This window comes from Brassica napus, chromosome C7 (assembly GCF_020379485.1).
Source record: "Brassica napus cultivar Da-Ae chromosome C7, Da-Ae, whole genome shotgun sequence".
Taxonomy (NCBI): Eukaryota; Viridiplantae; Streptophyta; class Magnoliopsida; order Brassicales; family Brassicaceae; genus Brassica; species Brassica napus.
Window position 1 is genome coordinate 41,718,247 of NC_063450.1, and position 268,428 is coordinate 41,986,674.

The 268,428-nt window shown below is 35.6% G+C and overlaps 31 protein-coding genes, 5 long non-coding RNA genes, 1 other non-coding gene and 4 pseudogenes across 48 annotated transcripts; 19 read left to right on the forward strand and 22 right to left on the reverse strand.

Annotated features, from left to right (window-relative positions):
- Positions 1 to 2,093: 2,093 nt before the first annotated feature.
- Positions 2,094 to 3,606, forward strand: LOC106454790. 2 transcript variants are annotated; one of them, XR_001290023.3, is made up of 3 exons: positions 2,129 to 2,537; positions 2,647 to 2,774; positions 3,124 to 3,606. It is a non-coding gene; the product is annotated as an uncharacterized LOC106454790 (long non-coding RNA). The 2 variants fall into 2 exon arrangements; XR_007325944.1 differs by having other exon boundaries at positions 2,094 to 2,537; positions 2,647 to 3,606.
- Positions 3,607 to 8,671: 5,065 nt separating this feature from the next.
- LOC106410200 (putative two-component response regulator-like APRR4) lies at positions 8,672 to 17,151 on the forward strand. 2 transcript variants are annotated; one of them, XM_013850681.3, is made up of 6 exons: positions 8,675 to 8,962; positions 9,092 to 9,244; positions 9,326 to 9,691; positions 10,425 to 10,501; positions 16,056 to 16,658; positions 16,774 to 17,151. In XM_013850681.3, the coding sequence occupies exons 1-6, from the start codon at positions 8,785 to 8,787 to the stop codon at positions 16,927 to 16,929; spliced, it is 1,533 nt and encodes a 510-aa protein (XP_013706135.2). In that variant the 5' UTR covers positions 8,675 to 8,784; the 3' UTR covers positions 16,930 to 17,151. The 2 variants fall into 2 exon arrangements, with proteins under 2 accessions (XP_048618177.1, XP_013706135.2); XM_048762220.1 differs by lacking the exons at positions 16,056 to 16,658; positions 16,774 to 17,151 and having other exon boundaries at positions 8,672 to 8,962; positions 10,425 to 12,242.
- A 4,080-nt stretch (positions 17,152 to 21,231) lies between these two features.
- Positions 21,232 to 23,156, reverse strand: LOC125589790 (annotated as a pseudogene).
- A 1,238-nt stretch (positions 23,157 to 24,394) lies between these two features.
- Positions 24,395 to 25,332, reverse strand: LOC106407354 (proline-rich antigen homolog). Its single transcript, XM_013848213.3, has one exon. The coding sequence runs from the start codon at positions 25,147 to 25,149 to the stop codon at positions 24,664 to 24,666; it is 486 nt and encodes a 161-aa protein (XP_013703667.2). The 5' UTR covers positions 25,150 to 25,332; the 3' UTR covers positions 24,395 to 24,663.
- A 2,450-nt stretch (positions 25,333 to 27,782) lies between these two features.
- Positions 27,783 to 29,754, forward strand: LOC125590631 (annotated as a pseudogene).
- Positions 29,755 to 31,876: 2,122 nt separating this feature from the next.
- LOC106409463 lies at positions 31,877 to 34,488 on the forward strand. Its single transcript, XM_048762221.1, has 6 exons — positions 31,877 to 32,789; positions 32,897 to 33,075; positions 33,145 to 33,415; positions 33,496 to 33,592; positions 33,674 to 33,954; positions 34,037 to 34,488. Exons 2-5 carry the CDS (start codon positions 32,911 to 32,913, stop codon positions 33,936 to 33,938), a joined length of 798 nt encoding a protein of 265 aa, XP_048618178.1. The 5' UTR covers positions 31,877 to 32,789; positions 32,897 to 32,910; the 3' UTR covers positions 33,939 to 33,954; positions 34,037 to 34,488.
- A 2,349-nt stretch (positions 34,489 to 36,837) lies between these two features.
- LOC106408252 lies at positions 36,838 to 41,013 on the forward strand. The gene is made up of 5 exons (XM_048764267.1): positions 36,838 to 37,166; positions 37,281 to 38,100; positions 38,333 to 38,844; positions 38,929 to 39,584; positions 39,803 to 41,013. The coding sequence occupies exons 1-5, from the start codon at positions 36,838 to 36,840 to the stop codon at positions 41,011 to 41,013; spliced, it is 3,528 nt and encodes a 1,175-aa protein (XP_048620224.1).
- Positions 41,014 to 43,563: 2,550 nt separating this feature from the next.
- Positions 43,564 to 44,619, reverse strand: LOC106409305 (GATA transcription factor 16). Its single transcript, XM_013849960.3, has 3 exons — positions 44,370 to 44,619; positions 44,150 to 44,278; positions 43,564 to 44,072 (listed from the first exon to the last, which is right to left on the reverse strand). Exons 1-3 carry the CDS (start codon positions 44,388 to 44,390, stop codon positions 43,839 to 43,841), a joined length of 384 nt encoding a protein of 127 aa, XP_013705414.1. The 5' UTR covers positions 44,391 to 44,619; the 3' UTR covers positions 43,564 to 43,838.
- Positions 44,620 to 49,568: 4,949 nt separating this feature from the next.
- Positions 49,569 to 54,575, reverse strand: LOC106408249. Its single transcript, XM_048762222.1, has 3 exons — positions 54,035 to 54,575; positions 50,696 to 50,919; positions 49,569 to 50,202 (listed from the first exon to the last, which is right to left on the reverse strand). The coding sequence occupies exons 1-3, from the start codon at positions 54,269 to 54,271 to the stop codon at positions 49,830 to 49,832; spliced, it is 834 nt and encodes a 277-aa protein (XP_048618179.1). The 5' UTR covers positions 54,272 to 54,575; the 3' UTR covers positions 49,569 to 49,829.
- On the forward strand, positions 51,229 to 53,597 carry LOC125589792. Its single transcript, XM_048762223.1, has 3 exons — positions 51,229 to 51,754; positions 52,178 to 52,610; positions 52,816 to 53,597. The coding sequence occupies exons 2-3, from the start codon at positions 52,510 to 52,512 to the stop codon at positions 53,495 to 53,497; spliced, it is 783 nt and encodes a 260-aa protein (XP_048618180.1). The 5' UTR covers positions 51,229 to 51,754; positions 52,178 to 52,509; the 3' UTR covers positions 53,498 to 53,597.
- Positions 54,576 to 62,393: 7,818 nt separating the features above from the next.
- On the reverse strand, positions 62,394 to 64,875 carry LOC106348811 (transcription factor MYB111-like). Its single transcript, XM_013788625.3, has 3 exons — positions 64,667 to 64,875; positions 64,234 to 64,363; positions 62,394 to 63,433 (listed from the first exon to the last, which is right to left on the reverse strand). Exons 1-3 carry the CDS (start codon positions 64,797 to 64,799, stop codon positions 62,668 to 62,670), a joined length of 1,029 nt encoding a protein of 342 aa, XP_013644079.2. The 5' UTR covers positions 64,800 to 64,875; the 3' UTR covers positions 62,394 to 62,667.
- A 9,142-nt stretch (positions 64,876 to 74,017) lies between these two features.
- On the reverse strand, positions 74,018 to 75,735 carry LOC106409730 (protein argonaute 18). Its single transcript, XM_048762224.1, has 4 exons — positions 75,382 to 75,735; positions 74,944 to 75,299; positions 74,437 to 74,662; positions 74,018 to 74,349 (listed from the first exon to the last, which is right to left on the reverse strand). Exons 1-4 carry the CDS (start codon positions 75,458 to 75,460, stop codon positions 74,231 to 74,233), a joined length of 780 nt encoding a protein of 259 aa, XP_048618181.1. The 5' UTR covers positions 75,461 to 75,735; the 3' UTR covers positions 74,018 to 74,230.
- Positions 75,736 to 76,285: 550 nt separating this feature from the next.
- Positions 76,286 to 80,874, reverse strand: LOC106410361 (beta-D-xylosidase 1-like). Its single transcript, XM_013850853.3, has 7 exons — positions 80,286 to 80,874; positions 79,410 to 79,691; positions 78,436 to 78,605; positions 78,254 to 78,351; positions 77,824 to 78,168; positions 77,325 to 77,738; positions 76,286 to 77,187 (listed from the first exon to the last, which is right to left on the reverse strand). The coding sequence occupies exons 1-7, from the start codon at positions 80,703 to 80,705 to the stop codon at positions 76,598 to 76,600; spliced, it is 2,319 nt and encodes a 772-aa protein (XP_013706307.1). The 5' UTR covers positions 80,706 to 80,874; the 3' UTR covers positions 76,286 to 76,597.
- A 16,554-nt stretch (positions 80,875 to 97,428) lies between these two features.
- LOC125589793 lies at positions 97,429 to 98,932 on the forward strand. The gene is made up of 2 exons (XR_007325945.1): positions 97,429 to 98,548; positions 98,626 to 98,932. It is a non-coding gene; the product is annotated as an uncharacterized LOC125589793 (long non-coding RNA).
- A 2,794-nt stretch (positions 98,933 to 101,726) lies between these two features.
- On the forward strand, positions 101,727 to 103,285 carry LOC106348870 (zinc finger CCHC domain-containing protein 10). Of its 2 annotated transcripts, none has more exons than XM_013788688.3 (2): positions 101,727 to 101,921; positions 102,195 to 103,285. In XM_013788688.3, the coding sequence occupies exon 2, from the start codon at positions 102,232 to 102,234 to the stop codon at positions 103,081 to 103,083; it is 852 nt and encodes a 283-aa protein (XP_013644142.1). In that variant the 5' UTR covers positions 101,727 to 101,921; positions 102,195 to 102,231; the 3' UTR covers positions 103,084 to 103,285. The 2 variants fall into 2 exon arrangements, with proteins under 2 accessions (XP_013644142.1, XP_022562980.1); XM_022707259.2 differs by lacking the exon at positions 101,727 to 101,921 and adding an exon at positions 101,954 to 101,991.
- Positions 103,286 to 103,528: 243 nt separating this feature from the next.
- On the reverse strand, positions 103,529 to 113,316 carry LOC106348869 (bromodomain and WD repeat-containing protein 1). Of its 2 annotated transcripts, XM_048762225.1 has the most exons (24): positions 112,896 to 113,316; positions 111,527 to 111,885; positions 111,169 to 111,335; positions 110,694 to 110,933; positions 110,473 to 110,582; positions 110,305 to 110,382; positions 110,107 to 110,213; positions 109,702 to 109,793; positions 109,494 to 109,618; positions 109,269 to 109,372; positions 109,113 to 109,190; positions 108,925 to 109,003; positions 108,661 to 108,829; positions 108,492 to 108,562; positions 108,076 to 108,156; positions 107,933 to 108,003; positions 107,761 to 107,857; positions 107,516 to 107,575; positions 107,214 to 107,268; positions 106,723 to 107,120; positions 104,954 to 106,648; positions 104,298 to 104,873; positions 104,093 to 104,151; positions 103,529 to 104,012 (listed from the first exon to the last, which is right to left on the reverse strand). In XM_048762225.1, the coding sequence occupies exons 2-24, from the start codon at positions 111,877 to 111,879 to the stop codon at positions 103,820 to 103,822; spliced, it is 5,058 nt and encodes a 1,685-aa protein (XP_048618182.1). In that variant the 5' UTR covers positions 111,880 to 111,885; positions 112,896 to 113,316; the 3' UTR covers positions 103,529 to 103,819. The 2 variants fall into 2 exon arrangements, with proteins under 2 accessions (XP_048618182.1, XP_048618183.1); XM_048762226.1 differs by lacking the exons at positions 111,527 to 111,885; positions 112,896 to 113,316 and having other exon boundaries at positions 111,165 to 111,316.
- On the forward strand, positions 113,304 to 113,375 carry TRNAH-AUG. Its single transcript has one exon. It is a non-coding gene; the product is annotated as a tRNA-His (tRNA).
- Positions 113,376 to 113,983: 608 nt separating this feature from the next.
- LOC125575390 (ATP-citrate synthase beta chain protein 2-like) lies at positions 113,984 to 114,813 on the reverse strand. Its single transcript, XM_048764268.1, has 3 exons — positions 114,717 to 114,813; positions 114,555 to 114,631; positions 113,984 to 114,337 (listed from the first exon to the last, which is right to left on the reverse strand). The coding sequence occupies exons 1-3, from the start codon at positions 114,811 to 114,813 to the stop codon at positions 113,984 to 113,986; spliced, it is 528 nt and encodes a 175-aa protein (XP_048620225.1).
- Positions 114,814 to 120,345: 5,532 nt separating this feature from the next.
- On the reverse strand, positions 120,346 to 121,836 carry LOC106350761 (ATP-citrate synthase beta chain protein 2-like). The gene is made up of 8 exons (XM_048764269.1): positions 121,751 to 121,836; positions 121,601 to 121,679; positions 121,395 to 121,547; positions 121,064 to 121,346; positions 120,912 to 120,988; positions 120,660 to 120,815; positions 120,455 to 120,583; positions 120,346 to 120,366 (listed from the first exon to the last, which is right to left on the reverse strand). Exons 1-8 carry the CDS (start codon positions 121,834 to 121,836, stop codon positions 120,346 to 120,348), a joined length of 984 nt encoding a protein of 327 aa, XP_048620226.1.
- A 916-nt stretch (positions 121,837 to 122,752) lies between these two features.
- On the reverse strand, positions 122,753 to 123,597 carry LOC111207530. The gene is made up of 2 exons (XR_002659777.2): positions 123,272 to 123,597; positions 122,753 to 122,979 (listed from the first exon to the last, which is right to left on the reverse strand). It is a non-coding gene; the product is annotated as an uncharacterized LOC111207530 (long non-coding RNA).
- A 1,463-nt stretch (positions 123,598 to 125,060) lies between these two features.
- LOC106376574 (basic leucine zipper 1) lies at positions 125,061 to 126,178 on the reverse strand. Its single transcript, XM_013816667.3, has one exon. It carries the CDS (start codon positions 125,570 to 125,572, stop codon positions 125,144 to 125,146), a length of 429 nt encoding a protein of 142 aa, XP_013672121.1. The 5' UTR covers positions 125,573 to 126,178; the 3' UTR covers positions 125,061 to 125,143.
- Positions 126,179 to 130,420: 4,242 nt separating this feature from the next.
- On the forward strand, positions 130,421 to 132,491 carry LOC106348868 (probable prefoldin subunit 3). Its single transcript, XM_013788686.3, has 6 exons — positions 130,421 to 130,681; positions 130,881 to 130,938; positions 131,093 to 131,164; positions 131,685 to 131,804; positions 131,899 to 132,000; positions 132,175 to 132,491. Exons 1-6 carry the CDS (start codon positions 130,536 to 130,538, stop codon positions 132,262 to 132,264), a joined length of 588 nt encoding a protein of 195 aa, XP_013644140.1. The 5' UTR covers positions 130,421 to 130,535; the 3' UTR covers positions 132,265 to 132,491.
- Positions 132,492 to 140,869: 8,378 nt separating this feature from the next.
- LOC125589794 (probable WRKY transcription factor 48) lies at positions 140,870 to 143,499 on the forward strand. The gene is made up of 3 exons (XM_048762227.1): positions 140,870 to 141,598; positions 141,695 to 141,838; positions 142,590 to 143,499. The coding sequence occupies exons 1-3, from the start codon at positions 141,021 to 141,023 to the stop codon at positions 143,065 to 143,067; spliced, it is 1,200 nt and encodes a 399-aa protein (XP_048618184.1). The 5' UTR covers positions 140,870 to 141,020; the 3' UTR covers positions 143,068 to 143,499.
- A 3,730-nt stretch (positions 143,500 to 147,229) lies between these two features.
- On the reverse strand, positions 147,230 to 165,175 carry LOC106348863 (biogenesis of lysosome-related organelles complex 1 subunit 2-like). Its single transcript, XM_048762228.1, has 6 exons — positions 164,945 to 165,175; positions 164,595 to 164,855; positions 163,325 to 163,331; positions 155,106 to 155,109; positions 150,838 to 150,844; positions 147,230 to 147,240 (listed from the first exon to the last, which is right to left on the reverse strand). Exons 1-2 carry the CDS (start codon positions 165,140 to 165,142, stop codon positions 164,610 to 164,612), a joined length of 444 nt encoding a protein of 147 aa, XP_048618185.1. The 5' UTR covers positions 165,143 to 165,175; the 3' UTR covers positions 147,230 to 147,240; positions 150,838 to 150,844; positions 155,106 to 155,109; positions 163,325 to 163,331; positions 164,595 to 164,609.
- On the reverse strand, positions 147,778 to 148,314 carry LOC125589795. Its single transcript, XM_048762231.1, has one exon. It carries the CDS (start codon positions 148,121 to 148,123, stop codon positions 147,881 to 147,883), a length of 243 nt encoding a protein of 80 aa, XP_048618188.1. The 5' UTR covers positions 148,124 to 148,314; the 3' UTR covers positions 147,778 to 147,880.
- On the forward strand, positions 158,467 to 161,999 carry LOC106348864 (DNA-directed RNA polymerase III subunit RPC5). 2 transcript variants are annotated; one of them, XM_013788683.3, is made up of 12 exons: positions 158,467 to 158,671; positions 158,863 to 159,278; positions 159,355 to 159,423; positions 159,508 to 159,615; positions 159,703 to 159,771; positions 159,857 to 159,973; positions 160,042 to 160,101; positions 160,216 to 160,322; positions 160,417 to 160,488; positions 160,557 to 161,456; positions 161,544 to 161,664; positions 161,750 to 161,999. In XM_013788683.3, the coding sequence occupies exons 2-12, from the start codon at positions 158,871 to 158,873 to the stop codon at positions 161,807 to 161,809; spliced, it is 2,091 nt and encodes a 696-aa protein (XP_013644137.2). In that variant the 5' UTR covers positions 158,467 to 158,671; positions 158,863 to 158,870; the 3' UTR covers positions 161,810 to 161,999. The 2 variants fall into 2 exon arrangements, with proteins under 2 accessions (XP_013644137.2, XP_013644138.2); XM_013788684.3 differs by having other exon boundaries at positions 160,219 to 160,322.
- LOC106348865 (ER membrane protein complex subunit 6-like) lies at positions 161,998 to 162,942 on the reverse strand. Of its 2 annotated transcripts, XM_048762230.1 has the most exons (4): positions 162,834 to 162,942; positions 162,557 to 162,752; positions 162,426 to 162,445; positions 161,998 to 162,250 (listed from the first exon to the last, which is right to left on the reverse strand). In XM_048762230.1, exons 1-4 carry the CDS (start codon positions 162,932 to 162,934, stop codon positions 162,220 to 162,222), a joined length of 348 nt encoding a protein of 115 aa, XP_048618187.1. In that variant the 5' UTR covers positions 162,935 to 162,942; the 3' UTR covers positions 161,998 to 162,219. The 2 variants fall into 2 exon arrangements, with proteins under 2 accessions (XP_048618187.1, XP_048618186.1); XM_048762229.1 differs by having other exon boundaries at positions 161,998 to 162,445.
- Positions 165,176 to 165,254: 79 nt separating the features above from the next.
- On the reverse strand, positions 165,255 to 169,379 carry LOC106348862 (peptide-N(4)-(N-acetyl-beta-glucosaminyl)asparagine amidase). The gene is made up of 17 exons (XM_013788681.3): positions 169,151 to 169,379; positions 168,979 to 169,032; positions 168,726 to 168,917; positions 168,525 to 168,623; positions 168,305 to 168,391; positions 168,100 to 168,182; positions 167,838 to 167,951; positions 167,621 to 167,675; positions 167,428 to 167,514; positions 167,285 to 167,340; positions 167,149 to 167,208; positions 166,992 to 167,079; positions 166,180 to 166,914; positions 166,020 to 166,080; positions 165,837 to 165,939; positions 165,624 to 165,758; positions 165,255 to 165,546 (listed from the first exon to the last, which is right to left on the reverse strand). The coding sequence occupies exons 1-17, from the start codon at positions 169,226 to 169,228 to the stop codon at positions 165,462 to 165,464; spliced, it is 2,172 nt and encodes a 723-aa protein (XP_013644135.2). The 5' UTR covers positions 169,229 to 169,379; the 3' UTR covers positions 165,255 to 165,461.
- A 386-nt stretch (positions 169,380 to 169,765) lies between these two features.
- On the reverse strand, positions 169,766 to 171,008 carry LOC106350759 (agamous-like MADS-box protein AGL97). Its single transcript, XM_048764270.1, has one exon. It carries the CDS (start codon positions 170,831 to 170,833, stop codon positions 169,766 to 169,768), a length of 1,068 nt encoding a protein of 355 aa, XP_048620227.1. The 5' UTR covers positions 170,834 to 171,008.
- A 267-nt stretch (positions 171,009 to 171,275) lies between these two features.
- Positions 171,276 to 179,496, forward strand: LOC111201719 (annotated as a pseudogene).
- LOC111202279 lies at positions 179,474 to 182,975 on the reverse strand. 2 transcript variants are annotated; one of them, XM_022694944.2, is made up of 10 exons: positions 182,731 to 182,975; positions 181,730 to 182,523; positions 181,527 to 181,656; positions 181,030 to 181,436; positions 180,850 to 180,930; positions 180,669 to 180,767; positions 180,422 to 180,568; positions 180,256 to 180,342; positions 180,026 to 180,097; positions 179,474 to 179,928 (listed from the first exon to the last, which is right to left on the reverse strand). In XM_022694944.2, exons 2-10 carry the CDS (start codon positions 182,456 to 182,458, stop codon positions 179,638 to 179,640), a joined length of 2,043 nt encoding a protein of 680 aa, XP_022550665.1. In that variant the 5' UTR covers positions 182,459 to 182,523; positions 182,731 to 182,975; the 3' UTR covers positions 179,474 to 179,637. The 2 variants fall into 2 exon arrangements, with proteins under 2 accessions (XP_022550665.1, XP_022550664.1); XM_022694943.2 differs by having other exon boundaries at positions 180,422 to 180,574.
- A 202-nt stretch (positions 182,976 to 183,177) lies between these two features.
- Positions 183,178 to 186,560, forward strand: LOC106350723. The gene has a single exon (XM_048762232.1). It carries the CDS (start codon positions 184,772 to 184,774, stop codon positions 185,282 to 185,284), a length of 513 nt encoding a protein of 170 aa, XP_048618189.1. The 5' UTR covers positions 183,178 to 184,771; the 3' UTR covers positions 185,285 to 186,560.
- Positions 186,561 to 187,841: 1,281 nt separating this feature from the next.
- LOC111201931 lies at positions 187,842 to 188,765 on the forward strand. The gene is made up of 2 exons (XR_002654868.2): positions 187,842 to 188,201; positions 188,292 to 188,765. It is a non-coding gene; the product is annotated as an uncharacterized LOC111201931 (long non-coding RNA).
- Positions 188,766 to 192,104: 3,339 nt separating this feature from the next.
- LOC106352250 (transcription factor MYB78) lies at positions 192,105 to 195,231 on the reverse strand. Its single transcript, XM_013791910.3, has 3 exons — positions 193,871 to 195,231; positions 193,144 to 193,273; positions 192,105 to 192,923 (listed from the first exon to the last, which is right to left on the reverse strand). Exons 1-3 carry the CDS (start codon positions 194,043 to 194,045, stop codon positions 192,248 to 192,250), a joined length of 981 nt encoding a protein of 326 aa, XP_013647364.2. The 5' UTR covers positions 194,046 to 195,231; the 3' UTR covers positions 192,105 to 192,247.
- Positions 195,232 to 205,426: 10,195 nt separating this feature from the next.
- LOC106352249 lies at positions 205,427 to 206,905 on the reverse strand. Its single transcript, XR_007325946.1, has 4 exons — positions 206,597 to 206,905; positions 206,440 to 206,516; positions 205,842 to 205,928; positions 205,427 to 205,755 (listed from the first exon to the last, which is right to left on the reverse strand). It is a non-coding gene; the product is annotated as an uncharacterized LOC106352249 (long non-coding RNA).
- A 7,522-nt stretch (positions 206,906 to 214,427) lies between these two features.
- LOC106348859 (30S ribosomal protein S1, chloroplastic-like) lies at positions 214,428 to 216,934 on the forward strand. Its single transcript, XM_013788676.3, has 7 exons — positions 214,428 to 214,814; positions 215,473 to 215,748; positions 215,820 to 215,900; positions 215,986 to 216,267; positions 216,341 to 216,451; positions 216,525 to 216,611; positions 216,747 to 216,934. The coding sequence occupies exons 1-7, from the start codon at positions 214,512 to 214,514 to the stop codon at positions 216,813 to 216,815; spliced, it is 1,209 nt and encodes a 402-aa protein (XP_013644130.2). The 5' UTR covers positions 214,428 to 214,511; the 3' UTR covers positions 216,816 to 216,934.
- Positions 216,935 to 217,424: 490 nt separating this feature from the next.
- LOC106348860 (craniofacial development protein 1) lies at positions 217,425 to 218,955 on the reverse strand. Its single transcript, XM_013788677.3, has 4 exons — positions 218,863 to 218,955; positions 218,596 to 218,774; positions 218,315 to 218,503; positions 217,425 to 217,998 (listed from the first exon to the last, which is right to left on the reverse strand). The coding sequence occupies exons 2-4, from the start codon at positions 218,770 to 218,772 to the stop codon at positions 217,651 to 217,653; spliced, it is 714 nt and encodes a 237-aa protein (XP_013644131.1). The 5' UTR covers positions 218,773 to 218,774; positions 218,863 to 218,955; the 3' UTR covers positions 217,425 to 217,650.
- A 183-nt stretch (positions 218,956 to 219,138) lies between these two features.
- LOC106352247 (peroxygenase 2) lies at positions 219,139 to 220,683 on the reverse strand. The gene is made up of 6 exons (XM_013791907.3): positions 220,506 to 220,683; positions 220,262 to 220,411; positions 220,101 to 220,186; positions 219,906 to 220,000; positions 219,699 to 219,824; positions 219,139 to 219,623 (listed from the first exon to the last, which is right to left on the reverse strand). Exons 1-6 carry the CDS (start codon positions 220,612 to 220,614, stop codon positions 219,473 to 219,475), a joined length of 717 nt encoding a protein of 238 aa, XP_013647361.1. The 5' UTR covers positions 220,615 to 220,683; the 3' UTR covers positions 219,139 to 219,472.
- Positions 220,684 to 224,123: 3,440 nt separating this feature from the next.
- Positions 224,124 to 227,169, forward strand: LOC106348857. Of its 5 annotated transcripts, none has more exons than XM_013788672.3 (6): positions 224,124 to 224,305; positions 224,726 to 225,253; positions 225,327 to 225,577; positions 225,645 to 225,894; positions 225,965 to 226,844; positions 226,928 to 227,169. In XM_013788672.3, exons 2-6 carry the CDS (start codon positions 225,016 to 225,018, stop codon positions 226,995 to 226,997), a joined length of 1,689 nt encoding a protein of 562 aa, XP_013644126.1. In that variant the 5' UTR covers positions 224,124 to 224,305; positions 224,726 to 225,015; the 3' UTR covers positions 226,998 to 227,169. The 5 variants fall into 5 exon arrangements, with proteins under 5 accessions (XP_013644126.1, XP_013644127.1, XP_013644128.1 ...); XM_013788673.3 differs by having other exon boundaries at positions 225,339 to 225,577; XM_022706955.2 differs by lacking the exon at positions 224,124 to 224,305 and adding an exon at positions 224,378 to 224,523.
- A 9,849-nt stretch (positions 227,170 to 237,018) lies between these two features.
- Positions 237,019 to 237,951, forward strand: LOC125590632. Its single transcript, XM_048764271.1, has one exon. The coding sequence runs from the start codon at positions 237,019 to 237,021 to the stop codon at positions 237,949 to 237,951; it is 933 nt and encodes a 310-aa protein (XP_048620228.1).
- A 10,801-nt stretch (positions 237,952 to 248,752) lies between these two features.
- Positions 248,753 to 250,609, forward strand: LOC106352246 (annotated as a pseudogene).
- The last annotated feature ends 17,819 nt before the right edge of the window (positions 250,610 to 268,428 follow it).

Sequence of the window (268,428 nt, forward strand, 5' to 3'; positions counted from 1 at the left end):
ATATTAATGACGCACAATATTTTGCACAATAAATAATGAAATCGTTTAAAGAAAGATATTAAATGTGTATTGTCAAAAAATGATTTGCATATGATATGATTTTAACTTGTGCAAGTAATCCATATTAGAAAGGTAAGTTATTAAAAACAAACAACCTAAATAGAAACATTAAAATATTTTGTAAGCAATGTAATAAATATGATATCAACATGCGCAAGTTTACCGTTTGAATAATAAGGAAAGTTTTTAATATTTATCTTAATTCTAAATCTTGTCCAAGGGTAAACTAAATCGATAATATTTAATGATTTCAACTTGCGCAAGTAATCCATATTGTGAATGATTAAATTTCATATTTAATGATTTCAACTTGCGCAAGTAATCCATATTAGAAAGGTGGGCACTTTACCCGATATCCGAAGTGGCACCAGAACCCGATCCGAAAATGCATGTCAAGTTTTTTATTTAAAAAATTAACAAAAAATTACATCCAATTTTTTTTTAAAAATAACTAAATTAATGCCTTTTTAGTTTTAAATTTTTATGTCTAAATCTATTAACCATTCAATCTATTAAAAATAAAAAATTAGTTAACTGAAAGTTATATTTTTAAATATAAGAAACTTGAGAAATGAAAATTTTAATTTTTTTTTTCAAAATCTAAATATCCGAACCCGATCTGAAATAACCGAATCCAAACTAAAAATACCCGAACCCGACCCGAAGTACATAAATACCCGAACGGGTTCTACACCTCTATACCGAAATACTCGAAAATCCAAAATACCCGACCCGAACCCGAACGGGTACCCGAACGCCCACCCCTACTAATTAGAAACATTATTATATTTTCTAAGCAAATGTAATTAATATGATATCAACATGCGCAAGTTTACTGTTTGAATAATAAGAATTTTTTTTAATATTTGTCTTAGTTCTAAATTTTGCCCAATGCTAAACTAAATCGATAATTATTATCCCCTAGCTATATATGGGCTTAACGAAATCGACAATAGTTTTGGGCTTGTCTACATAAGCGATTGACTAAAATAAATGAAAAATAAAATTCAAAAAAATCGACCAATAGAATTATAACAATTTTTCTGAGAAGCTCTATATTAATGTCATATCAGCAGAAATCACTAAAGTGACTTCTCTTTTAATGTATAGGAGGATTGTATATGTTTCGTAATTCTTTATTTAGGTGAATAATATTATTTTTTCCATAAATAATAAACAAACATTTATGTAGACATATTAAAAGAAAATATAAAAAAATCAAAATATTATCCATAAATAATATAAATTATGAAGTACATTTCTCGATAAAGAAAGCAAATTCAATTAGAAACGTGCAAAAAATTAAATAAATTTTGTAAGCAATTTGACGGGTTAATATTATTTGATAGATTTATAAATTTCTAAATTTTATTAAACATAAAATAATATTAAATTGACATACCGTCATCGGTCTCCTAACTCATCACAACCCATCTGGCAAATACAAAAAATAAATAATTGTAATAGTTTATATATTTTAAAATTTGTATTTGAAAAAAAGTAGATTAAAATTACGTACCGTGACTACGGAATATTCTGAAAAATTTGTTTGTAGACAACATTCAATGTTTTTGTCTTCGGCTTCCCTTCTTTACCAGTTATTAGGATTTTTAATCCAGATCTCGACTTAACTCTTGAAAGTGCAACTTTGCCTTGCATTTTGTAAGCATTTTATAAATTATTTTAAAATTATGATAAATTTATTCTTTAAAAAACGATAAATAATTTAAAAATAATATTAATAAACATTTTTGGATTTTGTAATATTTAAAATAGTTATTATATAATTATATTCGAACACAGTTCATCAAGTAGAGGATAACACTATTATAATTATGTTATATAAAATTTCGTTCAATTTATTTTATAGGTTATAAATATTAAAAGTAATAAATAAAACATTATTAGTCTTACAATAATTTCGAGAATAGTTTCCATAAATTGTTATTTGTAATATTCGTTAGATTATATGGCAAGTGATGTTAAACGTCAATAAGTTAAACAATTCTTCCATATTTGAAAAACATATCTATATATATAAAAGAAGCATTGTATCTCTCCTGGGCATGCCAGCTCGGATGCCACGTCGGAAATAGAAGCTCTCTCGCGCTGCCACGTCGGATCCGCACCGTTTCACTTAAGCGTTGCTCTGTCCGAACGGGCTTCACGTGGGCTTCATCACGCGCTAATCAAATGTTTTCTGTCGCGAGGCCCGTCCGCATACGTCTTCTACGGGGAACCCTAAACAGATGCTCCCTTCCTGTTCTTCGTTCGTCGCCTATCGCCGCAGCGGCTGTCTAGAACCTGTAACGGTTTTGCTTTCAATCACCTTAAATCGTCTTTAATTCACCAATAATGGAGTTTCAAGAGGATGTAGTCTTGAAGAATCTATGTAAGAAGCTTCGTTTGAAACGTTAATGGTTATTTATTCATGGTTGTCTAATCTCTGCAAGTTGGTCTCTCAGCACCTATAAAAGGTAAGCCATCTTTCCTTGAACATCATCCTCTCAATCCGTGATAACACCAAAGTTAATTTATTATGTGAGTGGCTAACTCATCAATCCTCTGCTTTAATGGATTCTCTAGCTGCGACACAAGAAGTTACGATGAACGGAGTCCTCATCGGTTTGAATCAGCCCTAGGGACGACAGAGTCGCGCAGATCTTCGATTCCGTACCTCTCATTCCTCCTCTCGAGATCTCTCGCTCATCATGGTCACTCTCTCTTCTTCTTCTTATGATTTTAATAGGCTTTGAAATTGAACTTTGATATTGGATTACGGATTGTGGAGTTTTTGTTTGTCTACGAAATGAAATTGTATTCTTGACCTTCTGAATATTGCTTGATTGTCTGTAAATCTTATTGTTTTGTCTATTCTAACATAAAAAAATTAGGTCTTGGATTGTTTTGGTTTAACCACAAGCGCAACATTTTTACTAGATCTTTTTGAGAGAAATTTAGTGTTTGCATCCATATGTGTTTTTGATGCCAAAAAGATAATTTTTGTTTACTTATGTGTTTTTTATGCCAAAATATAGTTTTCTGTCGTTTGTCTGTGTTTAGTTAGAGGAGCATTACGTGGCTATGTGAGGAGATGGAGTTGAGAGGAGGATGCTAGCTCTTACAGCTTTGGATGTTCTACGGTTCGTCAGATTTTTACAATTGATACAGGTTTTTGTGTTTTGAGTGAACTTTTGACGCTGAGGATATGCAAGAGTTCAATGTCTAGCATGCAGGACAACAGATGACTAATTGCAATAAGCTGGCTAGACTTGATGGAGTTCCATACCGTGATTTCACTGGATAGGTCTTTGGTTTTTTTTTTTTTTGGAAAAGAAAAAAAATGTAGTTTGCATTTTAGGGGTTAACATGTTAAACTCAAGCATCTTTCTTAGTTGTTGTTTGTCTTGCGCTGTTGGCAGGAGAGGATTTGACTATTCTCTATGGGTTCGAATGTAAGGATAATGTTTGAGACCAACACACAAAACCCACCGGGTCATATAAACGAACAGTGTCACTTACCAAATAACCAAAAATTTAGCAAAACACCCTTACAAAGCTGCAGCGCAACATAGCGTCCCAATAAAAGCCACCCTCAAGAACTGCATACTAACCTCCCTGCAACCCATGTTAGTCAGGATAGTTGTTTGCTTGAACTCTGACCTCACAGCACCTTCTGTTTTTTTTTTATCAGCACCTACAACAACTAAAACAATGGAATCAGAAGCAGAGCTTGAAGGTCATTTGTTTGAATCATCAACCTTAAACTGTTGCTATTAAACCAATATAAACCCGGTAAGGACTACATTATTACTTTTTAAAAATTAGGAATCACCCAACAATTATGTTGTCAACGCTTAGAACACATTTATATTAAAAGGAATAGTCAAATTCCTTAAAAAAAAAAAAATTTCAGTCCACTATGGAAACCATGGTATACTTCTTATTGAACCAAATGACGTGTCGAAGTGTCGAACCCGGACATGGAACCATGACCATGGGTAACAAAAACTCAAAATACATGTGTTAATAACGAAGCCATTACACAATCCACACATCACATATCAAACATACAATAGTACAAGCTTCTGTTGGGGCTTTTAGAATAGCGCAAAGAAACAAAAAAAAAAGATTTTGAACAACCTAGCCATAACAAAGTACCGCTTGCAATCGTTTTTAAATTGTGCTTTAAGGTTTTAAGCAACAAATGCCACTGACCGACAAATAAACAACAGACCTGGGAAACTGTGAGCTTACCACGTCTCTCAATTTTCTCAACACCAGTTTCAAGATCATAGAAAGTATAGACCATAAATAATTTAAACTTTTTTATTCTTTAATATGATGCATTTGTAAAATAAACAAAAGAGTTTTTTTGGTTGAATAAATTTAAAATTCAATTCATGAAAAGGAAAAATTTCTCAACACCTCATAAACCGTGCAATATGAATAACACAGTGTGTTGACCCCGCACGTTGCAGCCCACGACCGCAGTCAGAAGTGCCGAAAATCCTACACTCCACTGATTTAGGTGGAGATATTATGGTGCGTAGACTGCCAACTACAAGTTTGATTATGGAATATGTGACATGCTCCGATCTCCGAACGACGACAATGGCTGCATGTGACTTAGATTCCATCTGAAATAACAAATAGAAGTTCCACATGTAGGCTTATGTCAAAGCTTATGATCTCCTTATTTCTCACACAAATGAGGAACTACAACAATGAGGCTGTAAAAATGGCGGACGTCCCGCCTACATTCTAAATACATGGATCATTAAACATCATTTTAGAGAATGTAACCACCAAACTTCACAGTTCATGTTATTGCCACAAAGAAATCTTTAAAGACGTCCGGATGACCGAGGTTAGAGCTACACATTTACTTTATACATTTTTATATACACGAGTCTGTTTGCAGTGAATAATTGTCGTAATTTTCATTGCATATTTGATATTGGGACGACTCATTTCTCTCAGTGAACGGAGAGACACAGCGTAAGCGTCGAAGTGGACAAGTTCTTCTGCTATCCCGATCTTATTTTTAAAATTTTAATAACAGTTTAATATCAGGACATACAGTCATTTAGTTGGTGACCTTATTACACTTACTCAAAACATCGTCTACGGATCCTCGCATCGTATCGTTTATATAGTCTATCCTCTGATTTGGGTTTATGTGCTTCACATATTTTTTAAATGAAAATACTCAAATAACACTAATATATAGGTTTATAAAATATATATGTTTACATACACGCATAAATATAGTAGCAATTTTTCCAGAACAGAAAACTAATCTGCACACATATAATATAGATAGATACATATATAATTAAACAATTCATTCCAACGACACAATTAAAATTAAATTATTTCATACGGAGAAGAAAAAAAAACATAGTATCCGTTCCTTTGTCATTACCATTAAAACACTATTTAATTTGTACAACTGAAGCAATAGTTGCTATTATTGTCCAGACATCCATAATCCTAAATTTAGTATATCTACCAACTACTTAACAACGTATAACAAAACTCGGATAAACCATCAAACTCCCATGCATTCCTCCCTCCAACAGCAAAAAAAAACCATGAGACATATGAACAACCAAGGTTTAATATACTAATACTTTAGTTTCAAGATCATTTTATAATCCACAACCCGCCCGTAGGGCGGGCCGATCCTAGTATATATATATAACAATGACAAGTTAAATGGTAGAGTATGTAAACACTTGTTTTCTACCAGCGTGAGTTAGAACACCGCCGTATTTAAGAATCATAAGAGCCTCTTAAGGTCTTTATTCTTCGCCTTCACCATCCCACTTCAGCGGCTTCAGTTGAACCTTCATGTATATCCCTGAGAAATTTCCTCCTTGCGCCATTCCAAAAGGTTCTCTGCTGTGAGAAAATGATCTCATGAATTAAATAAAAAATGCATAATGCTAGCATACTTATAAGATAGTATATTCAACAAAAAAATATGATATAAGATAGTATTACTAAATGATACTATGTAATACTTTCCCGGACAATATTCAACAAAGAGAGAGAAAGTACTAAAGAACCTCTTCAAGAACTGCTTTAACTTCGCGAAGCTTCTCAGCATGTTCAATCAAAGTTTTTTGGATCACTATCACTCTCACGACCTGGTCTACATATAAAAAAAGGAAGACCATATTGTCGTTACCAGTATTCAACACATGGAAAAGATAGACCAGACATGCTTTTTAGAGACAAGACACAAAGAGTTGAGTTCAGGGTTCTAAAGATGAGGAACCTTTGCGTCTAAACACATTTTTCTTAGCACACAAGCAGCATTGTCGTAATGAATTAAGTATGAGAGGAGAGATTTGTGAATAATACTTTAAAGAATGAAAAGAGAATGTTTGTATTTTAAGACCTTGGGTATCTCCTATATATATACAGTCGATTTATTCTCATATTAATGATTTTAATATTTTGCACAATAAATAATAAAATCGTTTAAAGAAAGATATTAAATGTGTATTGTCAAAAAATTATTTGCATATGATATGATTTTAACTTGCGCAAGTAATCCATATTAGAAAGGTAAATTATTAAAAACAAACAACCTAATTAGAAACATTAAAATATTTTGTAAGCAATATAATAAATATGATATCAACATGCACAAGTTTATCGTTTGAATAATAAGGAAAGTTTTTAATATTTGTCTTAATTCTAAATCTTGCCCAAGGGTAAACTAAGGGGGTGTTATTGGTTTGTATATTTTGATTGATTTAGAAATCCATATAGTATTTATAAATCCAAGTAAAATATGTAAATCCAGAGGTTTTCCCTCGGATTTGAGTCTTTGTATTTTTAACTAAAAAATCCAAACAAATCCATTCAAATCCATTATAAAATCAAATATATTAGTAAATCCGTACGATTGAATAACACTTGATTTGATATAGAATTTATGAATCATTAAACCAATAACACATGATTTTAATACAGATTTGAAAATCATAAAACCAATAACACTAGATTTAGTTAGGATTTTCAAATCCATTAAAATTCAACAACCAATAACCCCTACTAAATCGATAAAATTTAATGATTTCAACTTGCGCAAGTAATCCATATTGTGAATAAATGATTTGCATATTTAATGATTTCAACTTGCGCAAGTAATCTATATTAGAAAGGTAAGTTATTAAAAACAAATTTTGTCAATAAGTTATTTGCATATTTAATGATTTCAACTTGCGCAAGTAATCCATATTAGAAAGGTAAGTTATTAAAAACAAACAACCTAATTAGTAGGGGTGGGCACTTTACCCGATATCCGAAGTGGCACCCGAACCCGATCCGAAAAACCCGAACTGAAATCCGAACCGAAGTAGCAAAATACCCGAACGGGTATTGAATAAGGAGAGATTGGATACCCGAACCCGAACGGATAATACCCGAACCCGAATGGATATCCGAAGATAACCGAACATATGTATAATTAACCTTATATTTTTAGTTTACATCTCTCATTTTATATAAAATATTTATATTGATACTACACATACTTTAAGTTCATATGATATACATACAATTACGAAAAAAATGATTTGCTACTCACTTAAAATGCATGTCAAGTTTTTTATTAAAAAAATTAACAAAAAGTTACATCCGAAATTAAAAAAAATAACTAAATTAATGCCTTTTTAGTTTTAAAATGTTATGTCCAAATCTATTAACTATTCAATCTATTAAAAATAAAAATTTAGTTAACTGAAAGTTATATTTTTAAATATAAGAAACTTGAGAAATGAAAATTTTAATTTTTTTTTTCAAAATCTAAATATCCGAACCAGATCCGAAATAACCGAATCCGAACTAAAAATACCCGAACCCGACCCGAAGTATAGAAATACTCGAACGAGTTCTATACCTCTATACTGAAATACCCGAAAATCTGAAATACCCGACCCGAACCCGAAGCGGTACCCAAGGCTAAACTAAATCGATAATTATTATCCCCTAGCTATATATGGGCTTAACGAAATTGACAATAGTTTTGGGCTTGTCTACATAAGCGATTGATTAAAATAAATGAAAAAGAAAAATTCAAAAAAAACCAGCCAATAGAATTATAACGTTTTTCCTGAGAAGCTTTATATGAGTGCCACCTCAGCAAAAATCACTAAAGTGACTTCTCTTTTAATGTATAGGAGGATCTCAAAATGTGATAATTACAGCAAATCCTAATTTTATATCCTCATACTTATTTTCAACTTATCTATATATTGTATGTATCAATGAAATTTATGCATTGTTAACAATCTATGACATTTATGTTGCTTGACAAATCATGAAGCTGAATAAAAAGAGCTTTATGCATTATAACTTTTGCCTTCAAATTGGCTTTAAACTTAAAACAAAGTATTATAAACATTCCAAAATTAAAAATAAACAAGAAAGTAAAAGCAGAACAGTATGAAAGCCCTAGAAAATATCATATAATACGCGATTATAAAAATATACAGTTTTATACAGAATCTCCAAATCAAAATTCTGTTACTAAAATACGTTTTTGGGGTCCACTTTCACTTATTTAAAAATTAGAAATGTTAAATAAAAGTTTGAGATAAATATCAGAATTTTATTGTTTTAAAGGGGGTAAGCAAAGCATCTTTGGCGGATTTACATGACTACATCATAAAAACACGCAGCTTTTTCCTGCAGCCGTCAATAAGAATGCTTCAGAAATGGAAAGCTAGTGGTGACCAAAGTGGTGGTCCAGATAGAGATTTACCAAACTCTCCCGATATGTTTTCTGGCAACTTTCCCGAGGGTTTGCGGGTGCTATTGTTTGATGAAGATCGACAATATCTTCATATATTGGAGAAACATCTCGAAGAGTTTCAATACGAAGGTAGCTATTTTGATTGACTTGTTTTTGGAGTTTTAGAACAGATCAAGTGATGATAAAGTTCATATATAATTTCCAATGTGTTTTTTATTAATTGATGTTATAATCTTATAGATCTGTGTATTTTTGCAGTGACTACATGCCACGAAGAGGAAAGAGCTATGTATCTACTCTGCAACCATAGGAATATGTTCGACATTGCTATAATGGAAGCACACAATCTAGAGGGGAAAATATTCCGGTTAATCTCGGAAATTGGATCTGAAATAGATATTCCAATCATTAGTAAGCATATAATTTTAAAGTTCGTGTACATTGAATTTTTTGATTAAAAAACATAACAATAAAACACACTTTTTTTTCCAGTAACATCCCAAGACGATTCAAGAGAATCTGTGACCAAATGGATGAGGAACGGTGCATGTGACTATCTCATAAAACCGATAAGACCAGAAGATCTACGTTTGATTTATAAATACTTGGTAAAGAAGATGGAACTAAGGGGTATCACGGTTGCCGAAGAGGCAGAAGAGAAAGCAGCAGCTGAGAAGTCATCCTCTGTGGGAGATTCCACCATAAGAAGCCCTAACAGGAGAAAAAGAAACATGTTACAAACAGACGAGGAGGATCCAGATCATAATCGTGATTCCGCCACGAAGAAAAGGCGAGTGGTGTGGGATGATTATCTTAACGGCAAGTTTTTGGATGCAGTGAATTCCCTTGGCAACAATGGTGAGTCGTCACGTACATTAGGGTTCATAGTTACTCGGGTTTGTCATTTTAGATTTATTCTATATATGCATATATATATATATATATATACAAAATGTTTTGTTCCCACATACATACATAATTTTCTTAGGAATACTTATTAGTTTATATATTCTAATTAAAAAACCAGTATGATAATATACGATAGAAAAATTTCATCAAAATATATGTTTATTATTATGCTAAATTTTTTAAAACACTCACATATTAAAATATTTTTAAAAATATATTTATACAAATGTGTTTGATTGATTAATATTTAATAATAACTTATTTTATTTTAAATTTTTTTATAATAAAAAATATTATTTCCAGATAACAACAATATATATATAAGAAATATCTTATTTTTAAAAATATGTTTTTTTATTTTTGGCAATTTTATTATTTTAATTATAATCAATTATCTAATATAATATATAAATCTAATATTATTAATAGAAAATTCATTCTTAATTATATAATAAATTATATGTAAAATTTACTGAGGATATCACCGACTTTAACGGTCTAAACGTAAGATCCCGAATGCTTATATATAAAATTTATCAAGGGTATCATCAACTTTAACTGATCTAATTTTTAACATAAGAGTTTAAATGCGAAAAATCACTTCGCTCGCAAATAATAGTAGAAATTATTTTTATATATATATTTTTAAATATATATATTTGAACTATGTGAATTCATGCAGATGTTGTTCCCAAGAAAATTTTGGAGAGAATGAATGTTAGTAGCCTCACCCGAGAAAACGTAGCCAGCCATCTCCAGGTATCGTTTCTTCTTATACTACCACCACGGCGATGCTTTGTTAGATTTTCAGAAGCCCAACTTTGTGAATATAGGATTACCCCAAAAAATTGCACCTTGGATATTAAGATATGGATTCAGACTTGAAATATAAAGATATCCTAGTGGATGCAAAACTTTTATAATAGAGGCTTTTACCCTTTGCATAAGTTCTCGTGAACCTCACCTACAAATCTTTAACTATTATTAGATTAAAAATATTGTAAACAGAAATTATAAATAGCATTGATATATTCCGTACTCTAACCATTTTATAGCATCATATGTGACCGTAGACTTTAATCTGCATATTGTAACGTTCCGACTGTCCATGGTTACTGGGCCGCCACGCCCTCTCACTCGGCTGCGAGACTCTATCCCGTCTAATGGACGGTGCACTAATTTTTCGGAGGCTCAAAATCATTGTTTATTGATCATGCAATTACCACATAACATTTTTCTGTGTTTTGTGACAATAAACTATAAATAGCATCGATATATTCTGTACTCTAACCATTTTGTAGCATCATATGTGATTGTAGACTTTATCTGCATATTGTAACGTCCCGGCCACCATGCCTTCTCACTCGGCCTGTGGACTCCTCCATCCCGTCTGATGGACGGTGCATTAATTTTTCGGAGGCTCGAAATTATTGTTTATTGATCATGCAATCACCACATCACATTTTTCCGTGCTTTGGCCTCACTCGCACAATATCGCGAATCACTTTCTCATAGGTCACCCACCCTTTCACTATTCTAGTTCAAGCACGCTTAACGCTGGAGTTCTAAACGGATGTGTGTCGAAAAAGGTAAGCGACACTTTGGTAACATAGGTTGCCAAATCAATTCTCTTATGCCTTTCCGCATATACCAGAAATCATGATGTTACAATTCACCCTCACAAAGCGCAACGCCCCCGTTGCGCATCATGACAGGTCTCAAGACGCCTCCCGGTTCAGAACCGAGATAGCTAAAATGTCTCTGATACCACTCACGTATGCTCAATCGGCACGTGGACCTCATCCCTTCTGACGGACGGTTCGTTAATTTTTTGGAAGCTCAAAATCATTGTTTACTGACCCTGCAATCACCACATAAAATTTTTCTGTGCTTTGGCCCCAGTTGCACGATATCGAGAATCATTTTTCGATAGGTCACCCATCTTTTCACTACTCTAGCTCAAGCACGGTTAACTCTAGAGTTCTAAACAGATGTGTGCCGGAAAAAGTAAGCACACTTTTGGTGACATGGATAGCCAAATCAATTCTTTTAAAGCATTGCCATATATCTACTTCATGAAGAAATTATTGGTGGGTTCACCAAGTCATGTTCCATGTTCGATTTCATTCCCATACTTCCTTTCTATGAAAGGAGAAGACTTCTCGGCTTCTACGTCGGGCAAGTGTTCCAGCTTTTACACCGTCTTGTTATCTTATGTAGCGGTCTGTACGGGGCTTGAAGATGCAAGCGAGAGTACTTCGGTTTATCTCGTTGGTGAAAACTGGGTCTCAACGTCACTTGTGACTAACTTTCAGCTCTCCAACTTTGTCGTGAAGCTCTTATCGACGAATTCAAGCTTTGCTTTGAATTCGCTGTCATTTTCTCATGAAGACCTATCTATTTTAGCTTCGTTTGCTTATGTAGTTTATGCTTTTAATCAAAGAGGATGTTTGATTCCCTCTAGTTGTACGGTTGTACCCAAAAACATTGAAGTTTAATGAAATTAGGTCGTGTTCAAAAAATCCAATGAATGTTTTAATTTGTGGTTCTATAGTATTTTTTTCTCCAAAATAGAAAAGCTATATTTTTATAAATATATGTACTTGGAAAATCCAAAATGGTCATATATTATAGGTCTAGACATTTTACCCGGAGCCAATGACTCGGACCAAAATCAACAAAAAAAAAGTGGTTTGGATCGAACGGTCAAGGAGATTTTACCCTACTGGGTTTGTTTATAGATAACCACGGGTCTTGGTTCCGGTTTATGTCCACCCCGAAACCCAATCAGATTTTAGTGGAACCAAACTTTTATAGCAGCACTAGCCTATGTATTACATTTCCCCTTACCCAATGCACCGATTACTCTTCTCTTTGTTTCGTTTCCACTTCTGACACAATTCAGAAGAAGATATTTTCAATTTATAAACCTGAACTCCAAAATCAAGCAGTTTACAAACTGGAATTGCATAATCAAGTTAATTAATTGGATTCGAAGCTTAATGTATCCTTCATCAGAGTCGTCTCGAATTAGATCTATGTAATTTTGAACCCTAGTTTGGTTCTTGTTTGATTTCCTTGTTTTTTATTCTTGTTTCGTTGGCCAATTTCTAGTAACTCTTTAACCAGAGTTTGATTCTTGTTTCCCTGCTTTTGATTCTTGTTTCCTTGATCGATTTCTAGTAATTCTTACCCGAGTTTGATTCGGTTTTGTTTGTTGTTCATTGGTCGATTTCGAGTAACTCTAAACGTTTATTGCTTTTGATTCTTGTTTCCTTGCCAAATAAAGCTTAACTTGTAGTGATGAAAGACATTAAAAATAAAATGATTTGTGAATTCATCTAAGCCACTAGATTTAGGAAAACTCCTATCAGTCTATGTATAAATCGCTCACACGTCGCCACACATCATGAAAATACCTGCCTCATAAAGTGTTTTAATTTCCCATGAGCTAGAATTTTTCACAAATGACGTAATAGGTATGTGATACTCGGTTTTATAACATGCCCTCAATCTTGTTGTAAAATTGTTGTTCTTAAGAACCCATTTCCAAATTAAAATGAGTAGCATCTGTTTTTTATGGTTCCATGTATTACATCCAAGTACTAAGTAAGACTATATCTCAATGCAAGGATTAATGATTTATACTCTTGTTGAAAAATTCTGGTAAAAAGTAAGATCTCATCGTTGGTATCACATCTAATAAGGAAATGAAAAAAAAGTTGGAGATGCCATAGATAACATTGTCTAAAATGTTTGGTGGATGGGTTGTCATATCCAGGACCCAAGTTTGGTCTAAACCTTACAGTTTAGATTTGATCCAATGGTTTTTTTTTGTAACCCCATATTTAATAGTGGCTTTACACTCTTGGTCTTCCAGTGGGTAGGAAAAATTATAGTATCATCCCATCCCATGAGAACTCAAACAAGTATAGAGAAGAGAACTGTTTGAGTCTTCACAATTTCTTAGCAAGGAGGAACACATTAAAATCATGTAGATCTTGATAACCAAGCACTCATATCTTAGAGAATACATATTTTATCTCAGGTGATCTTGTAAATTCCTGAATTTCCACAGTTAATGCGTTTCTACAGGACGCTCACTCGGCTCATGAGCTCCATTCCGTACGATGGATACTGCGTTAGTTTTTTGTAGATTCAAAAGTCTTGTTTACTGACCCTGCAATCACCACATGATATTTCTCCTTGTTTTGACCTTACTCACACAATATCACAAATCACTTCTTGATAAAGTCACACATCTTTCCACTACTCCAGTTCAAGCACGTTTAACTTTGGAATTTTTTTTAAGTGTGACCGAAAAGGTAAATGCACTTTGGTGACATAAATAGCCAAATAAATTCTATTAAGCTTTTCACCATATACCACGAACCGAAATGTTATAATTCCCTCTATTTCAGATAGCGCAACGACCACGTTGCACCTCAGGTTCGTCACTCATGTTAGTGTGAACTTACACATGACTCCACAGTCGTCTAGGTTTGGCTATTATACCACTTGTAACATCATGTCTGCCCATGACTAATAAGCCTCCTATAGCCGTTTACTTGGCATGTTGACCCCATTTCGTGTGATGGAAGATGCATTAATTTTTTGGAGGCTTGAAAGTCTTGTTTACTGACCATACAATCTCAACGTGACATTTCCATGTGCTTTATCTTCACTCACGTCATGTGGCGAATCATTTTCCGTTAGGTCACCTTACACTATTCCAACTCAAATGTAAATGCATTTTAGTGATATACGTAGCCAAATCTATTCTATTAAACTTTTTATCATATACCAAAAATTGGATGTTACATATCTGTGTGATGACCTCTATTGTTTTGGTTTGTACTTCACCAAAAAATTTAAGTCATGCTCTTTAGTTTTTAGTTATGCCTTGTGAAAGTAAAAATCACGAAGTCACATATATATGTACTGCTTAAGACACAAATTTTATTTGGACCTCTTTTATACCATTTATAATAGTTTTGCTGATCACAAATTGACGCACCCATTAAGTTAGTCTACAAAGGAAAACACATTCATCTAGATCAAATATTGAATACGTACGGTAAACCTATATATATACATTCTCATGCCTCTTTTTTGTCAAAATGTGAAACACTTCTTTGATATATCATTTTATAATCTGATCCACTAAGTTTCTAAAAACTATAAAGGATTTTCCGTATTTAGTCGATATTGTGATGCCTTCCCGTAAGTGAGGGGAAATCCATATGAGGAATCAACGAGAATGTATATAAACTCTAAATTGTTATGTTTTTTTTCGTTAGAAGAGTTTTTCCTCTCAAAATGCTGAAATAAATTATTTTCTTATAAAGTTTTTTTTAGTGTGGTATTTTTATAATCTCGAACCAAATCAATCTTACTTTTCAGCTGCACAATCAGTTTGGCAGAGCTTGTTGGGTTAGTCTTTTTTCCAAAAAGAAAAAAAAAAAGAAATTTGCTCACTTAACTTGGAGGGATATTAGGTGCAAATCAATGACAATGTAGCTTTGATTAGCCAAAAATTATTTTTTTGGCTAAACAGCCACGGGATGATCATGAAATGGCCACGAACTGTTTTATTTATTTTTACCCAATTGGTGGATTCTTTTGTTCAAACTTTCATTTGTAAATTCCATTCAACTATTTATGTATAATTTTATAAATAAAGTAGTTGTAAAAGTATTACATATAAGAAGCGAAATAATAAATAGTATTTTTTGTATACGATATTTGTGAGGCTAATTTGTTGTGTCAATTTGCATTTCTAAGTTTTTATATGTCATTTTGTTGTGTCGATTTGTATTTTAAAATCTTCCTTAATTATTGATTTAATTACTTTTAGTTGAATAATAAATAGTATTTTTAATATTAAATAGTAGTTTAGATGTAGAAATTTTTTTAGTCCATAACTTGTTTTTGTTTGTATGTTTTAGATTAAACCATTCGATAAAAACCGGTGCATGTTTAACATTGTTGGGATTACATAAAACAAATCATCAAAGATACAAACTACAGAAAGTTTTCTACCTTCCCGTAACTAAGCGAGTTTGGTTGATGCCTTTGCCTAGGAAGATGTAGGGGGATCTTTAGACCAAGAATCTCCTAACCGTTCAAAAAAAAAAAAACTAAGCGAGTTCATCTAGTTAGTGAATATAGCTAGATCGGATTAATGGAACTAAACACATCAAAATAGCATTTTAAGAGAATACTAATAAAATCAAATAAGTCGAAAATAATCCTTATTGTTTTTTACATATGTATTGCATTAATATTTCTTTCTTCTAAATTGGGTGTACAGAAATTCCGGATGGGTCTGAAAAAGAAGAATGACCAAAACAAAAGCGACGATAGAAATCCATCGTTAATTACTCCACAAGAACGAGGAATGTCTAGTGGAGAAATATCAAACGAGCTCTACAGAGGACTAAATGTCCAGTTTCCAACACATCATGTCAACAACATTCCTCAACCGTCTTATTTTCAACAGCACAACACAAACCTTAATCTCATGACGCAACGCGTGTCATCACCTCCTGGAAATCATTATGATAGACTCTCTGTCGCGTCTTCCAGTAGAAATCTAGTGACGACTCACCAACATCACACTTCTCATCAAATCCCAGAGTTCCCATGCAATGATCAGAGCATAGAAGAAAGATTGGTTTATTACGAGGAGGACGAGGACGATGGAGTTAAGAACTTGATCACTGACTGGTTCACGCAAATCCCGGACCAGATAAATCTGTTCCCCTTAGAGGAGTCGGTGATAACGACTACAATGCGTTTCAACGATATTCAGGTGTCGGCCAATCAACAAGAGCCGATGTACGTTCATGAGCCATCCATGATGCATATACCTTCACTTCCTTCATCTCACACACATAATCCCTTTCTTGATCAGGTGACAACGGCTTATATTTCTTAGAATTCTCATTATTCTCTAATAGACATTATGCAAATTCATAGATCTTTAGTGCTCTTTTGTGTGTGTGTTTGTGTGTGTGTGTCATATACAGAAAGAAAATATACAATTGGTGGATTTACGTCGACAACAATTATTCCATGAACAGCAACATGCTAACCTAGCAAATGAGAATAGGTTTCCTGAAACTAATCCAGGAACGGGATCTGCAAGAAGGGATAAGATGGATCAAGACAGGGACCAAGCATGAAAACGATTTACAAATAAGGAAATGAAGTCCGACAATATAGTTTATGATTGATATTATATACTACTTTTAGAGTTTAGAGTTCCATATACATTCCAGCTGATGCCTTGTTTTCTCTTCTTCTTTTTTGTAGTTGCTTGTGTTGCTTGCCTTTTTCTAGCGTTTTATATACTTTTCTAGGGTTTAGAATTTTATATACTTTCTAGTTAATTCCTTTTTTTCTAGGGGTTGCTTGTGTTGCGTGTCAACAATCAGTTTGCTTTATTTACATTGAATAATAACTTGATTTTTTTTGTCAGTGGTTTCAGTATTTAACTAACATATGGGCGTGGTAAGCTCATACCTTTTAAATGTACTCACCAAACTCTTCTCTTTTTGATTAAATTTGCCCATTCCATTCTTTGCATCTGCGCAAATATAAATTAAAGATAAAACAGTATAAGCAAAAGATAAACGACCAAAACAAACCAAATAGGCGATTTTTTGTGCGACTGATCTTTAAAACACCCTCTGGGCGGGATCTTTGCCGTAAAGTGAACAAACAACTCCTAATAAAATTATAAAGGCCTGAGATATCTCAACCTTTCTTTGATTTCCTCCGCAATCCAAGAACTATCACTCATTTAACAACTGACCTTAAAATTCTACTACAAATATAACCAAAACAAAAGAGACGTACGTATATAATTTGAAAATACCAAACTACGTATTAACATAAGAAGAAGGGAAAACGGTACCGATGCCATTGTTTGCATGCAACTTAAACGAAAAACAAAAGGTATATATTCGACCAAATATAATTAAATTCCCATATTTTCTTTCAGTAAAAACAATCTCAAACGCGATCCAAATCTAAATCGACACAAAGAAGTTTTGACATAAACCCTTCATCGATTATACCATATAAAAACATTTCGTGTACACATATGGTCATTGAGTTCCAGCATGTTGCTTTATCCGTGATGAGATTGCCAAAATTTTATTGAAGAAATGCTTGCTCATCTCCACGGTTAATCGCAACGCTACAACAAACCTACATACTATAATACTAATTAATTAAACCCAAATATTGATATATGGTCTAAGCAAAGTGGAAAATGATTAATAGGTATCTCAAATGTCCGTGAATATTTTTACAATTTCGTCCATTTTAGACCCAAATTTGAAAAGAGAATCAAAGTCTTGGAAAACGAGTAACTAAATGCAAAAGTAAGGTAACTAATTACCAACCCGTGCAGCGGTGATATTTCATCTTAAAAATCTGCTCATTGAGTTTGGGTTTGCTGCCTTATCCGTGGTGATTTCTTATCGAAATGTGTTCATCTCCATATATAATCAGACGCACGCTACAACAAACCCAAATGAAATATTAATAAATGAAATGGCTTTCTACCCCCAACCTAAAAAATTGTTCATAAATAACAAATGAAAAATCACAAATGTAGTAACTGAAAATATTCAAGTTCGTCAACTTCACACCCAAATTGAAAAGAGAACTTACCAAACATAAAAAAAAAAAAGGCAAAAGAACGCAGAAATGGGATCGAGAAAGCCATTAACCATTTTTAGAAATGGGATAACGTTTTTTATACGTTCTTAGCATCAAAAACAAAAGCAAGGTAACTTATTGACGATAGTTTAATGATCAGTAACATGTCGATCAAGGTTACCTATGGATCTATATTGGACCGGTCCTTTTTCTATCATGCGAAATTTGCATGAAGACTGAAAATTCCACAGATTTGTTTCCAATTCGACATAGGACCTTCCGCATACAAAAACAAAAGTAAGCTTTACTAGTAGAAATCGACTCGAACTTAGTGGAAGAAGTGAGAGAGGTATAAACGAAAACTGTATGAAGATTTGAGATGTGATTGAGGGTTTATATACAAATCTTCAAAGGAAGGGATAGGGGTTCAGAAGAAATCCTGTAAAGATGCTCAAAGAGTTTGAAATTATTCAAAGATTCTTAAGAGATTATTCTACAGTTATTTTATTTATTTGATGGGATTACCACCAAAAAAATCTGGCTGCGCAAAACAAGATTGACCAGTATGTACTAATAATGATCTAGATTAAGCATGGACATATTTATCCAGAACCAAAGAACCGAACCGAACCACAAAACAAAGTTTGGTTTGGGTTTGGATCATATCAATTATACTAGTGGATCCTATATCACTAGAACCGAAAAAATGAAACCAAACCGAGAACCTCTGAATTTCTATAATATAGTTTATATATTTATATATACTAACAATATTAATTTTGAAATAATAAAATAATTTAGAAATATTATTTATAAGTTGAAATACCCAAAAAAATCAATTTACTAGAATACTTTTTATCCAAAATATTTTAATTATTCGAGTTTTAATCTGAAACCCAAAAAAAAAATATTTAATCCAAAAAATCTAGGTTTTGATTTTTAACCCAAATTCAACCAAAAAATCAAAACCGAATAGAATCCGAAAATTACCACGAATATAAGCCAGCTCTTAACTTTGTTATCCAAACCGAACTGAAAACTGAAATAACCGAACCGAGCTTTCTAAATACCCTAACGAATCCTAAACCTCTAGAGCCGAATAACCAAAAATCCGAAATAACCGAACCGGAACCAAACCTAGAACCGAATGCCCAAAGCTAATCTAAATGTAACCTAAGGTTGAATATGCTTAAAAGAAAACTGGGAATGAATTTTTTAAGAGATTATATAATTAAATGTTCATGGTTAAATCCAAAATTTATTTTATCAATTGTATCTTAATCTTGTTATATAGATCCCTATAGTGTCTGATAAGTTAGAGACATTTAAAAAGTATGTATGCCTACAATATCATAAATTGTAATATTATAACAATTTTTTTCTTTCAAACGAACATGGCAGAAAATTATGTTTTAGCCACATAATTTTCATGCTAACATCCAAAATATGCAGCTAAAATTCGTCTCACAACATATTACCTTAGATATATTTTGTGGATAATGAATGTAAAAGCTGGATTTTCGTACATGAAATCTAATCCATAGCAAGCCCATCAACCACTCTTAAAACTGGTTTCAGTCTAGAATACCCCTTAGAGATAAGTGTACTAGTGGTTGAGGTCAGTTGGAGCTATAAGAATTAGGGTTGCATGCAGTGGCGGAGCCGGCCACATTTTTCATTAGGGTCATTTTACTTTCCAACACTACGTTGTAAGGGTCACATACAACTTCTTAACTCTTGTAATATTTCACTAGAATATTTCTTCAAATGTATAAATAAAATTCGTCTTCATCAGAATTCTTAAGGGTCACATTACCCCCTACCATAGCTATGGTTCATACCATTTATAACACTCTTTGGGACCATGGCATTAAACACTTCTTTTGTCAAACCGGAACCGAAAATCCCTGATCCGAACACATCCGAATCCAAAAAAAATCGATCCAAATAGACCTGATCTGATAATAATTTATTCATATTTGACCAAACATATGAATATCCAAGATCATGACTCCATGTGTTATATTTTTATTTATGATTTAGTTGTAGTATTTTTTTATTATTCATTATTATTTTTATAATATTTTCAAATAATATGAAACTTTAAATGTTACATTTAGAGTTTGAAAATATTTGATTCAGTTATTAATAGTATATTTTTTTATTTTGCAAAATTTTATATAAATATGAAGGATTTCTGCTATATTTTGATAGAGTTAGAATATTTTGGATCTTTCCTAGGTTCAATACATACTCAAAAATTACAAGTATTTAATAGATATTTTAATTATAAATCTGAACTAATTCAGATTCGAAAGGAACCGACCCAAATTATGCATGAGCATTCGGGTCTTCAAGATGTTTTTAGTCTAGTCTAGACCCGAAAGAACAAGATCTGAAAAAACCGGTCTGAACTTGTCTCGAAGATCTGAATACTCATGCACAGTGTATAGTTATTTAAATTTAGCAACAAACAGAAATGACTAAAAACAATATTTCGTTATAAATATACTGTAGCTTGTTTGGCCCACAAAAGGGGAAAAGGTTAGAGCACGATTAACGCTGAAACCCCACATGGGGTTTTTCATTTTTTTTTTTTTTTTTATTGTTTTTTGTCTGAGTAAAAAAAAAAAAAAAAAATTAAATACCAACCAATTGCGGACCGCCACGTATCAGTGGGGCCCGCAAACAGTTGAAAAACTCACCAAAAGTCGGTCTTTATTTTGGCTTCCCTACAATCGATTTTACTCATTTCTGTGGGCCCCCCCACCTAAAAACCCCTCTATAACCCGCGATAATCGTGGCCTTACCAATTATTTGTGAAGGCAACACATTAGGCATTACTTCTTCTTTTTTTCAGTGATAATATTACTTCCATTAATAATCAAAGTGAGATACATGGTGAAATACAAATGATGCGGGAAGGAAAAGATCTCCCAGAAGACTAAGTTCAAACAAAGGAAACAAAAATCCTAAACAATGGACCACAAAACACACCAAGATTAAAAAAGTAAAATAACCTAGATTCAAAAGAATAAACTACACACTAGCCAAAGAGTATATGAGTTGACAACAGAGAACTCACTAATGCTTTATTCTTCTTGTGAAAAAGAGCAGGTGTCTTGAACCTATTATATTGGTCACCTCAAAACCTGATGAAAAGGACAGAGCCACGATTATAGAAAGCCATACAAACCAACTCTAGAAAACTGATTTGACCGAATCGATTTTGAAATCAGAATTCTGTGGCATACACACGATCGTCTAACGCTCCAACAAACGTTAAGATCGAACAGCCATTACTTCTAATGGATGTATTTGTATATACACTTATAAAATAGTTAAAATATTTAAAATAAAATGAAATTATAGTTTGAAAAACAATAACGAACCAATATATATTTTTTTCAAAAGTCGGATCAGTAAAACTTGGTGAGACAGAAGCCTTTTTATTTTAGAAAGACATGACAAAGGAGTAAATGAGCGTGGTACTAGAAAGGAAAATCAAAAAACTACAAAGCTGCATGGAGTAAAAAATATTTTTTATTTTACAAAATATCAGAAGCCCTAGAATGTTTACAACTAAAACTATAGACGCAGCAACAAAAATCCCGACACAGAAAACAACCATAGTATTAAACCCATGTCTTCTCCCACCACTTGCAATGGGAAGCACATCGGAAGCAAACATTCCTTGCCGTTGAATATAACCATTGCCGGAAACCCGTCACGTTCCGCTACGTTAATCCCCGCCGTGAGTTTCTTGCTGAACTATATCACCGACTGTTGTTTACACTTTACCCGAACCCTAATTAAGATTCTTCTTCGGATCCAACTCATCACTCTCCGCGACAAGATATTTCAAACCCGGAAGATCTTCCATAAAAATGGTGTTGTTGACACCTCCGTCCACGCTCAAGAGACTCGCGTTGAACGAGGTCAAATCCACAAACCGCCGGTTTCTTCATCTGAACCGCTAAAAATCATCAATCAGGAAAATCTGTTTCTCTCGAGTTAAAAATTGTGATCCTCGCGGTCCAACCGCCTCTGTAGTCCGACGCCATGTGCCAGTTGATATAGGCGCCGCAGTTGTCACCACACGGCATCGGATTAGGGATGGTCTTGTGTTTGTGTGCGCTCCACGCAACGCAACCGTAAGAGAGGTTCTGTTTCCGAAAGATAATAAAAGAGCGTCTGGAGGGATGATAGCGACTCAGCGCTGCAGGTGCGTCGCGTTTCGGAAACGCAACCGCATGCATGCGCAGGTGTTACAAGGGATGCTCGAGTCATTAAAGAAAGCTGAGAAGGAAACGCAACATTTAGGTGTTTCCGTTTTGGCGTTTGTGATGTTGCATAATATTTTCCAGCTGGCGAAATACGTTTTGCTAGTAGGCATACCGCTTGAGAGTGTAACGTGAGTTTATAATCTTAGGAAGTTATGGTATAACGTTGTAGTATAGAAGGACGTTTGAGTTTGGAACTCGTGCCATGCACGTTGGTAGGTTGATTTTTGAAGTAGAGAATGATAGTCGTGCACGCAAATTAAAAATTATTAGTTTTCACAACATTAGCATGACTTGATCACTCCAACAATATGCCAACATATTTCCAAGAAAATTTGAATACTATGGTCTATGGGTTATGGATGTCAATCGGCTAGTTTTTCGCATATGTCTTACTAACTTTTCTTTTCACAAATAATTTTAATAGTTTTAGCATACAATAATCTTGCTGATTAGGGGTCTGTCCTGCGTAGCTCTCGGCAAAAACTCCCTCAGAAATTTACACTTGAACAAAGAAAAATGCACGATCAAATGTTCATATTATCTTAACAAAGTATATAAGGGTCCGGTTTTAATAATTAAACCAAACTAACCACCTTGCCTAACCACAGAGCCGGTCCTAAGGAATCCCATACCAGATTCAAGTTTAAAAAAATAGGCCACTTTTTTGAGTTTCGAACCCAGGTTGGGCCAAGAGAGTATGCAACATTCATATGTTGCCACCAGACTAAAGGTAATTTTTGAAAAATCGTGGCCGAAATTTTATTTATAATAATGAGGCCGGAAGCCATTGCTTCCTTGGCTTGGCCCAAAGGCCGGCTCTGCCTAACCGTCTAACATCGACCTTAACCAAACAAAGTTAAATCTCTGAATTAGTTTGACCCACTCTAACCGAGTCAGAGTGTCTGCAACATTATACCAATGCTCCTACCAGGAGGCCCAAATTCAGGCCTACATTCAACAAAACCAATTATTGTGAGACAGACCATTGATCTTTGTCTCACTGTTCAACAAATGCTTTTTGCTTAATAGCCACTAGTGCGGACGCAGTAAGAGACGTACTGGAGCACGTGCCCCATCTAATTCTTCATTTTCTTTAAGTAACTAAGATTAATAAGTGACAGTGCCCCCTATTGAATTACAAAATGCAATGAAAAATGTTAAGTGCCCCCGTTTAAATCCAGTTCTAGATCCGCCCATTATATATACTGTCTCTCTTTTTATGTTGGGTATCGTATTTTAATGGTTTCTGTAGGTTTAACGGCTTATTTAATAAAGTTCATAAATGAAGGTCATGTATGTATAAATCTCCCCAGCCTCACCGAAACAAAGGAGAATATTACGTTCAGAAAACGGATAGATATGTGTTGGAGCAAAGCTGGCCATAATATTTTTTTGCATGTGTATTTCGAATTTCCAACGGCGCGATTACACAATTATTGAAATAATATATACTCTGGTTTAACGACAGTCACATGTGATATAAGCTAATACAATGATTAAACAGATACAAGTAGCCGTGAACTTAGCTGATTAATAGATACCGTTACAGTAATTGTTTGACTAAAACCGTATTACTCGTCAAAAACGACAGGATTAGTTAATTAACGAATAACGGGATATAAATTGTATTTTCAGCAGAAATAAAGCTCGACCGACAAAACAGTGGTAAGGATGGAGGAGTGTAAAAAGATAGTGGATAGAAAGTAACATTTATTTATTGTATTTCTGAATAGCGAGTAATTAAAATGTTAATTAACAAGAGAAAAATGTAAATACAAATTGTCAAGAAAAGAAAAAAAGTTTGACAGATCGCAGAAAGTAAAAGATAATCATTTGATCCAACATCTAGTTTCCATGATCAAAGATATTTAAGGCCTTCAAAGACTATTGTAGATCTACCGATCTGCCACATTATTTTGATGTTTCTTCGTAATTTTCCGGCGAACTCCGACGTATTTTCCGTCACACTAAACAGAGGAAGATGGCGAAAAGAGCAAACATAATAGAATAAGAACTCATAAACCGATATGAACCAGAACCTGGTGGTGGCGTATGATAGTAAAACGGGAAGTAAGGGACGATAGGGTTCGGCGGAGGCGGCGTAGGATAGTTGCCTGAATACGGCGGAGGGTAGTAATAGCCTTGACCACCGTCACCGTATGGAGGAGGGTATTTTCCGCTACCGGACTGAGAGGGAGGAGGGTAATAGTAAGAGCTGCCACCACCGCCGCCGGAGCTCGGAGGCGGAGGACATGCGGTGGTTGTTGATGGTGACGGTGGTGGACGAGAAGGAGGCGGAGGAGGAGGATATGATTGGACGGGATTACAGGGATTGTCGCAGGAAGAACACATTGTACAAGAAACAACCTCGTCCGATGTCACTGGCGAAGTCACTGACAGTAACAGAACAAAAAGTAGATACAAACCATATAACTGGTTTGCTTCCATTGTCAGAGATTTGGATTCAGAAACTCGACTTTCAAATGTTGAAATCTTCAAAAGGTAAGAAGATGAGAGAGTGAGAAAGAAAGAAGCACATTCGTGAATAAGAGTGCTCTTCTTCTTATCGAGGATTTTTTAAAATATATATTTTTGTTACAGCAGAAAAAGGTGTTTTGATAAATAAAGAAATATATAGTGAAAAAAATGAAGAAAAGATACGCCGACACGTTAACCTTTTAACCGAAAGTCTTAACGGGGAGTTTTTTCTTACTCTTAGTTTTTTTGTAAGTAAAATTTAAGATACGGATTCTTATATTCGGATAAAAACTTCATCCTAAAAATTTTTCATTAAACATGCTCTTATAATAAAGCACCGAAAATTCACAGATGTCGGGGGCAAATGCGTCATTGTGATCTTATGGATTGTAGAAACCACGATAGTACCCCTGGTCCCGGTACTACTGTGAGCCATCTAGTGGCGGTTGCGTGGACGAGCAACAGAGCAAGTAGGTTTGGTGAAATTAAAAGAGGTGGCAGTAGTGGTGCTTGACTTTTCTACAAGCTTTCACACGTGGACTTGTTTCATTGGGTTTGGGTTTATGATGTGGTAGCTTTGGAAAGAGTAGACGTGAAGATGACGGAAGTCCTGAGTGAGCATATTACACATTCAACAAACCTTTTGAAATAATATGAGAAATTTGGGTGAGCAGCTTGAAATTCAAAAGTGTGTAGAATTTGAAGCCTTTTCTTTTGGTGTATAATAATCTAACCTTTTTTTTTTATTTTTTTGATAACCGTAGTGTGATTCCGAAGGCTTTCTAGACCCAAGGACTAATCACTACGAGGCCCGCAGGATCCGCGTTTTCTTACCACATAAGGCGCCCCGGATGGCCAAGGAGAATCGAACCCAGGGCGATACTCACAGCTGTGAAACTTTTACCACTAGGCCAAGACCAATTGGTTATAATAATCTAACCTTCTACAAATATAAAATAAGATTAAAAACATGACGCAAATGTTTTATTGTCGATTATCAGTTTTCTTGTGATAGATTAGAAGGTTTCCACTTCAGTTTCTATGAAGAGTGAACAAAATTCACAAAAAAAAGTATACCCCATGATCGGATATTACAATCTTGTGCAACATAAAGTTTTGTCCACGGGTGTTATATTGGAAAAATATATCTAGCATCGCAATAGAAACTCATTTTATCAGACTTATCATAGTAATTTTAAGTAAATCATAATCGAAGTGACTAATTTAGTTGATTTTTTTAAGACTTTCGATTAAACCATGTACATTGATTTATCTATTCAATACCTTATTTCTTACATTTCAATATTCACATTATCTTTTCTCACTTATACATAATCATTTAATATACATTCAACTTTTATGCATTTACAATGATTTTTTTTTAAAAAAATTCAACACTCTATTCATCTTCTTTTATTTAATATATACATAGATTTTAATTTTTTGACTATATATTTTGGACTCTACCTTACAAAAAAAATAAAAAATAAAAGCAAAATTTATTAGAAAATAATAAATTATTTTTTTGTGTCCAAATTAAACAAAAGAGATCTCTATTTATAAACACACACAAAAATAAAAATTTAATCTTGAATAATATGTTTGAAATCATTAGGTGAATAAAAAATAACAATTTCAAAAGCCAATAATCTAGTGAAATGTTGTTGATATGAGCCACATTTTTAAAATTTCAACTAGCTGAAAAGATTAAGTACAAATAATCTATATAATATTCACAATTTTTTCAACACTCTTAATGGAACTATTGAACAGTTTTAAAAACTATTCAATATCCTCAATGTAATTAGTTTAATATGGAAGAACTTGCCCAATTTGTACAAGATAACATAAATTGAGTATAATATGAACCTCAGATTTGTGTACATGAGTTCAATGAATCCACATTTTAAAACTTCAGTTTTTTGTGAACCGATCAAATTTTATTGTATATATTGATTTTAGAAGATATCAATTTGTGTTGGTTAGGTTGTGAACCATGGAGATGGATGATGTTTTTGAGGTGACTATTTAGAGGGATTACAACACATGTCATATACCAAAAATTGTAATCACAACCTCTTGAAATCGAAATTCTGCCACTGTTAATAAGTATATTGAACATTTTTGACCAATTAACAGTGTACAAACTCCATTGAACTGATGATATGATTTTTATTTTTGACAAGTTATCAGCGCATTGATTACATGAACAACTTCTAAATAAATATATCATTTTCCATTTTGAATTGTGACGACATAATCTTACAGTCAGATATTGGTATTATCATTGTCATTGTTAAGAAAATTATTGATAATTAAGTTGTATTCTATGAAAAAAACACTATACAATACCTCAATAAGCAACATAATTGCATTGTCCATATTAAGGTAAAACATCTAATCTATTAAAAGGGAAAGGGAAGTACAAATAGTACTTAGCCCTTATTTTTTTCAAACAATTACAGTAGAATGTCATGGGGCTTATAAACCGTCGTTTTGTAGCATTACTATACCATAGCATTACCATCTATTTTTTCTTCTTGATTTTGCTTCGTGTTCTTTGTTGTATCTCGGAATTGTTATTCTTGATTCTTCAGTAGGAAATGGAAACTCTCTGCGCCAAACTCTACGACAAATACACCACCTTCAAGGTTTGATTTATGATTTTAATTTCTAGGGATTTCGATTTTAGAAAACTTTCAAAACTTTCGTTTCGATTTGTGTCTCCAGAAATGTTCAAGTTTTTGGAATTGGACGAGGTTAATAGGAAACAAGAAGACGAGAGTTCATTACCTTTGTTTCAGGTACCATCTGAGAAAGTCTCTTCCTTTTTCATCCATACTTCAACTTTCACTCTCTCATTACTTGCTTCTATGTCGTTAGGTTTGATTACTAATTTGTTTGACAGTAGGGCATCAATACCACTCCGAATCCCTAAGCTTCCTTGTAAACATTTGGAATTATATAACAATTCAGTTTCTTTAATTTTTTATGTAGTTAATTGCCTGCTGAACTCCAGTGTTTTGAAAGTATGTTCTTTGCCTGTCCTTCTCTCTTTTTCTTTTATAGCCTCAGACACAACATTTGAGAAGTGAAAACCAGAATTTGAAGGAGAACATGGAGAGATAGAGGAATGAGATAGCTGAAATCAGGCATGTAGTATTACTGTGTTAATCTTCTCTTCCCTTGGACTTCCTTCTGGATTCTTGTGAAATGTAAAAACCATGGCTGTTTTGGTCCACAGATATACCAGGGACGAGGAGCGTTTGGAGTCTCAAAAGTGTCTTGTTGAAGAAGAACGAAAGAGTAAGAAAGCTGAATTTTTTTTAATGAATCAAGCTTTTCTTTGATATCAAATGCTTTGTCCTTTTACTAACTGGGCATAAAAAAATTTACAGACAAGACACTTTCCGAGCAAGTTGAGAAAATAAAAAAGCTGATATCAGAGGGAGTTCCTCACTACAACAAAAATCAAAGTGGAAGAACACGAAAGACTCCTGAATCTCCTCAAGTTACAACGTGAAGCATGAGGAAGCGTAGCAGGCAGACTGAGGATATGGTTGAAATGGACACGGTATCACCTATGAGAAGCATGATGAAACGTAGCAGGCAGACAAAGGATATCATGGAAACGGACGTGGTATCACCTCATATTAGCGTACGTCACAAATCAACCGACTTAAGCTGCAGCATCTTCTTTAAGTGAGTCATCAAAATTTTGCTTACTAATACTATTTTCTTGCTTTTGTTTCAAGGAAACGCTCTTGGTTTCTCAACCACAATGCTGTAAAATAACTGACTGTGGATCAAGTAACTCTGCTGGTTGTCCATTTCAAGCTCTTGGCGAGCACTTGACCGGAGTGAAATTGTCAACAAATAATAAAGACAAACGAATCTGCATTGTTGCCTCCCATCCATCAAGTGGTACGTACTTTCTTTTGGCACATAGTTTATGCGCCAAAGTTCTTAAGTAAAACATCCATTTTAGATCATCAGCCACCAGAAAAGCACCAATTTTTAATATTACTCCCTTGCTTTTGACCATGACAGGTTTATCATTCACCTTAACTTGGGTAAATAATTACGCTGATTAAGAAGCTGCTGCTGTACAAGGCTGAGTCGTTGGGAATATTTGAAAGAGTTGTGTCCAAATGGATGATACATATATATAATAATATATATATAAGTTCGTATAAATTATTTTAAATTTATATTCCTTTTTTTACAAAGTACAAATACATTCATATAAACAAACAACTAAAGAAACTGAATAATCTAAACAATAAATTAGAACATATAAACAGTAAGAATGTTTATGTGTATACATAAGGTGTCCAATCCGGTAAAACTGAACCAATTAAACCAAAACTGACGTACATAAAATATGGATTTGGTAATACCGAATATATCGAATGTATTTTTAGAAATCACAGTAAATAGATATGGTTTGATATATAAATTGATCAATTAATTATAGTAGTATTATCATATGTAAATTATATAAAATAACTAATAACATAATTTATTTTATTGATATGATTTCACACATAAAATGTTGATTTTAGTAATTTAATATTTTATATTAAGTTAAAGGTTTTTTATCAAATTAAAAAAAAACATATTTTTTACCTTTTTGTTGACAAATATATGTACTAATATTTAGTTATTTAATAGTATTATGGATTAGTATTTTTTATTTTTATTCTAAAAAACTATTACTATTATTAACTTATTATGTTTACTTATAATTTAAATAGTAAAATAAAAAATGAAAATAGTCTATTTAAAAATCAAAATATCTTCATGTTATATTAAAATTGATATCAAACCATATAAAGCAAAATTTGCAAAAAAAATATTATAAATGATAAATATATTTATGGTTTTTAGTATAAAATCGAATAAACAAAAAATTGATGGTATATCAGCCGAACCAAACTAAAGTATGCATGATTTTAATATGGTTTAAATTCTTTATAAACCGAAATACCGAAAACTAAAAAAAAGAACCGAAATCGAACCGATATCCGGATTAGACATCCTTTAAATAAAAGTATCATAAATAAATCATTCACAGAAAATGACACCCGTGCGGGCGCACGGGTCGAAGCACTAGTTTCTCTTATGAGTGGTGTCATTTACATGCCATGACATTCTACAAATGATCAATTCACTAATAAATAACATTTGTAAAACAATGGAAATATCACGATCAAATAATAGTAATTTCAAAATAATTATGAAAAATTCACGAAATACCATGAAAAACAAAACATATTTGTGATCTTTTCAACTTTCGATTATCCTGTAGATTTTTTTCAGTTTTTTCAACTGTTTTGGATTCTTAAAGTGTTATACGGAAGGGCTACTGATGATCCAATAATGAATGCAAAGTGATTCACACACACAATTATTTTTAAAACATTTTGAAATGCACACAGCAAATATAGAAAATTGAAAAACACTAAATAAAGTGTTCTAAACCACGACAGCTATTTTTTCTAAAATAAACTATACACACATGATTTACATGTGCCCAAAGATCAAATTGCTTAAAACAATTGTGTTGCAACTGTAACTGCCAACTTGCCTAGTGCCAAAATTACGTTACCAGACGATTTGGGAGTAGCAGCTACCAAAATTCAAGTGTTACACATTATCCATACAATATTCTAACTCTTTTTTGTTTTGAAAAGTTTAGACTTTAGAGTAAAAATAGAAGTTTATTTCGGTAAATAGAGTTTTCGATGAGATTTTAGGAAGAGAAGGATGAAACATTAGAGCACCATCAATGCAGGTGTTTGATGGAGTGCTTGTTGGTGGAATCCACCATAAAAGAAGAAAATAGAGCGCTAAAAACGCCAGATTTGGAGTCGATGCTTGAGCTATTTCGTGGATTTCACTGACACGTGACGAACCACGATTGGTTCGTTTTTAATTTTTTTTTTAATCAGAGAAAAAACTAAAAAAAAAAACAAATAAGCAGGGTTAATGGTGCTCTTCGTTGTATATCACACATCTCTAATAGTGTGCAACGGACCCACCAACTCCATATCACACATCTCTAATAGTGTGCAACGGGCCCACCAACTCTATCCAGTTTTCTCCGCACCTACCCAACGCTATTTTGATATAATTTGGTACACTGGTCACACCGGTCGCTCCATTACAAACTGTAGAGGTTCAAATCGGGTACTGAAATTAGATAAGGATTCTACTTAGGCATGTACGTTCGGGTACCCGTTGGCATTCAGGTCGGGATTTTCGGATTTCGATTCTTTTTTACAACACATCCTAGGTCCCACTCTGGTAAATTTGCAAGTACGGGTCGGGTTCGGATATAACACATCGGGTTCGGATCGGTTTTGTATCACATCATAAAGCCCATAAAGTAATCATATATCATTTGGATTCGGGTTGTATCGGATTGGTTCAGATATACCCGAAATAAAATCTAAAATTTAAAAGTAAAACAGAAGAAATATATATTTATTTATATATAATTAAGCATTTAAGGTAATTATTTAAATTTTAAATACTTATTGTTAAATAACATATCAAAATAAATATGAAATTGAATATTTGAATTATTTATTCATGTTTCATATAATTATATTGTATATTATTTTAGACATTCAGATCGGTTTCTTCGGATATTTTTTCGGATCTTTCGAATTTTTTTCGGTTTTTCGGGTTACCCGTTCGGGTTCGGTTAATAACACTTCGGGTTCGGATATGTTTTGTACCACCTTACAAGACCCATTCGGATATTTTTTATATTTCGGACCGGATACGGATCGGATTTTTCGGTTTGGATTCGGTTCGGATTTCGGGTTACAGATATTATGCCCATGCCTAATTCTACTGTTGTCTAATCCTAATTTTGGTGATATGCCCAAATTACAAAACTGTACTAGCAAGATTCAAGATTGTCTAATTATGTGGTTGAAAATATGTTTTAAAATCATCCTTTTGGGCTAGGCCCTCCACAAGTTAATATTTGTGTGCATATAATACAACAATGAACCCATTTACATTTTCTTATTGGATTTCAAGTCTAGTCTGTAATTCAACTCTTTCTTTCTTTCCAGCGCAGCTTTCTGGTCTCAATTTATTGTACAAAACGTCAAAATACGTGGCGTATACATACAAAAAGATACTGTAATTTATTCTGTGCAAATGAATAATGTAACATGTAATTTATTCTGTGTAAATGAATAATGTAACTTATAAGAAACCTAAGAACTTCATGGTTTTAGTACTAATCTTTTATACAATAAAGCATAAGTCAATTGACATTTCTGTGATTGACACCTGTCTTTTAAAATTTTCTTTTTTGAAAAAATTGTTTACTTTAAAAACAAACAATACACGTGACAACTCTCTTTTTTAGTTTGGAAATCTGAGTACAAATTTTCTCCACTAAAACTATTTCTTAATTTATTTTATTTTTTTCTTCAAGCACAATATCTTTCACCTTCTTCCCCACTATCCCGTAAATCCAGCCATCAACTTCACGATCTGATACTCTATCATCAACTACCTCTCTTATATATACAAATATGAAAACCTATCGCCGGAAAAAAAACCCACTATCGTTTTAGCAAAAGGTATAGTGACCTTTTAGATTTTTCTGATTTTATAATCTGCAATCTTGAATTTCTTTTCCCATTTTTTCCTATATCAAATTGCCGACTCTAATCTTAATTTTTTTCAGGTATTGTTCTAGCTATGAGCAAGATGAAGCTTGCCTTCACTCCTGTTGCTCAGTTAAAGCCAGATTCTGAAAACGAAATCTGGAAAATTAAGGTTCGAATAGTCCGTATGTGGCGATTTCAGAATGGCGTTAAGCCTGGAGATGTTGGTGGAATCGATTTAATACTTTTATATGAGAAGGTACATAATAGAATCCTGAGTTGTTTATGTTTATATGCTTCTGATAATGGTTCTATCATGTTCTAACAGGGAGATCGTATACAAGTTTGCATTAGAGGAAAACTGATATCCAAGTACGAGGACGATTTGGGAGAAGGAAAATGTTGTATTCTGATGAACTTTAAGTTGTCTCCTAATCTCGGGAATTACAGAGGAACACCACATCCTTTCAAGATATTTTTCACTTGGTCAACACACGTTAAGAAGAATTGCGAGGAGATTCCAAACGATTCACTTCGTTTTAATTGCATATCTTTTGATAACCTTCTTTCACAGAAGCATGATGAGAAAGTTTTTGTAGGTATGTGATTTAACCGACAGTTATATATAATGGTTTAGATTTTGTTTCATGTATTTATGAAATCTTTTTTGTTTCCACAGATGTAATTGGAGAAATTGTTGGACCTTGCGATCTGAAAGAAATTACAGTTCGTAATGCTCCATGTAAAATTTTAAATCTTCAACTCAAGGATTGTGGGTAAGTTTTCTTGAAATTTGTAACTATGCTTTTTAAAGTGTATTGATATTGACCGTTTTTTAAAAAATGTTTTTTTTGTAGTGATTCAATCATTAATTGTGTATTTTGGGAAAAATATGCTGAAGACATCCATTCCAATGTTCAATCCTTTTTTGGTGGAGCTATAGTTCTGCTTTGCAGTCTTATGAGAATTAATATTTATAATGGTAAATCTGTTCATATTACTATACTTTTATTAAAACAGACAAATATTATTGTCTGTCATTTGTTTTTGAAAGAAAACTCACGATTCAAAGTGGGAAAGCTTCAACAAAGTTGTTCATTAATTCTGACATTGCTGAGATAAATGAATTCAATGAAAAGTAAGTAGTTCGGTTTATTTTTTAATTCATATTCTATTATAATTTTCTATTTCTGATTTCTGATATTACTTTACTATACTAGAATGTCAAAAGATGTTATGTCGACAACATCATCTGGCTCCCTTTTGACTTTGTAAAATTGTACCCAAGTTTCTTCGGATCATATTCCATTTGACAATCACAAAACAATTTCTCAGCTGTTAACATCATATGAGGTAAGTTGTATTTTGTACTCTTTCATCAAGTTTTTAAATCAGTTACATATGCAGCCATTTCATTTAAATTTTCTCTTTATCTGTAGGAAACAAGGTGTTGTATATATGCAACAATATGTGCACTTAAAATTGAGGCTCATTGGTGGTATCTTGGCTGTCCAGGATGTGCTAAGAAAGTAAACCCCTACTTAAACCTTGAAACTGAAGAAATAGAAATGGATAAGTTCTCATGTGACGGATGCGAGACAATTGTTTGTTCTACAAAAACAAGGTTTGTCATTAAGCAATGTATATCATCTTTTTTTTTGTCAGTATGCTAAACTATAATTTATTTTCACAGATATCAGGTTCATTGTAAAGTCTTGGATCATACAGGAACCACTTCTTTTGTAATGTTTGACAGGGAAGTCATTCAACTAATTCACAAATCGGCATATGAGTTGTTGGAGCAACAAGTTCAGGTAAAATAGATCTTTTATTCATCTCAATATCTAAACTTATTTATTTTATTTTATGTAATTTTGCAGTTCAACAGTAAGAATGAATTCCCTAGAGAACTTCTAGCTTTAGAGGGTTGGGAGTTCGTCTTCACAGTTAACAAACCTGAAACATCCAAGAATTACACACCATCTACTTTTAAAGTAGTTAACGTGACGGATGACCATGCTAAAATTTTACGATTTCATAGTGATGATGCCAATGAGGTAAAAATGAGAAAAACTCTAAATTATCATGTTTTGAAATAATTCTCAGAATTTTTTGTTGTTGTTATTCTTAGTAGTTTTACAAATTTTCTATGTAGACTGACATTCCTGCGATTGGTCCTCATTTCTCAAACTCCACCGAAACCACTATGAGCTTGGTATTCTTATTCCACTTGAACTTATATTTATGCTTTTTACCTTTTTAAAAACCAATTTTTTAACAGTTAACAAAGAGTTTTATGGAAAAAAAACTCTATCTCTGGATACGTAAATAGGGAACACTTACAATAAAATTTGTCCTTTTTGTTATGTAGGATTTTCATAGTATACTCTCAGCTGTGAATAAATATTTTTTATTGATATTTTTCCAGGTCAATGATGTTTTCGAAGAGTCTAACACTTCGATAAGTGCTTCCACAGAATCAACATGAACTCCAACCAAAAAGCGAGCAAGTACGTTAGGAATTGAGGATTGTGTGCCACAACTTTCTTCAAAGAAACTTAAAGGAGATGTTTCACTTTTAGCTGAAGAAGATGGACAACTTTCATCAACGAAATCAAAACCAAAAGTTGGGCATGTGACTAAAGATGATTGTGCAAAACCTTCATCTACAAAGCAGAGAAAAGCAGCAAATATAATTCCAAAAAAGGAGAAAAAATGATGATTTATCTTCTCTGGTTTTTAGTTTCACAAAATCTACGACCTCTTCTTATTATGTACATGTATCTTAGGTCTAATGCTTAGTCTACTTCAAGTTTGAAAACATCTTATGTGCTATTGTGTTTCTTTTCTAGGTTTATGTATGTAATTATTTATTATCAATTGTTATTTATTTTTAGATCAGCTGACTTTAATTTTTATTATAATCTCTAAACGTTTGTTTTTCTCTATTGAATCATATGCAACTCCCAAACAAAGATGCTCTGTTAAAACCCTAAACAACTAATCATTTTCATGTTATATAATATAGAGATAAATTATATTTTCTACCTTTACAATATTTTATATTATTATTATTCTGTTATCTAGAAGAAAAAGCAAACAATTATAAAAAAAAGTGATCACGTAAAACACATCAATACAATTTAATATAATTTAATATATATTACAATTTAATTATTTGGAGGGATGAATGAGGAAAGATATATTAATTTAATTTACTTATTTGGAGGGATTTGAAATTGTTTAAAAATTAATTGTTCGTAATGTCTCCGTTTTTTTACTTTCTCCACTTCTTCTTCTTCTTCTTCCACATCGTTCGACGTTAAACTTAAAACAGGTACACGCTCATTCTCTTTTCAGAATATCATCACCTTGAGCTTATTTAACTCCTATGTTTTTACAGTTCGAACATAATGCGACCCAAAGGAAAAGAAAAGATCACTCAGAGAAGAATCAACGTAATAGTTATGTTTATTTTCTATTTGCAGTTTCTTTTCCTCTAAGCAACCCAACTAATCTTGCTTTTGGTTTGATCATTTCCTCATGGCAGAAGATATTCAGCCAAGGAGCCAACATATGCGCATTTTGAGAGATAGGAGGAAGAACTCAAAACCAAGAGTATCATGTAGTATAAATCATTTACATTTATAATCATTATTTACTAATTTAAATATTTATCAGAATATATTATTCTCAACTTTCAGTTAGTTCTAACTCGGCAAGCTCCAGCCAGCACTCTATTCCTACTTCATTTCAAGCTATTACTCCAAATCCAGGTATTAGACTGAAGCAATATATCATTAACAAATAATTTAGTGTTTTCTATACATATAACATCACATACATTGGATTTTGAAAGCATAATAGTAACAACATATCAAGATTCAACATAATGACTTTTTTTTTCATAGATTACGAAGACTTTGGCGATCCAACATTCCAATGCAAACATTGTGGTGCTTTAATGTGGTACAATGAGCGTATCAATAAAAGACGAGTTTCAGTACCTCCAGAATTCTCAATGTGTTGTATGCATGGAAAGATAGAGCTTCCTCCACCTCCTCAGCTGCCTCAAGTTATGATCGATCTTCTACTTAACGGAGACACCCGAAGCAAAAATTTCCGAGAGAATATTCGCGCTTATAACTCGATGTTTGCATTCACTTCTATGGGAGGAAAAGTTGACACGTCAATCAACAAAGGGCGTGGACCTCCTGTTTTCCGATTATTAGGTCAGAATTACCACAGGATTGGAAGTTTACTCCCTCTAGATGACTCACGACCCAAATTCCAACAGCTTTACATATTTGATACGGTCAATGAAAATGCAAACAGAATCGCAGCATTCAGGTTTGTAATTGTTGTTATATTACAAAATAAGATAATATATTTTCATATACGTTATATTTTTAAATTTTTTTATCTTTTTTTAATTACATTACTAACATTTATTCATACCTGCAGTTCAAAAAGAACGACACCAACTTCTGATATAAAAATACTCAGGGATGATATTGTGGAAGAAATCAAAATTATGCTAAACGAGTCCAACCCATACGCAAAGATCCTTCGGACAGCAAAGGAACGGTTCAGAGATTCGTTAGAATCTATGAATGTCAAAGTGAGATTGATTTCAGGACGTTCCATAGATCCTAATACATATAATATGCCCACGTGCTCAGAAGTTGCTGCACTTTTGGTTGGAGATATTGATGAAGAGTTTGAGGAGAGAGACATTGTGGTGGAAACAAAAAGTAGAGATTTGGCAAGGATCAGTGAGCTTCACCCAGCATATCTTCCATTACAATATCCAATTTTGTTTCCATATGGAGAGGATGGTTACCATATCGATCTGCATCTAAAGAGAACAACGACAACATCGACAAACCCAAGGTTTAGAGTGAGCATGAAAGAGTTTTTTTCTTACAAGCTCATGGAACGTGGCAACCACTTCAACATGTTATTGTATTCTGGAAAGCTGTTTCAGCAATTTATTGTTGATGCATACACAATGATGGAAGCAGAGAGAATTGGATATCTCAAGCTCAATCAAAAAACTTTGCGTGCAGACAACTACAACAATATTTCAGATTTTGCTTCTACTGGAAATAAAGATTCATCCATGTGCGGAAGAAAGGTTGTCTTGCCTTCAACTTTTGTGGGAGGTCCAAGATACATGCATGAAAAGTATATGGATGCAATGGCCGTTTGCTCACATTTTGGCTATCCAGATTTATTCATAACCTTCACTTGCAATCCTAAATGGCCTGAGATTACAAGGTATGTAAGTTCCCGACGCTTACAAACAGAAGACAGACCTGATATTCTTTCGATATAAAAAACAACAACCTCTTTGGCCCATCAGCAGCAGGTAAATTCTATTACATACTTATAACAAACATATATTTTGTGTTTTATTTTATTCTAATGATATTCTTTTGAAATGAACAGTGATATACACAATTGAATTCCAAAAATGAGGACTTCCGCACGCTCATATATTGCTGTTTTTACAGCGGGGATCAAAGCTTCCTACCACAGATGACATAGACAAGTTTATATGTGCTGAAATTCCAGATCAAGCATCTAATCCAGCATTATATGATATAGTTAGAGATATAATGGTTCATGGTCCCTGTGGGTTAGCAAATCCAAACTCGCCATGTATGGTGAAAGGAAAATGTACCAAGCGATTTCCTAAAGATTTTTCCCCTCATACTTCCATTAATAAAGAAGGATTCCCAGTTTACAGAAGAAGAGATGATGGAAAATCAATGAAGAAAAACGGGATTGAGATTGATAACAGGTACATCATTCCTTATAACCCACAACTACTCCTCAAATATCAAGCTCATATCAATGTGGAATGGTGCAATCAATCAAGAGCCATCAAGTATTTGTTCAAATACATCAACAAAGGAAATGACCGAGTAACTGCAAAACTACTGCAAGTGTCAGCAAATGGAGGAAATTCTGAAAATACTTCTCAAAATATAGTAGATGAAATCAAGCGTTTCATTGATTGTCGGTAAGTTTTTAATACTAACCTTCTATATACCATCTCACATTTTAAGAGTAAAATATCTCACATTTTTTTCTAACTATTTAATAGGTATATATCACCATGTGAAGGAATGTGGAGAATATTGGGGTTTGAGCTACATTACAGTAGCACATCTATTCAAAGGTTGTCTTTCCATATACCTGGAGAACATAATGTCACCTATGATGACGAGGAAGATATTGATGACGTATTGACAAAAGAGAAAAATCAAACGTCACAATTTTTGGAGTTTATGAAAATGTGTAGTCAAAATTCTGATGCAAAGGAATTGACTTACATTCAGTTCCCCTACTTTTTTGTATGGAACAAGTCGAAACCAGAATGGACTCCACGTCAACGAAGTTCAGCTGTTGGTAGAATCCATCCTACTTCACCATCCGCCGGTCAACGATTCTACTTGAGGATTCTTTTGAACAAAGTTAAAGGACCAACATGCTACGAAGATATACGTACCGTTGATGGAATTACATATCCAACCCACAAGGAAGCTTGCTATGCTTTAGGTTTACTTGATGATGATAAGGAGTACATTGAAGCCATCAAGGAAGCAAGTCAATGGGGGTCAGGTGTTTACTTACGTCGAATATTCGTTTATCTTTTAGCTTCAGAAAGTTTGTCACAAACTGAACATGTTTGGTCGGAAACATGGCATTTACTTTCTGATGACATTTTACATATGCAACGTGCAATCCTCCAGAGGCCAGGTTTGTCCTTACAGTAATAATATATAAAAAGTTACATCTCTAGAAGATTACATATATGACTTATACTAAATACTAGACGTATATCATATTTAGTTTTGTACAATGTTTTTTTTTGTATTTTGTAAGACATAATATTTTCCAAATTCTAAAAGTTTCACAGTTGTTATAAATAATTTGCTACACGTATTATTGATTTTTCTAATTCCTTAATTTTTCAGGACTAGAAATGTCAAATGATCAGCTAAAGAATCAAACTTTGTTGGAGATCGAAAAGCAGTTACGCTCCAGTGGAAATACTCTCGAAAACTTCTCTTCAATGCCATTTCCCACAAACATCAATATTCCTTCTATGGTCAATAGATTGATAACTGATGAGCTGTTTTACGACAGAGACGTATGTGCTCAGGAACATCAAAGATTACAGTCTAGATTGACGTCTGAACAAAGGGATATTTATAATATTATCATGAAAGCTGTCACAACAAATTCTGGTGGTGTGTTCTTTGTCAATGGATTTGGTGGGACAGGGAAGACATTCCTTTGGAAAACTCTATCAACATACATTCGTTCAGTTGGAGATATCGTCTTGAATGTAGCTTCAAGTGGAATGGCAGCACTGTTACTAGATGGAGGACGCACAGCTCATTCTCGGTTTTCAATCCCATTACAGCTGAACGAATGTTCCACTTGCTCATTTACCACAAATAGCGAGATAGCTGAATTGTTATTGAAAGCTAAGTTGATCATTTGGGATGAGGCACCAATGTTGCACAAACATTGTTTTGAAGCTCTAGATAGAAGTTTGAAAGATGTTTTACGAGCAGCAAAGGCTCCTAACTACAATAGGCCATTTGGTGGTAAGACTATTATTTTTGGAGGTGACTTTCGCCAAGTGCTCCCAGTAATTCATAGGGGTAGCAGGCAAAAAATTGTGCAAGCTTCTCTCACTTCTTCTGTGCTGTGGAAATCTTGCAAGGTGCTTAGTTTAACAAAGAATATGCGGCTAACTGTTGATTCAGACCCAGCAGAAACTGAATCCATCAAAGAATTCTCCGAATGGATTCTAAAATTAGGCGATGGGAAGTTATCTGAACCCAATGATGGTGAAGCAGTGATTGATATACCAGATGACATGCTGCTCATGGATTCACTTGATCCAATCACGTCAATCACTAATGCCACGTATCCGTCACTGATAGAGCATATGGAGGATGAGTTTTTTTCAAAGATCGTGCTATATTATGTCCCACAAATGATGTTGTCAATGAGGTCAACAATCACATCATGGATCTTCTTCCGGGTGATTTACAGACATATTATAGCTCTGATAAAATCTGTGAATCAGATTTCAGTGATAAAAGAGATGAAGATGTCACAGTTGAATTCCTTAACTCGATTAAGTGTGCAGGAGTGCCCAACCATGTTCTGAAGCTAAAGAAAGGGGTTCCAGTTATGCTTCTAAGAAACATTGACCAGAAATGTGGTTTGGTCAATGGAACTAGATTGCAGGTAACACAACTGGGAACTCATATCATTGAAGCAAAAGTCATTACTGGTAATCATGTGGGGGGGGGTAAGATCTATCTGCCAAGAATGGTCCTTACACCTACGGATGCTAGGTTGCCATTTCAGTTTCAGCGAAGACAATTTCCGATTTCTCCCTGCTTTGGAATGACAATTAATAAGAGCCAAGGTCAGAGTTTATCTCATGTGGGGATCTACTTACCAAAACCAGTTTTTGCACATGGTCAGCTATATGTTGCTGTGTCAAGAGCCAAAAGTAGGGGAGGTTTGAAGATCCTAATCGTTGACGAAGAAGGCAAGAGAGCAAAGAAAACAACAAATATTGTTTTAAAAGAAATATTTCAGAATTTCAGACAAGAGTGATGAATTCTCAGGTAGTAACTATGTAAATATAGTCATAAATTTTCTTTGCAAACTCTCTTATACGTAACATATGTACACTACTATTTTCAGGTACATGTGTGAAGTACATCTTCAGATACGTGCATCAACAGCAGTAAAACACATGTCAATCACATTGATGCTTAAGCTTACCTTGATTTTATGTATATATTAGGATATATAAATATCTCTGCAACTTTGTACAGCTGATTTTAGCAATGAAATTGGTTTATCTTGGGTTAATTAGACTGCATACAAGTGATCATGCTTCTCTAATTCAAATTGACTATCTATCTTAGATTTTATTTGTGAATCAAGTTACAATTTACAATTAGAAAATAACCTAATGCAAAAGTCAATGAAATGTTACCAATAATCCTAATATTGATATATATGTAACACTTAAGATGATTTACTTGCCTCGATTTTATCAAATCGTTCATTTTTGATAAAACAAATGACAGAGATAGTAAAAATCACGAACCTAGGATGTGGCGATCATATGGATGTGTCGATGCCCCCTCTAGGAAATAAAGCCCCATCCGTATCAGTTTTGAAAATTAAATTAGTCAAAGGCTGATAAGATAGCTCACCTCAGCTCAGAAATACCCTTTATACTTGAGACGTGATGTCTTAACATGAAAATATGAAACATGAAAATAAGCAATAAGAAAGGAAGCCATTAATAATGTGATGATCGTGGAGAAAAGAAAATGAACAAGGCAAGAGGAAAACGTGAGTGACTTTTCACAAAATAATGACAATTGGAAATAATCTTCTCTTTGATCTTCCCCCAATATTTCTGCAACTCCTAAGAACTTAATTTCCTAAATTTATTCTCATCTTCATGTTAAAAGTTAATTTTTTATATATTCAGTTGCATATAAATAAATGATAACAAATTTAATTTTTCTACGCAGTTTCAAATTTCAATTTTTTTTTTTAATTTATACGGTTAATTTTGTATAATATTAATAAATCATTTACTAATTATATATGGAATCTTATTTTTTATCCTATTGGCAATGCCCGTGCATTGAACTGCAGTTATGAATCATCAAAAATAATTTTGTTGTGCACTCTCAATCGGCTTTATTAAAACATGAAAATAATTAGTAACCATATTTAGTTAATAATAATATTTTAATAGAATAAAAATAAGAAAATAGTAATTCATTATATTATTAAATAAGTAAATGGTAGCACACATATTTGTCAACGAAAAACTTAAATTTTATTTAATTTGATAAAAAAAGAAAAAAAACCTTTAACTTAAAACAAAAAATTGAATAACTAAAATCAGCATTTTAAGTATGGAGATCATATCAATAAAATAAATTATTTATATCTTATTATTTATATTATATAATTTACATATAATTATACTACTATATTTAAATTAATCGGTTTGTTTTGTTTGCCGGTTTATATACTAAATCATATTCATATACAAATTTAATTTTACTATACAGTTTTAAATTTCAAATTTTTAATTTATATAATTAATTTTGTATAATATTAAAAATTATTTACTAATTATATGTGGAATTTTTTTTATGGTAATGGCAATGCCTGTGCATAGCACGGGCCAAAATACTAGTGCTATGATAAAGTGACGATTGGATTTGCTTTATGCTGAAAAGAAGCACATTTAATTGGGTTGACTACTAGTAAACACACAAAATAAGGAAACAACATTTTTCAGGTGGCCAGACCAAGATCTGTGTTAACTAATTACGGGACATGTATTAATGACATAATTTTTAATGTTGATGCATTAAAATAACGCGATTATCACGATCAATTCGTCTTTGCGTACAAAAACTGAGAATCTCGAACTGTTAATACTTAATACTACTTCAAGAATGGATTGTAGTCCACGAAATCGATGAGAAAATAAAAAGTTCAGTGTGAAAATTATTCAAAAGTAGCGGGCAAACTAAAAAAACATTACCATTTTGACGAAATTCAAACTATTTTTCTCGTTTTAATATTTATAATTATTATATCTGACATGACAACGTTGTGCTTAACAGATAGGCAAAACCCCATTCCTGTCCTAATAAAGACAAGATTTCAAGATCGAACAATAATTTTAAATCATTACAATTAGATTACCCCACAAACCTAATTAAACAAAAGAAAAATTCTTCATTCATCTTCTTACAAAGAAAGAAATTGATGTAAGAACACAAAGCCAAAACAATTTCCGACAAAAATAAGAGAAAGACAATCTTAAGATTCGTTTGTTAATCATCAATCATCATTACCCTCCGAAATTCAGGAAAAAAAAAGACCCTAATTTTTGTTTGTTGATTTCTTATTAGCCACCGTCTTCAATGGTGGGATCTAAGCGTACACTGATCCATAAGAGAGAGCCATGAGAAGCACCGCGGCTTGCTCTTCCTCGCCGAGCTTCCGTCGCTGCTTCTCCACCGTAGATCGCTTCCCCATTCCAAAATCCACCATCCTCTGTTTCAGATCGCCGCCGCCGCCGGAACTTGATTTCTTCGACTGTTGCTTCTTATTTTCAACTCCTCGTCTCTTCTTCCTGTTTCTGATCCCACACGCGTTACAAAGCGACTACACAAGAAGAAACAAACAAACAATACATTATCAGATCGGATCAGACCAAACAATTAGGTTTTTATTGCTCTGACCTTTGGACCGGCGGGGCCACCACGCCAAAGAGGGGTTTTGCTGGTACCACAATGGGCGCAAGTCTTCTTCTCGTTACTACTCCTAGTCTTGTTCTGTTCGATCATATCTTCAGCTCTTGGTTTCGAGACCTGAATCAAAAAGATCAACACACAGAACGATCAGCTTTCAACAACGGAATAATCAACAAGGAGGGGAAGAAACATAGATCCCATCACTCACCTTCTCGCTGTGATCTAGCATTTATTCACTTCCGCGATCGGGAACCTAGGTTTTGATTAGAGAGCGAGAAATTTGAAATCGGGAAATGGAACCGACCTGAAGGAGGATGATTTTTTTTTAAGGAACCGAACCGACATACGGTGGGATGATCACAGAACCAACGCGATTATAAATTGGTTTTGAATCAAACCCTACCTTTTGTGATTTAAATGACGAAAGTACCCTTGAATCTTCATCTATTTATCGAGAGGGAGCCAGCCACCCGCCAATATGGCGAAATAAGGAGGGAAAAGGTTTTTTTTTTTTTTGAGCATATGTGTGATTTGGTGAAAAGAAAAGGGCGCGCACTTTAACCGGTGTGATCAGATACGGTACAGAGTACGGTTTCTCGAATGGTCGGATCAATGATTCAGTAGTATCAGTGTATTAGATCTTAGCCGTTGACTAAGATGTCTACGGCGTTTGACTTTTGGAGTACTGCAGTCTGTATGTGTGAATTTATGCCGAGCGACGCACACCAACTCACCCAAAATCTCACCAGTTAATATGCGCATAGATTAGATAGGTATGTTGCAAACCAAGCGTAGATTAAATATCAATTTGTTTGTGTTTCAATATTTGCATACTAATGAACATCTGGTATGAATGTATCTTTAAACACTTAGAATCATTGGATCTTTTATTTAAGTTAAAGATCGACGAATTTAAAAATATTTTGATTCATTTGGTATGATGATGATGATGATGATGATCCACTGTGAAGCAAAGATTTAGTGCAAAATTGAGATACTAATTATACATTAAGGGGATGTATTGAAACAAGAATTTTAAGAGAGTTTGAGATTTAGTTAAAATCTGTTGTTATTCAACTAATCTATACTATATAAAAGTTGAGGCTATAAGCCATCGAGAACGTCCACGTAGGATTTAAACGACCAATCGTAGTATGACAAATTATTATTTAAGTTTACTATTTTTAAAAATGTTAATATTACCAAAAAAATGTTTATTTCAAACTAAAATATAAATCAATATCGAATAAGGTAAATTTACAAAAATATAAATACTATATTAAGTTAACATAATGTTTAATATTTTTCGAAAATTAAAAAATAAATAACGAAAAGAATAATTAATTTAAAAATACAAGACTTTCAAACAAGTATAACTATATAAATCTAAATTTAAACTCATGATTTTCAAAGTTTAGGTTATATACTATTGAAAATATTCAAACTAACATATACTATATATAAGTTGATATTATAAATCATTGAGAATGTTCACATATTATTTTAAAGCACCAAAAATATACCAAATCGTTTTTCAATTTGGTATTTCTAAAAATGTTAATATTACGAAATTTTTTATTTCAAAATAAAATATAAATAATTATCAAATAAGTTAAACTTACAAAGTTAAAAACATCATGTACAAATCTATACTATATAAAATAAAGTTTCGAAAATTAACATAAAAATAACAAACAAATATAATAGTTAATTTAAAAATGCAATACTTTCAAACAATTATAACTATATAAATCTAAAACACATGATTTACAAAATTTAGGTTATATACTGCTGAAAATATTCAACAAAAATATGTACTATATGTAATTTTATGCAATAAATCATTGAGAATATCCACATATTATTTTAAAGCACCAAAATATGTCAAATTACCATTTTAATTATTATTTTAAAAATTTCAAGATTTTCAAAAAATGTTTATTTCAAAATAAAAAGGAAACTACTATTCAATTTAGTGAAAATGCAAAATTATTAAAGGAATCAATTTGATATATAAAGTAAACCTTTGAAAGACCAACATAAAATCAACTAACAAAAAAAATCTTAAAGAATACAAGATTTTAAAATAATAAAAACAATATGAATCTAAAGCACTTTTCATTACATATGAATCTAACAAAATATGATTTCAAAATGGAAGCTATTTCTTTCAAAAAAATATCAATAATAAATTTTGTAAGCAAAATTGCCAAATAATTAAGAAAATCAGTTTATTATAAGAAATAAATGTTTTGAAGATCAACATAAAATTAAGTAACAAAAATAATCTTAAAAATATAAGGATTTCAAATAATAAAGACAATGTAAATCTAAATCACTTTTTCATTACATATGAATCTAAATAACATATGATTTCAAAATTGAGGATATATATTATTTAAGTGTTCACATAGAATTTAAAAAAATCATTGTAATAATATAAAAGTCAGCATCTTAATTTGATAAAGTAATTAAAAATATTATTAAAAATAATTAACTTGATATATAAAATAATTATATATTTGAAATTAAACAAAAAATTAACAAAAATAAAAATATTCAAAAAGAAACATAGTTTTAAAAAACATATTTATAAATAATCACGTATGTAAAAATAAATAAAAATCAGCACAAAACTATAAAAAGATAAATTAAAATTTGTAAAATTTATCTTTAAAGTTAGATTGATATTTGTAGCTAATTATTGAAAACTTAATATAATAAGAGATTGTTCACGTACCTTATAGGAATTGGTACTGATCGCATATTATTACTGAAAATATAATTATGTATGTAACCTTTAATATGATATGGACTATATGCTTTAAAAAGCAGAAATAACTGAAAATATTCACAAATAACATATACTATATATAATTTGATGCGGTAAATTATTGAGAATATCCATATATTATCTTGAAGCACCAAAAAAAATATGTTAATCACCATTTTATATATTACTTATAGAACTTTCAAAAATTGTTTCTTTCATAATCAATGTAAAATTTAGAAAAAGCCAAAATCATTAAAGGAATCATATTGATATATAAACTAAATATTTGGAAGAATAACATAAATTTTACGTACAAAATATAATATTAAAAAAATAAAATAATTTGAAATAATAAAGAAAATATGAATCTAAAGCACATATGATTTTAAAATTGAGGCTATATGTTATTTAAAGTGGTCACATAGAAGCTAAAAATATTATTAATAACATGTATTCTCAAAATGTTAATTTGATATTTTTAAATATAAAATTTCAGATATTTTATTTCACTCAAAATAAAATTAAATAAGTTTAAATTTTTTTGCCAGAAATAATTAACTTTATTTTTAAACTAAATATTTGAAAATTAAAAATAAAATTTTATCGAACAAAAATAACATTTTAAAAAGAAATCAACATAAAAAAATGTTATAATAATCATGTATGTGAAAGTAAAATAAAAATAAATACAAAATTACAAAAATGATAAATTAACAAATGTATTAATTATCTTAAAAATTAGATTGGTATTTATACTAAATTCTTGAAAACTTAACATAAAAAGAGTTTAACAAGAAAAAAACAAATTATGTCCACAGCCAATATTACGATAAGAGCTATATACTTTTAAAAATATTCATATATAAATAAAAATACGAAAAATATTCCAAATCAGTATCATCGTTTAATATTTTTATAAATCTTAATATTTCTAAAGTAAATCTATAAATTAATTTCAAAATATGAACTAAAATTAACTAACTTGATATATATGCTAACTATCTTAAAACATAACACTAAAATTTATTTAAAAAATTCATAAAGTATGTCAAAACATAAAATAGCATATACATAAAAATAAAATATATAATTAATATTAAAATAATTAACCTAATCTAATAAGTAAAAAATAAAATTTTAGTATTTTTATATTGGTGTCGGCTACAAAATCATCTAATTTTATAATAGATTATAAAAAGTTCTTAAAAACATTGGTCAATTTTTCGTTTCTTTCTTACCGGACTAATTCAGTTTTGGCTTATAATAAGCTTACAAAGTTCTATTAAAAATAAAATGTGGTAAGAATAATCCACAATTAATACACATATTGTTGATCAAACAGTTTGTTTATATGCTTTTGAATTGCTTTTTATCAATTAAATAAATTAACATAGTTATTTACTCATCAACAATTAGATTTTAATAAATTTTGAGACAGTTGTTTTTAAAAAGTCATAATCCAAATATTCATTTAACTAACCAAACATGTTTTTATGAAATATACATAAATTTTTTATTATCTAAAATATTTTTTTTTAAATTAGGTCACTAATAATAATAAATCGAAGTACATGGTAACCATTTTCCGAGAAAAGTAACTTCTCAATCGGGGAAAACATTTTGTGAACCACTAAAACATCATAATCCCACCACTAATTTATATTGTAACTATATCAAGTAGGAGGTATATTTAATTTTTTATTTTTTTATTTTAATAAATAAAATATTACTTAATATTAGCATAAATTATATATATATATATATTTATATTTTCTCCTTTTCTTATATCTAACAAACAGATAGTTACTATTATTTAAATTTCATCAAAATATTTATTATGATTTAGACCTAAATATACATATAAAACTATTAGATATGCATTTAAAAGAATTAAATAAGAGTATTTTAAATACAAATATGCATAAAATAAATATATAATAATACATTCATTCTACAAATTTGGTAAATACAAAAAAGTTAGATATATTGCATAAGGATTAATCTTTTATGTCATTCAAACAGAAATACATATAAAATTATAATAAAATATTTATAACAGTGTTGTATTAGTTAATAAGCATGGAACAATCTATATGATGCTTTTAATTTTTTTATTAAGAAACAATATACATATGTTTATAAATACATTTATACATTTACGTATACAAACAAACTGATATCTAAATATTAGTTATTTAAATGGTAAAATTGTATAAAAACTTAACTATGAAAAATAATAAAGCACACTTTAAATAAATTTCAAAGAAAAATGTATATAAAAAAATTTCTATTATATTATCTTAATATCATTAAAAAATAAAACTAATTATTAATAAAGTATTCATAGTAGTGTATATCATAGTATAGTAGTGTATATGTACTGAGAAATCTATGTGATATTAAAATTATGTACTTATAAGAAACTATAAATACTTTACTAACAGTAATTTTACTTTTATAATAGAAACAAATAAATAGCTAAGTTCAAAAATAACAAATTTATAAAAACAATGTAAATAGGAAAAGATCAAATAATATTTTAATAATATTAATAAAAATAATTTTTACGAAATTCATCTTTTTCTTAAAAAATATTGCAAAATTAAATTAAATTATTAAAGAAGACTCGCGCGTAGCGCGAGTAAAAAATCTAGTGATTTTAAAAACTCTTTCCAAATCAAGTGTTATTCAACATGAGATTTGTGCAAAGTTATTGAAAATCACTTGTAATCCCTTGTTATTCAATTAACAATTTATAAAAAGTAAATCAAATCCAGTGTTATTCAACTGTAAATAATATTTAGGAAAAAAAGTTGTGATGAATGATTTTAGGAGACCCTGCCTTCATTTTTAGTTAAAATTAGATCCCGTAAAATAATATATACACTACGCTATTTATGCAAGTTCCTTTAGAGAAACAAGATATCCCAAAGAAGTCAACTCATCTCTAACCGTAGCTGGAGCTTCTCGAGCTACCGTAGCCATCCGATTCGTGGGCGATCTTGGAGGAGATGCATAAAGAACTGATGCCTCAAGAATTACTCTGTGTGTATTTTCGAGGTCTTTAGAGATTCTATGTGCTTGAAGAGCCATTAGGTAAAGTCCCGTGGCTAGAAAGACGCTTAAAAGCGAGAACACACCTGCGGCTGAGAACAAGCCTTGTCGAATTACTAGACAACTAGGTTTTGGCTTAGACCAGTTCTTTAGATGTCCTGACTCCACACTAAGTCCCACCAATAGTAGAACCTCTCCAACACCAAAGCAAAGCCTTTAAATGAACAAACCACACACACATATGTACATATATGATTTAGAAAATATTATTAACTAGGTAAGTCATGCTAGTGTAATTCAAATCACACAAATGATCGGTTGACAAAAAAAAAACATCACACAAATGATCAAACTATTTTTGTGTATTTTATTGAAGTATAGTTTACAACTATTATACTACAACATTCTATCTATTTATATTTAAAACTAACTTTATAGCAACTGCATCAGTATAAACATATTTCTAATCATTTTAATCATAGGATTTTGCCATGACCATGATTGATAATTTGATATTGTATGTATTCTTTAACTCCAGTAACTAGTAACACTGTGCAATCGCTAAGAAAAATACCAATTGGAATAGCGAGAAATTTTTTGTGCCAAATGCCTTTAACGACCTACCAGTCAGACCTTACAGTTAGGAGTTTAAATGTTATTTCCAACATGCATGACGGTAATTGTTGCGTTAGAATAAGTCTAGTTACCACGTTGAGACGAAGAAGAAGGCTGCTTGATAAGTGAGTGTCTTTGCAGGAGTAGAGCCAGGATCCCACGTAGCCAGAACAAGCGGCGATGTGGTGACTGCGATAAGTAAGTACATGTGCAAACCCACCATCGCCACCGCTAGTCCCACGAACGCAATCACACCGCACAACAACGGCGTTTTACCGCTACCGTTGTACACGCACGTGCTGCTTACCCTTGTTACCTACATGAAAATGCGAGTAACTGAAAATATATCTCGGGCCGATCATGAGAAGTCTGTAATGGAATTGATCTACTGTAGACTAAAACATTATTATTGAGCCACATGGCGAAAATATGTAAGTTATATGGTTGGTTAATTCGCTTTGAAAGCTTGAAGGATTTAACTGTTTAACACAATTCTAAAGCTTTAAAAGTTAAATATTACCCAATCAGGCTTTTTATTAGTTCTAAAGTCTTCAAAGTCTCCTAAGAACACTCTAAATGCAAGACAAGCTATCAATCAAGTATATATATATATATATATATATATATATATATATATATGCCATGTTCGTTTGGAGGTCGCTAGCGTCAGCGACCAACCTGAGCGTCTAAACGTTGTTCGTTTACCGGTCGCACGTTCAGCGACTGATCGCAGCGACCAGACGCTAGCGACCCGCGATTAAAAATTTTGATCGCCGAGAAATTCAGCGTTTGCGACCAAAACCTGCGAACAGAAAAAAAAAACTCAAAATACAAAAACACCCTCAATCTATCTTCAAAATTACAAAACAATACCATTAACCTAAATCCTAAAATAATTTCTCACGCCTCAGCTCTCTCTCTCTCTTAGCCATCTCTCACGCCTCTCTTCTCTCTCTCTCTCTCTCTCTCTCTCTTTACCATCTCTCACGATCTCTCAGGCCTCAGCTCTCTCTCTCTCCCTTCACCATCTCTCACGCCTCTCTCACACCTCTCTTCACCATCTCTCACGATCTCTCATCTCCATCTCTCACACCTCTCTTCACCTCTCACGATCTCTCGTCTCCATCTCTCACGCCTTAGCTCTCTTAAAGGTCAGTTCTCTCTCTCTCTCTCTCTCTCTCTCTTAGCGTTTTGTGTTAGAATAATGGAACCCTTAGATTACTTAAGTTGGATGTTGGGTTTTTTGATTCTTGATATGGGTTATGGTATAATCAGAACAAGAACAAGAGAAACTAAGTGTGTGGTTACCAGAAAATGGGGCGATCTGGTGTGTGATTTTGTGTTAGAATAGAACAAGAACTCAAACCCATGCTCCAATACAGTCTTTAAAAAATGGCCAGTATTTGATTATCAAATCTCTGTTTTTAATCCGATTATAGACATGGGTTTTATGGGTTTGGGTTCCTGCGAATGTTTTCAAACATGGGTTTGAGTTCTTTTTGGTCTGTGACGTTTTGTTTAAGTCAAATTTATTGTTTATAGTTTGGTCACTTAGGTCTGTATTATCTTTTCAGGTTTGGACATAAATCACAACAAGATAAGACAAGAAGAATGGCTGATGAAGTGTTTTAGGCAGTTCTAGTTTCTTAGATTTTTTTGTAATTGTTTTTTCTGCTAGTTTAGCTTGTTTGTCTATTGATGAGACTTGTTATTTAGAAATGGACCGATGAAGAAGTTAGGTATTTCTTTGCTCTTTATGCTGATGAGAAAAAGAAAGGGAACATACCAAGGAGTGGCATGAATCTAGCTGGAAGAGAGTTCATCGTAAATAAGTTTGAAGAGAAATTTGGTAAGAGATGGATATGAGACAGGTTTAAGAACAAGGTTGATATTAGTAGAAAAGCATATGTCAAGTTCAAGAAGCTTACCCACAATAGAACCGGGCTTGTCTATGATGCTTTGGGAAGGTTGGAGATGTCGGATGCTTGGTGGGATCAACGCATTGCGGTAAGTATCTTTCTCTTAGTCTTCAGTGTATTAGAGTTCTCTTTCTGCATTTAAAAAATTTACTCACATCTATTGTTTTTGTAATGAGATTTATACTCTTATGCCTCTTGGATCTGTCTAAAATTGATTTTGGCTGAGATGAATTAGTGGTCATTGACTGTTTAATATATCTTTTGTGAATATGCTTGAATGATTGAATATGCAGAAAACAGGAGCCAACCATGAATGTCCTTGCTATATGTAACTTTGATATGAAGTTCATATATGCTTATGTGGGTGTGCCGGGTAGAGCCCATGACACAAAGGTATTAACTTATTGTGCAAGGAATGAGCCTTTTTTTCCACATCCGCCAAATGGAAAGTATTATTTGTTTGATGCTGGATATCCCACAAGAACAGGGTGTCTTGGTCCGTATCGTAGAGTTCGATATCATCTGGATCAGTTCAACAGAGGAGGACCACCAACGAACACTCGAGAGGTGTTCAACCGGAGACATTCAAGCTTGCGATCAGTGATTGAGCGGACATTTGGAGTGTGGAAAGCAAAATGGAGAATTCTTGACCGTAGGCATCCAAAATATGGTTTGATCAAATGGATAAAGCTAGTGACGGCAACGATGGCTCTACACAACTTCATACGTGATTCACATCGAGAAGATAATGATTTTGTGCATTGGCAGAGAAGAGAAGAATATCATACTCATGGTGATAATGATGAAGAAGAAAGAGATGAAGAGGAAGAAGAAGAAGAAGAAGAAGAAGAAGAAGAAGCTGGTGATGGTCATGGTGGACATATTCCATATGAGCCGACTGGTGATAGAGCCGTGGAAGGTTTACATGATCATATTGGTAATGAGTTGAGTAGAGGATATCGATTACCTTACTAGTTTATTTGATTTGAGTTTGTACTGATTATTATTATAAGTTACTCGTATGATCACTTTTTTTATTATTTAGACTTTTTCAATATTCTAAGTTACAAGGAATCATATTCAAGTGTAGACTTTTTAATTAGAGTTATAGATTATTAATGTGACAACTCATAAACAAAAGTGAACTTATACAAGAAAAAATATAAGAAACTGAAAAGATTAAACATATTGCATCCATGGTGTGATTTATTACACTTTACAGGTTTAATGATTTATCCACGTTTTTGACGAAACCTAAGTACACAAGAGCAAATGTATGTCAAAAGTAAATATTTGGTCGCCAGCGATACAGAAACAAACAGCATAGCGACAACCGCTGCGATCAATCGCGCGACATAGAAACGAACAACATAGCGACAACCGCTGCGATCAATCGCGCGACCTTCAAACGAACAACTATCAGCGACATCATGTCGCAGTCGCTGGTCGCTGACTCTGGTCGCTGACGCTGGCGACCACGAAACGAACAGGGCCATAATCAATTAAATGTACCTGAGATCTCGTGGCTTCGGCATAGAGACAGAGAACAAAGCAGGAGAGACCAAAGATTATGGTCAAAACCACGACGAAAATACCAGTTTTGCTGCTGAGATCGGTAGTTTTAGGGCTTGGAACAAGATCTTGATGGGTCACGGCTCGTACTCTTGTTCTCGACATGCCTCTTGTCAATGTCTCATAAATGGACGTTTCATGTTTGAAAGTTAATTGTACTTTGCATTGTTTTAACATCTATATATGAGAGGCATTGAGAAAAGGAACAGCTGGGTATATGTGATAAATAAAGGGTTAAAAAGGGGAGGAGAATAGTAGAATCGCTTCAGCCAAAGGTTGCTTAAAGGCCAAAGATTCGAAGGTTCCTTTTCTGATTTTTTATTAAAATTCTGTAAATTGTTTTTGCAGTGTCCATTGGACGATGATGTGTAAAATATGTAATGTGACGAGAGTTCGTTAATGGTCCTAGTTGGATGATTCTTGTCATATAATACTCGTACATGATAGTGTTATAAATCAATTGGCGGATGTCCATAACCGGTCCGGTCAATAACTGGCCTATACACTTAGAGAGAGACGGCCCAACCCAAAAGAGAGAGAGGCGGCCGCGAGACTTGGAGAGGAGAAAGAGGCGGCTACAACTTGCCTATTTCCTAATTCGTTTATGTTTATAATTTATAATCTTTCCTATTATTGTATTTCTATTTATCTCTCTTGTAACCCCTATATAAAGGGAACACTTATTCATTAAATCCTTAAGTTTACAACACGTTATCAGCACGATAGCCTCTAACACCCTGAGCCTAAAACCAAATCGCTAAAACCCTAAAACCAAATAGCTAAAACCCTAAAACCCTAATGAAAAGGAATCTGCCTTGGAACTTCGAAGAGGCCGTTCTCCCAAACCGTGAGGACCCAAAAAACGATCAAGATATCAAATCGAAGCCCTAGCCGAGACGAATCAGTCAGTGCAAACCGTTTGTCGATCTGACCACTGACGCGCCCTCACGCACAGATACAGTGCGCGCCGATTTGCTTTGGAACCCTAATCTGAACCCGACGATACCGACAAACCCTAATCCGTTCGCGACTCCATTCCAGCTTGTGTCCACCTGATCAGCTCCAGCCCCAAGGCGTTCCTGATCCTAGACGAACTCAGCTCCATCCTACATCAAGGACAACTCGCGATCCGACAGCAACAGCTCCCGTTCGCATCAGAGCCGCTCGCGATCCGATAGAAGCAGCTCGCATCCCAGCCAGCTCGCGTCCCGATCGTGTCTAAGCTCGAGGTTCATTCTTGGTGGTCTGGTTTCTACAAACAACTAAACTAAAGGTATTTCGAATTCTAAGAACATAATGAATCGAATTTGGTTGATTGTAAAGAATGAAACCCTAAAATATAATCTCTAAGATGAAAGCCATAGTATAATAGATCAATCCCTAAGCGAGTAAATCGAAGCTCTATAAGTTCGATCCCCAAATCAAATCATAACCTTAAAGGTTTTGAATCTCAAATCAAATCCCTTTTATCTAAGATCAAATTTTCGAAATCCCTAAACCCTAATTCGAAAGCTATTGATTAATTAAAACTGATTGATTGATTGATTGAGATTGAATTTGATCATCCTGAAATTGAAATTGCTTGTTAATAAAATCGAAACACTAAAACCCTAATTCTGAAAATCGATTTTGATTGTTTGAAATTGAACATTGATTGGTTGATTTGATCACCTATAACTATTGTTAGGATTGTTCAAACTCGAATCTGATTGTTTGGCTTGTTTAAACTAAAACCCTAATGACCTAGTTTAGATTATTTTAAAATCGAAATCTGAAACTACATATTAGGTTAAACTGTTCTAGGCTTGATCATACTCGTGGCCGTGTGGCCTTGTTGCATTCATACCATAACTTAATCACATTGATTGATTGCAATTACACTTAGAACTTATTCTAGGAATGGTGTTGAATTGAATCAAATAGTCGTGTGGCTTGATCTTTGCTTGGCCGATAGGTTTGCTTGTTTTGATTGCATCATGAACTGACAGAAACAAACCATGTTAGGATTGCAATTACACGACAAACTAAATGCATAAAAACGAACTAGTTTGCATCCATGGCCGTGCGGCTTGCTCATTGACAGTGAGGCATAGATCTTGGCTGTGAAGGCTTGTTTGATTGTTTGAACATCAAACCATAATCGTTTAAACATTAAAAACTATTCCTAAAAGATCTAAAAATATTAATCTATAACTTCAGATGTCAAAAATCAACAACCTTGATTTCGCTGCCCTAAATCTATTTGGAGACAATTACCTTCAGTGGGCGCTCGATACTAAGATCATCTTGAAATCCAAGGATCTCAGTGAATGTATTACCGAGAACAATAATGCCAATGAAAAGGATCGTTACAGAGTCATCTTGATCATTCGTCATCATCTAGCTGAGAGTCTCAAGGATCAATATCTAACCATTGAGAATCCACTAGATCTTTGGACTGAATTGAAATCGAGATATGATCACCAGAGAACGGTGATCTTACCAAAAGTTCGGTTTGATTGGACGAATCTGAGGATCCAAGACTATAAGTCTGTGGACGAATATAACTCTGCACTGTTTAAGATTGTTTCTAAAATGAAACTGTGTGGTGAAAGTATTACGGAACAGGATATGCTTGAGAAAACCTTTTCCACTTTCCATGCAAGCAATGTGATGTTTACAACAACATTACCGAGAGAAAGGTTTCAAAACCTATGCTAATCTTATTTCTTGTCTCTTGCTCGCTGAGCAGAACAATGAATTACTAATGAGAAACAGTCATATGAGACCACTTGGATCAGCTCTACTACCTGATGCACACGCTACAGAGGACAATAAAGAGTCCAACCACGTCCAAGGAAACGACCAGCATGGCCGTGGTCGAGACAAATCGAACGGACGTGGACGCGGTCGAAGATCCTTTGGCCGCGGGCGAGGAAATGGACGAGACCATGGACGGGACCGTGGCTCATTTGGACGAGGCCATGGTCGTGGCCATGGATCTTCTTTTAAACCCCAACACTCGACTAAATCAGAGAAATACGTGTGCCATAGATGTGGAATGAGCAATCATTGGGCTAAGATTTGTAGGACTCCCAAGCATCTAGTTGACCTCTATCAAGAGAGTCTGAAAGGGAAGAATCCTGAAGCGCATATGACTTACCAAGATGATGAAAATGACTTCAATCATGAGAAGGACGATCTTTGGATTATGAAACTTCAGATTGTCTAAAAGACTGAAGATTGATTTCAACATTTGTAATCTAAATTTCTGTGTTCTTTATTTTGGTGTTTTTCATTTCTATGTTTTCATTTCTTCGAACTTGTTTTATTAAAACTTAATAAAAGGAATGAATGATTTTATTAAAAACGCCAATATGAGTTTATAAATTGCGGGTATGGTACACATTAAGGTCTATGGCTAGATATGTATAAGGGCAAGCATTTAGATGCTTTATACTCACCCAGAGAAACCCATTGAGATTATAAAATATAGAGATATAAGAATGGTTTCCACAATGATACAATGGGCAAAAGGAAACAACAGTTCCTTCAGAGTTATGAAAATCGCCCAAGGCCATATTAAGTCCTAAAGACTATACATGCATTCCCTATTGATCTAGACTATGCCAAGATCAATATGATAGAGGCAAAAGCCATGGTAACCAGAATGGTTTACCCACGAAATTATACACTTTATGGCATGACCGGATTGACCATCCTGGTCCAAAACGTGATGCGAAATTGATATTGGAAAAGGCACAAAGAGTTATCCTATAGAATCTCACGTGTGTAGCATGAACACAAGGGAAACTCATTAGGCCATGATGTCCCAAAGCAATTAAAGATTATAGTATGTCCATGAGGGGGCAGTGAGGACAAATCCGAACATGTCCATACTATATAAAGCTTGGTTGAATCCTTTTATAAATTTGTATTGGCCATTACTCATAGGTCCAAACTCTCAATCCAAGGCTTGGGGACACACGAATTTACATGCACATTAACTAATAAACATCAGACCATTTAAGTGAGCATAGATATTCCCATCTCAAATTTATTACGGGTCATGAGCCAGACATATACCATCTTGAGATATTTGGATAAGCCACCACAAATATATGTGCCGTCTAAGATGGATCCTTAGAAGAGGATGAGGATGGGGATATATGTTGGATATGAATCTCCCACAAATAATGAAGTACCTTGAGCCAAATATGGGTGATCTATTTAGTGGCCAAGAACACGGATTGCAAAGTTTAATGGATCCGACTATCCAACATTAGGGGGGGAAAATAATAAGCTGGTAAGAGAAACAGAATGGCATCGACCATCATTATCTTGGCAAGATCCACGGACTAAAGAATGTGAAATAGACGTCGAAATATTATACATTTACAAAGCTGGCTAATCAAATACCAGACACATTTGCTGAACCGAAAAAGAATGACTAAGTCATATATAAACCAGCTTGTAAAGCACCAACTAAATTGATGTCCAAGAGAGACACAGTCAAGTTGCTACAGAGTCTATACAAGATAGAACAATAAGTTCCAAAGATAAGAATCCTCGGAAACAAAAGAGAAATGTGCATAGAATGATAAAACAAATCCGAGGTCAAGGAAACCATCCCAGACATATTGATAAGGCCGGCTGGCTCTAAGGTACAGGTACCAAACAATGTACTTTGGGATGCCAAGCTGCAAAGTATTAAAGGTCCTGATAATAATGAATCTCAATCGATTATATCATGTCTGGAACATAATGGAACACAATAAGGAATGTCGACATAAGATGATACAAGGTAGCACTTGAATTTATGAATATAAGCGAGGATCATGAACCCACGTCAATATAAGAGTGCGCACTCGTAGAACAGATTGAATGGAAACGTGGGGTTAAATAGTTTAAAGAAGAAATGCGTATTTGGCCATATGATTAAGATGCCATATGATGTTAAAACCAGTGGATATAAATGGGTCTTGTGAGGAATAGAAATCGTGAGATATAAAGCTAATGTTGCATAAGGATTCTCACAAAGACCAGTAATAGATTATGAGGAGATATACTCCCATGTGGTGGATGCAACTACTTTTAAGATTTCTCGTAAGTCTGGCTATATAAGAGAAAAAATTAGACTTGCAACAAACTTATGTAGCGACTGCATATTTATATGGTCCACTGGATAATGAAAGTACTAGAGGGTATTGAGCTGAAAGTACAACAAGTTCTCGAGAACAATATTGATAATCATCGCAATATATAATCTGAATATCCTAGGAACCTCTGGATACAATTTCCCAAACGGTTGAATACCTTAAGAAAGAATTCGAGATGAAAGATCTCGGGAAAACAAAATTCTGTTTGGGATTACAACTTGAGTACATAAATGATGGGATCCTTGTGCATCAGATGACATACATTGAAAAGGTACTCAAGAGATTCAATATGGCCGATTGTCATTCTCTGACCAAGTCTCATGGTCGTGAGGTCTCTCGTCCTAGACACTGACCCATTTCGTCCCAAGATGGACGATGAAGATGACCTAAGTCCCGAAATGCCATATCTCAGTGCCATAGGAGCTTTAATGTACTTGGCAACTCACACACGGCCTGATATAAGCTTTGCCGTGAACCTACTATCTAGGTTTAGCTCCTGTCTGACTCAGAGGCATTGGAATGGGAACAAAACATGTTCTTCGTTACCTGCAAGGAACGAAAGACTTGGATCTATATTATACTAACCATAACAAAGATGGTTTAGTTAGCTTTGCTGATGCTGGTTATTTATCAAATCCACATCAAGCTCGATCACAGACAAGATATGTCTTTACACATGGAGGTACAGCTATATCATGGCGTTCCATGAAACAAACCATTGCGGCCACTTCATCTAATCACTCGGAAATCTTGGCCATACATGAGACCAGCCGCGAGTGTGTTTGGTTGAGGTTGATGACCCAACACGTCCGAGATGATTGCGGGATGGCCGATTGCAAAAAGCCAACCGTGATGTATGAGGACAATGCTGCGTGCATTGCTCAGCTCAAGGACGGTTACATAAAAGGTGATAGGACGAAACACATATTGCCTAAGTTCTTCTTTACTCACGAGCTTCAGAAAGCCGGTGAGGTCCAGGTCGTCCAAGTACGATCCAGTGACAATTCAGCTGACCTATTCACCAAGGCACTTCCTACATGCACGTTCAGTAAGCTCACGCATCAGATTGGGATGCGTAGGCTGAAGGACCTCCACTGAGGTTCACATCAGGGGGAGTAGTACGTGTTGTACTCTTTTTCTTTCATCATGGTTTTGTCCCACTGGATTTTCCCGATAAGGTTTTAATGAGGCAACATTAAGCGTATTACAATCCCTGTATGGTTATGGCATCCAAGGGGGAGTGTTATAAATCAATTGGTGAATGTCCATAACCGGCCCGGTCAATAACCGGCTCATACACTTAGAGAGAGAGACGGTCCAACCCTAGAGAGAGAGAGGCAGCCGCGAGACTTGGAGAGGAGAGAGATGCGGCTACAACTTGCCTATTTCCTAATTCGTTTATGTTTATGATTTGTAATCTTTCCTATTATTGTTTTTCCATTTATCTCTCTTGTCACTCCTATATAAAGGGAACACTTATTCATTAATAATATACAGAAACTTCCAGTTCTAAATCCTTAAGTTTACAACATATAGACCATTATTTTCTTCTTTTTATATTTTTGTTCTCGCGCGTGAAGAGTGTGACTTGGTTATAGGATATGTAGATTCGGATTATGCTGGAGATGAAGATCTGCAAAATACATTTTTACTTTTGTATGAGAATAGATTAATATCTGAGTTCGGATAATGAGACAATATATTAATGGATTCAAAATATTTTGTTGTATTGAAAGGCATTTTATAATGAAGAAAAATCACACAAAATAAGATTAATGAATAGGAGAAAATGGTCTAGATATCAGTAGTATTCACTATTCAGTAAGTAGTATTAGTAATAGTAAAAAAAAAGGCATCTTAAATAATCATTTATATTTTATATAGTAAATGGAGTTGATGTAGTTGATCAAATATTCATTGCTTTAATATGAAAGTCAAAACCATGGTAACAATGCAGCTAACCCTTGTTAGAAAAAACAATATCATTAACTATTGGATGATGCTGTGTATATATATCTGGAAAAAAGCTCAATTGAACATCATGCTTCCAAAATTACCCTAAAATGGCATTATATAGCAACCTGGAAGTAGGCAAATATTTCTCATAAGATTTGTACGGAGAGTTGCGTTGAAGTTGATCGGGTAGACCGCAACGGAAATATTCTTTCCAGAATGATCTATGTTTTAGAAAAAAAATGTTTCTAAAAGATCTATATTTTACTTTTTCAATATATGTAATAATGGTAAATTGTAAATTTCAAAGACATTAATTGTGTTTACTAAATTTTGATTGGTTAAAAATCATAGGAAATAGTTAAACACTGAAAACAATGCATTTATTGTCAAAATTTTGCGTGTTTTCTTAATAAGTGCGAAAACTATAGAATATACATTATTTTGAAATGGAATTAGGCCTGGGAATATGAATTTTTACCCGCGGGCCCCGGCCCGTTTGACCCGCCGCGGGGCGGGTGCGGGTCGAACAATTTAGAAAAATCGATTTGCGGGTGCGGGTGCGGGTTATGAACATTTTATGCGGGGCGGGTGCGGGTTGGTGGATTTTGAAACGCGGGTACCCGCCAACCCGCAATTTTTTTTTTTACATTTTAAAAAAAAAGAATATTTTTTTTTGTAAAAATGTATATTTTGTAAAGAAAATATGGGAATTTTAAAAAATAATAATCAAAATATTTTAAAATATTTAAAATTTTAATTATAAATATATTATTTATATTATATTTTACAAAAATAAAATTAAATAAATATTTTTTAAAATAAAAATATAACCCGTGGGTCCCGCGGGTTATCCGCAAAATTAAGCGGGGCGGGTGCGGGTACAAATTTATTTGTTCGCGGGTTGTGCGGGTCGGATTTTTTGACAAAAAAAAACTTTGTAACCCGCGGATTGGCGGGTCAGCGGGGCGGGTTTGACCCGCAACCCAGCCCTAAATGGAATGAGTAATAAGAAATTGATGTCCCACTTGGATATGACCCATATGGTAAATTATATAATCTTGGCACCAAAAGAGAATATGCCTCTTTTAACTTCTCAGGTACATAAAAACTATATTTTCTTTTGGTTTGGATCTAAATAATATATTTGTTATCTATTACACAGCTGAACTTTTTTTATATTTACACTTTCACCATCATGTGACAAATATCTTCAAAATATTCATTATTATTTCACAATATTATCAGTAGAATCTAACAACAAACAAACCAAACACTACAAACAACAACAATAATAATCACGACAAAACAAACATAATGTGCTTCAAACTGGTCTAAACTAGAGGCTATATATCCTAATTAACTCCCTTAACACACTCGAACAGCTAATACACAACCTCAAGACCCACTATAACCAAACAAAACACTAGACTTTACAATAAAAAGATCGATGTTTTTTCGGGTTATACACAGTCTCATATGCTATATATCCACTTGCTGTATTTCTCCAAAATCTGAGAGATCCCAGAGATCATCACTTTGACAAGTCAAACCACCTTGAAACTCCCAACCAAGCAACTCATCATCAATCCCAAATCCAACTTCTGAAGAATCACACAGACCAACCCACCAGTCTTTGTCACCACTTTCATTTGAATTCGAACTCAAAATACTCTCTTCTCTTTCTTTTTCAATATTCATGTCTTGATCAACCTGTAGGCTACCAAGCTTTCCCTGTTCTTCCTCAAACAAATCTACACAACAACTAACATTGTCCCCGCTCTCACACACCTTGTTCTGATCAGGGTCATCATCATTCATGCTAATCACAGCCTCTTCACTAGTACATTCCCAGACGAAACTACTCATGAGCCGCTCTATCTCACCATCCAACCACTCATACGCTCCCAACGACTTTCCTTCGTAGTTTCCGCTGTTCCATCCCTCACTGATCTCACTCTCTAGCTCTTTAGGTTGTGGGAGACATTGTGAGGCCGTCACCATTTGCTTGTGTTTCTTCATGGATGACCTACTAGTTCTTCCTTTCTTCTTCTTGATCTTGTTCGTGTTCTTGGCTTCCAAGGAAGAAGAAGGAGGTTTATTCAGGACTAAATCGTCGACCTTTAGACTGTGCTCATCTCCGGTGACGGCAGTGAAGGCGTAGATTTTGCGGCTGAGATGTGAGTTCCAATAGTTTTTAATTTCGTTGTCTGTTCTTCCTGGTAGATGTGTTGCAATATGCGACCATCTACACAAATCAAAAAGTTAAGCACAAAGAACACACGTGCGAGTGAAACATAATTTTAGACAACCAGTTAAATAATTATTCTCTCGGAGTTTCATTAATTCAATACCAATTTTTTCTTCACAACTTATATAGAGAATAATTTTTTTTATCAAAAGATAATACCTTTTTATTAATTAACTGATAATATATATAAGGTATACAGTTAGTTATATGTGTGCATAAAATATTTTCTTTATAAAAGGTTGGACCGTTCCAACAACGACTAACCTAATTAGCAAAAAAAAAAAAAAAAACAACGACTAACCATTGACAGTGGTAAGAGAGTATTCATGGCCGTCACATGAGACAAGATTAACTAGAGCAATCAATTGCAGCAGCATAATGCCAATGCTTCTTATGACAAAAAAAGTTAAATTGGTTACATATGCACGTTTTTAATGGATGGATTTACATAGATTTTTCTAATGGATTTACTTTTTATTTTTTATAGATAGGTTGGACCGCTCCATGAGCGATCTACCGCTGCATTGTTATGATGGTCACAAGATTCAGGACAGTACGTTTAATCATCTTGATCACTCCGTTCTTCTCATTTTTATTTTTGAACAATTGGATCGGAGACTTGTCAGACCACTTTTCTAAGTTGACAATACATGTAAATAGTTGTACTGTACCGACCTCGCCTTAGTCACTAGTCAGAGTGGCAAAATTGTAATACAACACGAAATTATGAATTACGTATAAATTGTGTAACATGTAAATCTGCGAACGATGTGACGTGCATTAAAATGGATTATTACCTGTTGCCGAGATGGGAATGCAACTTGACGATGGTTTCTTCTTCCTCGGCTGTAATATTTCCTCTTTTCAAGTCCCTTCTCAAATAGTTTATCCACCTTAGTCTACAGCTCTTTCCACATCTCAACAGTCCTTCACATTTTTAATTGTTATTAGACCATGTGTAAACTAAAAACAGTGTTATTTCATTTTCTATGTATCAATAACGTACTTCCATTTAGAGTTTTTTTTTTTACTGAAGGCATCATTTATAGTATATTTTCCAAGTGTTTAAAACTGAAAAAAGAAAACGTCATGGTAACTAGCTTGTATACTAATTTTAAAACTTTAGTTTCTAGAATGTTAACATTTAAACAGCCGCTTAACTGCTTTATGTATATATGGATCATGATTAGAAAAAGAAAAGAAAAACTGCATATTTGAAGATAAACATACCAGCTTTCTTAGGCAAAGACCGCCAAGAACCTTCACCATTGGTTTGGATATAGTTAGTGAGGATCTCATCTTCCTCGGCAGTCCATCTCCCTCTCTTGAGTCCTATCTTCTCACAACAAGGAGCCCTTCCCATCTCTTCTCTCAAAAAAGAGAAAAGAGAAAAACACTTTTTGGACCCTTGAGTGAGAGAAGGTGAGTGAGTGAATGGGAGAAGCCCCAGGTGATTAATATAGAGAGTAGACAAAAGGAAAGAGAGAGTTAAGGTTTGAGAACGACGTAGGATCGGTGAAGGAATGAACCACGTTGCGGTGGAATTAAAAGTTATGTAATGTGTACATCATCAAAACTATCGCACCACGTACCTCTCCTTCTAACCTTTGGTCTCTCTTTCTACCCTTTTCCGTGCTTACAAGATATTTATTACTATGTATTCTCTTATACCTACATACGTACTTGCATATACATGTACATGTAATGTAGCTGTATGAATACACCTACTTGTATATGCATTTAATGAATGTGTCTTGAAGCGCTGAGTACAAATCTCTACAAGAGGTCTTACTTCATTTGTTTAAGTTAAATACTGTTCATAATAAATCAGTGTGTACAAATATAAAACCGTACATAGGGATCCAAATAAGAAATTGGTAGGAGGACAAACAACATTAGTGCAATACCGTATAAAATTTGAACAAGAGTCAATGGAACGAACACGTCTATGGCTAGTAGAGTCGGCGAGAATGGCTATGTTAATATGAAGACGTTTATGTGGAAGATCTTGGACCATATTCATGAGTGGGCATGTATTGATTTGTGGTAGGCCATAATTGTTTGTTGCTTTAACTGTTGAATAATGGTTACATATGGATCTGTTAATTCTTGTACCATCCAGAAAGTAGGTGATTTCCAACGACTTTCTTGAGCTTTTGGTCCATATGTACTGCTTATACTTTTTCAGTTTGGTGTTAATCGTGCGTACGTGTTCCTATATTTGCCGATCTTTTTCTTCTTCCATTGGTTCTTTCTTTAGCAGCTCAGCTTACAGACTTCTAGAAACAAACGATAAAACATACTGCTTTCGTTTCCGAAAGTAAAATGTTTTAGATCTTTTACTTGTTCGACAAAGATAGATTTTCTATATGTTTAAAGTATTTTTTTATACTTTTAAAAACATTAAATGAAAATATTTGAATTGATTAAATTCAATTGGTGAAACGTTATTGAAAATTGTATAACAAAAGAAAAATTTAAATTATAAACATTTATTGAATTTTTAATAAGCGTGAACACTTTAGAAAATCTTATTTTCGGAAACAGACGGAGTATGATTCTTCCGTGACACAGAAAACAAAAGAGATGTCAGTGGAAAACTTTCTAAATCATGTACTATATGCATATAGTTTAATCGAATAGTTCATCTGAGTTGTGCTTTACACATTCCATTTTCATTTTTCTCGTCAACTCACAAATAATTACTTTAGAAAAAAACTCAATACATAACTGTGAAAAATTAAAACTAATGACGCATTTTGCGTTAAAATAAAATTCTCTATGGCCGTTATTTATCAAACAGAAAAACAAATATTGAATTTAGAAGAGTGATCAATGGCAAAGGATGACATTATATACGAGCCAGTCACGTAGACATCACGAGTCTCTTTAGTTACAACGAGCAAAAGCTTTGCCATTTAAGGCACTGCTCTAAATTCTTTTTGTCCTTGTCTCTCACTTTTAGTTCCTTATTTCTCTCTCCCTTCACCTCTACATTTTTTTTTTGCTAAAAATATAAATATAATTTCATATTCATAAAACAATCCAATCTATTAAATGTTCACCGATTTTCATTTCAATAAAATATATTTTTTTGTTTGATAAAAAAATATATTTACTATTTTACTGGATATGCATGGGACAATTTTTTACTAGGTGTTTTGTCCGCACATGCGGACATAATTTTCTTATCTGTACTTATAAGTTTATGTCTTATTAATCTAAAATCAACATAATAAGTTATTATTTATGTTTTCAGATGGTTAAATCAAACATCAAAACATTTATAAAGGTCAAATATTTTTTATCAAAATATATGCTTATTATTGTGTTAAATTTTTTTAAACACTCATATCTAAAAATAGTTTAGAAATATCTTTATATAAGTGTTTTTTGCTGGCTAATATTTAATTATAATTTGTTTTGTATCTTAATTTTTAACTTTTATAATAAAAATATTGTTTCAGATAGCAACACAATATATAAGAATATCTTATTTTTTAACTTTTTGATAATTTTATTTTATTACTCAGAATCAATTATTTAATATTTAATATAACATATAAATTTTGTATGATTGAAATAACATTTGTTTTAATTATATATAAAATTCATCAAGGGTATTGTTTTAATTAAAAAATTAGCGAATCAGTTAGAAATTGTTAATAAATCAATAACCTAGCTGAAAATCTAAAACCTAATAAAAATATGACAAATAAGAAAAACTAACTAAATTTTAATATATAACGTATAAATTTAATATTATTAAAATAAGATTCGTTTTTAACATATATAAGATTCATTAAGGGTATTTTTTAAATTAATAAATTAGTGACTTCGCTAAAAATAAATAATAAATCAATGATTTAGCTAAAACATAATAAAAACATGACAAATAAACAAAATTAACTAAAATCTTGGAGAACATGACAAATCAGCAAAATTACTTCATAAATAATAATATAGATTATTATTTCACTAAGTTCTACAACTTACGTCTCACCATTTCTTTTGCATGACTAGAAGAGCAATTCTTCTGAATACTATTAATTGCTTAGAACACGCGACAACTTTATTATTACATAATTTCCATGAACACTAATTCTAGGGAAAAATTTAGACCACCAGGATATCATAGTATAGAGTATGCGCAGGTTTCTAAATATTATAATACATACATATATTATTTTTGTATTTTTGTTTCGTAAGTATATTTGTCGAAATTATTGTGTATAAATTAGTCAAAAAAATTATTGTATATAAATTTAATTTGGGTCCATATGTAAGGGTCCGTTGGCATAAATAAGATGCGTAAAGAGAGAGGTTACTGTAATAGCCATGCAGGTCCATAAGGATCCTGCGATCCTCTCACCAACTTACATAGATCCGAGCTTTGACATAAATACGCTTTGTCTTGCATATGAGTGTTGACATGAAGCATACGAGTGTTCACATGAAATAGAATTAAGCTAAAGACTTATAAAGTTTTATAAGGCTTTATAAGGTTTTATAAGGTTTTATAAGGATTATCCAGATTTGAGAAGTAAACTGCCAGACATGAGAAGTAAGCTGCCAGACTTGAGACTTGAGTGCCAGACTTGAGTGCCTAAGAGTAAAATTCGTGCAACTTCAACTTGAGAGGCAAATTTGAATTCAAATTAGGTTCTGACCTTTGGAGAGAGATGCTGGACAAGTAGGGATTAAAATAACATGTTGGAGGGAAGAGAGATGGTTGTTAGGAGCTGTCACTATCACATTGGAAGCTCTCATGCATCTCAGCCATCCAATTCAAATTAATTCAGATCCTCTCATCCCAACCATTCATTTTGAATCCAGATCTATCTCTCTTTGTCTTCTTCTTTTTAAAGAGCTCTCATTGTAATCAATTATAATCCAAGCTGAAAGAGGGGAGTTCTCCTTTCTTCTTCACCATTCTCTTCTCTCTTGGTTACTGTCAATCTCTATAATTTCTTGATACTCATACTCTCTTATTCTCAACTTAATTTACTCTTCATCACTTATCTCTCTGTTTACTATGTTCCTCATTGTCTTTTACTCTCATATTAATCATATTTTCTTACATGGTATCAAAGCTTTAAGCTCCTGAACCTCACAAAAGCTTCCGCAAATCTAATTCATTCTCAGTTCATCTTCATCTGAGTCTGGTACAACCTTTTGTCCAGCGGTCCAAAGGTTTTCCCAAGAAGGAAGAACCCACAACCAGCTCTAAGGCAAGGTGTATACAAGTCTCTAAGCCTCAAGAACCCTCATCAAGCTCAACCAGTTCAGTCTACCACTCTTTTTTTCTTGAAGATTCTTGAGCACACTCTTTTATCCAGCGGTCTATTATTTTCCAAAGTTTCCAATCTCTTTTCCCCTGTCAAATATGGTGAAGAAACCACTTGAAAGCAAAAGTTTATGGAGTAGTTTTCCTAGCAAAGCTTCAAAACTACCTTGTTCAAGTGGTTCTCTTTCTCTATCCAAGAAGAGAGCTTCCAAGAAGGTGGCGACTCTCAAGCATGAAGAAAGGAGGAGACTTTGGTGTGATGGATACAAGAAGGAGGTCATGTACTTAAAGAGAAGGAGTTGGAGTTCAACTCAACATCTCAGATCCAACAAATTGTCATGACCCATGTGTATTGGAGGTTCAAGGAACCAGCTCAGGTTCCTTGGTTGTAAGTTAAACCTCTCCTTCTTGATATGAGTTTGGGATAATGGTTCTGGTTGTGTTGAGTGGTGTGTTTAGTATACTTGGGACATGTTCAAGTTGCTAGAGTTGTTGAACCTAGTTCATGTCTCAAGATACTTAAGTTGTGTTTGTTGATTCTGTTTTTAAATTATTTCTAAGTTTACCAGCATGGTTATGACTAGTTATTGTTTTAAGTCAATTGTTTGAGTTGTGTAAGGTCTAGGCGAGTTGTCTAGAACCTGTTTTGTGTCTAGCTGCATTGCTAGAAATCTAGGAGAGTTTCCTGGTCTTGTAATGCATTTATATGTTGTTTCTAGTCTTGTTTGCATCCATATGTTGTTTCTGGTCCTGTGATGCATTCATGAACTGCTTGGAATGATTAGATGAGTTATCTAGTCCACGTTTTGACATTTAATTAATCATGTTGTTACTTAAATGGTCATTAAAAATAGCCAAAATGCCTTGTAATTGATGAGTTATCATACCTGAGCATTTAGTGAATAGTTTGCATGGATTTGAACTGAATGAGTTGTTTAGATTCTATCTATTGCATTTTCTTAAAACATTGGGATCAGGATTGGTGAGTTACCAAGTTCTGATCCTAGTGTGTGTGGTCTGATTCTTGCTGGAGTTTGAGTGATGTTTCAGGTACACAAGTGTTGTTCTCTGTCCATCATCAAATCAAGACAAAGACGAAGACTTTTCCCATGCTGTTCAGAGCCTACACATGTGTACATTCCTGTATGATCCAGAGCCTACACAGTGTGTATATTCCTGACCATGGAGAGATTGTTTGTGTGAGGAGTTCAGATGGTAATAAGTCGTGGATGAGATAGAATATGGCTGAGCTTTGAAGATACTTCAGGAAGGAGTATTGATGGAGAGGCAGACTAGTGTTTGATCAGCCATCCACCAGGCTGAATCTCCTCATGAATTGCAAGAACCGGTTGACTTAAGCGCAGACCGTTTGGTTGTTGAGCTCCTGGTTCAAAAGACTTACAAGAGGCAGGGGAGAAGAGATCAAGGGAGGAACCGGTTAGCTTAAGCGCAGCTGTTAGGGTGATGCACTCCTGGTTTCAAGACTCAGTGTTGCTCACTTCCAAGCTTGGTCCTTCACTCATTTTCTCCGGATCAAGCTTGAGGAGGGGTAATGGTGAGCAATCCTGAAGGTCCAAGTCATCTATTGCCTCAATTACCTCTAAAGGCATTGGAGCAGAGACCAAGGGTGGATCAGTTGGCTTAAGCGCAGGTGTTGGTACTATTGTGCTCCTGGTTTAGGTTCAGTATTGCTCACTTTCCAAGCTTGGTCCTTCACTTATACTCTCCGGATCAAGCTTAAGGAGGGGTAATGGTGAGCATCATTCCTGAAGGTTCAAGTCGTCCATTGCCTCACCAGAGATCAGAAGTGGAGCTCACCAGCCATCTAGAACCCACTACAAAGAAACATCAACATGGACATCAACAACTTGGTGTTAGAACAGATGGCCATCATAGACTACTTGACAAGAAAATCAGGTGGAGCTGAGTGGAATGCTATGGATCAGCCCAAGGCGTGGAGTTAGAACAGTTACCTTCTGGTTGGGAAGCTATGGATCAGCTACTATATAGAGTTAGAGCAGTTACCTTCAGTTGGAACAATACCTTCTGGTTGGGAAGCTATGGATCAACTACTATATGGAGTTAGAACAGATACCTTCAGTTGGGAAGCTTTGAATCAGCCCATAGCATGTGTGCTTGTACCTGGTTGATGAAGTTTAAGGAAGCCAGCAAATGGTGATTTACAATCTGGCCACATATATGCAAGGACACAAGGAGTATTCAACTAGGGATTTTCTTGGCTGAGCAATCACATGATGGTGGCAGATCATGGAGTTGCAACGTCCCCCTACATGTTGAAAGCTTCAAGAGTGACAATGCACATACTGGTTGAGAAGCAGCTGGTGTGAGGGATTCAAGTGTTCAGTACTCCTCACCAGCATTCCAGAAATGTTTACAAGGTACCTATTGAGCTCATGAGAAAAGGCAGGCTTGGATTCAACCCTAAATGGAAGCAAGAAGCTAGAAGAAAGGGGGAGACAAGCTCTGGTCATAAGAAGAAGCTCAAAGGCTGTTTTAAGTGTGAAGCAAGGAAGGCATTGGAGTCTGCTTGCCATTGAAGTAAGGCCATGATCCAGAGTTTATGAGTCCCTCAACATCATCATAAGGCTCATAAACTCACTGGCCAATCCTTAGGCTGAGAGGCTTGTACTCTTTTCCTAAGTGTGGTTTTATCCCAAAGGGTTTTCTATGCTTAGGTTTTTAATGAGGCAAGTACTCTCAGTTCCAAGCTTGCCCAAAGATCTCCTATGGTCAAGCTTGAGGGGGAGTGTTGACATGAAGCAGAATTAAGCTAAAGACTTATAAGGTTTTATAAGGCTTTATAAGGTTTTATAAGGCTTTATAAGGATTATCCAGACTTGAGAATTAAGCTGCCAGACTTGAGAAGTAAGCTGCCAGACTTGAGACTTGAGTGCCAGACTTGAGTGCCTAAGAGTGAAATTCGTGCAACTTCAACTTGAGAGGCAAATTTGACTTCAAATTAGGTTCTGACCTTTGGAGAGAGATGCTGGACAAGTGGGGATTAAAATAACATGTTGGAGGGAAGAGAGATGGTTGTTAGGAGCTGTCACTATCACATTGGAAGCTCTCATGCATCTCAGCCATCCAATTCAAATTAATTCAGATCCTCTCATCCCAACCATTCATTTTGAATCCAGATCTATCTCTCTTTGTCTTCTTCTTCTTAAAGAGCTCTCATTGTAATCAATTATAATCCAAGCTGAAAGAGGGGAGTTCCCATTTCTTCTTCACCATTCTCTTCTCTCTTGGTTACTGTCAATCTCTATAATCTCTTGATACTCATACTCTCTTATGAGCACTTGAACAATCAATAACCCTACCTATTTTCATTCATCGACATGTCCTTCATGTAACCATATATCATATACACTTGTACAGTTGTACTGCATAGCTCCAGAAAGCAAAATTGTTTTGTCTTAGAAATAATTTATCTTTTCATGACGAACAAAATATATGATTTCTTTCTTGTGTTTTCAAAATCTTAAAAGGAAAATTTCAATTAGAAAGACAAAACAAGACAACTAAAATGTTTATGATTTGTGGAACTCTAATTTGTATGCTCTCTTTTGTGTTATAGTATTAGTATACTCATCAGAAATGTTTAGAAAAAAAAACTCATAAAAAAAATCATATTTTTAGAGATGTAAAACGCATAATTAGAAAGAAATCATATTATGCAATGTCCAAGGCAATCGACTTATTCACCAAAAAACATTAATTGCACTGATTGTAATTTGTTTACATTGTGCGATCAACTTTGTTAGAGAAAAGATCATACATTAGAAATACGTAAATTGGAAATATATAAGGGATTTGAGTAATATATAAAGGATTTGGACAACTCCACTTACCGCCAATTGGTTTTAAGTTGGAAGCCATGAAACTTATCATGGTATCAAAGCCAGTTCACACTTTGACCCATTAATATGGCCCGGACAGTGGTCCGATCATTCCATTAGCTGATGACCCATAGAAAACTCAATTCCGCCGAGATTGCTAGGAAATAAAGCATTGTCTCGGAGGGGTATGATGGATTTTGCGAGATTAATGATTATATGCACTATTATTTCGAGAGAGGGTGTTAGAAAAAGATCTCACATTGGAAATATGTAAGGGACTTGAGTAATATATAAAAGACTTATGCAACTCCACTTACCGCCAAATAATTTTAAGTCGGAAGCCCATGAAACTTATCAAACTTGATCACTTTTGATTGAATTAATTGTATATCCTGCGAAACTAGGATCATGCGGATTTGTATTGGTTGAGATTTAAGGACGCACAAAATTATCAATTTTGGATTCATTTTGTGTCCATCATTAAAAAGACAAATTATAAAAAGGTAAATAAGCACGCAAAGATTCACTATGATATGAACAAATACGATTATGCGTAAATAGATTAAGAAGAGAATGAAAAACATACTTGGATATTTTACCACAATTAGCTTAAAGCAAATTAAAGTTACCGTTCACACGATTTACCAAAAAGGGAGAAAACGTTGATACAATATTACAATCGGTATTTCGTGTGAAACGCATTATGATCATATGAAAATTTAAAGGCGAACAGAAGTTGGATCTTTAACCCATAGCCAATCAAATTGTACTTTAGATTCAAGTGACTGTCTAGCTGCTCAAAATTAATACAAGCGAATATGCGTTCGATATTATAATACTGAGAAACGGTATATTCTTTTACACACACACACACACGAGAAGATCTAGACCTATATTTTTCACTATTTTGTTAGTAGAGGCTCTACCACACTGTTAACCTTTTTGACCCCACATAAAAGTTTTCTTGGGGCCGCCACTGAGTAAAGCTAAATTATATTCATACTAATTTAGCTAATTGATTTTATGTAACAATGGATCAGCATATGATAGTTCTTTTCAAAGTTAGCACAATTGGAGAGAATGGTAGATCCAACTGTTGGAAACCAGACGACTTTTAAATAACCCAATTCCTTAATATGTTAAATTCTGAAATAATAAAATTACTGTGAGCCTACAAAATTAATCACAACACTAAACTGGCTTTTCATCGTGGAAGCACCGTAGCCTAATAGTTAAGGTTTAAAGGTATTTACATCCAAATCTGAGATTCAAACTTCAGACTATGCAATTTCCTGCAGATTACAGGAAATCCAGGTTTCAAGTCCCGGAAATGAGCGATTTATTAATGCAGACTACAGAAGACAGATAGTATTGTCGGTTGTCGAATCGTCTATATAATATTTCTGATAAATGTAATATCATAATAAATCAACGTTATAAAAAAAAAACTGGCTTCTCGTAAAATATTTTTAATACAAACAACCCAAATTTTGTTTTCCTTAAACAAGAAAGAAGAAACTATATAAAAGTACTCCTCGATTAGATAGTCTCTCTGTAGATACAAAGAGATCGATTTATAAATATTGTAATTGTCAAATAAGCAACATCTATAAGATAATAGCTAAAGATTAAACATTAAGACATCTCTTAAAGAAGCAAGGCAATGATGAACAACACAGTCCCAAGCAACGGTCCAGACCTTGACTTCATTCTCTCATTTCCATTTTCTTCTTCATCTTCGATGTGCTCTAGAACGTTGAAAATGCCTGCATGCAAATTTGAACTAAACTTTAAAACAAGAAACAAAAGAACCAATCTAGACCAGATCAAGACATGGTCTCTGAAATCAAAACCTCGTTCAGGTCCGTAGCTGCAGCCGGACTTGAGGGTTTCACGGATGTTGTAAACGGTGGCTCTGTTGAAGAATCTGAAGTGGTGAACAATCTCGTCAATGCAATTCAAAGCCAAATGTGTTTCGGAGAAGCATGGTCCCTCGCAGAACTCCTCCGCCCTCGCCATCGGAATGTTCAGGTCTCCGTTTAACGTTAGCCTCCATGCATCCTCGCACTCTCTGTAAATCTGCATTTCATCCTCGCACTCTCTGTTAGCTAATTTTTCAGCCAATCAAAACTGATTTATAAGCGGTGTTCTAAAACTCGGTTTAGGCGGCTTAATTCCCTATAAAACATCTGACTAACATCTAGCTATTTTGTTAACATTACTTAGATGTATTCTCAATTGAGATAATCTGAACTAATCCTATACAAACCAGCTTAGAATAACTTAGTTGAAACTCGAAATGTGCTTTTAAATTTAGATTTAAGGTAGCAGATTCTTGTGTCGCAAGTAAAACATATTACGTGTTTCTCATTTAAGCACTCCAAAGCTTTCGCAACTATCTCCGGTGGATCGTTCCCACCTAACCCGCCGCCACCTAGTCCTCCTCCTCCAAAACCTGTCCCTCCGCCGCTACTGCAACCCAATCCTCCTCCACCTAAACCCGTCCCTCCACCGCTAAATCCAGTACCACCACCTCCCACACCTGTGCCACCACCGCCTATCCCTCCGCCTCCCACACCTGTTCCACCACCGCCAAATCCTGTCCCGCCACCGCCTATCCCTCCGCCTCCCACACCTGTTCCACCACCGCTAAATCCTGGCCCGCCACCTCCACCTACACCTCCTTCTGAATCGTCTTCGTCATCGTAAGCGATCCCTATAAAATTTAGATAAAGAGTAATGAAAGCCTACTTTTGGCAGAAGTAACATATGTGGGTGTGTAAAATGAGCAACAAAACCTGGAAAAGTAGTTAAGAGGAAGGAAAAAACGACAAGGGTAACCGATATCCGGAGGTTTCTGATGAGTGACAATGCCATTTTTAGAACAAGAACATACTAGTATAAATCATTTTATATAGTTCCATACATCTATTTAGGTGTCTATCGAGAATTTCAAGACTTGTGGTGCAAGTAAGTAGAGATAAGTCTAGTATAGAGAGGGTCAAAAATGCAGAGGGGAATTTTGTAGCAGTTGAGTACAAGTCACCAACCTCCTCTTTTTTGCGTTTTTACTTTGCCTATTTTAAACAATTTATTGGCTGACATGAAAATAAACCATATTTGGAAGAAGAAGAAGAAGAAAAATCAAACCTAAAAAGTAATCTCAAGACGAGACACGAAATAACCTATTATTCAAACCAAACCTAAAACTCAGATACGAATAAAAACACTTTTTAAAATTCCATCCACCACACCAACATTTTTTTTTTGTTTAAAAAGAGAAGGCATTTGAGAATGCCTCTAATGTTAAATCAAATAATTATTGGAAGAAACAGAGGAGGGTAATGATGACCAATATTCGAACTCAAGGCTTTGTTTTTTCGAACGTTAAGTTACCTACCACAAAGCTATGGTCTCATTGGTCACTACTACCTAGAGGCGAAGCTACATGAAGAGTGGGAGAGCAGCTGCCCACCATGAATTTTATAAATTGGTGTATTTTTGACTGATTTCTTACAATGCACTTGTTGATAGTTCAAATTTATATAAGTATTAAACCATGTTTTATAATTTTATCCCGGATAGATCCGCCGGTGCTACCACCTCACACCAACATGATCACAGCATGTAACATTAATCTTCAAAAATATTGCTAATTATTCACGCATACAACACCATAGAGAGAGAAGAAAAACAAAGAAATACTGTATATATCAAATTATCATTATCTTCATTTTTTTCCTTAGTTTCAACATTTTACAAGGGCCCCCTATGTCTTTCTTATTTTGGGAGCCACAAGTTACAGCAACATTGACAATTGATGACGAAAAATAGAAGAAATAAAACACACAAATCCAAGAAGCAACCCTTTGGTGCTTCTTTTCGGATTGAACCATTTCTTGAGTAATTTCTCAAGAAAATAACCTATATCTCTTATATATAATGTAACATATAAATAAAAGGAAACACTCCACTTCGTTTCCTTATTTGTTGCTTCTTTTTTGTATGGCTCTTTTAAAATTGCGGTTGGACCAAAATAGTATGTTTAAGATCACCGATATGCAATTTATGTTCACCCATTGGGATTCTCCTCCTTCCATACTCATCTACTACACCAAGATGCTTGCAAGCATCAACATCGACTTGAACGGTCCGTTTTGCTCCTGCCGTGACATGAACCTTCTCAAACGCTATCAATTGTTTGTTCACACCCAATCCTTTTATCCCGTTTTTCGGCGGCTCGACAAAGACGAACACCGTGTGGGTTCCGTCAAATTCACCTGTGTTTGATACTTCAACATGGAGAGGCACTTTTGGAAACGTTCCACAGTTGGCATGAGACACTTTGATAGAGTTAGATGAGGAGTTGAAAATGGCAGAGTTGAGTTTGTAGGATGAAACTGATAGTTGGGCTAATGGGTTTTGGGCCAAACTATGAGTGAAGGTGGTGTAACTTAAACCGAACCCAAATGGAAACACCACTGGACCTTTGTAGAATCTGTAGGTTCTTCCTGGGTAATTTCCATATGCTCTCATAGCCATTATCGTCATTGGCACTTTTGCTACGTAATCTTGTGGATACCATGTCATAGGTAGCTTCCCTCCTATCAAAAGATGCATACATTATTTATTTTTTAGCTGCTAAATTATGATATTTTAGTTCGGATATGTGATAAAACTAATTTTACTTTGGTTTACAAGAATATAAATCATAATTGTATGTAATTTGATAAGGACGTACCAGGGTTAACAGCACCGAAGATTATATTGGCGATGGCAGCTCCACCAGCTTGACCCGGATACCCGGCCCAGATGATGGCAGCAACACGTGGATTGTTCTTAGCAAAGGAAACATCGATGGGGCCACCACCCATAAGGACCAGAATCACTGGACCTTTAGAAGCTTGAGCTACTCGTGTAACAAGCTCTTGTTGGTAACCAGGTAACAACAACCCGGTTCGATCTCGTGTCTCCGCCTCTATCGACTGGTCCAGTCCCATCACAAGAACCGTCGCTTCTGCTTCACGTGCAGCCGCCTCTGCCGCACCAAATCCTTGGTTCCCTCGGCAAGCCACGCCTGCACAACCAGCTTGGTGAAGTGTTCTCGCATATCTTGAGATTCCTTGTAACGGTGTCGTATAGGTACAAGCTTTCCCTGTCAAAATAAAAATGTACTCAAAATTTTGTTATTGATAAATAATGTGTATCTCGAATTATTTTTGTTGGACTATCTTATCTACCTGCATAGTTTCCGATCATGGTCTCAGTGACGTCGGAGTTGGGTCCAATCACGGCAACAGTGCGGTGACGCCTAGGGGAGAGTGGAAGAGAACGACCAGAGTTTTTGAGAAGCACAATTCCTTGATGGGCCGCTTCAAGGGCTAAATGTCTATGGGCTAGAGTACAAACATCTCTAGGCCCAAGATTAGCATACGGCCCAAGATTGCCATCAAACATACCAAGTCTCATCTGGACCGTTATGGTATTAGCAAGTGCTAAATTAACGTCGTACTCCGTCAATAATCCCTTCTTCACAGCTCCTTCCGTGAAGATCGCCAAAAACGGCCCGCAGTCCAAATCCAAACCTGCAAAAACGACATGATATCTTTTGTCATCAAAGTGATCACCGGTTCTTGTGGATTTAAAGATCGACGGTGGAAAACAACTCACCAGCTTTAATGGAGGCAGCAGCAGCTTCCTCTGGAGTTGTGGTATAGTGTTGTTGGTTAAAGAAAACATCGACGGAGTCACAATCTGATACAATATACCTGCATGCATTATAATTGAGCTGATGTATGAGAAGAGGTATCAAATAAATCTGAACCGTTGATTATGACAACTTTTAATCTTACCCGTTGAGACGCCATTGACCACGAATGGTGTTCTTTAAGAGATTTTCATCAGCACAAGTTGGCTTTCCATTGACTTGGTTGTATGAGCACATAACACTCGCGACCTTTCCCTCGTAAACACAAGATTTGAATGGCACATTGTACGTGTCCTCTAAATCTTGTTTGCTGACCTAAATGAATCAAAAACGTATAAAATAATTAAATTATTAGCTATCTACATTAGCAAAGCATGTTATTATGTTTTGAATTATTATTATTAAGTTAGAGAAACGAATCTTTTCTTTTGTTATTTGATATAATTTAAAGTATATATTTGGACGAACAAGAAAAAGGCAAGGAAGGCTGGCCTAGTTGGTCCACATGACCAATAAGGATAAGATTCTCCACCATTATATAACACAAGACTACGCATATGCCACATCACTCGAAGTCACACTGCCTATTGGCTTAGCTGGTATATAATGTTAGGCAAGTGCTTGTTTGTGTCTGACGGTGACACGCATGTACATATCCATGTTTACCCATTTGATGACAAAATTCACTTCAGGCGGATGAAAAAGTCTTTTGCAGGATTACGAAGTGACGCATATTCTACGGAACTATAAATAACTAACGACTAACGATTGCAATATATCTAGATATAAACTATTTTCTGAGGTCTAACGACTCTGATCACGAAACAAGATAAAAGATGATAAGCCTTGCAAGAAAACGTATCCAGTCACATTCAATTCATTACGTGGAGCTATAGGTAATTGAAAACGATATAAAATAGCCACTTATTTTTAGAAAGTAAACTTATATATGTTTTAGCAGAAAATTCAATATATTTTTCTGCTCATTCATTATTTCGTTTATATTTTCTAAAAGAAAATACTGAAGTTTTAGTAAATAACAAACCATAAAGTTGTAAGAAAAATAGAGACCCAATCAATAAATGTGTTGTTAGAAAAGATTAAATGTGTAAAGTTTACCTTGGCGTTGAAATGGAAACGGTCGACGCCATTCCAATTATCAAGATCATAAGCTGTGTAATGTTTGCAACATGCGGCGACTTTGAGGCGGTTACCGGCGCCGTTACCTTGAAGTCCCCTAACGTAGCTGGCTGCGTATTTTCCGGCCACGACAGGATCCTCTCCGGGAGTTTCCTGGCCTCGGCCCCACCGTGGATCCCTCAGTATATTCACATTTGGGCTCCAATACGTCAGACCGGCCACGCCTCCATTGTACATAGCTCTTGCCTCATCAGACACCACCTTTTAATTGATTTAAATCATGCCGAGTTTAGTTAATATATTTCTTCACAACACACCTTGGATTTATATTGAAAGAAATATATATATTCTCCGTATATAGACCATATGTTAACAAAAGTATCTTATTCCTTCGCTGGTTATAGCTAGCTTGCACATAATTATTATTTTTTTTGGTAAAAGCTTGCACATAATTATTAATATCGCAGATAGTTAACATATATACTACGTAATATATATAATCTTTAACGAAATAAAATTTCCCGTTTAATACACATGAAATATATTTGTTGGTTTAGAAGTTTGTATTCTAAATTTCTAACCTACCTGTCTGACTTATTCGATAGACTCATATCACAGTCAAATAAAAATAACATAAGTATAAATTTCAAAGGAATAAACATAATAAAACATAAAAATAGAGCATCCCGCTAATCAAACTCTCGTGTACTGACCGCTATGATGTTGATGTCGTTTATTCAAGTAAGGAAATCACAAAATTTAGAATTCTTAGTTTCCAAAAATGCATATTCTTTAATCAGCAAATATTCCTTCATATTTTATTTTTTGTAAGAAAAAGTATTCATTTATTCTCACCCGTCCGATCTCTTCCCATAGAGACTGGTTGAAAGAAGCTGCGGTGGTGATGACCTGAGGGAAGCTGGTGGCACCAGGGAAAGCACCACCGAACTTAGCTCCGGGACCGACGTCGGAAACGCCATGAAGAGCCTCGGACCACCACTCATAGCCTCCAATGCCAAGGCGTGGCACAGCGGCGGCATTGTTGACGAGGAGGCGGATCTTCTCCTGCAACGTGAGACGTCCGATTAAGTCTTGAACCCTAACGTGGATCGGTACATTGACCCGACAGAACCGGAGCGTCCGGGTTAACCCGTTTGCTGGGTTGCATGCAAACAATGGTCGAAGTGATTCGGATGAGTGAACCAAACATAAGAGGAATACAAGTATAACTACGACTTTGTTGCCGAATAATAATGATTTCTTATTACAAGACATCTTATATATGTGTTTTTTATGTTTATATGTATAATATGTGATGTTTGTGTTTTTTTTTTGTTGACATGGGAAAGAAGTGAATGAGTATATATAGGGAAGTTCTTTAGGGAATCCGGTGACAAAGGATAGGAGACTCTTGTTATGAATAAAAAAGAAGATAAAGATAAAACAATCAAGTTGAACATGTTACGTAGAGGAGATATATATCTCAGACTTTTTTGGGTAAAATAATTTACCAAAAAATAATTATTATTTTCTTTTTCCTGCTCTATTTTTTTTCTTGAATGCAAGTTTGTTTTCCTTTCTTCAACATAATTTCTACGTTTTCTCCGTGACGACATAATATAAGTCTATGACAATACCAATGTTGGTAGAATTCTTACTCAGCGTCTCATTTTTCATCGAAATTTTTTTTTTGAACTAATTTTTCATCGAAACTTAGAGATAAAAGTAACGTTATTAATGGAGTTTCATTATTTAAAATTTGGGGAAATTTTATGTTTACCACCATTAAAGAAAAATTTTCGAATTATATTTTTTCAAATTCGAACTTTTTTATAATTTTTTTTTTGAATTTTTCTTTTTTTTTGAAAATCGAAAATTATGTTTGAAACTATTTTTGAAATTTTTTTAAGAAAATTTAAGTATTAATATTTATTAGAATCCTAAATTTTACATTCCAAAAATCATACCTTATCCCTCAATTCTAAACCATAAATCAAGATTAGTTAATTTTAGTAGTATAAGTATCTTTTACCCTTCGTTAAAAGTGACTGTAAAATTGATTAGTGTAAAATGGACGTGATATTTGTGGTAATTTCTCTTAAAATTTTGGTACCGAGAAGAACATTTCAGATGCAAATAACAATCCATGAGTTATATGAATGAACTTTTGATTATTTCACATGAAGGTTTTTATTTTACTTTTAGTTTTTTTTTTTCCTTATCAATCTTAATATTCTATAGCAACAACTATAAGTACTTAGTTAAAAAAAGTTATAAATAGAGTCATGTCCATGCTTGGACCCGCCTGCCACCGCCGTCAGCCTATTTGTTACTGCGACAGCCACAACAGCCGCATGATCTTCAACGCAATAGAAGTCTCAACTTATAATTTTCACATTTTTTTGTCAAATTTGCGACAATGATATTTTCCAAGTTTCTTGTTTTATAACCGAGAGCTCTCGGTCTAGTGGTAATGGAACTCCAGCTAGAGTGCCCGTCCTGGGTTCGAGTCGTTTTGACCACCTTCCCGTCTATAACCGTGCGTGTCCGGATGGAAGGGCTTGTGGGGATTAGTCTGGGCTTACCACTTGGGAAAAGCCCACAGATATAAAAAAAAAAAAAAAGTTTCTTGTTTTATTTTTTTTATTGCAAAAAGTTTCAGAGTGAAACCTAATATCTGTGAACCAAAGACAAAAAACATGTTGTTTAATCCATTCTTCTTATCTGCTGATACTTGAACCTAACATATTTACTTTTATGACACAAAGCTTTTAGGTTGACCAGCACACCGTATGAATGTTATTTTTTACCTTTTCATAAATGGTTTAATGATATTTTAAACACATAATTTGTTTGGATATTTTTAGGTTCCTACAAATCTATCTGAATCTGAATCCGAACCATGTCCGAAAATTTATAGTTACGAACAAAATTTAATCTTAAATCCAAAAATCCGATACCAAAAAAAAAACGATCCATACGTAAATTTTATTTTGTACTCTGTAATAAATGAAGTCGAATTATTTGTAAAATACAATAAATAAAATGATTTAAATTAATTAAAAGGAAAGAAAAAAATGTAAGAAATTACTTAAAAATAGGTAAGTATTATTTTGTACTTGGTTTTAGTAGAATAGATATACTAATAATTTTATTTTTATCGTTAAAAAGGAATTATAAGTAGTTCTCAAAAGAGAACTAATTTTCATCGTCTTCCTGCGATGTAAAATATACTATCCAGTATCGATCTGGATCGCCAAAAGTTAAGTTTTTTAATGACGTTTAGTGCAAATATATATATATAGTAAGGGGATTATTTTGCCTATGTTCTTTTTTTGTTAGTAGTAATTCTACTTTAATGAAAGAAAATAGTCATAGTCATGTCGAGCCTAAACATATTCACAGTGTCATCAAATTTCTAAGTAAATATTTTGGCTTTTCTCTTTTTATTTTAGCAAATAATTCAAAGGATAAATATAACATACGTTTTAATTAATTTTTTGCAATTATATAACGTACAGAGTATAACATTTGAATTACTTGCCATTTTCTTCCAAGTAACAAATTAACAACTTTATATATAATTGATCAGATTAAAATACAAAATACTAGTTTTTGTATAATAAGTACTAATTTTAAAATTAAAATCTTATAAACACATTAATTAATAACAGAAACAATAACAGTATTCTAAAGACAATTCTACTATATATAAAACCATTAATTCAAAAATACACACACACATGATGTATATCCGTATTGTACAATTTTGGATTCACTATCATCGCTTTTAAAATGAATTAGTTAATTTTTTTTTTGAATGAATGTAAAATTTATTCAAACAAAAACAGTATTACGTTAAGTGCTTCTTTGTTTTTATGAAATATAAACTTCCGTACCCCAAAAGAATAGAATCTACTTCTTCATAAATCTAGTCTTGTCTCAAACCAAGTAATCAGCCCTTCTTCTAAGTAATTTCTCTTCCCTTTCACTGCAGGTAGCTTTAGTCTTATATTTTTATCTACAAGCTGTGTCAGAGTAGCCATGGTTTTAGGATCTTCCCCATGCCTACGAGCATTCTTCTCCCACCAAATTGTGTGCATCGCAGCCTGTAAAGTGTATCTGAGGAGGAAAGTCTTGATAGGCGTTAGCCAAGGCTTCGAGACAATCCTTATCAGGTTACTCCAATCAGTAGTGAACTTGTCTTGCATAAGACCTCCAGCCAGGTTCCTCCAAACGTTCTCTGAAAACCGACATCCAAAGAAGAGGTGTGTACATGATCCAGATTCCTCATTGTACAGGACACATTCTGTATTTATAGAATTATTCCATCTCATCATTCTATCAGTTGTCTGCAACCTCCCCTTCAATGCAGCTCACATCATGAACGAGTATTTCGGAGTAGAATGAGAGAACCATACACCCTTACTCCAATGATAAAAATTATAAACGGATAGAATATATTTTTAAAAAGCGTCTGGTTGCACGTAAATAATACATGACTTTCTGCATGGTATGGGAACAAAAGCCACTCGAACAAGTTACAAGAAAATGAAAGCAAAAAATAGTTATATCAGAACAATGTATATCGGAACTTTTACTAAAAAAAAAAAGAAGTATATAGGATCGTATCAACATTTAGTTACATGCATGAAAATGATGTGTTCATAAAAAAACATGAAAATGAAAATTTTAAATTGAAACGTAAGACATAAAAAAGCTGAGAGACAGAGAGAGAAGGTTGTCACGGGAGACTCTCCACCAAATAATAATCATATGCATCATCTAGTGATTCTAGTCATGTTTGCCCACACTTCTCTTTCCGGATTATTATTGATTATTGGTCTATTTACTTCAATTTCCTTGAACATGTTTAGACATTCGTCAGTAATAAAAACATTGACCCATCAACTTAAACAAACGTAGTTTTGTTTTCTTGGATTATATTAACATGTGGTCTAATACAGCCAAATATGCAATGCTGTTTTTGTTTTTGCAATGCTGTTGTAATGAACACAATATACAGACTACTATATAACTTGTAATTTTTTTATGATTATTAAAATCTCCATTATTTGGTTTCAATTAATTAAGAATTTATTCGTTGAAGAAGCGAGGTATCTTCTCTGATTGACAAGAATATGAGCGTTAACAATAATTGATAGTTCATTTGCTAGTTAACTCATATGAGTGTAAGAGAATCATGATTTATATTTTTATAGTTAGCACTGATCTAGTTTGTTAGCATCTAATAAATTTTTAAAATGACTAGCATGTCGAGTAATGCATTTACTATAATATTTTTAAAATGCAAAACATAATACCATTTGAACTGATCAAATAGAACTCAAAGAGCTCTCAATAAAAATCAAATTTAGAAGTTTATCCTGTATGCATATTTCTTACCATTAGACCACAACCATTTAGTTTTATACATTTGTATTCTTAATCTATTGTGAAAACTTTGACACTTTCAGTTTTAGTATTTACATAATGTCGTTTCATTATATTATAATATGTATTTACATCTCCAACTCCACTCTATCTTTCTCCCTAAAATAGAGTTTAGAGTAAAAATGCTCCAATGGTATTCTATTATCTACTCTATAATAGTGTAAACCTATTTTTTAATCTATATAAAGAGTAATTTTTTTTATTTTTTGTTCATCACTCTATTTTTCACTCTAAAATAGAGTATGAATGGAGCAACATCCAACTCTATTATATGGTTACTCTATTTTAGAGTAAACCATTGGAGATGGTCTAATCGACTAACTTACCCAAAAGCGTTTAAACTAATAATATGTTTTTAAGTGTTATATATTATTTTGATGCTTTTAGGTAATTTAAAATTGGATAGACTGCTCAGGAAATTCACTAGATTTTTTTTGGATGTAAACAACAAAAGACAATTTAATTAGCGCAACTAGAGTTATATATTCTGATATAGTGTTCTGTCTACAGTTCGTTTGTGAAAATTCTTTGCCCAAGAAATCGGATCGATCCCCTGAGCAGCATGCCATTAAAGTAAACATAAAATTCATCCCATAAAAATTATATTGTTGTAAAAAGTATTTATTATTTTCTAGCATATGATTTTTTTTTTTGGGTAAAATGTTAAGATTTATACCATTTTTAATTTTTTGAATGTTGCGTACAACTTATTAGAAGCAAAGAAACAAAAATAACCCAAAACAAAGGAACAAAAGGGGGGGGGGGGGAGCAGCACCCTTCAAGGAGGACGGAAGGAGAAGTAGAGTTCAAGCATCGAAGAAGATGAAGGAGTCGAGGCCGGAAAAGAGAGCAACCGGTCACGGATAAGACGGTCAAGGGCTTTCTGTAGCACTTGGGGAGGAGTAGAGGTAGCTGTGAAGATGCGAGCATTCCTTTCTTTCCAGATCAGGTAGACTGAAGATTGGAACACAAGCTTGACGATAACTGCAGAGCTTGAGTTACTTGCTTGCTGAGGTCTTAGTATCCAAGAAACAGTAGAGTGGATGTCTGTTGGAGGGAGAAGCCACACTGCAGATGCATACGGTTGCCACAGCGCTGACGAGTACTCACATTCGAAAAAGAGGTGGTGGTGTGTTTCGAGTCTTGAAGAACAAAGAACGCACGCCTCCGGAACTGATAATCCCCAACGGCGCAGGCGATCCCTAGTAGGAAGACGCCGCAACAAAGCCAGCCAGGTAGTGAATGTGTGTCTAGGAATGTTTTCTTTAAACCAAATTGCCCTAGCCCAATAGACTGTAGGAGAAGGATCTCGCAGATGCAACCAAGTGACCTTGGAGGAAAAGAGATTACCAAAGGTACCATCAGACTTGAGCCAAAGAAACTTGTCCGGTTCGTTCCCCACTATAGGCGCAGAGATTGTAGTAAGCTCTATTTGGATACTCTGTAGCTCTTGAGATCGAGCAGCTGGCATTAACCATTCCCCATTCCTTGTGGCTTCAATAACCTTAGCATTCTTCCTGATACGAAGGCTTCTAGGGGCGTTTTGTCCTGCAAATTGAATCAGAGGTCCTAAGCGTGTCCAGTGGTCAAACCAGAAAGAGGCTATTCCACCATTCCCCACTTCACATCTCATGAACTCAGAGACCACAGGGCACAGCTGTAACATACTACGAACTGTGGGAGACAGTCTAGGAGAATCAGATAATGACCAAAATCTTTCTCTGTGGAACACATGGTTTTTCAGCCAATCAACCCAGAGAGAACCTGATGAAGAGAAAAAGATCCAAACCCTTTTAAGGGTGAACACCGTTCCAAACTCCTCTAGTGGTCTCAGACCAAGGCCGCCTTCGGCCTTAGGCTTACATACATCTTTCCACGCCACCCGAGCTCCTGAAGCTGAGCCAGTATGATTTCTCCATAGGAAGGCAGCACACAGCGAGTCTATTTTAGCATAAAATGTCTGTGGTAGAACAAACACAGCACTCCAGAAATTAACCATCCTGTATATGACAGAAGCCACCATTCTTACATTTCCTGCATAGGATAAGTACTTTACAGTCCAAGATTGGAGCTTGCCAGTAATCTTATCAAGAAACGGTTGCAATGTTGCCATCGAGATTCTCGCAAGGTTTAGAGGAAGTCCCAAGTATCTGGTTGGGAACGTCCCTATCTTGAAGTCAGACATATTACTCAGTGCTGCAGCCTCAGAATCCAAGTAGCCTCCAAAGAAAATTTCCGATTTGAGAGGATTAATATCAAGCCCTGTCATTTCTTTGAACTCCCTCATGACACTTGCAATACCTGTGAGAGAAGTTCTTGATCCATCTGAGAATATTAGGAGGTCGTCCGCAAACAAAAGGTGTGTTACTCTTGGAGTCTCACATTTTGGATGAAGTTTAATTCTTCCATCGTCAACAGCTCTGTTCAGTAACTGTGTGAGAGCTTCCATAGCCATGATAAAGAGATACGGAGAGATACTGTCTCCTTGACGCAGACCTTTCTTGCCACTGAAGAATCCAGCAAGTTCCTCATTTATGGCGATGGAAAAACGTGGAGAAGTTATGCATTCTCTGATCCAAGTCCTGAACTAGGCTGGAAATTGTTGTGCCTCCAAAATCTTCAGAATAAAATCTCAAGAAACTGTGTCGAATGCTTTCTGGATGTCAACTTTTTGCATCGAGCTTTTCAGGCATGATGATTTATTATAGTTCTGAATCAGTTCTGAAGCAAGAAGAACATTTTCTCCCAAGCTGCGGCCTTTAAGGAAAGCAGACTGATTGGAGCTGATACATTCCATGAGAATAGGCTTCATCCTTTTTGCAAGAATCTTGGTTATGATCTTGTACACTATATTACAGCAACTGATTGGTCTATAGTCACTGAGTTTACACGCTTGAGGATCCTTTGGTATTAGCGCAATTGCAGTGTTATTCAAGTCCTTCAACAGCCTGCCATTCCTGAAAAATTCACATACTGCAGCAACTACATCTGTACCCACAATTGCCCAGGTTGACCTTATGAATTCAACTGAATATCCATCAGGTCCAGGGCTCTTACTCAGCGGCATAGCAAACACTATCTTAGTTACCTCCTCAGGTGTTACTTCTTTCTGGATTTCCAGTCTCTGTTCTTCGCTGCATCTAAACGGAAGCAAGGAACATAAATCGTCCATAGTACAAGGAGATTCTGCCATATTGGTTGATCCGAGAATACCTTGAAAATACTCTGCAGCGTGATTTTTTTATCTCCGCAGTTGTTGCAATGAGGTGGTCATCGGCATCCCTGAGATAGTGTATGTGGTTCTGGGTCGTTCTCTGAACCACAGTTCTGTGCTAAAATGTGGTGTCCCTGTCCCCAAGATGATGCCACCGAACCCTGGATCTCTGGCGGTAAAATTTCTCCTCAGCTTTGGCAAGAGTATTTCATTTAGTTCTCTCTTCATGCTCAAGTCTAGCTGTAGCTGGGCCAGGAGCTGTTAATAGCTGGCGCTGAAGAGTGGTGACTTTAGCTGCCTGATCTTTAACTCTCTGTGTAATTCCACTGTAGTGTGTTGAGTTAAGTTTGCGGAGAACCTTTTTCATCAGCTTCACAGACCTGGCCAGCTTAAATTTCATAGATCCCACAATAGACTCACAGTTCCATGCCTCCTTGACCGAATTCAGATACTCCGGATGGTCTATCACATGGTGGAAGAATTTAAAAGGTTTGGTTACCCTTCTAGTGATCGAGGGCATCTTGAACAGACACGGAGCATGATCAGACTGCTGCGGTTCAAGGAAATCACAGAATGCATCAGGAAATTTCTGTCCCCATGATTGGTTAATAAGAGCATGGTCAATCTTCTTTGATATAGGACTGTCATCCTGGTTATTCCACCATGAAAAATTCAACCCGTTAGATCTTGCTTCAAACAGCTCCGCATCCTGCAATGCTAAGTTTAAATCTCCCATGCCTGTAGTGTCAACCTACCACAGCCTACGGGGATCTCGCAAGAGGAGTAGTGCTGTTGAGATGAGCCAATTCTCTCCATAATTCATGCCTATCTTCAGCCAGATTCTTGGCATAGATGAAAGTGACAGTGAAGTTGATATTCTCAGCCGAGATAAAAATTCCACAAGTGATAGCCTGTGACGATGCTTGATAGACTGTTACCGTTACACTCGGGTGCCAGACAACAATGATACGGGCGTTATCATGATGCTCCGAGTTAGATATATACTTCCAGCCAAACGGAAGGGCACTGCTTATTCTTCTAGAGTTGTTGGGTTGTATACGAGTTTCTAGATATGCTCCAAAAAGGGGTATGTGAATATTAATCCACTCTTTGACCATGGTGTGGCGTCTGTCGCTGTTTAGGCCTCTTACATTCCACGCAAAAAACATTATAAATGTTGGTATTAAGCTTTGGTAACCTTGCGGCTACCCTTCCTGTTGTTAACCAGAAAGAAAGGTGACTCAGATTCCTTGACTTCAGTCCCGTCAGTAGTCGGGGAGGTTCCGTCATGTTCATGATAGACATGGACCATTGAGTAGCCCGAGTGTCGATCAAGTGAGATAACCTGCTTCATATTAGGAGGGCTTGCAGCCACCTTTGATTCAGTAGCAGGTGTCTTATGCATCAATTCAGTATCAGCAGCATTGATTGACTCAGAGAGAGCCTCACCGCCTTCAGTGGCCTCATTGGCCTCAATGGCCTCATTAGCCTCAGTAATCTCAGGAACCCTCATTCCTTCTTGATCCTGAAAGCTGGCATCCTCCGATGCCGTCTCTGATGCTTGAGTTGCAGTAATACCATTCTCAGCCTTAGCAGCAGTAGCGTTTTCAATAAGATTAGGAGGTTCCATAGACGACTTGGAAGATACCGCTCTCCACTGTCTAGTTGACCTACTAGGCCTTGATGTCTTTCTACCTTTACTCTCTGCACTTCTTGATCGACGCTTTAAAACAGCAGCAACAGAGTTCACTGGCACTCCTACCCCTCTTGAGTGAGTGGGGGCACTGGGCAAAGTGCTTCTGAGTGACCATATTTCCCACATATATTGCACTTTTTAGGGAGCTAAGGATATGATACGTCAATCTCCACCTCCCGACCACTGGAGAAACCGGTAACAATTTTACTTGGCAGCTCAGTTTGCAGATTGATTCTAACCCATATTTTTGCCACTTCAAAATTCTCCTTTCTTTCTGTTTTATGAGCTAACGAGAGTGGTTTTCCGACTGCAGTAGCAAGACGGCTGAGACTCTGTTTACTGAAGAGCAGGTAAGGAACTCCTCTCAACTCCACCGGAACAAGTGCTATCATCCAAGCATGTCGACTCTGCTTGTTTTTGGATAAAAAGTACGTACGCATAAATATAATATCATATGCTCAGCAGAATACTTTTTATCCAAAAACAAACAATATGGTTCTAATAATAATTTTGTGTCAATGTGTATATATAAGTTGGTTATTGGGTGATGTGAGGGGCCGTATTTATATACTTTCTGTATTATATTTTGGAGAAAACTGATACTGATACTGATAAAATAAAATCAAATTCATATTATTCGTTGTATCTGTTTCCGTTAACTTCCTTCCTAATTGATTAAGACCTTTATTTTCCACGTCGGCACTTGCAATCCACGTCAATTCGTGTTAATCCATCCAAACAAATCATTTTACTGCAGAAAATAGTATTGAAGACATATTCGTATCTATTTCATCTACATAATTCTGGTGTTGCTAAGTGTGTTCGTTCTTTGTAATTTTAGAAACAAAGCTTTGGAAATTATTACTATCAAGTCAAAAGTATGTTGAATAGATCCGACCAAACAATAATATATATGGCGGCATATCTATAATCATATAATATGTTTGAAGAGAGCATATAATCTTTTTTTGATATCCGAGAATTCAATCGATTTTCACTTAATTGATTGATGCATGTTACATGACATGTAAGGATTCGTGGATAATATATACAACTCATCATCTTTATCAATAAAAAACAATCGCATTAATGAAGAATGGGTAACATCTATAAACAAACTTATACAAGTTGAAAGAAGATATATATGAAAACACAAAATAACAGAAAAAAAATAAAAAGGGATAGTTTTAGGATAAAAAGGTTTGTGGTTTGCTTGGAGGCATTGCCAACTAACAATATCTGTCTCTATGTATCCCTCCTATTCATATACTCGTATGCATGTACACACACATATATATATATATATATTAATAGTTGTTATTATACAATTAATGTGTTGATTAAATTGGCAACGTAACGTGACTTTGATGCAAGAATGCGTCTTCTTGTTTCCAACCTTCCAGTGATATTAGACAGCTCTATCTCTATCTTAACTACTGATTCCTTTTTCGGTTTGTCTTGCACTCTATCCACACAACTCAACTCATCTCATCTAATCTAATCTAATCTAATCATATATTCTATATATATTTATACCAAATTTTTAGATTTTTCTAATGAACTTTTAGAAAAATTAATCTTTCAAGATTGTAGCTATAGTTTATAAATACTAAAATACTGAGCAGTGTGGACTTTAATCTCGAGAAGGTAGTATACTTTTCTCACTTTAGTTTCGATATTATTTTGTAAGCTGAAAATTATAATCTAATACAATCCGTAGGAAAAGAATTTGAAAACAGAAGAGATAAGGCCAAGGCTGGGCCCGAGACGAGCCTAATTTGATAACAAATCTAGATTTTGATCCAATCCATAAGACTTCAAAAAGTTTTGTCGTATGGATAAACAGTAGTTGGAGGGTCATGCCATCACAGACACAATCCAAATTATGTGATGGTTGCTTCTTTCACACGTTACGTCATAATTCCGAAATAATTGCTATAAGTTATCAAGAACGGTACCCAAACCAATATAAATTAAGAAAAAACTAAATCAATTTGATGAAGTTTTTAAAGAAGAATTACACGATCTGGAAGGTCTGTCAATGATTTGATGTCAATTTCACAAGTTAATATTAGGGTTATTCATATGTCAATAATAGAAATAACTTCCTTTATAGTATATAAAAATTACCAATGATAAATCAGTTTGGTGGCTAATTTTTTTGGATCACCTAATAAAATTCAAGTTTGCAATAAGAGATTTGATCTTCAAGAAAAAAATTGTTTTAACATAGTTCAAATCTTACCCTAGGAGATGAATGTGTCTTCAAACCCATATTTTTTTATTCATTCAAAAAAATATCAGACCACGAAATTTCTAAATATAAACAAATTATAAAATATAATAACACAGTAAGAAAATGACTTGAGATCAAACTTATTTACTGTTATGAACCAGATTATGAATGACTCATAACCAAGAAATTATGATTTATAATCTTTTCATTTATCTATGGCGGTATAATCTCCTATATAAGGAACTTCTATGTTATGAATAAAGATAGACTTTTCTATTACTTCTATAACACGCTATCAACACGAAACTCTAAATCCCTAAGCTAATACCCAAATCAAAAAACCCTAAAACCCTAACCCTAGCCGGTGATCCGACGAACCCTAAACCCCGATCGCGTCTCTTGTTCCCGCATCTGTTCTAGCTCGCGTCCCCAATCATCTTCAGCCCAAGACGTTCTTGATCCTAGCTCAGACGTTCGCGACCCGAGAGCAGTTCCAGTACGCGACCTCTTCCTCGTTCGCGACAGCATCAGACAGCTCGCGTCTGACGATCAAGGCGTTCCCGATCAAGCAACAAAGAACGCCCGCGACCCGATAGAAGCGACTCGATCCATTCCAGCTCGCGTCCCGTTCGTGTCCAGCTCGCGGCTCAACTCCTTTGGTGGTCCGATTCAACAATCATCTAAGGTTAAAAGGTAATTCAAAACCTAAGAACACATAATCTAACATGGATTGATTGATAAAGAATGAAACTCTAAAACCCTAATCTTTATGAATCAAAACCATAGGATAATAGATCAAAAATCCTAATTGAGTAAATCGAAGCTCTAAAAGTTCGATACCCCAAACCTTAAATCATGTTCCTACATGATTAAAACCCTAAATCGGTTTTTACAAGTTAAAATCCGATAAACCCTAACCATATATCTATAAACCCTAAATAATATAAGTATCAGAATTAATTACTATAATTATCAAATCACATATTAAAACCCTAATCGAATATTTTGAAATCAAAACTGTTTTCGATTTTGATCATTGAGGTTTTAAATCTGATTGAATCTGATGCTATGTTGCTAGAATTGTTTGATCGTTAAATTGATAGATTTATTTTCTCATCCTGCTTAGTTAATTGTTCATCTGATTTAAAATTGTTTAAACCGACCAGCCTGTTAAAACATTGATTGAATCCGATAGGTTGCTAGCTTGCTTTGCTTATATAATCCGATAGGTTGATAGATTGATTGAGGTTTACTTGTTTAAAATCTGAATGATCTGATTGCATGATTCTTGAGGTTTAATATCATCTGCAAGGAGTGATAGTTTTGTAATCTGATCTGTTTTAAATAGAAACCCTAAATAATCCGTATGATAGGTTATATTGATTTGATTTGGATGTCTTTGAGAATTGAGAATCCGTATGCTAGGTTGATAGATTCATGATAAAATATAATGTCTTGAGGTTTAAGATTGTATGCTAAGTTCGATTAAATTGATTGATCTGATTATATGTTTTTGAGGTTTGATAAATTCGGATACTAGATAAATTATTTACACATGGTTTATGCTAAATACCAATCAGCCTTGAAACTGATTCATTGAAATTCATGCTTGAAATTTATATTTTAGTATTGCTAAAATCAGTTTTGAAACTGATTGAGTGATTAATAAATCTTTTTACTAGTCTTGCTAAAATTCATTGATTGTTAAACCCTAATTGCATGATTAATTGAATCCGTTTTTGCTAGTCTTGATAAACCATAATATTATGAGCACATAGAAATAGTATTGCTGAGACTTGCTAGAAATTGACTGATTGATTAAATGTCTTTAAGATTGATATTCTCATTGTCCTCACAAGATTGAAATCCGAATTGATTGTTTTTAAGAGTAAGTCCGCATGAAAATTATACCTAAATATTGAGTGATATATGATTTGAGATGTCGAAAATCAACCTGGATTTTGTTATCCTAAATCTCTCTGGAGATAATTATTTACGGTGGGCATTGGATACAAAGATTATCCTAAAGTCAAAAAGACTTGGTGAATGTATCATAGAAGGCAATAATGCCAATGAGAAAGATTGATACATGGCAATATTAATTATTAGCCATCATCTTATTAAGAGTCTCAAAGATCAGTATCTGACTATAGAGAATCCTCTAAACCTTTGGACAGAGTTAAAAATCGAGATATGATCACCAAAGAACGGTGTTATTACTGAAGGCCCTATTTGATTGGAGGAATCCCAGAATCCAGGATTATAGGTCGGTGGATGAGTCTATTGCTAGCTGGGCAAAATAATGGATTACTGATGAAAAACAGTGAATTGAGACCTCCTGGATTAACCCCATTACTTGATACCAATAAGGCTGCAGAAAAAAAAAAGTTAACCACGTCCAGAATGATAGACCACATGGTCAAGGCCGTGGAGGGTGGAAAGGATGTGGTCATGACCACTATAACACATTTGGCCGTGGGAATCACTATGGCAGAGGCCGTGGGTATCAACCAAATTTGAGCCATGGTCAAGGCAGTGGTCGTGGTATATCCTTTAAACCACAAAGCTCGACCAAATCAGTGTGCCATAGATGTGTAATGGGGAACCATTGGGCTAAGATATGAAGGACTCCTAAACATTTTTGTGACCTCTATCAAAGAGAGTCTGAAAGGAAAAAATCCTGAAACTCACTTGGTCTATAAAGATGGTGAAAATAATTTCGAACATGATCAAAATGATCTTATGGAATATGAGACTTATGATTGCCTAAAAGAATCAAGTTGATAATCTGATTTCGACATCAAACTTGTGTGATTGCTTTGCTTGTATGATTTCTCTGATTTTTATCTCCTTGAATTTATTTCTATTACATTGTCTGCTTATATTAAATGAATGAATGATTTTTCTATATGAGTACACTGAAAAACGCCAATATAAGTACTAAAGCAGGTATCGCCAGTCTGAAAGAAGACTATGGCTAGACTAATATATTATTGCCTAAGGGTATGCATCTAGAAATCAGTGATGCCTTATATTCACCCAGCTCTAAGAGCAAGAGCAACCTATTGAGTTTTAAAGATATAAGAATGAATGGTTTCCATATTGAAACAATGAGCGAAGGAAACAAAGAGTTCCTTCAGATATATGTATAAAATCAGCCAAGGCCATAATAAGTCCTAAAGACTATACCTGCATTCTCTACTGACCTAGACTATGCATAGATCAGTATGATATAGGCTAAAAGCCTGCGAAAATATACACTTTATGGCACGACCAGATTGACCATCCGGGTCCAAACATGATGCGAAAATTGATATTCAAAAGGCACACATTAAAATATAAGAAGAGTTATCCCAAAGAATCTCACGTGTGTAGCATGTACACAAGGGAAACTCATTAGACTATCACCAGTAAAACGGCTACGAGCCTATTTTTCATAAATAAAGATTATATGTCTAGATATAACTGGTGAATACACGTCCCATGTGTTTAAATGATTATGGTATGTCCATGGGGGTAAGTGTGGATAATTTTGTGATACATGTCCATACCAAGAACGGCTTGGCCGAAATCTTTTAAAACGCAAATAGCTGATTGATAGACCATAACTTATGAGGTCAAAACTCCCATTCACAGCTTAAGCCACACGAAATTTACATGCACCTAAGTTAATACGCATCATGCCATTTAGTGAGCATAAATATCTCCTATCACAATTATTAACGGTCAAGAGCTAGACATACCCCATCATAAGACATATGAATGTGCTGTCTATGTACTAATTGCTTCACCACAGAGAACTAAGATGGGACCTCAAAAGGAGGATGGGGATATATGTTGGATATGATTCTCCCACAATAATAAAGTACTTTGAGCCAACTATGGGTGATTATATTTGAGGCCACGTACACGGATTATTTTAAGACCAGGAGGAGAAAAAAAAAATAAAGCTGGAAAAAAAATGGTAAAAGAAATAGAATGGAATCAACCATCAATGTCTTGGCAAGATCCTCGGACTAAAGAATGTGAAATAGACGTCCAAAGATTATACATTTACAAAGCTAGCTAATCAAATGCCAGACACATTTGTTGACCCGAAAAAAAGAATGACTAAGTCATATATAAACCAGCTTGTAAAGCACCAACGAATTTGATGTCCAAGAAGAGACACAGTCAAGTTGCTACAGAGTCTAGACAACGTATGAAACGTGGTAGACCAAATAGGTTCCAAAAGATAAGAATCCTCGGAAACAAAAGAAAGGTGCAGAAAATGATAATCAAAATCCAAATCTGAGGTTACTAAGGAAACCATCCCAGACATGGAGATAAGGCCGGCCGGCTCTAAGGTACATGTACCAAACAATGTAGTCTGGGACGCCAAGCTACAAAGTATTAAAGGTCCTGATAATAATGAATCTCAATCGATTATATCATGTCTGGAATATAATGGAACCAATAAAGAATGTCGACATAAGATGATTTATTTGCATACAAGGTAACACTTGAATTTATGAATATAAGCGAGGATCATGAACCCACGCAATATAAGAGTGCGCACTCGTAGAACAGATTGGATTGAATGGAAACGTGGGGTTAAATAGTTTAAGGAAGAAAGTCGTATTTGACCATATGATTAAGACGCCATATGATGTTAAAACCAGTGGATATAAATGGGTCTTGTGAGGAATAGAAATCGTGAGATATAAAGCTGATGTTGCACAAGGATTCTCACAAAGACCAGTAATAGATTATGAAAAGACATACTCTCATGTGGTGGATGCAACTACTTTTAGATTTCGCATAAGTTTGGCTATATAAGAGAGAAAATTAGACTTGCAGCAAGTTGATGTAGTGACTGCATATTTATATGGTCCACTGGATAATGAAAGTACTAGAGGGTATTGAGCTGAAAGTACATCAAGTTCTCGATAACAATATTGATAATCATCAAAGTATATGATCTGAATATCCTAGGAACCCTGGATACAATTTCCCAAACAGTTGAATATCTCAAGAAAGAGTTTGAGATGAAAGATCTTTGAAAACAAAGTTTTGTTTGGGATTACAGCTTGAGTACATTAACAATGAAATCCTTGTGCATCAAATAGTATATACAGAAAAGGGTATTCAAGAGATTTAATATGGACCAGTCTCACCCATTATCTAGTACATGGGCGTGAGATCACTTGTTTTGGACACTGATTCAGTCCAAAGGTGGACGATAAAGAAATCCATTTAGTCCTGAGATGGACGATGCAGAAGTCTTGTTTTAGACACTGATCTGTTTGGTACATAAGAAGGACGATGAAGAAGCCTTTGATTTTGGTTTATTTTATACTAACCAGCCCAAAGAGGGGTTATTTGGTTTTGTTGATTTGTTTTCAGACAGGTTATGTTTTACACATGGTGGTACACGCACATCACAACAACATCATCCAAGATTTCGTGTGTGTGTATTTGAGGTCGATGACTCAATATGTTCGATTAGATTGTGGCATGGCCGATGGTAAAGAAGAACCAACTATCATGTTCGAGGACGAAGCATATTCTGCCCAAGATCTTCATCACCCACGGATTGCAGAAAATTGGAAAGGTCCAAGGGACCTTCAGTAATGTCCAAATCAAGAGGAATAATGTGTGTTGTACACTTTTTCCTTCACCATGGTTTTGTCCCAATTGAGTTTTTCTGGTAAGGTTTTAATGAGGCAACATTAAAGCACATTACAAGCTCTAAATGGTTATGGCATCCAAGGGGGAGTGTTATGAACCAGATTGTGGATGGCTCATAACCAAAAGATTATGATTTGTAATCTTTCCATTTATCTATGACGGTGTAATCTACTGTATAAGGAACATCTATGTCATGAATAAAGATACACTTTTCATTACTTTTATAACATTTACAAAATGAAAACTAGTTCTTGATGACTGTGCTTCTCATTTTAAATTTAGAGAATTTATAATTTCACAGAATTGATCGTTCTCTTGTCTAAACGAAGAACACTAATGGGCTTTTCATAAAACGGACTACATTAAAAAGCCTATACCATCTTAGTCAGAAAGGTCAATAACTGTAAAGGATTATACATCGTCTCTAATATCTTAACACTTGACAAATTATATACGGAAATTACACTTCATATACAAAGAAAACTTTTTGCAGGCAACATAATGTCTAATACATCTCGAAACTCTATATTTCATTATTATGCCTACAGAGAGAGACTATGCTCATCATTACAATCGATATACTCTTCTTTAAATATCTATTTCATCTCTCTCAATCTCTCTGGTTTATATGTGGTTACGATTCTCATTCTCTCACAATCTCTTTGATTTTTCCGCCAGAACTATTGTTTACTAACAATCTTTCATCTCTCCCAATCTTTTTGGTTTCTCCGACGGAACCCTTGTTCCGAAACAGTCTTCCATCTATCTCAATCGCTTTGGTTTCTCCGAATTCTTGCTCCAAAATAATCTCGTACTCGCCGGATCATGTTCTTCAGTCTCACCGTATTGTAAGTTTTTTCCTTGTGTTTCCTTTTTGAATCTAGTTCAGCATTAGGGCTTACACACGCTTCATATACTATTCAAGTTCCAGTCATTAATTCTATCTAAGTTCATGTTGGCAATTATGGAGACCATAGAGTTACCATTTCAGATTTTTGCTGCTGGCCACACACATCAGCAAGAATATTAACCGGCTATGCCAGTTTGTGTTACGACTATATATTTTGGGAAAATATTTTGTAAGATTTCCAAGTTATGTATGCAACTTTGTTTTCTGTTTGACTCTTTCTATGTGATATATTAACCGGTTATGTTAGTTTGTGTTACGGCTATGTAATTTGGAAAACTTTTATGTAAGATTACTCAGATATTTATGCAACGTATGTTATTTGTTTGACTCTTGCCATTTGATATGTTAGCAAACAATATTAACTATTGTTACTGATAAGTGTTTTGTAAGATGGATAAGATTACGAAGGATTTCTAAGTTATGTATGCACCCATGTTTTTGTTTGACTCTTGTTATGTGATATAATAACCGACTATATCAGTTTGTGTTACGGCTATTTGATGTATTAACAAAAAATATTAACTATTGTAACGGATAAGTATTTTAAATGATGGATAATATTATATGTAGCATTAGTGAGCTATATCTATTCCGACATCAAGATCCAACTTTTTTATATGAAATTACTGTATTGTTGTCGTTGCTCATCATGACCGGTATGTCAGTTGTTTTTGTTACGCTTATCGGTAGCTATCTCCTTCCTAGTCGACCAAGGATCCAAGCCGGGAACTGGTAAGATAGAACAATCAGCGTTTTTTCTCCCAAAACGTATCGCATCCTTACTATGCTCATCAAAGACTGGTACGTCTCATTGTTTTTACGATTTTTAGGTGATATAAGTGGTCAGAAGTTATGGCTATTCTTAGATACACGAGCTACACAAATATAAGGTTTTTGTGTGTATAGTTTTACTCATGATTACATGCATGTAATCATTACAAAACCTTTTCGCTTCATACGTAAAGAAAGGGAGAATAGGGTCAGCTAGGTCTTTTCGCGTGGGAAAGAGATGGGCTTAGCGATTGGGCCTTTGGTTTTTCCATCCATGCAAACTTCTCCGTCTTCCTCTATTATTTTCTATGCAAATCGCTCAATTATATAACCAAACACATAAATAATACTAAGGAGGTGTTATTCCATCAATTTTTGATATTTTGAGTTGGTTAATTTTAAAATCGGTATAATATGCCTTGTATTTTGATTTCAGCCATTTATTCATGAAATTCGAAATCAATTTAAAAAATATAAAAAATAAATAAATACCATTAGATTTTAAAAACCTCATTTAAATCATTGATTATGTAATATTGTGTTTTTTTTTTTAAATACATCAACTAGATCTCGACCCGCATAACCGCGCAGAGTTTTTTTTCATTTATTTTTATATATATATTTTTTTTTCAATTCTAAATTGGTATATATTATAATATATATGTGTCTATCAATTTTTAAAACATAATAAGTTTACGGTATATTTTTTTCATTGAATAGATTGTTTCAAACTTTCACATGTATTTGTATCTTCTTCTATATATATTTTTTGGATTATTATTTCATTATTAAAATCGTAACTATAAATATAAATATTAATAAAATATTGTTTTATTGTCATATTCAAAAATATTGTAATATTTCACAAATTTAAAAAGTTTTTAAAAAATTAAACTTTTCGCTTTATAGATTTATATTATCAAGTAAATAATTAAACATTTAGTTTTTGTTTAATTTTTTAAAATAAACTATATAGTTTAAAATTTGTTTTCATTGGTTTAAGGTAGTAAAGATTAATCATTGTTAGATAATATAATTTTTGTTATTTAAAAAAATCTTTATAATTTTAAAAGTTAACATTGACAAATATTTAAATAATTAAATATGGAAGTATAGTATTACAACATTAAATTATATCTAATTAATTTATACTATATTTAAATCCAATGGATCATCTATTGTTTAAATCTAATTATTGATAGCCCAATAAAAATTTCTGGTAGACCCAAAATTTAAATAATAAGATTATAGATTAAATGTAACATGATTTTTTATGAATAGGTTCATTAGGACCATTTTTTAAAAAATCGCACATGAATCAAGGTTATGACTTCTGTTTTAATATATAAGATTAGATCTCGATCCACGCAACCGCGCGAATTTTTGTTTTCATTTATTTTTATATAAATATTTTGTTTTCAATTCTAAATTGGTATATATTATAATATATATGTGTCTATAAATTTTAATTTTTCTCATGGAATAGGTTATTTCAAATTTTCACATGTATTTGTATCTTCTTCTATATATATATTTATATATATTTTCGGATTATTAAAATCGTAACTATATATATAAAGATTAGTAAAATATTATTTTATTGTCATATTAAAAGATATTGTAACATTTCAAAAATTTAAAAAGTTTTTAAAAAATTAAACTTTTCGCTTCATAGATTTATATTATCGAGTAAATAATAAAACATTTAGTTTTTGTTTAATTTTTAAAATAAACTATATAGTTTAAAAAAAAATTTCATTGGTTTAAGGTAGTAAAAATTAATCATTGTTAGATAATATGATTTTTGTTATTTAAAAAAAAATCTTTATAATTTTAAAAGTTAACATCGACAAATATTTAAATATTTAACATATGGAGGTATAGTATTACGACATTAAATTATATCTATTTAATATATACTATCCATAAATCCAATGGATCATATATTGTTCAAATCCAATTATTGATAGCCCAATAAAAATTTCTGGTAGACCCAAAATTTAAATGATAAGATTATAGATTAAAAGTAACATGACTTTCTATGAAAATGTCCATTAGGTCCATTTTTTTAAAAATCACACATGAATCAAGGTTATGACTTCTGTTTTAATATATAAGATGAATAACACTCTTTTAGATAAGATAAAACGACCGAGGAGGGGGTTTTGTTAACTATCATGGAAATTTGTTTCCTAGTTAGGTGTTTTTTTTTGTGGGTAGATTCTCTTAGATCATTTTCAATTGACGAAATTTAACATTTACATGGTAAAAATGCAAATTAAAAAACGTAGGGGTTTTTTCATAAAGAAGATTTTCTGATGGGGTCGAGAAAAACAAATTAGAAAAGAGTTTTTTTGTCAGTTTCTTTCTTCCTCCCTCTGAGCCAGTCAGGGAGCCGCCTTCCTTTGTTGCTCTCCTCTCTCTCTCTCTCTCTCTCTCAAATTCGCTCCACTGGTTCCTCCCAAGCAAGCAAGAAGTTTCTTCCGATCCTTCCTTTTCGTGCCCCCCTCCCCCCCCTCCCCCCCCCCGCGTCTCTAATCGTAAGTTTTTCCTTTTATTGTTTTCCCAAGAATTTGTATAGATCTTGAGATTTTGAACAAATATATCGCGGTAAAGCTCGTTTCTCATTCTATTCCTAGATTAATCGTAAACTCTTAGTAGAAATACCTATTAAACCCTTCGTGTTCAGATTTGTAACTGATTCTACTTGTTGAAGAGTTACAGATTCTGTTTCCAATCTGTTCGACCGTCAGTGTCTGAAACTGTCTTTTACATACTTTTGTCTGAACGTATGGTGTTTGCGTTAATTGCAGATAAGAAAGAGTCTTCGTTAGCTCAAAAGAGACGGACATGTCTGAATCAAAGGATGAGAAAGCACAGGTTGCAGCAGACAGGATCAAAGCTGCAGCACTCACCGCTTCCAAAGGCTTAAGCCGCACCCAAGCTGAGCGAGCAGCTGCTGCTGCTTCCAGAAACGTCAACGCTTACGGTCAGAAGGAGGAAGGTCCGAGTCGATGGCAGGAGAAGAGGGAAGCCAAGAGGCAGATGTATCTGATGAGTACCGAGAAAGCCGTCAGGCTTGGGGAAAGGAAAGACAAGTCAGTGTCGGCATCGGTGGTGGGAGGAAGCAGCTTGGCGGCTTCGCAGTGTCAGAAGTGTTTCCAGACGGGGCACTGGACTTACGAGTGCAAGAACGAGAGGGTTTACATCTCTAGGCCTTCGAGAACTCAGCAGCTTAAGAATCCTAAACTGAGGACGAAGCCTTCTGTTGATGATCTTGATGGTGATGATGAGAAGCTAGATGCAGGAAACGGGAAAGATGAAGAAGAAGGTGAGAGGCGGTCGTCCAAGAAGAGCAAGAGAAAGCAGAGGTCGAAATCTGAGTCTGGCAGTGACAGTGAAGCTTCTGTGTTTGAAACAGATAGTAGTGACGGCTCTGAATCGTCTGGAGAGAGTGATTCGGAGTACAGTTCATCGTCTGAGTCGGAGGAGGAAAGGAGGAGGAGGAGGAGAAGGAATAAGAGGAAGAGCAAGAAGAAGCCAAAGCAGAGGAAGGAAAGGCGGAGAAGAAAATACAGCTCCTCTTCATCTGAGGAGGAGTCATCTGACTCAGAATCAGCTTCGGACTCTGATTCTGATGAAGACAGAAGCAGTAGAAAGAAGAAGAGCAAGAGGCACAGCAGCAACAACAAGCGTCGTTGAATTGGTTTTCAGGGATGATGAAAAATGTTATATGCCTTTTTAGAGTGAATCATTTTGAGCTACATTAGAAACTCTTCCTTTTCTCAAGTTTCAACTTTGCTTTTTCTCAGCCATTTATGGCTGTGTTGTAATACAGTGATGGGGTTTGAGAATCTCCTTTTAGTTTCCAGAGCTTAATAGACCCACAAGAAAAATTTCCACCTTTCAAGATCATCCATATCATGTAAACCCCAGGAAAATACAAACTACGAGTAAGTGAAGGACTTGTTTTGTATGTTATTGACTATTGTTGATGTATATAGTATAGGTTAATATAAATACTGTCTAGTATGCTATAACTGTATTTTCCATCAAATTTTGATTTTTGTGTAGTATGAGTATCTTTCTTACCCATGTAATAGACAAAAGTTCTGTTCATTTGCATGTAGTGTCCACATTAAAATCATACTGAAATTGGGTTGGATCATTCAACGGAAGATGGTGGTTCTCTGTTCTCCAAAGCATCAAATGTTTTTGACCTCTCCAATATTTCTTTACTTACAAGGAAAAAGATTCTTTTCAACTAACCCTAAACCTAAAATTCCCTAAGAAAAACATAGAAAAAACTCCTAATATTCTCTTCATTCATTAGAATGAGAGTTTTTTGAGATAAAAAATTGCTGAAACTCTAATTAAAAATTTGGGAACACGAGAAAGAAAGGAAAAAAAGAGATTTTATCTACATAGGGCACTACTGCTACGAGGGTAGCGTGCGGTCGAACCATTTAGAGAGATGTGAAATTTTCGCCGCTACGCTTTTATTTCGACCAAAGAAAGTTTCTGCATTGGACAACATAACTGCTACGTCGTGTCTTAATGCTTCCACACTCCGGTAGTAGTTGTTCTCAAGCCTTGATCTGATTACTTCAAGAGACAAAGGAACTGGGAACCTGCACATGAATCCATTATACAAAACCATGTCAGCTTCATCTACCATCAAGATCCTCCTTCTAGTGTTAAAGAAACTTACATGTTGGTGTAGCTGGAGCTTCCCACGGTCTGGTTCAGTTTTTGAAGGCCATAAGAATCCTGAAACCAAATTAGTAGAGATTGTGTCATATCATTATGTTCTTGTGATAGTGTTTGCATATTTGTCTCCTCCAAATCCACTTATTCGCTTTAGATAATCTGGAATTAATATCATGAAAATATTAAATTTGATCAGAATCACAAACCTTGGTTCTTTTATTTGAAGTCTCTAACTTTGTTAAGGCCAAGAGAAGACGCTTTCGTTCATCATCATCAATGTGAGGTTGCTCCCACTTGGTATCAGCATCAAAAAGCTCCCAGGGACTGTGAAGATGCGTCTCAGTCGGATCACTCTTGTATTTAACTGTGTACCTCTCCCACGGACTATCAGGAAAATCAGGTGATTTGGCTTTCACAGCTAGGATCCGTCCTTCCCACCAACTACCATCTTCTTCGCCTTCGTCTCTCCACCAAACCTTACACTTATCCCTGAAAGTCCAGTTCCTCTGTATTGCTGCTTCATACCGACTTCTTTCCACTAGAAAATCTGGAAATGTCACCACATCAGGCAATGTAAGTTTGAAAGTTTTGTTGAACACTTCAGAGTTTGGATCGATGACTTTAAGTATCATTTTGCAGCAGCTATCCCCAGAACCAGCAAGTGTTGCGTATTCAAGACTTTCCACTTTACAAATTTCCACCGCTTTCATATTCCCCCCCTTTATTGAAGTCCAAGGAGCCACTTCCCTCGGAGAGCTAAAGTTTAAGTATTCTTGATGCCCCTGAAAGATACGAGTAACAGCCGATATCAAACAAAGGTTGACTAAGCGAGACAACGTATAAGATAACTACAAACACTTACCTGTCGCAAATACGCAACTTCATCCCCCTTTTGTGGGATATAACGAGAACCCTCTTCATGTGTTAACAATGTCAACCAGGATACCTTTTCTGTTGACTGCTGAGGCTTCTTTGCTTCAGCAGGTTTAGTTTCACTAAAAGGATAAGTAGACCTTCTATTCCTTGTTGATCTCAACCGAAGTGTTGCCCCAGAAGTTGATCTCTCTTCTTCTTGAGAGTTTTGGTTTCCGCGTGAATTACTTAGTTTATCTCGGCTGTCTGTCAAACTGCCTTCCGACTTCTCCAATCCATTCGACTCCGTCACACGGAACCCATTAGCGACAACTTCATGGGAATTAGCGCCACTACTCTGATCCTGACTACAAGAACCTAGACTTATTTCTTGACTAAGAGTAGCACCCCCGTCTGAGTTATTCTTATGCTTTCGTGACTTCAGTCGTCTATAGACAAAATCAAACATCCGTTTAGGATGTGACACATGAACATCATTAGCAATAGAGACAGGGTCACTGATCGGCGGATTTGATTCATGCGCTGAATCATTTCTCAGAGACTGCTCTGTTCCAACCACACCATCATTTTGAGATTCCAATGCCAAATCACATCTAGTGTCTGCAGAACCATCATTTAATGCGACAGAGCCACCATTTTCCTCATTCATTGATGAAGATTTTACTTCTTGCTTCAAAGATGTATCAGGAGCCCTTGAAGCCCTCTTGGAGCGTATCCTCAACGTCCTAGAGAGAGGTGGAAGGCTATCTTTCAGATCATGCAGGGGACCGGTTACATCCTGAGAACATTTAGAAGCACCGTCATCAGCCATTCGACTTGGCGACCCATCCACTATTAGGCATCGTTCATCACCGTTTGGCAAACCATTAGAAATCGCCAAGTGGGCGTCAACTGCTACGCCATCTGTATCTGTTCGTAATTCCAAACAACTAGGTGCTGTAACACCATTATCATGGTGATTTTCATCTTCGTTAACATTTTTTTCTTTTCCCTCTGGCTCAGAGCCCATAAGTCCATGCGATGATTTTGCTTCACCTCTCATTCGCTTTGATGTACGAGCCTTAACCATTCCCCATTTGACTTCACTTGCATCTAACCCATTAAATTGGTTAGTGTGTCCAAGGTTCTCAGGAACGCTTGAGTCTTCGGCACAGCCATTCCCTAAAGTTGGAGTTGGAACATGAGAAGATGTTCCAGGTAGGTTCTCCAGCAAGGTAAGCTTATCTGAGTTCTTAACAGGAAACCTGACAACCAATCTCTTCCGTTCAGCAGGATGAGTTTCCCTAATATCACACTCTTGAGCCCCATCGTCTGAATCACATACGAGAATGTTTTTCCCTTTTGATTGCTTGCCATGCCCATTTAACAAAGCTACATCAAGTTCACTATCCCCAGTGCCTGAGTCCTGTGTTGTCGATTCACTTTCTGATGACCCACTCAATTCAGAGACATCCTCTTCTTCTTCTGCATCTTTAGATCTACCAGTAATCTTAGAAAACCAAGAGAGGGCATTTTGAGCAGCTGCTCGCCTAGGTCTGGACGATTTAGATTTTGATGATTTTCTCTTCGATTCTTTACGACCATTCCCAGATTTCCTGCTACGTTTGTTCTTGTTTGTAGCTCCTTCAAGCTCATCAACGTTTTTCTTTTTAACACGCCTACCCGAAGAAGTCATGATCCCAGCCTGGTAAAGAGGTAAAAAAGGGATAAGTAGCATATTTAGGCACAAGATCAAGGAAAATATTACAAAATACTCACTCCTGTCTTATGTCTTTTTCTTTTGGATCTTCTAAGGCTATTCTGATTATCACCGTCCTCATCGCTTTCACTTGAACTGGAACCTGACTCACCAGAGGTTGAAGAGTTTAAACATTCTTGCTCTTTTTCAGACGAATACTCTTCTGGCACATTGTATTCGGAGTCATTTTCATCGCTCAAGATATCGACTTCTGGTTCCCACTCCATTACATCTACAAATTCTGGCAACGGTTCAGCTAAGTCTAGATCTGCCAGAGGTGGCATTTGGTAATCTTGATCCAAAGTGATATCTGGCCCTACAGCCAGCTTTAAAGCAGATGGTCGCCATTCTTTGCCTAAGGCGCCAAGTCGCCGTTTCTGAAACATTGTCTGATATGGCTCTTCATATGGAATCATCGCTGGAATTCAGAACGACAGAGAGTGAATAATATGCCCAACCTGAGTAGAAGGATCCACAAATCACTTGTAACCATAGTAAAAGATAGTAAAACCTGAATCACAAAGAGGATCCTCCATATTTCGGCGATAAGGCGGAAGCTGAGATTCCTGAATCAAAGTTTCCAGATGCTTATTAGTGATTAAAATATGCATATAACAAGCAGAATTGCAGAGATAAAAACTTTTTATCCAATTTCATAAGTAGAATCACTAGAAGGGTAAAGAAGATAAGTTTCCAAATGCATATTAGTGATTAAACTATGCCTATAACAAGCAGAACTGCAGAGATAAAAAAAAATTATTTATCCAATTTTACAAGTAGAATCACTAGAAGGGTAAAAGATGAGCCATTTACCTGGTCAAGGACATTACCATATAGGTCATGAATTAATGGCCGATAATCCCCCAAGAAGAACTGCAAGATCCACAGAGAAATCATAAGGATATTTCATTTCACCCAATATGAAAAAGGGAGATTTATTTTATTCTCCAAGTAACAGAACTAAGAGATATATGAATTTCTGTAGGGTATCTATCAGAAATGTAGTAATTAGAAGTACAGTAACGAAGCTTCATTCGCAACTGAAGTTATATAGGTACCTGATCGTATTTAGCGTCCTTTTGAGAATCCCCTTGGCCTGTGCTTAATACGTAGAGTTGGCCCACATCATCTGAAAGTATAATTGACGTTCCATCCCTAATTATAAAGATACAGATTAGCAATCAGATGTAGTAATAGCATTATGAGTACAGAACAAAACTATTTGCTTACGGTGAAAACTTCCCATCGACCAACTTGAAGTATGAAATCTTGTATGTTTCGATAGGTATGCCTTCCCATATCTAGAAGAAGAGAATAAAGGCTTTAGGAAATACGAAAAGAAGCGATTAGACAGCAGAGAAAGTAAAACTTACATCCCACACTATTGTTTGTCCATCATAGCCAGCACTCATAGCTATCCGAGGATTAAAAGGATGGACGTCCATAACATATGTCTACAAACAGTAAGCATAACATGTTGATAACTGTAAAACAAGGTACTAAGGGGGAATCATACCTGGAAAACTAAAACAGAACCAGACAATGTAACAAGGCATAAATGTTAGGAGGCAGAGTTGGGAATGGTAAAAATAGTGTGGAAGCAAATTCATAATCTGCTTAGAAGAAGTATGGTTTTGTGTTCATTTTTATAGGCGTGGGGAGTAAATTCTTACTTTTTGCCTTACTTTAAAGTACAGAGATCAAAAGTTTTAACAATTCTGAAACAGTATTAAGACGGTCAATCAAATCTATGATAGGGGATAAATATACAGAAGGGTCAAGCACTCACAGATGCTGTATGGCCAGTCAAAGAATGTACCAAGCTACCATCAGAGGCATTCCACACGCATATCCTACAATCTTAACATTGAAAGTGATTCTAGTTAGCAAGAGTAGAGCGCTATAAGAAACAGGCATGGATAAACTCTTAGCAATCAAGAGTGTCAAACAAGTGTTACCCATGATAGCCGCAAGGACAAAACGATTATCCAGACTCCAAGCAATCATGTTAACCCCACGAGGAGTAGGCAGGATCCTTTGACGTGGCCCGCCTCTAGGAGGTTGAGGAGGCATGGGCGGAGGTGGAACCTTGAGATGATATGCTCGTGTCCATCGGCAGCTTTTCCCCTGAAAGACGTAAACAAAGATCTAGGTTTCTGGTCCGATAAAAACGTACTGAATTAGGTGAAGATCGTAATTATCAAAGCGAAAATAAATGTTACATGTGATCTCCGTGATCTTGGGATCCAAATGATTGCACTACCATCACGAGAGCATGTAACTATGTTATCATGACAGAACCTAGAAAATACATGTGTTATTAAATGTCAAACACAAAACATAGATAAAGGTTAATACTAATAGTAATAGCAATTTGCAAGATTATCTACATGCAACAGATAGCACACACCAGGAATTCTTAAATTTTGGAACACTATCGTCTTTTGAGTAGTCAGTTACGGCAAATTTATATCCTGCAGCACAACCACTGGAAAGCACCACAGCAAATTAGGATAAGACAATGAGGACTTTATAAGAAATGTACTTTCAAAAGCGGTTGGCTAACCTGAACTGAACGTAATTAACATCATTCTCATGTCCAGCCAGAACATCCATCTCATGATTTGGCTGATCCAGATCATCATTATTGATCTTGTTAGCACTCCAAACCTGCGACCAAGGAAACACCTTTTGTAATTAAGTCATCCCTATAAAATTTGGTAGAATGTAACTGTGGATTGGCCAGTTTAAACTCAAATCAAGATACAGTAAGGAAAACATATATCAGTACCGAGTATACTCTAGCAAGAGTGTCAGAGCTGCCAGTGACAAATACAGATCCATTGGCATTGAATGCGCAGCAAAAGATTTGGTGACTCTGCTGAGCATTACTAGAAGAAGGGACATTGTTCTTTCCTGCAATATGTTTCCATAGTCAGTCCAACAGCTTTCAGTAAATCAAAGCAATAATCAATAAGCTAAGACCGTAGAGCTATCACCATCAGGACTAGGAGGCCTAGGGAGATATATTCGCGGAGCAAATTGAGCACCCCGAGCATCCCATATTCTACATGTACCATCATCTGACGATCTGCAGAAATTTAACAAAGGGACAAAGTAGTTTATAAAGATGCCAAATAGAATGAAACACCTTTTCCAGATAAGCAAATAAATCTTAAGACACATTACATAGTAGATATACAATTCAGAGCTCAATAATAACATAACATCCTATATTCCATCTGAAGGAGAGAACGAACTGGAGTGCACTCAACTTTCCAGCTTTGTGGCCAAAAGGTTAATTAATTCAATATTTCAAAAGATACTACATAGGCAATAAACTGAAAATTCACAATATGAATTGTGTATAGTGATGCCAAAAAGAACTGGAGAACAATTCTTACGAAAGAAGCTGGTACGGGGATCCAGGTCTGGGACTAAATGCAATAGCAGTAACAGCTCCAGTATGTCCACGAAGTACCGAAACTGGTAAGCCATCTGGCAATCGCCACTAGAAAAAATCCAGACGGTCAACTCGTCAAGGAGGCTACTGTATGGAATTATAGTGGTACCATATACAGAGGACGATATAAGAAACTTACAACGCGGATTACACAATCATTTGATGCGGATGCTATGAAAGTGTTGTTTGAACTCACAGCAAGATCAGTTATGTCACCCTTGCACATGCAGCAGAAACAAAAATTTAAACACCACCTAAGAATACAGTAACAAGATTATAGTAAGCTCAGAGAGTATTTCGAACTCACTTCATGCCCTCGACAGCTGGTCAGGCAGTATGCAGTCTCCATTGACCATACTTTTACAAGGCGATCATCTGAACCAGTGATTACATACCTTCCTGAGCGATCAAATATAGCTGCAGCATATTCATATAGGTTCAGGCATCCAGTTCATCCCAATGATTAGTGTATTATTTGACAACGAAACATGATATTAAGATTCACCTCTAAACAAGTAAATTACTTACCACAGTACACAGCATTTCTGTGTCCACGTACCCTCTTGATGTTCTGCATCTTTTGTACCATTGTAGATGGTTTTGCAATGACATAACATGCTGCACGAATCGATGGGGCTCGATGATGTCTGGCAAAACCACCACCAATTTCCCTCAAACTTAAACCACGCACCTGATCAGCACGCATATGAGGCCAACGCATGCTAATAGGTGGTGGTTTGAGATCACTTCCAACTATGTCCTTGTCATCTGCAAACCAAACGAGGCAGTTTTAGCGAACCAAGATTTTGAAACAGAGCTTCGTAAATGCATAACAAGTCCTAAGTAAATTCTAAGAGAAATTGGTTTATTATAGTTTATGTTCATACATGTATGCTAATATATGTGTGTGTGCATGTGAGAAAGTTTGTGTCTATATTAAGTACACACAAAAAAGACAACACTACACTCGCCAATAAGAAAACAAATTCTAGAAATCACCTACAGCTCAAAAGGGAGAACGAGCCAGTCCCTAAAAGTGTTGGGACACCAGCTGCAATCAGTTTGTTTCCATTTCCATCACCGAGACCGCGTGAGGGAGTAGGCCTACTTGAAACAAAGACTAATTGCTTCAGGAGCTCCACCAAGTGATCTTTTTTTACGTGAGAATACCTGAGGGTGCACAGTAAATGTCATGAAACACGTAAGGATCTCTGGTGGAAAGAAACCTATACAAGTCATTATTAAATATGAAAATACATATGCAATAAATGAATGACCAATGATTAACTTCTTCACATACAAATTCATAAGATTTCCCATAAGTACTACAGTCAGTGAGTGAGAGAAGCTATACTAGTTACCTCTTGACCAACTCAGCATAGTTTAAAGGAAAGGAATCTCCATCGTCATTCTCATCCCCACTAGGCAACCCACTCCTCGAGTACCAAGCATGATATCTTCTAGGAAGAAGCTCATGCTCAAGAAGTTCATGTCGCAACAGTGCATAAGTTCTCTGGCATGGCCCAGAGGAAAGTAAGTGGAGCATCAAAAAGTAAACTTCCCGCATGTCCAAATCGATGTTAGGTACAACATTTTGAGCAATAATATCTGGGTCTGCCATCTGCACATTCCCTGGCAATTTTTTAGACAAACTCAAAGGTTTCATCGGGGGAGAGACTGAATCGGCTTTCGGAGTAATTTTCCTAAGAGCCATCAGACCCTGTCAATTTTCCAGATATTGACGTCAGTTATCAACGCAAAGACAACAGCTACAACCCAAAGAGACAGACACAAACTTCAAAAAGATATATTATTTTCAACCAGAAGAGAAGTGAAAATAAGATCCTAAGCAGTCTTCTGCTAGCTATACTCTGAAAAACTACAGATAACGTCATCTCTAAGCTATGAGTGTATTAAACATCCCTAACCACGTAGTTCCTATCAGTTCTTATGTTTTTTCTACTCTATGGAAAATTACAGGACAACATCAGAGATCTAGAGGGATCGCAAGGAACGTCGAAACCAATGCATCTCTACACTTTGAGCATACCAAAAATCCTTAACCAAGTAGTTCCTATCAAATTCGTCACACCAAACTATCTAAATTAGTACATGATAAAGAAAAAAAAGCGAACAACTTGGCGTAGTATCATCCTTATACAAATGCTTAACTATGTCTACTCTATCATTGTACAAATGTTTAAAATACAATATTTATCGATCACAAGGATCACCATTGCGCACCAAAAGGGACTTAAAACTAAATAACTGAAGTATCCAAGATCACGAACTCCACTGAATAGACTTCTAAAATTATCTTTTACTAAAATATCTAAGGTTCCATAAGAAGTCCTTTTCCCACAACACACATATCAAATACATGCCAAAGCTTTTCATGCTAATGTTTTCACCAAATCTACATCAAATCAAAATGTAAGTTAACTTTCGAATAAACAAGAGAGCTTAGAGACTGAACCTCCAAGGAGAACAACGATCACAGACCAAAACCATAACACATTGTATCTATCTGCAACACTAAAACTCCAAACCCTAAATTCGAAACGCCCGATCTCTAACAACCAGATAAATCCAAACGCAAATTCAATCAAACGTTGCAATACAGAATCCAGATTGGCCACAGCACATGCACAATACCATCGAATAGTTCCTCAGCTTCATCAAAAAACCCCTCAAAACAGGAAACAAAAGTATAAGAAAAGTTCGTCCAACCTGGCGTCTAAGTGTCCAAGAAAACGGCGGCGGTTTTAGTGAGTTGCTGAAACGCTCAGGTTCGTTTGGATTCGGCGGAGACGGGATTGAATCCAGATTCCCCGAGATCAGTCAATTTAGGTTTCGTTGATTATTCGAAAGGAAGAGGATCAGAATCAAAGTGGCGTGTATAACTGTCAATCTTGTGAGGGTCTGATAGTTATGGTGTTGTTAGTGTTGTTGAGCATCGGGTGTAGAAGGCCAAGGATTTTTTTTTTTTTTTGGGTGGAGAAACGCACTTGGATAGAAGAAGAAACAGAACAACTAAACGAACTTGGCCCTTTAAACGATGCGTTTTGCTGTTATTTTAGCACCTAGGGAAGGGTTCGGTCACGTATAAATTAACTTTGTTTCGATTCCGTGACAAAAGTGGCTGTAGTTTAGTGGTGAGAATTCCACGTTGTGGCCGTGGAGACCTGGGCTCGAATCCCAGCAGCCACATCTGTTTTTTTTCGGTTACTGGATTTAATCTTAAAGATATTGAGTTTCGGGCTCGTGGCCCATTGGTTTTTTTTAATAGTCTACTTTAATGATTTTTTTTTTTTTACTTTAATGATTTTCCTTTGTTTTTTGTTTTGATTAATAAAGCCCTTTTAAATTTTATTTTCACTTTTATTTATATGTTATTAATTGTTTGGAGTATAAATTGATGAGAAATTAATTGACTGCATATTTGATGCATTGTTTTCTATAATGAACTTTAATCATACAACAAATCATGAACACACAAAGTTAAAGAGATTGATGAGAGAAAATGTTTCAATGCCAGACTTCAAATTCATCAATCTCTTGTTAATCAGAGTCCAAATGCATTGCTAGTGCTACCAAACAAATATGTAAAAAAAAGTCACTGATTTAATTGTTTAGTGATCTTAATGTAAAGATAAAAACAGTATGCATATAGCAAAAAATAAGTAGAAAGCAAACATAACATCACAACAAAGGAGAAGAAAAAGCGTATACATGTTTTAGTAACGTCTCTCAGAAGAATATAAAAGCTAATTTAACTAGAACAATACCAAAAAAAAAAAATAGGCTGAGATGAGTTTTTACTTTGTGTACAACACATCTTCCCATGGGTGACGGTACAATGGCTGCTTCAACCTCTTCTGATCAAAGGTGTGTCCAATCAAACCGATGGAGCGAGCAAGAACAAAGAGGCCATTGAGATAACCAATCTGAACAATCTCGTATATCTCTTGCTTAGTGAACATCCCACTTCCAGCTAGAAGGTCCAAGAAGAGAGACCCGATGGCTCCATCAACGTTGAGTACGAGGTTGTTCGCCTTTGAGAGCGCGTAGCTTTCCACTGTTACTGCATACTCCATGTACTTCACTGATGGGAAGTTGGACCGAGCAAATTTCTGAAGCAGCTCCACTCTCTTGTCTCTGTTGTCTCTGCTCTTGATCCTACCAAGCAGAACTCATGTGAGGTTTCATTCTCGTTTCCTTATTACAAGAAGTGGTTTCTTTTATAAATCCCGGGGACTCGGATTCCTTTCTTCTTCATTCCCTCGACGAACTCATAAGGTGTGAGATTTTGTAACAAGCAACCAATTAGAGATCAGAGACTCAAGAACTTATGGTAGTTGCAGTTGGGGAGATGATATAGTATTTTACCCTGTCACAAGCGTCCTTGAAGTATCGTGCAGCGTCATCAATGGCACCACCAAATCGAGGACCAATGGTTAATAAACCTGTAGAAAAATTTAACAGTCTTAGAGATTATTATCATTGCACGGCCAAAGAAAACCATTGTGTTTGTTGGAGATGTTGACTGACCTGAGACAAGACTTGAGACAAGGTCTTTCCCTGCTCTTGCTGTTACAATGGTGTTGTGGGCGCCAGAGACGCATGGACCGTGATCAGCACACAACATTACGCATATCTATCTCAGTGCATTTTTCCAAAAGTGGCATAGACCAGAGTTAATCTCACTACACAATAGTATGAGAACATTGTATATTTGAGAAAGAATAGATTCAAAAGCAAAAGAGAGAAGCTGAGATGAGACCTCAATGAATTTTGTACAGTAACGAGGAAGACTACGTTTGAACCAAAGCAGGGAGATGACATCACCCACTCCTAAGCCTTGTTCGATGATTGAAGACATTGGAACACCAGCATAGCATGGTTCCTCCCCTGCAAAATTAGTGTTGACAATTATAAGAAAATGGACTGAAAGGGGCATATGAATATAGAGAAGACTATGGTTTAGTGTCCATAAGAATACCTATGTCATCAGAAATGGTTGAGATGATGTGAGTAGGAGCCCGGACTTTCTCGCTCTTAATTGCGGAGCTTAGATCCTCAGGGATTTGTGGAGGAGTGACTTCCTGTTAGGAAATACGCGGTCAAATTTTGCGGAAAAAACCAGAATTTATGGGAGCGGGAAAACGCACACAAAATTGTTAACGGAGTTCGGTCAATATTGCCTACGTCTCCGGACCTGCTACAGATCTTTTATTATCAACCCGGGAAATTTTACAAACTCTCAACTCACACCCGATCCCAAATACACTCAAGAAATTATTCGTAATTTCTTAAAAAGAAAGATTTTCTCACAAGAAAGATATTTTTTTTTTCTCTCTTGCACTCTCTCTTCTTCTCTTCTCTTGTTCTCTCTTACTTTGTTTTTCTTGTTTGGGATGAATTTCCCCTTCTCCTTCATGCATGTATTTATAGGAGGGTGATTTGTGAGTTGGTGGTGAGTTGGTGTAACAACCAAACTTACCAACCAAAAACCAAAAAAACGTGTTTCTTTTTTGATCAACAATCTCCCACTTGAAGACTGATTTCAATCTGTCTTCACACTTTGATCGACGTAGCAGGTCTTCTCAGCTTGTTACTCTGACAAGCCAACTGAGGTTACACACAACCTCAGCTTATCATACGGCACGACCTTCGTTAGCATGTCTGCCGGATTCTTGCTTCCTGGGATCTTCTCAAGCACCAACATTTCATCTTCCAACGCTGATCTGATGAAATGATATCGACGATGTATGTGCTTCGTCCGAGCATGGTAAACTGGATTCTTTGCCAAGTCGATGGCACTCTTACTATCACAGTACAACACACTTTTCTCTTGGCCATGGCTTAGCTCCTCTAGAAAAGACTGTAGCCATATCATCTCTTTTGTTGCCTCCGTTACCGCAACATACTCAGCTTCACAGCTTGATAGAGATACAATTTTCTGCAACTTTGAAACCCAACAAATTGCAGTACCGCCAAAGGTGTAGACATACCCGATTGTGCTCTTCGTGCTGTCAATGTCACCTCCATTGTCAGCATCAACATATCCCTGCAATCCCGTCTTAGACTTCGTGAAACGTAGCGATAAACTTGGATTTCCTTTTAGATATCTAAAAATCCACTTAACGGCTTCCCAATGTTCCTTCCCTGGATTGCTCATAAATCTGCTAACGACTCCCACTGCATGTGCAATGTCTGGCCTTGTACATATCATCGCGTACATCAGGCTTCCTATAGCAGAAGCATATGGAACTTTATCCATACATGCCATCTCATCTTCCGTCTTTGGAGACTGTTCTCTGGATAACCGAAAGTGACTTGCCAGGGGAGTACTAACTGGCTTCGCGTCATCTACGTTAAACCTCTTGAGGACTTTCTTCACATACTCCTCTTGTGATAGCTTAAGACCTTCCTTGCTCCTACTGATTCTCATCCCTAGAATCTGTCTTGCTTCTCCAAGGTCTTTCATCGCAAACTCTTCTGAGAGTTTCGTCTTCAAGCTATTGATCTCGTGCAAGTATGCTCCTACTATCAGCATGTCATCGACATATAGGAGCAATATCAAGTAGGACTCTTCAAGTGTCTTGAAGTAACAACAGTGGTCAGCTTCACACCTCAAGAAACCAACGCCTTTAATAAAGTTGTCGAACCATTTATACCACTGTCTTGGAGCTTGTTTTAAGCCATACAAACTCCTTTTCAGCTTACAAACAAGGCTTTCCTTCCCTTTGATCTCAAAGCCTTCGGGTTGCTTCATATAAATTTCCTCATCCAAATCACCGTGAAGAAATGTCGTCTTCACATCCATCTGTTGAAGATGCAGATCTTCTTGTGCTACCAGCCCAAGAACCGTTCTAATGGTCACCATTTTGACTACAGGAGAGAAGATTTCGGTGTAGTCAACGCCTTCTTTTTGTTGGAATCCCTTCACAACAAGCCTCGCTTTATAGCGCTTATTCCCATCAGGTTCTTCTTTTATTCGGTAGACCCACTTGTTATGCAATGCCTTTTTCTCCTTAGGCAAATCTGCTAACTCCCACGTGTGATTGGATAACAACGAGTCCATCTCGTCGTTCATTGCAAGCTCCCACTTGATCGACTCATCAACTTGCATAGCTTCCTCATAACATTCAGGTTCGCCTCTGTCTGTGAGCAGAATGTAGTTGAGCGATGGAGAGAATCTTACTGGCTTTCTGATGATTCTGCTTGACCGTCGTAACTCCGTGACTGGTGTATATGGGACCACTTCAGAATCATCACTTTCTTCAGCCTCACCACTCTCGTCTTGAGAGATTTCTTCTTCTGCTGTTGCGGTATCCTGTGGCAACTCCGGTGTCAGGATATCTTCTAAGTCAACAGCTCCAGGCTCTTTCTTCTCCGAGCCTTCTCTTAGCTTATCCTTGTACAACGCTTCTTCGTTGAACACAACATTTTTGCTGCGGATGATCTTCCGATTTTCGTCATCCCAAAACCGGTAACCAAACTCCGTGTCACCATAACCGATGAAGTAACACTTTTTAGACTTCGAGTCAAGTTTACTTCTTGCAGCATCGTCAATGTGAACATAAGCTAAGCAACCAAACACCTTTAGATAAGAAAGGTTTACTTTCTTTCCGCTCCAAACTTCTTCAGGGATCTTAAATCCCAACGGCACAGACGGTCCTCTGTTGATTAAGTAGGCTGCAGTACTAATTGCATCTGCCCAAAATGTCTTTGGTAATCCACAGTGCAATCTCATGCTCCTTGCACGCTCGTTCAAGGTTCGGTTCATCCTTTCCGCTATTCCATTCTGTTGAGGCGTTCCAGGAATAGTCTTCTCCATCTTGATCCCGTTATCAGCGCAGTATCTCGTGAACTCGCCGCTGATATACTCACCACCATTATCAGACCTTAGACACTTCAACTTGAGATTCGTCTCAACCTCAACCATGGTTTTCCATCTCTTGAAAACCGAGAACACTTCATATTTGTTCTTCATGAAGTAGACCCACACCTTTCTTGTGGAGTCGTCGATAAAGGTCACATAGTAGTACGAACCTCCCAGCGATGCAACAGGAGCGGGTCCCCACACGTCAGTGTGTACCAGCTCTAACTTCTCAGATTTTGGCTCTCTTCCTCCTTTAGAGAAACTAACTCGTTTCTGTTTCCCAAGGATGCAACTTTCACACATCTGATGATCCACCGTCTTCAGATCCGGAAGAGCGCCATTTTCCACCATGAGTTTCATCCCTTTCTCACTCATGTGCCCCAACCTACAATGCCACAACTTGGTATGTTTGGCATTCTCGACAACAGCAACAGTGTCTTGATAACTCGTCGTCATATAAAGAGTGCCTCTTTTATGACCTCTAGCCACCACCATGGAACCTTTCTTGACTCTCCAGGCTCCACCACCAAAATTAACATCGTGCCCCATATCATCAAGTTGACCTACTGAAATCAGATTTCGCATCAACTTTGGCACATGTCTGACCTTGGTAATCTTCCACACATGTCCGTCTGACATTTGTAGGTTGATATCTCCAATACCAACTATGTCCAAAGGTAACCCATCAGCAAGATATATCTTTCCATAATTTCCCGCAACATAATTTTCCATGATGTTATGGTGCGGTGTGGTGTGGAACGACGCTCCTGAGTCAAGCACCCATGAATCGACTGGGCTATCGACATAGGAGATTGACGCTTTGGTGGTATTTGCAGTTGCATCACGAGCTTCAATTTTCCTCGGGGAATCAACAGACACTACCAATGCATCAGGGATTTCACGTGTCACTACATTGGCTCCGCCTCTATTGTTGTCTTCCTTCTTCGGTGGTGCTCGGCAATTCTTCTTAATGTGACCTGTCTTTCCACAATTCCAGCACTCTGCAGGCTGTCTGAATTTGGACTGGCCCCATCCATTCCTTGACTTCGATCTGCCATTACTCCGGTTATTTCTATCTGGGTTTCTCCCTCTGTTTTCCACGTTGAAAGCAGAGCTCGTTGATGCCTCCCCAGAGTCTATCCTTCGAACTTCCTCACCAAGGATACGATCTCTAACATCATTGAATTTAAGCTTTTGAGTACCCACAGAATTACTAACCGCTGCCCTCATCGGCTCCCAACTATTTGGCAGAGATGCCAACAAAATCAGTGCTCGCACTTCATCATCAAACTCGATTTCAACCGATGACAGTTGGTTGACAATTGTGTTGAACTCGTTCACATGTGCGGCAACCAGGCCACCTTCTTCCATCTTTAAATGAAAGATTTTCTTCATGAGAAATACCTTATTGTTTGCCGAAGGTTTCTCATACATATCAGAGAGAACTTTCATGAGCCCTTCCGTGGTCTTCTCCTTCGCAACGTTGTGAGCAACGTTTTTCGACAGTGTTAACCTTATAACACCCAGAACTTGTCTGTCAAGGAGCTCCCACTCATCCTGATCCATCTTCTCAGGCTTCTTGCTCAGCGGTTGATGAAGCTTCTTTCCGTACAGATAATCTTCAATTTGCATTCTCCAAAATGCATAATCTGTACCGTCAAATTTCCCGATACTGTGCGCCAAACCATCTTCGCCTCCCATCGTTTCTGGAACCACCGTGTATTAGAACACCTTCGTCGACAAACCGATGTTACCGAGAAAATTCACTATTCACAAAGTACTGTTCACATGAATAGTAACCCCGCAAAAAATTTGACCGATCACCGCAACTCAGGCTCTGATACCAGTTGTTAGGAAATACGCGGTCAAATTTTGCGGAAAAAACCAGAATTTATGGGAGCGGGAAAACGCACACAAAATTGTTAACGGAGTTCGGCCAATGTTGCCTACGTCTCCGGACCTGCTACAGATCTTTTATTATCAACCCGGGAAATTTTACAAACTCTCAACTCACACCCGATCCCAAATACACTCAAGAAATTATTCGTAATTTCTTAAAAAGAAAGATTTTCTCACAAGAAAGATATTTTTTTTTTCTCTCTTGCACTCTCTCTTCTTCTCTTCTCTTGTTCTCTCTTACTTTGTTTTTCTTGTTTGGGATGAATTTCCCCTTCTCCTTCATGCATGTATTTATAGGAGGGTGATTTGTGAGTTGGTGGTGAGTTGGTGTAACAACCAAACTTACCAACCAAAAACCAAAAAAACGTGTTCCTTTTTTGATCAACACTTCCTTTATAGGAGAGACCATTCCTTCTTCAACCTTTTTAGGAGGAAATTGAAAATGAACACATAAGATTGCAAAAAGAAAAAAAAAGACAATGCCAGCTGGAGAAATACTAACCAGTTTCTCAAAAGTCTCTTTGATTGCAGATTCCAGGGCGTCAAATGAAGTGGGAACAATAGCTCCAGCATCCATTAGAGCTTGGTTCTTGGCCTGTGCAGACTCCATCTCGCCACCACTTTTGGCACCCTATCCATAATCATCATGTTCAAATAACTATTTTGATTTGGACAACAGACAAAGATGCATTAAAACTGCAACTTACTGTGTGACCAAACTGTTCTTCAGACTTGAAGAGACGTGCACAAGTTCCACTGACCCAAGCAACGACATGTTTATTGACTTTCCCTTGTTTCAAAGCTTCAACAAGAGAGTATTCATCTCTTCCTCCAAGCTCTCCAAGTACCACCATCATTTTAATCTGGAATATAAGTCATAGTTGACATCAAAACTGCGCCAGAGGATTGTTACATCGAGCAACAATGTTAAACAGTTGAAGATTAGTATATACATATACCTGTGGGATGTTGTTAAAACGAAAGATGTGGTCAGATAAAGTGGATCCTGGGAACACGTCTCCACCAATAGCAATGCCTACAAAAACAACAATAAAACAATCTTCAGCTTAATATATCATTAGTCTATTGATTAACATTCTTCAAAACTCACCTTCATAGATCCCATCAGTCACACGGGCAACAGTATTGTACATTTCATTAGACATCCCATCCGCAGGAAAAGAAGAGTGATGAATAAAAAAAACTCTCAAACTCTCAAACATTCTAAGTTTTATGTTGTTCTTAAAGCCGTCAAATACAGATTTGGAGACAAAACCAACAGATCCAGGTCTGTAGAGCTTGCACTGGATAATGTTATCAATCGTTCCTGCAGTGTCACCAATCTTAAAGGCTCCAGCTTGAATACCTCCAACCGTCGCCGGTCCAATCACAACCTGCAAACAACCCCGATCAGTCTCAGAAAATGATTAACTGAAGCTAACCATGAAAGCAACCTTATTGTTAGCACGAGCGTAAGCAATGAGCTGCTTGGTGTCAGATTCTGGAACACCTTCCGCTATTATCGCCACAACTTTGATGGTTGGTTGCTTCAAAGCAGGCATGGATGAAGCAACAACACTATAGATAGAAACTAACTTAAACAAAACTAACACAAAGAGACAATGTTGATGGAAAGATTCATACGAACCTCCTGAAGGATGCAAAGTTGATGAATAAAGTTGATGAATACATCCGCGGTTGGATGCGCAGCGCATGCTGCCTCAATGCTGTATAACAAAAACAAGTTAAAGTTTCTGTCTGATCTTTATATGATATGTTTTTTGAAAAAGAAACTTACGCGGCGTGAACAGGGATAACGATTTCCTCCTGACCGAAGAAGAGTTTCTGAAAGCCTTCAGAGCCAGGGTTTATGATTCCAGCCATATAAGGTGTTTCACATCCTGTGAAAGCAAAGTTTATCTTTGATCTCAACCGATCCAAACCAAACCAAACCAAACCAACATAGGACAGTGATAAACTAAAATTGGATATTTGTCTACTGTCAAGTTAACAGTGTAGTTGTAATATCTTTAGATTCAATTCCAGATGACTAGTTCACACTTTATATTTATGAGATCAGAATTAAGCTAAAACAAAGTGGAGGTTTTTAAATAAGTCAATAACGTAAATAACAAGTAACAAGAGAAGTTGTTTTGAATTGATTTAAAGGCGCTAGTCTAGGGTTTTTTCTTCAGGTATGGAAATCGCAAGCCAAGCAATTCTTCAAGTTCAGTTTATAACAAATCTAAACTCGGATCACTTATGTTGAATCAACCCACTCTCGTGGTATTGATTCCTTTACAAGTCGGTCTTGATGCCTAAACTCTCGTTTGAATCAAGATGCACTAGCAAGCTTTAGAGATCAAGTCCGGTATGTTCACAATACACCCTAATATCTACTCTTGCTGACTAGGGATGCAAAGTTCATTCAAATCATATCAAGTTATCAATTAACGGCTAGCTAAATTGATTAACCCTAATTCATGCACTAAGTGATCGGTTCAATGCAAGCAATAAGAACATATATGAATGTAGACAATCTTAAGATGACTTATTTATGCTTCAGCTCACGAATCCAAACCCTAGAACCCTAAACTAACTCGGTGACTACTCAGTCATAACACAAGAACAGAGAAGCATGATTTTTGAATAATACTGCATATATAGATAATAGAAATCAGAGGGTTCAGGATAATCTTCTCTAGGAGAAGATGGAGCCGTCTCCCTTACAAGTAGCAAATCGCCGAAAACACAAGCTCTCTTAGGTCTTTCTTGCGTAAAAACTAAGGTAGGTCTAAAGTAATAAATAAAAGACTATATATATAGGAGCCACATGCGGCTATATGGAAAAACAGGAAATCTAAGGCAAATCCCGAAATATTTGGAAACTTCCTTTTTTATCTCTGCCGCTGGAGCATGCACTCAGGCTGCTCTGGTCGACTGTTCTGCGCGAAAGACTCCAATTCACACTCTTTTTCTCTTCTTTCCCTCCATCTGGTCTATCTCTCGGCCAATGCAACTCCAGACCTGTAATGATTCAAATAGACTAAAAAGACTCGATAAAACTTTGAAAACTATTAGTAAGACATACATATAATGTGCCAAAAACACAAAAAAGTGAAACTGAGAATCAAAACAGAACAATGATCAGATCCAGAGTTTTGGTTAAACTAGAAGACACGAGCAATGCGTTAACTGTAACAAAGTGTTCCACTTTCAATGTCGAAGACACTAATCGAAAAAAAAAGATTAGAAAAGTCTGCCACTTTACTACATTAACGAATCTATAGAAATGGATAAAGTTTCGAACTTTACGCACCCTCCTCCTCGTAAATATCGAAACTTTGGTATCAAATCTGAATCAAGACAGATCTGAAAGCTAGGAGAGAGGGTGTGGGAGAAAGGAGAGCGGACTTAGTCCGAGGAATAGTGGTGATTAGGCCTGGGAATATGAGTTTTTACCGCGGGGCCCGGCCCATTTGATCCGCCGCGGGGCGGGTGCGGGTCGAACAATTTAGAAAAATTGATTTGTGGGTGCGGGTGCGGGATATGAGCATTTTATGCGGGGCGGGTGCAGGCTGGTGGATTTTGAAATGCGGGTACCCGCCAACCCGCAATTTTTTTTTTTTACATTTAAAAAAAAAAAAAAAAATTTTTGTAAAAATGTATATTTTGTAAAGAAAATATGGGAATTTTAAAAAATAATAATCAAAATATTTAAAAATATTTAAAATTTTAATTATAAATATATTATTTATATTATATTTTACAAAAATTAAATTAAATAAATATTTTTTAAAATAAAAATATAACCTGCGGGTTCCGCGGGTTATCCGCAAAATTAAGCGGGGCGGTGCGTGTACAAATTTATTTGTTCGCGGGTTGTGCGGATCGGATTTTTTGACAAAAAAAAACTTTGTAATCCGCGGGTTGGCGGGTCAGCAGGGCGGGTTTGACCGGCAACCCCGCCCTAGTGGTGATAGGATAAGAGTGGTTAGAGAGGAAACAGTAATATAGAAATGGGAAGGAGACCAATAAGCTCTCTCTCTCCCGTAGTGATCATCGACCATGTGGGCGCGCCACATTGGTTAAGGTAGTTAGATCACAACTTCTACCTAAAAAAATGATTTTATCTATTCTTGACACCTAATGTAATGTTTGATTAGTAACAGCTAGTACAGATTAGTGGCTAATTTTTTTATTAATTATAGCAAAAATATGATTGGCTATTGTTGTACTTGCTTTCCACGGCCACAATTATACTCACAGCTCTAAATCTGCACCAATCTTGATTTATATTTTTTTAAAAGTTTACGGTCCTTTTTTTTAGTCCACAACACTTCTTTAAATTTTTGTTTTTATAATTGCTCTGCAGAGACAAATTCTTAGAGCCCAAATTTAAAGACTTTTGAAAGTTAAAAATCTAGAATCAAAATCAAAAAAAATACAGCAATATTTCTACAGCCAAAAAATAAAATCATAGTTCTTACCAATCACACCCATAGTTTTGTCTTTAAAGCTGTGATGGTAGTTGAAATGTCGCTCTTGGCTTTACCACCTAGTTGTTGGTGGTAAATTATCTGTTTCGTTCGTCTTCAAGAGTCAAGACTAAGCAACGTTTGTGATTCAACCTATTTTTAGCTAGGATTATTAGTAAATGTTAAGCATTCTTTTTCTTTTAATGAGAAACAAGTATCACTCCAAGGACTCTCAGATCTTTTGCTATACCCATAATCTAAACAGAGCGCTAAGAATGAGAAGAACAGTAGAACTCAACACACAACTTCAAGAATACAAGTATCTTGATTTGAAACACAATTAATCCATTTTTTTGTAGAAATATTTATTAATGAAAATGAAAGTGATACAAAGTTGTTTAAATCCCCAAAAAATGAACAAAAATTTTAAAGAACAAAACATTAGGATTAAGATGTGAAAACAATATTAATCTTATGATCAGCAACCGTTAAAGTGGGTAGGAAATCTGATGACGCCACAAACACTTACTTCAGTTATTTGAATAATAAGTTTTCTCTTAGCTTAGTATCATTTAGAGGTTCCCAGGAGATGTGTGAGAACGAGTTTATGTGTTATAACGCATCAACACGTAACAACTTCCATCAACTTTTTTGAATGTCTGAGGAGAAAACAATTCAATATGATAAGATACACACTTAAAAATACACAATGCTCATGTTTCGAAAGACGCAAGTGTTTGTAGAGAACCACAGCTATACTCGTGCATTGGTCTACGCCTACAATCTCCAGCCGCTATTTCCACGTTTACGTTCTCGTCATCGCCGCCACTATGCGTCAGCGTTAAGGAAGTCGTGGCAATCATGTTCTCTAAATCGCTGACATAGCTCAAAAGCCACGTCTTCTCCGATCTCAAAGCAACGTTTTCAGACTCGAGCGAGTCTAGCCTCCGTCTCGCCACTTTGCATCTCTCGATGTTCTCTTTGATTCGTCTCTCGAGAGTCGAGATCTCGATGATGGTGTCTTCCATTAACTTCTGTTTCTTCAGACGCGACCTTCTAGCTGATTCGCGGTTTGACAACTTGCGTTTCCTCTTCTTCTCATCTATGTCGGAACCTGAACTTGTCTTCTCTGCGTTTGCCATGTTCTTGTCCTAACACTTTGCGGAAAAAAAAATTTGAAAAATAAAATAAAGTTGTTCAAGAAAAGACGTAAAACCAGTGGAGAATCACAACGGATACAGAATGATAAACGAGGAATCTAGAGAACTGGTTCAGATTTCTCATCTCATAACACCGTCCATTGACATTTATCTTTGGTTAATTAATAACAACTCTTGAATCAGACAAAGATCTCAAGAAATTAAACAAGAAGATGTAATGATTATCAGAGAGAGAGAGAAATTAAAAGCGAAATAGAACAAGGAAGAAGATAAGGATAAGATCAAATAAGGGAAGTGGAGATGTTGTTCGTCTTAGATTGCCCCTATTTATAGAAATATATATTATATAGAAAACAATCTCGACGGTCTTCTTATACATTACAGAAGATTATCGAAATAAAAAGGGAGGATTCATCGAATGATGATTCAGAGAAAATTGTATAATGTAGAAATAAAATGGATATTGGAGATTTTTGGTCAATAACATAATAATATTATTATTCTTTACTTTTTTGGACATGACAGCTAAGTATGCGTTGGTCTTGTGCCTTATCGGGCAGACCACTTATTACTATTTGTAGCTTTTTCGTTATGTGACTAGTCGTAGGGTAATTCTAGATATGTATATCCAAGAAAACTGGATTCTGTAACCTTTCTATATCCTTGTCCAAATTTAATTCCTCGATTGTTCTCCAAGTTGCTTTCCCGCGGCTCCAATGAAAATGGAACACGGCCCGACAGTTCCCTGAACGCTAATAAAAGGTACGAAGTTGGATCAGTACGTGCCACTGGCGTGTGTAGTACGTAGCAAAAGTTATGTTTTTTTTTAACCACAGCAAAAGTTATGTTTAAAAATATTTAGGGCTTCTGCTGTGAAATAGTTACTATTTCTACTGGATTTTGTAACTATTATACTTAAATTGTATTGTTTTAAGACTATATATGAAATATCAAATAATTGTTGCTAAACAATTGGCCAAGCTACCACAAAAAAAGTAATATGATAACTTACAACTACACACATCGTTATTCACCAATGCTGTCAGACCGTATGAGCAAAGTCTTATTGCTATGGAATCCCTTTTAGTTTCTAACTTTCTAGTATTTAATTGTAGCCTTTAATCCACATTAAGGAACGAACAAACCATTTTTAATTGTTTGTTTTTGAACTTCAACCATTTTTAATTATGAATGGGACAAAAAATGTAACCATACGTAAGCTATATCGTTAACTAAACACGAGATTCATTTGGAAGTTTTAAAGATTCAAACGTGGAGCAGTGACGCCAATTTTACTTTGTGGATTTGGAGATTACGCTTAACATGGTTGACAATTTTTTTAATAAAGAAAATTATCCATCTTAAAGCATATACTCTCCTTTGATTTTTCTTTTGTGCATGGCTTATCCAAAATGATTTTCAAATAGAAAGATTGAGAATATAAAGTAAAGAGGTCTGTATTGGTAAGCCCGGCCTACTTTTTCGAATGAAAATACAAAATAAATATTACTAATATATAGTTGAAAATGCAGCATCCTTATCTGCTCACCGATTACTCAATATATTAATATCTACCACAAATAAAATAAAAATATCCTTAGATGCGAACGTATGATTCTCATCTAACAGTGAATATGTACATGCACTTAGTTGGTTCGCTAGTTTAGAATTTCAGGTCTAATATATCTTATATTCGGGTGTGCGTCTTCAAATTTTTGGATTTTAAACAAAATATAAAAATAACATGTAAAACTTAAAAGCTTATGTTCTTTGAAATAGCAGATATGCAACCATTTGGCCGTACATGACTAAGTTTCTTTTTACATTTTGTATGCAAGTTTGTTAAATTTGCAACCATGCATGTAACCACATATATAGAAAACCCATCTACGTGTATTTTATTTTACTTTTGCTAGTTGAGTTTTTGGATTGTGTTGAATATTGTATTTTGATCCTTAATGTTTTTCATTGTTTTCTCTATTAAATCCTTCTAAGAGGATTTTAACATGTGTTATCCCTCTTTTTCATCCCTTGCTAACCGATAATAGACGAGCATATTGAACAGAGTAAACCTTTTGTTTAATTATTCCCAATTGGCCAGTCTCGTGTTGCAATTGATATACCAAACCTAAAATTTATAAACTCTGATGAATAAGTTAATGAAAACTTGACTTTAAACGATCCTTGGTAATGAAAAAGGAGATGGAAAATATTTTGGTCTGCCAAAATATTTTAGTGGTTCTAAACAGACACTTCTTGCATTTATAGGTGAGAAGATGAGCAGAGACGCAAAGGTTTGTTTACCAAAAAACTTTGCTTTGGTGGAAAAAAGGAGGTTCTCTTTAAATCTATTGCTATAGTGCTTCCTGTTTATGTTATTTCATGTTTTCGTCTAACAAAGCATCATTGTCGAAATATAATGAGTGCTATGGCTAATTTTTGGAAGAATAAATGTGATGAGAAGAGGAAGATTCATTGGATTCTTATGACAAATTGTGTGTCTCTAAAGAGAATGGGGTTTGGGTTTAAAGATATTGAAATTTTTAACCAAGTCCTCTTAACGAAACAAGCATGCCGGTTATTCAATGAGCCAAACAGCCTGATTGCTAAACTTTATAAAGGGAGATACTTCGCCAACAAGGATTTCCTTGAATGTCGGAAAGGCTACAGACCATCGTATGCCTGGTGCAATATACTATTTGGGAGGGGACTACTGAGTAAAGGTTTGATCAAATCCATTGGCAATGGCATGTCAACATATGTGTTGGACGCAGAAATGAATTATGGATGACTGTCCTCGTCGGCCGGTCAATAAAGAAGCTATGATCGAGGTCAATCTGAATGTCTCAGCGCTGATTCAGGATGGAAGACAATGGGATTTAACAAAACTGGACAATACTTTCCATGTTAACGAAGTGCAAAGAATTCGACAACTACCGGTAGGAGAGGTTCCCGATAGAGACATTTGGGATTATTCTTCGCATGGAGAATACACGGTGAAAAGCGGTTACAAGTTGGCTATGCAAGCTAAAAATCACAAGCACTACAAACGGGTATGAGAACCGCATGCTTACTTGAGATGAAGAAAGATATTTGGAATCTTCCACTTTACCAAGGATTCGAAGTTTCCTCTGGCTAGCAGCGTCAGGTGCGCTAGCTGTGGCTGAAAGATTGAATACTCAAGGGATGAATCTGGTTACTCGATGCAAACTTTGTATGGTGGGCACTGAATCGATCGAACAAGTGTTAGGCGTGGGACATTGCAGGGTTTCCACCCATCTTGCAATTAGCAAATCGTAGTCTGGTGGTGTTGTTGACTCTCTCTCTCTCTCTCTCTCTATCCAAAGGATGTCAGATGAATCTCTACCGTTGTTGCAGAGGAAATAAATCTCGTGGATACTTTGGACTATTTGGAAGAACAAGAACAATATTTTGTATTCTGACACGTAGGTCTCCTTAATCATACAACTTCAACAAGCAGGTGAGGAAGCTCGTGTCTGGCATGAGCTCAATGTAGTCCAACAGAACATGGAGGTGAGAAATGGGTTATGTGATGAGAACAAAAGATGGGAACCAGCTCTAGCCGGCTATGCAAAATGCAATATACATGCGAACCGGAGGAATGCTAAGCTTCACAGTGGAACTGCACTCTTCATACGAGATTACAATGGCAATGTTCTGCACCATGCTCGAGTTGCGCTTACTTTCTCTCCTAACAGATTGACAGCTGAGCTTCGGTGTTTGGAATGGGCGTTAAGGAGTATGAAAGACTTGGCATATCAAGAAATCGTGGTGGAGCCTGATTTTCATGAGCCGATTGAAGCTGTGATGCAGTCTTCGGAATGGCCACGTTTCAGAGTCTTGCTACAGAGGATCAATGCTCTGTGTGCATCTTTTGCCTCAATTTTCATTTGCGACGGAGTCTGTTGCCTCTAACAAGATTGCGCGAAAAATTGCAAAAAGTGTATTTCGGATGGTAGGTTCCAATCTAATCTGGCATCAAGAGAATCAGCTTAGCTCCATCATCAGATTCATAGAGAGGCGTCTTTTATTTCCTCATAAATCTTCTTTAGAATGAGCACTTAAATGTTTTTCTTTGGTTTCACCTTGTACTTGAACCTTTTTCGGTTGATTTTCCTAAATGCAGTGGTTAAAAAAAGACGATCCTAACCCCTCCATATTTGTGTAAGCACCAGTGTTTTGAAAACCGGATCGGACCGGCCAGTCGGACCGTGACTCAGTATTCTAACCGATTCCGAGTTGTACTAAAAACCAGATTTGAGTTAAACCGGCAAACTCGGTGAAAAACCGGCCAAACTCGGTAAAACCGTTGACCCGGTTCAATATCAAAATCCGGTTTTCTCAATTAAAATTAAAAAAATTTGCAAATTTATAAATATTTCATTTAAAATCATATTTTTAAAAGTATATTTCCAAAAAAATTAGTTTTCATTATATTTTTATATATTTTAAAGTTTTTATTTATTTATGTATCAATTTTAGTTAGATTCTAGAAATGATATAAATTTTTATAAAAATAAGTATATATATATATATATTTAATTATTTAAATTTGATTATAATTTAAAACCCGGTTGAACCGGTTAGACCGGTCCGACCATTGACCCTGTTACAATGCCGAGTCAATGTCCGGTCCGGTTTTCAAAATATTGGTAAGCACTGATGGGTCAAACCGAAGGATTATGTATTTCTTTTCTCGTCCTCGATACTATCAGTGGGTCTGCTTCATCACGATTAGCAAGCGAGGCCTTAGAGGCCCACTTATGAAACGGAGCGTTTGAATGCTTCTATTCTGAGTCTCTGACTGAACGTAACGACGTCGTTTTATCGATCCTTCCTCCGTCACTGCTTTCACTCTCTCCTCCGAAGACACTCGGAGAAAACCCTAAATCCCCAATTGAGGAACACGGAGATCTCGATCCAGATGTCGTCGTCTTCTCCGAGTGGTAGCGGTGGCGATTTGAGCGAGAGAAGAGGGATTCCCGCCGCTAAATTCATCCAGGATGTCGAGACTTACCTCTCTCAGTCCAGCCTCGATTCTAACTCTGCTCTCGCCTTCCATCAAGAAAGGTTTCTCCTTTCACTCGTACATCCTCATCTTAGGCTTATATGCCTATGCTTCTTCTTAGTCCAATCTCAGATCTCTTGTACTACGACTACTCTATGAGCATATACATTAGCTTGTTTTGTTTAATTGGTTCCTGAAAATGTTACTTCAAGCTCATATACTCTTTAGTGAAGTGTTTTGCCCTGTGATTCTTCTGTTTAGGCTTCAGCAGTATAAAGTTGTGGAGATGAAGCTTCTTGCCCAGCAGAGGGATCTTCAGGTATACTTCTCTCCTCCTCTATGTAGATTGGTACCTTTTTGTGATGAGGCATCCCTCGTGGTGGGATGTTTTATGTATGTATGATTGTTACGAGTTATATATATTGTTAGCTTGTTTCAGTTTAGATATCTTTAACATTTTGATAATGGGGCAGGCTAAAATCCCAGATATTGAGAAGTGCTTAGAGGTTGTTGGCACGTTGGAAGCAAGGAAGGGTACTGGTGAGGTTCGTTGTTAGTTTCTTGTAGCAATATCTCTACTATTATACTTCGATACCCTTTCTTCACTGTTTTTTTTTGGACATAAACACTCTTATGTTTCTACGTTTGAATATGATGTATTGATGTGGTGATCAGTCAGTCTCTTACTGCTATTTTCGAGGTGACTGAGTATAAATGTTATTTTGAACTTCGGAATCCAAAGTCCTGGCTTTTAATTTAATAAGGTTGAACACTTGAACTTGGTTTTGCTTTGATTTCTTATTTGATGGTTTGTAACATTTTTCTCTTATCTTTGTACTAAATCACCAATCAATGGCCCTTTGATTGGTGTCCTTAAGTCGTTCTTGATTGTGACAGCAGAACATAGTTCTAGCTTCACTGGAAGAATCATTTAACTGACACATAGGTTCTAGTATGCACGATGTTTCATCTTTCTAATATGAAAGTTGCTTTGATGTACTGACTTAGTTCTGATTCTTGTGTTCTTTCATCTTTATCTCACATGGAATTCTTCTTGCAATGCAGGCTCTTTTAGCAGATTTTGAGGTGTCTGAAGGAATATATTCACGGGCCTGTATTGAAGACACCGACTCAGTGTGTTTGTGGTTGGGAGCAAATGTCATGCTAGAATATTCCTGTGAAGAGGTCCACTTCGCTGGAAACATATTCTCTTCGATGTTTTCAATTTTCCACCAGGGACCCCTAGAATAAGTTCTTATAATCTTCGTTGTCCCAACAGGCTACAGCCCTTTTGAAAAACAATCTGGAAAATGCTAAAGCAAGCCTGGAGGTTCTTGTAGCTGATTTGCAGTTCTTGAGGGACCAAGTCACAGTTACTCAGGTACAGAGATACTTCTATGTTTTTTATCTCACTCGATTTGAGTAAAGGCCTTGGTTTTACTTTATTTATCTGAGAATATTATTCCGTAAACACATGGAGTGTATATACTTAATACAAAGATTTGAGTAAAGACTAGTTTCTCTTGGTTGACTTGGATTTTCGTATGATGAACAGGTGACTATTGCGCGTATCTATAACTATGATGTTCAACAAAGGAGGGTTAAACAAGTTGCCCCCACTGCTATTACCGCTGCAGACTCGTGAATCACAGGTTTAAATCATGCTCGTGTGTCCTATAAGGAGGTAATATGATTTCTGCAACACCGTTTGGTTTGTAACTCTTTTTTTTTTGGTATCTTGATCAATTTTGTCTATGAGACAAAGACAAACCTATGAATAGAAACATTTAGCATTGTTATTTTGTTATCATCGTTTGCCTTCTGTATTATTTTGCTACATTTTTTTCGGAATGCAGAGACCATCTTGTGTTTTTTTTCCGATTGAAGTACTACTACTTGTTTAAGGATGTGGTCAATATATCAAACTGTTTGCAGAATCTTATGATTTTGATCAATGTTCTAACTTCTAAGAGTTATAAAGGATATATGTTTCTAGAACTAAGTAAATTAATATACTTTGCAATATTCAATTATTTGGGGCTATAATTGTTCAGTACCTGTTCAGACAAATGTAACATCATGTTCTGTAAAATGCTATAATCAATTTGACAGTATTTATGAAAACATTTTGAGATTTCCGTCGTTTCCAAATAAAGAATATTACCTGAAGATAAACAAAAAGGAGAGTAAAACAAAGAAAAAATCATTTGAGACTAGTTTTCTTTTTGTCTATGGTTAGGGCTTGAACTGACTTTTACAAGATGCACCTTTCAATTAATGGTGGTCCATGTTTCATTTATTGACTTTCACTTCTTTTTTTAATCTATTAATTTCATTTCGTCTTTTTTTTTTTTTTTTTTTTTTTTTGTAACCGCGGGTTTCCGGCGACCGTGGTCAACCGACTATTCCCGCGAGGCCCACGGCACTCCACGTATTCTTGGGATTTAACCCTAGTCCGGATGGCCAGCAGAACTCGAACTGCGGGTACCGTATTGGAGGTTTTCTCCTCAAATACCACTAGTCCAAGTCCGTTGGTTTCATTTCGTTGTTTCTGCAACCCCATCCTTCGTATACTTACATTTCCAAATCCACACTCTTTATGCCAATATCTTCTAGCATTACACTTGTATCTATATTACATGGTGTATATTTTAAATCCGAAATATCCATATTCTTCTAATGATTATACAAATATTGTAGTTTTTTCTCTAAACAACATTTTGTAGATAGTACTTGATAATGACATGTAAATGCATTTATAGGTCGCCCACAAAAAGACATCTTCTTGGTCTAACAACTCCCATATACGGCCATAAATTCCACGCCACGCCCTCCTTAGTTTACAAATCAAAGAATTTGTGATATTTTTTTTTTTTTTTTTTTTTTGGGGGGGGGGGTGGTATTTTTTCCCTAATTCGATTCAACGTTGGATGCATCAGTGATCAGACGTATTTAGGATTCAATTGAATTTAAGTTGACTTTCTTCCAGGTTTTGTACAATACTAGTAATAGTTGTTCTTAACCGATATGTAGCTTTGTACAGGGGCCAATGCAGGTTAGTAAATAATTATAGGGACCCATAATTATATTTAGATTTTTGTGCTTGAATCCATTGTAACTGGTAGCTAAAATGGTTTAAAAACACATTTGCACCCTTAATTTTGATTCTCTCATGTGTTTTTCTTATTAATAATGCACCCATAAAATAAAGTTTTTAGATCCGCCTCTAGCTATATACAAAACCGAGATGATAGTGCATGATGTGTTTCCATCGTGATAAGACTTAACTATAGTATCAATTATTCGCATCATGCTACGCATTGATTATATTAATTTTTTTACAATGCCTTGCTTAACTATATTAATTAGAAATTTATTTTGTTTGTTTCGGATAATCTCAGTGACTTAATTGCATGCATTGAGTATCACTTGCAATATACTGATTTTGCAAAACAGAAGTATCTTCAAAAACATCTCAAATATTGACAGATGAACAAAAAAAACAAGAGCCTAATACATGACTCCATGTAACAAAATTAGAGGGCCAAATCTGAAGTATAATTTGATAGTCTTGGAAGCAAGCCAAGCAGCTGTCTGTCCCCTCAAGAGTTATTAAAGTGAGTTTGTCTGTTAGTGACAAATAACGCGTTTTAGGGTTTAGCGTTACAATATTCCATGTTAATCATAACACCACTCGCATCTCTCTTGACTTTGACTTTTTCTCCTTGTCATCTTCTTGGGACATCCCACAGGTAAACTAAAATTGTTTTATTTAAAATAGGGAATAAATAACTTTTATTTTAAAATCAAATTCACCAGAGCCGCAATCATCGGTTAGATGTTCTCACTCAGCATGAGAAAGCTTCATTTCTTAAGTCAACACGTTGTTTCCCCTCCTCCTGCATTCATCCAGAACGAATCTTGACCTTTGTTATTCTCCCTCCACGTATTTCTTTAATTTACAAAAATCGATTACGGATCTACGTTTGTAGTTTGTTTACCATTATAACCAAATCTACGCTAATTTGTATACAAAGATCACGCTTTGTTTATTTAAACATAGATTGTATCAGTTTGGAAAAAAAAAACAATTTATCTTGATTTAGGTTGGTATTTAAGTTTCTTCTGATCATAAACAATATTATCTTCCTCAATTCATATTTGTTTTTTTTGTCTCGTTTCATATATGATATTTGAAATTTGAGTGCCGCCAATCTCTCTCTAACTTAAGTAGGTCAGATCCGATGAGAGTTTCATAATAATCACCGACTTGCAGAAAATACATGTCAATGAAAGACATTTTATATGTATATGCACCTTGTAATTATATGAACGCACACCTGGCTCATTTGGCTTGGACCGACGATAGCTAACTCTTTTGACCTTTACTCTTTTTAACATTGACAAGTGACATGACAATAATATGCTAAAAGTTTCCAAGTTTAATTCTAGAGCATTTGGGGGTTTAGAATTTTGTTATGGTCAAACGATATAATATCATTACTAATAAGTCAGCTGGGCACTTAATCAAGTAACCATATTGTTCACGTCGATAGGGCAATATATTAAAAGTTGAACCATAGTCTCCAAATATTATTGTATACTTATACTAGATATAAATATAAAATTGTAGCAAAGAGGATATATACGACTATGCTTGAATAGGTTTATAATTTACTCATTGAAATGAAAACAATAATTAGATAAAAAAAACAATAAAAGGAACCTCTCCAAAAGTTAAGTGAACAAGAACCCTAAAATATCAAGGGTCAACACTATGACACACCACCTTTCTCTGATTTTTCTTAAAGCAAGGCTTTAATATTACATTTGTAAGAGTTTGCGATCTATTCATCTACAAATTTATTTTGCACAACTTTAATTTAAACATTTTCAAGATTAAAATGATAAATGAAGCTGATAAAGAAAACAATCAAGAGTTGACAAAATATAATTATATATTCAAAACTAGTTTCTAGAAAAATACATACGAATAGCTCAGAACAATACACACTCAATCGAAATATGAAAGTGATCGATCATGAAAATTCAACTTTAATAAGTGTAAGCTGAACAATTGATGGTCAACACCTTTGACTTTTGACCATTTCGTCTCACCCTTATGAAATAGTATACATTTTCGTAGATCTGGTCTCGTGAACTTTAACAGTTAGCTTAGCTATGATCCTTTAGTCAATCATATCATTATTTAATGTTTTGAGTTATAAAAGAAATTACTTTATCCGCGGCGATATAATAACTCTACAATTCGAACTTAGCAAAACCCGATCTCATCCATGTGCACAACACATAACATACTTTGAAAGGTGAGATTTAAGCCCGTAAAGTACTAAAATAGTACTATGTTTTTTTAACATATCATACCCCGATCTAAGTATTAGACCCTTCTAACTAATCGCACTACGTTTACATATATCTGCGTGTGAAAGCTATTTTATTAGTGAATATACTTCCTTTCTCAATCACTTAAATATACTTCTTACGAAAAAGAATAAACAATAGTTCTTTTTTGCACTAAGAACAATCATAAAAGAATAAACAATAGTTCTTTTTTGCACTAAGAACAATCAATAGTTTAATTAATAATGTATATGTATAATATACTAAGAGATTATATACCAGTTGGCCGGAGTCGTTGTGACTCAGTCTCCGTATAGATAGATGCATTCAAAGATAACGATATATATGTGTGTATAAAATAGAGAAGTAATAAAGAAAGACCGAGTGTTTATTGTGGTAGCAAGTATTTGTATTCGCGATTTTGAGATTCTTTTTCAAGTGAACGTAGGTAAAAGTGGATGTGTGGACGTACGTCCTTAGTTTGCGGCTACTTAACCTTTGTACGAGTGGACCATGTCAAACCCAGTTTTTATACTACTGAGATTTGGTTTCTATTAATTCATTTGTATACATATCATCATCTCAGGACGGTACATTACATCACACAATATATATTTTATCGTACAAGAAAACAGTGCACGCCTATACACGAAAGCCTCACACGTGCATTACATTTTGAACTAGATCGATGGTAAGTATAAACAGGGTACGCATCAATGCATCAGCATTCAGTAACATTTTTTTGTTTTGTTTGGGTAAGCATAAGCATCGTAGGATTCGATCACGCGTTTGTTAATTTTCACCGAGTTTTATCAACTATATAATTAATTAATCATTCATATCAATGTTCGTCCATTATCATTTACCTATGATAAGAAAAAAAACAAAGTAACGTGTTTACTGAAAAAGCGTTGCGAGGAAAACAAAAAGGAGTGTGGCTTGATGCGGAAGCAACCGACATGAGAGGAGGGAAAATAAAACAGCTAATAACGCGTTATAAACACGTGCCTGCTTTCTATATTTTGGCAGCTCGATAAAACCATTGTCGACATTTGAACAGCTGCCTGATATACGATTTTACAGTGTTACTGCTTTGGGCCACAAGAGACGGGTCGGTGGGTCCATGACCATGACCCTTCATTCCTCATACACAAAAGGTTAATGTAACGAGAGAAAAGCGTGTAACCCCCACCTCCCAACAAAAGTTACCTTTCAATTTTACTTTTAAACGAATCGGAACTTGAGATAGAGAAATGAAAAAAAAAATGTAACGAAAGAAAAGGAAAATAAAATTCAGATGTTATGATTAGCTGAAAATATAATTTTTATCAATCTTTATTTAGGTTGTTTGGTAAAAAACTTTCCTTTATGGCCACTAAAATAAATTTTGTGGAAAATAGCGTATTTGTATACTCAATGACAGCGAAAAAATATAATGGTGAAGAAAATAACATTAAACTTCTGTTGTTCAGCTAGCAAAAGTGAATTTCGATAATGAGTATGTTTTACATAATATGTTATTTTCAGACGTGAATTTTAATATATCAAGTGAAAAATACTTTTTGTATCATCCTAATCTATGTAGATATCTAATTTATCTTTCTACATATTAATTTGTGATCTATCATTATTTTGGGATTCTATATTATTAACAATAAAATGAAATATCTAGTTTGTTTTCTTATATATATAGAATTAACAATTAAAATTATAAATGGCTTTAAAAACGATTATAAATGGCTTAAGATATATTCTCTCTGTTCACGAAATTAAGATTTTTTAGAGTATGCACGCTTATTAAAAATTTAATAAATATTTATAATTTAATTTATTTTTTACTTTATTATATATTTTCCAATAATTTTACACCAATGAAATTTAATCAATTCAAATATTCTCAGTTAATATTTTTTAAAAGTATAAAAAAATATATTAACAATATAAAAAATCTATCTTTCTAGAATAAAAAAGAAATTTTAAAATTTTTATTTTCTGGAATAGAGAGAAGAGGGATTAGTATTCGAGTGTGGAGGAGTGTGGAGTAATAAATAGTTGAGATTGATAGGATTTGATGACCGATGACTTGTCGGAGAAGAAGCAAACTCTATGCTGACGTATGCATTGTGTCAGCTTATTTTCGAAGCTTCTTTCTTACGCGTTTACTCCATATTTTAATCGTATTTTAAATTACTTTCCTGCTTTTACTGTTTCTCAATTTATTCAATTCACAATTAACTATGAATTTCCAATAATTTTGTCTCTTTCTGTTGGTTGTATCTTTGCCTCGTAGCACTTTTCTCATCTTATATTCTCTATCTACGTGAAAGTATGTGCTCACTGCTTACACTGTTTTCAGTTTTATTTTTCTTAGCTTGGATTTGTTATCATATCTTAAATGGCCATTAGCTTATTATATTTATATTCATTTTGAATAGATAGAATATACTACTAATTTGAAATTCCAGATCATTGAGCATGGTCTCTTACATTGGTAAATGCACTTAAAAGTTATAAACCGGGTGTTTTTTAATTATAATTAGTAAGGTAGTACTACTGATATAGTTAAAAAAAAAGGGTAGTGCTACTGCTTACTTTAAACATAGTTGTCTTTAAATTAATGTTTGATATAATACCATGGTAAACGAAAAATTACAAAAACATTAACAAATGCAACCTGTGATATGAAAAGAATCGGCGACAAGACGTTCAAGTCAAAATAGAATTAGGCGAAATGTAATTATATTTTTTATGTCAGGATCACAGATTTTCTTTTCCCGTAAAAAGCATTTATAATGGAAAAGACGAGTTGCCGTTTAAAAAGTTTAAAATCAAGGAAAGCCGCGAGGAGCTTAAAATAATATCAAAAAATAAATAATTAGAGCAGTAATCACATGCGGCCGACCTACACTTTTTTCGTTTCATACGTCTACGTGTTTTCTTTCACGCGTCACTCTTCGTAACCCTTGGTCTACCGTTTTAACCGGGTTTTACTTGTACAATTACGCGTAAAAACAAGAGACTAGTCTTGCCGGAAAAATATTTTGAGTAAAAATTCCCTCGAATGGCAACGAATCATACATCCGAAAAAAAATTTGCTAGTGTAAAATAAAATCTCAGGAGGAAAACTGAATTTTAATTTTTAGGTTTACTTTCAAATATACTGTATAATTTAAATGTAAAACAAATAGTTTTTAACTGCATATCTTACAACTATAATTTTTTCTCAATTATATAAAATTTAAATGTCTGGAATACTTCATATATTAAATTTTGACTCATCCATCTTTTTTTTATAGAAATCCTCATCCATCTTATGATGTAATGGAATGATTATAGAATAGTGTTATTGATGCTCATGGCCAATGTCTCTATTTATACAACAAGTAAGGTTTAAACAGATAAGGACTTACAAAGCATATATCCTAAACTTATGCTAAATAGGAATTATCCTATAATTCATAGTAATTATCTCATTATATGACATAGCAATCATTTGCAAAGATTATTATTTTCAAGCTAAAATATAAATGAAATGTAAACTTCGAATGAAGCTGAACAACAAAAGTCAAGTAACTTTAGTAAATTAAAGCCAAACTGTAACCATGCCGTTAGGAGACACGACATAATCTCTATATATTATTTGAGAAGCATTACGACTTTTTTTTGTAGCCACATGTCATCATTAGAATGATTTTTAGAACCATTAGAAAAATATGTTGGTCCATCTAATTATATAATCAGTTTTTTTATTAAACTAACAATAAATTCATCATTAATGTATTTTATTATTTCCTTAAATAAAATTTACGGAATTGCCTAATGTGGCTAAAGTATATATGGCAATTAATGACTTTGAATAATAAAGATTTGATAAAAAATAGTTTATCTTCTATCATATTTGTTTAATTTTAAACTATTAAATAAATTAAACAACCACAATAACTATATAATAAAAATTTAGATTTTTATGTATATCTTATATTTTGAATTTTTACAAACATTTATAAATTACTAAAACTATTAAAAGTCTCACATTCACATTTTGTGATCCATGGTTTAAAATATTTGTTATGACAAAATACAAATGATTACAAAAATTATATAAGTAAAAAGTCTAATTTAATTAATTATTAAGATTAATATATATATCATTTTAAATTAAACTATACACCATATAAAATACAATATTTTAGTTTCAAAATTTACTTTGAACAATTTTTTTGATAAAATTTTTGAACGATCATTGACAACTTATTTTTTTTTAAACTATAAATTACTAAAACTATTAATCCCACAATGAAAATTTTGTTATCAGTAATTTAAATTTTTTTCTATAATAGACATTAATATTAAAAATATACTAAAATATATTATCTATGTTAGTATCATTTAAATTTAATAACATATCCTATCAAATATAAAAAAAAAATATTTTTTGGATTAATAAAATTGATTTATATGTTCACACCAATTTAATTATATATTTAATAGTTACTGATTTTTAATTATTTAATATATATTTATTATTTCATATAAAAATATTTAATATATAAAATAATTTATATATATAATATTGATCTTAACCTAGTATATGGGAATGAAAAAAAAAACGAAATGAAGGCACAAAATTAATTTCCTGGCAGAGAACGGCACCGTCCCGATACCGTACACCTCCCATGACCGGCGTATACCGGTGACCAATGTTTTTCTCCTCTCTATTCTTTTTAATTCCCATTTTAATATTCTTGCCCGCGTAAATAAATGAGCGGACATAAAATAATAATAATTAAAAAAACAAATGGGAAACCTCCTAAATCCAAGCTGTTTTCCAGAAGAACCCAAAACTCCATAAAAGTTATATTCACACCTCTCTCTCCTCTTCTTATCTCAAATCACATAAACCATTAAAAAAAATTTTTAAAACATCAAGAAAGCTAAAGAAAAGTTCTCCTTTCTCATCCTCACTAAATCTCAGAAGATGACAATGATGATGATGTCTCTATAAAGTATCCTCTCAGATATTCCATCCTTTCTAATTACATGGAGAAGAAGATAGAACATCAACAAAAGGAGCAGCTCAACAGTACGAACACAGATATCAAGATAGATCACCAAGAACAACAAATCTCTCAAGCATCATCTTCATCATCACACATGGCGAATCTAGCTACGTCATCAGATCATCATCTTCATCAGTTGGAGCTAGCTGGGAACAACATCAACTTCTCAAGCATCTTTGATGCTCCAATATCTTTACCTTTTCCTTATTCTTATTTCGAAGATCACTCCTCTAATAATCCCAACTCTTTTCTTGACTTGCTCAGACAAGACCAACATCAATTTGCTTCATCCTCTACCCCATCTTCTTTCTCATTCGATGCCTTTCCTCTCCAAAACAACAACGATACCAATCTCTTTTTCACTGATTTACCCTTGCCTCAAGCTATGACAACAAAGGCTGAGTCATCAGAAGTTGTCAACACAGCACCGACATCTCCAAACTCAACCTCAGTCTCCTCTTCATCCAACGAAGCTGCAAATGATAATACTAATAAGGAGGTTGCTGTTAAAGATCAAGAAGAAGGAGATCAAAAAGAGCACAAGGGTACTAAGCCACAGTAAGTAATTAGTTAACCTTCCATTTTACTGACCGATTGATTATGTTTGGGTTTGGATTTTATTAATTCTTTTTGTGTGAATATCTTGTTTTGAAGGTTAAAGGCAAAGAAGAAGAACCAAAAGAAGGCAAGAGAGGCTAGGTTTGCGTTTCTGACCAAGAGCGATATTGATAACCTTGACGACGGTTATAGATGGAGAAAGTACGGCCAGAAAGCTGTCAAAAACAGTCCTTATCCCAGGTAATATATATTACTCTGTATATATGCTGTTATATATATATATATACATATTAATTACAGCCCTAGCTAGATCCATACAGATCATGGTCACTTTCTATGCATCTGTGTTTACATATACTTTATATGCATATATAAGTATATATACTTCAATAGATCCAGTTTTTTTCCTATTCATAAAGATCTACAACTTCTTTTTTTGTAACACAATCTCATATAACTTTTTTTTAGTGTGATCTACAACTTCTACATGTTCTTTTTGATAGATCCTGTGTTATATATGCTATATATATATTCAAATTATTCTATAAATAACAAACCATAGGTATGTTGAAGGGTGTGTGTGTGTAGAGTAGCCCTAGATTGATCAGTGTGCTCTATACATGCCGAGTCTATATGCATATCACATGACTCTAAGTTCATATTGTATACATGTTCACTATAATTATACATATAGACGACTACATATACCTAATACAGTGTGTGTAGGGTCCAAAATGTTTGAATTTTCGTTTCGAAGAATATATTTTCTTTTGTTCCATTCCATGAGGTTTCTGTGTTCTTTTCTTCCCTTGATTTATGTTGCTTCTGTCGGAAGAATTATCTAAACTTGTTCCAAACTTCATCTCAGATCTCGAGATCTTATGTTCCTCATATATTCCAAATTTCATTTACTTCAAACTTTATAAGTAAATAATAATTTTTTTTTCCGTTTAATATGTAAAATGTATTAAGATTTTATTTTAATGTGCAGAAGCTATTATCGTTGCACCACAGTAGGTTGTGGAGTGAAGAAGAGAGTGGAGAGATCCTCCGATGATCCTTCCATCGTCATGACAACCTACGAAGGTCAACACTCCCACCCTTTCCCCATGACGCCACGTGGACACCTCGGAATGCTCACGTCACCAATCCTTGACCATGGTGCAACCACCGCGTCATCATCATCATTCTCTATCCCTCAGCCACGCTACTTGCTAACTCAGCATCATCAACCCTACAACAGCATGTACAACACTTCCCTAAACATGATCAATAGAAGCTCCTCCGATGGTACTTTCATTAATCCAGGGTCATCGTCATTCCCTGGATTTGGTTATGATCATATGCCACAAGCTTCTACGCCGACTACTTCTGCCATTAGAGATCATGGATTACTTCAAGATATTCTTCCTTCGCAGATCAGAGAGGATACTATTAACACCCAAATCAATGAAGAGGATAAGAAATAAACAACTTTTCCCTCTGGAGCAATTGTTTTTTTTTTTTGGACGGAACCGGTTGCTAGGTTTTATGAGGAGTTTTTGGCCGGTTTAGGTAATTAAACCGATATTGCTAGCTGGTTTTCTAATGTTTTTTCTTTATCAAAAAGTTTAGCATCGTTTTTTTTTCGGAATCACGATTAAACAAATAACCGATGCTTACGAGGAACAGAGGTTTGTAGCATATGTGATATAGATGTAACTTCCTTTTTGTTTTGTTTTAGTATTAGTAAAAATGTATCATTTCCTTCGCGAACTAATGGGCAGAGGGTGAGGGTCTAATCTTTAATTATTTAAAGTTTAAATTTTTGTCTCGAGTTCTATCTCTGATTGTATATCTAGGAGTATGAGTACGCATGCATATGGAGTTTGATTAAATTTAATATAGACGTTTTCATACCATTTAATTTGTAAGTTTGTAACTATGCTATCAACTTGTCCGTCTCTCGTTTTATTCGAATCTCACATTTTTATTTTATTTCTATTAAAATCCCAACCAATGGGTATTAACGTATGTATCACATATGTTTGTTAAATTATGTAGAATCGATCATCGATCTATATGCCTAAAAACAAACCAGATTCTTTCATTATCATGGATTCATCATATAGTTAATGTATAACAGAATACAAATTCGATAATTAACTTCGGTTTAGCTCCATAAAATACAATTAATTAGTGGGACATACAGTTCTTATATGACCCGGTGTCCGTAGTTGGATATCCTGCTAGATTATATGAATCAATACTTAGTGTTCATAGATGCTCACTTCTCATGTTTCATAACTACTATATATAGAACTATTTTTTCATACTTTATATTCACACACAAACATGGTTTATTCACAACGAACATCTACTATAATTTCGACAGTGATGACAAAAAGCTTAAATAATACAAGAAAAGATATACTTCATATCTAATTAGTCACATGGATGCTACCTGTTAGCTTTTTGGTATGCGGATAAATGTAAATTCATATTCGTCTTTATACAAACTTTTGTATTACAAAGGTCAGCGAGAGATCTTTTGCGACTTTTATGTTATTCAGTCACTACAAATAATATTCAAAAAGACTTTCAGGATTAGTACGTAAGCGCACTGTTTGTGTGTACATGCGTACTTAAATTGTAGATAGGCCATATGGACCATAATTTACAATAAGCAACATCATTTTCTCCTTTTCACTAACCCAACAAACTGTATTGTATCTACTATCTAGCATAAGTTTTCAAGTATTTATTAATTACGAGGTTAAGAAATGGAATAAATTCTTTTGAATAATAACAAGTGAATTTTATGGCATGTAATCATACTAATTAAGTTCTTCATATTTAATTATATCCGTTTTATGTAAGCCATACATTGACATTATATAATTAACAAACACAAATTAACCCAACTCCCCTCCCTCACACACCGATATGTACACACACACACATATGTATATGTCAATTATAAAGTTGATGCATGGAGCCATATATGCGTGCATATATGCTTTAGGTCTTTTTCAGGAAGCTGATAGCTACGCAACTGATGTATGGCTGATATTAAATATAAAAGTAAATGCAAAAAGCATAGAGTTAGTAATGTCCATAATGGACTGTCTTTTAATCACTAAAAAATAGAAACACGAGTAGTTCTAACAGGCTACTCATCAACCCTAATCCATCACCAACAAAAGTATCAAAACAAAGCATGCTTTGTATATTATGGAGAGTTAATTCTAATTAATGTGTTCCTTTAATCGCACCATTCCCGTACGTAAGGATGCACACATATACATGTTCTACTACCCATTGTCTCATCATGTTCGAGTACCCATTAAAATTTTGCACCCATTCGAAAATCATTCTAGATTCACCCATGTATGTACTAGTCTATTTTGTATTGCCGCTGGTTATGTTTCGATCTTAACTGTTGACAGCAAAATCAGTTGAACGAGTTGAATGGTAAGTATAGCGATACTGCAATAGTAATTAATAACTATCAGATTTAGACTAACGTTGGAACATTTTCATCAAGTGATTGTTAAGACTTGAGAAGAAAAAAGTAGACGCATATCAAACTAGTCCACATATTATTTTCATTTTTATTTGAAGTTGGGCAAAAAGCAGAGTACGTGGCAAATGAGGTGTGAAATGTTGACCGGTCGTACATTAATGATCAATTAAGAAAATAAAGCAAATGTAGTGTCAAGAAATCTCCGGGTAAACATGTTTTCTAATAAGGAGGTTTCTGTAATATCACTTTGCTAAGTGCTAAGTGCTAAGTGTTAACTCAATGAACCAAAAATCAGAATGCAAAGTTAAAATATATTTTTGTACATACTGGAAACGTACGTATCAACTGTAAATAGGTACATAAATTACGTATGCAACACTACGTATTTGTGGCCTACAAGGCAGAGAACACAGTGGTTTGGCCACAATCAGTCAATCACTAAGTTATCAAAACATCAATTAAATTCTAGTTGTTGTGATCTCGTCATGATTGGTTTAATAATGTTACTCATTGCAAGCAAATTTTGGTTTTCCTATAAACTTTTATCCAAGTCAAGTGAAAGTATGGTTTTTGTTATTCTTAGTTTAAAACTGAGACTATTTAATGAGATTAATAAACTGAAATCTGATTACTCGATCTTCTTATGACATAAGGTGGTTTTAGTGAAATCAATGAATAGATTGATCAGTTTAAGATAGATGTTGACTGAAGTATAATGGTGTACTAGAAATTATAGATAAGATTTATAAGACCCATTTTCCCAAGAATGTCGAATAAAAATTATCATATCTATCAAAATGTTTCACCATTTTATTTTTCATACCAGCCGCCAAGTCATGTTCAATCAAACTTTGATTTGATACTTCCTTTTTCTGGTCTTTTCCCTAATTTGAATTTTACTTTTATTATCATGGCTACAGTTACGTATGAAAACAGCACTGGTACATGACTATGTGTTATTCATGTTGTAGAAGATTGCATACCATAAGAACCTATAATGTGTTTTATGGTTATTATTTAAAGCCAACTTTAACTTTCAGAGAAATTGTTGAACGGAACACTGAAACATAGCATATTGTATAGTCGAGCTTTAATTATTTGCAAGATCTCTTCCCAAATCCAGGTGTGTTGTCCAGTTCTGATATATGAAGCCTGTTGTTATTTTTCGTTAAAAATATATAATTTAGTGTCATATTAAACATCAGTTAAAAGATGAGAACTGCAGTCATATGTGTCACAATTAATTTACTTAACTGAACAAGATTAAAATGTTGAAAATTACTTGAAACTAGTGGATTTACTCGGTGGTATTTGTAGGAGTTTGTTTACATATGGTTTTTCTTGCTAAAAAGGCTGTTTGCATTTCTGGAACTGGAACAACACAGATAGAATATTTCGTAGTCGAAAACAACACATGCTATCGTCTATACCGGCCTGAAATTTGGGAGGCCCCAACGCCTACGAATAGTTTATGGCTTTGTAGAAATTATAAAACGAAAGAAATTGACCCAGACATGATGTTCGAACCCGAGACCCATAGAGTTTGTATTTATCAAACTTTTGATCAAAGATTGGCTAGCCACTCTTCAAGATAGCCTTAAAGCTCATACATACTGGTGTGGGCTAAGCCCAAACTCAAACTGTCTCCATTTTGAACTCAGGCTGGACAGATCCTCACTAAAATTAATGAATACTAATATACAGTGAACAAGCAAAAATTGATTTGAGATTATTATACTTTCGCCTAATGAGAATTTATCTAAAAGTTTTTAAAAGTGCGTAAAAAGTTGTGTGTTTTTTCTTCCTAAGGGTGTTCTCTTGGTTTGGGTTCCAACAAAGCTGCTCACCACTTTACTTTTAGTTTTGATTCTAACCCGTGCAAGATTCGTTTTTATAGATGTAATACCGTCCACCTCAAATGTAATTAACTACACCTCACTAGAACGCCTGACGATGGAGACCTTAAAATATAAATTTCCAAAATATGGATGACTAGCAATTTTAAAATGGGATGTTAGTTATACATACCACAACAAAATATCTCTTTGACGTCTTTTTTTTAATAAAGAAAGTAGGTAATCTGCGCTTCTTTTAGAAGCTGATTGCTATGTAGTTGCAGCAACCATTCAAATCTGTACTTTGTTTTCCCACAACACATACTTATAGTGAATTTAGCACTTGGTTTCTGTTACTTTCATTGTATATACACTGTCTCCATATATTGCAAAGTTATATCAAACCAATGATGAATCAAACCGAAGTTCATACTTAAATGGTTTGTACCATGGTTTACCAATGTGACATCGTTATCCACTTCCTTACTAAACATCAAATTATAGAGCATAAAAAGTGTATAGTGCTTAAATCATGTTTATTGCAAGTCTTTTGGATTGAGATTTTTAGCTTAATATAAGATACAGTCTCTTAACTTTTAACACGTTTCTAGACGTCTATTAGTGTTTTTAGTTAAAATCTAAGAGGCCGTATCTTATATTAAGCTAAGAATCCCAACTTAAAAGACCTCGAATAAACATGTTCTTAGATCTTCGGTTTAAGTGCTACCTAAGGAACATTTTACAAGAAAATGGTACTAAAATAATATCATAGCAAAACCAAATTGATATTTTGTTTTGTTTGTTTATATGATTTTCTTTTCATATTTTAAACGTTGAGAAATTGTCACGAAATTCATTATTTATTTTATTTACAGAGATTTTATTTGGCAACTAAATTCGCAACAAAAGTTAAGAAAATTAAATAATGACAAAAAAGAATAATCAGAGGGTACAACCACAAAACAAGAAGTAGCAACATAGCGTAGCTACAATAGCCATAGATTCAACAACCGAGATCAAACTCCACAACAGATCATCGATGATCGAAAAATTACCCGACAACGACAACAGTCTCATGTTCCAGCCGGAGCTCAGGTATGATAGGTTCACCTCCGGCCACCGGAACACCCACGGTGAAGACAGGTACGACGGTAGATCCATCAACGTCCATCGGGAAGATGACATCACCAACGTTTTTGCTCTCTTTTTGGTTTATACAATCTTTCTTCTGGGTTTTAAAAGAGGGGAATTTTCATTTGTGTTTTCGTGATGAAGAGAAAACACGAAAGATGACAATTATTTATTAATATAATGATTTTGGAAATGATGTGTGTTACTGTTCTGACAAGTGGTCATGACTTAGCGGTCATTCCTTTAATAATTTTCTATGTTAAATTTGTATATTAGTCGACAAAATATCTTAAGTTCCGTAGGACCAGATAACAAGAATCAACGAATCCTAATATATGCTGTGCTATCCACTTTGATGTGTTCTGAAAAATCTGGATACCCGATAATAGTCTGAGAATAACAAATTATCTAGAAAAGGATACACGTCAAACACTAAAATTATTTTATAAAATTCAAATATATACAGTATCTCGTATTTTTACATCTCTAATTTTTTTTAAAGCTGGATAATTATGTTATTACAAACTATAAAAAAATATTTTTACATCTGTAAGTTTATATACATATTTTACATATATGTTTTTTTTTGAGACTTTTTACTACGAAATATATTGTATGTTTTATATATGGCCGTGGAATCTTTTTTCTTGTGTGCGTTCAACCTCTTATAACTAGTACACAAGGCACATCAGACAATATGCTGGCCTGTTGGGTAGGATCGTTACGGTGCATTTGAATGCTTTCACCGTTTTGTATCAAACTAGTATTTAAAACCGTTTTAACTGTATTTCTTATTGTATTTTATTGCTAAAAATCGTTAACATTGTTACGAAAGTAAACAAAAGCGGCCACCGTAATGTTTGAAATAATTAAAGATGTGGGTCCCGCTGCACTATTTGCACAGTAAATTTTCTTTTATATATACGAACGTTTGCGTTCGTTTATAATGCACACCTAAAAACACTTCTATTCTATTCTCTCTCTGTATCAGTGTTATTTCTTTCTACGGGTATAAAATTTTGCCCTTATTTAAATTCCTGCGATACAAATAAATTCCAGTTCTTTTTATAACACGTTATCAGCACGATCACTCTGCGATTCGGTAAAATTTATTTGTATCATTTATACCCTGTTATAATGGTCGGTATACCGCCTCTACTATTATTTATATCATGTTATAATGGCCGGAATACCGCCTATATTATTTAATTAATTTAATGGTCGGCCGAGCCGCCTTATATCCTATTTATTATTAATTGGTCGGCTGAGCCGCCTTATATTCTGTTTATTATTAATTGGTCGGCCGAGCCGCCGTATAATTTATTTATTACTCTGCATTGATCGGCTGAGCCGTCGCATGATTTGTTGTCATAACATAAATATTTCATTGCCATAATTTTTACTTTTATGAAATTTTATAGATTTGATTGACCGTTTAATACGATATTTTCAGACTAATTTTTAGTGCACTCGATTTAACCCCAACGGTCACAAAGAAATTTTTTCAAAATTTCCCCTTTCTCCAACGGTCATGAACAGTAATTTTCATCTATAAATACAACTCATTTTCACTCCATTTTCTCATCCAAAACATTTCATCTTCTCTCAAATATATTCAAATCGCTCTCCTCCGATTTTTCATTTCAAGAAAGATGATTCGCGCACTTTTGTTTTTATGTGCCATTTTTATTTGTGTTTCTATTTATGGTTTATCCGTTGGAGAATTTACTCCAAGAGAATTTAGGATGAATATCGGTTTACTTTTCTTTACATCACTTCTCCTTGTAATTGCTTGCATGATTAATGTAAACGATTCCTTTTAATATGAATAATATTCTAATAATTTTTATTTATGTTCTTTAGAAATACAAATGGCAAAAATCGAGAAACTTCAGTTTCCGGCATTGGAAGTAACTGGGACAAACTACACGGCATGGGTTACAAACATGGAGCTTCATCTAGATTCCGAGGAAATACTCGGAACAATAAAAGATGGCAATATATCAACCTCTCATGAAAAGGCTAAGGCCGTGATATTTCTGAGAAGGCATCTAGATGAAAATCTTACGCATGATTATGCGAGAACCAAAGATCCCTTAGATCTTTGGAAAGCTCTGAAGGAGAGGTTTGATAACCAAAGAAAAATTACTCTCCCCCATGCACTTGATGAGTGGAAAAATCTACGATTTCAAGATTTTGAAAAAGTGGAAACGTACAATTCCGCTATATTGAGAATAGCGGCGCAATTAGATTATTGCGGTAAGCCTGTCTCGGAAGCAGAAATGCTCGAGAAAACTTACCAAACGTTCCACAAAAATCATTATGTTCTACAAGAACAATATAGAAATTGTGGGTATACGAGGTTCTCTGAACTCGCTGTGGCGCTTATAATAGCGGAGAGAAATAATGAACTCCTCATTAAAAACCACAATGCCCGACCCACGGGAACCAAAGCATTTCCTGAGGTAAATGCAACGGATATAAAAAATCCGGAAAAAGGAAATTATTCCTATCGTGGGCGTGGTCGTGGCCGTGGTCACAATCGTGGTTTTGGTCGTGGTCGTGGTTATCGATTTAACCGCAACCATGAAAGGAGTAACAACCCAAGAGGAAGGGGATCCAACACATGGAATCGATCTGATCGGGTAAAAGGAAAAGAAACCCAAGAAAACCCTACTCATAAAAATGAGAACGTCTGTTACAGATGTGGATCGAAGGGACACTGGTCTCAAGTATGTCGAACTCCTCGGCATCTATGCCAATTGTACCAAGAATCTATTAAAGGCAAGGCAAAGGAAGTAAATCTCAATGAACACCTTGTGGGTACAACATCGACATACCTCGAATCCTCTGACTTTATGGGAGATTTCGACGAGGCCACTCATCAAAATATTTGAAGTGCTTGTACTGATCAAGCTTAATAATGCCTAGTGATGCCATAAAATATTATGTATTTCACTTTCAAAATAATGTTGTATTTCAAAATATCTAATGTATAATTATTGTGTACTTGTTATTGATGAATAATATGTTTACTTATGAAAGTTTTTTTTCTTTATTGATATTAACTGTGTGTTACAGAAATGGATAAGAAAGCAAATGGAACAACAACTAAACAAATTGGTAGAGAAGTTTGCATACCAGATAGTGGCACAACGCACACTATACTGAAGGATAAGAGATATTTCTCTACTTTAAAGTCAGTAAAAATGACTATAAACACAATATCAGGTCCTACAGACCTGATCGAAGGAATTGGCAAGGCGAACTTTATGTTGCCTAATGGAACAAAGTTTTCCATAGATAATGCCTTATATTCTCCAAATTCTAAGAGAAATTTGTTGAGTTTCAAAGATATATACCGTCAAGGGTATAACACTCAGTCTGCAACTGAGAATGGAAAGAAGTATTTGTATATAACTTCTGAAAAATCAGGCAAAGGCCTTGTACTGGAAAAATTTCCAGAACTTCCTTCTGGATTGCATCACACTTATATTGATGCTATAGAATCACATCTTGTGATAAAAAGAAATCCAGAAGATGTTACATTATGGCATGATCGCCTTGGTCATCCAGGCACTACAATGATGCGAAAAATCATTGAAAGCTCACATGGTCATTCAATAAAAACCCAAGATATATACCAAAGTAATAAAATGACATGTGATGCGTGTGCTCTTGGGAAATTAATCATAAGACCATCACCAACCAAAATTGACAAAGAATCACCAAAGTTTTTGGAAAGAATCCAAGGTGATATTTGTGGACCAATACATCCACCGTGTGGACCATTCTACTACTTTATGGTATTAATCGATGCATCGAGTAGATGGTCACATGTTTGTTTGTTATCATCTCGAAATATGGCATTTGCGAGATTTCTAACTCAGATAATCAAATTAAGAGCACAGTTCTCAGATTATCCAATTAAAAGAGTTAGATTAGATAACGCTGGTGAATTCACATCCCAAGCTTTTAATGATTATTGTATGGTATCAGGGATTGAAGTAGAGCATTCTGTTGCTCATGTTCATACACAAAATGGTTTGGCAGAATCATTAATTAAACGGCTGCAACTAATTGCAAGGCCATTGATCATGAGATCAAAACTCCCAACATCTGTATGGGGACATGCTATTTTGCATGCAGAAGCACTAATTCGGATAAGACCAAGTGCATACCATAGATATTCCCCATTACAGTTAGCATTTGGAAAAGAACCAAATATCTCTCATCTAAAAATCTTTGGTTGTGCGGTTTATATTCCAATAGCACCACCGCAACGTACAAAGATGGGACCGCAAAGACGGTTGGGAATATATATTGGCTATGATTCTCCATCAATAATAAGATACCTAGAACCACAAACTGGTGATGTGTTTACGGCACGATTTGCCGATTGTCATTTCAATGAGAAAGAATTCCCAACTCTAGGGGGAGACAATAAACAAGTAGGAAAAGAGATCAAATGGAGTGTACCATCGTTATTACACCTTGATCCTCCTACGAAACAGTCAGAACTAGAAGTTCGACGTATCATGCATTTACAAAATATAGCAAATCAGCTACCAGATGCATTTGCTGATACCAAAATGGTAACTAAATCACATATACCCGCTGCAAATACTCCTGCTCGTATTGAAATACCACAAAATGGTGGAACGGCAGTTGATACACGTGAATCAGGAACACGTTTAAAGCGCGGTAGACCTATTGGTTCAAAGGATAAACTTCCTAGAAAACGTAAGGAATGTGAAAAGCATGATACTCCCAAAATAGCGGAAAATATTTTGGAAGAAGCGAATTGTGAATGAACGACAATATAGAGCATCATGAATCTGATGGAAATCACGAGATTTCTATCAATTACATCCATAATGGAAAGATATGGAAACGAAATGAGATGGATGATATTGATGACGTTTTCTCATACCTTTTAGCAAAGGAAATAAATGAAGAAAACGAAGATCCAGAACCAAAGTCTGTATATGAATGTCAAAAGAGACATGACTGGATAAAATGGAAAGATGCAATTCAAGTCGAATTAGATTCGCTTAACAAACGAAATGTATTCGGACCTATTGTGCTCACACCCAAAGATGTAAAACCAGTTGGGTACAAATGGGTGTTTGTCCGAAAAAGAAATGAGAAAAACGAGATTACAAGATACAAAGCTCGTCTCGTAGCCCAAGGTTTCTCTCAAAGGCCAGGAATTGATTATGAGGAAACTTATTCTCCTGTTATGGACGCAATCACATTTAGATTCCTGATGAGCCTAGCGGCCAATGAAAATTTAGAAATGCGTCTCATGGATGTCGTTACGGCATATTTATATGGATCATTAGATACTGATATCTATATGAGAATCCCAGATGGATTTAAAATGCCAGAAATGTTAAGTTCCAAACCTAAAGAGTTATGTGCAATAAAATTGCAAAGATCATTATATGGGTTAAAACAATCTGGACGAATGTGGTATAATCGTCTCAGCGAACACTTAACAAAAGAAGGATACACGAATGATCCTATATGCCCTTGTGTTTTCATAAAGAAAACAACATCCGGATTTGTGATAATCGCGGTGTACGTTGATGATCTTAATATTATTGGAACTCAAAACGAAATCCAAAAGGCATCAAACTATCTGAAAGGAGAATTTGAGATGAAAGATCTCGGGCAGACAAAATATTGTCTAGGATTACAAATTGAGCATTCTCAAAAGGGTATATTTGTACACCAGTCTACATATACCAAACGAGTATTGAAACGCTTTAACATGGATAAAGCAACTCCTCTTAGCACCCCGATGGTCGTTAGATCACTTAATGTTGAAAATGATCCGTTTCGACCATCTGAGGAAAATGAAGAAATACTTGGTCCTGAAACTCCATACTTAAGTGCAATTGGAGCTCTTATGTATCTTGCAAATTGTACTCGACCTGACATATCCTTTGCTGTTAATCTTTTAGCGAGATTCAGTTCGTCTCCTACACGAAGACATTGGAATGGAATTAAACATGTCTTTCGTTACCTTCAAGGAACAACTGATTTAGGCTTGTTTTATCCTAAAAGTTCAAAAGGTCAAATGATTGGTTTTGCAGATGCAGGTTATTTGTCAGATCCACACAAAGCTCGATCCCAGACAGGATATGTTTTTACAATTGGAGGCACCGCCATATCTTGGCGTTCTCAGAAGCAGACACTTGTTGCTACTTCTTCAAATCACGCTGAGATCATTGCACTCCATGAAGCAAGTAGAGAATGTGTATGGCTAAGATCAATAAGCCGACACATCTGTTCAAGCAGTGGGATTGACGAAAATACGGAGCCAACTATTCTATATGAAGATAACGCGGCATGTGTTGCTCAAACGAAGGAAGGATATATCAAAAGCGATAGAACCAAACATATACCTCCGAAGTTCTTCTCATACACTCAAGAGCTCGAGAAGAATAAAGAGATTGAAATAAGATATGTTCGATCATGCGACAATGCAGCCGACCTCTTCACAAAATCACTCCCTACCTCGGTATTCAGAAAACACATCCATAACATTGGGATGCGCCATCAGAAGGATCTATGACTGTTCATTCGAGGGGGAGCTTACGTAGTTGTACTCTTTTTACCTTACTATGGTTTTTCCCATTGGGTTTTCCTGGAAAGGTTTTTAACGAGGCAACAAAGACGTTAAGCGAGAGCGGATAGTGACACCGGCCCCCAAGGGGGAGTGTTACGAAAGTAAACAAAAGCGGCCACCGTAACGTTTGAAATAATTAAAGATGTGGGTCCCGCTGCACTATTTGCACAGTAAATTTTCTTCTATATATACGAACGTTTGCGTTCGTTTATAATGCACACCTAAAAACACTTCTATTCTATTCTCTCTCTGTATCAGTGTTATTTCTTTCTACGGGTATAAAATTTTGCCCTTATTTAAATTCCTGCGATACAAATAAATTCCAGTTCTTTTTATAACAAACATTTTATTTTCTGACATGTTGCATTTTCTTCTGTCACTAATATTGGTTGGATCTACTATTCTCTTTTTCGTTTCTTTTGCGAGAATAAAAAAGTTAAATATTTGTTTGATATCTTGGTCCCATATATTACATACGTACCACTCGTGTTTCCAATAGTTTACTCTATTTTTCACTATAAAATAGAGCAATTCTATAATATAGTTTGAGTTTGCTCCAGTGATATTCTGTTTTAGAGTAAAAAATAAAGTGATGAACAAAATTAAAATAAGTTACTCTATATTTGGAGTAAACCTATTTTTTTACTCTATTATAGAATAGGAAATAAAGCACCATTGAAACATTTTTACTCTAAACTTTGTTTTATAGTAAAAAATAGATTTTTTTTTTTGCATTTGTCTCACACTTTGACTATTATTGCTTTGGCCATCAATTATATGCAGATCATTGTCTTTTGATGATACTACATATTTTTCCAATTAATTATAGGAGATGCTAGGCATAGCATAGACTATGCATTTGGATGTTTGGTACACTCACTGGTCAAGCTTTTCATCTGGATAAGTCTTCTTTAAGATTAATTGTGGTTAATTGCCAACAAGTTGAAAATGGTGTTCACTCCGATTCAAGTTAGGATGCAACACACAATCTACTCTTTACTTATCACGTATGCTCCTCGAGATGCCCCTGTATTTGTTTGGTATATATCCTCTCTTCTCTTATATGGTTTGGTTTGGATGGAGGAAACTAATTATGGTCTTTTTTGTCGGCAACTAATTATGGGTTTGTTCGTTTCACTAGCATTTTCTAACGTTTTCATTTACCACTGAATATATACTAGTGGTTTGTCCGCGCTACGTACAGAGCGGTTGTTTATTGTGTTTATAAAATTTTTGTTTATGTTGTACATTTTTTTTGCTATGGAGGCTAGTATTGGTGCATAGTTTTTCATGAAATCAGCAACTAACATTTTTTTATACACGATGATGTTAAGTTCGTTCTATATATATTGTTTTAATTGTGCAAATTTTATTTTACAATTATGTTTTATATATATATATTGTTTTTTTGTAATGTATATGAGATTCATGGTCGAAATGGTGAATAATGTGTATTAGGTTTAGTAGTGGAGATAATGTCTGTTAGGTTTAGTAGTGAAGATATATTGGAAATAAATGGTGAATTGTATGTTATAGTCTCAGCATTTGAAGTTTAAGTTTAGACATTTAGCTTTGTTCTAGTTTAAAATGCATTTGTTTCTTTTTGCTATTGTTATGAAAAATTAATGGTAGGAATGAAAAATATATATTTTTCGGGATAAATTATTAAAAAACAATATTTTGTATTAAAACTTAAACAATTGTAGAAAGCAATACATAAATTAAACTGAAATTTAAACATAATAAACCCCATATTAATTTTGTGTAACCATGAATCAAAGATTACTTTCCCTACATACCGGTTAACTTATGTTTGTACGAAGCCATTGATTAATGCAAGGAAAATGAAAATTATGTTCCAAAAACCTCAGAAGACGCACCTCCGCCGTGTTTGAGCAACGGTCTGCTCTCAAGTTGGCGAGAAGAACATAGGAATACGACATATTTGAAGGCGTCTGTCGGATTGCTTAAGCTATGAGATATCTCAATGGTGCATATATTCATCGCTCCAAAACACTTATTTATAGCTCGACCTTGGATCTGTTACAAACACCGCTTGTTAATGAGAATAAATGAGATGGAGTGGAAGAAAGGTGGGGTGAAGCTTAATGATTGAATTAAAGCTTGATTTTAAGTGAAAGCGAAGATGTTACATGAAAACGCAGTCGGGGACGATGGAAGGTGACAGCGTCGATCAGCTGAAGATGGCACACCTAACTCTAAACACAAACGGGCCGCATATATTAAAGTATGGGCCAAAAAATAAATAGAAAATCCCAATAAATAATCATAAAATCCAGCTAATCCACGAGCCAGAAACACCAAAGAAAAAAGAAGAAGAAAATCCACGAATTGGAAGAAAAAAACTTTCTTTGCTCGACACGTGTCTCAAAATGGAGATAAGAGGGATGATGTGGCGCATTGTGGAGAGATGTCAAGACTCATAAGCTCTCCATCTTTCCTGATGTGCGAGCTTCCCAGAACCTCAGAAGACCCACTTCAGCGGTGTTTGAGCAACGGTCTGCTCTTAAGTTAGCGAGAAGAACATAGGAAGACATATCGGAAGGCAATGCGTCGGATTGCTTAAGCTATAAATCCTCATCGCTCGAAGACACACTTATTTATAGCGCTACCTTCGATCTGTTACAAACGCGGGTCTTCAATGAGAGTAAATGAGATGGAGTCGGAAGAGAGGTGGGGTAAAGCTTGATGACTGAATTAAAGATCAATTTTAATGAGAAGCAAGACGTTACAGAAAGGAGACGAAGTCGGAGACGATGGAAAGAGGACGACGTAGATCGGCAATCTCGAAGAGGGCACATGTAACCCTAAACGCAAGACGGGCCACATATACGAAAGCATGGCCCAAACCCAGAGAAATGATTTGGAGATGGAACACAACGGACAGCATTTCGAAACATAAAAAAAAGAATAAGAACCGAGAAGCGAGATTTCGAAACAAAAGGAAAATGAGGGGTTGTGCCTGGTCGACACGTGACGGAAAAAAGAGCATGGAGGGATGGAGTGGCGCTCTAAGGAGCATTTCTGAGCTTCTTTATTAATATATATATATATTGATATACTTAAAAAGTCATTTTCTAATTTCTGTGGGTCTAAGCCAAGGTTGAAATTTTTTTGGTGTGGTTTTGGATCGACTAGTTGCCAACGTTTTTAGTGGCATAAAACTCAGGCTTTTATAAATTTAGTTGAATTATTCTGATTTTGTCCAGAAAATATAACTAGAAAAAACAAAATTTGAAGAAAACTGTTTAATAATTTTGATCTGAGATTTGGTCTACATATATATTATGTGCATATGTTCTTTTATTTTTGAAACTTACGCGCATGTGTTCTTTAAAAGGTGAAATCGATAGCTCTCTTTCTTTATCTACTTGAGAGTATGATTATTAATACTAACTAGAAGAGGGTAAATATGTGTGTTTTTGGGGTATGCAATGCATTTAACTTTGGCTATCGAGTCCAAATAAATATCACATCTTGGGATAATATATATTTTTGTCAACCATACATTTGATTTAGGATTGAAAATGCACAAGTACCGCATTGTTAACTATAGTAGGCAAAAATAGATTTCTGCAAGACATTTTTTTTTTTGGTAAACAGATTTCTGCAAGACATAGATATACAATATTTGACATACAAATATTTTCACGTAATTTATTTTAATTGTTAAAATACACTCAATATACAAATGTGATTCCCTTAGAATACATTTATATATTATAATTTCCAAAAAACCCTAATAATGTCTGCGGCACAGTTGGATAAATTCGTTTCCCTTACCACCCAACAAGTCACCGTTTCGAACCTCCCCAACGTTTTTTTTTTTTTTTTTTTTTTTACTTTTTCTTCCTGATCTCGGCAAACCTATAACGCCACCTCTCGCCGATTTCACTTGCTCGGAGGATCTACAAGACGTCCTCTTTCTCCTAACTGATCACCAGGTTCTTTCTCCTGCGGTTCCGCTTCTCTTAAGATTAGTTTCAGTTCCAAGATTTTATCGATTAGGATTCATGAATACTGGGTTTCGTTAGTGATGTGAAAAAGTTTCAATCTTTTCCCACATATCGAGCTTGTAATAACGTTTTGAGTTTGGTCGGAATCCACAGTCTAATCGAAAATCTTTAATTCATAGAAAAAGGAATGGACTTTGATGACGAAGACAAACCAAAAGAGGTCCCCAAAGCCAGGAGGTTTGCACCTGGCCGTGCCGGAAAGCCCAAACCCAAACCTAAACCCGAACCAACTGCTTCGGAGAAAGCTGAGCCGTCTTCACAAACCGAGTCTGTGAGCAAGAGTGAGCACGACGTTGATGCCACGAAAGTCTCTGACCACCCTAAGGTCGAGCCTGAGGTCTTCAATGGAGCTGTTAAGATGGAGATTGATTCGAAAGTGGACAATGAGCCGGAGACTACGGAGGTTGAGTTGATGGAGGAAGATCATCATCAGCTTCCACTGCATCAGGAGGAGGAGAAGGAGAAGGAAGAAGAAGACGTTGTTGTTCGTGAAATTGACGTTTTCTTTAATCCCTCTATTGATGCCAACACTAAGGTTAGTAGTGCTATATGATTAAATTCTTCAAATTTATATGATTTTCGGCTAATCGGTTCGTTTAATGATGTCACAGCTTTATGTTCTACAATATCCTCTAAGACCGTCTTGGCGTGCTTACGAAATGGATGAACGGTGTGAAGAAGTGAGTGTTACTCATTCTTCTGTTTTGTACTACCTTCTACATTTTTAATGTTCTAATGTTTTGTTTGTTTATGTGTCTTTAAAGGTTAGAGTGAATCCTTCTACCTCCCAGGTGGAAATTGATTTGTCCATGGATGTTCATTCGAGCAACTACGACCCTGACTTTGGAAGTAAACTACGTATGACTAAACAGGTCAGATTCTAGTTCTTCCAAGGTGAGAATTCAAGTTTAATCTTTTTTTTGAAGCAACTTCATTTTGCATTTTGTTGTTTTTGGTAGACATTGACAACAACATGGAAGCAGCCTCCTACTTTGGATTATGCCGTTGGGGTTCTTTCAGGTGATAAGGTATTATTGTCTTCTCTCTTTCCTAAGCTTTGATAACAACATTCTTGTGATACCTTATTGAATTTGGACTTTGTTTGACTTGCAGTTACACTTGAATCCTGTTCATGCTGTTGTTCAGCTCCGACCCTCTATGCAGTATCTTTCTTCCAAAAAGAATCTAGCTGAAGCTCCTGAAGAATCTGCCGGAACTTCAAAAAGACAGGTATGGATTTGGCTACTTATGCCACCCTTTACATGATTCTAAACTTGAGTCTAATTATTATGTGCCAGAACAAGGGCGGCGCACAGGGCGCACAGGCTTCAACGGATCAGAAACCAGTTCCTGAAGAAGTATGAGAATTGGTTTTTATTTTGTTTTTTATTTGATCTTTCTTTTTCTCTATGAGTTTTTGTTGTTAGATATGGTTTGGTAAACTTATACCTCTCTCTTTCTTCTTTCTTTAGAAGTGGGTTTCACTCAAGTATCATGGACTTCAATCCGAATATTGCTCCAGATACCTTAGCGGAATGATGGCTAATGGCAACTCTTCAATAGACTTCAACATGACCCCGTATGGTTATCTCTTCCTTTTCACTCTTCGCTTGATGCAATATTTGTTTTTTTTTTCTCATGCTCACCTTAAACTCTGTTTCTATCCATTGAAGGGATGCTTATATCAACTCACTGTGCCGTGGAGATAACAGCAGAAACTCTGAGTCGAAAGCTTTATCGAAAAGGTGCAGTCTCATCTGTCAAGCGAGTCAACATTTGCAAGCTCCTTTATAACATAGTCTTCTGCTTTCAGGTTATTGGCCTCCCTACCGCTTGAAGAACGTCTGCAAACGTTGCTCTGCCAGAAACATGGACCACCGCTATTTCGATACAGTGTTCTTAAGCACTACGCCCCAGAGCTATCAGACGAGGATTTTCTAAAAGTCCTCCAACAATACGCCTGTCTAGTTCAAGGCCTATGGACTCCCAAAACCAAGCTACTGAAACTAGACGGCTTGGAAGGCTTCAGAGACTATGTCCTATCCCTTTTCAGCCAGCGTCTAACTATAAAGTACTCCGAAGTTAAAGCAAGTCGCTATATCGACAAGATCAAACCTATGTTGAATGTATACGCCAAAGAAAGGCCTTTGCTATGTGATTGGAAGTTCAAAGAGCCCACCGATGTCTCCTTCATCAAATCCCACAAGAAGATTGCAGAGGAGCAAGCAAGTTTTTGGAAGGGTATGGAAGAGAAGTTAACGCCAAAGATAATGCAAGGAGGTAAAGGTAGAGGTGGTGATAGTAGCTTGAGGAATGCTGCAGGAAAAAATAATCCTTCAGCTGTTACGGCTAAACAAGAGGTCGCAGCAGCAACGGTCTCTGAGGTAGGAGGAAGTTCGAGAAGTGCTATACCTCGTGTCCCTAGACAGAAGATGCCTGATGAGATCAAGAGGGCGATACCAAAGGCCTTGAAGAAGGTGTTTCAGACGCAGAAAGTTTGCAGCTACGAGACGATTTGCCAGAGACTTAGGGATCTTGCGGTTGCTACTTCGAATAATCCGAGAGTTGATTCAGGGATGGCGCAACAGGTGGCGTTAGCTGTAGATTCTTACCAAGAAGAGCTCAAAGTCGTTATCAGTGAAGTGACTGTTGATATTCACGGCTCTTTTGTCTCCAAGTCGTCTCAAGACCATCCAGAATATGATCCACTCAGGTTCTTTTTTCTTTTTGGTGTTGGAATATAATAGTAGCATTTGTTCTTTATGTTGAAGCTGTAATGTCTTTGTTTTTTTACCATCAGGGACGTGGTGATCAATCTTTTACTTGGGAATCCACCTGGAGCGAAGATTATGAAAGCTGATGTGTTTGCAGCAGGCAGGAGCATACTTGGACGTGAAATCACCAATAATGAATACCAAAAGGTTTTTACTAGCTCTCTTTCACTTTTAATGTTATAAAAGTAAGCAAAGTTTGGTTTTAGTCTGATTCTCTATTGGTTTTGCGCAGGTGATGCACGACCTCTGTGAAACCCACTCTTCAGGATGGGTGTTACAGAAAGCTCGTTGAGAGAAAATGCTTAATGATCTTAAAGTTTTGATAGTTTAAATCTTTACAATTCAGTTAGTAACTGAGATACTGGAGTGGTCTTGCATTGTCGTACTTTTGAACTTGGATATACCTTCAGTTCTATTTTCTCTGCCTGACCTATTTCATCTCAGTATGCATATTCAGATATACTGAAGGAGACGATTGAGAATCAAAAAGCTTCATAGCTGATGTAATCTCAAGTGAGTTGGAAACAATAAAAGCAAGACAGTTTCTTAATCTGTTGTTAACAAAAGGGGGACAGAAACACATTGTCCAATCTATAAAGTTACTTAAGAGAGGCTGGCAAAAACCAAACTCACAAACTACGTAACTAACTTCTTCTTCTCTCTTGTTTCCACCATCCATCCTCGTTTGCAGCTGAATATCTCTCAGAAAATATGCACCAAGTCGTAAGCAAATCTAAGCCATCGTCAAGGAAACAGAGATGAGTGATGATGTCTAAACAAAGTTATCAATTTCACCGACACTAGATGTTCTTTCGTGTACAGCTAATCAAAACCTGCGATTTACTTTATTTTTTTCACATTAGTATAAAACTTAGTTTGACCACCAGATATTGAGATTAAAAGGATACGTCCAGAAGAGCACAAAGGACTGCCAAAAAAAAAAAGAGAAAACAATACAGTGATGATTAGTATGAGCTTTGAAAGGTTACATACAAGAATTTAACGGAGGAGATGCAAGAAAAAGGAAAATATAGCGTACCATAAGGCCACCAAGGAAGCCATCAAAAAGGACCCGGTTCCATGAATCAAAGTACACGTCAGCTGAGAAGCCTGCCTTGGCCATGAGCCCAACTGATGTGATCAACATCACCACAAAGTAAAACACAAAGCCGGTCAAGCCAGTGAATCCAATAATTCCAGCAAGGACTCCAGCAATAATAGACAGAAAGGTCCGGCTGCAAAACAAGACACAATAACATGGTCAAAAACAAGAGAGAATGATCATGTTTTTGAATACCAGAGAGAGAGAGACAGACCAGTTCTGAATGACTTTGAGATTTTTCTGAAGATTCTCAGCACTGAAGGTTGGTATGTCACTCATGACGACATCCTTTGATCTCTTCTCAGATGAACCCATTTAATAAGCTAGCAAACAAGCAGACAACATACATTTCAGATATACAACAAATTTGCTTGTCCAGCTTATAGTCAGTCTTAAGATTGGCATAAAAGGTGGGGAACTACTTAAACATTCCAACAATTTTTGTAGTTTATAAAGCTAAAGACTTTACGAGCATATCCGGAATGGTCTAGGTTATAATTCCGACAACAGAACAGGGAGGGAGATCGTATCTGGTTTTGTCGTTTACATAGTCAATGGCTCAATGCAAATACGGGGTTTATCGATCTTTGATGATATACTCTGAGATCTATACAAACATCGGAGAAGGAATAGCAAACCTTACAGTTAGAAACCAGACCAGGGAAGATCGATTTAAAGCAGCTTGCTTTGTTGAGCGAATTTGACAGAGAGAGAGCGCGATGAATAACAAACATTAAGGAGACGAGCTAACTAGCTTAGTTACTCGTAAGTCGTGACTATCTCCCAAGTGACCCATGTGAAATTAGTAAATATAAACTTGTAAGGCTACTTTACATGTTGCTATTGTGGTAATTTGGTCAAGATCTCTCCCATTGACCCACGTGTTCCTAGGTTCAAAACAGATAGATGTATATTTTTTTCTCTAATAAATGAGTTATGACCTATATAAACGTGAGATTTAGCTCCGCCACTGGGTTCTTAGCTACGGGTAAGAGACGGTTCTTAACTTTTCTTAGACGGTTCTTAGTTTTTCTTAGTTAAACTAAGAAAAACTAAGAACCGTCTCTTAAATAAGAGATATAAGAACCGTCTTTTAGCCGAAAAGCGTAAAAAAGGAAAGAAAAAAACAAAAAAGTGTCAAATCATGAGTTAAGAACTCCGGCTAAGAGACCGCAGTTAATCATGCTCTTAGCGAGAATAGTCAATACCAACTGTGTAGTGTAGTGTGTAATGTAAGATATGACATATGTGGTGTGTAATGTAAGATATCAAATAAACTATTCTACAAAATAAAGAGGCTTAGAATGTGTTGTGATGCAAGCCAAATGAACTGAGTGAACTAAATCATAAAGAATCTCTCAAATCATTTATAATATATTTGATATATTAGCGAGAATAGTCAACACCAACTATGTAGTGTGTAATGATACGTGTGGTGTATAATGTAAGATATCACATATTTAAAAATTATTCTACAAAATAAAAAGGCTTAGAGTGTGTTGTGATGTAAGCCAAATGAACCTGAGTGAGCTAAATCATTCTCCTAAGTCTTTTATAATATCTTTGAGTTTAAATGTTATTAATAAAATAAATATTTCTTTTTATTATAAGTCATTCGTGTCCATCCTTAATCATCTATCAACATACTTTTAAACCTAAACACTTTCTCTGTGATCGTGCCTAGTATGTGTTTGTAAATTTGGAACGTCGATGACAAAACAGAGACAAGAGACAACATAGAGCTTTAGATTAATCAAATTAACTTAGGCAAGTCTCGTATAGAGTTAACCAAAATTAACAGTTTGGTTTAACTTAAAATGAATGGAGACGAGTCTTTCCTATTTTAAGTTCAAAGGTTGATAAAATTCAGATAGCATTGCGTTACATTTCGATCACCATTAATCTCAGTAACGTCCGAGAGAAGAAAAAAGCCACAAAAAAAAATAAAGGATGATGATGATGATGATAATTGTTACAATGATGACGTTACTCAGGCTCGAATTTTGGATTCGAGGACAGAGACATAGCGATCGAGAACAGAGACGACAGCTTCAAACTCCGACACTTGTTTCTCGATCGCGTCCATCTGTCCCACGAACTCATCAAAGCCGCCACTTTTCAACTTCATCTGCTCCGCAAAAACTCTGAGCCCAGCCGCCACGTCACCCAAATCATCGTACTCCGCCGCAACTCTCACATTCATCTTCTCCAACATATCCATCTGATTGTTCGTTCCCTATTCCAAACGAACCACCAAACTCAATCACACATCTGCAAAACACACACACAAATATAATCTATAAAGTTTGAATTTTTCTTATTCACCTGGAGCTCGGATTTCACCATGGATGATACATTCGTGAACAGACTCTGTAGCGATTCAGCTAGATCATCTCCGTGAGCATCCGCCATAGATAGAGATAGAAAGGCTCTTCCTTTGTCTGACCTATTCAGAGAAAGAAGACGAAACAGAGGAGCAACTGGTAACTCTCTCCTGAGTTCTCTAAAGCCCATTAAGACCATTCTCTTTATATGTCGTCGTTATTGACAGAAACAGAGTAGTACATGGACGAGAGACAAGCTGGCATTCTTTATAATATCGTTACTGACAGAAAATGAGAACAGAGCCGAAACAGAGTACAAGAGCTTTTATATGGTCTTATGAAACAGAGTACATAGACAGAGTCTCATGAAGTTGTTCCTTAGCAATAACAATAGCTTTTCACTTGCCACATTAAAACAACAAAGGCCAATGGTTCTCCCACCATTTTGCAGAATGTGAACACAATGATGAAGGAGTATGGTATATATAGTTATACATTTGATGTGCATCTTTTTAAATTTAATGGTGGCGCTTGTACAGATCGATGCTCCCTAGCTGTAGTCTGGAGGTCGAATTCACGTCTCTTACACACAAAAACCGGAACCTGCAACACACATTTTAAACTCCAATTCAAGACTCATTTGTGGTTTTACGAAACTCAACCAATCTGTCTAGTATTACCTGAAGAGATTTGCTTGGAATCCTGGTGATGTTATTTTGTAGGATTTGCGTTGGAACCGCTCCTCGAACACCTGACTAGTCTGCTTGTCTATAACATGCCATGTCGATCCACCGTCGTTACTTCCTTCAAGCACCCTGTGAAAGGGTAACAATACAGTGAGGACTAACAGCCCAAATGTGTATGTTTTAAAGACTTTAAAAGGATGGGATTACCAATCTTTGGGGTCTCTCTCTGGGGCATCATTTGCAGACATGATCTCGTATGCTATGAGTTCTTGCACCTGGTTGTAGAGTGTTTTGTACATGATCCAACAGCCTGTAAGAGGATAGAGAGATAAGCACTTCTCATCATATCAACTAACACAATTCAGAATACTTTCTTTATTTCTTTCATACCTTTTGCACCATTTGGTTCCTCCCATTTTGACTCTTGGATTCCATCAAAAGCAGCAGTTGCCTGAGACAACGAGTGCATACGCTTCTTTAGGAAAAAACCAAAAATTAAAAATAATAATGGTAAAAGATGAGAGTTTGTAGTAGTAGTGACTCTACTTACAACGCCAGAAGGAAGCTCTTCACCACTTGCGAGAACCGAACCAGAACACACCCTGTTCTGTCTCAGAAACGGAAACGACAGCGAATCTTTGCTCAAGTTCTGGCGTTTGCTGAGGTCAGTGACCAGTTCCCTCAAAGCGTCCAATGCAACCGGCAATGCTATAGCCGTCTTTGTAGGGTTACCCGCCAAGTATACTGTGAGACTTTTACCGTCTGTGTCTTTCTCGCTCTTCAACGAAAGAGGGAGAAGAAGCCCTTCCATCGCTAGCAAAAACTGCTCTGGGAACGAATCTAAAGTCAAGCGAGCCTTCCTGGTTTTAAAAGACGCATTCTTCAGCTCCACAAGGACTTGCTTGATCACGTTAAGCACCTCAACAGCTCTTGCCACAGGTAAACCATCCTCAACGAACAGGGCCAGGATAGGGAAGAACGAGTCGTAGATGTTGGTCACATGTTCATCAACGCACGTGCGAACTGAGCAAGACGAAGAGCTGATCCCGTCTGAACCGAACTCTGATCTCTGAATGCGCCATTCCTTGTCACCACTTTGCCTTCCGGGTAGAGAAACCGATGCGTCGTCTGGGGAATGGAGGTTTCTCTCGAGCTCTTCCTCCTCGTTTCTGTCTCGGAGTTCAAGCGCGGATAAAAGCCGGGACGTGGCTCTCCTTTCACGTGTCAGGGTTCGAAGAACAGCTTGCAGAGATGGTTCGGTCGTGAGAGTTCGTCTAGACAAAACCTAAAGCAAAACCATGAGCGAGGATTGTAAATGCTGTTTAGTGATTCATTGTTTTTTTTTCTTTTTGTAGCTTTTACCTCATTCCATTTCTTTGTATATCGCTTAGTGACATCACAAACCCCGTCCTTGGAAATGGCGATAACATAGTTCAATTTTTTACCCCATCTACAAGGCAACTATTTTGTGAGAATATGGCAGTAAAGAGAAGGTAACTTGGCAAGGAAGGAAAGTTACCCTTTCTCATATAGCATGGGTTTGTCATACACTCCTTCACAAGGGTCAAGATGGATCCATCTGCATATAGACAAATCACTCGTTAGAATTTTGATTTAGGATGTTCTAATTTTATAATTCATCAAAATAAGTTTACCTTCCCAATGAGTGAGAGAAGCATTCGGTCCAGACATGATCAGTGAAGTCCAGAATCTGTAAATGAATAGAAATATAATTCAAACACATTACAAATATAAAATCAATTTTGCGAGAAGAGACAGATGTTAGTTAGCAAAATACCAAACGGGAATCATAGCCAAACGTGCGGCAGTAGAGGGTAAAGCAGTTGGCCCACTCCCCGCAACGGCCTCTCTTTGTTTCTACAAGCTGCATGAACATGGAAGAAACAATGAAACCAGTAAATGAAATTAACTTCATATTTATATATATATATATATATATATATATTCAAATGTACAAGCTATTTAGTTACCTTTAGCGGATCATTGTACCGAGGGAACCGAGTTATCGTTGGACACGAGGTACAGCTGTATAAGTTATACAGTGAAACAGCAAAACTAGTAAGTCGAAACTAGAGTTTGACAATAGAAGATAATCAAAGCACTGTAAGAAATCGAGTAATTTAGATTAAAATGTGACTGATTAAGGCCGTGAATACAATAATAGAGTTGCAAAGGTAGTTCACGTACCGATATAGTTCAACTCGATTTGCTCCATAAGCAAGCTCAGAGGTAAGTGGGGTTCCCATCCCCTGGCCTATGGTTTTGTTGCCACAATAGTCACAAGGAGGTTCATTTACCCAACTGCATTATCACCCAAGCAACAACAGAAACGTAATCTTTTTTAAGCTCAACGAGATGTAAACTTTCTGGTGTTCTTTTATCAACTTTACAGCTTCTCTGAGAACTGAGAAGTTCAAAAAGGACAAGAATAAGGGAGCTTAGAGAAAACCTGAAGGATCTTTTGAACCAGAAAAGAAGCTGAAGCAGGAAAGCATAGTTTATTTCCTCTTTCGATGGCTCGAAATTCCCCTCCTATATGTTTGTTACAAACTTGGAATAAGCTAAAAATCTCACATAACCTCAAGCAAACCTCAACCTAAAACCTATAACTCAATTATAGTTTCTATTAATCAGTGAATATAATAAGCTGAGACCTTGGCTAAAGAAACCAAAGCTTTCTCCTCAAGCTCGTCTTTAGGAACAGTCTTTCGAGCAGCTTCTTGACGAACTGGATCTTCATACTGTACCATTAAAAAATAAAAGTACAATCATACATCATCAACACATAAACAAAAAAAAAAAACACTCAAACTTCAAGTAGAAAAGAATATAAAAAAAATAAAAATCAAAGAAGACTAGTAGTCACTCTATCACCATGAGGACTTGGGTGACATAAGGCCTTATTCTCCTCTCGAATTCGCCGTTGTCTTGTTGAGCAACAAACTGTTGAAGCATCATCGCCTCTTCTTCCGCCTGTTATCACCAAAAAAAAAAAACAAAAAGAAGAAAATTACTTCATTAATTAAAATCATTAATCATTAATCAGTTCACAAAATACAGAGTTTGAACCAAAACCTGCAACATCCGTGCAAACTCTTCGTCTGATCTCACCATCTCCGCGTTAGATTGCTCGTTCTCACCAGAGGTTTCTTCTGACTTCTTCTTCTCCTCAGAGCTTCCTCCGATTGAGAGCAAACGAAGCTTATCGGATATAGAAGCGAGGTCAGTCTCATCAGACAACACTCGATCATCACTTTCCGCCACGATCTATCGATTGACCAAATTTAGATAACAGAAAATTCCATAGATTTAGAATAAAAGAAAGTACCTTTTGCTCATCAGGAGGAACAAAAGTGAGGGAGAAAATCTGATACTGTAGAACCTGCACAGAGAAACATGACAAAAAGCCATTCATCACTTAATGTCGGAAAATAAACGTAATTTGATTCGGACATTAATTATGTATTGTAAGAAAGAAAGAAAAAGATAGAGAGAGAGACCTCAAGACCATCTTCTGTATTGTAATCGATTTCAAAGCTCGAATCATCGTGGAGGATGACGAATTTTCGAGCAACCATTTTCTCGGAGATGAGTGGGATTCCAAAACTGATCTCTTTCTTTCTTCTTAACAGTGAAGAAAACAGAAAAGTCTTTCGAATAAAGACGAGGGCTTGGTTTTTCTTAATAAACCATGAACCGGCCGGTTCAGTTGTACCATTTGGTTTTGTTATGAATGGTACTACACATCGTTTCTATATAAGAAGATAAGATCAGCCATAAGTTGATTAAATATTTCATTTCCTTTTTCTCCAAAAAATATGTACTTTGAAACTGTAAATACAAAGACATATGAACTGAAAATTTTATCATTATTAATCCAAACAGAAGCTGAACCGGTTTGATTTCAATCAATTTCCACAATAATGAAAGCATGATCAAGATAAAACCGGGCCCTTTATTACATTGTTAAGACAGTTCTCAAAGTTAAGAATCAACCGAACCAATCTCTACTCTTTAGTCTCTTACACACAAACGTGGAAGTTATTACATAAACAAAAAAATCAGAAGTTACTAAAATGAACTTTTTATGTCCAAATAGCAGCAACGGTGGTTAACTAGTTGAAATAATCACTGAACTTGAGATTATCTTCATCCAAAACACTGTTCTGAAACACAAAGCCTTCCTCTTCAACTACACCTTCAAAATCATATATAAGATCATCTGGATTCATCGTGGAGACATCATTAGCAGCTTTGTTCTGAAACACCAAAGCTTCTTCAACACCTTCATGATAGTAGTTATAGATGGGAGGATTTGGATTCGTAGAGACATCATGAGCAGCAGCTTCAAAGTTCGTTGAATTTATTCCTGCAAGCTCTTGAGTACTATCCAAAACACCATAATCGAATGCTGAGCTTTCATAAGTCGTCTCCAAATCTATCAGTCCATCAATATCCATGAGATGATCCATCGCTTGATCAGACCTATCCAAACTTACACTTGAACCGTTTATGTTGCTGTTGTTCTCTTCAGCACAAAAACTATCACAAATAGCCAGGATCTGATCTTGCTCTTCAGTGACCTTGTCAAAACCAACAGCTAAATCATCATCAAGGATGCAACAAACTGCTTGGAGATCTAGGGTTTTATCCGGTTCTTGAGTTTCCTTGTGTAAAACGACATCGGTCTTCGTCACCTCGTTGTTCTTTAGGTCTTCCTCTCTTTGTTTATAATTACTGACTAAGTCTCCAGAACGTAGTTTACTCAACATCCTCTCCATGGAGTTAATCGCATCCATCAACTCTTGACGATTCTTGGACTTGGAAAGACTCTCCTTCTCCCACCACAACTCCAGCCCTAGTTCCTTGCGAGCCAAGCATACACCAATATCCTCCTCCATCGGCTCTTCTCGAACAGGAGGAAGACGCCGTCCCGTGAGATAAGCTTTCACGACGGCATCCACGGAAGAGTGACCGAAGGAGAAGAAAGAGACGTTGGACTGCGAAGAAGGAGGAGTCGCCAAGATGGCTACCTGTGCGCCGGAGAGAAGGCATAGCTGCGAGGCTTTGCTGTAAAGTCCGGAACAACGTTTGGAGAAAGTAGTCGCGCGATACTCTCTCTTCTGGATCTTTTCCATCTTATCGATCTTTCTCTTAGTGCCTCCTCTTCCGCTTTTCACCATTCTGATGAAACTAAACCCTAAGTCGAGAGAGGTTTTTGAGTCTATAAGTTTTTCTATGTTGCGTTGTGGAGAAGAAACAAGTCACACTCTCTCCGCGCAGGGTTTGCTTTTGTAGACTCGCTTCAAGTTGATTTTTGCTCTTTCCTTTTTCTAATAAAACTAATCACCAATTAGAATGTTTCGTGCATGTTACTCGCTTACATTAAAACGGAAATATTGAGCAGCCTTGGGAGGCAAGTATCAAAACATCAATCTAACCCACATGATCATATATCTCGAAGAATCTACAAATATCTCCTTTCCTACGTAACACTAAATTTACTGATAAGGTAGAGACTAAGATGAATGAACCACACTAAATTAGTTTCGTGCAATTTGACAATAAAAATCCACTGAAAGTGAAGCTTTATTAATGCTTTATAAATTTGTTTTTCTTACTAGTAAAAAACAGTTCAAGCTTTTGCTATGTATGAATATAAACTATCAAACTCAAGTTTAATTTCATTTTTTGTAATGGTACAAGCTTTTCACCGTGTTGAAATTGTATGAAACAACACTGCTCTGCGTTTTCGCCATTGCTTCTTCTCTTTCTTTTCTTGCTTGCTGATAATACTTTCTTGTGCCCTGTTATGCTATTTTCTTAGTCAAAATGTGATTTTGTTATAAATTATGTAAAAAATAATATTTGTTACTTTTCACATCAAAATATATTTTTAATTAACGAAAAGTTAATATAGTTTTGATTTGGTGGAATTTAGAGAAATTTTTGTTTTTTTAAAGGAATTATATTTTCAATTTTAAAAATAATAAAGGTTAATGTTGTAGATAAATAAAAGGATTATGAATATACATCTCATTGTGAGAAGTCAAAGATTGTTTTCTATATAATACCCTCCATTTTTAGACAAAATCATTTTTATATATATTCTACTTAATATATAGTCAAATAAAAATATAAACAAAATATCCAATTCCATTTTCAGTTTATACATATGTGGGTCATTTCTTGTGTGTTTTAGCCAAAATCTTTTACATATTCTAAAGAAATTCTTGTATTTTTTATTCAAGATGGAAGAAGAATCTTCTAATGGCCATGTGGTCAACCAGCCTCGTAGGATTGTTCACAATTGGGCTCTGTACAACTCTGAAACAAGGTTGATATCCCTCGAGCTTCTTCCTATGATGAGGCCTACGGATGAAACTATCTTTGGAGCTGGTTTGCTGGCTGAGGATGATGGAAGTAGCTGGTTTTGTCTTGATGGCTCTGACATCTCTACGCAGTCCCATGATTGTAAAGGGATCCCCATATACCTCAATCAAATAAAGGAATGGATGATTGAGTATGATTCATCAATGGTATCGATTTCAATACGTACAAATGTGGCCTGGTAAGCTTTCTATTATATTACTTTGAGCATCCTCCTCCCTCGTCCTTGAGATGGGGAAGCTCTTACGTACCCCCAAGTTTTCTAAGTTTCATAAAGAAATTTTATACTAGAGAAAGTATATTATTATTTAAAACATTAAGAAGAGTTAGTGTTTATTTTGTAGTTTTGTATAGCAACTTAAAAACCATAGAATTTAGCTGTATTAGTATGTTTTTACATTAATTAGCACCCTAAATTTATATTAACCAAGAAAATTTATACAAAAAGTACATGAGAAATGTAATTTCTATAATATTATATGAGAAAACAGTTTCATATGTATCTCTCTCAAGTTAATTCTTAAAATGGTCAATTACAAAGTTATCCCTCATGATTTAAAATTTCTACATAATTGATATTACTGAAAATTGTATTGTTTCTAATTTGGAAACCTTTTCCTTAAAAATTCACATAAATAAGAAAAGGAAATATCCATAATATATATATATATATATATAATTTTAATATAAAAACATATATTTTTTTCAGAAAACTTCTTTGTTTTATTTTCCTATATTTTCCCAAAACAAACATAAAATTAAACATCTATAAACAATAAATAATTTGATTTATCTATAAAACCTTCTTTTTCATAATTCAAAATGTGAGATTGAATTGAAAAAGAATAGTATTTTACCATAAAATATTTTTGATCCTATAATTAGAAAGATATAAAAATATTTTAATGGCATAAACATCTAATATCATATTTTAAAAAATAATTGTCTGTATTATATTTAACTTTAAACTAAATAAATATTCAAACTTTGAAATTAAAATTATTACTGTGGCTTGATCATACCTAAATTAAAGGAATCAAATTTATTCAATTTTGAATATCATGAAGTTTTAAAAAATTAATTGAACAATATATTTTTAGAATATCAGCGGTTAGCATTTCTTATACAACTCCAAATAAATATCATAACACTATATTTTTTCTTATTTTTATCCAAACAGCAGATAACAAATATATAAGTTTTAAAAATATATTTAATCCAAATGTAATTAAAATTAATCTTATCTTAGTATAACAAAAAACAAAGATATTTATGACTCAATTTTAAAAATTGATGCAATCAAATATACCTGAAATATAACAACTAAACCAATACCAATCCTTATACTTAATATTATTCAAAATATACTTTGTTTTCTTCTAATAATTACAAATTACAAAATGACTTAGAATCTATAAGAAAAAAAAACTATTACAATTTAGTTATTTTATAAATAATTTATATCATATGAACTATTAAAAGATTAATGATCAAGTTTTTTATATGAAAGTTCATATTGATCACAATTTTAGATTTTCTTTTCAAAATAATATATATTAAACTATACAAAATATTTTTAAAACTTTTAAAATAAAATCAAAACAAAATGAAATACAAAATAATCCGTATAAATTTAGCCTAATTAGAAAACAACAAAGTTAATTTTGAGATAAAATATATGCAATTTAACGCAAACAATCCAAATTATTGCAATAAAATTAGATGTCTAATTAAGATAAAAATATTATTATTTAGAATAATTTCCAATTATTTTGATATATTTAAATTAAAAATTACTTAAAACTAACCAGTAGTTGAAAATGAATATATAATAATTTGTATGATTTCTTTTTGTATATATTGATATGTGTGCATGAACTTTCAAAAAAATGTGTCGGTTATGTTCAATATGCAACTCCAAAAAAAAAATTTCCAATTTATTTTCAAAAATGGATATTTAAATGCAGTCTAATATATCCAAAATGTCATGTCTATATGAAATAAGTTTTATTTATTTTCGTGTATATAAATTATATAAAAAATTATAAGCAAATAAAAGAAGAAAATTAATCAATTTTAGAAATTTTTATATACGTGTATGAGCACGGAAGAGTCACCTAGTAAATACATATGTAAGAAATATTGAGGATTATTTTGTTGTATTACTAATTTTAAAGTCTAGATAAATCATAATGTGATGTGATTTTTTTTATATTTCCAATTCGATTAACACTCTCGTTATAATCTCTAACCTAGAAAAATTAAACTTAAGTACATGAGAAACATACTAACTAAATATTTATAAAACATGATTTATTTGATTATTGTAGTAACTTAAATGTTTAATTAAGTTATTACTTATTAGTGAGAGGTTTTTTTCCTAGTCCAAATTAATACCCCTACTTTATACTGTAACCTAAAGTTAAAAACTAGAAGTAGATGAAAAACACAATAACTAAATATTTAATAAATGTTAAAATATTTTGTTAATTTAGTAACTTAAGAGTTTAATTAAGTGATCATAATTAGCGTGCGTGTGTGTTTTTTTCCCTAAGTGATCATTAGTGCCTGTCCATTTGTGTTTTGGTTTCCATGCAACCAACCTAGCACCTTTTTGTACTGTTCGTTTTTCTTTCCAATTGCTGACGTATCAGGTATATGCATGCAGGTATCGACTTGGGAAGCCATCAACGCAATACGCCCCTTGGCATGAACCTATACTGAAAACAGCAAGGGTTGCGTTCAGCATTATTTCCTTGCTGGTGAAGCAAGCTAGAATGGCTAGGCTTTCATTTAGAGATGTCATCAAAAGAGTGTCCCAGTTGCAAAAAAATGATAATAAAGCTTACATTTCTTCTGATCCCTCAGCTGTGGAGAGATATTTGGTCCTCCATGGGAAAGTTATTTTGCAGATTTTTGCAAAACACCCTAAAAAGGAACTCAAAAAGTGTGCATTTATTACTGGTCTTGCAAGTAAAATGGAGGAAAGACACCACACAAAATGGGCAATCAAGAAGAGGAGGAAAATATTGCCAAAGAAACCCAAGAATAAAATATTGCCAAAGAAACCGAAGAGGAAACTAAGGATAGGTAAGGGATATGTGGCATCCAAGAGGAGTGCTATGCAAGCAACAAAAACTCACCTGGTTGATAGAATTTGGGGACAGTATTACTCAGAATTTGAGGCCATTGGTGCAGAAAATGGCAAGGAAAAGGTTCAAGAGGAGAGACAAAACGAAGAAGAAAATGATGTAGAGGAACCTTCGGTCATGGAAACAAGATGGGAAGGTGATATTCTAGGAAGAACATCTGCTGGTGAGCCTCTCTATCAACAAGCCCTCGTTGGAGGAGAGGTAGTGGCTGTAGGTGGTGCTGTCCTCTTGGAAGTCAATGAAACTTCGGTCATCTACTTTGTGGAGTACATGTTCGAAAGTTCAGATCACTGCAAAATGCTACATGGAAGACACCTACAAAGAGGATCCGAGACTGTTCTAGGGAACGCTGCTAACGAGAGGGAACTATTCCTGACCAATGCATGCATGACTGTTCAGCTTAAGGACATAAAAGGAACAGTCAGTTTCGAGATTCGATCAAAACCATGGGGACATCAGTATAGGAAAGAGAACAACGCTGCGGATGAGCTTGACCGAGCACGAGCAGAAGAGAGAAAAGCACAACACTTGCCGGCAGAATATTTCTGCAAATGCTTATATTCACCTGTGAGAGGGGGTTTCTTTAGTCTTCAACCCAACGACGACATAAGTAGTGGTTCAGGATCCTGCACTTCGTGTAAGATGAGGGAGGAGAAAAATGAACGGTCAAAACCCAAGCTCAATGCAAAAAAGACCAGGTTTGTCTTCAACGGGGTTGATTATTGCATGGAGGATTATGCATATGTCAACCATAAATTTTTCTATAAACCGGAAGAGGAAAAAAAGTTTGAGACGAACGTTGATTCAAAATCCTTCGTCGTCTGTCAACTACTAAAAGTAGTTGTCTCAAAGGTATCGTCATTAAATGATTTATTTGAGGTTATAGTGAGGAGATTTTATAGGCCAGAAGATATGTCTCCAGATAAGGCTTTTACTTCAGACATCCAAGAAGTAAGTACTAAGAACTACCTCTTATGTAATGATGTTTGATGTAAAGGAGGTTACTATGTTGGTTTTGCTTATAATCTTTTCTCGTTTTCTTTTTTTGCAATTTGTTATAGGTGTATTACAGTGAGGACGTATATAATCTCCCTCCAGGGGCTTTTGAAGGCAAATGTGAAGTAAGGAAGAAACATGATATGCCCTTAAGCAATGACTATCTAACATTAGACAATATCTTCTTCTGTGAACTTTTCTATGACTCTTCTAGAGACTCTCTCTATCAGGTATATATATAACTAGCTTGTTAACATTAAGCCTGTTCTTTTCATTGCCGCTGCGACTAGCAGTCGCGGCAACAAAATCACACTTTGACGGAGTCAAGATGAACGCTCTTGAAAGTAAACTTATTTATTGCGGCTTGCCGCAACGATGAAAAAAGGGGATGATGCTGCCGCCGATATTTTCAGCGTCAGATTTAGTTACTGCGTTTTGCCGCTGCGACTGAAAAAGGAAGTTTCGGTTGTCTCACCGGCGCTATATTTCCGATGGTAAAGGGGTAATTTTCAGTTGCCGCTGCTAGTCGCCAGCATTTGCGAAAAGAACAGGCCTATTATTGTTTTATTCAATACAAAGTTGAAGTGATACTATAAACTGTCTTGTAACAGATGCCTGTCCATATCAAACCAAAGTTCTCTAGCATTAAAGACGATACACTTCTTAGAAAGCTAAAGGGGGAGGGAATAGAGGGTGAAACTGATTATGATGAGTTACCTAAGGAGATGCGTCTAGCGACACTTGATATCTTTGCTGGTTGTGGTGGCCTGTCTAAGGGACTGGAACAGTCAGGTATGTATTGTCTCAAGTCAACACTTTTATGTATTTGAGCAAGTTTGATTCATTTGTATGCTTTATGCACACAAGGTGTATCTGAAACAAAGTGGGCTATTGAGTATGAAGAGCCAGCAGGGCAGGCTTTCAAACAAAACCATCCTGAGTCAACGGTTTTTGTTAACAACTGCAATGTGATTCTTAGGTAAAAATGGTTAACAAGATAAAAAAAACTTACTCTTAAGATGAAGGTTTATATCTTGTGTTTGTGATGAGTTGTTTGAGATTAATTATCGGCAGGGCTATAATGGAAAAATGTGGAGATAAAGATGAGTGTCTCTCTACTACAGAGGCAAATGAACTTGCAGCTAAACTTGATGAAGAACAGAAGCTTGCTCTGCCATTGCCTGGTCAAGTGGATTTCATCAACGGAGGACCTCCATGCCAAGTATTTATTTTTCAATATTGCTGCTATATTTTGTCTATATAGTCTTTGTTAAAGAAGTGACTATTAAACTGCTTCAATTTTGCAGGGATTCTCTGGTATGAACAGGTTCCAGGAAGGCTCTTGGAGTAAAGTTCAGCGTGAAATGATACTAGCATTCTTGTCCTTTGCTGAGTATTTCCGGCCAAGGTATTTTCTTCTGGAGAACGTGAGGAACTTTGTGTCATTCAATGGAGGGCAGACATTTAAACTCACTCTGGCTTCTCTTCTTGAAATGGGTTACCAGGTAAAAACATCCTAGTGCTATTAGTAGTGTTTTCAAAACCGGGCGAACCTGATGATTCAACTAAGTTCGGCCATGAATCGATCAGATACTGTGTTGGGTTTTAAAATTATTCAACTGGATAAAAACTATTAAGATTATCAAAAATTCATGAACTGAATTAACAAAAATACTAGTTAATATTTCAGTGTTCTATATTTGATATTTATTCATATTTTAACTATATATTATATTTACTAAAATTACTTTTACATTTATATAACAAAATTAGTATTTATATATTTTTTGTGAACCAAATTCGATCTGATCGAAGCATATTAAAATATGACCCAAATATTTATCCGGTTCAATTTCCAGTCCAATTTTAAAAATATTGGCTATTAGTTAGTCACATTCTCTTTATGTTCAACACTTGATTACTATTTAGTAGAAGTTGGCATGTCCACTTACAAAGTCTGTGAAGTTGAACTCAGCATCTGTTTAACAATGGAAGTGTTTTCCAGGTGAGGTTTGGAGTGTTGGAGGCAGGTGCATATGGAGTTTCTCAATCTCGCAAAAGAGCTTTTATTTGGGCAGCTGCACCAGGAGAAGTTCTTCCAGAATGGCCTGAGCCTATGCATGTCTTTGGTACTCCAGAGTTGAAAATAAAACTATCCAAAAGATCACACTATGCTGCTGTTCGTAGTACTCAATATGGTGCACCTTTCCGCTCAATCACTGTGAAAGACACCATTAACGATCTTCCACCTATAGAAAATGGTGAATCAGAGACCAACAGAGAGGTATGTATGATAGATATAACACATCATGAAAAAAATATATTTATGATACATATATCGAATCATTTTTTTTTTGTGTCTTGTAGTATGGAGCTGATCCAGTCTCTTGGTTCCAAAAGAAGATAAGAGGAAACATGTTTGTTCTCACTGATCATATATGCAAAGAGATGGATGAAACAAACCTCATCCGGTGTAAAAATATACCAAAGACTCCAGGTGCTGATTGGCGTGACCTCCAAAATCTCAAAAAAAAAAGGTCAGTCTTATGCATCATCCTAACTAGCTTAGGGGAACTAAAAGGAACTCATCAACTGTAAAATAGAGACAAACTTAAATGCTTTGCTTTATAATGTAATTAATACAGATTAAGTTATCAAGTGGGAAGATGGTAGATATGATTCCAGCCTGGCTGAGAAACAAAGCTAAGACTCACAACGGGTGGAAAGGAATCTTTGGGAGATTAGACATGGAAGGAAGCTTTGCAACTTCCATCACCGATCCTCGGCCAATGGGTATGGTTGGAATGTGCTTCCATCCTGAACAAGACAGGATTATTTCTGTCCGTGAATGCGCCCGATCTCAGGTAATAATAAAAACTCTTCTGTGCATCAGTAAAAACTGTGGAGATGGCAAAGCATTTGTCTGTATGGATGGAAAGATGTTTCAGATGTTATGTTGAGTGTTTTGGATATATATAGTAACTGATTGGTATATAAACAATGGTGCAGGGGTTTCCGGATAGCTATGAGTTTGCAGGGAAGATACTAGACAAACATAGGCAGATTGGAAATGCAGTGCCTCCACCATTGGCTTTTGCTCTAGGTCGTAAGCTCAAAGAAGCCGTTCTTCTCAAGAAACTTCCTCTTCAACAATAACCCTAAAGGGGCCAGTTATCTGAGTCATTATCATCCTTCTCTGAAACTCATTCTTATTGCCTTAATGGTTTAGGAGACTTTTTTTTTTTAATTTAAATTTGGGATTGTTGAACTGAATTTTCCGTAAAAGACAATAAACTTGAATCTATCAATCAGATTCTGTTGAGAGCTTTTTCTCTGTATGAACTAAAAGTTTTAAAAGTAAAAGTTTAGTTTCTGAGAAGAAAAAAAGGGTGGACAAAATTTCCACCATCTTATATAATAGTATCAAACAACAGTTGCTCTGTTTTCTTTCACCATTGCTTCTTTCCCTTTTTCTTCTTCTTGCTGCTACTACCACTAGTATTACTCGCAGCTGCAGAAGTAGGGCTCTCGGCGGCACTATCAAACATACCGGCTTGTGCGGCGTTCTGCAACCACTCGTAGAACTCTTCCTCCGTCATTGTTTCATCCATGTTTGCATTTGGCATTCTCTGGTTTCCTCTTTGCCCTGATGAACCACTTGTTCCTCCTCGTTTCGCACCTGTCACGTTTGTGTTCACATGGAAACTCGGCTTGTGTGTGTTCGCAGGACATCTCATTCCCTTCCAAAAATTCAAACAAAAGCAGAAAAATTCAATCCTTCCGTAACAAAACCAAGGGAATCTCTTATGGAATGCCAAAAGCATTTTTTGGGGGTACCTGACAGATATACCACTCAGAAGCTTCATATACTTTGCTGTCTGCGCAAACGTAAGCACGCGGCAGATCAACCTGCGTTACAACAACAAACCTTTCACATGACTATGAGAAACTACGTCAATCTAGTCATCTTGTGGATCAACCAGCAGCACGGTGTCTATTTCTATTCTCAAATCTTTTTCAATACCAAAGCTGAAACGAAAACTCTTTTTTTTTTTGGTATTGAATACCTTTTGAATCAACCCGAACAAGACGTGCTGTGAAGACTGTTCAACCCAACCATCTCCATCTTTTGCTTGATGAAAGTCCTTACAATCCTTGAGATACAAAAGCAGGTTCATCATTGATGTAAATATAAATCATCTCTAAGATGAAGATGAAGAATTGGAAAAGAACCTGGCACCATCTTGCTCTAGATTTTGATTTCTTTGTTAGAAACCAGGCATGGAAATTGCCACATTTTTTACACGCTATTTGTCTACACTCTCTCAACGCTTCATCTCCTTCGCCTTCTGAGCTTCCAAAACCGTGTCCCCGAGTGTCCTGGTTCTTAATAAAAAGGAGAGGGAGAGAGAAAATGACACTTTGAGCAACAATGGTGTACTTCAGAATGAAATAACAGCAAGACAAGAATAAAACATACCCTTTGAGAAGAATTCTGAAACCTTCGAAAGCAGTTGAGTAGTTCCTCTCTCTTTAACTCATCGTCATATGACTTCCGTTTTATAGAATCAAGCAACACCTAAAGGCCAGCTAGAGAGATCAGAGATGGGGAGAGCTTGATGCACAGATACAAATTGAAATGATAAATAGAAAACAAGTACCTCATAGGCATTCTGAAGTTTCTTAAAAGCTTCGGCTGCTTTCTCATTCCCCATATTCTTATCAGGATGTACCAACATTGCCTGTTAAATCATTCACAATGCTTATAAAATCAATATACGTCTTTGTTGCTTATGAGTATCCAGAAAATAATATAGGCAGAGAGAGCCAAACAACATTACCTTCTTTCTATATTCTCGCTTAATATAAGCCATGTCAACGTTCCCATACCGAGGTACGCCCAAAACTGAGTAGTGGTCAGCACAATTCAGCAACCGAGCAACTTCACCTTCAGATGTTAACTCAGAGTCTGTTCCGCTGGTCGACGGGACTCCTGGGCCACGGTCTCCAGGAAAGCCAGGGCCGTTTTCGAAAGAGGAACCATTTAAGGGATCACTGGGTCCACCATCTGTGCTCTGCTGGTTTATTTTGTTATTGAAGAAATATATAAGAGCATCGGTCGAGATGAAAGCAAGATTAAAAGCCAAAAGAAGGCCTAGCCATCCGACATAACCCAATGCACTGTAGACTGAATACACTGTGAGGATAAAGAGCGCAATGCGCTCGTGCTTCGTCATGAATGCCAGACCTTTGTATCAATAAACATTGCACAATGTATCAGACAAAATGATTCAAGAGTATGGTTTCCTCTACAAGATTGAGACAGGAAGGAGTTTACCTCCTAAGAAGAGGAACATCAGCGTTGTCCAAAAGCTACCATAGAGCCACAGGAAAACCAGACTAGAAATGGCAAGGGTGATGGATCCAACAACAAATCCAATGAACAACGACACCAGAACAGTTGCAAACTGTAATCATATCGAATATCAACATATGCATAAAAAGGTAAACATATAAGCAAATTATATTTAAGTTTCTTACCGACATCAATATAAATTTGGTCACGCCGATCATGGAAAAAGCTGAGAAGACACCACACCACATGATTGAGAAAAACGATGCTGTCCCCATCCTGATGAAAGAATCAAAGCCTCGGATTGCACAGTCCAACCAAACCAGAGATAGGAGAAGAAGAATGCTGCCAAAGTGCATAAGCCATCTGAAGACAACCGGGCACGCTAGCCGAATCTTCTTTGTAACAACGTCACGGGCTTTGTAAACTCGTGACTTGACAGAAACTATCAAAGGCCTGTTTCTTTCCATCCACTGATTCACTTCCCTTGATACAGTAGCAGCGGGTATCCTCAGTTTCCTGATTGCTGCATTGTATGCTAGCCCAATATTCTCAGAGGGGCTGTTGGTGCTCAGAATATCCAGCAAGGTTCTCATAAGAGCGTTGATGCGTTCACGATCAAATCGAGTATGTCTAGTCTCTTGGGTTGTAGTTGCGTTACAATCATCTCCAGCTAAATCAGTCTCTGAAGCAACAGGGTTATCTACATCCTTAACTGAAGCCATGTCTCTCTCTGAAGTTTCACTGCTTCTTGTGTGCTTATCATCATCTTGGCAACTCTGTTTCAGGACGCTCTCGGCTTCACTAGCTTTCCCCTGTCCCTTTCTAGACGGCAGAGACTCGGGAGTTTTCTTCTTTGGCTTGGTTTGGTTGTGATCTACTACTCCGTTCTTCTGATGGCTTCCTTTACGAGCCATGACTAACTCAAACAAAGTAGGTGTAAAGCGAAATCAACAGAGACTTTCTCTAGCATATCCTGCCACTGGAGAAAGGCAGAGCAATCAATAAAGTCAAGCCACATAGCAATCTCGAAAAACTAATCCAAATCGAAGAGAGAGAAAAACAAGTTCGAATCTTTGGATAAAAAAGGACGAAACTTTCGTTACGGGGAGAGCAATTGAAGACACTTTCGGATTCCGTTGCAATTAAGCGATAATTAATTGAGGAGAGAAACGAGAAAGAAGGGAACCTGGAACTCTGATTCCAAACGAGAGGAGGAGATTCCATGGGATGAAGAAGATTGCCCTAGAGCATCATCAATCAATCAATCAATTGATGCTCGTAATCGATTTACCAGATTGAGATTTAGCTTCTGTGAGTGAAGAGAGAAAGAAGAGACGGAGGCGATCACCAAAACGGAGTTTTCGGCCGGCGGTGTCACTGTTTTCAAGATGAGCTGTAAAATCGCAGATATTAATTTGGAATTATATATACCGTTCCCGTTTTGTATAAAATGAAATTACTCATGTTAAAGAGGTAACAAGAGTAAATCATTCTCAACTTTTGTAAGAAAAATTTCAAAGGATAGTTTTTTAAGTTTATTTTCACACAAATAGTACTAAATAAAAAAAAAATGATCAAAATTTTTTTTATTAAAAGATAAAAATATATTTTAATCATATAGTTAACTAATAGGTTGAGTTTTATGATAGAATTTTAAATTTTAAAAATAAAAAAATAAATTTTAAAAATTTGAAAATAAAAATAGATTATTTTGATTATTTTTTTATTTAAAAATTATTTTTTTGACAAAAACTTCAAAAATGTTATTTGAAATAATTGTCATTTTTGTAAAGCGTGGTAATTTATGAGAACTTCGGTGTCTTTTTACTGCTGTATAAAACCAAGTTATATAAATAAATAAGTAACAGTTTAGAAACCTTGACGATTACCATCTAAAGATGCTTGGAATTATGTTTTTTTATATGGCTATAGACTGATTTTATAAAATTTATGCAATTTAGCTGGTTTTGCAATTGCTAAAGAGTAGTTGTTATGCGTAACCGTCCGTTTAGGGCGTAGCCCAGATGGTTATAATTCGTTCACACTTTGTAAGCTACTTAAAGCTGTTTAACTTGGGCCCGAATGCCATAGGTATTGACTAGTGGTAAACTCGTTTGTATTTTTATAAAGTTTAAACGTATTCTTATAATATTCTAGTGCATAATAATAAATTATATGACTAATTAAATATTGGTATAAATTGTATTGATATACTTCTAAATTATATAAATTGATTTTTAACATCACTTCTACTCCCCCCCCCCAACCCCAACCAAGTTTATCATATAAACAGGGCCGGACCAACTTTTTATATTGCCCCAATCAAAATTTAAAACTATGCTCTCGTACATGTTTTATCAAGATCACAAAACAGTATAAAAAATAACTTAAATTTTCATTAAAAAAATCAAATTTCATAATATGTTCAGAAAAAACATTGATATAACAACACTTATTGCTGAAATATAGATCTTCTTGCATTTTTCCCTGCAAAATCATCCATTAAACTCCTATAGTCAAGTTTTTCGACCATAGCAGTCTCAATTGTTATGTTTCTATTTTAGAATTAGGGTTTTAACTATTATCTAAAATATAAATTTACTAATATATTTAAAAATTTTGACAAATCTTATTATAACTAAATATGCCCAATAGATAATATTTTAACAAAATAATCTACAGATTTTCTTTTTATGTATATACTAATAATTTTTTTTTAAATATGCCCCACTAATTTGGATGTCCTAATCCTTGGCTTGGGGGGCTTCCCCTCGAGGCCGGCCCTGCATATATATAGACCTTACTACATATATAAGAAACTAGTGAACATTAGTTCTTTAGATCTCTAAGAAGTGTATGGTTATTATTAACTCAAATTAGTTATGTATGATTGGTGAAGGTCACCCCTTCACCATCTTGTTATCTATTTAGTATTGTAACTGGCTTACGTGCAATATGAGAGAAAACTACAAAACCATAAGTTAACAAAAAAAAAAGGTATTAGAACAAGAAAAGGATATCCTTTAGGTAATGTATATAATAAATAAATAAAAAGACAAAAAGAGGAGTTTCAATTTGCAAGGTAAAAGACACGAGAGAGATCCTCTTAGAACGCATATTCCCAAATTTGCACAACATCTTAAACACATTAAAAGTACCAAAAGACAACTTCGAAAACCTCTTCTCCTCAAAAACATACTTAACTCTTATCCAATAATATCGTCGTTATGGTGGCAGAAGCCATGAGAATCAAGGCAGAGGTGTACCACGGAGACAAGACATGCAGAGAGATATTCGGCTCCCTTTTGTCCCAGATCGGTTTACCAAACCGGCTCCTAAGTAACCAGGAGATCGAAGAATGCGGATACGTGAAGGACACGGGTTTCGTGTGGCTAAAGCACAAGAAGAAGAACAAAGACGATAAAAAGAGACATCAAGACTCGTTTAGATTCGGTAACGTCATGGTGTGTTTCGAAGACGAAGTCACTGCTTATTTCCAGCCGAACACGATCAAGAAACTCACTGGTGTTAAGGCCAAGGAGTTCGTCGTCTGGATCTCGCTCGGTGAGATTCACGTAAACCGTCCCTCTGGTTTGATTACCTTCAAGACACAGGTCGGTTTATTGTCTAAGTCGTTGCCTTTGTCGGTTTTTGAAGACGTTCAAGGTAAACATGATGTTATGGAGAAGCCTAAACAGGATCAACAAAAATTCAACGATCCCAAAATCTATTTGTACTAATAGGAAACAAAGTAAATGTATATATTTTTCTTCAAAAAAAAAGAAGTAAATGTATATATATGTATCTTTAATTTTTATTCATATGTATTTAACAAAAAAAAACTTGAAGAAAATGCAATATAAACATTTACATATAGAGCCTAATTACATGATATCAGATTCAAATTTTCATATTGGCGAAAAGGGATAAAGAGAAATTGAATCGCGCGAGAGTTGAACAACAAAAGTATGATGGGGAAGAAGAACAGAGCATCTTCCCGCTTTGACTAATTTAGAGCCAAGGCCCATATATGATATCCACAGATGAATGAGAAGCTTTTGTTTATTTTAGGCCCAAGACCCATAAATGTTATCAACAAAGATGGATAGGAACTTTTATATTGATAAGAGTAAAAATAGAGTTTAATGAGAAAGTTCAAAGTAGTGGATGGGTCCGACATATAATTAAGAGAAACGGAAGAGGTTAAACGGTATAGGTCGTCAACGAAAATGAAGAACTCAAATAGTCTATGTGATGGCGTGGAATAAGAGATTGACAAAGAATTGAGCCTGGAAATTTTAAATAAGCAGTGGGCCAAATACATTGTGCTCTAAACTTAAAAATGGGCTGTACATGTTTATTTGGAGTGAATTAAAATCCAATTTGACGTGGCAAGTTATTGTTCCCTGATTGGTTGATTTTTTAATCTGAAGTTGCAGTTCCCTCTATTGAATAAATCATTTTTAATATTGTAAGATATGCAAGGGTGGTTCTTGAAACACTAATAGACAAAAGTAGTTAAACTTAATGATCAAAAATTCAGTATGCGGTAATTCAGAGAAAGATCTAGTTCCAAATTGATGGGACGAAGATATGATTAATTTTCTTTTGGGAACATGGTAACAATGCCAAACCTACGTTTTTTTTTTTTATCATCAACTTTTATAGACTCATACAGACTCTTTAAACCAAATCGGGAGATATTAATCTATATGAACGACAAAAGATGGTTGCTTCTTGATACTGCGTGCTAGGCCAAACCTACACTTTCAATAAAAAATTAGAAGAAAACCCTCCCTCATCAGGCCATCACTTATCACTGTTGCAAGTTTATTCTGAACTTCAAAAATTTCCTTTCGGTGCATTAAACCTTTTTAAATATCTCTAATTAGGTCACAGGTTTATATATAAAGGAAATAATTTATTGTGTACTTATAAACATTAAATTTTTTACTATACCATTAAACAATTTTTTTTGATATAGCTGATCTAGTCGGTTCCGGAAAGAACACACTAGTTTTTCTATTACACTATCTAGTCCGAGTTTGAAATGCCTTTCGACTGATAGGGTAAATCGATCGTTTGTTACCAGACTACCAAATAAACTGTCTTGATCGAAATCCAAACCTAGATTTTCCATATAACTGTAACTTTGTTTCAAGGGAGACTCAAACCCCAGAGAGAATAATCTAGCACGTTTTCAAGTCTCATCTACCACCTGACCACAGTCTTACGGGCACAAAAATAGTAATTTCGGTTTGAACCACTTTTAAAAGGTTACAGTAGCCAGTATGTTCTCTTAAATATCTAGACGGTTTCCGGTTTAACTTGTTAATTTAACGTAACTATTGTCCAAAAAAACGTAACTATGTCCTAGTGTTAGTTCTATTGTAAATTCCAAACTAATAGTGCAGTTAGATAAGTAAAATTTTAGTAAGCAAATAACTAAATAGGATTAGCAGAGATACGGAGTTATAACTTGGGATTCTTTCACCCATGAATTATTTTTGCCGTCTTGCTTCTTCTTGGGCCAACCTTATAATAAAATATTATATGTAGCCCTTACGTATACTGTATATACAAAATATATAATCGTCTAGGTATATACATTTACATACATGGAATACAAATATAATATCACAATCATGTATACTTGTATAGTATTGATGCATGCATATATTGGCGATAAATTATTAAAGGGAGTGGAAAGTGTCGTTGAGGAGAAGGATTTTGTCGTAACTCGGTAACTTTGTCTCAATGATTTGTTTCTTTGGTCACATCAGTTTCCCTATCTTCCTCAGGCAACTTAAGTTGCTTCTTTACTTCTTCAATTTTTTTGTCTCCCTTTTGGTATTTTCCATATGTTATTTTAATTGATTGATCATATTTTCACGTGCCTTTATATTCACGAGTATATGAAATACATTTCAATTGACATCTATGACAGAAACATTACGATAATCTTAATTAATAATCTCATGGTGCACGCGTGACTTTTCTTTGTCTGCAAGAGGACTCTCTACAAGAAGATTCATGCCAGATGATATGATGTTTTTGCATAGGTCCAAAATATTTTTAGATCTTGTCCGACATTTTCCGAAGATTTCGCTCTCTCATCAATGTTGACCATGTGTCCGACATTTTGGTGGTATCTAGTGTTTTATTTGCCATAACCTCTGACGCTTATTCAAATGAGCATGAATGATTTTTTGTGACAAATATTTCTTGCAATGCACTTCAGATATATTAAGCCAAAAACCTAGTTGTTAAATGGGTCAGAAGATGATTTTAAGAAGAAAATACTAGTAAATGAGTGTTAAAACACGACACATGATTTAAATTTAGGCGTAAGTTTTTCTTTTCAAATCTTTTTGTTAACATACGTGTATGAGTTTTCTCAATAGAGAGAATTCATGTCAAATGTGTGAAAACATACAATAATATATTTTTTTTTCCTTAAAGACAAACACAAAATTATACATATATATTTATTTATACATGCATCTCTATATATAGCTACGTCCGTGTGTGTATTGACCATATCTCTTTATAAAATGTATAATTCATGCAAAACACTCTCTATCTTTCTCACTCAAGTTATGGGTGTATTTGAAAGCCTTTCACGGATTGAAGAACCATCAAAATGTCATGATCAAGGTATACACACACACACACACGATTAGTTAGCTATAGTTAGGTATGTCTATCAATCTATCATTGACTTATGTAGTGGCATAATTTTTATAGGGCAAAAAGGCTATTTCAAGAAGAAGAAGAAGAAGGTGATCGTAACTTGTTCTTCTTCATGATCAAATTAACGACTCTATCTTATCCTGAGCTTCCTTTTTTTTAAATTAAGTATACTTCTACTGTTTTTTCTTGACCTTGTAAGACCTTTTCTCTACCCTTTTCTGTCTTCTTACTATTTCCATCTTCTTGGTTTCTCGGTTATGTCCAGTTTCTACATTAGTTGATTGTCTCTGCTAAATCGATGAAGATTTTGTAGTAACTCATAGGGTTCGTATTTTGTCTCCTTTATTTGTCCCTCTTGAGCTTCCTAAACTTCTCCACTAATCTCTTGTACTATGTATTGTTTTAATTAAGAGATCAAGGAGTTTCTTGTAAACACGTTATAATGCAAAAAATAACAATTGTAACATTTTTTTTGTTTAACAATTGTAACATTAATTAGTTTGATATTAATTTTGTTATTCCTTTTCATTTTGTTTCACATATGTATTTGGGTTGTTTTGGGAGTTTTTGGTTCAAATTCAGATATTGTAATTATCGCAATTACATAAGCGATTAACACTTTTACTGCATATATGAAAACAATCTGAATTAAATAGCTTGGCTAGCGTAATATATATGAGTAGTGTGGAGATGAGCTAAAAATGTAAAGAAAAAGTGAAAAAGAGTCCGAGATACTAAAGTATGGAAGGTCTAGCGAAACCATCCGTTGAATAAAACACCAAAAGAACCATATGTACCATTTCAGGTCAAATTTATATAATTTGATTGGGTTTTATCTGTTCTGTTTTTTTTTCCCGGGGGGTGGTGGGGTGGGGGGGGGGGGGGGGGGGAGGATTTTCCATTTCTCGGTTATTATATAACAACTAAAGCATATAAACTTGTTGTGATTCAACAGAAAATTTACTGTATGAATTTTATATAAGTGAAATACCCTAAATTGAAATTTGTAATACTTTTCATATATTTTGGGTACCCTTATATTTTTCATCCTAAACATCTACAAAATTAACTATGATTGAAATCGCAGTAGACAAAATCAAACTATGCCTCCTTACTTCTCGACGGGTTATTATATCATTTAGTCAGGAATAACCATATGATTATACAAACGGCAGTATAATGTTTTATCAACTATTGGTAGCTAGTATTATATATTTAGATATACTATACAGTCTATATATACTTATAAAAGAGTTGCAGATAGGAAGACGACATCGGCTGGATGACGTGTTACAATGTGAAGAAGGTATATTCTGGATAATGGTGGGATCGTCCGTACAATAATGGTGTTCAATCAAAAATTCAGATTAAAAAAGGAGGAAAAACTCGCTATTCACCTAGGTACTCATTCATTATCGTTTGCACGCGTTAATGGTGGAATTTTCATCACTAACCAAATATTTTAATCAATAACTAAGTTAATAATTATTACATTCTCCCAAGAATCAATAACTAAGTTAATAGTTATTTTAATCAATAACTAAGTTAACTAAGTTAATAATAGTCCCCTTAAAACTAAGGCATTCACCACTAAGACATTGCCATGTGGACATACGATAATAAAAACAAAAAGCAAAGTTTGGATTGTCTACTTTTGAACCCTAAGCCTTTCACACATCTAGGTCCCCTTTTTCCATATACAGGTCCCATGGATATCAAGACATGCTTCCTAAAAGCATCATAATAAGATCATGATTGATGGGGGTTCTTAGAGATGAGATTCTTAACGTAATTTAAGAACCGTATTTAAGAACCGGTTCTTAATTTTTTTATTTGTTAAAGTTAAAAACCAGTTATTAAATTACGTTAAGAACTCTACCCCTAAGAACTCCCGTTAATTATGCTCTTAGATATTTGGATTATCCATTTTTCTGATGTATCATGCCAAAGTCATTATAATATATATTTTTTGCTTGCTTCTGTGACATATACTGAGTTAGTTAAGTTGTAAGAAACATGGTGGAACCAATTATGCGTGGTTTCCTTGGGAAAACATATATAATGAAATGAGCTCTTTTTTTTATCAAAAATAAAACTCATTTCATTATAAGTTTCCATGAAAGAAATCTTCAAATACTTTTTCAGTTTCAGAAAACCTTTCAAATAAATGGACAAAAGATAAAAAGGAGACTTAGTTAGTATACTTTGATTCCGATTTTTTTTTAATTATGAGCATAATTATAAGAGTTATTCTTGGGTTCACCCCCTAGGGTGAACCTTTAGGTTCACCAACCAATAGAAAATTATCATTTTAAATTTAGTATCTTTTAATTAAGGAAACCAAATAACTTGCAAATTATATTATTTTTTCAAAATAAAATTTAAAAATAAATAAAAATAATATATAAAAAACGAATTCAAAAAAAAAAAAATGTTGTCAACAAAACACTAAACCCTAAGCTCTAATACTAAACCCTAAACTCAAATCCTAAACCCTAAATCTTTGGGTAAACCCTAAATCCTTGGGTAAACCCCTAAACCCTTGGAAAAACACTAAACATGTTGTCAACAAAACACTAAACCCTAAACTCTAATCCTAAACCCTAAACCCTTGGGAAAACCTTAAACCCTTGGGTAAACCCTAAACCCTTGGGTAAACCCTAAACCCTTAGGTAAACCCTAAACCCTTGGAAAAACACTAAACATTTGGATAAATTCTAAATTATAAATCTTAAACACTAAACTCTAAATCTTAAAAATAAATATTTTTTTTAAATAATCTTTTTTTAGAACTATTGTTATTTTTATTTATTTAATTTTTTATTTTTTATTTTAAAAGCATAATATAATTTGGCAAGTTATTTTGTTTCCTTAATTAAAAAATACTAGATCTAAAATGACAACTTTCTATTGGTTGGTGAACCCAAAAAAAAGTCTAATTATAATGTAGTATCAAAATCCCAAAATAAACGCGAACCAATCAAAATAGAGAAATTCTTGGGTTCACCCCCTAGGTGAACCTCTAGATTCACCAACCAATAGTGTTTGAGTATTTGATATTTGATATCTTTTAAAAAAAGAAACAAAATTGAATTTCCAAATAAGATTATATTTTTGAAATAAAACAATAAAAATACATAAAAATAGTTACAAAAAATAAATAAATAAATATTGATAAACTTTTAGCAAAATACTAAATCCTATACCCTAAATCCTAAACTCCAAACTCTAAATTATAAACCTTAAATCTTGGATAAACCGTAAACCATTAGAAAATTTTAAATTCTAAATCATACATTAAAAACTAAATCTTAATAACACTAAACCCTAAACCCTAATCACTAAACCCTAAACCCTTGGATAAACCCTGAACCCTTGGATAAATCATAAACTCTAAATCAAAAATATTTAAAATTAAACCCTAGAGTTTATGATTTATCCAAGGGTTCAGAGTTTACCCAAGGGTTTAGGGTTTACCCAAGGGTTTAGGGTTTACCCAAGGGTTTAGGGTTTAGTGATTAGGATTTAGGGTTTAGTGTTAGTAAAATTTAGTTTTTAATGTATGATTTAGGGTTTAAGATTTTCCAACGGTTTAGAGTTTATCCAAAGTTTAAGGTTTAACGTTTAGGGTTTAGGGTTTAGGATTTAGGGTATAGGGTTTAGTATTTTGCTGAAGATTTAACAATATTAATTAATTTATTTTTTGTAGCTATTTTTATGTATTTTTATTATTTTATTTTAAAAATATAATCTAATTTGGATATTCAATTTTATTTCCTTTTTTAAAAGATATCAAATATCAAATACTCAAACACTATTGGTTGGTGAACCTAAAGGTTCACCCTAGGGGGTGAACCCAAGAATTTCTCATCAAAATAACTCCAAAAATATATATGAAACCCTCCTTTTTCAAATATAAGTTTTTTTTTTCCTTTAACACCAATTTCTTTCACACACTAGTTAATCCACTTCACTATTCTTTTTTCTTTATAGATAATTATTTTGTCTATTCAGAAGCTTCTATTGTTGAGGAGCTGTTGTTGTTGTTGCTGCTGCTGCTGTAAGAGCCAAAAGTCTTCATCACTTCCAATGTTCCAGAAACTGTCCGAATAAGAAGGTATCATTCCATTAATATTTTCAAACAAATTGTGATAGCTCTGCTCCTGCATATCCCTTAAACCTCCGTTTAATAATCCACTTTTATCATCCAGGTAGTTTTGCGATGGCAACAGGATTTGTGGACCCACCAAACTCTGATCCGGATCAAAACTAGTTTCAATCTTTCCCACTTCACTGCCTATATTATACTCCGTCAAACCGGACGCCGGAGATACTGTCACGCTTGAAGTTCCCGACGTGACGTAACCATTAGGGTTGTTCGTTAAACCCAAATGGTCTATGCTGGTATTGTTGTTGTTGGCTCCGTCGTCGTATGACGTGATCACGAACTGATCTGTGGTGGTGGTGACACAAGACTTGGCAGCAGAACCAGTGGTGGATGAAGCGGAGGCGGCTTGGATCCGCTCTACTAGACGAGGCATCCAAAGATACCTCATAGTGTCTTTAAACTGTTGACTGTTGACGTCGCATCTAAGCTGTTTCGCATGCTTTTGCACACGTGTTCTCCAGTAGTTTTTAATCTCGTTATCTGTTCTTCCTGGTAAATATTGTGCAATCTTAGACCATCTGAAATCACAAGAAAATATATTGTATTAGTGACTAAAGTTGTGAGGAAATTCTTGTTTAGTAGAAAATAACCAATCTTCCAATTCTTGTAAGCAGGAAATAAAATGAATTGATGACTAAAGACGCGACGTGATCTTATTATATTCATGATAATCAATCTTTGTGACCGAATTCTTGTAAATACAATTGATCTAGGACTTGTTTTAAATTAGAAAAGTACCTATTGCCCCAACGGGAGTGAAGTTCAAGAATTAAGAGTTGTTCTTCAAGGGTTATGTTTCCACGGCGGACGTCTGGCCGGAGATAGTTCAACCACCGTAATCTACAGCTTTTTCCGGTTCTTTTGAGACCTATTTAAAATCGGAAGATACTAATCATACGCAAAAAACTCATCATAATGATCATATTTTGTAAACTTTCGAATAATATGGACCGTTGCTATGAGGCAAATTGTATAAAGGGTATTTTTCTCCATTAAACTTTCTGTCATTGCGTTAGTGCTCTTCCCCTATAGATGTTGATCATTTATTAGCATTAGTTTTTTATACGCGAATATAGTTACTTTATCCAAAAACCTAGAGTTTGGTTAAATTATTGAATCCATACTGAGATTCGAAAATACTTATAACTGATCCCCATTACTCATTAGGTACTTTTCATTTGTGCACACAACGTAAACCTCATTTTCTTGAAATTTTGAAGCAATTGTTTTATTTATCAGCACAAAAATGGAGTAGCGAATTGGTTCAAAAATCAAAAACACACATGGAGATCGAGATATAACAAGGAAATAACAAAACGTAACAATAAATTTAATATGCTTATGCAACTTGTGATAGTTTAGCTTTTTATTAATTTTTAATTAGGAAAACATTCATACACGCGGATGAATATGTTAATCTGAGTGTTTATACGTGTAATAGTAGATGGACGGTAGTGTATCATACCGGCGCAACGAGCTAGAGAGTTCCATCGGCCTTCTCCAAGAGTAGAAATGTAATTGCTGAGCTTGAAATCTTCCTCAACCGTCCATGGACCTCTCCTTAGGTCCATTTCGTCATCCACGTTGTTCTCGAAATCTCCCATGTTCTTATTGATCTCAAAGCTTCTTTTGCCGTCCATATTGAAACAGAGAGACCCACAAAGAGAAATTCAAAGAGATCGAGACTTTGTACCTTTTCTCTGTTTGTCTTAACTGAGAGAGAAACACTTTTTGTTGGAGTTATGTGTAGAGAGAGAAGGGGTGTATCCACAGGGAAAGATGCAGAAGTTGATTGGTTTTTATAGATGAATAAAAAATAATAATATCTTTTAAAGAAAAGCTTGCTTCTTTAAACTATTTGCAACATGTGGAAAGAGGCATAAACGGCCGCAATATAAGAATTTTGTTTCCAATAATATTATTATAAAAGCAAGAATTTCATAATATGATCCCAATTATTGAAGTAAACACGTTAATATTATTGTTTTTTCAATTTCTATACAAAATACATGAGCAAAAATATTTTCCCATTTTAGTTGATCAACCTGTGTTTTTAAGAGTGCATTAAACCATACATCAAGAAATGTTCATCTTATTGAACCGCGTTGCGAGGAAGTGTTCATCATCAGGATCTTTGTCGATTAGAGATCAGATACCACATGATTATAGTTTGATAAACTTTAGCAAGTAATTTATACTTGGAGTTACAAATTCGTCAACATTAAACTATATATGCTGCTAAATAATTTATTCCCAAACAGTTTATATGATGCTCCTTGTTTTAGATTTATGTTTTGTTCTCTATGCTTCTGGTAGCTAAATTTTAGATAGCACATACATATAGAATCTTCTAAAACGCTTATTTCACATGTTATCGTTGTTAGAAACCTAGAATATACATTGGAAAAAAATGAAGATACCTAAAAACAATGTATTTGGGACACTGAAGTATTTATTTAGTTTATGTTTGTTTTGAGTTGCATCTAACATTAAAATAATTTTTAGAAATTGGAAGCTAATACAAGTATGATATAATATTCCAAGGCTATTCAAGTGGAGAATGTTTTGGATTGAAAAGTAAAATTCATTTCGGAATGAGTCAGAAACAAAAAAATGATTATGATAAAAGAATTATTATATTGTATCGGAAATAAAAATACACTGAATACTATTATAAAGATATAGACAATCTACTACCTATTACCAAATGTTGAGATAAACACCCGATAAAATTCAATGTAATTTTTGTGTTAGTTAAATAGACAGAACCGGTCCTTGATGGAACCTGAGGAAGCTTCGGGCCGCCAGAGAACATCTTCTTTAACGGCCTTGTTTTAACAGAAAGTTCTTAAGAGCAAGATTAACCATAGATCCCCTAATGGGTTCTTAATTCATTTTAAAGTAATAGATTTAGCTTAAGAATTTTTATTAAGAACTTCTTCGTTTTAACTCCTCCATTGGAAGGTTCTTAATTTCCACCGTCGAAGAGAGCCGTCGGAGAGAGCCGTCGAGACACCGAGAGAGACGCCTCGATTCTTCGCTGAGGAGAGATGCAGAATCAGACTCGGAGAGGTGGAGGAGAGCAAGAGAGACGCGGAGATGTCGATCTAAACGAGATCCTCTGACACAGACGCCGAACCGATCGTTGCGACTTCGAGAAAGACCAGCGGATTCGACGAGGAGAAATTGAGAGACGCTGAGTCGTCGATCGAATCGAGAGAATCGATGACTCCTCCGACAAAGACGCCGAACCGATCGTTGAGACTTCGTGATTCTCCGGCGGATTCGACGAGGAAAGCTAGAGAGACGCGATTTCGTGTGCGAGAGGGAGAGAGTCGCCGTGTTCTTTTCTCGAAAGAGAGAGACACTTCTTTTGTCGAAAGAGAGAGAAAGAGAAGCATCACACAACACGTGTCCCACAAGACCCGATTCTTTTAACCCCTGATTAAGACTTGCTTCTTCTAATTTAACCCATTTTCCTTTTAATTTAAATCCTAATTAAACTAATACCCCCTAATAAGCCACCCCGTTGATCATGGTCTAATAGCATTAGCAGTTTGGGTATACTGTATGTCACAAAGGTTCAGCCTTAAGGGTTTGATTCCCTTTGAAAAAGTAGGCCACATTCTTTTATTTTTGTTTCTAGCCATATATTTACTAGGACATGCTCGGTAGATAGATAGATAACAGTACTCTAGTTCTTGAGAACAAAACACTCTAGGAAAAAAGAAACAATAACATAATAAACCTTAATTATAACAAGAATATATGTTAACTGTTGGCTTAGCTTGGTTTATAAGCTATCCTAATGAGTTTAGGAATATTGATAGTTATCCATAAGATATGTTTCCTAATGAGTTTAGGAGTTTATATGAGTTATATAAGGAGATGCCAATCTTGTGGCATAACTTGTGAGTTTAGAGAGAAAGCTTTGAGTTGAGCTTAAGCTATAATAAAATGAGCCTTTATATTTGGATCTTGAGAGTATACGATTTTAATAATTGGTATCAGAGCTTCTATTGAAATCGGTTCAAAAGCATCCAAATTCGTGAAACAGAGTTATTAGTGAGAAGATAAAACATGGGGGATATAATAGCAGCAACAACACCTACAGCAAAGGAGAGAATTTCATCATCAATTCAATGCCCAATGCTTACAACTACAAACTATACGGTATGGAGCATGAGGATGAAGGCGGCACTTAAGGTACATAAAGTCTGGGAATCGATAGAACCAGGAGTGAATGAGGTCGAAAAACCGACATGGCTCGAGCACTTCTCTTTCAATCAATACCAGAAACCCTAATACTAACCGTTGGCAACCTGGATACGTCAAAAGACGTATGGGAAGCGATAAAAGCTAGGCATGTGGGAGTAGATAGAGTTCGTGAGGCGAGACTACAAACCTTAATGGAAGACTTCGGAAGATTGAAGATGAAGGAATCAGAAACCATTGATGAGTTCTCTGGGAAACTTGCTGAGTTATCTTCCAAGTCATCAGCCCTAGGTGAAGATATCGAAGAATCCAAGCTTGTGAAGAAGTTTGAGCAGTCTCCCACGAAAGAAGTACATCCATATCATAGCTGCGCTGGAACAAGTATTGAACCTGAATACAACGACGTTTGAAGACATCGTCGGTAGGTTAAAAGCCTATGAAGAACGGATTCAAGATAGTGATCAAGAGGAAGAGCAAGGAAAGCTTATGTATACGAACATGGATTCACAAAGTCAAAATCCGCAGGGCAGCTATGGTAGAGGCAGAGGACGTTACAACAACAATCGAGGAAGGAGGCGTGGTAGATATAATCAGCCTGACTGGAGACAGGGGAGAGATGCGTCTAAAGTCGTATGTTATCGGTGTGATAAAACATGGCATTATGTTTACGATTGCCCTGATCGTTTACTTAAACTCCAAGATACACAGGAGAATGAAAACGAAAGCACACGAGAAGCAGAGGAGTTAATGATGCACGAAGTAGTGTATCTCAACGAAGAGAAAGTTATGCCAAGCAGGTTCGAGTCTCATTCCGATAAAGACAACATATGGTATTTGGACAACAGGGCAAGTAATCACATGACTGGAGACCGTGATTATTTCACTAAGATTGATGAAAAGATCACAGGGAAAGTTAGGTTTGGTGAGGACTCCAAGATAGATATAAAAGGAAAGGGATCAATTCTTTTTGCTAGTAAGGATGGCAAGAAGAAAATACTATATGATGTCTACTTCATTCCGGATCTAAGAAGTAATATTATCAGTCTTGGTCAAGCAACGGAGGCTGGTTGTGATGTAAGAATGAAAGATGATTACTTGACTATATACGATCGTGACGGCAATCTATTGATCAAATCAGTTCGATCTAAGAACCGACTCTACAAAGTGGCCATGGACGTGGAGAACAATAGGTGCTTGCAGGCCTCGAAGGAAGATGACTCGGCTGTGTGGCATGCAAGACTCGGACATGTAAACATCGACACCATGAAAACAATGATAAGCAGAGACATTGTCACAGGTATTCCGAGAATATCTATTGAGAAAGAAACATGTGCCTCCTGTCTTCTAGGAAAAAAAACGCGTCGAGTATTTCCCAAAGCAACGACGTACCGTGCCACCAATGTTCTGGAGCTCATTCACGGAGACCTCTGTGGACCCATCTCACCTCCAACCGCAGCAAGTAATAGGTATGTATTTGTTCTGATTGATGATCATTCCAGATACATGTGGACAATCCTAATGAAAGAAAAGAGCGAGGCATTTGTCAAGTTCAAAGCGTTTAAGAATCTTGTCGAGCAAGAAACTGGAGAAAGAATCAAAACCTTCCGAACAGATCGGGTGGTGAATTCACGTCTTTTGAGTTCCAAGCCTATTGCGAGAGTTAAGGGATACAGCGACATCTAACAGTTCCGTACTCACCACAACAGAACAGAGTCGTAGAGAGACACAATATGACATTAATGGAGATGACAAGAAGCATTATGAAGCATATGAAAGTGCCAAATTGGTTGTGGGGTGAGGCAGTCAGACATTCAACATACTTGATCAACCGGGTATCAACAAGAACCTTGAAAACACAGACTCCATACGAGAGTCTTAAGAAGAAGAAGCCAAACGTGGGTCACTTACGTGTTTTCGGTTGTGTCTGCTACGCAAAAATTGAAGCTCCACATCTAAAGAAACTAGACGATAGATCTCGAGTGTTGGTGCATCTTGGTGTTGAACCAGGAACAAAAGCTTATCGCTTATTTGACCCAAAGGTGCGCAGAGCGGTCGTCAGTAGGGATGTTGTTTTCGATGAACTCAGGAGCTGGGAATGGGAAACAAAAGGAAAGGAAGCAACATGAGATCAGAGTTTGATCACATACCCGAGTCTTGATGGTGAGAATGAAAGAATTGCGACTGAAGAAGCCGCTAACGATGATGAAGCAATCAAGGATTCAGCTAACGATGATGTTATTGTTAAAGAGGAAACTTATAGCGATGAAGATGACGAGCCAACAGAAGAACAACTTCTCTGAGAAGATCAACTAGGGAAACAACACGTCCGAGTTACTTGGATGACTATGTTCTGTTCCTCGAAGAGCTTGAGACAGAACGTATTCTTTTGCTTGTCAATGAGGAGCCATGGGATTGGAACGAAGCAAAAGTCGAGAGAGTCTGGAGAGAGGCGTGCGAAGACGAACTCTCTTCGATAAGAAAAAACAAAACATGGACTCTTGTCGATCTCCCTGATGGTTGCAAGGCGATAGGTTTAAAATGGGTTTTCAAAATCAAACGGAATGCAGATGGAACCATAAAGAAGTATAAGGCAAGGCTCGTAGCTAAAGGCTACGTACAGCGTCACGACATAGACTTTGAGGAAGTCTTTGCTCCTGTGGCAAGGATAGAAATGGTTCGAGTTATTATAGCGTTGGCAGCATCAAACGGGTGGGAGATACATCATCTAGATGTAAAAACCGCGTTTCTACATGGAGATCTATTAGAGAAGTATATGTCTCGCAGCCTGAGGGATTCAAGGTTAAAGGGAGTGAGAACAAGGTTTATAGGTTACACAAGGCTCTCTATGGACTCCGGCAAGCGCCAAGAGCCTGGAACATTAAGTTGAAGTCAATACTTAAGGAGCTTAGTTTTGTGAAGTGTTCTAAAGAACCGTCTCTCTTTAGAAAGCAAACGAAGGATTGTCTTTTGTTGGTTGCAGTATATGTGGACGACCTGCTCGTTACAGGTACTAATCTAGACGTTATTCAAAAGTTCAAGAGGGAGATGGCGATGAAATTTGAATTGAGTGACTTGGGGAAGCTTACGTACTATCTTGGGATCGAAGTGATCCAAACTATAGAAGGTATTTTCTTAAATCAAGAGAGATATGCGACAAGAATCTTGGAGGAAGCAGGAATGTGGGGATGCAATGTTGTTCATGTTCCTATGGATCAAGGGCTCAAGTTGTCAAAAGCCGAGGAAGAAGAAGGAGTCAACGAAAAGGAGTTCAGAAGAAACATCGGCTGCCTTCGTTATCTGATACATACTAGGCCTGATCTTGCGCAATCTGTGGGAGTCCTAAGCCGGTATATGCACGACCCCAAGACTTCACACGGAGCCACGTTAAAACAAGTTCTACGTTATCTCCGCGGCACTTGTTCACTCGGGCTGCACTTCAAGCGTGGAAACAAGAAAGTAATCATTGGCTACAGCGATAGTAGTTACAATGCAGACCCTGATGATGGTAGAAGCACGACTGGACACGTTTTTTATTTGGATGAGTGCCCTGTTACCTGGTGTTCTCAAAAGCAAGAGGTTGTTGCGTTATCCTCTTGTGAAGCAGAGTTCATGGCGGCGACGGAGACAGCTAAACAGGCCTTGTGGCTACAAGAACTACTTGAAGAGATCATGAACAGAAGAGCTCAGAAAGCAGTCATTCGTATTGACAATAAATCTGCGATCGCGCTCTCTAAGAATCCGGTGTTTCACGGGAGGAGCAAGCATATTCACACAAGGTTTCATTTCATAAGAGAGTGTGTAGAAGATGGATTGGTGGACGTGAAATTTGTGGCTGGTAGAGTCCAGAAAGCTGATATTCTAACTAAAGCACTTGGTACGATCAAGTTCAAAGAGATGAGGGATCTCATTGGAGTTTAAGATGTGAAGGATGGTGAGTTCAAGCTTAAGAGGGAGAATGTTGGCTTAGCTTGAACATAGCTTGGTATATAAGCTATCCTAATGAGTTTAGGAATATTGATAGTTATCCATAAGATATGTTTCCTAATGAATTTAGGAATTTATATGAGTTATATAAGGAGATGTCAATCTTGTGGCATAACTTGTGAGTTTAGAGAGAAAGCTTTGAGTTGAGCTTAAGCTATGATAAAGTGAGTTTTTATATTTGGACGTTGAGAGTATACGATTTTAATATTAACCTCTAACAAAATTAAATGATGGCAACTCCAATCAGGGAGACTAGAAAATGTAATTCTATGAGGTTGATCTTTAGATTTCGTCACCGAAGATCTTGATCATAATCGAAATAAGACAACATTTTTTGAATAATAAACTATGCAAACAGTTTTGCACACACAAAAAAAAACTATCTGAAATAGTAATAAAATATCTAATTTGACTCGGTCTCTCATTTTTCAATCACCCAACGCGTTATCCTAATGAACAAATTTAAAGAATGCCGTAAATTGAACATTGGTTAAAGAATCGTGGTATGGATTGAAAAATGTCCTTCAGATTTATTAGTGTACTTAACTAGCACTTACTTCGGCACTAGAGCTTTAAAGTAAAGGTTCACACTTGACTTCCTGCGTGTACCTCGTTGTTGATATAATAAGTTGTATAACTTGTTTTCTATACGATTTAATCCTTGTAGTTATAAAAACTTTTTTTTTTTCCAGTTTTAACTAAGTGGAAACGCTACGATGGGCGATGGAGAGTATGTTTCAGCATTTAACATGTCAGAATTTTGGGACGAACTGCAAAGATTTGATCGCTATGATTATGGAGTTCAATGCTTGGCCAAGATTTGCAACAGAATTGGAAAGGATAGAGACTCTGAAGATATGTTTTCCGCACTTCAAGATCACTCACATCCCACGAGCGCAAAACCATATTTCGAACTTTTTAGCTAAGACTGTGAGGTCTTTCTATAGAGATTTATGTTTTATTGGTTGTTCTATTCCGGTCTGGCTACCCAGACCTAGCTCTGGGACGGATCCGGATATCCGGGAAATTTAGGGTATCTGGATCCGGATCCGTCGGATCCGTGGATTTAATATCCAGATCTGGATTCGTGGTTTCCGGATATCCGGATTTCGGATATCCGTCTCGATATTCTATTATCCGCGGATCCGGATCCGTCAAAATAATTAAAAATATTTTTTTTAACAAAAAATACTAATTTTTTAATATAATACATAAATTAAATATTTAAAAATATATTTATATATGTTTATAATATTGTCAAAACTAAAATATAATATTATAAGATTAATTCATGTATAAATATTAATATATCAAATATAAATATTAATAAAATTTAAAAATTTAGTGTATTTTAAAAATACGGATCCGGATCCGGATATCCGGACCTAAAAATCAAGATATCCGGATCCGAATTCGGTTTGCACGGATCCAAGATTTTACTATCCGGATTCGGATCCAGGCACCCCGGATATCCTATTTTCGGAGCGGATCTCGGATCGAATCCGGATCTCCGATAATAAGTCCCAGACCTACCCAGACCAACTCAAGTTTGAGTAATAGAATAGTCATTCGTTGTCAAAAAAAAAAAAACTAAATTACCAATAATATAAGAGAAATTGTTTAAAATATACCGAATTAAATTTCATTTTCCAAAAACACATTTAATCAAAAATAGCATAACATTTGGATTTAAAATTTAATGATCATTGTTTAAGATTTAGTATTTAAGTAGTGGATTGAGTTTATAAATTACTTCTATAAAGAATTCATTAACATTTATGAATGATTTAAAAAGATTAATTTTGTCTTTTTCATAATAAATTTACGGTTACGTGTAAATGATTATCATTTAAAAGTAAATTAAAAAATGGTATCAAATTTAAGATAAAGTTAGAATTCCGATCTAATATAATGAGTATATCATTTATACGAGATTTTTTATGTTTTACTTACGTTTTGTACTTCTGCTATTCTCCCTTCTCATAAAAATCTTAATTCGTCCACATTATTTTTGTGTAGCCCACCTTTATACAGATGTGCATTTAAAATATTTTAGGACAATATTTTTTTGGTAAAAGACTAAAATATTCTAGGACAGTATTTTCTTTTGGTAAAAGACTTTTAGGACAATAATAACGTTTAAGTAATTTTTTTCTGAAATTAACCACATTACAAGATATTAAATCATCATTGCAGTATACATCTTTGAGATAGAGGTAAAATAACAGTAGATTATGATGACAGAGTTTTGGCTCTTGGGTAGCTGCAACCGGTATTGTCGGAGATAAGAGGTTAATTAATATACGTAACCGCAATTATCACATCAGTAGCGGTTAACAATTTAACAAAAATATTAATGTTACTTTATAAGATAACCATGAAATATTACCAAAAAAAGAAAAAACACCATAAGTGACATAAGTAAGAAGATGACTACACTAGGTGAATGGTAATTCAAGAAAATTTCTTTCTATCACATTTCATTATCTTCCTTGCACATGTTATTAAATATTCGCCTGTTTCGTTAAATTACATGTTTTAGAAAAAAATTTTGGTTCATAAAAATAATTTTCTTTCTATGAAAATAATGTGATTTTAAAAAAAATTGATTGATTTTATTGAATTATTATTAGTTAAAAATTATTAAAAATTATAAAAAATGATAAATTTATTATAGTGATTAATATATTTTTTAAATATATGTAAAAATACCAAAAAAATCTATCTTTGAAACGAAGGGAATATATAATATATCTCTACACAAAAATGTGCATCGCAACTTTGTGCTAATTCGGGCCAAGTCCAACCAAGACATATGGTCTAATAATCAACACGTACACACAACCAAAAAATATGGTCCTTATTAATCACTTTTATTTAATTGATTGATATTAAGAATTTTCTTTTCCCAGAAGTCTCTAATAATGATTGTTACAAACGACACTGATCTTAAATCTTAATAATATATTCTAATTTTAAATTATGAAAGCTAAACGCGTATTCTTTTGCGAAGCTTCCAACCTCTTTATTTATTCTGAAGAATAAATGCATTTGCAAACTATCCTGTTAAAGTATCATATGTAGGAAAAATTCTCTAAAGAACAAGATATAGATATAAGATAAAAGTCACTTTCAGAACTCAGATATCCCTTAGACAGGACGAACGGCATTATTCGAGCATTCTCTAAACTTGGCACTTGGCAGGAGAATGGTTTTTTATTTACAGCCACAATTAATGGTTAAAAAGCAGTAAGTTATATATTTTCGTGGTCAAAAGATAAAGATCATCCGTAAATTAGAAGTAAGAAAAATCTTGAAAGAGTCTTCAACACTATATATATGGTTAGTATCAAATACGTAAACTTTAAAAATAATATTGATGTTTTGACAAGATTAATCATCTGTCAAAACATCAATATTATTTTTGTGGCCACTTTAAGTACTTTGCCAACTTTGAAATGAAACCATCTTGGCAAGTTAATTATGCACTTTGTACGGCTAACCTTAACTCTCACTAGGTTACAATTCTCGTCTTTTAGCCGAAGTTTTTAACTTATGATTTGACTTTTTTTTTGTTTTTTACGTTTTTCAACTAAGAGACGGCTTTTATATCTCTTATTTAAGGACGGCTCTTATATCTCTTATTTAACAGACGACTCTTATATCTCTTATTTAAGAGACGGTTCTTAACTCCTCCAAAATCGGTTTTTATTTTGTGTCTTCTAACATCGACTCTTACCTTTTTGTAGGGTCCACAAACATATAAATCCAGAAGAACCCCTTTAAAACCCATCGATAATTATGTTCTAAAAACCGTCTTTTAGCCAAAGGTAAGAACCCTAGTTAAAAGACCGAAGTTAATGATGGTTTTACCATGTTGAGAACTACACGCGTAGCTTAGTTTAAAGCGAAACAAATTCATTTGAATCTAAATATGCATATTGAGCACATCTGAGTCTCTAGCACGTGGCCATGTATAACTTTGATCATCTTTTTCTTATGAACTTCAATTCCATTTGGTGGGTGAACATCATAATCTCATTTATGAAAACTATTTTTTAGCATATATTATGTGTATGTGGTTTCATGTAAGTTATGTGATTAGGCCAACTGTTGAAACATTAAACTATGTATGTGCCAAATTATACTTGTGGGCATCATTAGTAGGAACATTTGCAAAGAAAACATTTATAACCAAACACATTAGATAATACATTTTGCATGTTATGCTTTTAAAATATTAAGGAATAAACTATGGGGACATATTTATATGAAGAAAAGAGAAGTGAAAAGCTGCAACAATATTGCTTTCAAAATGTTTTAGCAGCTAAAATTATAAGTTTAAATATAGCATAGCAAAATTTTTAAAAACTATTTTTCTGTTGTGAAAGTAATGGAAAAAACTCACTTTATTTATAACATAGAGGTTCTTTATATAAGATATTACACCTAGGGATGTTAAAACGGGTTACCCGAGCCCGTTTAAACCCTGCCCGTTTAGAACCCGTTAACTTCATGCCCATTTAGAGCTCTGCCCGTTAGAGCCCGTTTAACTGTGGCCCGTTTACAATTGTGATGCCCATTTACCCGTTTAGATCCGTGAGCCCATTTATTTTATTTTTTGTCAACTTCTAATATTACAATTTAATTAATTTGTAATGACGTTAAACCTTATACCTTTTTTTGTAATGACATTGTTTTTAATTATTTCTTTTATTGTTATTGTTTTCTTTTTTTAAAATGCAATTTTAATTATCTTAAGATATGATTTTGTGCAATCTTATTAAAAACCTATTTTTAAATGCAGTTTTAATCATTTACATGCTCAATAACATGTAATAAACCTGATTTAAAATCTGCAGTGTATCTAATACATATTTAAAATCTGCAAGTACATAAATCTGAAACTTAGAAAGTGAAATACAACAAACCATTGAGAATGACAGGATGTGGTAGCTCGTTTGGTAAGGGTCTTGGGGGCCAATTGTCATGCTCCCGGGTTCGAAGCCAGACGGAGGGGAACTGTCCATCCTGTCATCAAATGCAGTACTGGGTGTTGGGCCTTGTCCCCAGCCCAGGTAAAGCCTTCTCGGTGAAGTGGACCGCTGCCTAACCGGGCCCAGGGGAATGATCCACGTAAGTGGGGAACCCCTGGATTATCAAAAAAAAAAAAAAACCATTGAGAATCTGAAAGCACATAAAGCTTCTGTCTGAATTTTTTTTTAAAAACTGCAAACCATTTTGAAACAAGACATAAACCAACTTCATCCTCCTCTCTTAGTCTCAAACCAACGATCCCTACTCCATCTACATGAGCTTTGAATCTGCAAAGAAAAAAGAAAATATTATTGCAGCCACACAAAAGAAAATGGGAAGCTCGGACGAGGGTGAATGTATTAGTGTTTACACGTTCTTCTCTATTAAAGACAGAAACAGGTCATGGTTAAACCAAAGAGGCCAAACGCATGGTGTTATCAGCACCAAAATTCTCACAGAAAATGAATCAAATCTCACAAAAAAAAAAAAACTAAAACTTTCTCCTGAACTAATTAAGTAACAAGACGCTTGCAATAAAACTCAATTAATAGTCAAGGTTACCTCTTCACTCATGCTCATTCTCATGGCATGTTTGAACTCAAATCGAACAAAACTAAAGTCATCTTGTCTACACAATTACAAAACTGCAAAAGAGAATTGTAATGAGACTAAATAATCACTACAAACAGGTTCCATTACTTCAAAATCCTATTAATGCTCATCAGAAAGAATCTTAATCCACACAAAACCAAAGAGACTCCATTACTAATGAGACTATGAGAGGTCTTATAAGCTTACCTGAAAGTGAAGATAACCCACCAAACACAACAAAAACCCTCACAGCAGAAACATACACTTCGAAGTTACCAAACCTCCTGCAACCCAGAATCAAAACCCAGATTAAATAAAACATCATCTTCTCCAAAAATAGATCACACGAAACAAAGAAACTCACTTGAAGTATTAGGATTTAGGACGCTCACAATCTCACAGGAACCAAAGTAGGCTGCAACCTATAATCAAAATTAGAAGAAAACAATTTCGAAATTAGATGCTTACCTTCTCTTAGTGAAGAAGACGAAGAGACCCACAATATTGTTTCTCAAGTTCGATTCATATCATGTTTCTAAGTTTCACTTTCATCGAAACAGAGCTTAGAGGAGAAGAATTTGACGGCTGCGAGATTCTAATTTCTGAGATCAAAGGAAAGCATAATGATAATATAACGTAGTTTCACATATTCTGAAAAAAAAAAAAAATTAAACGGGCACCCTTCTATTTCGTGGGTACACCCGTTTAATAAACACTCTTAAAAGACCGACCCTGTATGAGCCCGTTAAGTATTTCTATATAAATAAACGGGTATGGGTTCTGCCCGTTTAGAATCCGCCCGTTAAAGCCCGCGGGCATCAGACCCGTTTTAACATCCCTAATTACACCGTCATAGATAAATGGAAATAGTACAAATCATAATCCAACTAGGAAAATGAAAACATAAAGACATAAGCAAAAAGAAAAGTTGACCGACTCTCTCTTTTTTGGGCCGCTGATGGTATAATCCCTTGGTTATGAGCCATTCACAATCTGGTTCATAACACCTCTCCTTGTATGCCGTAACCATTTAGAGCTTGTAATGTGCTTTAATGTTGCCTCATTAAAACCTTACCAGGAAAACCCAATTGGGACAAAACCATGGTGAAAGAAAAAGAGTACAACACACATTACTCTCCCTGATTTGGACTTTACTGTCCAATTTTCTGTAATCCGTGGGTGATGAAGATCTTGGGCAGAATATGCTTCGTCCTCGAACATGATAGTTGGTTCTTCTTTACCATCGGCCATGCCACAATCTGATCGAACATATTGAGTCATCGACCTCAAATACACACACACGAAATCTTGGATGATGTTGTTGTGATATGCGTGTACCACCATGTGTAAAACATAACATGTCTGAAAACAAATCAACAAAACCAAATAAATCCTCTTTATGCTGGTTAGTATAAAATAAACCAAAATCAAAGGCTTCTTCACCGTCCTTCTTATGGACCAAACAGATCAGTGTCTAAAACAAGACTTCTGCATCGTCCATCTCAGGACTAAATGGACTTCTTTATCGTCCACCTTTGGACTGAATGGATCAGTGTCCAAAACAAGTGATCTCACGCCCATGTACTAGATAATGGGTGAGACTGATCCATATTAAATCTCTTGAGTACCATTTTCTGTATATACTATTTGATGCACAAGGATTTCATTGTTAATGTACTCAAGTTGTAATCCCAAACAAAACTTTGTTTTCCAAGATCTTTCATCTCAAGCTCTTTCTTGAGATATTCAATTGTTTGGGAAATTGTATTCAGAGTTTACTAGGATATTCAAATCATATACTTTGATGATTATCAATATTGTTCTCGAGAACTTGCTGTACTTTCAGCTCAATACCCTCTAGTACTTTCATTATCCAGTGGACCATATAAATATGCAGTCACTACGTCAATTTGCTGCAAGTCTAATTTTCTCTCTTATATAGCCAGACTTATGAGAAATCTAAAAGTAGTTGCATCCACCACATGACAGTATGTCTCCTCATAATCTATTATTGGTCTTTGTGAGAATCCTTGTGCAACATCAGCTTTATATCTCATGATTTCTATTCCTCACAAGACCCATTTATATCCACTGGTTTTAACATCATATGGCGTCTTAATCATATGGCCAAATACGCCTTTCTTCTTTAAACTATTTAACCCCACGTTTTCATTCAATCCAATCTGTTCTACGAGTGCACACTCTTATATTGACGTGGGTTCATGATCGTCACTTATATTCATAAATTCAAGTGCGACCTTGTATGCAAATAAATCATCTTATGTCGACATTCCTTATTTCCATTATGTTCTAGACATGATATAATCGATTGGGATTCATTATTATCAGGACCTTTAATATTATGCAGCTTGGCGTCCTAAGCTACATTGTTTGGTACCTGTACCTTAGAGCCAGCCGGCCTTATCTCCATATCTGGGATGGTTTCCTTAGTAACCTCGGATTTTGATTTTGATTATCATTCTCTGCACCTTTCTTTTGTTTCCGAGGATTCTTATCTTTTGGAACCTATTGGTCTACCACGTTTCATACGTTGTCTAGACTCTGTTGCAACTTGACTGTGTCTCTTCTTGGACATCAAATTCGTTGGTGCTTTACAAGCTAGTTTATATATGACTTAGTCATTCTTTTTCGGGTCAGCAAATGTGTCTGGCATTTGATTAGCTAGCTTTGTAAATGTATAATCTTTGGACGTCTATTTCACATTCTTTAGTCTGAAGATCTTGCCAAGACATTGATGGTTGATTTCATTCTATTTTTTTTACCAGCTTTATTATTTTTCTCCTCCTGGTCTTAAAATAATCCGTTTACCTGACTTCAAATATAATCACCCATAGTTTGCTCAAGATACTTTATTATTGTGGGAGAATCATATCCAGCATATATCCTCATCCTCCTTTTGAGGTCCCATCTTAGTTCTCTGTGGTGGAGCAATTAGTACATAGACAGCACATCCAAAGATCTTATGATGGGGTATGTCTGGCTCTTGACCCGTTAATAATTGTGATTGGGGATATCTATGCTCACTAAATGGCCTGATGCGTAATAACTTAGGTGCATGTAAATTTCGTGTGGCCCAAGCTGTGAATGAGAGTTTTGACCTCATAAGTTATGGTCTATCAATCAGCTATTTGCATTTTAAAAGATTTCAGCTAAGCTGTTCTTGGTATGGACATGTATCACAGAATTCTCAACACTTACCCCCATAGACATACCATAATCATTTAAACGCTTGAGACATGTATTCACCAGTATTATCTAGACATATAGTCTTTATTATGAAAAAGGGGCTCGTAGCCGTTTTACTGGTGATGGCCTAATGAGTTTCCCTTGTGTACATGCTACACACGTGAGATTCTTTGGGATAACTCTTCTTATATTTTAATGTGTGCCTTTTGAATATGATTTTTCGCAGGCTTTTAGCCTCTATCATACTGATCTATGCATAGTCTAGGTCAGTAGAGAATGCATGTATAGTCTTTAGGACTTATTATGGCCTTGGACGATTTTATACATATATCTGAAGGAACTCTTTGTTTCCTTCGCCCATTGTTTCAATATGGAAACCAATCATTCTTATATCTTTAAAACTCAATAGGCTGCTCTTGCTCTTAGAGCTGGGTGAATATAAATGCATCACTGATTTCTAGATGCATACCCTTAGGCAATAATATATTAGCCTAGCCATAGTCTTCTTTCAGACTGGCGGTACCTGCTTTAGTACTTATATTGGCGTTTTTTAGTGTACTCATATAGAAAAATCATTCATTCATTTAATATAAGCAGACAATGTAATAGAAATAAATTCAAGGAGATAAAAATCAGAGAAAGCATACAAGCAAAGCAATCACACAAGTTTGATGTCGAAATCAGCTTATCAAATTGATTCTTTTAGGCAATAATAAGTCTCATATTTTATAAGATCATCTTGATCATGTTCGAAATTATTTTCACCATCTTTATAGACCAAGTGAGTTTTAAGATTGTTCCCTTTCAGACTCTCTTTGGGAGTCCTTCATATCTTTGCCCAATGGTTCTCCATTCCACATCTATGGCACACTGAATTGGTCGAGCTTTGTGGTTTAAAGGATATACCACGGCCACTGCCTTGACCATGGCTCAAATTGGGTTGATACCCACGGCCTCTGCCATAGTGATTCCCATGGCCAAATGTGTTATAGAGGCTATGGCCACATCCTTTCCACCCTCCACGGATATGACCGTGTGGTATATCATTCTAGACGTGGTTACCTTTTTTCTTCTGCGGCCTTATTGGTATCAGGTAATGGGGTTAATCCAGGAGGTCTCAATTCACTGTTTCTCATCAGTAATCCATTATTTTGCCCGGCTAGCAATAAACTCATCCACATACTTATAGTCCTGGATTTTTGGGATTTCTCTAATCAAATAGGGCCTTTGGTAATAACATCGTTCTTTGGTGATCATATCTCGATTTTTTAACTCTGTCCAAAGGTCTAGAGGATTCTCTATAGTCAGATACTGATCTTTGAGACTCTTAATAAGATGATGGCTAATAATTAATATTGCCATGTATCAATTTTTCTCATTTGGTATTATCGCCTTTTGTAATTCATTCACCAAGTCCTTTGACTTTAGGATAAACTCAGTATCCAGTGCCCATTTCAAATAATTATCTCCTGAGAGATTTAGGACAGCAAAATCCAAGTTGATTTTCGACATCTCAAATCATATATTAATCAATTTTAGATCTCATAAAATATTTAACATACGGCCATAAACAAGACATGCTATCAAGTCAATACATTTCTAATAAGCAAACAAGCCACACGGCCAAATGTGATATAATGCAATAAGGCCACACGACCAAAGTTATATATGATGCATAATAAGTCACACAGATTTATCAAGCAAGAGTATCGACGAAACAAGCAATTTCTATATGTTTTCATATGGCCATATGTTTATAATGCAAATCTAGCATACTGATTCTATATGTACAAGAGTGGAATTATGGAACCTCAATTTAAAGCAATCAGATCATGCAAAGGTGATAATAATCAGATCATGCGCATAACATAAACATGTTGTTCAGGATGATATATGATGCAAACTGGCCACACAGCCAAGTAGATATGATGCACTCAATCTTAGCAATCGGATTCTATATGTGAAAGGGTAATTGTAACAACCCGCCCTGTGAGACCCAGGCTTACAGCGCTGCAGCGCGCCAACCCCAACCCCTCTATTATGGAACACCTTCCATAATTAGGTTGTTGGTGAGCGTCGAACCCACGACCTCACCCTTTAACAGCCTTCCCACAAGACAAGCTGTCACCAATTGAACTGCAGGTCAATTGGTGACAGCTTGTCTTGTGGGAAGGCTGTTAAAGGGTGAGGTCGTGGGTTCGACGCTCACCAACAACCTAATTATGGAAGGTGTTCCATAATAGAGGGGTTGGGGTCGGCGCGCTGTAGCGCTGTAAGCCTGGGTCTCAAAGGGCGGGTTGTTACATAAAAGTCGACTTTTTATTATGAGAACCTCCGACCTCACCCTTTAACAGCCTTCCCACAAGACAAGCTGTCACCAATTGAATTGGTGACAGCTTGTCTTGTGGGAAGGCTGTTAAAGGGTGAGGTCGTGGGTTCGACGCTCACCAACAACCTAATTATGGAAGGTGTTCCATAATAGAGGGGTTGGGGTCGGCGCGCTGCAGCGCTGTAAGCCTGGGTCTCACAGGGTGGGTTGTTACATAAAAGTCGACTTTTTATGTAACAACCCGCCCCGTGGGACCCAGGCTGACAGCTCTGCAGCGCGCCGACCCCAACCCCTCCATTATGGAACACCTTCCATAATTAGGTTGTTGGTGAGCGTCGAACCCACGACCTCACCCTTTAACAGCCTTCCCACAAGACAAGCTGTCACCAATTGACCTGCAGATCAATTGGTGACAACTTGTCTTGTGGGAAGGCTGTTAAAGGGTGAGGTCTTGGGTTCGACGCTCACCAACAACCTAATTATGGAAGGTGTTCCATAATGGAGGGGTTGGGGTCGGCGCGCTGCAGCGCTGTCAGCCTGAGTCCCAAGGGGCGGGTTGTTACAGTAATATTAAAACATTCAATCAAGGTTTAGAAATTAATCAATCAGTTTCAGGTATGAGATTTAGCTAGACGAATAATCAGATTCAATTAGGTTTTATCAAGACTAGCAATTGGATCAATAATAAAAAATAATCAAACGGATTCAAGCATTACACAATTTAGAGTTTCGATCCAAAAATAGGGTTTCAATCATGAAAAACCAAAACAATCAGTTTCAAGACTGATTCCATCAATTTTATTAATCAGTTTCAAGGCTGATATTTATCAGTTTCAAGGCTGATATTTATCAGTTTCAAGGCTGATATTAGCAAGATGGAATCAAGCAATCTGATTTTAGGAATACGCAAATTAGGGTTTAGGGTTTCAATTCAAAATTAGGGTTTTATCAATCAATCAGCTTCTAGCAAATAATCTTAAACCTCAGAACAGTTGATTATATCATGAAACTATCAACCTAGTATAATATGAAACCTCGAAACATTCAATTCGGATTATGCAATACACAGATTCTATTTTAGGGTTTATATTATAACAGATTCTAACATGCAATATTAAATCTCAAATCATTCAATCAAGTTATAAAAACTATCAATCCTAACTCACATGGATTTAAACCTCAAAGAAACATTCAATCAATCAAATAAAACAATCCATGCACACGTAATTTAGGGTTTACAGATTTTAGGGTTTCACTTTGAACATTATTTCATTCGATTCTGGGTTCTTATAGTTTAGGTATACCTTAAACCTTTGATGGGTTGAATGGAGCACCAAGAGAATGAGCTTACGTGGACTGGTACAAACTGGAACCTTACGCGGACTGGTCCAAACTGTTTCCTTGCAGTCCGCGAGCTGAGATCGGGTACTAGTTGAGATCGAAAGTGATTAGGGTTTATCGATAGAGAAAGAGAGAGATCGATGGAGATTCAGATAGAGATAAAAAAATTAGCTTAGGTTGAGCTGATCGGGATCGTTGGTACGCGAGCTGGTACTTGCAGTCAAAGAACTCGTAGATCTAGAACAATTTGATCACAGACTGGAACATGCTGATCGTACAATCTGGAATAGTTGAGGCGTACTGAAACTTGCAGAGATCAGTCCACAGATCGATCTTGTTGAGATCAGTGGTCGAATACAGATCATGGTCATGATCAAAGAGATGTGATCGATAGAGATTAGAGTTTTAGCAATGAAGAGAGATTTAGGGTTTATGGTCGATATTTTAGCTTAGGGTTTTAGAGATCAATCGTGCTGATAACGTGTTGTGAAAGTAATGGAAAAGTCTCAATTTATTCATAACATAGAAGTTCCTTATATAGGAGATTACGCCATCATAGATAAATGAAAAAAGTACAAATCATAATCCAACTAGGAAAAAGAAAACATAAAGACATAAGCAAAAGGAAAAGCTGGCCGACTCTCTCTTTCTTGGACCGCCGATGATATAATCTCTTGGTTATGAGCCATCCACGATCTGTTTCATAACATTTTCGTTCATTTACAAGATTGAATCAATTTTTTTCTATTTTGACCATTTTTATTACCACTGGGTAAATTATATGGAAACCCATGATCATATATTTGATATGGTCACAAACTTAAAGGTTAAAGATTCATGTGTGATTTTAAAATATTATCATGTCCACCATGAAGTAATATAGCTATGGCTCAACCAAGACTTTCACGTATTTCTTAACATTTTTACAAAAAAAAAGGAAAAGATTTTTACGTATACATCTACTGAACAACATAGAAATAGAGCATTTCTAATCCATTTCAATATTTATTTCCATATTGAAAAAATAGAAAAACTCTATTGTAAAAGTATTATTTTTATCTCAAAGTATATAGATAAAATAGAATTTCTTTATATTTTTCTTAAAATATTTTTTTAAAACAAACTTGTTTCTATATAGAGTTTTTTTTTCTGTTTTAGAAAAAAATAGAGTGGGGTCACACATTTCTGTGGCCCATGTCATAAACGTCACGCACGCATAATTTTCCGTGGCCCATAACATAAACGTCACGCTGTTTAGCCTATTAACAAACGGCATGTAGTCCAACAGATCATCATCATCTTTGTAATCCTCCCTTATCTAACCCGAGATAAAACGCAGGAAGAACCATAGAACAGATACGATACGAGTGAGTGAGACTCTCCTCTTCGAGTGCAGGCAACAATGGCGCCATTGGCTCAGCAATTCACGGGGTTGAGATGCTCTCCACTCTCTTCCTCCTCTAGGCTATCGAGGACACCGGCCAAAAACTTCCCGCAGAACAAATCCGCCTCCGTCTCTCCGACGATCGTGGCGGCGGTTGCGATGTCTAGCGGGCAGACAAGAGAGCGTCTCGAGCTGAAGAAGATGTTCGAGGACGCTTACGAGCGATGCAGAACTGCTCCCATGGAAGGTGTCGCCTTCACCGTCGACGATTTCGCGGCTGCTATTGAGCAATACGACTTCAATTCCGAAATCGGCACTAGGGTTTGTCTCATCTTTTATTCATTAAAAGTTTCGAACTTTGAGCGTTAATCGCTACTTGAGATTTGCAATCTATTGTTATGTTGGTTTCTTTAGAAGTAGGCATTGGCATTTCGGGTATACGTTTGATTTTCGGTTCTAGGGATATATGATTGGTTTGATATTTAGGAAGTTCAGTTTTGGTTCGGTTATTTGCGGTTTTCATGTACGGCCTAATATCTGAGATAATTTTGGATTTCATTGGGTTCCGGTTTTTTTGGTTAATTCGGGTTAAAGAGTCAAAAAAATTGGGTTTTGGTATTAAATGTCTGTATTTTCCGGATTTTCGGATAAAAGTTTTGATATTCAGATAATTTTGAATATTTCAGATAAAAAGTATTCGGGTAATTCGGTTTATAAATAGTATTTTGAAAACATTTGATTATTTTAAAATTAAATATAGTTAATATTTATAAGTATACCAATTATATTATAGAAATTCGTGTACCCATTCGGTTTTCAGTTCAGGTTCGGTTTTAGAGATAAAAAAATGTGTTTGGGTAATTAATAGGATTCAAACCCGAACCAAACCTAGATTTCGGTTCGGTTATTGGGCTCCGGATAAATGTGCCCTGGCTTATGTAGAAGTATGCATCATTTTGTGGCTATGACATTGTTTCAGGTCAAAGGAACGGTGTTCAAGACTGATGCAAACGGTGCATTAGTTGACATTTCCGCAAAGTCTTCGGCTTACTTGTCGGTTGAACAGGCTTGCATTCACAGAATCAAGCATGTGGAAGAAGCTGGTATAGTTCCTGGTATGGTTGAAGAGTTTGTCATCATAGGTGAAAACGAAAGCGATGATAGTTTGCTACTGAGCTTAAGGATGATCCAATACGAACTTGCTTGGGAACGATGCAGGCAGCTTCAGGCTGAGGATGTCATTGTCAAGGCTAAGGTACATTTGGGAACTTGGTTGTTACTCATTGGTTGACAATGTCATGAATTGGATTGGATTGTATGGTGTAGGTTATTGGTGCTAACAAAGGTGGATTAGTGGCTCTAGTGGAGGGTCTTCGTGGATTTGTACCATTCTCGCAAATATCATCGGTTAGTACTTGTCTCAAAAGCTTTTACGAGTTTTAAGGATAATCAAACCTGATGATGTGTGTTCTTCTACAATTGTTTTTGTCAGAAAGCAGCAGCTGAAGAGCTTCTTGATAAAGAAATACTTCTAAAGTTTGTGGAGGTTGATGAGGAACAGACAAAGCTTGTTCTCAGCAACCGTAAAGCTGTAGCAGACAGCCAGGCACAGCTTGGAATTGGATCTGTGGTCCTAGGAGTTGTTCAGAGCTTGAAACCATATGGTGCCTTCATTGACATTGGCGGAATCAACGGACTTCTCCATGTCAGTCAGATCAGTCATGACCGTGTCTCAGATATCGCAACCGTTCTTCAGCCCGGTGACACTCTCAAGGTCACTCTACCACAGATATTCTTTTAATTTTTTTTTAGTATGATCTTTGAGCAATAACGTATAGTGTTAACAGGTTATGATACTGAGCCACGACCGTGACAGAGGAAGAGTAAGTCTTTCCACCAAGAAGCTGGAGCCAACACCTGGCGATATGATTCGCAACCCAAAACTTGTTTTCGAGAAGGTAACACTATCTCCACTGAAATGTTCTCTCAATTCCTTTCGATCATGTTTCTTACTTTTCTCTTGTCTCAAAGGCTGAGGAGATGGCTCAGACGTTCAGACAGAGAATCGCCCAAGCGGAAGCAATGGCCCGTGCTGACATGCTTCGCTTCCAACCTGAGGTACAGTTTTAGATCATAACCACCGTTGGTTCTTTACAAAAGTTATGTTGTTGGGGTTTGGTTTGTTCACCAGAGAAGATTTGTTTTTGATGGATAATGATAATAAGTTAATGTTTGGTGTATATGTTCGAGCAGAGTGGACTGACGCTGAGTTCTGAAGGGATACTCACCGTCGAAGACGTTCCTCCAGCCGTTGATCTTTAGATTCAAAAGCTTTCTTTTTGTAAGTTTTTTTATAGACAACTACACATCCTTGAGCTTAATGTAATATGTAACAAACTCGTGTGTGTAATTTTTAAAATCTATATTTCGTTTGCAATGCCCAAAAAGTTCCATCAGAACGCTTTGCCCTGAGAGCCCAACTGACGTAAACGTATCACAAAACATGTCCTTCACTATATAAGCTACAACAAAAATTACATTGCTAATCAGGCTGCTAAACTGTATTTTCAATTGTATCGTTCTGTTTCCGTTTTTTGTTACTCTTCTCATTACATAATCGCAACTAACTCGAGTTTGTCTAGGGTTTTAAATAACAAACTAAGCTTAAGTCTTGCTGTTTTCAAAGGCATGGTCACGACGGCAAGGAACAGTAAACGTAGGAACCAGAAGAAACAAGAGACCAATGATCAGGTTATAAAAAGGAAGTTCGTGGAGATACTAGGTAAGGGTTCGTTCGGATAGAATACACCAAACCAGACGGCTCGATGTTCTACAAAGCCATGAAGATATCAGCTATTAACCGCCACGATTCTCTCGACAGAGAGTTTCAGATCCTGTCAAAACTCAATCCGGAGATGAAAACCAGATCAATCAATCAACCAAAACACGGTTTAGACACTGCAAAGAAATCCTCAGGGGGTCGTTAAACTGTCTTATAGAAGATTATTGTTTAGACCACCGATTCATACTGGAAAAATCGTATCAGCTTCCGCGTTGTCTATACCTGAATGTGACAAAACATCCCTTAGAAACATCACTTTTCTACATACCAGAAAACAAGAACACTTAAAAGAGCAGAAGAAGGACGTTAAAAGAGTCAGACATCATCGTGTTTTCTCTTGGACTGAAGAGCTAAGCGAGCGTCTCTCTCTTTCTCAAACTGTCTGTAATCGGCTCTCTCCAAGAAAGAAACTTTATCCAGATACTGATCAGAGCTCTTCTTGTACTTATCCAGCTCGTCTTCAACACCTTTGTTCTCCTCCTTGTACTCTCCCCAATCTTTCTTCGTCTTGTCCAAAACGCTCAGCTTCTGTTTCTTTTTTATCTGCTCAAGAACCGCATCAACCCCTGAGGTCGATGCAGAGGAGGAGGCTTCCTTTGAACCCGCTTCCACTAACCGCTTCACTTCGATTTCTTGCCCAGCAAAGTCTTTGACCTCTGTTATCTGCAAAAGCACAGTCACATTTAACTTAAAGCATACACGACACAAACCGATCCTTTTAGTTCAAAACAGCTGAAATATCTTAGATTCTAACGTTGCTTAGGCAAAGCAAAATCATATATTAACTTAAAAAGACAGAGACTTTAATCATGCACAACCCCCTCTTCTTAGTTCAAAACAGCTGAGAGATGTCACATTCACATAAAGACAGAGACTTTACTCATACAAAACCCATCTTCTTAGTTCAAAACAGCTGAGAGATGTTAGATTCTAACTAGACCTAGTCAAAGAAACACAAAAGGTCAAGCCTTTTGCTCACCTCAACCTTGCCACGGCTCGATGCAGCTGCAGCGGTTGCAGTAGCGTTTCTGACAGCAGCTAGAGCGGCTGCAGCAATGCTCTTAGCCTCCTCGCTACAGCTATTGTCCGAAACGCTATCTTCCTTCAGTACAATTGTGTGCTCATTCTTCTTCTTCTTCGCATCCACACCAAGATAACTTGTCCAGTTCTGCGTTATAGATAAAAAAAGGGTTAAAAAGCGCGCACACACACACACACAAAATAACAACGAAGACGCAAAACGCAAAACGCAAAACGCACGCTATTAGCTGAGTTTTTAGAGGGCAAAGCGGTTGAGCTCTTTGAGTGGAAGTTGACTCGCTTTTTTGGTACTCCTGCATTCATTCGCTCCCACATCTCCGCGACTTTCTTAGACACACTGCTCGAACCACTTTTCTCAGGCGAACTTTGTTTCTCTGATTGGTTATGAGACTCCATTCCTGGATTCGGACACGAACTAAGTGTGAGTGTTTGAGTACGATGGGGTATCAAATGGAAGAGTAGAGGGAAGCTTTAATTGGTGAATACCGGTGTACTTTTGTGATGTAGGCGGCGGCGGAGAAGAGTAGAGGGAGCGAGCTCGCTCCAATGGTGTCTTCTTTTATTTTCCTATTGGGCTTTTGGGCCTTTGATAAAATAAAGAATTTCAAAGCCTGTTTTGTAAACATTTTTTTGTGTTTCTTCTCGTATTTGTTGTTTTATCACAAATTAATTTTATTAAACCTCAATTTTTGGATACAATCCTTTTTGATAATAATAGAGAAATTCCCTACGATAACATTCTTTATCAAACTATATTTTGCATTTTATTGGTTTGTTTTAAGCACATTCAGATTTACATAACAATATTTGATGTCAAAACATAATCCCTCTGTCTTGTTTAATTCACTCACCAAGTTGCATGCTATTCGCATTACTATCCTCTACAACGTTCGACAAAACTTTCATACTATGATATCCATAGACAAACACCGTGACACGTCGATATACGTCAAGCAACGCACTTGTCAAAGATAGAAACCAAAAGAACCATTATAAGGATGTGAAATTTACGAAGCAAAACGTTACGGTCTGATTCGTGTTTTCGGTTAAGAGACATTAGCTGCCGAGAAAATTGAGAAACATGTTAGCATGTTGATCAATCAGCCTTTCTAGGAGCGGCTCTAGACTTGGCGCAGTAGTCGAACAAGCTCCCATCGAAGCATCTCCTAACAGCTTCTTTGGATAAGTAGCCATTCTCGTCTTTAGCCAGTAAGTAGAGTACTCCCCACTCCATTTTACTCGCTGCCCTGTTTCCATTTTCATACGCCATGCATTAATAAACACAGAGATCATAGTGGAGAGAAAGAGAGGATGGGACATACCAGCCAAAGAAATCGAATGCGTTACGGTTAGCCTCAGTCATTTGCCACAACTCGTAACGGGTTAACTTATCAGGTACTGTACGCGCGTACTTACTAAACATGTTCTCCAGATTTGCCGGGATGTACCTGAAAGTTCCAAATTTATAATCACAATTCCGACCAAGTATCACGGACATTGGACAAGGGTTTAGTTATAAATAGACGAACCGTCCTTCTGTGTCGTAAGTAGATGTGTCGCTTCCATGTTTGGCTCTGTGGATGTTCTTGATGTAAATCGGGAACGTAAAGGTAGGCATCCAAGTCTTTTTTGGTCCATTATGAAAAGAAAACAGACAAGACATGTTGAGGAACCTAAGGAGATAATAAAGACACACCGCTCTACGTTCGATGAGAGTTACTTACAGGCGATGTGGCGTAACTCATGGTAAGATGCACGATGAACGTTAGAAAGAAACAAAAGATCACGTTGAAACCAAGTGCTCTAAATCCTGATCATCAGCAGCAGAGCAATGATTGTAATGATATTATTTTCTCCTTGTTGAAACGACTTTAGAGATAGATACCTCGGAATGTCTCGGATGGGTAGATGATACCATCACCATCTTGATCAAAAAAAGCAACGTGCTGTTGAAGAACAGACATGTCGTTGTGCTTGTGTCCCCTTGTCCCGTCAAGGTTTTCCATGTCAGGTGCAACCATGGCTCGTGGCACATCTGTTTTGGATCAACCAAACAACTAGTGTACGTTGAGTATCTTGCACAAGAGGGAAGAACACATATGCAAAAAATATAAAGAAAATGTACGAACATGGTTTAGGGAGACGGTTGTCGAGATCAGTTCGGACCTTTCTCTCGGCTGTTATCGGAGCTTTGGCAGCCACCGTCGCCATCGACTCTGATCCTGCATCCGACGCCATTGTACTTTCTCTCTCTAGTTGTGTTTTGTGGTTCAGAGAGGCCTTTTTTTTTATAAATAAGAAAAGAGATCTGAGAAGAGAGAGTGCAACTGATTCCAAAGAACTCGCGGGAGTTGCTTTCGTCTTGAACAACTACCTACTGTGTTGACACGTGGTAATCTTTCCATGTGTTTCTATGACTAAGCCATTTTTGCTTCATTTAAACCAGAAATCAAAATTGAGTTATTTTGTTATGCTCATCTTCTACATTGTCAAAAGTTCTTTCGTGTGGACCGATCATGTTGAGCCACGCAAGCTATAGGATCCACATTGTGCTGTATTTTATTGGTTTCATATAAACTGTTGTTGGTGGCCGACAAAATTACCGCTTTTTCTTTTAACAAAATAATGACGTGTCGAAATCTCAGACGATGGTAAGATTACACGAGTGGAATCCAGCGGTCAGGAAAAAACGTTAAAAAAGGATGATACCTCCATGCTCATTTCTCTTGCTTTCTGGATAAACAAAAAGAAAAGCACACTAGATTTTTTTTTTTTTTGTTTTTGTAACTGCCTTCATATTAAAATTGCAGAAAGAATAAAAACGTTTTACAAAAGCACTAATGATCTAGTAGAAGTAGCCCAACAGCCCAATATAAACTCATATTTTAGAACACATTAACCTTAGATATTTGCCCAGTAGGAAGTCCAAAAGATTGAGCCCTTTAGTAAGATGGAGATGGTGAGCCGAGAGATTTGTCGGGTAGAAGAAACAGAGAGACGATCAATGGTGGGAGGAGAGTCGATGTGGAGCATGTGATAGATCAACGAAACCATAGTTGTAACATCTCTGAGGAGCGTCTAGGGTTGTTCTCTCTGAAGTTATTGATTTTGTTCCTCAACTGGTGATCAATGATGGAGAACAGAGAATCCACCGATCGAAATTGAGATTGATGCAACCGTTTATTTCGCTCGTTCCAAATCCAGTATAGTGTAGCTTGCCATCCAAGGAGAGTTAGAGATCGAGCAGTTGACGGAGGAGGTAGGGTCGACATCTGATGAAGCGAGGAGACCCAACTTCGCAGCGGAGTAGTTCGGCATCTATTAGCTACTAGAGTCCATAGTGCGAAGGAGAATGGGCAGTCCCAATAAAGATGATCCCTGGATTCATCACAATTATTACAGAGAAGGAATCTGTAAGCCCCAACTTATTAACCTATCTCGCGTCGGGAGCCTATTGAGCGCCACCAACCATCCATGAAAGCTCTGCCTTGGAATGCTCCGTGAGGTCCAGATTGCTTTGGTCCACTCTTCAGCTTCGCCATTTCCTCGCAGGTGACTATAAACATCCCCAGTACTATATTTGTTGGAAAGCCTCCCCAAGATATGCCACTCATAGTCATCCTCTTCTCATTGTAGTGATGAAGGAGAGGACTTGAAGTTGGTGCTCTGTTCTCGCGGCAGGAAGAAGCCAGGCTCCATTGCGATGTAGTGAGGCCAAAGTCGCACTGTTTGGGATCCCAAGCCGTGATCTCCCACCTTCTAGGTAGTCCTGAAGCTTCCCAAAGGGACTCCAATTATCAATCCAGAACCTACAGCTTTGACCATTGCGAATGTGCAACTTGATAAGAGGGTAAGCAACATCTCTAAGTTTCAGTAGTTTGTTTGTCAGCCAAGAGAAACTCTGAGACGGATTTGTAGTCCAGTAGTTCGACACTGATCCTTTAAGAATAACTTCCTTGAACCAGGAGACCCAAACCGATTCTGGTCTGAAGAAGAGAAGCCAAACCAAGCGCAGGCAGCATGCTTCGTTCCATAACAGGAGATCCTTCACACCTAATCACACCTAAGCACACTAGATTTTTCCTCTCCTTTTAGTTGTATTTTATGATGATTGACTGAAAATCCTCAGTTTCTGAGGGTAGAACAAGGAGGGAAGAGACTGAGATCTTAAAGCTAAACAAAAAAGATGGAATCATAATCTTATTCAATTGTAGTCATATCATGTCTTTTGATCATAGCCGGTCCTCGATTAAAATCCGTAAAACAAAGATTTTAGGCGCCAGAGATTATAAAAGTCTGATGACGCCACAAACATAAGATTTCACTTTAGCGTAATAGTTGCGAACTTAACCTCTTAACTTTCAGACCACTAGTTCTATCGTCAGCTCTATATTTTTTTCTTCTATGACAATAAAACAATTTTTTCCTTTTCTGATAATAATAACAACTTAATTTAATTCATTCATTGGTTGCATGTTCTAAAGGCATGATTAATCTCGGTTTCTTAACCGGAGTTTTTAATTCATTTGACATTTTTAAAAAATAAAGTAATTTTATAATATTTTATGTAATTTTTTTTCAAAAATACTTAAAATATAGTAAGAAAATAACATGTTCAAGGGGCATAATTTTTTTATACGCCTTAGGCTCAATATGCATCCGGACCGGCACCGCCTCTGATATTCAACCGCTATGTCTTCATCTTATTCAGCTCTACATACTTCTGAAGAAGACAGATACCGCAACTCTTTCTGGGGACAGGAACTGAAATGAATAACCATGTGCCCTGCCAGGTGGTCAACTCTGGTGGTGGGTATTTGTTTCCATCTCCTTCAGGATTCTGCATTGTTTCAGCTGTCCACAGATTGGCTATGCAGGAATTTGCCCTTTGGAGGCACAATCCTCATCATTGATTGATTAATCATCATCACTCTCAAGAGTTCTTTGATTTCTCTGATAATGTTCCTTTTCCTAATCCTCAAGCAGAGAGTAGTGAATGGAAAAGATGGGCAGATCAGCTGATTGACAATGGTTCAGAGCCGAACTTCTTGGTGATCCAAATTCACAGGTTTAGTTTCTCACTTTCTCTATATCCATATTATATGATCCCTATATTTCCTCATATGTCGTCATCTAATCAGCCTTTGCAACATATACTGACACCATCTTTAGACGTACCACGGCAAGAGGTAAGTAACAACTAACCAGCAGCAGCATCAATCAGGTGGTTTCGTTGGAGGCCCTGCAACACTAATGTGTTTGGATCCATATGTCAGTCTTACCCAAGAGCTAGTTGTGAGTTTGGTTCAGCTATACCTATAAAGGCTATAGCAAATTATCCATAAATCGCCAGCTATCATTTGAAAAAGAAACTTTAGGTTTTAGTTGTGACGTGAGGAATACATTAACCGAAATGATCATGATGATGTATCATGTTATTGATGATGATGATGATAATGTTGGATGGATATTATATTATTCGATCATGGCTGTGCCCAATTAGGTATGTTTTCTGTTCATAAGAGATAATAATGGTATTATTAAGTTCTTGAAGCTTCATTTATAAAAGAAACCAGACATAAGGTATTAGTAATTGTGTAACAACCTTCGCATGATTGAATTTGTGTATGCCAATAAAAATTAAACACATATATATCATACGATTGTCATTATCATCCCGTGTTTTATACTAAACTTTTAATTCAAGTCACATCTACTTTTCCAAGCACACCATAGGAATTAATTGCTTCACCAAACATCAAAGTATATTAAAAACGAAATAAAAGTAATCAAACTTCAAACGGTGTGATGATCTATAATTTAATAACACAACCTCGCTCACATCAAACTCTCACTTGCTGTGCACTTTGGGTTAGCCTTTCAATGCGTTATGATTCTCTCTCTGCCCTCCTCATTTTCAGACCAGCTGGTAAAAAAGCCATTTTGTTCTTTCTTTCTTTATAATCCAAGTGTCGTTTTTTCATATTTAGTATCGAAATTTCATGTTTTCATAATCTCCTTTTTTATTATAAGAAACTAGATTCTCTACAGTTCAAAATTGTTTTACAAAAATAAATTCAGATACGATCAACAGTTATGCTCTTCTCTCCTTTAATATCTCCATAATTAGTGCAACAAATCCGTTTCGTGAGTTTATACTTTCAAATTTTCTTTATCTTCTCCATTAAATCAATCTGTGTTTATTCAGCTCAGTGTTTAGGTAGAAAAAGTGACTGAGAAATTCAGAAACGTTCATTAGATTCTGAAGCCAGCTTTAAAAAAAAAAACTTGGTCTGATCTGCTTCATAGAGAATGATTAATTTATTTTCTGTTACTATCCATTTTGCAGGAAATTAGAAAAATGGACCCCTTGAAGAAGAAAGAAACAAGCATAGTTTGATGGAAGTATCTTGATCTATCTTTTTTCCACAAAATAAATATATTTATCTTAGTAAAGAAACAAAAAGTTAGAGAAAATATCATGTGAGGTGTGGTTGATAGTTGGCAAGTGTTGCTATAAAAGAAAGTGATAGTTTCCTGAGAAAACTTATAGGTAAGAAGAAAGTAGGTTTTTCTTGGGAAAAGCTTTTCAGTTACAGAGAGAAGTAAAAGACAAGAGACAGAAACAACAAGAAGTTGATGGAAGCAAGAGGTACTAGTGGTATAAGCATGAAGTCATTAGAGAGAGTGGTTTCAGATAAAGCATTAAAGCTTGGAAACTCGTTTCCTTGTCAAATCTGTGTGGTTGGGTTTCTCTGTGGAATCTGTCTCACCTCTCTTTTCTTAGCTGCTCTCACTTCCATTGGCACCTTCGAGCTCGCCGCCTTCTCCTTCTCCTCTTTTTCTCCTCCTTGCAATTCCACTTCTCAAATCATCAGTAAGTTTCAAGAAGTTTTGGTAACTACTTGTGTATGTTTTATGTAATGATAGACTTGTTGTGTTATATGCAGACATGGGTGCAGACATAGACATGAAACTGAAATGGAAGAACAAAGCTGAGACAGAAGAAGAAAATGATCAGGTGAATCTTTTGGTCTCTGCTTGGGACAACTTATTACTAAACAATGAAGACTACTTCAAGAAACTAGGGATAAGCAAATCTGATGTCCCAAACGCTCCACATTTGGAGAACTGTGAGGAGAGGACACGAGCTAGAGAGCGCTTGGATACAAGAATATCAAACCATACATTTCCTTCTTGGGTATGCTTTCATATTATTCTTTGTCATCATCAAGAAGCTAATGATCACATAAAAACACTTGTTTCAGATCAATGGAGGAGATGAAGATAACTATCCATTAACTAGAAGAGTGCAAAGAGAAATATGGTATCATCAGCATCCTTTGGACTGTGAAGACAAGAGTCTCAAGTTCCTTGTAGCTGACTGGGAAACGCTTCCTGGCTTTGGTATAGGAGCTCAGATCGCTGGAATGACTGGTCTTCTCGCAATAGCTATAAACGAAAACCGAGTTCTTGTTTCAAATTACTATAACCGAGCAGATCATGATGGTTGCAAAGGTATGTCCTTAAAAGACATCAACACCCTAGGCTACAACATCTTCTTGATCAATCTTCTGTTTGGTTGCAGGTTCTGCTAGAGGAAGCTGGTCTTGCTACTTCCTACCGGAAACATCGAAAGAGTGTAGGAAACGTGCGTTTGAAGTAATGAAGAAGAGAGAAGCGTGGGAGAGAGGGACTGTTACAGGGAAACAAAACTACAGCACCAAGGAGATTTGGTCTGGACATATACCAAAGAGATGGGGTAAGCCTTGGAGTTACATGAGGCCAACTACAGAGATCAACGGAAGCTTACTCACCAGTCACAGGAAAATGGACAGGAGATGGTGGAGAGCACAGGCGGCTAGATACTTGATGAGGTTTCAAACGGAATACACTTGCGGTTTGGTGAACGTTGCTAGACATTCTGCGTTTGGGAAAGAAGCTGCTGAGATTGTTCTCTCGGCAGGAGGTTGGAGAAAGAAGAAGAAGAAGAAGAGGTCGGAGATTGAGGAAAGCGTGTGGTCGAGTCACAAGCCGTGGATACCGAGGCCAATGCTGAGCGTGCATGTGCGTATGGGAGACAAAGCTTGCGAGATGAGAGTCGCAGCTTTAGAAGAGTATATGCGTTTGGCTGATAGGATCAGAGAACGGTTTCCGGAGCTCAACAGGATCTGGCTCTCTACGGAGATGAAGGAAGTTGTGGACAGGAGTAAAGAGTATGGTCAGTGGAGATTCTATTACACGGAAGTGGCGAGACAAGTTGGTAATAACTCGATGGCTGAGTATGAAGCTAGCCTTGGGAGAGAGATGAGCACGAACTATCCTCTTGTTAACTTCTTGATGGCGTCAGAAGCTGACTTCTTCGTCGGAGCTTTAGGCTCCACTTGGTGTTTCCTCATTGATGGTATGAGGAATACCGGTGGTAAAGTCATGTCCGGTTTTCTCAGTGTCAATAAAGACCGGTTCTGGTAACTTCACCGCTTCCACTATGTACAGAACTTCTCCACTTCTTGTTTCTTAACAAAGCGTTTTTTTTTTCGGTTTGGTTTAGGCGTTCGGGTGTCAAATTTGTTCCGGTTTGGAATCAATTCAGGTTTGAGTTTTCTGGAGCACAAATTTAGATCTCATTCGGATATATAAAAGTTCGGTTTGGTGTCAGTTGGGGTTTACTCGGGTTCGATAACACATCGAAAATTCGGTTAAACCAGTTTTAGGTTTGGGTCCGGTTATAATTCATGTTTAGTTCTCCAAATACTTATTTCTAACTAGAAAATACATATTAAAATTCACAAACTTGAAAATTTTAAGCAATTTGCATTAACAAAAGCTTGGGACATGAATATAAGTGTTTTTTTTAATATCCATTTGAATTCGGATTTGATAAAACCCAAAATACCATAGAATAAAATCCATTCAGATATTATGTCAGGTTCACTTCGGTTTAGATTTACCCTTTAACCAATTATATCAGTTTGGATTTTCGGGTTCGTTTTTTTTTCCCATCCCTAGTTTGGTTTATAAACAATTCAGATCAACCATGAACCAACTTCACTGATTAACTGAACAGAGCAAAATGGCTGTTTCTTATATAACAAACGTGTCTTCACTAAGAATGTCACAAATAAGATGGCACACTACAAAACAATAACGCAACCAAACTTTCTGCACAATAAGCAAGACAAGACTCGATAAGATTGTGTCTGAAACGAAATCCACAACAGGGCAAAAGAAATTTACCTTGACAGAGAATGTTTCTGTGGGAAGTTTTGTGGTAAGGAGCTCTCTGAGCCTCCTAACGGCTTTGACCTTATTGGTTAATATATCGAGCAGCGGAAGAACCTCTTCCGTCTTAAGAGGGAAGTCAGGGGTTAACCACAACACAGGTCTTAACCCTTTCAGGCTCGGTCTAGAGAAATTAAGGACTGGAAGCAAAAAAAAAATTGTGGGTCCATAACTTAATAATTTAAGACAAAAAAAGAAAAAGTAAAAAAAAAATTACTCAGGGTTATTCGAACTCTTCGCATCAACGCATATCAATTTCTAGTTAAACCACCAGAACTATTGGAGATTTTATTAAATTTAGGGCCGAAATTTTAGTTATTATTAATGAAAAATCTTTAAAAATTTAATCATAAAATAAGTGTTTTTTCTTTTTAAAATTCTAAATAAAATACAATTGTAAAAGTAATCTTATTTTTCTTATAAATAACAATTCTAAATAATTTTCTGTTAAAAAATTGTACACTAAAAATAACTTCAAATTTTTCACCTTATATGATTGTGATATTTGTCAATAAAAAATAGATTGTGAATATGTCAATAAAAATTTGCCATTAATTGAAAATAACATATGCTTATTTTAAAATCCTAAAAAACAAAATTACAAAATATTTTTTTTAATCCTAACAAAATAACATTTTTTGTTCTTTTTTTATTAAGGGCCTGACTGGTTCAAACACAGCGGTTGCGGAAGTTTTCGGATGCGGGTGGTTGCGGTTTCTAGCGGTTTTAAGAGATTTTGTGACTGCTATGGTGGTTAGAAATTGGTGCATTTGCGGGATATTTGTGACTGGTTGATTATGATATACTGCACGGTTTCTTAAAATAATTACTAATATGAACATATTATAACATTATAGAAATATCAAAAACATACTCTTGTGATAACTTATTAATATAATAAAATTAATAATTTTATTATGTTTATTTATTATTTTTTTTAATTTAGATGAAAGTTATAATATCAATGAAATTTGTTTTCAAGATTTATACTAAAACTTGTAAAAGAACATTTTTGTTTTGTTTATATATGTATCAATCTTTATATATGTATATATATTAATGTTTAAAAGTTATAGTGAATATTCTTAATTTAAATTTCTTATAAAATAAGATATGATATTGTCTGTGAATTTGAATTAAAATATAAAGTATATATATATATATATATTATTTGTAATATTTTCATTTTTAATTTTTGATTTAAAAATTTTAAAATACTTTTTAAAATATTTTATATTTATTTTCCAACCGCAACCGTCCGCAAACGCAAACGCTAGCGGAAACCAACTTTTGATTTTTAGAGGTTCGGTGCGATTTGAAACGATGTGTAGCGTTTCTTGTAGTTGTTGTAAAACGCTAACAACGCTACCAACCACAAAAATTGCATTTGCAGGTGGTAACGGGAAAACCAGTCGCCCCCTAAATCCTCGCCAAAGAGAAATTTAAAATTTTATTTTCAAAACCAATCCTACAACTATGATCAAATTATATATTATTTTATGTTCTTTACTTAGTTAAAACATCAAACAAAACCCGTTGCAACGCACGAGTTCAAATCTAGTATCTTATATGGTTTCAAATAAATCATTAATACTCGGTTTGTTGTTATAAGTTATCTTATTAATTTAGTAACTGGTAAGATTGAAATGTGTTTACTTTTTATTGGTCTAAATATTCAGTTATCTTCGATATTTCTAAATAACTTAGGTAAACAGATAATTTGGTATTGACATATTTATAATTTTATTACGAATAATCTATAGACAAGATAACTTTCTTATATAATGTTGCGTTTTTTTTTTACAAAATGAGTTCATGTGCGATATTGCACGAGTTGGTTGCCTAGTTTATAATAATATTATGCTTTTGTCATAGAAAAAAATAAGAGTTTTGATAAATTGTTGCCAGTAATCTGATAAATCTAAACGGTAAAGGTTCCAAACCTTTTGTAAATAAATTATTCCATCAAGCAAATATAAAGAAGCGTGGGGCCATCTTGATCTACCATTCGACGAAGGTAATCCCCAACACTTCGGAATTAAAGAGCAACCAGTTGCTGCTGTACCAATTTTTCACATTTCGTTGCCATCCATCCTGACCTAAACTGCACTTGGTTTTAAAGAGACCAAATGCAGCCACTGCTTCAACAACGCCAATAGACAAGTAAACAACTCAAAGAATATTCTCGAAAGAGCCAGAATGTAACCAAAGTAAAACCCAGGTGAATAAATTTTATTCCCAATCATAACCAAGACAACAATAGTTATCCTTTCTCCCTTCTTACTCCATATCAATAAGTCTCGGAGCTTCAAAACAAAAGAAAACCACATCCATGAAATATACAGTATATAAATAAGTGAATAACGCTGCATGTTACAAGTTACAACATTGCAATGAGTTATGTACTTTCTCCAAAACACCGGTAATGACTGATCCCAATACTTTACCATTATAAACATAGAAAAACACAAGTCGTTACAAAAAGAACCATTTGTTGTTAGATATGCTATAGACACAAAGCATATTCCCATTATCCATCCCAAGCCAAACACCAAATCACCAGTTCCATCGTTTCCTGAATTATCGAGATAACCCTTTAGCGCTGTATTCATAAAGCTCGTGCGTGATGGATGTCTGCAAGCTAGGTCCGAGTAATAAACGTCCACGGGCCTTGTTGCCTGCCATCCTTATATCAAACTGCACCACCAAAAAACCTAGATATATTTCCATTCCAATCATTATAATGACCAAATCGTGAATCGATAACTATGACACTACAAGAAAACTTGCCCATAACAACGAACATTTACGACGAAAATATTTCGTCGTAAATTTACATGGTCTTTACAACGAAATTACGAAGAATCTAACTTTCGTCGTAAACGCCATGTAAATTTACGACGAACTAATTTCGTCGTAAACTCCATGTAAGTTTACGACGAATGTACGTGGAATGAGAAATACGTCGTAATCATTACATCGACATTACAACGAAGCATGTTACCGTTATATTTAGGTGAAAACGTGTATTCAATGTGCTTTAACTTACCTAATTTCGTCGTAAAGTCGTTGTAAATAATATGTTAAAACCATGTAAAATCCATGTAAAATCCATGTAAAATATTCCTTGTAAAATCGTTGTTATATTTCAACTACCCAACTCGAAAATTTCTCTATATATATGTCATTTCCCACAACTCTCTTCCTCACAACACACAAACGGGAGAAAAAAAAATCAGAAAAAAAAATCAGAAAAAAAAGATTTCAAAAAAAAAATCTAAGAAAAAAATGGCCGGTGGCGGTAATATTTACGAGTTACGGAGTTGGATGTATTTGCACAAAGATTCCGACGGGAGGGTGACGAACGCATTTCTGAGAGGGCTAGAGACATTCACGCACCAGGCGGGCTGTACACCGATCACACAGGAAAGCGGTAAGATGTTCTGCCCCTGTCGGAAATGCAAGAATTCAAAATTTGCACATAGTGAAACTGTATGGAAGCATTTAGTAAACAGAGGATTTACACCACAGTACTACATTTGGTATCAACATGGAGAGGGTTATGGGGGAAATGAAGCTAGTAGTAGTAATAATAATTTTGAGGATGGTCATCATAGTGAAGAACCGAATCATTTGCATAATGAATATAATTATCATCAAGATCATGAGCAGATGGTAGATCATGATAGGGTTCAAGATATGATTAGTGATGCATTTTTAGAAACAACTACAACAATAGCTGATGGAACTGGAAATGTAGAAGAACCTAATTTGGATGCAAAAAGGTTTTATGAAATGCTAGATGCTGCAAATCAACCAATCTACACTGGTTGTAGAGAAGGTCTCTCTAAATTGTCTCTAGCAGCTAGGATGATGAATATTAAAACGGATCATAATTTACCTGAGAATTGCATGGATGCATGGGCGGAGTTGTTTAAAGAGTATTTGCCAGAAGACAACGTGTCTGCTGAATCTTATTATGAGATTCAGAAATTGGTTTATAGTCTTGGGTTGCCTTCGGAGATGATTGATGTTTGCATCGACAACTGCATGATCTACTGGAAAGAAGATGACAAGTTAGAAGAGTGTCGATTCTGCAAAAAACCACGATTCAAACCGCAAGGCCGTGGGAGGAATAGGGTACCGTACCAAAGGATGTGGTACCTACCAATTACAGACAGATTGAAAAGATTATATCAATCTGAGAGGACTGCTGCATCGATGAGGTGGCATGCAGAACATGTCCAGAGAGATGGTGAGGTTGCACATCCATCAGACGCAAGAGCGTGAAAACATTTCAACAAGGTACACGCAGATTTTGCTACAAATATTCGGAATGTCTATCTTGGGTTATGCACCGATGGATTTAGTCCATTTGGAATGTCTGGTAGACAATATTCTTTGTGGCCAGTCATTCTTACGCCGTACAATTTACCGCCGGATATGTGCATGGAACAAGAATTTCTATTTTTGACCATATTAATCCCTGGGCCGAAGCATCCAAAACGGTCTCTTGATGTTTTTCTTCAACCGTTGATAGAAGAGCTAAAGCAATTGTGGTCAGAAGGGGTGAGGACGTACGATTGTTCCTTGAAAAACAATTTTACGATGCGACCAGTTCTGCTGTGGACGATAAGTGATTTCCCTGCTTATGGGATGTTGTCTGGCTGGACAACACATGGAAGATTATCTTGTCCATATTGTCTTGGATCGACATATGCTTTTCAACTGAAGAATGGTATGAAGAGTTGTTGGTTTGACTGTCATCGTCGCTTTCTTCCACTTGCCCATCCGTACAGAAGAAGTAAGACATTGTTTCGGCACAAAAAAATTGTCAGAGACGGTCCTCCTCCATATCTCACCGGCCAACAGATCGAAGCAGACATTGATTATTACGGAGCTCAGGAAACAGTTAAAGTTGGAGGAAATTGGCATGTTCCTGGAAATATGCCTGATGGATATGGTGTGTCTCACAATTGGCATAAGAAGAGTATATTTTGGGAGCTACCCTATTGGAAGGATCTTCTCTTACGCTACAATCTGGATGTCATGCATATTGAGAAGAACTTTTTTGAGAACATCATGAATACATTACTTAACGTCCCTGGGAAGACAAAAGATAACAAAAAGTCAAGGATGGACTTACCTGATATTTGCTCAAGAAGTGAGTTACATATCAAGAGCAATGGAAACGTTCCTGTTCCCATCTTCCGGTTGTCATCAGAAGCCAAAACAACCTTGTTTGACTGGGTTGCATCAGAAGTTAAGTTTCCTGATGGTTATATTTCAAATCTGTCAAGATGTGTTGAACGAGGTCAAAAGATCTCCGGAATGAAGAGTCATGATTGTCATGTGTTTATGCAACGACTACTTCCATTTGCTTTTGCCGAGCTCCTTCCAGCAAATGTCCATGAAGCACTTGCAGGTAATTATAAAACGTTAATATATATACATATGTTATGAAATGTTATTAATTTGATTACTTTTGCAATATACAGCCATCGGCGCTTTTTTCACGAATTGGTTCAAGGTCCAGTTGCAAAGGTCACCACATCACCTATGTATTTCACACGAGGATTTGCCTTTCACACATACGAGTATGGGAGACATCGGGCAACGAGTAACTACGGAATATGTGTGAAAGGTGAAACGGACTTTTACGAGATCTTGATCGACCCGCAAAACTTTCAATATGAAGATATTCCCGAAGATGCGACAGATGAAGCACGTGAAGACGAGTTCGAGAGAAGCGACGATGATGATTGTAATGATAGTGATGAGAACGAAAACGATTTAGAGTGATGTAATATTGATGAGAACGAAAACGATTTAGAGTGATGTAATATATGTCTCTGATGTTGTATTTCTCTATTGTAACGTATATTTAAAGAAATATTGTTTTTTTACCATCCTAATGTATGTGTAACAAATGTTGTTTTATATAATATGTATTTGTGTTAATTTTAAAAAAATTATTTGGAGTTTTAGGGTTTTAGAGTTTAAGTTGGAGAAAGAGCACAAAGTAGTAGAGAAGAAGAGATATGATGTTAGATGATATGTGACTTTGGGGTTTAGGGATTTCATTCTCGGTGTTTAGGGTTAAGCGTTGTAAAATCGTCGTAAACCGATGTTTCCACGTAATTTCGTCGTAAATGGAAAAACGCGGGCCTGGTAACTTCGTCGTAAACGTGGGCCTTGTAAATTCGTCGTAAACCGATGTTTCGACGTAATTTCGTCGTAAATCGAAAAACGCAGGCCTGGTAACTTCGTCGTAAATGAAAAAACGCGGGCCTGGTAACTTCGTCGTAATGTTACGTCGCGTTTACGACGAAACATTTTTTATATATTGGGACGCCGAGACGAGGCTGCCTCGTCCATTCCTCCTAAACTCCTCTCCTCTCCCTAAGGTACATTCTCTTCCCTCTTTTTTTTTTTTTTTTAAGTTAGTTTAGGTTATTAATTAGTTAGGTAATTAGTTTAGGTGATTATTTAGATAATTAGTTTAGGTGATTAGTTAGATGACGGAATCCTATAGTTTAGGTGATTAGTTAGGTAACAGAATAATTTTTTAATTATGTCGTCATAATTGATTAAATTTATTTAAAATTTTTTTAGATGGCTCCTAGACGAAAACCAGCAGCACCTACTTATGCCCAGTTGTTTGGCGATGGCTCCGGTACATCTTCTTCCGGTCCATCGTCTTCCGATGCAGTTCCAGCCTCTCAGACTTCTCAGAGAGTTTTTTCGAGTCCTCCTCTTCCACCGCAGATGCCTTCACCTCCTCCTCCAGCGGCTGCACCTGAGCCTGTCCCAGAAGGTGCAGTTCATCCGGATTTGCGTGTGCCTTCATATGCTCCCTTCGCGAGATATACGGTGGAGGATTTGCTTGCCCAGCCTGGACGGGAGGGTTTGGATGTTCTAGACCCCGATAGACCCCGAGGAACTTATTGGTAAGTTATTAATTTTTATTACTTTAAAATTTAATTAATTTTTATTTTGTAACGGTTAAATTGTTTTTTTTCAGGTTTGGGGCTAACAACCGTGTTAGCCGGAGCGTTTCGGCGACGATTAAGGGTTACTACGACGGGGCATACCCGAACTGGAGCAAGACACCAAATCACGTTAAGATCACGTGGTTTAAATGTTTTGCGGTAAGATTTTTAAATTTAATTAAATTTTCACTTTTAAATATATATATATATTTTTAATATTTATTATTAATTGTAATTTTTTCAAAATTTTTATGTTTCAGCAAAAGTGGCATTGGTCTTTGGGAATCACCGAGAGGGTGAAGGCGGAATTCGTTGCAAAGGCAAAGATACGCCTCTGCAACACAGTCTCTGATTGGAAGGACAAGTGGGAGATCTACGGGTATGAGGGAAAGCCCACTGAGCTCACGACGAATGTGTGGGATGGCCTCATCGCCTATTGGGAGCACCCCTCTTCGATCAGAAAGGCCAATTCGTGCTCGGCTTCTCGAAGGACGAAGGATAAAGATGGTCATTTGCCCATGCTTCACAGAACCGGACAAACACCTCATGCATGAGTCCGTCTAGAAGCTGTAAGTTTTGTTTTAAATATATATTTTAAAATATTCAATTAATATAATTTATAATATTTAATTTAATTTTTTTTTGTAGTTCGAGAAGACGGGAGTCTTACCTTCTCTGTCTGACCTATTCAAGATGACTCACGCCACATCCGACGGAGTTTTTGTGGATCCTGCATCTGAGAAACTCTTCCGAACAGTGGCTGGTCGGATTGAAGAACGGGAGACGCAACTAACCCAGGAGTCTCCCGATGGATTACCAGTCACATTGTCCACCCAAGAGGTCGACAGAATCTTCGAAGAGGTAACTTAAAATTTTAGTTTACATTATTTTAAATATTTTAACATAATTAACTATATTAATATATGTTTTGATTTTATAGGTGGCTCCTAAAAAGAAGTGACGGATAGTCGGTATAGGCTCTGTTAACGAAGTTGCAAGGGCAACTTCGTCATACACTTCGAGACGGGATGAAGAGACTGCTCAGATGAAGGCTCAAATGGATAGCCAGAAGGCTCAAATGGATAGCCAGCAGGTTCGTTTAGACTCTCTTGAGAATTTGCTAGACGTGATGGCCGTGGGAAACCCGGTTATGCAGAGAATGTTGAGTGAGAGACGAGCCGCTCTTGGAATGCCACCACGAGATCCCCAAGAGTCCGATCCAACCCGTCAACAGCCGAGCAACCCCACCAACTACTTCGACAATATGTAGTTTTTTTTTCTGTTTGTATTATGAATTTAAATATTATTGTATGACTTTTTAAAAATATGTTTTCCAATTTCATATTTTGTTTTAAAATTTAAATTATTTTAAATTCTGAATATTAAATATAAATTAAAATCTATTATATACTAATTAATAATAATATAATAAGAAACGATGTAAACTCCTCGTAAACATTACATGGAGTTTACATCGAATGTTTACGAGTGATTAACATCGAAATATTTACGAGGATTTTACATCGAAATGTTTACGAGTGATTTACAACGAAAGTATTTACGTGTGCTTTACATCAAAACAATTACGTGGGCTTTACGACGAAGTCTTACGTGGTGTTTACGACGAATCGTTTCCCTGCGCTTTACGAGGAATATATTTTGTCGTAAATGTAACGAGTCGTTAACGACGAAACCTCCGTTACGACGGACGTTTAACAACGAAACGTCTTTCGACGTTAATTCGTCGTAACACCCCGTTTACGACGAATTTACAACGAATACTGCCCTAGTAAAAAATATGTTTTCTTGTAGTGTGATCTCCATATCAATTGAATAAGATTCTGTTTTGATGAGAACGAAAATCATACCTCTACAATCTTCGGATTGATCCTCTTGATTCCCATGATGACTCTATCCTTTCGATCCCCAGCTTCCATCGAAATTGTTGAAAAATAAACTTGATTTGGATCAAACATTATTGGGTTAATCATGTGTTGATCCAAAACTTAGCCCAAATTCTAGAAAAATCATCCACCTCCTTAAAATAAAAATCTAGATATTCTTATAGAATTATCTAGATAATTAAGATAAAATAATCTAGATTTTTAAGTAGAATTCTCTAGATTTAAGATTAAAATATGTAAGATATTTTGTACTTTGGAGGCTATAAATAACTCCACTCTCTTTTCATTTTGTATCACCAAGAAATAATCCAAGTTTGTAACAAGTAATAAAATCCTCTTCTAAGTTATATAATCTTTCTTCTTCACAAAACTTCTTTCTCTTCAAACACTTAAACACTTTCTCCATCCTTATAAAGTTTTTCATTCCAACAAAGTGGTATCAGAGCTACAAGTTCCTTTTGAAGATGGCAAACAATGGTGTTCCCTTCCAAGTTCCATTGCTCACTAAGAGAAACTATGACAATTGGAGTCTTAGGATGATGGCTATCTTAGGAGCACATGATGTGTGGGAGATAGTCGAGAAAGGCTTCGTTGAACCGGAGAATGATGGTGGTTTATCTCAAACACAAAAGGATGGTTTGAGAGATTCAAGGAAGAGAGACAAGAAGGCTCTCTTTCTAATCTATCAAGGATTAGATGAAGATACATTTGAGAAGGTTGTTGGTGCAAGGACGTCCAAAGAGGCATGGGAGAAGCTTCAAACATCTTACAAGGGAGCGGAACAAGTTAGGAAGGTACGTCTTCAAACTCTAAGAGGAGAATTTGAAGCGTTACAAATGAAGGAAGAAGAACTCATCTCAGATTACTTCTCAAGAGTCTTGACGGTTACTAATAACCTAAAAAGAAATGGTGAGAAGTTAGATGAGGTGAGAATCATGGAGAAAGTTCTTAGATCATTGGATTCAAAATTCGAGCATATCGTCACCGTGATTGAAGAGACAAAAGACTTGGAGACTATGACAATTGAGCAACTTCTTGGATCACTAAAAGCTTATGAAGAAAAGAAGAAGAAGAAAGAAGATATTGTGGAGCAAGTTCTCAAGATGAGAATTGATCACAAGGAAGAAAGTGGCCGAAGCAATCTAAGACGTGGTGGCGGTCATTTCCAAGGACGAGGCCGTGGTGTAAATGGACGAGGTTGGAGACCATATGAAGACAACTTTACCAAAGAGGAGAGAACTCATCAAGAGGTCGTGGAAGAGGAAACCCAAAATCAAGGTACGATAAATCAAGCATCAAATGCTATAGTTGCGGAAAGTTTGGACATTATGCTTCTGAATGCAAAACTCCAAACAACAATAGAGTTGAAGAGAAGTCCAACTATGTTGAAGAAATGAGTAAAGAAAAAGATATGCTATTGATGGCTTACAAGAAGGATGAACCAAATGAGGTTCACAAGTGGTACCTTGATAGTGGTGCAAGCAACCACATGTGTGGGAATAAAAGCATGTTCGTGGAGCTCGATGAATTGGTGAAAACCAATGTGGCTTTGGGAGATGAATCGAAAATGGAGGTGAAAGGTAAAGGAAATATTCTCATCCGCTTGAAGAATGGAGATCATCAATTCATTTCCAATGTTTACTACATTCCAAGCATGAAGACCAACATCTTGAGCCTAGGACAACTCTTAGAGAAAGGTTATGACATTCGACTAAAAGATAATAGCCTTTCTTTAAGAGATAATGCGAATAATCTCATCACAAAGGTGCCGATGTCAAGTAATAGAATGTTTGTCCTAAACATTCAAAATGACATTGCACGATGTCTCAAGATGTGCTACAAGGAGGAATCTTGGCTTTGGCATCTTCGATTCGGGCATCTCAACTTTGGAGGCTTAGAACTACTTTCCAAGAAAGAAATGGTGAAAGGATTACCTTGCATCAATCATCCAAATCAAGTGTGTGAAGGTTGCTTAATTGGAAAGCAATTCAAGCTGAGTTTTCCAAAGGAGTCGGAGACAAGAGCAAGAAAGCCACTAGAACTCATACATACAGATGTATGTGGTCCGATCAAACCAAATTCACTTGGTAAGAGTAACTACTTCCTTCTCTTTATTGATGAATTTTCAAGAAAAATATGGGTTTACTTTTTGAAACAAAAATCAGAAGTGTTTGAAAATTTCAAAAAGTTCAAAGCCCATGTTGAGAAGGAAAGTGATCTTAAGATCAAGTCCATGAGATCGGATCGAGGAGAAGAATTTATGTCCAAGGAGTTTCTGAAGTATTGTGAAGATAATGGCATCCGAGGACAATTGACGGTGCCAAGAACCCCTCAACAAAATGGAGTAGCGGAAAGAAAGAATAGGACAATACTTGAGATGGCAAGAATCATGCTCAAGAGTAAGAAGCTACCAAAGGAGTTTTGGGCGGAAGCAGTTGCTTGTGCGGTTTATATATCAAACCGTTCTCCAACAAAGAGTGTTTTAGAAAAGACACCACAAGAAGCTTGGAGCGGAAGGAAGCCTGGAGTCTCACACCTAAGAGTCTTTGGAAGCATTGCTCATGCTCATGTTCCAGACGAGAAGCGGAGCAAACTAGATGATAAAAGTGAGAAGTACATCTTCATTAGGTATGACGCTAACTCCAAAGGCTACAAGCTCTACAATCCTGAAACAAAGAAGATAATCATTAGTCGGAATGTCATCTTTGATGAAGAAGGAGAATGGGATTGGAGATCAAATAATGAAGACTACAACTTCTTTTCATCCTTTGAAGAAGAGAATTTGGAGCAACCGAGAGAAGAGCCAGCTACACCACCAACTTCACCAACAACAAGTTCTCAAGGAGATGAAAGCTCAAGTGAAAGGACTCAATGTTTTAGAAGTCTACAAGACATCTACGAGGTAACCGAAAATCAAGACAATCTTACTCTATTTTGTCTATTTGCGGATTGCGAGCCTATGAACTTTGAAGAAGCCCAAGAAAAGAAGTCATGGAGAAGTGCAATGGATGAGGAAATCAAGTCGATTCAAGAGAATGATACATGGGAGTTAGCTTCACTTCCAAATGGACACAAGGCAATTGGTGTGAAGTGGGTGTACAAGGCAAAGAAGAACTCTAAAGGAGAAGTTGAAAGGTACAAGGCAAGATTGGTGGCAAAAGGCTATAGTCAAAGAGCCGGGATCGACTATGATGAGGTATTTGCTCCAGTTGCTCGCTTAGAAATGGTTAGACTAATCATTTCATTGGCAGCCCAAAAGAGTTGGAGGATACATCAAATGGATGTCAAATCAGTCTTCTTAAATGGAGACCTTGAGGAAGAAGTCTACATTGAGCAACCACAATGCTACATAGTTAAAGGAGAAGAAGACAAAGTTTTAAGGCTGAAGAAGGCGCTTTATGGATTAAAGCAAGCACCAAGAGCATGGAACACTCGGATTGATAAGTACTTCAAGGAGAAATGCTTCATCAAGTGTCCATATGAGCATGCACTTTATATCAAAACTCAAAACAATGATATATTGATTGCATGCTTATATGTTGATGACTTGATATTCACTGGCAACAATCCGATTATGTTTGAAGATTTCAAGATGGAGATGACAAAGGAGTTCGAGATGACCGACATTGGATTGATGTCATACTACCTTGGCATTGAAGTAAAACAAGAAGAAAATGGAATCTTCATTACTCAAGAAGGCTATGCTAAAGAGGTGCTTAAGAAGTTCAAGATGAATGACTCAAATCCAGTTTGCACGCCAATGGAATGTGGAGTCAAGTTGTCAAAGGAAGAAGAAGGAGAGAGTGTGGATCCAACACTCTTTAAGAGTCTAGTTGGAAGCTTACGCTATCTAACGTGCACAAGGCCCGACATCCTACACGCAGTTGGAGTTGTGAGTCGATACATGGAGCATCCAACAACAACTCATTTCAAAGCAGCGAAGAGGATCCTACGCTATATCAAAGGTACAATCAACTTTGGCTTGTACTACACTATTTCTGACGATTACAAGCTTGTTGGATATAGCGATAGCGATTGGGGTGGAGATGTAGATGACCGGAAAAGCACAAGTGGCTTCGTGTTTTTCATTGGAGAAACCGCTTTCACATGGATGTTAAAGAAGCAACCAATTGTCACTCTTTCTACTTGTGAAGCGGAGTATGTGGCAGCTACTTCATGTGTTTGCCATGCTATTTGGCTACGAAACTTGCTAAAGGAGTTGAACCTACCACAAGAGGAGCCAACGAAGATCTTTGTGGATAACAAGTCGACAATAGCATTGGCGAAAAATCCAGTCTTCCATAATCGAAGTAAGCACATCGACACTCGTTATCACTACATTCGAGAATGTGTTACTAAGATGGATGTGCAATTGGAGTATGTGAAGACAAATGATCAAGTAGCTGATATCTTCACCAAACCACTCAAGCGAGAAGACTTTATCAAGATGAGGAGCTTGCTCGGAGTAACCAAATCAAGTTTAAGAGGGGGTGTTGAAAAATAAACTTGATTTGGATCAAACATTATTGGGTTAATCATATGTTGATCCAAAACTTAGCCCAAATTCTAGAAAAATCATCCACCTCCTTAAAATAAAAATCTAGATATTCTTATAGAATTATCTAGATAATTAAGATAAAATAATCTAGATTTTTAAGTAGAATTCTCTAGATTTAAGATTAAAATATGTAAGATATTTTGTACTTTGGAGGCTATAAATACCTCCACTCTCTTTTCATTTTGTATCACCAAGAAATAATCCAAGTTTGTGACAAGTGATAAAATCCTCTTCTAAGTTATATAATCTTTCTTCTTCACAAAACTTTTTTCTTTTCAAACACTTAAACACTTTCTCCATCCTTATAAAGTTTTTCATTCCAACAGAAATTTCATATGATATCTCCGTGATTCCGTATCTAACCCAGATCACCGTGATTGCGTATCGAAACCATGTCTTCTCGATCTTACCAAAGAGATAGATCTGCTCGATTCCATTCACTACCTTCGAAAAACCATGGAAACCCTCGCCGTCGCCATGTTTAAAAAGGGAAGTTTTTTTCCGTTATTTCATTTCAAAAAAAAAAAATCTTTTCAAAATTACATTTCTGCTTTTTGAGAAAATTCAATTTCTGTTACGATAGTCAAAAAAAGAGGAGCCGTGATGTTTGAAAATATAAAAAGATGTGGGCCCACTGCACTATTTGCACAGTAAATTTCTTTCTATATATACGAACGTTTTCGTTCGTTGTAAAACACCTCAATCTCTTCTCTCTCTATAATCACAAATTCTCTCTTTCTATATCAGTGTTAAAAATTCTACGGGTATAAAATTTCGTCCTTATTTAAATTCCTGCGATACAATAAAATACCAGTTCTTTTTATAACACGTTATCAGCACGATCACTCTGCGATTCGGTAAAATTTATTTGTATCATTTATATCATGGTCGGTATACCGCCTCTACTATTATATATATCATGTTATAATGGCCGGAATACCGCCTATATTATTTACTAGTAATTTAATTTATTTATTGGTCGGCCTAGCCGCCTTATATCCTGTTTATTATTTATTGGTCGGCCGAGCTGACTTATATCCTGTTTATTATTTATTGGTCGGCCGAGCCGCCTTATATCCTGTTTATTATTTATTGGTCGGCCGAGCCGCCTTATATTCTGTTTATTATTTATTGGTCGGTCGAGCCGCCTTATATTCTGTTTATTATTAATTGATCGGCCGAGCCGCCGTATAATTTATTTATTACTCTGCATTGATCGGCTGAGCCGTCGCATGATTTGTTGTCATAACATAAATATTTCATTGCCATAATTTTTACTTTTATGAAATTTTATATATTTGATTGACTGTTTAATACGATATTTTCATACTGATTTTTGGTGCACTCGATTTAACACCAACGGTCACAAAGAAAAAATTTCAAAAAATTTATCCTTTCTCCAACGGTCATGAACAGTAATTTTCATCTATAAATACAACTCATTTTCACTCCATTTCATCATCCAAAACATTTCATATTCTCTCAAAAAAATTTCAAATCGCTCTCCTCCGATTTTTCATTTCAAGAAAGATGATTCGCGCACTTTTGTTTTTATGTGCCATTTTTATTTGTATTTCTATTTATGGTTTATTCGTAGGAGAATTTACTCCGAGTGAATTTAAGATGAATATCGGTTTAATTTTCTTTACATCGCTTCTCCTTGTAATTGCTTGCATGATTAATGTAAACGGTTCCTTTTAATATGAATAATATTCTAATAATTTTTATTTATGTGCTTTAGAAATACAAATGGCAAAAATCGAGAAACTTCAGTTTCCGGCATTGGAAGTAACTGGGACAAACTACACGGCATGGGTTACAAACATGGAGCTTCATCCAGATTCCGAGGAAATACTCGGAACAATAAAAGACGGCAATATATCAACCTCTCATGAAAAGGCTAAGGCCGTGATATTTCTGAGAAGGCATCTAGATGAAAATCTTACGCATGATTATGCGAGAACCAAAGATCCCTTAGATCTTTGGAAAGCTCTGAATGAGAGGTTTGATAACCAAAGAAAAATTACTCTCCCCCATGCACTTGATGAGTGGAAAAATCTACGATTTCAAGATTTTGAAAAAGTGGAAACGTACAATTCCGCTATATTGAGAATAGCGGCGCAATTAAATTATTGCGGTAAGCCTGTCTCGGAAGCAGAAATGCTCGAGAAAACTTACCAAACGTTCCACAAAAATCATTATGTTCTACAAGAACAATATAGAAATTGTGGGTATACGAGGTTCTCTGAACTCGTTGTGGCGCTTATGATAGCGGAGAGAAATAATGAACTCCTCATTAAAAACCACAATGCTCGACCCACGGGAACCAAAGCATTTCCTGAGGTAAATGCAACGGATATAAAAAATCTGGAAAAAGGAAATTATTCCTATTGTGGGCGTGGGCGTGGTCGTGGCCGTGGTCACAATCGTGGTTTTGGTCGTGGTCGTGGTTATCGTTTTAATCTCAACCATGAAGGGATAACAACCCAAGAGGAAGGAGATCCAACACATGGAATCGATCTGATCGGGTAAAAGGGAAAGAAACCCAAGAAAACCCTACTCATAAAAATGAGAACGTCTGTCACAGATGTGGATCGAAGGGACACTGGTCTCAAGTATGTCGAACTCCTCGGCATCTATGCCAATTGTACCAATAATCTATTAAAGGCAAGGCAAAGGAAGTAAATCTCAATGAACACCTTGTGGGTACAACATCGACATACCTCGAATCCTCTGACTTTATGGGAGATTTCGACGAGGCCACTCATCAAAAATAATTGAAGTGCTTGTACTGATCAAGCTTAATAATGCCTAGTGATGCCATAAAATATTATGTATTTCACTTTCAAAATAATGTTGTATTTCAAAATATCTAATGTATAATTATTGTGTACTTGTTATTGATGCATAATATGTTTACTTATGAAAGTTTATTTTCTTTATTAATATTAACTGTGTGTTACAGAAATGGATAAGAAAGCAAATAGAACAACAACTAAACAAATTGGTAGAGAAGTTTGCATACCAGATAGTGGCATAACGCACACTATACTGAAGGATAAGAGATATTTCTCTACTTTAAAGTCAGTAAAAATGACTATAAACACAATATCAGGTCCTACAGACCTGATCGAAGGAATTGGCAAGGCGAACTTTTTGTTGCCTAATGGAACAAAGTTTTCCATAGATAATGCCTTATATTCTCCAAATTCTAAGAGAAATTTGTTGAGTTTCAAAGATATATACCGTCAAGGTTATAACACTCAGTCTGCAACTGAGAATGGAAAGAAGTATTTGTATATAACTTCTGAAAAATCAGGCAAAGGCCTTGTACTGGAAAAATTTCCAGAACTTCCTTCTGGATTGCATCACACTTATATTGATGCTATAGAATCACATCTTGTGATCAAAAGAAATCCAGAAGATGTTACATTATGGCATGATCGCCTTGGTCATCCATGCACTACAATGATGCGAAAAATCATTGAAAGCTCACATGGTCATTCAATAAAAACCCAAGATATATACCAAAGTAATAAAATGACATGTGATGCGTGTGCTCTTGGGAAATTAATCATAAGACCATCACCAACCAAAATTGACAAAGAATCACCAAATTTTTGGAAAGAATCCAAGGTGATATTTGTGGACCAATACATCCACCGTGTGGACCATTCTACTACTTTATGGTATTAATCGATGCATCGAGTAGATGGTCACATGTTTGTTTGTTATCATCTCGAAATATGGCATTTGCGAGATTTCTAACTCAGATAATCAAATTAAGAGCACAGTTCTCAGATTATCCAATTAAAAGAGTTAGATTAGATAACGCTGGTGAATTCACATCCCAAGCTTTTAATGATTATTGTATGGTATCAGGGATTGAAGTAGAGCATTTTGTTGCTCATGTTCATACACAAAATGGTTTGGCAGAATCATTAATTAAACGGCTGCAGCTAATTACAAGGCCATTGATCATGAGATCAAAACTCCCAACCTCTGTATGGGGACATGCTATTTTGCATGCAGAAGCACTAATCCGGATAAGACCAAATGCATACCACAGATATTCCCCATTACAGTTAGCATTTGGAAAAGAACCAAATATCTCTCATCTAAAAATCTTTGGTTGTGCGGTTTATATTCCAATAGCACCACCGCAACGTACAAAGATGGGACCGCAAAGACGGTTGGGAATATATATTGGCTATGATTCTCCATCAATAATAAGATACCTAGAACCACAAACTGGTGATGTGTTTACGGCACGATTTGCCGATTGTCATTTCAATGAGAAAGAATTCCCAACTCTAGGGGGAGACAATAAACAAGTAGGAAAAGAGATCAAATGGAGTGTACCATCGTTATTACACCTTGATCCTCCTACGAAACAGTCAGAACTAGAAGTTCGACGTATCATGCATTTACAAAATATAGCAAATCAGCTACCTGATGCATTTGCTGATACCAAAATGGTAACTAAATCACATATACCCGCTGCAAATACTCCTGCTCGTATTGAAATACCATAAAATGGTGGAACGGCAGTTGATACACGTGAATCAGGAACACGTTTAAAGCGCGGTAGACCTATTGGTTCAAAGGATAAACTTCCTAGAAAACGTAAGGAATGTGAAAAGCATGATATTCCCAAAATAACAGAAAATATTTTGGACGAAGAAAATTGTGAATCTAACGACGATATAAAGCATCTTGAATCTGAAGGAAATCATGAGATTTCTATCAATTACATCCATAATGGAAAGATATGGAAACGAAATGAGATAGATGATATTGATGACGTTTTCTCATACCTTTTAGCAAAGGAAATAAATGAAGAAAACGAAGATCCAGAACCAAAGTCTGTATATGAATGTCAAAAGAGACATGACTGGATAAAATGGAAAGATGCAATTCAAGTCGAATTAGATTCGCTTAACAAACGAAATGTATTCGGACCTATTGTGCTCACACCCAAAGATGTAAAACCTGTTGGGTACAAATGGGTGTTTGTCCGAAAAAGAAATGAGAAAAACGAGATTACAAGATACAAAGCTCGTCTTGTAGCCCAAGGTTTCTCTCAAAGGCCAGGAATTGATTATGAGGAAACTTATTCTCCTGTTATGGACGCAATCACATTTAGATTCCTGATGAGCCTAGCGGCCAATGAAAATTTAGAAATGCGTCTCATGGATGTCGTTACGGCATATTTATATGGATCATTAGATACTGATATCTATATGAGAATCCCAGATGGATTTAAAATGCCAGAAACGTTAAGTTCCAAACCTAAAGAGTTATGTGCAATAAAATTGCAAAGATCATTATTTGGGTTAAAACAATCTGGACGAATGTGGTATAATCGTCTCAGTGAACACTTAACAAAATAAGGATACACAAATGATCCTATATGTCCTTGTGTTTTCATAAAGAAAACAACATCCGGATTTGTGATAATCGCGGTGTACGTTGATGATCTTAATATTATTGGAACTCAAAACGAAATCCAAAAGGCATCAAACTATCTGAAAGAAGAATTTGAGATGAAAGATCTCGGGCAGACAAAATATTGTCTAGGATTACAAATTGAGCATTCTCGAAAGGGTATATTTGTACACTAGTCTACATATACCAAACGAGTATTGAAACGCTTTAACATGGATAAAGCAACTCCTCTTAGCACCCCGATGGTCGTTAGATCACTTAATGTTGAAAATGATCCGTTTCGACCATCTGAGGAAAATGAAGAAATACTTGGTCCTGAAACTCCATACTTAAGTGCAATTGGAGCTCTTATGTATCTTGCAAATTGTACTCGACCTGACATATCTTTTGCCATTAATCTTTTAGCAAGATTCAGTTCGTCTCCTACGCGAAGACATTGGAATGGAATTAAACATGTCTTTCGTTACCTTCAAGGAACAACTGATTTAGGCTTGTTTTATCCTAAAAGTTCAAAAGGTCAAATGATTGGTTTTGCAGATGCAGGTTATTTGTCAGATCCACACAAAGCTCGATCCCAGACAGGATATGTTTTTACAATTGGAGGCACTGCCATATCTTGGCGTTCTCAGAAGCAGACACTTGTTGCTACTTCTTCAAATCACGCTGAGATCATTGCACTCCATGAAGCAAGTAGAGAATGTGTATGGCTAAGATCAATAAGCCGACACATCTGTTCAAGCAGTGGGATTGACGAAAATACGGAGCCAACTATTCTATATGAAGATAACGCGACATGTGTTGCTCAAACGAAGGAAGGATATATCAAAAGCGATATAACCAAACATATACCTCCGAAGTTCTTCTCATACACTCAAGAGCTCGAGAAGAATAAAGAGATCGAAGTAAAATATGTTCGATCATGCGACAATGCAGACGACCTCTTCACAAAATCACTACCTACCTCGGTATTCAGAAAACACATCCATAACCTTGGAATGCGTCATCAGAAGGATCTATGACTGCTTATTCGAGGGGAGCTTACGTGGTTGTACTCTTTTTACCTTACTATGGTTTTTCCCATTGGGTTTTATGAGAAAAGTTTTTAACGAGGCAACAAAGACGTTAAGCGAGAGCGGATAGTGACACCGGCCCCCAAGGGGGAGTGTTACGATAGTCAAAAAAAGGAGGAGCCGTAATGTTTGAAAATATAAAAAGATGTGGGGCCCGCTGCACTATTTACACAGTAAATTTTTTTCTATATATACGAACGTTTTCGTTCGTCGTAAAACACCTCAATCTCTTCTCTCTCTATAATCACAAATTCTCTCTTTCTATATCAGTGTTAAAAATTCCACGGGTATAAAATTTCGCCCTTATTTAAATTCGTGCGATACAATAAAATACTAGTTATTTTTATAACAATTTCTACTTTGTTAGATAAAACTGTCTTTTTTAACACTATTAGATCAAATTGTCACTTGTCATTTATCTGTATGTTTCTTTTCTAAATATATATTATATAAATTCTGATTAAGTGATTTAATCGAATTGGATTGTTTATGCATATCAAAAATATTTTAAATAAAGTTAAGTATAAATGAGTTAATTTTTATTAAGTAAATAAATAGCCAGAGATCGTAACATTTTTGGTCAAACTAGATCCTTTTGTATCGGAATTTGAACAGATGTATAGCTTAAATTAGACATGTTTCACTTTGTGATTCATCTATAAATGTACTTTTCTGTATTCTAATTTTTAAAACATCATTATTTCATTATCGAAAATGAAAGTTGCTTTCAAATCTTGGTTTATTGGTTTCATTATGCTCACAATTTTTCTCCTCGGTTTGTATTTACATTTACAGCTTTATTAATATATTATATAATATTGGGAAAATTTTCATGTTTACCACATTGTTGATACTATTATTCATGTTACTTTTACTAAATAATCATTTTCACAAATATATTCTTCATTGGAGAGGAAAAATACTCTGTTACCCTTGCTTTATATATATAATAAATAATTGTATAAATAAATATATAAAAATTTTGGTTTTCGGATTATATGTTTTCAAATTCGAACTTGTTTATAAATTTTGTTTTCAATTTTTTTTTCGAAATTAGTTTTTTCAAATTTTCTTTTTGAAACTTTTTTTAAAATAATTTTTATGTATTTATTTATGTATTTATTTATGTATTTATTAGAATCCTAAATTTCACATTCCAAAACTCTAGACCACTTCTCAACTCTAAACCATAAGTCTAGATTAGTTAACCCTAAGGTTATAAATGTTTTTTTACCTATTTAAAAGTGCGGGTAAAAGTGTTTAAGGAAAACATGAAAAATGGTATTAGAAATATGATAGTTTAGGAAATTTCTCTATTATCATCCAAAAATAAATTTTATTGCCATTTATTTTATACCTACATAGATTATATGTTTAATTATATTATTGATTTTAATGATTTTCAAGAATAATCAATGATTAGAAAAGTAGATATTAGACTTTCAGTTTTTTTTTTGGGAAATCAGCCAAAAAAACACTGAACTTTGCGGGAATTGCCAAAAGAAACCTGGACATATGGGCTAGCCAATACAATCCTGAACTTTTGTTGACTTTTCGGGTTTATTAAGAAACTTACGATTGACTGACCAGATAAACACACCGTTAACCGAGTTAACTGTTAATTAAGCGGACGTTAATTTTGGGTGTTAAAGTATACGACGTCGTTTCATCACTTTGTCTGATTAAAGACAAACGACGTCGTTTATATAGCTGTGTTATTAAAAATATGTGTTTCCTACGGCTCGAACTCGTGTACTCGGGTTTAATGGTAGGGGTTTTTGCCACTGAGCTAGTGGACTTTGCAATGGCTATACGAACACAATATCTTTTATTCTTCGAATCCGAGTTAAAGACAAATTAATGAAACGACGCGTTTTACATTAACTTTTTTATTAAAAAGATGGGGTTCCATCGACTCGAACTCGTGCACTCGGGTTTAATGGTAGGGGTTTTTGCCACTGAGCTAGTGGACTTTGCAATGAATATACGAACACAGTTTCTTTTATTCTCTTTGAATCCGAGTTAAATGAATCAAAAAGAAACGACGGTTTTCTCCTCCGATTGGTATAAACCCTAAATGGGCGAAATCATAAATCCAGTTCGCGATTCTCTTCGATCTCGTCCTTAAGAATCTCGATTCTCATCTCTCCTTCTTCGAGTATCGCATGATGAGTTCGGGTTGTGAGGATTCGTCTGTGAATACGATGGGAATTCGTGGTATCCCGGAGCAATGCGGTTGTGGTCGAAGAACTGGGATATACACATCAAAAACGAAGGTCAATCCAGGAAGAACTTTCTTTAGATGCCCAACGTTTCAAAATGTAAGTGTTTAATTTGATTGTGTTTAAGATAAGAACATAAGATTCAATGGCTAGGTAGTCAGTGAGAAATTGTTTGAATATAAAGATTGTGTTCATGATTTGTGTCTAGGATCACTTGTATAAATGGGTAGATGAAGCTGTCTACGAAGAGGTTCAAGATGCATTGCCAAAAGTTGAATGCTTTGCATCAGATGTTATGAAAATTAAAATGGAGATCGAAAGCATGAAAACCGTGGAGGAAGACTTGAAAGAAGATGTCAGGAAGGCGAGCAATGAACTTAAGAAGCTGAATGTGATCATGAAAGTGGGTTTTTCGGTGGTTTGTTTAGGCGTTGTGATATGTCTTGTGTTGATCATGTTTGACAAAGCAGATGGGTTGTCTATGAATAGCTACTAGGAGACTGTTTATGTAAGGCTATGTTTATGTAAGAATCATGGTTCATGTAAGGCTATGTTTTAAGACAATGTTTCAGTAATGTTTATGTTTTACTTCTTGATTGTTTATAGAAGGACAAATGCACCATTGAACAGACCATCAAGATAAACAACATGATGAAAACACAAAGATAATAACCAAGACTATCTTCATTGAGAGTTTCAAATTAAAACAGCTGGAAGAGAAGAAAGAAAAAGGTAGTTCTTGTTCCAAAAGCATTCAGACAGAGACACCATCATAAACAACAGACAACGAATGCATTCAGACAGAGACCATCATAAACAACACACAAGCATCTAAAAAAACCATCTTCCCCACGATGCTGTCTGCGATGCTTCAGCTTGTGAGGATTGACCTTCTGAAGATTGAGGAACTTCCCATGGTGATGCTTGAGCTTGTGAGGATTGATTTTGTGAGGTTTGAGCTTCTGAGGATTGAGCTTGTGACTCGCCAAAGTGTAGTCCCTGCAACATATAAATGAATTGTTAGACACATTACCGAGAGCTAAAAAACAATGAGATAGAAACTAAGACCCTAACCTGATATTTCCTTGGTCTGCCTCTTGGTTTCTTAGGTGGGCTCTCAACAAAAGCCTTCCGACATGTATTCTTGTAGTGCCCTTCTTCTTTGCAATTAGAGCATGTCATTACCCTGTTCGCACGACTCAGCTTGGTAGTAGACACTGTCTCATTGGTTCCCTGTGAACTTCGACTTTACCATCTCTACAAGAGAAATCCCCAAATCGATTTGAGAAATTAGGGTTACGTTCAAACACGGGTTTCATTTTGTTTGATTGCAATCAAACACATCTTTTGATCAATAAAAATAAACATGTGTGATAACCTTCCGAAAAGTCCACTAGCTCAGTGGCAATACCCCCTTGCGACCACGAGTGCACGGGTTCGAGTCCAGGCAACAACAATTTTAATTAAGCAAAACGACGTCGTTTTGAGATTTTGTGTTTAACAAAACAACTGAATGAAACGACGTAGTTTCACTAAACGGCAGTAATTAACGGTGAGTTAACACTGTCTTAACTGTCGGTTAACGGTGTGTTAATTTGGTTAGTCAACCGTAAGTTTGTGAATTAACTAAAAAAGTCAACAAAAAATCGGGGTTTTATTGGTCAGGTTCGAGTACAGGTTTCTTTTGGCAATTCCCGCAAAGTTCATTGTTTTTTTGGCCGTTTTCTCGTTTTTTTTTAAATATAAATATGCAGAAAAAAACTCTAAACTATTGTAAAACTTAGAGTTGGAATCTGTAAGTTCTGTATTTTATTAATCATAAAGTGTTCCCTTTATATAGGGGATTACAAGATAAATAAAAAGGAAATATTACAAATCATAAACATAAAGGAAAAAAGAAATCCCAATCATAGGAAAATGAAATTGAGTTTTCTTTTCTCCTAAACCGCATCTATCTCTTCTCTTCTCTTCTCTTCATGCGGCCACCTCTCTCTATCTCTAGGGTTGGCCGACTCTCTCTCTAGATGTTGGACCGGTTATGGATCGGGCCGGTTAAGGACATCCATCAATTGATTTATAACACTCCCTCTTGGATGCCATAACCATACAGGGATTGCAATACGCTTAATGTTGCCTAACTAAAACCTTATCTGGAAAACCTAGTGGGAAAAAACCATGATGAAGGAAAAAGAGTACAACACGTTCTACTCCCACTGATGTGAACCTCAGTGGAAGTCTTTCAGCCGACGCATCCCAATCTGATGCGTGAGCTTCCTGAACGTGCAGGTCGGAAGTGCTTTAGTAAATAGGTCAGCTAAATTGTCACTGGATCGGACTTGGACAACCAGGACCTCGTCGGCTTTCTGAAGCTCGCGCGTGAAGAAGAACTTAGGCAATATATGCTTCGTTCTATCTCCTTTGATGTAGCCGTCCTTGAGCTGAGCAATACACGCAGCATTGTCCTCATACATCACGGTTGGCTCCTTGCTCTCGGACATCCCACAATCAGCTCGGACATGTTGGGTCATCGACCTCAACCAAACCCACTCGCGGCTGACCTCATGTATAGCCAAGATTTCCGAATGATTGGATGATGTGGCCGCGATGGTTTGTTTCATGGAACGCCATGATATGGCCGTACCTCCATGTGTAAAGACATATCCTGTCTGTGATCGAGCATGATGTGGATCTGATAGATAACCTGCATCAGCAAAGCCAACTAAACCATCTTTGTTATGGTTAGTATAAAATAGACCCAAGTCTTTCGTTCCTTGCAGGTAACGAAGAACATGTTTAATCCCGTTCCAGTGCCTCTGGATCGGACAAGAGCTACACCTAGATAGTAGGTTCACGACAAAGGCTATATCAGGTCGTGTGTGAGTTGCCAAGTACATTAAAACTCCTATGGCACTGAGATATGGTATTTCGGAACCTAAGACATCTTCATCGTCCATTTTGGGACGAAATGGATCAGTGTCCAGACCGAGAGATCTCACGACCATGGGACTGGTCAAAGGATGACAATCGGCCATTTTAAACCTCTTGAGTACATTTTCTGTATATGCCATTTGATGCACAAGGATACCATCATTTATGTACTCAAGTTGTAATCCCATACAGAATTTTGTTTTCCCGAGATCTTTCATCTCGAATTCTTTATTAAGGTATTCAACCGTTTGGGAAATCTCTCCAAAGGTTCCTAAGATATTCAGATCATCAACATACTGCTATGATCACAATCCTTTGTTTTCAAATTTCTTAATGAAAATACATGGACTGATAGTGTCATTTCTATATCCCTCTTTTACTAGATACTCACTTAATCTATTGTACCACATCCGACTGGATTGTTTCAATCCATAAAGAGGTTTATTCAACTTAATACAATGTTGTTCTCGAGAACTCTCTTTGTTTTTCAATTCGATACCTTCTGGGACTTTCATGTAAATCTCATTATCCATTGGACCATATAGGTATGCGGTTACAACATCCATTAACCGTAAATCCAGACCTTCTCTCACGGCCAGACTTATTAAAAATCTGAAGGTCGTAGCATCCACCACAGGGGAGTACGTCTCTTCATAGTCTATTCCTGGCCTCTGTGAGAATCCTTGTTCAACAAGCCGAGCTTTATACCTCAAGACTTCACCATTCTCATTTCTCTTTCTCACAAAGACCCATTTGTATCCAACTGGTTTGATATCATGAGGTGTCCGATTTATTGGACCAAATACACCTCTTTTTCTCAATGATTCTAACTCCACGTTTATGGCTTCTTTCCACTTAAGCCAATCTACTCATTGCATGCATTCATATATAGATGTGGGTTCATGATCCTCATTATCCATAAGTTCAAGTGCTACTTCATAAGCAAATATATCATCCATGTCGACATGTTTTCTGTTCCATTGCTTTCCAGACAAGACATAGTTTATTGAGATCGCATTATTATCTACACCATCAGTACCATGAATCTTGGCGTCCCAAGAATCATTGTTTGGCACATCAGGGCCGGCCACATCAGTGGCATCAGGTCCGACCATGTCTGAGGCCGTAGGGTTGGACTCGGCCACATCACGGGCTGGATCGGCTGCGGCCATGTCTGGTATCTTATGAACCTCGATTTCATTTTCTGCACCTTTTTTTGTTTTCCGAGGGTTCTTATCTTTGGAACCTATTGGTCTACCACGTTTCACACGTTGTCTAGACTCTATAGAAATTTGATTGTGTCCCTCTTGAATATCAATTCTTATTGGTGCATTAGCAGCTGGTATGTATGACTTAGTCACACTTTTCAGGTCAGCAAAGGAATCTGGCAATTGATTAGCTAGCTTTTGTAAATGTATGATCTTTTGAACTTCTAGATCACTTTCTTGAGTTCGAGGATCTTGCCAAGATATGGATGTTTGATTCCATGAAATTTCTTTTACCATTTTACTGCTATCTCCCCTAAATGTTGGAAGTTCGGATTCATTGAAATGACAATCCGCGTATCTGACCTTAAATAAATCACCCATAGTTGGCTCAAGATACTTTATAATGGTGGAAGAATCAAATCCAACATATATCCCCATCCTTCTTTGAGGTCCCATCTTTGTTCTTTGTGGTGGAGCAATTGGAACATAAACGGCACGGCCGAATGTCTTAAGATGGGAAATGTCTGGCTCATGACCCGTAATCAATTGTGATGGGGAATACTTATGTTCACTAGATGGTCTGATGCGTATGAGCTCGGCTGTGTGAAGGACAGTGTGTCCCCACGCTGAGACCGGAAGTCTCGACCTCATGAGTAATGGTCGAGCTGTGAGCTATATGCGTTTTATAAATGATTCAGCCAAGCCGTTCTGTGTATGTACATGTGCCACGGAGTGTTCCACACTTACCCCATGGACATACAGTAATCATTAAACGCTTCGGAAGTGAACTCACCAGCATTGTCAAGACGTATAGTCTTCAAAGGAAAATCTGGAAAATGAGCTCGTAATCGAATTATCTGAGCAATGCCAAGTTTCTGGTCGAGAGGAGACAGACATGCGACCATCTAGTGGATGCATCTATGAGGACTATGAAATATCGAAATGTCCCACTAGGTGGGTGAATTGGTCCACAGATGTCTCCTTGAATTCTTTCCAGAAAGTTTATCATTTCCTTAGTGACTTTAACTGGTGATAGCCTAGAAATGAGTTTCCCATGGGAACAAGCAACACATGATAGGTGCTTAGGGATAATTCGTTTCTCTTTAAGGGTATGGTCGTTAGTGTTCAGGATCAGTTTACGCATCATGGTCGAACCGGGATGGCCAAGCCGGTCGTGCCATAAACTGAAGTTGTCGATTGCCTCTTTATTAAAAATGGCATTGGCCTCGATCATACTGACTTTAGCATGGTAAAGACCAGTAGATAGTGCGGGTATGGATTCTAAAACTTTCTTATTGCCATGGACGATTTCAATGATCTGAAGGGATTCTTTGTTTCCTTCGCCTGTGGTTTCAATATGAAAGCCATTCATTCGAATTTCTTTAAAACTTAATAAATTTCTCATAGATTTGGGTGAATACAAGGCATCTGATATCTCAAGATGTGTACCCATAGGCAACATGATGTTAGCCTGGCCGTGACCCTCTATGAGACTAGCTATTCCCGCAATGGTGGAGATGTTGGCATTTTTAAGAGTTAGGTTTATGAAGTATCTCTTGTCTTTTAAGATCGTGTGGCTTGACTCACTGTCCACAACGAGTACATCCTTGTTCTCGTTCATTTCTAAAACAAGATTCAAAAGAATGCTACTTAGAGACTTCATTTATAAAAACCATTCATTTATTATTAAGTTTCAAAAGTTTGAAAGAAATAAAAAAACACCAAATCAAAGAACACCAAAATTTAGATTACAAATGTCGAAATCAATCTTCAGTCTTTAAGACAATCTGAAGTTTCATAATCCATAAGATCGTCCTTTTCATGATCGAAGTCATGTTCATCATCTTGATAGGTCATATGGGCTTCTGGATTCTTCCCTTTCAAACTCTCTTGATAGAGGTCAATTAGATGCTTGGGAGTCCTACAAGTCTTAGCCCACTGATTACTCATTCCACACCTATGGCATACGGATTTATCTGATTTGGTCGAGTGTTGGGGTTTGAATGAAGATCCACGGCCGCGACCATGACCTCTTCCAAATGAGCCACAGTCATGCCCATGGTCTCTACCATGTTGATTCCCTCGCCCGCGGCCAAAGAAGCTTCGGCCACGTCCACCTTCGTTCCACTTTCCTCGACCACGGCCATTATGGCCATTTCCTTGGACGTGATGGGATTCTTTTTTTTCTCTGTCGTGCGTGCTTCAGGTAGTGGAGCCGATCCAAGAGGTCTCATCTGACTGTTTCTCATTAATAATTCATTGTTCTGCTCAGCGAGCAAGAGACAAGAAATAAGATCAGCATAGGTTTTGAAACTTTTCTCACGGTACTGTTGTTGTAACAATAAATTGCTCGTGTGAAAAGTGGAAAAGGTTTTCTCAAGCATATCTTGATATGTAATACTTTCACTACACAGTTTCATTTTAGAAACGATCTTAAACAGTGCAGAGTTATACTCGTCAAAAGACTTATAGTCTCGGATCCTGAGATTCGTCCAATCAAACCGAGCTTTTGGTAAGATCACCGTTTTCTGGTGATCATATCTCGATTTCAATTCAGTCCAAAGATCTAGTGGATCCTCAATGGTTAGATATTGATCCTTGAGACTTTCAGCTAGATGATGACGAATGATCAAGATGGCTCTGTAACGATCTTTTTCATTGGCATTATTGTTCTCGGTGATACATTCACCGAGACCCTTGGATTTCAGGATGATCTTAGCATCGACGCCCACTGAAGATAATTATCTTCAGAGAGATTTAGGGCAGCAAAATCAAGGTTGTTGATTTTCGACATCTGAAATCATAGATTAATATTTTTAGATCTTTTAGGAATATTATTAGTGTTTAAACAATTAATATGCCTCACGGCCAAAGACAATGCCTCATGGCCAAGAATAAACCACACGGTCACAATAGGAAACAAGCCGCACGACAGATGGATTCAATTCAGTTTTGTTCTAATGCATATGGTTCATTGTGTAATTGCAATCTTAGCATAGACGTTTCTATCAGTTCATATGATGCAATCAATACAAACAAACTCTCGGCCAAACAAAAGAACAAACCACATGGCTACTTGATTTTGATTCAATACCATTCCTAGAATAAAGATCTAAGTGCAATTTGCAATCAATCAATTGTGATCAGATTAGGGTATGAATGCAACAAGGCCACATGGCCACGAGGTATGATCTAGAACGATTAACCTAGTATGCAGTTTCAGATTCAAGTTTAAACAATCTTAACAATAGTTCTAGGTGATCAAATCAATCAATCAATATTCAATTTCAAACAATCAAAATTGATTTTCAGAATTAGGGTTTTAGGGTTTCGATTTGATTAACAAGCAATTACAATTTCAGGATGATTAAATTCAATCTTAATCAACATTCAATTAGTTTGATTAATCAATTTAGTTTTCGAATTAGGGTTTTAGGATTTTCGAATTTTAGGATTTTCGAAAAATTGATCTTAGATCAATAGGAATTTGATTTGAGATTCAAAACCTTCAAGGGTTTCGATTTTAATTGATCAATAGATCAATCTCGATTTTAGGGTTTGGGATCAAACTCTTTAGAGCTTCGATTTACTCATCTAGGGTTTGATCTATTATCCTATGGCTTTATCTTAGAGATTAGGTTTTAGGGTTTCTTTCTTTACAATCAATCCAAATTCGATTCATGTTCTTAGAATTCGGATTACCTTTAGTTTAGTTGATTGTTGAAACCGGACCACCAAGGGAATGAACCTCGAGCTGGACAGGAACGAACGTGAGCTGGACTGATGCTGAGAACGCACGCCAACTGCTATCGGGGACGTTCGTCGGCTTCTACCGGGAACGCACATCTACGAGCTGGAGCGGAGATCGTCGGATGCGAGCTGGTCCTTCGGGAACGCGAGCTGGCTGAGATCGTCGGAGTGATGCGCTGAGACGGAACCGGGAACGCCTCGGGTTAGGGTTCGTCGGGTTAGGATCGCCGCCGGCTTAGGGTTAGGATTTTAGGGTTTTGGTTTTGGCTCAGAGTGTTTAAGAGTTTCGTGCTGATAAAGTGTTGTAAAAGTTAGAGTTGGAATTTGTAAGTTCTGTATTTTATTAATCATAAAGTGTTCCCTTTATATAGGGGATTACAAGATAGATAAAAAGGAAAGATTATAAATCATAAACATAAAGGAAAAAAGAAATCCTAATCATACAAGGAAAAGGAAATTGGGTTTCCTTTTCTCCTAAACCGCCTCTCTCTCTCTTTTCCTCTCTTCACGCGGCCACCTCTCTCTATCTCTAGGGTTGGTCGACTCTTTCTAGGTGTTGGGCCGGTTATGGACCGGACCGGTTATGGACCGGACCGGTTATGGACATTCATCAATTGATTTATAACATAAACGTATGTTTTACAAAAAGTTATGCTTTAATTATTATAATAACGGGAGAAAAAACGATTGCAAAGAAAGAAGAGGTGCTTGTGAGGGTGAAATTATACAAAACAAAAGAAATAGAAATACATGTGATGACAATAGCTGTAAAGCCGAATGTTTGAAAAGGAATAAAGGTATGCACATGTCGTCAGCAGGACTGCCCTCCTCTTACTCCTCCTGCTCCTCGCTGAATAATTATCTACATTGAAACTCCAATAATATTTATAATAATACTATGCCTTTGTCATAGAAAAAGATAAAAGTTTTAATGAATTGTTGCTGGTGTTTTGGTATAATAAGGTGTCCTATGTTACCGAATTCAAATCAAACAAACATTTATACATGTCTCTTTTTTTGTACAAATACATAAATTAACAGAAAAATATATTGGAATTTGTTATTTTTCATATAAAAATTGAAATAAAAATGGTAAAAGCTTCATATACTTCTTCATTCTATGTCGTTTGAGAAAGAAAAAAAAGAAAAGGAAACATTCGAGCATACACTTCTCGTGGTACGTTAGGTCTTGGGATCGAACTACATCTGTGGGATACAAGTGTGGTGAAAGGCTTCAGTCTGATAAGATCTTGTCCGGTAATCTCACTCAAATTACCCTAAGGATCAGCTGTAGTACTTAGGGATCGAATCCACAAGGAGCTAGGGAACCTAATAGATCTAATCAGGGTGATTAAGCTAGATTGATTATAATTAAAAGTAAATAACAGGTTGTGAGCAAGGTAGTTGCTCGGTTGATTGATTGGGTTTTAAGACAATTAAATGAAATAGTTAGACTTAGGGTTTCTATTCAGGTAATCAGGATTATAATCGTGTAGGTGCTTATTAGTTGTATGAATGATATTATAGAGCTCAAACTCTTAAACAACAAACCGATCAGCGTTCGCTTTCTAGGTTTGTCTATTGACACGACTTTAGTGTCTATCGATGATTCTAGAGGAATATCGATCGATACACTTATCTCGCTGTCGATCGATTATTCTATAGGAATATCGATCGACGAGCGTTAATTACGCACGGGTTGAATTATGCTCACTAGGCTGCCTAGATCAGCTTTCGCCTTACTCTAACAATTCTAGCTCAGTTAGGACGGATTCAGGGCGAGATGCAAGTTATCACTTGTGTCTACAACTCCTAGGGAAAGTTCTAGGTAGTTAATCTAGAAACAAGCATTAGTGATGATCCTAATGATGAATATCACAACTTAGCAATCTATAGTTGGGGCTAATCCTTCATAACCTATTTGAACCATAAACCTAACAACTGAACTATTCAGACATAGCTAAGCAATTCATAACAACAAGGAATAGATAATAAAACTGCATAGAATTAATAAGAAGAACCAATGGAGTTCCAATCACAAATCTCTCTGGATCTTCTCTCCAACTCTCCTAAAATCTTAGAAAAACCTTAAAACCTTTTGCTGTGAAAAACAAGGGAACAAGAAAGCACTCTTTGCCTATAACATGTTGGCAAACTATAAGTATTAGGTTAAAACTCGTCAGGGGTAATCTTGTAATTTGGTGAAGTCTTGGGCTTTAAGTTGGCTTGGGCCAAACGGGCTTCTGCGCACTCGCTGTCGATCGATGTCACGATGTGAACATCAATCGATGTCACGATGTGAACATCAATCGATGTCACGATGTGAACATCGATCGATTATTCCTCTTCAATATCGACCGATGGTCGTTTTCGATGGCCAGCTCAGGTGTCTTCTCTTTTTATCTCCAAAATGCTCCAAAATCATCACTTTACTCCAAATCACTCTTGAATCTGTAAATATACTAAATAGACTCTAGAATGTAGTAAATAATAGGTAAAACACTTGTAAACCATGGGTAAAAGTGAGTCTAATCCATGGCCTATCAACTCCCCCAGACTTACCCTTTTGTTTGTCCTCAAACAAAACATACAGGCAGTCTCTCTGAAAAAAGTTTTGAAAACATCAGGGACTCACAGATTTAAAACTTAAAATCAACACCTTAGGCATTCCTACTCTCTGAAGCACATTATACATTATCCTAGTCTAGCAACCAAGTTCACCTAGTCAACAACTTAGCAAATCCTGTATGACAATCCCCTCAACCAACCTCATTTCTTACATAAATAAAAGTGTAGGTTTTACCTTGGGAGTATCAATCACAGGATGCAAGGATGCTCAAACAAGTATCTGGATCTGCAGATAAACAATAGTTCATTTCCTCTCTCTCTACTAATTTCTCCTTGAGTCAAAGTCTGCTTTATTGCAAGATCATTGACCAAGGTTGGACAGGCTTCCATGAATCAAGATTTAATGGTTTTACCCACCAAATCCTTTTCATTTCTTTTTGACCTATATCATAGGATTTTTGTGAAGCAAGCCTTAATGGTTGTAGCCACCAAGTCCTGTTCAAATCCTTTACCTATATAATTCTTATGAATCAAGCCTTAATGGTTGTAGCCACCAAGTCGTGTTCGAATTTTTTTCCTAATTTTTCTATTTCTAACTATATTGTTTATTATTGTTATTATTATATATATATATATATTATTGTTTTATATTATAAACCTAAATTTCGAAATTGAGAGAGAGAGGGTAATATTTCTACACAAGGCTTTACCTTCCAGACTTGTTTGAAGAATCCGATCTCATGTATACCAAGCCCCAAGACAAGCAAAGTTGAGCTCATTTAGGTTGGAGGTCAGCTTTGGTTCATTCAAACATTCTCAGCAAGTGCAACATAGTTGACAGGTTGATCCACTTTAGTATCTTAGTGTTATCTGCAACTAGTAAGACTACAATGGTGTGGTTAGATAATAAGCAAAATCAATAAGTTCATTGTCCCTTTCTTGACTCGATAAAACTTATTTGAAAACATTTTAAATAAGACTCTTGAAATTAACTAATATCAGTAAACATCCCCCAAACTTAAACTACATTGTCCCCAGTGTAAATTAAGTCAGAGTTATGTGAATAACTAAAGTAAAAAGACTCAATGTAACAAGTTAGAACGATATACCAGACTAGAATAGATGTCGATTGATATAATGGTGTTGTCATCGGTCGTGGCAGGTGAGCTTCTGTCGATCGATGTCGGCGACCTTGTTTGGACCGTGTTCTGACGTTTTATGAACGTATGGGTGTTTAGTTTCGATGAATCAGCCGAGATTAGGGCAAGATTTCACCCCAAAGTTCTTCGTAAAGATTTCTTTACGAAGATTACTTTTCGTAAAAGTGTTCATGCTGATTTTTACGGATATTTGGATGTTAACTTCGTCGTGTCCGTTTTTGACCCGAACAGTCATACAAAATATGGAAATTAAACATATTCTATAAATATATAAAATTAACAAATTGTACATGTAAACAATGTTAAGTATTAATTTTTATATTTTTGGATTTATTTTCCCGCACAAGGTGCGGGCCACCAGCTAGTATATATTAATCAAGGAGCATTACAACATGTTTTCTTAGCTACATATCATCATGAGGTTGATTCTTAGAATTTTTAGAAAAATAATTTGGTCGATATGAATATATAATATGCTTTATAATAAACTAACTATCAAATTAATTAGTAGTGTACAAAATAATATTTTTATTTCTTTAAATAAAAGCAACGGAATTACCTAATATGGTTAACATATATATGATAATTAATGATTATGAATAATACATATTTGATAACAATTTTTATATCTTCTCTCTTTTTTGTTGAATTTTATATTATTACAAAAATTAAATAATCACATTAAGAAAATAATAAAAAAAAATTAGATCTTTTCATATATGTTATATTTTGAATTTCTAAAAACGACTATAAATTACTACACATGGTAAAAATCTCACACTGAAAATTTTTTGATCAATGGTTTAATTTTTTTTTTTTTTTAAACAAGATACAAATGATCATATATCATAGGGATGGGCGTTTGGATACACATTCGGGTTCGTATAAGGTATTTAAGATTTTTGGGTATTTCAGTATAAAGGTATAGAACCCATTCAGGTATTTCTACACTTTGGGTTGGGTTCGGGCTTTTTATGTTCGGGTTCGGATATTTTGGATCGGGTTCAGATATTTAAAATTTGAAGAAAAAATAAATCATTGTTTAATTTTGTGTATTTTATATTTTTAACTTAAATGGTTTTCTAATTTTTAAAAGATTAAACTATTAATAGGTTTGGAGATAAAACTTCTAAAATAGATAGACACTAATTTAGTTGTTGTTTTGAAATTTTGGATGCAACTTTTGTTAATGCAAGAAATAAGAGCTTGATATATATTTTAAGTTAGTAGCAAATGATTTTGTCTATAATTATATGTATACTAGGAGTTTTCCTGCGCCATGCGCAGAAATAGTAATTTTTAACATAACATTTTTTATTTCAAAAGAAAATTTTGATTTATATTTCAACATTATTAATTTATATTTTAACTTCAATTGTTATAAAAAAATCATAAACGTATTTTTGTAATCTTATTTCTTTTGATTTGGTATAACTATTTGAATTTGATTTTATTTAAATTTTAATAAAGATAAAATTAGATTTTATAAAATAGTTTTAATTATATTATTGTGTTTAGTGATTATTTATTTTAAATATATATATATATATATATATTTATTTACATATAAATATAAATTCTAATAAATTTGAGACTTTGTTTGTTTTAGTTAAACTGAAAAATCTTTTTGTTAATTTAAACGATGAAGATGAACAGATAAATTTAAATAATGTTTAAATATTTAACTATCAATTTTTTTTGGATTAGTGTTACTTTATTTAGTTTATTTTTATTAATGTGAGATACATATATACATATAACATTATTATTTTAATTGTGATATATGAATTATTAATATATTTAATAGTTTACCATAAATAAATATTTATATGGAAAATTGACCTTGATGATGATATATGAGTTATTTTTATTACCATATTTAAAATCCCTGTAAAAAAATTTAAATTTTTATAAGGAAATTTTACATCTCACAATTAATATGATGACATGTCACTATTTTCTAAAACCATGTCATCTATTTTAAGTTTCATGTCATCTTTTTTTCATCGAGAATGATTGTAGTGACGACATGTGTATAAATCACTTCGCAAATATAGTATACGGGATTATCTAATTTTGAGCAATGTGCAACATTAGTATAAATATTTTAAATAAAATGAGAGAAGTAAACTAGAAATATAGGGTTAAGTATACTTATTTTTGGTTATCTTTGGATATCCATTCGAGTTCGTATATTACCCGTTCGGGTTCAGATATCCAATCTCTCCGAATTCAATAACCGTTCAGGTATTTTGTTACTTCGGTTCAGATTTTTGGATCAGATTCAGATACGGATTCGGATATCGGATAAAATTCTCAGCCCTAATAAATCGTATGAATATGAAGTCTCATTAATAGATATTCATATTTTATATATATATATATATATATTAATATCATTTGAAATAAATTATATACTATATAAAAATATGTAAATTTGTTAATTTCAAAATTTGCAGTGAAAAATTATTGAGATCTTAATATTTTAATTCTGAAATTTGTATTGAAAAATTTCACATTAAAAGTTTTGTGATTAACGGTTTAAACTTTTGTTATAGTAAATATACAAATGTTAAAAAAATCATATGAGTAAGAAGTGTCAATAATAAATATTTATACTAAAATATACTATATATCTATGTCAATATAAATAAAGTTTAATTTATACCATATAAAGTAAATAAAATGATTGTTTTGAATTATTTACCAAAAATGTGATTGTAAATTAACAAAGGGTATTGGTTTTGATTTATGTGTTTACTCTAAGTATATACTTTTATGTATACAAATTATTTTTCAAATAGGTGGTTTCTGATATCTTATTTGATCTTTGACAATCCCAGAAACACACTTATTCAAATCGCAGTGATTTTTAATATTGGAAGCACTATATATATTATTTCATTCAGATTAAATAATTTAGTCTTGATTTTTATTCCTAACTCGCAATGCTAAGATTTTAACAATAAAATTGGAAGTCCTCCTCATTTTCTTCGTACTGCGGAGATTGAAGGTGTCTTATGGACTGAATCCCAGACTAAAGAGGTTACAAAGGGTTTCTCCATTTGTTGGGAATTCTATCTTACAGGGGGTAAATCGGTGTTATATCGATGGCACATGAACAAGATTCTTTCACGGGACAAGGATGGTTTTACAGAAAAGAAGGATCCATTGATACTATGATGGGTGCAATGTCTATTCGAGGAGTTTATCACCTTTACATGCAGAATGTGAAGCTTTGATATGGGCGATGAAGTGCATGAAGACCCTACATATCTCAGAGGTGGTGTTTGCAACAGACTGCTCACAATTGGTGAAGATGGTCTCTACATGAACAGAATGGTCGGCTTTCACTACCCACATGGAGGAGTTTTTACGATGTAAGGAATACTTACCCACCTTCACTATTCAGCACATTCTAAGGGCACAAAACACAATGGCGAACAAACTAGCACGAGCTAGGACTCAGCCTTCTGCTATGGTTTATGTTGATTCAATTCCCCCGAAATGGCTCTCGGTTCCGGAATCTGCCTCGTCTAGTTTTTTCTTTTGTTTAAAAAAAAAAGTTTTTAATGAAATATCATGATTCCAATCACTTCTTTTTGAGTTTGTTCGAAGAATGAGATATTTGATCATTTATCTAATATTGTTTCTCTCTAATACACTATCAAACTATTATAATTGTAAGAATGAGATATTTGAACTATTTATTATAAGTTTACCTGTTTATCAGAATACATTTGCGGTTTTATGAACGTTGCTAGACATTCTGTGTTTGGAAAAGATGCTGCTGAGATTGTTCTCTCTGCAGGAGTTTGGATAAAGAAGAAGAGGTCGGAGATTGACGAAAGCATGTGGTCGAGTCACAAGCCGTGGATACCGAGGCCAATGCTGAGCGTGCATGTGCGTATGGGAGACAAAGCTTGCGAGATAAGAGTCGCACCTTTAGAAGAGTATATGCGTTTGGCTGATAGGATCAGAGAACGGTTTCCGGAGCTCAACAGGATCTGGCTCTCTACGGAGATGAAGGAAGTTGTGGACAGAAGTAAAGAGTATGGTCAGTGGAGATTCTTAGATTCTATTACGTGGAAGTGGCAAGACAAGTTGGTATAACTTGATGGCTGAGTATAAAGCTATCCTTGAGAGAGAGAGATGAGCACGAACTATCCTCTTGTTAAATTTTTGATGGCGTCAGAAGCTGACTTCTTCATCGGAGCTTTGGGCTCCATTTGGTGTTTCCTCATTGATGGTATGAGGAATACCGGTGGTAAACTCATGTCCGGTTTTCTCAGTGTCAATAAAGACCGGTTCCACTGTGTACAGAACTTATCCACTCCTTGTTTCTTCAGCTGTTGTACAAAGTGTTTTTCTGGTTTGGTTTAGGCATTGGCTTTCGGATGTCCAATCTGTTTCGGTTTGGAATCAATTCAGGTTTGAGTTTTTTGAAGCATAAATTTACACATTCGGGTATATATAAGTTCGGTTTGGTGTCGGTTGGGGTTTACTCGGGTTCGGTAACACATTGAAATCTGGTTAAACCCGTTTTAAATTTGGGTTTAGTTCTCCAAATACTTATTTCTAACTCGAAAATACATATTTAAATGGGAAAAAGATCATAAAAATCCTGAACGTTCAAAAAATGGCTATTTAAAGCATGAACTTTTTAAGGGACAACTTAAAACATGAATTTTTTATTGACTTTTATTTTAAATCACAAAGTTTCGTTGACTGGGCCATATTAGGCATATCGTTAAATGAATTAACAAAAATTTAAACGTTGTTAACTAAACCGTGTTTAATCACTGTTAATCTAAACTACGTAGTTTTGGTTATGTCCAAAATTATCTATTCAAACAAAATGAACCCAAAAAAAACATAAACCACTTTGTTTTAAAAGTTTTGATTATATTTTTTCACATTACGATCACATGGACATCAATCACACCCACTTTTCTTTGCCTCACGTCATCTAATAAGCCACGTCATCATCTGTATCCTTCTCTACTCTCTTTCTTGTTGAAGTCTTCCTCTACAACTACACGGTGGCCTCTTCCTTTGCATAAGTTCCTCATTATCTCTTTGTCAATCAGATCTGTGAGCAGGGCCGTGCTTGATACCAAGCAGATCAAACATTGGCTTCAGAGCCGATAAAGTGATATTAATTTTAGGGGCCAAATGCTGCTGAAGTTCCTTCCTAGTTCTGTCGGTATAACTAGGGATAGGTTATCTCGAGGTTTTGGGTTCGACCAACTTATGTATTTTTAATATTTTTCGTGTTGGATTAGATTATGGGTCAAAATGTTTTGTTTGCTTATGGGCCAGAAATTGTCAGGCCCGGCCCTGTCTATGAGAAATATAATGCGGAATTCATAAACCTTTTTATCCCATGATAAATTATGAAGATCTTTGAGAACACTTGTCGACCCTATTCAACACAACACTCTGAGACTCATCAAGTCTTCAGAAACTGAAAATTTGTTACTGACTCATTTGTCGAACCCTTGGCTAAAGATATTTACTTTTGAGTGCTCATCAAATGAATTCTTCTCCAGTCTTGGTCTTTGTCTTGGAAGACTAGAATGTTATAGAATATTATCGCTTGAGCTAAACATCAAGGTCCTGGGAGACAGTACGATGAAAGTGCTAAAGAGTTTGTTTACATCAAACGCTTAGCTCTTTATTTACTTGGCGTCTGTTTATGATGCAAAACATAACATAATTTAAACAAAAACATAAATATGCTTCACATTTTTACCAAAAAAAAAAACATAAATATGGATTAACTTTCAAAGTAACAAAAACACAAGAAAAAAGAATTGGATTAATCTGAATGAAATGGATCCAATCCTATGATAGGTCTGCACGTTTGTTTCCAAGGTTCTCTTTGTGCTTTAAAACAAACGTATAGACGATAAAACCTCTGTTCGCTTCCAACAGTTGTTCCAGGAACAGTCTCAATCTCGAAAGTAGTTCCTTCATTCCGTAGATATATCTCAGTTTGATAATCTCATATTCTTGAAAATGATTTTCATGGCTAGCTTTCCTTTCTCTCAGAACTTTCGACTTCGCCTTCCCACACTGGTTGCCAGTCACTTCCAAATTGTATTCCCTCTTGATCTCATGAACATCTCCTCTTTTGTAAGCCTTGGATTAACTCTCAGCATTTCCGAGAACAGCCATGCAATTGTTGATCGCTTCAACATCTTAGACCTCCCTGATCTAACACATATATGGTTATTCACATAGACTTTTATTTGCATCTTATGTCTCCTCTTCTCATACGAACAGTAAACTCTCCATGGACATTCAACATCCGTGTCAGCACACTTCGCACCAACCTTCATATCCTGAGACCTATAGAGCTTAATGTCGTATCTAAATTTTAGAGAATACTTCAGAATGGCAATCTTGAAATCATCTGTAGAATTGTAAGTCTTCCCTAATGTGAGCAGCTCTTCTGCATCTTCATTCTCTCTAAACTTTTGCTCTGCCTCTTCTCTGTCGCTAGATGACAAAGGGTCAGGAATCCTCTCATCATCCCAAATATCATCACCACCGTCTAAATCACTCTCATCTTCCTCATCTCTTACAGCTTCTTTAAAGTCATCTTCTAAGTTTCCATCTTCTTCAATACCTAAACCAGTATCAGCTTCTTCATCATTCACAGCATCACAATCATCATCACCATGAACAGCACAATCGTCTCCACTGTCTAACTCATGTTCGCCGTCAGCATCTCCGTCTTCTTCCAACTCTGAGATTCGACGCTGTGGCTCACGCTCGGGCTCAACATATCTGCCTCCTTCCAACTCTGAATTGCGACAAGGAGGAGCTATGTCTTTGACACTAGTAGCAATTGTCTCATATTCTCGTTGAATTATTGTATCTTGCTTCTTCTGACGTGTTTCGTGCTTTTGTCGATGTGTACTTCCTCGTCTAAACGTCACCATAGGACAATAATC

Bases quoted from the DNA above. Each gene is read 5' to 3' on its own strand.
- LOC106410200 (XM_013850681.3), top strand. From the start codon at position 8,785: ATGCTTCAGAAATGGAAAGCTAGTGGTGACCAAAGTGGTGGTCCAGAT. The intron at 9,692-10,424 runs GTGAGTCGTCAC...GAATTCATGCAG, and splicing joins GAATTCCCTTGGCAACAATG to ATGTTGTTCCCAAGAAAATT. The intron at 16,659-16,773 runs GTGACAACGGCT...TGTCATATACAG, and splicing joins ATAATCCCTTTCTTGATCAG to AAAGAAAATATACAATTGGT.
- LOC106407354 (XM_013848213.3), bottom strand. From the start codon at position 25,149: ATGGAAGCAAACCAGTTATATGGTTTGTATCTACTTTTTGTTCTGTTA.
- LOC106409463 (XM_048762221.1), top strand. From the start codon at position 32,911: ATGAGCAAGATGAAGCTTGCCTTCACTCCTGTTGCTCAGTTAAAGCCA. The intron at 33,076-33,144 runs GTACATAATAGA...ATGTTCTAACAG, and splicing joins TAATACTTTTATATGAGAAG to GGAGATCGTATACAAGTTTG. The intron at 33,416-33,495 runs GTATGTGATTTA...TTGTTTCCACAG, and splicing joins TGATGAGAAAGTTTTTGTAG to ATGTAATTGGAGAAATTGTT.
- LOC106408252 (XM_048764267.1), top strand. From the start codon at position 36,838: ATGTGTTGTATGCATGGAAAGATAGAGCTTCCTCCACCTCCTCAGCTG. The intron at 37,167-37,280 runs GTTTGTAATTGT...TCATACCTGCAG, and splicing joins AACAGAATCGCAGCATTCAG to TTCAAAAAGAACGACACCAA. The intron at 38,101-38,332 runs GTAAGTTCCCGA...CTGTTTTTACAG, and splicing joins GGCCTGAGATTACAAGGTAT to CGGGGATCAAAGCTTCCTAC.
- LOC106409305 (XM_013849960.3), bottom strand. From the start codon at position 44,390: ATGCTAGATCACAGCGAGAAG. The intron at 44,279-44,369 runs GTGAGTGATGGG...TTTTTGATTCAG, and splicing joins TGCTAGATCACAGCGAGAAG to GTCTCGAAACCAAGAGCTGA. The intron at 44,073-44,149 runs GTCAGAGCAATA...CTTCTTGTGTAG, and splicing joins GTGGCCCCGCCGGTCCAAAG to TCGCTTTGTAACGCGTGTGG.
- LOC125589792 (XM_048762223.1), top strand. From the start codon at position 52,510: ATGTCAAGTTCAAGAAGCTTACCCACAATAGAACCGGGCTTGTCTATG. The intron at 52,611-52,815 runs GTAAGTATCTTT...TTGAATATGCAG, and splicing joins GGTGGGATCAACGCATTGCG to AAAACAGGAGCCAACCATGA.
- LOC106408249 (XM_048762222.1), bottom strand. From the start codon at position 54,271: ATGTTAAAACAATGCAAAGTACAATTAACTTTCAAACATGAAACGTCC. The intron at 50,920-54,034 runs GTACATTTAATT...ATTTTCATGTAG, and splicing joins CCGAAGCCACGAGATCTCAG to GTAACAAGGGTAAGCAGCAC. The intron at 50,203-50,695 runs GTAACTAGACTT...GTTCATTTAAAG, and splicing joins TTCTTCTTCGTCTCAACGTG to GCTTTGCTTTGGTGTTGGAG.
- LOC106348811 (XM_013788625.3), bottom strand. From the start codon at position 64,799: ATGGGAAGGGCTCCTTGTTGTGAGAAGATAGGACTCAAGAGAGGGAGA. The intron at 64,364-64,666 runs GTATGTTTATCT...AAAAATGTGAAG, and splicing joins GTCTTTGCCTAAGAAAGCTG to GACTGTTGAGATGTGGAAAG. The intron at 63,434-64,233 runs GTAATAATCCAT...TGATTTGTGTAG, and splicing joins CATTCCCATCTCGGCAACAG to ATGGTCGCATATTGCAACAC.
- LOC106409730 (XM_048762224.1), bottom strand. From the start codon at position 75,460: ATGGCATTGTCACTCATCAGAAACCTCCGGATATCGGTTACCCTTGTC. The intron at 74,663-74,943 runs GTAATATGTTTT...GATGAAATGCAG, and splicing joins AGTGCTTAAATGAGAAACAC to ATTTACAGAGAGTGCGAGGA. The intron at 74,350-74,436 runs GTTTTGATTTCA...ATTTGCATGCAG, and splicing joins CAGCTACGGACCTGAACGAG to GCATTTTCAACGTTCTAGAG.
- LOC106410361 (XM_013850853.3), bottom strand. From the start codon at position 80,705: ATGTCTTGTAATAAGAAATCATTATTATTCGGCAACAAAGTCGTAGTT. The intron at 78,169-78,253 runs GTGAGTTGTTTT...TCGTTTTTGCAG, and splicing joins TGCTGCCTCCATTAAAGCTG to GTTTGGATTTGGACTGCGGG. The intron at 77,739-77,823 runs GTAGATAAGATA...TTATTTTGACAG, and splicing joins CATGATCGGAAACTATGCAG to GGAAAGCTTGTACCTATACG.
- LOC106348870 (XM_013788688.3), top strand. From the start codon at position 102,232: ATGTCTGAATCAAAGGATGAGAAAGCACAGGTTGCAGCAGACAGGATC.
- LOC106348869 (XM_048762225.1), bottom strand. From the start codon at position 111,879: ATGGCTCTTAGGAAAATTACTCCGAAAGCCGATTCAGTCTCTCCCCCG. The intron at 108,563-108,660 runs GTAACACTTGTT...TTCAATGTTAAG, and splicing joins TGTCCTTGCGGCTATCATGG to ATTGTAGGATATGCGTGTGG. The intron at 108,157-108,491 runs GTGAGTGCTTGA...TACTGTTTGTAG, and splicing joins TGACTGGCCATACAGCATCT to ACATATGTTATGGACGTCCA.
- LOC125575390 (XM_048764268.1), bottom strand. From the start codon at position 114,813: ATGTTGTGTGCTGATCACGGTCCATGCGTCTCTGGCGCCCACAACACC. The intron at 114,632-114,716 runs GTCAGTCAACAT...ATTTTTCTACAG, and splicing joins TGTCTCAAGTCTTGTCTCAG to GTTTATTAACCATTGGTCCT. The intron at 114,338-114,554 runs GTAAAATACTAT...GGTAGGATCAAG, and splicing joins TCAAGGACGCTTGTGACAGG to AGCAGAGACAACAGAGACAA.
- LOC106350761 (XM_048764269.1), bottom strand. From the start codon at position 121,836: ATGGCTGGAATCATAAACCCTGGCTCTGAAGGCTTTCAGAAACTCTTC. The intron at 121,548-121,600 runs GTTCGTATGAAT...GTTTTGTTTAAG, and splicing joins AACTTTGCATCCTTCAGGAG to TTAGTTTCTATCTATAGTGT. The intron at 120,989-121,063 runs GTGAGTTTTGAA...TTGTTTTTGTAG, and splicing joins GACTGATGGGATCTATGAAG to GCATTGCTATTGGTGGAGAC.
- LOC106376574 (XM_013816667.3), bottom strand. From the start codon at position 125,572: ATGGCAAACGCAGAGAAGACAAGTTCAGGTTCCGACATAGATGAGAAG.
- LOC106348868 (XM_013788686.3), top strand. From the start codon at position 130,536: ATGTCGTCGTCTTCTCCGAGTGGTAGCGGTGGCGATTTGAGCGAGAGA. The intron at 131,165-131,684 runs GTTCGTTGTTAG...CTTGCAATGCAG, and splicing joins CAAGGAAGGGTACTGGTGAG to GCTCTTTTAGCAGATTTTGA. The intron at 131,805-131,898 runs GTCCACTTCGCT...TTGTCCCAACAG, and splicing joins TAGAATATTCCTGTGAAGAG to GCTACAGCCCTTTTGAAAAA.
- LOC125589794 (XM_048762227.1), top strand. From the start codon at position 141,021: ATGGAGAAGAAGATAGAACATCAACAAAAGGAGCAGCTCAACAGTACG. The intron at 141,599-141,694 runs GTAAGTAATTAG...CTTGTTTTGAAG, and splicing joins CACAAGGGTACTAAGCCACA to GTTAAAGGCAAAGAAGAAGA. The intron at 141,839-142,589 runs GTAATATATATT...TTTAATGTGCAG, and splicing joins AAAAACAGTCCTTATCCCAG to AAGCTATTATCGTTGCACCA.
- LOC125589795 (XM_048762231.1), bottom strand. From the start codon at position 148,123: ATGTCATCTTCCCGATGGACGTTGATGGATCTACCGTCGTACCTGTCT.
- LOC106348864 (XM_013788683.3), top strand. From the start codon at position 158,871: ATGGACTTTGATGACGAAGACAAACCAAAAGAGGTCCCCAAAGCCAGG. The intron at 159,772-159,856 runs GTATTATTGTCT...TTTGACTTGCAG, and splicing joins GGGTTCTTTCAGGTGATAAG to TTACACTTGAATCCTGTTCA. The intron at 161,665-161,749 runs GTTTTTACTAGC...GGTTTTGCGCAG, and splicing joins CCAATAATGAATACCAAAAG to GTGATGCACGACCTCTGTGA.
- LOC106348865 (XM_048762229.1), bottom strand. From the start codon at position 162,934: ATGGGTTCATCTGAGAAGAGATCAAAGGATGTCGTCATGAGTGACATA. The intron at 162,753-162,833 runs GTCTGTCTCTCT...CTTGTTTTGCAG, and splicing joins CTCAAAGTCATTCAGAACTG to CCGGACCTTTCTGTCTATTA. The intron at 162,446-162,556 runs GTACGCTATATT...TTTTTTTGGCAG, and splicing joins GCTTCCTTGGTGGCCTTATG to TCCTTTGTGCTCTTCTGGAC.
- LOC106348863 (XM_048762228.1), bottom strand. From the start codon at position 165,142: ATGGTCTTAATGGGCTTTAGAGAACTCAGGAGAGAGTTACCAGTTGCT. The intron at 164,856-164,944 runs GTGAATAAGAAA...CGTTTGGAATAG, and splicing joins TGGTGAAATCCGAGCTCCAG to GGAACGAACAATCAGATGGA.
- LOC106348862 (XM_013788681.3), bottom strand. From the start codon at position 169,228: ATGGTTGCTCGAAAATTCGTCATCCTCCACGATGATTCGAGCTTTGAA. The intron at 169,033-169,150 runs GTCTCTCTCTCT...TTCTCTGTGCAG, and splicing joins ATACAGAAGATGGTCTTGAG to GTTCTACAGTATCAGATTTT. The intron at 166,081-166,179 runs GTAAGTAGAGTC...TCGTTGTCTCAG, and splicing joins AAGAGCTTCCTTCTGGCGTT to GCAACTGCTGCTTTTGATGG.
- LOC106350759 (XM_048764270.1), bottom strand. From the start codon at position 170,833: ATGGTGAAAAGCGGAAGAGGAGGCACTAAGAGAAAGATCGATAAGATG.
- LOC111202279 (XM_022694943.2), bottom strand. From the start codon at position 182,458: ATGGCTCGTAAAGGAAGCCATCAGAAGAACGGAGTAGTAGATCACAAC. The intron at 180,343-180,421 runs GTTCTTTTCCAA...TTGTATCTCAAG, and splicing joins CTAGAGCAAGATGGTGCCAG to GATTGTAAGGACTTTCATCA. The intron at 179,929-180,025 runs GTACCCCCAAAA...AATTTTTGGAAG, and splicing joins CTGAGTGGTATATCTGTCAG to GGAATGAGATGTCCTGCGAA.
- LOC106350723 (XM_048762232.1), top strand. From the start codon at position 184,772: ATGGTGGCAGAAGCCATGAGAATCAAGGCAGAGGTGTACCACGGAGAC.
- LOC106352250 (XM_013791910.3), bottom strand. From the start codon at position 194,045: ATGGACGGCAAAAGAAGCTTTGAGATCAATAAGAACATGGGAGATTTC. The intron at 193,274-193,870 runs GTATGATACACT...GATTTTAAATAG, and splicing joins CTCTCTAGCTCGTTGCGCCG to GTCTCAAAAGAACCGGAAAA. The intron at 192,924-193,143 runs GTACTTTTCTAA...TTGTGATTTCAG, and splicing joins CACTCCCGTTGGGGCAATAG to ATGGTCTAAGATTGCACAAT.
- LOC106348859 (XM_013788676.3), top strand. From the start codon at position 214,512: ATGGCGCCATTGGCTCAGCAATTCACGGGGTTGAGATGCTCTCCACTC. The intron at 215,749-215,819 runs GTACATTTGGGA...TGTATGGTGTAG, and splicing joins ATGTCATTGTCAAGGCTAAG to GTTATTGGTGCTAACAAAGG. The intron at 216,268-216,340 runs GTCACTCTACCA...TAGTGTTAACAG, and splicing joins AGCCCGGTGACACTCTCAAG to GTTATGATACTGAGCCACGA.
- LOC106348860 (XM_013788677.3), bottom strand. From the start codon at position 218,772: ATGGAGTCTCATAACCAATCAGAGAAACAAAGTTCGCCTGAGAAAAGT. The intron at 218,504-218,595 runs GTGCGTTTTGCG...TCTATAACGCAG, and splicing joins CTAAAAACTCAGCTAATAGC to AACTGGACAAGTTATCTTGG. The intron at 217,999-218,314 runs GTGAGCAAAAGG...GTGCTTTTGCAG, and splicing joins CGAGCCGTGGCAAGGTTGAG to ATAACAGAGGTCAAAGACTT.
- LOC106352247 (XM_013791907.3), bottom strand. From the start codon at position 220,614: ATGGCGTCGGATGCAGGATCAGAGTCGATGGCGACGGTGGCTGCCAAA. The intron at 220,187-220,261 runs GTATCTATCTCT...GCTGATGATCAG, and splicing joins CCCATCCGAGACATTCCGAG to GATTTAGAGCACTTGGTTTC. The intron at 220,001-220,100 runs GTAAGTAACTCT...GGACCAAAAAAG, and splicing joins TGAGTTACGCCACATCGCCT to ACTTGGATGCCTACCTTTAC.
- LOC106348857 (XM_013788672.3), top strand. From the start codon at position 225,016: ATGGAAGCAAGAGGTACTAGTGGTATAAGCATGAAGTCATTAGAGAGA. The intron at 225,578-225,644 runs GTATGCTTTCAT...CACTTGTTTCAG, and splicing joins ACCATACATTTCCTTCTTGG to ATCAATGGAGGAGATGAAGA. The intron at 226,845-226,927 runs GTAACTTCACCG...GGTTTGGTTTAG, and splicing joins GTCAATAAAGACCGGTTCTG to GCGTTCGGGTGTCAAATTTG.
- LOC125590632 (XM_048764271.1), top strand. From the start codon at position 237,019: ATGGCAAACAATGGTGTTCCCTTCCAAGTTCCATTGCTCACTAAGAGA.